The sequence below is a fragment of the Adiantum capillus-veneris genome, chromosome 19 (assembly GCF_014529385.1).
Source record: "Adiantum capillus-veneris isolate H3 chromosome 19, ASM1452938v2, whole genome shotgun sequence".
Lineage (NCBI taxonomy): Eukaryota > Viridiplantae > Streptophyta > Polypodiopsida > Polypodiales > Pteridaceae > Adiantum > Adiantum capillus-veneris.
This window is the reverse complement of record NC_140949.1, coordinates 87,540,664-87,810,212: the sequence shown is the minus strand read 5'-3', so window position 1 is coordinate 87,810,212 and position 269,549 is coordinate 87,540,664. Positions and strand designations below refer to the sequence as shown.

General features: G+C 43.3%; 2 protein-coding genes and 1 pseudogene across 3 annotated transcripts; 1 reads left to right on the top strand and 2 right to left on the bottom strand.

Annotated features, from left to right (window-relative positions):
- Window positions 1-26,126: 26,126 nt before the first annotated feature.
- LOC147434418 (protein trichome birefringence-like 25) lies at window positions 26,127-30,239 on the bottom strand. Of its 2 annotated transcripts, XM_086490887.1 has the most exons (4): window positions 30,059-30,239; window positions 29,611-29,946; window positions 28,407-28,684; window positions 26,127-27,173 (listed from the first exon to the last, which is right to left on the bottom strand). In XM_086490887.1, the coding sequence occupies exons 2-4, from the start codon at window positions 29,849-29,851 to the stop codon at window positions 26,403-26,405; spliced, it is 1,290 nt and encodes a 429-aa protein (XP_086347013.1). In that variant the 5' UTR covers window positions 29,852-29,946; window positions 30,059-30,239; the 3' UTR covers window positions 26,127-26,402. The 2 variants fall into 2 exon arrangements, with proteins under 2 accessions (XP_086347013.1, XP_086347014.1); XM_086490888.1 differs by lacking the exon at window positions 30,059-30,239 and having other exon boundaries at window positions 28,407-28,698; window positions 29,615-29,790.
- Window positions 30,240-32,495: 2,256 nt separating this feature from the next.
- Window positions 32,496-34,180, top strand: LOC147434417 (uncharacterized; annotated as a pseudogene).
- A 53,326-nt stretch (window positions 34,181-87,506) lies between these two features.
- On the bottom strand, window positions 87,507-242,077 carry LOC147434416 (AP-2 complex subunit alpha-2-like). Its single transcript, XM_086490885.1, has 27 exons — window positions 241,628-242,077; window positions 207,094-207,225; window positions 204,223-204,348; window positions 185,927-185,989; window positions 185,737-185,834; window positions 185,447-185,654; window positions 185,260-185,331; window positions 185,080-185,172; window positions 184,883-184,984; window positions 184,697-184,794; window positions 159,043-159,124; window positions 158,664-158,752; window positions 158,476-158,581; window positions 158,326-158,391; window positions 113,024-113,130; window positions 112,841-112,945; window positions 112,623-112,743; window positions 112,371-112,547; window positions 112,022-112,240; window positions 111,812-111,892; window positions 89,246-89,410; window positions 89,075-89,161; window positions 88,868-88,993; window positions 88,698-88,778; window positions 88,501-88,569; window positions 88,331-88,410; window positions 87,507-88,247 (listed from the first exon to the last, which is right to left on the bottom strand). Exons 1-27 carry the CDS (start codon window positions 241,757-241,759, stop codon window positions 88,127-88,129), a joined length of 3,006 nt encoding a protein of 1,001 aa, XP_086347011.1. The 5' UTR covers window positions 241,760-242,077; the 3' UTR covers window positions 87,507-88,126.
- Between the last annotated feature and the right edge of the window lie 27,472 nt (window positions 242,078-269,549).

Sequence of the window (269,549 nt, the reverse complement as noted above, 5' to 3'; positions counted from 1 at the left end):
GTACTCAGCCTCACAACTCGAAGTGGCCACAGTAGGTTGCTTCTTGCTCAACCATGATATACATGAACTGCCAAGCATGAAACAATACCCACTTGTGGACACTCACGTGTCAAAACAACCAGCCCACTCTGAGTCTGAAAAAGCATGTAAGTCTGGCGGCAATGATCCCCCTTGGGATAAAATATGCCAAGATGTAAAGTGCCACTATGGTAGCGAAAAATCCTCTTGACACCCTGTCAATGCTTAGACCCTTGGCTATGCATAAATCTGCTGACCTGTGAGACTGCAAACTAAATATTCGGCCTCGTGTTGCATACATAAATGAGGCATCCAACATCAGTTTGGTAAAGAGTGACATCAACAGGATCGCCAGCATCATGTAGACTCAACTTCAACCTTGTTTCCATAGGAGTGGCAATAGGTTTGCAGTCCTCAAGTCCAAACTTACATAGCAATGTCTCTATGTAACTTTTGTGACAAAAGGAAATACCACCATCACACTGCTTAAACTGTATACCCAAGTAATGATGCAACAGTCCCAAATCTTTCATCTTGAAATTAGCATTCAAATCAGCCTTGAAGTCAGTAATATGTCTCTCATTTGGTCTAGTGATCAGGAAATCATCTACATAAAGAACCAAAATGAGAAGTACATCACCCTCACACTTTACATATAATGTGCTTTTTGTTGAGCTGTTACGAAAGCCTTGTTTGACCAAATGAGTGTCAGCTTTCTCATACCAAGCACAAGGAGATTGCTTCAACCCATACAAAGCCTTCTTACATCTGCACACTTTGTCCTCTTGTCCTTCCTTGACAAAACCGCGAGGCTGCGTTACATAAACTTCCTCAAATATGTCACCATTCAAGAAAGCAGTAACAATGTCCGATTGATGTACATCCCAATCAAAATGAGTTGCCAATGCACATAGAAAACGCACAGTAGTCATACGACAAGTGGGAGAAAAAGTCTCTTCATAATCTATGCCTTTTTGTTGTGCATAATCCTTTGCAACAAGTCGAGCATTATGGCGATTGATCTCACCATCCAGCTTGCATTTCAACTTGTAAACCCACGTTGTACCAATGGCCTTTTTTCCAGGAGGCAAATCACATAAAGTCCATTTTTCATTTTCTATAAGTGCATCATATTCTGATTGCATGGTAGCCATCCAATGTTTTGAATTCTGTGCTTCATCAAAAGATAGAGGTTCCTCAATTCATGTAAGCTAGACACAACCAAAGCATAACAATCTGATGCATAAGATGCATGGAAAGATCCTGAACAAGTACGACTAGAAAAATGTGCATCCAATTTACTATCACGTAATGTATACACAACCATTTTGGCATACCTCTAGCCTGCTCATTTTCAGCCCTTTCCTCATCAAGTACATCATGTACATCTACATCAGTGATAGGCTGATCTATAACATTTTCTGAAACCCCCATAGGCTGTACATTTGCCTCATTGGAATTTACATTCGTATTTCTAGCACTGGAAAGGCAACAAAGTGTCAGAAATGTCATGTGAGCTTACATTACTCTCTCTAGTACATGACAACAAGGGATGAACAGAATCTTTCACAAACACTACATCCCGTGAAACCAGAATATGCTTTGTTTGCCGATGATACAACCCGTAACCTTTGCTTTCAACACTATAACCAACAAAAATGCATTTGACATCCTTATCATCCAATTTTTTGTGCTGTGTTTGTGGCACCAAAGCATATGCCAAACAACCAAAAACACGCATGTGCTCAATATAAGGCTTTCTATCATGCCATGCTTCATATGGAGTACTAATAGACTGCAAAGCTTTCGTAGGACACCTGTTTAGTAAATAAGTGGCACACATGATGGCCTCAAGCCAAAAAGAATGCGGAAAAGCTTGACTTTTGATCATACATCGTGCCATTTTTGTAAGTAACCTGTTTTTTCTCTCAGCAACACTATTTTGTTGAGGTGTATAAGGCACTATGCATTGGTGTTTTATCCCACGACTAGCCAGAAATGCATTATATTCATGAGACATATACTCCCCCCCTCGATTGGAATGGAGGGTGCCCATAGTACATTTCGAGACATTTTCAGCCATAGCCAGAAATTGTTTGAAGCACATAAAAACTTCGGACTTCACTTTAAGCGGAAATACCAATCATCAATGAAAGTCACGAAGTAAAGGTAATTGCCCAAGGATGGAGTTTGCATGTGCCCACAAACATAACTATGCACAAGCTGCAACCTGCATGTGGCCCTAATTGAACCATCCTTTGGAAACTTCAAACGCTGCATCTTACCCAAAATACAGCCTTCACAAACATGTTTGACAGTTGCTTCAAGAGGTGGCAAAGAAGCAACCATATCAGATTTCTACAAACGTAGCAAACTGGTAAAATTCAAATGACCAAAACATGCATGCCAAAGTTTTGCATCTGAAATAGCCTTTGAATTAGCAACTGCATTTGCAAAATTTTGTCCACACTTGTCATACAAAGTGAGCTTATACAGCCCACGGAACAAAAGCCCAAATGCAACAATTTCATCACCAAAACTGAGATCATAAACTATATATCTGTCATCCACAAATTTGACTACAAGTCCAAGTCTAGCAAGTGCAGATACAGACAAAACATTCTTGTTGATCCCAGTTACATAAAGCGCATCAACAAGTGTGAAAGAACTGCCATTTGCAGCAGTAAGCACAATCTTCCAACTCCTTGAACCGGATAAGAGGCATTGTTGGCACGTGACTCAATTCCCATGAGGGACAGACTCGAGAGAGGTGAACAATTCACGATGTGAGGTAATGTGCTTTGTAGCACCACTGTCGAAATACCACACATGTGAATCTGCAGCAACTGACATGCATGCATCTTGGACTGCAGGGTTGTAAGTGCACTCTGCACTGAAAGCCCATTCTGCATCAACATCAGCATCACAGTCTCCTTTCACAGAAGACTCAACAATGGCTGCATTGGTAGTGGAACCAGCATTTGCAGTGGAACCACTCTCTTTCTTCTTAGCCTCTTTCGCCTTCAACTTAGGACACTGCTTGATCAAGTGATCATTGGCTTTACAATAATGGCAACGTATCTTATTTTTGCCCTTATCACCAGAATTGCCAGATGAAGTGCTGCCAACAGAAGCATTGGGAACAGAAGTTTTGCCACTCGCAGTAGAACCATAAGAAGTGGCTGCATTGTTGTTACCACCCTTTCTTTGAGAAGCAATAAAAGCCTATTCAATTGCACACTGTCTAGTCCTGTTTTTTCTGGAAAGTGACTCTTGCAACATCAATGTGCATAATGCATCGAACTTGACAACTTTAGGATTTCCTTGGGTCATAAGTCTCCAAGTACTAGCAAAAGTCTGGTAAGAATCTGGTAAGGCATCAAGAACAGTTTGCACAAGAGAACTGTCTGAAATGACTTCACCTGCAGAAATAAGTTGCTCATTAATATCCTTGACACCAGCAAGTAAAGTGTCCATATCATCTTCCTCATGCATAATCTTCGACTCCAACTCTTTACGCAGTAAAGCAATTTTAGCCTCATTGCGGCTTGCATAAAGACCAGCCAAAATATCCCAAGCCTGTTTGCAGATTTTGCTGAACGAATGTGAGGAACAATGGTGTGCTTCATAGACAATGCAACCAATGCCTGAGCCTACTCATCCTTTACATCTCAACAAGATTGTTCTGCCGTAGGCAAAACAACTCTAATAGCATCAATCCTTGCAGCAAGACCTGCCACATCCTCAACATTGCCTGCATCCTCAGAACCAGGACGTACATCAATGCCCTGTACAGTATTCCAGACGCCCTTTGACACAAGAACATGTTGCATCATGTAATCCCACATAGGGTAATTGTCCCCATCCAATCTGTCCTCAGCAGCAAACATCTTGAACACATTTGTGTTGTTGTCAGCCATGGTACTCAAGCCAAAAGTAAGAACCATGTATGAACAAATATTTTTTATAAATAACTTTAGCTTGTTTAACTAAGCTTTATTTTAAATGTTTATAAGTTTTAAGCGTATGCATACAATGAATGATGCTTGTAGCAGCATAGTCTCTCAAGTACCATGTAGACTTTACAACCCTACTCTAGAATATGTAAGTGTTAAGGAAAGACATGCTTGCAATAGCAATTTCTTCCAAGCACTAAGTGGAATTAGTCACCACTATGGAAGGATGTCGACGAGTAAAAAGGGATCCTCTACCAAAAGTAAAAGGACTAGCTATGACTTTTATTTCCCTACTCCATAGTCGAGGACGACTATGATTTCAACGGAGAGGTAATGTCATGAGAATTAATCTCTGACCTTCTATAAGTATTTTCCCTCTTAAATTGGCCACTTAAGTCTGGGAAAAATAAAAGAGATCAAGGGGAATTGATTAAAGTGCTTATAGACTTATTTAGGTCAAAGGAATGACCAAAAAATATATACATAAAAGAGCAAGGATAATTACTATTTAATTATCCCAAGTCAAAGGTACACGTCAAGGCAAGATAATTCTATCTCGAGCAACCTTGATCAAAGGTACAAGACAAAGGGAGCTAATTATAGCATTTACAGGAGGCTAAAAATAGAAACTAATTGTGTAAATTTGAAGTAATTAAATTTATTCATTAGACTCTAAGTATGAAGTTTGGGAAGCCTTAGGATAAACTTTTACTTGCTAGAGATAGTCTAAATTTAGCATGTGTAAATTTAGCAGGTTTTGAGACTACCTTCATCAAACCTCCCAAGGACTATGGTAAGGTTTTGCACAGAGGTTGTGAAGCTTCAAAGCCCAAGGTAAGTTTAATTTTACTAGATTTAGTCCTAATTTAGTATGTCATAAATTAGCAAGTAGAATATAGCCCAAATCCACTTCATAGAATCTCCGATAGTGCAAACTTTTTGCACATGAGCTAGTTAAATTAAAGGTAGGTCTATGGTTTTTAATTAATGAAAGAGAAAATTAAAGGACTAAAGTTAGATCAAACCTACCATATTTGGTAAGTTGACTCTAGTCCTTCATTACCAAGTTTTTCTAGAACGCCATATTTCCCAAGTAGCTTGCATATTCTTAATGAGTAATAGGCAAGTATGTGCATGTGATCTTTAGTCAAAGGCAAGTCCAAAAGGAGGGGGGTCAAGTTGTTCAAGAACAACAATGAGGGGACGAGACATGTGTTTCCTTATGCATCAAATTGCTCCCCTTAAAGGAGAACTCCCCTTTCATAGGTTAATTCCACTATATTTGTAAGAAAATACTAGATTCTCTGACACACACACACACACATCACTCTCTCTATCTCTCTCTAGCCACTTACAGACACACACACACACTATTTCTCTAGAGTATAGACATTCTCTCCCTAGTTTTCAAGCACTCTCTCTCTGTCTCTGTAATTAGTGACACTCTCTTTCTCTAGCTTACAACCACACACATTCTCTCTAGCTACATGCAAGTGATTAGTTACATTTTAAACTATAAAATTAAAAATTTCTTCAATGTTTTCAAATATTTTGTACACATCTGTACTGATATGTCCTACTTGCATATGGGATGTGCAGAGTAGATAGACACTATTTGCAAGTTTTGATTCACAATCAAGTGTGTTCTACAATAGAGGTGATTTAGGGAATTAGGGTCTAGACATTACTTTGGGTGGTTCTGAGTCAAAATAGTCTCTTACTCCAACATTAATTTAGGAAAAAATTAGATAGCACACCTTCTATTTAACTCATTGATCTTGCTTGCAATGCTCCTCTAGGATACCATAAATAGTACGTATGTTTTTTGACTCACCCATGGCATTTCCTACTTTGTGCATTGCTTTTTAGCATGGCTCCAACATACTATGAGCTATCAAATTACATGCTTCTCTTTGCATTCTGATCCTTGGCATAGCTTTGTTTCTTACAAAGAGAGAAGGAACATCACTACTTGTAGAGACTTGCTTTTAATGAGATCTTTCTTGGTGTTTGGATCCACGATTACTCCTTTGATCTTACAATGGGGCTATGATCCTTGCATTTGATCTTGGAATGGTTTTGGTACTTACAATGGGTAGAATTACATGTAGTATCATTGTTTTTATTTTTGTGTTTGCTTGGTTTTTGCTCATAATGACTTACTTTTAATGTAATATTTTCGAGTGTTTGGATCTACGGTTACTACCTTGCTCTTACGATGGGCCTAAAAACCACTACTTTTGATCTTGATAGTGGTTTAAGTATTTGCAATGGGCAAGATTACATAAAATATCATTGTTTTATAATTTGTGTGTGCTTGTTTTATGATTGTGTTCACTATTTCAGGTAAGCACTTGACCATGTTGTATTTGCTTGATCACATTTTAGTTTTCTTGATTGCATTGTTGTATGGTCACAATGTATTGCAGTACCTTGTAAGTTGTCATCACATCAATGAAAACTATTTTTTACTTGTCCATTGCTTACTTTTGTCTATGTGAATGGCTTACATTTGATGTAGGTACTCCATACATCATAGCCTGCAAGGTCACAAAACTAGAGCATTGATTTATAGAGATGTTTATATCCCTATAGCTTCATTTTGATTGAGAGGACAATCTCCAAAGCTTATTTAAGACCTTGGTGTTCAAGCCCCTTGTTGATACCTTATGCCAGGATGTATAGAATGCTATGGTTTAGAGAAATGACCAGTGGCATAGAGATTTTGAGGGAAGCTAGTAAATGAAGCCTCATGAATTTTTGGCCACATAGTGAGGGTTGCTAACTCTCTTGATCTAGTAGTGAAGACTCGACCAAGCTTTATGGATCGTATAAAGATAGTTGAGATAAGGCTGAAACTCTTTACAACAACAAAAATAAGAAATGCAAGTGCCCATGCACTGGTGATGAGCCGCATGCTAATAAAGTGGCCCATGCACCAGTGGTGGAAGCACCAGTACCTTGATCAGTGCCAAATACAAGTAGCATTGTGTCATGTGTGCTCCATATCTTGCACCATGCATGCATCAAGTACTTGCTAGCTATTAATGTTGGCGAGGGTAGATTTGGAATCATTGTTATAGTCAAGGTGCTTGAAGACGGATTTATAGACAACGTCTATGTAGCAAAGACTAATATAAAAGAGCACTCAAATGATGCAGTTGAGTGTATGGAATACTATGAGGGAAATATTGTGCATGTCACACATGCAAAATGATTTTCATTTCATCAGCAGGGATTCCCCCCACCCCTCACACTCACATCTTCTAGTATTTTTATTTGGAATGGAGGCACCCTCGATGGTTAGCTAGAGAGATTACTGAAGGAGGGAAGGAACCTCCAATAGGGTTAGGCCTTGAAAGATATCAAGGACAGTATTGAGCAATTCAAAGCTAACATCAGGATCATTGTTGTGGATTTGTTCAAACCATCTTCTTTCAACATTTACACAACTAGACACATAATGACATCCATGGAAGTAACATTATGTGTGTGCACCAGGGATGTCATGATGTGTGCACATAATTGCACACAAAAAGACATCCCTAGAAGTAACATCATGCTTCACTTTGAATGGCATAGTGTTTAGGTGGGCTTCTATGATTGGGAGAAAGCTACCCTATATCTCATCGAGAAGAGGTTTCCTACTTTGCTAGAGTTGTTGTCGTCCATAGGTGATGAGTGGATAGATAGTTACTGGTGGGTTGCACCTGAATGATTATCTACAAACCCACTAGTTTATACCAAATCACAAGATGTATATGCATCGATGAAGGATATCCTAGAGTTGCTCAAGTACTTTCCTTAGGATGAAGACACCAATTACATCCAATGGGTGTCTAATTACAAGCAACACCTAAGCTTGGCTTTGGATAGAATTATTGTGGAATGCAAGGATGCACATGCATTCTTGTCAAGTTTGGATGGCTTAAAGCATATATAACCAAGATTCGCATCCATGTTAGAGTTATAGCCACATGACATTGGAGAGCCATTGTGGCTTCATCACATCACAAACCAATTTTGTATCACTCCACTATCATTAACGAATAAAAATATATTATGCCCCTTTTGATTGTCATCAATTTTTATGATGATTCTTGAATGGTTTAAGTTGTTTGTGTTGAATATTACTCTTGTCTATCTACTACATCTTTCTTGATTGGATTAAGTGCTTAAAGCTACTAGTGAAATTCTTGTTCTTATATTTAAAACTTTGAGGTCATCGTGTGTGATATGGTTTTCCTTTATTAAAAAATGGCCACAAACACCCCGAATGACGAGGCCAAGAATGACTATGATGAAGCGCAACACATCGGGCAAGAGTGGTCCAGTAGGTTTGGCATGGAGGGACTATCATTATTTTTCGGGAAGAACATGGATCCCAAGGGGCTTAGGATGAGTCACTTGACAATAAGCAGTGATGAAAGGAGTTTTGCCCTTCATGGTGGGTCAAGAATAATCTTTTTAGAGTTTCTAGATATGCAAAGAGCAATGTGACATTGAAGATTTTAGACCTCCAACATAAGCATTTGACAAGGTGTTTCTTAGTGCACTTCATCTAGAAAGAGCACACAACACCAAAGAACAATCAGATTGCAATGTACTTCATACAACAAGTTTTTGTACAAGATATCTTGGGACAAAGGGTGAACTGGGCAAACAAACCACACAATGCAAGTGTTGGCATGGGAAGATCCATGTTAAGGTAAAGTCAGCATGTGCCTTGCCCCAAGGCTAGACGTCTAGTGTTTGGTCCACTGACTTCACTAACCACTAACCTTATTCTTTCTACATAAAAATAATAAGGGGTCTCACTCATAAGTAGTGAACCCACACACATAGTTTCACTCTACACTCACCACACACACCCGCACCACACAGCTTCCATGTTGGCATGCTCTTTAACTGGTATCAAAGCATAATGAGAGTGACCAAAGCAACCTTGACATTGGATCATGGAGAGCAAAGCAAAATCACAGATAGGATTTTTTGTAGCTTGTTTTTGCCATTTTCGGGCTACAAAACACCATTTTTTGCATATCTTCGGCATACAAAGTCGGATGGATATGATCTAGGAGTCTAAGTTGGGGTTTTGGCACGTTCTAGACATGACAGTGATGTTTTTTTCTTTTTAAAATTCTGTTCAAAATTATAGCATATGCAACAGCAGGTTTGTTCTACACTTTTGGGCCACAAAACACGGTTTTTGGCAAATCTATCAATGCAATGGACTTGTCATGCATTGTGTACCAATTAGGAAGACAACAAATACACAACTCTGGTGCTGATAAACTTAGATAGACAATAATGGTGTGTCACTTACCTCCATGGGTTGTTGCCAAGCGATCCCCATGTTGCGAAGAAAGACAATAATGGTGTGTCACTTACCTCCATGGGTTGTTGCCAAGTGATCCCCATGTTGAGAAGTTGCACTCCGCCTTCTCAACCACCCTGTCATTGCCAATGCCAACAAACAATGCTCGATCACATACTCTCTCTCTCTCTCTCTCTCTCTCTCTCTCTCTCTCTCTCTCTCTCTCTCTCTCTCTCTCTCTCTCTCTCTCTCTCTCTCTCTCTCTCTCTCTCTCTATCTCTCTCTCTCACTCTCACTCATGCACTCACGCATTCTCGTAGCCACAAGTATGTGATGGAGAAGGAGATGGACCAAGAGCACTTATGAATCGCACATATGACAATGAGAGAGTTTTAGGTTTATAATGGCTTACATATGGGTTAGTCCCTTTCACACATGGGCATCCACATTCAATCAGTCAGTACTAATTTATTATCTAAAAAATTTTGTGGTATGCCTCTCATCCAATCACCCAATCCTTAACCGTGCACCTACAGGATCGACAAGCCTGGCTTATAACTCAACACAAGACAAATAACAAGAATTCCATCCTAAGTTAACATGTTATCCTTATGTAAATTCCACCCTTGAAATTTATGCCAATTGAGAAGCAAGAACTTGATCAATCCACCATGTATGGATCTTGTAGTATTTTAATATCATGATGAGGGTAGTGGCCAATGGACATGCTCACAATCAAGATTTTAAATCCTACAAGACATGCACTCATCCTCTACAAGAGCACAATCCCTCAGCTATATGTGAGCACTGCAAATCAATCAAGCATTGTGAGAGTATGCTAATTCAACATAACGCAAGTCAATAGAGATATGTAAATATAAGAATCAAGCAAACAATGGCAAGCATGAGATGCATGAAATTATGAAAGTTACATTTCCAAATAGAGAGTATAAATCAAGTATCAATTAGAAACCCGCATAACTTACTGAGCTAGAGTGTTTGCAATATTAAATTTTCTCGCAGCCAATAGCTACACTAATGGTTTAAATTTGAACTAGACCTGCATATTGAGTTGACAAAATCACGTATTAAGAGTAGTTACCCTATTAGTACTCATTGTTTTTCAAAGACTAGCAATTTGCATTTACAAAAGTGATATAGCAAGCCGTGCATGTACAAAAGTGATATGATGAGTGTAATCCAATGCATATTCAAGCAAATGATTTTGGCAATTTCCATGCATGTTCTCCCTTATTTTCTTTAATAGAGAATGCATGCATGTTTAATGACATGGATAGGCTCTCATTGCACTTGAGTGCTTGATTTACTTTTGATTACAAAGCATCCTTAAGACATTTTTCATTCACACACATGAAGTGATGACTGTTGAAATCTTGCCACAAACTTCTTTAGCATTAAGCTGGGGCCATTTTTGTTTTTAGACTACTAGTCAACTTCTACCTCTAAACATTATCAAGGTCTCTACCATTAATAATATGTTTCACACACAAGACTGGCTAGTCAAAGATAAAAAATTAACCGAAAGTCATGCCATTTTTTTGAATGCAAAACTAATAAATTTAGACTCTAAACTACTTAAGTTATGTGAATTACAAATGGTTCTCAATTTGTACTCGTTCACTTAGCAAAGCATGCTAACATAATGACATGATCTCATGTATAACAAGCTAGAAACATAGACACATGAATGACATGTCAATAAAATCAAACAAGAAGGCAAGACATGGAATAATTATACATATTCTTGTACTTGGGATGTCCTTAGGTAGATGGAAGTGTCATCTTAGAAGCCTCATGATAATGAAGGTCCAAGATAGTCTCCATGCTCTTGTACACTTGCACAAAAGATAACCAAACAAAACACTATACCTCGAGGAGGCACATCAGTGTGAAAAGAATTCACTTATTCATTGGGAGCAAAAATAGAAACCAATTGGAGTACACTGACCTACCTATCACTTACCACAATAATAGTGATCAGGGTAATAAATCTTTTTATAGATTGATTGCCAATCTAAAGGATAAATCTATATCCTCATTGTCAAGATAAATACATGCATCCTCAGTGAGACCATGAGTTTCATTCATGCAATCTAATAAATCTTCCTCATCATCCAATACACATAGGTTCACTAGAAATTTCACTAGGCATGGACACTCATCTTGGTCAAAAGTATAAGTTTGTTCAATTGGGGAGACATTCTCTACTGGGTAGGGACCACTCATGGTCAATAGACCTATCAGCCATTCTAACTCCTCAAAATTTTCTAGTGGTGTAGTAATAGTTCATCTTGCATCATTTAACTGGCGACTAATAAAGCTAATGGGGTAATCCAATTTATATTCTCTTGGCTGAGTTTGAGCACACTCAATAGCAGAATTTGATACATCAATATGCATATGGAAAATTACATTCCAATTGGGCACTCAAAAAATTGGGGTACTTGCTAGGGACATCTTTAATAACTCATAAGCACAATCACATTCCTTGGTCCAGTTAAATCGGATAAGAAGCTTGTACGACGGACAAAAGCTACCTCATCAAAGTGTAAAATAAACCATCAATAATGACTGATATGGCCCATGAATCTTTGAAGCCCCTTATAGTTTTGGGCGGTGAAAATTCTACAATGGCTTTAATTTTGTCCTCATTTGTAGAAATCCCATCCTTGGACACTATATATCCTAGTATTAATCCATGTTTAACCCAAAATTGGCATTTAAAAGTATTCAATGAGATGCGATGTACCACCTTTTGTAAACATGATACATGCGCTATTTCCAAGAGGCATAAGCACAAAGGTTATCTACAAAAGCTTTGCAAAATTACCTTAAATACTCCTTGAAACCAGTGTTTATTAGTCATTGGAAGGTAGCAAGGGGATTTTTTAGGCCAAAGGATAAATTTTCTTTTTTGTGTATGCTAACTCTTTCTTAGATTACTCAACGGCCTCTCTTCTTAGGCAAGAAAAGAGAAACCTTGGCTCTAACAACAATGTCTGAGAATCTGATACTAACTTATGGCAACAAGAATATAGGTTGTGTCGGGTTAATTTCTTTACACAAATAAACATTAAAAACACTATAAACATGCATATAATTCAAAGAGAATACTTAATTAAGATTGACAACTCGATGAGAACCGGATTTGCTTAGAGCTGAGCCCCCCTTCAAAAAGGCTTGTATTATAATTCTCTTAAAAGAGAGCTTTGTTACAGTACATGTTTGTGCTCTTGCAGAGTCTTTTTTGAATCAAGAAGATAATGTTCTTCAAGATTCCATGGTATAACCCTCCTTCTCAAACCCTAAGCACGCATGAGGAAAAAGGAACTATGGAAAAAGAGGAAGATGAGGGTGAGAAGAAGTATTTTTCAAGAAAGAGAATGGATTCTTCGTATAAGCTTGCTCATGGTAAATCTCTTAGCATAGCATAGTATAATATAATAGTAGATATGGAGAAGAAGAAGCTTTCATTGGCTTGGATTTTCATCCATAGTAGCCAAGAGCTTGAGCATAGAGTCTGTCCCTAGAGTTGCCATGAGAGAGAGAGAGAGAGAGAGAGAGAGAGAGAGAGAGAGAGAGATCACTTGCCAACTTAGTCACTTGATAGAGTGTGTGAGAGGAGCAAGAGCTCCAAAAATCCAACGATTTTTTCTTATATAGCTATGCAAGTGTGCAACTAGTCTTGAGTTAGAATGCTTTACACTTGACCAATGAGGTGGAATGCTACTCAAGCATGCCCAACACTTGTCCCCTCTTGCCTTGCATGCTACAACTTTCCCCCTACCCTTTTTGGGACTCATCTTGGTAGGTGTAAGCACACCACACACTCACACACACTTGTTAAGTTCACTCAAAGCAAGTGTAAGCTACTTTGGACATGTGTCTTAGTTAAGCTTAGTAAACCAAGACTAGGGTCAACTTACTAAATGAGGAAGGGTTGATCTAACCTTATTATTTAGCTTTTTCCTTTCATTTGTTAAAAATCATAAACTTACTCTTTTATTAGTTAGCTCGGGTACAAGACCTTGCACAAACCTTGGAGGCTTATGAAGCTGACCTGGGGCTACAGCCTACCTGCTAATTTAGAACCTGCTAAATTATGATAATCTTTGATAAAAATAAAACTCATCCTTTGGGCTTTAAAAATTTTACCTCATGTCCAAAACCATAGCACAATGCTTTGGAGGTATCACCAAGCTGCTTCAAAAACTTGCTAAATTTAGGTAGTTTGTGGCAAGTTAGAATTTCACCCTAAGGCATCCTTGACTTCATACTTGGAGTCCAAGGAGTTATTCTAATGACTTGAGCTTAGCACAGTCACTTTTTATTTTTAGACTTTTATAATTGCCCTCGGTCATCTCCTTTGTCATGTACCTTTGATCAAGGTTGTCCGGGATACATTTATCTTTCATTGACCTATACCTATGTCTGAGATAACTTGTTAGTGTTGGGGTAAAGCCCCATGTGGTCGGTTAGGCCAGGCACCTACCCACTTCACTTATTCATCATATACATAATAGAATAAGGAGGCTCACATATTTATAGTGAGTTTTAGTCCCTGCAAACATAGGTTTCCTCTTCTTCTCTCTTCTCCATTTTTGCACACACACATACACGCTCTCTCTCGAGCACTTCAACTGGTATCATAGCTTGAGGATTGGAGCTAGACAAGGAAGCAGGCAGAGAAGCAGCAAAAACTTCATCACATTTTTGCACATTTGTTTTGGTTTGTCAAAAGGTTTTTGTTCAAGCAAATTCCCTCTATTTTTGACCAATTTTTTGTGCTCTTCATCTATGCAGAAGAAAGTCTTCTCAAAATCCTCACCGATTTTGAGATACATCACTCAGACTGCATGCAGGTCATGGAGGACAAGCTGCAGATTTTGCAGATCAGATTTCTCTTGGTTAGAATCCGCAGCTCATGTCGATTCTTGTCAGTTCTAACCATTTTTGCGTGCTCTACAACTTTGTAGAAGGAAATTTTACAAATTTCGCATGGTTTGGGAGATATCTACTTCAGACAGTAGGATGGTCCACTTTTGTAGGTTCTTCTACATACAAGTCCTTTGCATTTCAAGAGTTTTTGACATGTGTATATGTACACATACATAGACATACACTTGCAAATTGATATGCATGTATGCCCATTATGTGGATTTAGAGTGCTATCAGAGTTGCTTTGCTACATCTGGAGAGCTCAGATTGAGCTTGGTCGTTCTCTTGTTTTGCGCATTTATGGTTTGCTATCAGCAGTGAAGAGAGTGTGGGATGAAAATTTTCAACAGATTTATGTGCATAAGGAGAGAACTTTTGGTGGATGTATGCACTCTTGTGGACTCCCATTAGAAAAAATATGAACCCCAAAAGGACCTTGTAAGGATCCCTAATTTTAAGGGTTTAAGGCTAAAAATGTATGTGCATCAAAAACTCTAAAAATTCAAATTTTTCAAAAGTTCCCAAAACCTCATGTTTCACTCTCCAAAACCCCCCTAACATATTATATGATCAAAAACCTATTTTCTTTCACCAAAATCTTCTTTTCTTAGCCATTCATTCTCAAAAGTCACCCTTTTCTCCAAACTCGTTGTCTCTCACTACAAGCTCCCCCATCTTCATCTACACCTTCACAGTCCTCTATCTCTAAGCTCTCCATGGCTGCAGTAGCTATGGAAACTTTTCCAACCATCTCTTTCACATCTACACCTTCACAGTCCTCTATCTCTGAGCTCTCCATGGCTGCAGTAGCTATGGAAACTTTTCCAACCATCTCTTTCACATCTACACCTTCACAGTCTTCTATCTCTAAGCTCTCCATGGATGCAGTAGCTATGGAAACTTTTCCAACCATCTCTTTCACACTTTCATCTACACCTTCATAGCCCTCCATCTCCAAGCTTTCCATGGCAGCATCATCTATGGAATCTCTTCCAACCTCCAAGATTTCCATGGATGTAACACCTATGGAAACCCTTCCAACCGCCTCTTCTTCCCTTTTAGTTACACCTTCATAGCCCATAGTCTCCAAGCTCTCCATGGCTACAACACGTATGGAAATGATTCCAACCACCTCTTGTCCCCTTGCCATGGCTGCAAAAACCTTGCACTCCACTGATCTCCCTTGAAGGTGAGCCCTCTGTCTCCCCCCTTCTCCTATTGTCAATGAGCTCACAATAAACCTTTTGTTTGTACTCTGCAAGAAATGTGATCTGACACCCATTGTATTCACAAATTGTAATTAAAAGTATTTTTACTATTATGTACAATGTGCCATCACTCAAAAATCATTTAAGTCTTGTGTCAATAATGACTCATTTGTAAATTGTAATTCTAGTGCACTTTCCACCTTTCCATAAATCCATGTCGGGCAAGGCCCATGCAGGCATGCATCGAGGTTGAGGCACGATCAGAGGGGGAAATGGAAACAAAAGAGACTCACATATCTTAGGGGCCGGACGGGGGAAGGGGGAGAGGGGGCACCTTAAGGGCGGGGGAGGAGAAGTTCAAAATTGTCATGCAAACATGTTCAATGGGCTTCAAATAGGCTAAATAGTGACCCTATAGTGCATGTCCACAAGGCTGTGAATTTTGGCCCTTGTTTAGCCTAAATTCGTTGCCTTGAGGACATGCACTTTTTTACCACATCAAGCCAAAGTGGACCATGTAGGGTCACTATTTAGCCTATTTGAAGCCCGTTGGACATGTTTGCATGACAATTTTGAACTCCTCCTCCTCCCCTCCCCCCGTCCCCATCGCCCCCTCATACTGATGTAGATTATCGACATTGACATTGACTACAAGGTGTAGATGATATGTGTCCCTGAGCGTATGTTTAGAAAATTTATAGAGTGATTTTTCTTCACCACACTTAAAATGGTGGCTACCACAAGATGAATATTATCCTTTTTTTGCTAGAATTACATACAAATTATATCCCAAAATGCATCTATTTTTTGCCTTGTGCGAGGGGGCAGGGGGGAGTGGAGGGAAGAGGAGTTCAAACTTTTCATGCGAACATGCCCAGTGGCCTTTACACGTGCTCGTATGAAAAACACGTAGAATCACACATCAATAAAATTGTTACTTAAATTTGAAAAGATATAATGGCATTAGAAGGAAAAAACGAATTTAATAATCAAATTATGGTGCAAAAGAGATTAAACTCCACAAGCCAACATTGTACCCCGTCCTTTCACACATGTTCACAAGCAAGAACATGTAGAATCACACATCAATAAAGTTGATAGTTAATCTTTAAGAGAGAAAATATTTTTTTTTTTTAACATCAATTTCATTAATCAACTTGTGGTTGAAAATAGATTAAGCTCCACAAGCTAACACCGTACCCTCTTCTTTACACATGTGCATAAGCAAAAACATGTAGAATGTGACACATCAATAAAGTTGAGAGAGAATCTTAAAGAGAGATAATGGAATTGGGAGGAAACACCAGTTATATTAATCAAGTATCATTACATATTAAAGCTTGGGAGGAGTTAACATGAGTCACTTGGCCACCTCAAGCTCTATCTTTGATGTTGGACATAATAGAGCTCAAGATGAATGCCGTTATGGCTTATGGGCTACCTTCTCATATGGCTTGACTAATTGCTACAATTTAAGCCGTGAACTCCTCGTGAAACCCAACGCCAAAAAAGTTGTCCATGACAAGACTCCTTTTTACAAATATGATTGCATAGGTTATGGAGAAATAGAGGATAGACACATAAGCCTTTGGCAACCTTGAACGCCCAAATTGTGAAATGTCCATTGTTGCAAGAAGTCCTTATGGATGACAGCGAAGTCCTCCATGGGATGAATTTTTAAGAAGTGTGCAAGTATTGCTTGAGGGCCAAATGCTTTGTAGTATCTCCCCCCCACCCCCCCAACAAAGAAACCTCCATAGCCAAATCTAACACATCATGCATCAACTGATGTTAGTGACATAGTGGCCATGTTTGAGCCCTCTATGTTGTAAGGTGAGAGAGTTACTTATTGCTATCTTTCCACCACATCCATGTTTCTCCTTGAGAAAAGGTTCACAAAGTATCTCATCTCATCAAAAACGATCAGAGCATCAATGTTGGGTGCATATGTTAGCAATGATGTGCATTTGGCTTTGGGGCTTTGGGCTTGACTTTCTTGGAATGCCTCCTTTGAGATTGCATTGCTTTGTGTTCCGACACGTGTGAGGTTTCTTTCAACATGGAAAGCTTGCAATCTCACTCAACTTTGGCCACCATTGCATCTACCAAGCCGCTTGAATAATCCAAGATCTTGATGGAAATATGTCTATAGAAACACTAAATAATCCAAATTAGAACAATAGCCATAGTCCAAAACTCACATACACCAATAGAATCATAAACGTCAACAACTTTAATGTCTAATGTAGAAGCAAAGAGCCAAACTTACAGTTGGTGAATACAAAGGCTATACCAAAAGAGGGCTTTATGCATCTTTTTGGAGGAGCTAGATATGTATAATCAACAAGTTAGTGTAAGGAAGCATGGAGTAAAAGTTTACCATTGCAATTGGGAGTGGATGGAGAGCATGGTGGTGTGGTTTTTAGGGGAAGGCAGAGATTTAATAGTTATAAGCTTGGAGAGATAGAGAGGAGCGTTCATGGGGAGATGCATGGCGTACAAAGTTTCTACAACCATGGAGAGAGGAGATAAGATGTTTGTAAAGAGGCATGGAAAGATTCTATAGGTGGGGAAACTATAGAGCACTTGGAGAGAGCTACATAGATGAAGATGGGAGATGGGAGTAAAAGGTTGTTGCAACCATGAAAATGGGAGAAGAGAGTTTGCAACCATGGAGTGCAAGGTTGTTGCACCCATGGACAGGGGAGAAGAGGTTCTTGGAAGGATTCATGGAGAGCTTCCATAGGTGGTGCAGCCATGGAGTGCAAGGTTGATGCACCCATGGACAGGGGAGAGAGGTGCTTGGAAGGAGCCTTGGAGAGCTTCCATAGGCGGTGCAACCATGGAGAGCTTGGAGAGAACCATGTAAATGAAGATGGGGGAGCTTGCAGGAAAAGACGGTCTAGAAAGAATATATTAATTTAGGAAAAATAGGTTTTTGATCATATAATAGGTTAGGAGGGGCTTTGGAGATTAAAAAGCGAGGTTTTGAGAAAAAATAAAAAATTTGACTTTTTAGGATTTTTTAATGCACGTAAATGGATAGTGTATATATGTTGGAGTGAAAAGAGTAGTTAATGAGCCAAAAGTTAGATGGTGACCCTACCCCACCCCCACCTTTTGGGCCCTTAATCTAACTGTAATCACCCCTTAATCTAAAGGGCCCTTTTGGGGTTCACATTTCTCCTAATGCTCACATGCAAGAGCAGATTCATCACAGATTGTGCGCATTGACTCGTGCAATTGAATCAATTTTGGAGAATGTGGTGCATGGATGTGTAAAGTGTTTTGCAGGAATTTTGGCATGATTATGAGCTGATTTGGATGCTCATTTGATGCACATTTGGTGCATGCCTTTATGCTCGTTTGTATTGCCATGTGGATACACATGGTGTGCTTTTCGGTAATAATATTCTCCATTTTATAATGGCATATGTGGGCTGATTTTCAGGTCTTTTGAGCATCAATTTGTGCCACATTTTGGCTCATTTACATCCGGGTTCTTGCCAATAATTCGTAATTGCCTAGCTCTTGCAAAGTCCAATTGATGCACTTTGTGATTTGGATTGCAGGATTGTTTTCATGTTCAGGGAGTTGATACTTTGGGGCAGCTCATGTATGCTTGAGTGACGATTTTGCGCATGATTTTCTCACGTTTTTGAGCCTATTTATGGCATGTATGGTTATTATGGTTAGATAGCCAAAATACTATTGAAACTCTGTTGGATTTTTCCGTACTTTTGTGTATTCATGCGCATGATTTGCAATCACTTTTAATTGTATTTGGCACTCAGTGGTTGCTTTGCCATAGGGTTTTGGCATCACATTGTGAAAGTGTTTGCTCACGAGATTATGTCATTTGACATGTATGCGGTAATCTCTTTAGGAAGGAGATTTTTTATAATAGATTCATTGGTTACCGCATAGTGCTTTTGGATTAGAGCGGTTCTTTCGCATCATTTGAGCGATTTTGTTTACTTGTCTTGCTACATTGATCGTCATATTTTTTGATAGTTCTCTTGGACAGATTATGCCTAAATATATGCTATATATTTGACTTTCTTTGTGTATGAGTTAGCTAGGCTTTGGCTATTGTCAACTGATCAATCTGTGCTTGATCTTGTTCACAGGTTATTGCCATGGATTTGGCAAGTACATCATTGTCAGAGTTTATGCTTTTCCATACGAGGTTTGATGGTTCAAACTTTGAGCATTGGAAAGCAGGTATGCATGATGCATTAACTCAGTTGGGCCAAGTGTTACCACTGCAGGGCATGGACACTAGGCCAAAGTCTATGACTGATGATGAGAGGGAGGACTTGGATGAGCTTGCACGTTTGACGATCATGTTACACTTTTGGTGAATCTGTCTATTGCATTGGTTTGGATGTATGTACATCTAGAGATATATGGCAAACATTGTGCAATGCTTTTGACACAAATGAGTCTAGAAAGATGCCTATACTCAGAGGACGATCTTGTAGAAACAGAGATGTTGTGTGTTGGAATTGTGGTCATACATGGAATGTACGTAGGTGTTGTTTTTGGCAAATGAGACAACGTAGGAGATAGCACAGGTTAGATGCTATCACTTTGGTTGATGTGGAAGCATATGTAGCATATGTGGCTACGCATGACTGAGATGTTGACTTTGCTTCCATGTTTACTCCTTACTTTCTTATGTCGGTTTTTGATGACACATTGCCTTAATATTGGATATTAGATACGAATTCTAGATTGGTCACGCAAAGTCATGAGTGGTTTAGAATAATGTCATCTTGAGCATCAATTTCCTTTGTAGAAAAGTTGAATTGTAGACCACACTACGTCCAATAATCCCCATTTGTGAACTGTGAACACATCACATACAAAATATAAAACTCCAAGATAATGATTGTGGAACACATCCTGTCCATGATCCAACTAACAACAATGAACTAACGCGCCCATCCATAGTGTTTTAGACGTCTGATTGATTCCCTGCCAGATACATGTGCCTTCAACTCTGACCTACGGATTCAAACCATGATAACTTGAATTCCAACACAAGGGTCCAAATTAATTATAAGGAGCCCATCTTTGCCACTCACAAGCCTCAACCTCTGGCTGAAGCTAGTGGTGACACTTGCACTTTGACTAGAAATCTGACGTCAAGGCCACTGTGGCAGCTACCACGTGTTCCATGCCGATCTCCTTTGTCAAATCTTTATTACCGTAATCTTTGTTCATCTTTTCTTTGTCTTTGTATATCTCTCAGTTCCTGCTTTTTCCTTAGTCTTCAAACTCCCGAGCCAAACAAAGCATCTAGTCACATTCATAACAATAGTGGTCGTACCTCGCGATACCAAGGAAACAAACAACTAACTGAGTATCGGTACTGCCATCCTTGCCCAGATTGCCTTTGGCGTTGTCCTCTAGCAAACTCGTACATTTTCTCTCGACTTCAAAATATCAAGCCAAAAAAATTTTCGGATTCCTTGAGAATTGTGTTGGTGCATAGGTCGCTAACTAGACGATGAATCCGCTATCCATAGCTACTTGTTAGTTTTGGTCGTTGTCATTGCGAAGTTAAAGTTGCAAAATTTGATAATTTTGAAAAACCCTCAAACCGAGCTGAAAGATCTCCAAGTTGTTCTTCTTGTCTGCAATTTCCAAGCAACTCCGCACTCTCTACAATCCCTCTCTACAACTCCAAAGTTTATCGCCTTCTTGTCCAAGCCCCTCCTTTGTACAAGCCACTGAGGCAATGACAAACCTCTCCCTCTCTGCACCTTGAAAGATGCCCACCACGGCCCACATCACTTTTTAAGGAGTTGTGCTCAAATGTTGAAAGGAGGGGGGATAGGTGTTGCCAAAGGCACTGCGGAGAGTGACGTTTTTAATAGGTAAAGCCTTCAAGCCACACAACACTGGCAAGTAGCATTTAAAAATCCCCTGTGTCAGGGAGCAAGGCCATGCTGCCAACAGCTGCCAAGGATTGTGTTTTGAAACGTACGCAGGAAGGTTAGACCATTGAAAACGCTTCCAAGTGCTAGTGTTTCAAAATGCTTGCGACAAAGGGAAAAAACGGCACCGTTGTACGCTACGTTTTAAAATGCAATGAGGCGGATTTAGGGCATCAATAAAGGGATAGCTCCTTCACTCCAAGGCTCCTCAAGCACAAGCTACACCAAGCAGCTCTGATACCATGTCAAAGTCAACAATGCGAAAGCGTAGAGACCAAGGGGAATGAGAGAGAGAGAGAGAGAGAGAGAGAGAGTCTCCTAAACCAATCAACCTTGGCAATGAATAGTTGAATGTGTATACAATGGAGGCAAGGGGTTGCTTATATAGCAACCTCACTTAATTTCCCCACTCAAACTTTGACAAATAAGTAAAATAAATACCTATACACCAAACTAAATACGAGGATCACATTGGGCAGTTCACTTGAGATGCCAAAACTCTAACACTTTGATGGGGTGAGATATTCCCTCACTAAACATCCTCTCAAACAGATAATGTGCATGCCCAATTTGTGATGCCATACACTCGCTTTCTTCCTAGATGATACTAGGTATGGCTAATGGTTTGCGGTCTTTGTGAGGTTGAGGCTGCATGGGAAAGAGTGTGTCCATAATCTTGATCTGCTTAGGTTCTGGCTCTAGTTCCCTTTGGGTCTCCTCTACTAGGCTTCTAAAGTACTTGACTCGGTTAATCTCCTCAAAACAATTTTTTTCGTGGTTCTCTTGGGTTTTGGAAGTTATGGCTCCTCTTGGAGGTTCTCGTCCATTTTGGTTAGCCTTGCCTCCCATCTTTAATCCACGATAGTCTCTGTCAATGCTACTTTAACAATCTACAGACCATCCAAACCATAGTACGCAATTGCAAAGCAAGTCTCATAGAAGATTTGAAGGGTCTTGTTAAGTGACTTCACCCAAAATAGGATACTTTGAGATCCATGCATCCCATCTTCAATTTGTGATAGTCTCTGGCAATGCTAGTTTAACAGTATGCAAACCATTCAAAACATAGTACACGATTGCAAATCAGGTTTCATAGAATATTTGGAGAGCCTTGTTAAGTGATCGTCCAAAATAGGGCATAGGTGAACTGATTCCCCTGATAAATTTCACCACATGGTTGGTGTCTACCAAAACATGCCTTACAAATGGCATTTTTTCAATGTCTTTCAAGACAATGTTCAATGTATGGGCCACACATGGTACCTGTGCGTGTCCAGGGTACTTTTGTTGAATGCCCAAGCCTACACCCTTCTTGTAGTTGGAGGCATTGTCGATCACAGTTTTTGTAACATTTTGGGGTCTCCGATACGATTGATGGCACACTTATACACCTTTGTTAAGAAGTTAATTTTCTTCTCTTTTAGAGAGGTAGTAATGCCTCCAAAAACATTGAGTTCTTGGAAAAAATCACCACTATGTTGATCAATGGTTTTTCTTGGCAGTTGCTCCACCCATCCAGCATTATGGCCCAGCCAAACATTGGCACAAAATCAAGCATTGTTTTCTTGAGCATCTCCTCTTTGACACCCTTAACCTTATCAACATATTATGTACCCATTTTGTTATAGTCGGGTAAGACTAGCCCTTTTTTTGTAGTGGACATCAAAGCATCCTAAAAAGGGAATTTCAATGACGTTGAATAAAATTCCACATGCCATGAAATCCTTCGTCCACTTTAGGTCATTGACACAAGTTGCATTGCCATTGAAAGCATGGCCATAGGTGCTCCATTGAAGCTTGGATACATTTTTGCCACGGCAAAGCTCTTGCACATATCCCCACTCCTTTCCTCGTACAGTATTCTTTGAACTTTACCATTACTTTGAGTTTTACTACTGCTTCCTACAATGTTCATGAATTGTATAGTTATTTTTTCCCTCCATAGAAGTGCTATAAGTAACCAAGTACATGTAATTTTTGTAAAAGTACAATGTAACTTATGGACAGAACCGTACGATTAGTTTTGTACTCCATAGAAATGCTATAAGTAACCAAATAATACATGTGATTTTTGTAAAAGTAAAATGCAATTTAGGGATAATGGAGTTTAGAGTCTAAACAACATGAATGGACATTGACATACGAGGCTACTAGCCTGCTTAGAGATAAAAGGAGCTTACTCATGAACAACCAAGTAGCACCAATTGACAATCCACTATCTATGTCTCTTGGAAATAAGAGTGTAAGTTTTAAATACCAGTAGACCTTAAAAACATAATTCTACATGAGCATGAAGGTAAGAACCAAAGCTTAAGCGCAACTAATTTATGCTTAAAATCACCAATGACCTTCTCTTCCCTAAGAGGTAAGAGCCATTGGCTCAAACACAACTAGTAAATTCTAAGTAAGATAGCATCTATGCTCACTTAAAAGTATGAGCATTTGCTTGAAAACAATAAAGCAATCCCTATTGTATACCCTAACTACAAATAGAGCTTACTTGGAGGTAAGAGTATTATCTCATAACAACCAAGAGGTTTGTTTGCTGGATTGCTCTTGTCCACTTGGAAGTAAGAACGAAGGTTCAATAAAACCAAGGGCGCTCAAACAATCAAGAGACCATGATTACACGTGTTCAAAAGTCATTCTCAAGGGGTTAACTAACTTTCTACCTTGATCCACAAAGGTAATTGAAATTTACTATCCTAATCCTTAACACCATAAACATAAATGGCGTGTTAACATGTACACTTAACACAACCCTAATGCTTTAATTATTAGTAGGCAAGGGACTATCCATGCCACACTAAAGACAGCAAAGCCATTGATTATCCAATGACATCAACTACTTTTAGGTATTGATGAAAGATGGAGCTAAAACTTTCTTTAAATCTCATCTATTTTCAATACTGTATTAGCTCAAGCCAAAACTAGTGCATCCTATGTTCATGCTACATTTAAGTAGCCAATTGAAGATTTTTTCTTCGTGGGACTTTCGCGATCGTAGATCCCATCGCTCGGGGGTCATAAAGACCCCGTGTTAGATAGTGACGAGGGTGCACCGAAACCACTAGGCTATGACCACATGCAAAGAATCATTGTCGTAAAATGTGCACAAATGACAAAAGGGGGTTTGCCTTTCTTGCCAAGCATGAAAACAGCACTTGAGTGGGGATACTCACATGATGCTAGCTTTGTTAAGATGATTCAATTAGATAATTAAACGATTCTAAAACAAGAAAGGATTCAAGTCTCACATAGGCATTTTAAAACAAGTCTCACATAGGCTTTTTTTGGCTTTCTAAAAGGCGCCTTAGAGGAGAGTTGAGTTGGGCATACTTTCATTGTTTTCAGCGTTGATTGAAACATATCTTAAATGTTATTTAAGATTTAAAATATTAAATGGATCTTTTTATCACACCTTTCATTTCACATCCTCACATGGCTTGACCTCTTACATTTTATTCTTTTAGAATAATAAAGTGAAGCTTCACCTTGCATACCTCTAGTAAATTCCACACATTTTTTATTTTTTATTTTTTTATATGTACACATACACACAGACATAGAGTAATGAGTTCTTATTATTATACTATTTATTTATTTATTCGTATTTATGTTTATATACACGAACATATACACAAATATATATATATATATACATATATATATATGAGCAAACCATGGTAAAGGAAAGGAAAATCAATGATATATGTTAACTTAATTCAAAAAATCCTACAAATTTTAAAATTTCTGCTAGTACTTTCAGTTTGCTTCTTTGCGAGGAGGAAACTCGATCGCTCAATAAAAGGACATTCATGAACAATGCTTCACCTTACAGTTAAAACTCAACCTAACGATTTTATCACTTTCTTATTGTTTTTGAAAGCCATCTTGACCCTTTCACTTGTTTCTTTTGCAAAACCAACAAGTGGGTGGATATATTATATCATCATCAACAAAAATTACAGCACCAGACCTACTCAACTCAAGGGCCACCAACCGAAACACCATAGCATGAGATCCACAACAATCATCAAGTACATCAACTAACTAGGGGAGCCACCCCATCACAACAAGACCAAGATTGACAACCAAGCAAAGGGAGAAGAAGAGAGCTTATTGTCGTAGAAGGGCGGAGTCCGAGCCTCCATCACCAAAGGGTGGTAGGGGGTGCCACCATGAGACTCCCGCTATCACCGAAAGCCCAACTGCCAACACAAGAGACACCAAAATCCGAAAAATATAGGCATTCTAAAACAAGTCTCACATAGGCATTTTAAAACAATAGAAACTCAAGTGGCACATGAAATTTTTAGAAGACCCTTTGCACTCTAAAAATGAATATAACTAAGAAAGCTTCAATGCTTCACATGAAAGATAGGTCCACTAAGTATAAAATCTACTGAAGATTCAAATGTACTCCTATGTCAATTGTTAGCTAAGGCTTGTTTTTAGAAAGCCAAAAAGGGGTGGTAGGCTACTTACTCAGCAAAAGGAGACTCCTCCATGAAAAAGGAGTGGTATCATGGGGGACTTTTTAAGACATACCCATGCATCTTTTAAAGACTTCCCTTCCTCGTAGGGAATTGCCCTCTTCCTTCATAAACCTATAACTTCTTTTCAATTTTATATTTTCAAACTGGGACGATAATACAATCTCTCTCTCTCTCTCTCTCTCTCTCTCTCTCTCTCTCAGTTTGCACCTTGTTGCCTAACTTGAAGCATAAAAGCATGATACAAATGCCTTCTGAATAAATGAAAAAATGTTCTCAATTCTTCCTTCAAAAATTACAGTCTGTCTGACATGTAAGCCTGCATCTTACAACCAATACATGTGCCCCCCCTTCCACCAACAGATGAGCTCTTACACATGAAACCTGCATCCTTATATCCATTGTACGCACTGCAGAACTAAATAGACTCGAGCGCAGAGAATCATTCTCAAGGCTCATTTCCATTGTGGCAATAATCTCAGACCCTCCATGGCCACCCATTGCTATAAATGCGTCAGCACATCCATAAGCATCGCACTCCAAGTATCTACAGCCCCTGGAAGACACCAATGAAGGCAATCATTCTGTACCTTGGCATGTTTATCATGAGCAAACGGTTGAAAATTCCTATATGGACCAGGATGCCCATCGGGCCTCAGTAGCGACGCATGTATCGTATCTACAATCCTCAGCTTGAAAGAATATTCTGTGCTTCTCCGCAGAGTCTTGCCATACTCTTCTAACTGTATTGTGTACATCTCTAAAGTCATACCTTCTAAAGAAATGGCCCTGCTTTCAAATGGAACTGTTCGTGTGCAATTACCGCCATTATCCCAACGGCCATTTTCAAAGTGATCTGGAGTGAAAGTCCTAAAGAAAACCACTCCTTTGTATTCGGAAGATATAAGAAAGTCGAATACTGTCCTTAATGCCACTCTGTAGGCATAGTAAAAACCTACTTCTGTGAGGTTCAACTTTGGGCAGTAATGGCAGCCCACGACCTTATCTTCCAGAAAATAAACAGAGGGTTTCAAGTACCACTGCCCTGAAGATAGAACAATGTAGTCGTAGGTATGCAATGAGGGTGCCCAGCTCTCATCCACCATATCCAAATGGAGCTTTTCAATGCCTTGAGCGTATCCTTCAGCTTCATCCTCTGTGCTCTTGACCAAAAAGGGAGCCCACACAATATCTAATGAGAAATTATAAGATTTGAAGTGCCAATGTACATTAAGATCGATGCCATCATTAAAGGTGCAATCAGGAACCTCAACCTGCATTTAAGCAACAGAAGCTCAGTTTTTTCTCTCGTTGCACGATGGGGATTGTAAGCCAAAAGTCCTTACAATTAATATTTCCATTAGACATTAAGAGATACAACTTGCCAAATGATTAAGAGCCTCAGCGCCTCATTTCTAGACGAGGAGTTTTAACTAAGCACAAGCTGCACTACAATATCCTACCTACTGATTTCACAACTACCAAAATCATGAATATTGAAGACCTGGAACAATCTTTGGCAAATAACAAAATCGGGCCTTGCATCCTCTTCTAATGCTCTTTGAAGTAGGCTTGAGCATAAAACTCCACATGATTCTCTATCGCTTGCATTTGACTTGAATTTTGGGAGATGGGTTATAAAGTACAGCTTTGCACATCATGTAAGCATACTCCTTGTTCTACAAGGAGGTATCAGGTGAGCTAACTTTCAATGCCTAAAGGCAGACACACTAAAGCCGGGTGGAATGAGAATTGCCAAGCCTTCCCCATCACTCCATTTCAGGTTACTCAAATTTGTAAATGGCGACATATAACTTTACGACTAGCCTATGCTTCAAAAGCGAGGTGAAAAGTCACAATGGCCTACATAAGAGGATCAGAAAGAATGTGTGTGCCCCAGTACTGAATGCCCATCTTTATAGTTGTCTACAATCTCTCCCACTGGCCTACACATAAGACCATGCTTACTTAATGCCCCCCTTTGTAAGAAAGAGGAAGAAAACAAGTTTTCCATCATGTAGTTGTCAAGTGGCACAACGGCCCACAATCGGTCCTAAGAATTCCATGCTTTACTAAGCCCTTCCTAAGGCCAAAAACAAACACTTCAGTCACACACGAATAGTGCTCGTTTGTTCTTCAACAACAATTCAGTCACATCCAAAAGGGACTTCAACTCTGTGTTGCAACCCTCCAGCATTCAAGTGTCGAGCAACAGCATATAAAGGGACACAAAAAACTTTTTAAGATTACAGCCTAAAAGATGCCGTTCTCCTGGGTAAGCGCATACATGTGCAAAATCTCGCTTACAATAGTCCGAGTATGGGATGTATGCCTTGGATTGAGGGTGGAAATTTTCTGCTAATGCATTTTTATGACTTCTTAAACAGAATCAGAAAAAGGACATTAATTTTAACCAAGTAACGCTCCTATACCCAAAAAAATTGTGATTGTGCATCCACAGAGTTAAAAAAAAAATTCATGCAGCTCTTGCAGTGAAAGGCTGTTACCTGGGCGAGAGAGCATAAAAAAGACTGAAAATGGTTTCGCGCTATAGAGTCCCCAATGAAAGCCCACTTCTTCCCCGCAACGATCTCCAGATATGCCTTTGCGTCAAACAAGGGCAGCTCACAATTATGAGGTTTCCATCTCCAATACATGAAACCAAGATCTGGCCTTCCATTTTTCATACAATTCTGATGATCCTGAATGAGCCGACATGAGGTGTTTGTATAAGCAGGCCCATCTGGGTGTGGGATCCAATCTCCTTTCCATATGTTGCAACCTCCTGGATTTCCAGTTCTGATGACAGGTTTAGGCGAAGGACTCAATTTGGCAATGATAAACGAGAGAAGAAACAAGCTCAGCCACTTTGCAATGAGTGTATGTAACATTATGAACATTGGCTCCATTCACACAACAGAGTTTTCCATTAGATATAGCAATGGGCAGTCTGCCACTTTATCAACGAAAGCATTTATATAATTCAGCAGTGCTAATAAGAGGGAAATCCCAATTTGCGACACACTTTGACGTCAACGTCAAAGCTCTTCGACAAGGCAATCAATACAAATTACAAATGAAGATGGGCTTGGTACAAGCTAAGCTTAAAATCAAACAGCAAATTTCGTCCATTATCCATCCCAGGCTTAGCAATCAGCAACACGAGAAGCATGAGGCTAAGCACATGCCGCTGAAATCCAAAAAACTTCAATCTACATTGGCCATTATGATAACGGGGCTGGCCCCTCATCACTATGATTTATAACAAACTGAAATTATATCGGTTTCCGGGTCAACTGCAAAACACAATGCAGCTTTGTGGCTTTTTTCATAGGGCGAACTGCAAAACACAATGCAAACGGCTCAGTGATTGGGTACAACGCTAGATTGGTAGCATAGGGCTATGCACACACTTATGGCACTGATTATGAGGAGACAGTCAGCCCCGTGGCTAAGAGGCTGCAACAAAAGGTTTGGTCTCGCATCATATGCAAGTGAAGAATGCATTCTTTCATGGTGACTTGCAAGAAGAGGTATAATTTGTCAGATCCAACAATTCTAATAATTGAGGGTTTGGCAAACGCCTATCCTCTGTTTAACACAATGGAGACCATGCTATGTTATATTAAGCAGTTGTAGTGTGCACACTCACGCGCACATAGATACACACATAATTCAAGATGATCTATGAGAAAAAGAAGTAGGACGTACCTACAGTAAAATCAATAAGCGTTGTAACATCATCGGAAGCAGTAGGTGGTGGCGTGAGTTCCTCCTCCACAAGGGGTTCCGGATACTTGCGTGAAACAATAAACGGTAGAAGCACTACGAGGCATGCCACCCACACAAACTTCCTTTGTGATACAAGCTTCCATAGCTCAGCTGCTGTTAGGCTCCGTGGGCGCGGCCCATCCCCTTGCCCAACTGGAGAATATTTGTGATGGGTAGTCATGGTCTCTCTTCTTCTTCTTATTCAAGCAACAGAAACGTTGAAGGCACGAATGTAGGAGTTACACCCCCTCTCTGTGTAGCAAAATGCACTATCATCTGAAATCCAGGGCAATGCGAAGATGCTTGAGTGAGGGGAACGCCGTATCTTTACATGCATGCAATGATTGCAGAGAATGAAACACGAAAACAGAGCAAGTAATTGTGTTACCTTTCTGCGAGTTCAGAGCATGATCATTAACAATGCGCAGAAGCTGACCATGCCCTTTCCGCTTGAAGAGATGAGACTCATTAGAAAGAGGGGGAAAGAGAGAGAAAGAGAGATGGCCCACCTGGACTCTCCTGGAAGAATACAGACTCGAGAGTCGAGAGTGAGTGAGTGTGTGTGTTTGGGTTTGGGGGGGGCCGTGTGGTAGGTGCCCTATTTTATCAGATCAGCTCAGCAGTAGGTAGTGGGCCGTGGCAATAGCAATAGCTTTACTAGAATACAATACAATACAATTAGACGACAAAGATGCTCGTATGTCGGTGGGCAGCAACCATGTTTGCTTAACAAGCAGTGCTACGGCCCACATCCCTTTTCATAAAGCCGAGAGAAAGGGAGATACCTACATACTAACCTCTTCTTAAAATTGAGAGGGAGAGATAGCTTGCGCACATGAGCTTAGGCAGCCAATGGAAGGGGGACGGTCTCTTGGCGTGCATCGACCGTCGGTTCACACACATGCACAGCTTGAACCGCCAAAAGGCTCGGATTGAAAATGGTGGGATTGCACGTCCACGAAATCAGGAAATTTTTGTGGTTAAGATGTAAGCTTCCATTGCAAACGGCAGGCTACCGGTGTCAAACAGTAAGTATGGAGCTTTGATGTTCCGATAGCGACGGTGGGGAAGACGATGAAGTTTTAAAGGGGTGTGTGGACGTCTTGGTGGGCCTACATCGCTTTTTCACCAAAACCAGACCATTACATTGTGCACGTGCGCACCCTGTGAGAGAGAGAGAGAGAGAGAGAGAGAGAGAGAGAGAGAGAGAGAGAGAAACTAAAATAAGAGGTCCATGGCACAAATTAACATAACATGCTCAAGAACTAATGAACATGCATTGCTCATGCTCGAACATCCTATGCCCATTCTACGAATTTCACGCGTAAAAGACAAATATGTCGCAAAGGGTCAGACTCCTCTGCCATCAACGGCAAAAAGGACGAAGAAGAAGAATGAGAAAGAGTGAGAGGGACAAGAAAATGAAATCAAACAAGAGAGAGGAAAACACTGACACAGCAGAGAGATGAAAGAAAAAGAAAAAGAAGAGAGAGACAGAGAGAAGAAGCCAGAGAGAGCGAGAAAGGTGTCTCCCACCACGTGCACTCTTTCTTGCACACACATACTCAGATTAGTGCTCTCTCTCTCTCTCTCTCTCTCTCTCTCTCTCTCTCCCCCCCCCCCCCCCCCCCCCCCCCAACGCACACACACACACCAAAGCACTAGCTAAGCAATAAATGGGCAGAAGGATAAGAAACGATTGGAGCTTACATAGGTCGGAGGGGGGGTGGGGGATCTCGGGCGGAAAAAATGTAAACTCGGGTGCCCCAGTTTACTTTGCCCACTTTGACACCCCCCACCTCAGAGGATAGAACCCACAACCTCGGTAATGAGAGCCATGTGCCCTAACCACATCGTGCATGCATGTTGTTTGTGGAGTGTAGGCGTCTTTCTCAAGTTTTGACACGCAAACATATCATAATGTGCAGAAGTAAACTCGAACTTCCGCAACAAGATCTAAGGCACCCAATTAATGCGAGGACCTTGGGGCCTTTGATCCCATCTCCCATGCCCATGTGAGACGGTGGCGGGGGGGGGGGGGGGGGGGGGGAGAGGGGTCTTCCTACCATTGTTGCACTATTGGTGATAGTGGTATATCAAGATACAAGGTAGAGGTAGTGATTGGGAATAGCACTATGGGCTGTTGTATTAGGCGATGAGGCACGGGTGGTGGTTAGGTTCACTGCTAACACGAAAAAAGTATAGGTTTTAACCTCCCCTTGGATGCAAATGCACCCACATGGAAGTTAAAACCTCCACTTCTCTTTATTTTTATCTTTATCTATATTAAAGGACGATGAAACAAGCAAAATATACTACGTCCTATGCTTGCAACATGTGGCATCAAAAGAAAACAAAATTTGGAAATGCATCCTCTTTGTGTGATCGTAATTGGTGCTTAGATTTAGGTGGTAGCGGTGCTCACACCGCGCTATATATATATATATATATATATATATATATAGAGAGAGAGAGAGAGAGAGAGAGAGAGAGAGAGAGAGAGAGAGAGAGAGAGAGTTGGTTCATGATGCCCACCTAGTTGAGATTCGTGGAGGTGCCACTTGTAGAGGCAGTCGTTTGCACACGAGAGCTGAGAGAGAGAGAGAGAGAGAGAGAGAGAGAGAGAGAGAGAGAGAGAGAGAGAGAGAGAGAGAGAGAGAGAGAGCACACACAGCCAACCACAACACTCAACCCACCATCTCGGTGCTTGTGTGCAATCTTTTGCTCGCCACTTCTTTTGCACTCATTTAGAAGGTTTTGTGCATGCACTCAAAAATAGTTGGAAACCAACTTGGAGCATTGTGAATCCAACTAGCCGGTTAGTGATGGTGAGCTCGGTGAGGTTTTATTAAGCTATTCACCTTAATGAACCAGCCATTCCAGAAGCAACTAGCAATTAGGACTTGAGTTTACATGGTGGGAAAATTGAGTTAATTGCACACCAAGCACTCCAAACTGTTGAAAATAGTGCTGGTCTATAGCCCTCACAATCACGTCTTTTATGGTAACCATGACTCCATCAAAGGAGAGATTTCTAGGAAGAAGAAGAAGAACATCTTTGGGCTTTTTTGCATCGGCATAAGGTTGGATTCTACAACATCTATAATGCAACATATTTTCACCGTAATTATGTGCTCCCACATCAGGAAGAAACACGTGATGGCATATATGATGACTATCCATGCATTTTTGCCAGCTAAAGACTAAGCTGTAGAAGAATTTGCACCTCTCATTGAGGGATATGCATTTAAATAGTGTAAAGCCTACACAGCAGATAGACATAGCCTATCCAAGATAGTCCCCCATCGATGTATAGCGGGAACTTTGGCACGAACAATGCTGCTCTTTGGTGGATTTCTATACCATCAACCTTTACCTCTCAACCATGAGAGACATGGTGATGAAAATGTGGTTTTTTTGCAAGGGTTATGGAGCACGTATGTGCCTCAATATGGTATTGAGAAATGTGGTGATGCCAAGAGGGGTCATCCTAGTCCAAGCTCTTCTTGGAGCTCTTCAATCTTGCCACTAAAAATGCAGAAATCATAGTCAATCTTGCGCCTTTCTGAAAGTAGCAAATTTGGGCCCACCATATAGGCTACATCCCAATCGTCTCCCGACGTCACCGCAACAAGAGCAAGGTTTGTGCCATTTGCAAATGGGGCAATGAATGGTGGTCCTCAATGCATGCCAATGACGATTTCAGAAGGCAATGCAATAAGGAAGGGTTAAAATATGTTGTTGAATCATTATCAACAAAATACATATATTGGTGAGCTAAAGACCCCCTTAAGCAATTCACCTTATTGTCTTCATCACTATAATGAAATACCCATTTCTGGTTCTTACAATACCAATAGTTCTCGAATGAGTATGCACATGGCATCATTGACTACAAAAGCATCTATCCAAGACATCCTTCACCTAGCTTCTCTCAAGTCAAAGTGCACCAAACTCTATCAACATAGCATGTTGAAAGAGCACTACAAGGGTTTCTTTTGCTCACATGGCCAGCTTCGCATTCATGGTAGACTTGATTGGTTCCCATCTCCACACCATTGCATCCATCTAGCAACGCAAAATGTTCATGATGACGATGATGATGTCAAAGGAGAAATGTATAGGTAAATGCCTCCTTATCAAGGTCTTGATGAGAGCTCCAATGTGCCCTTGAATGATGAGTATTTAAGAAACATAAATCCTTTCACCTAAATCTCGCAAAGTCCATGCATAGTAAGAGTCCCCCCGCAAGTCAAAAAGACAAGGCCATAATTGCAAGAATGAGCAGATCGAGGAACTTGCATTTTGCACTCATGTGTTTGCATACTCAACAACAAGGAGCTGGAGCAAGGCTTTGGGCAATATGCTTGGAATTCAAGGTAGAAAGAAGTAGAGCATCAAAGTGCAATCATCATCACCAAATATAAAAAATCATTGGAAAGGAATGAGCTTGTCACATCTGACATCTATTCCACATTGGAGATTTAGAGTTAGATGTCAGATCAGATAGAGAACCAGATTTGAGCTTTAGAAAAATATGAAAATCGGATATAAACTAAAGTGACGTACAAATTCAAATACTAGACAAAAGAACTAGAGATTGTATATTTAGATATTGAAGGAAAGTACAATTGGTCATAAGTGTTTATTACAATAGAGCTAACTGATAGTAAGAGCAACAACTCAATGACTATAAAGACTCGTTGTAGCCTATGGAGTGACCGACCTCAAAATGAAGTAGCAAGTCCTATTTATAGGTACCCAGACTGGACTCAGACTAACTATACACTGTTACAGTTATTGCGGTAATTACAACTCATAAATACTAGATCCGACTATGTGCAAGTGCTTGACTATGGTCATTCCGACCGTATACATTCTTCCTCCCCTTTCTTTGGCATATTTCAAAATTCTAGATATCCTATGTGGATCCACAAGGATGATTCCATAATACTTATATGTGAATCTTGATTAATCAAATATGAGTTGAGCACTCTGTTGGAATTAGGGTTGCAGAGAAACGCACACAGCTTGGAGAAGACGAAGGAAGCTCAAGGCACACAATATAGAGTGTATTACTTAGTATTAAATGGAAAGAGAGATAGCCCTAGAGTGATGGGCGTATATACAATTCACAGGGGGGGGGGGGAAACCTCCTAAAGAGGGAAAAATGCCCCGGTGGTCCTAGTGTGTTCACACACATCACTACCACATGTATATGATACCAAATCCCGCCTGGAGTGATGCGATGAACGAGAGCTGGCAAATGAGTAAAGGGAAGTGCCATGCCCTGAGGACATGATCAGTGCACAAAGGGGAGTAAGCCCAAAGCTTTGAGGAAAGCTTCGAGCTTCTCACGAGACCATGACTTTGTGAAAAGATCTGCAAGGTTATCTTGTGTTGGCACATAAGCCGAGCTAATCTCTCTTGCTGAGAGCCTCTCTTTGACATAGTGGTAATGCACCTCTCAATGTGCTTTGTGCGAGCATGAAAAAATGGGTTCCTCGCAACTGCCAATGCGCTCTGACTGTCAATGTAGATAGTGTTGGCAGTGTCCTCTCCAACACCCAAATCAACCATAAGGCATCTGAGCCATACACACTCAACCGTAGCTGTGAAGACTGCCCTGTACTCAATCTCACAACTCGAAGTGGCCACAGTAGGTTGCTTCTTGCTCAACCATGATATACATGAACTGCCAAGCATGAAACAAAAACCACTTGTGGACACTCACATGTCAAAACAACCATCCCACTCTGAGTCCGAAAAAGCATGTAAGTCTGGCGGCAATGATCCCCCCTTGGGATAAAACAAGCCAAGATGTAAAGTGCCACTAAGGTAGGGAAAAATCCTCTTGACAGCCTGCCAATGCTTAGACCCTTGGCTATGCATAAATCTGCTGACTTGTGAGACTGCAAACTGAATATCTGGCCTCGTGTTGCATACATAAATGAGGCATCCAACAACAGTTTGGTAAAGAGTGACATCAGCAGGATCGCCAGCATCATGTAGACTCAACTTCAAACCTGTTTCCATAGGAGTGGCAATAGGTTTGCAGCCCTCAAGTCCAAACTTACATAGCAATGTCTCTATGTAACTTTTCTAACCAAAGGCAATACCACCATCACACTGCTTAAACTGTATACCAAGTAGTGATGCAACAGTCCCAAATCTTTCATCTTGAAATTAGCATTCAAATCAGCCTTGAATTCAGAAATATGTCTCTCATTTGGTCCAGTGATCAGGAAATCATCTACATAAAGAACCACAATGAGAAGTACATCACCCTCACGCTTTACATACAATGTGCTTTCTGTTGAACTGTTACGAAAGCCTTGTTTGACCAAATGAGTGTCAGCTTTCTCATACCAAGCACGAGGAGATTGCTTCAACCCATACAAAGCCTTCTTACATCTGCACACTTTGTCCTCTTGTCCTTTCTTGACAAAACCGCGAGGCTGCGTTACATAAACTTCCTCAAATATGTCACCATTCAAGAAAGCAGTAACAATGTCTGATTGATGTACATCCCAATCAAAATGAGTTGCCAATGCACATAGAAAACGCATAGTAGTCATACGTCAAGTGGGAGAAAAAGTCTCTTCATAATCTATGCCTTTTTGCTATGCATAAACCTTTGCAACAATTCGAGCCTTATGGCGATCGATCTCACCATCCGGCTTGCGTTTCAACTTGTAAACGCACTTCATACCAATGGCCTTTTTGCCAGGAGGCAAATCACATAAAGTCCATGTGTCATTTTCTATAAGTGCATCATATTCTGATTGCATGGCAACCATCCAATTTTTTGAATTATGTGCTTCATCAAAAGAGAGAGGTTCCTCAACATCATGAGAGAGACATAGGGAGAGTTAAATGTGAGTGACAATTCCATCCAAAGATGGAGATTTTAATGTCTTAGAGAGGGTTTTTTAAGATCTCGGCCTATATGTAAATGCCTAGAGCAATTCCAATAGACCTTAGAAATTCTTGAGTAGTCTTGAAAATCAAGGCATGATACTCAAAAGGCAATCCCAAAAGAGCCTTCATACTGAACCATGATGGGATCTTTGCCTTCACCCTAACCAGGAAGAGCTTTTTAGGGTCCTATATTGAAAGTATTAAAAGATCTATCTAAATCTAGCTATGCTATTCCTGTGATAGTTAACATAACCAGTTTGTCAATCTCATACGAATAGTTTCAAAAGATCCCAAGGATGTAAGTGCCATGACACTAGCATTTATCTACTATTATTCATAAAGAACTCTGACGAGTTTTGAAATGAAGGCATGAAATTCAAGAGGGCATTTGAATAATCAACATCTTATTCTTAACAATAAGATAAAACACGTGATTGTTCTATACATCATGCCGTGTTTGATAATTGTGCGAGGAGATGATGTTAGCATCTTAGAAATAAAAGCATTTCTATTTTATGAGTCTTGAACTCAACCTGTTCTTCTAAAGTGTTTTGACAGTGGAACATGTCCCAAAGGGACATGGACTGGTCTGTTTTTCTTATGATGCGAAGTAATTGCATCTCTCCTGACGCAATTACATATGCATTACAATTCAAAACAAACCATAGTTTGATCACCAAAAGGTGACCGCATGGATAGAAGATCACATAAAACCTTGATGGATGACAAAAAGGGTTAGATAGAGAGAATAACATGCGTGATTGAAAGGTCCAGTGTTGCTTCCGAACCCTATAAATTTTAGATACAGAGTGAAAGTGTGTGTGTGTGTGTGTGTGTGTGTGTGTGTGTGTGTGTGTGTGTGTGTGAGAGAGAGAGAGAGAGAGAGAGAGAGAGAGAGAGAGAGAGAGAGAGAGATGGGAAATAGAGCTAGAAATCTATACTACTTCGAACACTTATCTAAAGAGACATATTGTAAAGTGAAGTTTTGTGGATGAATTCCTTGAGCAACTACACTTACAGTGTCTCTTATTTTTTTCTTAGGAACTTTATGGCACCTAGGGTATCTACTGAATGTTTTGGTCATGGATTGGAAGCGATGAAGATAGTATTGGATCATATAATGATTCTCTACTCTTCGGAAAACAAAACTGACTTCTTTCAAAGCATTGTTCGAGGTTTCTTTCCTGGTGTTACTATAGAAGAAGCTTGGAGAACCTACGATCGCACTTCCATGACTCGAGATGGGGTACCCTTTCACCAGGTGTTTGTTAGAATCCATAATGATCCCAGTCAATGGCTTTGCAACCTACGTCTTTTGCAAATTTGAGTAAAGTTTGGATACTCAGATGCCCTCTACCTTGATTGTGAATTAGATTGTTGTTCTATATCTGAAGTTTATAGCAAAATTAATACAATAAAGAGCAGGGACCTGATAAGATAGAGAATCATAAGGAGCCTATTTTCAAGCGTCCCAGCGCTAAACGCTCTTTTCCCCTTTTCAAATGTTGATGGGGTTGATTATGTAAAAGTGATTCATGAGCATTTTGGTTTGATTTCCACTTCTCATGCAATCCTTTGTTGTTTTTCACATTTAGATAGAGATGATGTATTTTTTTAATTCTAAAATAACAAGCACTTAAAAAGTGAATATTCTACGAGGGTTATTTTTTAATTTACAAGCATTCAAACATTTCTCTTTGGTTGTCACATTTCACTTTGCAACCACTGTAGTTTTTTGTGTATAGTAAAATGGAGATTAGTTGTGCCATTCCACTGGCTATCACAACCAACGGCTTGATATCTTTTGGAATAGTTGTAAGTGCATCAGCAGGTGAAGAGGAGATATTGTCATCTCTTCCTATTCGCAATGTGCGTGCAGCAAAGAGAGCAGCTCGAAATGTTGGGAGGAATAGTGCATCAACTAATGAACGGGAGATACCTCCATCTCCTCGTATTCGCAATGTGCTTGCGGCAAAGAGAGCAGCTCAAAATGTCGAGAGGAATTCTAAAAAGCAATTTATTGAAACCTTGCTAGAGATCAAAGCCTCCTACAATAGGATGGAGACAATGCAAACCAATGTCTCTGATGTGATTGAAACTTTAAGCTTTGCATTGGAGATTGAAAGTGGGATACTATGGAGATTGCGAGAAGAGACAAAAGCATCAAACTTGCAAAGACTAGAGAGTGAGGCATACATTACAGAGAAGCTATCCAAAGTTGAGGATTCTCAAAAGATGATAATGGCATCTATTGAGAATCTTCGAAAAGAGGGTTCACGGAGTCAACATGAATCAAAAGGACGAATGCAAGACAATACTCTACGATAAATCGTGCCAGGATTGAGAAGTATCGTCAACAAGCTGGGTGCTTTGACAAAGGTTCAAGGTTCAAGACTTTTAGATATCCGAGCTACCTCAAATAAATTAAGTGCTTTGGCTAGATTAGTTCAATCAAGGCAGCGTCAAGTTTCTCAACGACCTAATCCTACTAATGGAAGAAATATGTAATGCTATCCTGTATCTTCATCAAACTGTACTTTTTAATTGAGTCACCATCAATGTGTCAAATGTATTTAGTTTAGAGGATATAGTTAGATGTCCCACTTTATTTTGATTTTTATTATGCATAAGAATGTTCTTTTAGTGACTGATCCAAATTATACCAAGTATATTATATTTATATGAGATCTATTTGCACCTAATTTCATAGATGGTATCTGGACCACGTATATTATCACATGGTCATGCACGACGTAGTCGACTATGTGATGATTCACGAAAGGCGAGGCGCCAAATAACATGGGAGAGAATAAGGCATTCACTACAAAGTACTATTGGAACTTTATTGGAGTGCAATGAAAGGCAGAGAATGCATGATGTACATGAAGGAAACTCTGAAGCCATGAATGCTGGGACAACAATGAACATAGTAGAGGGAAACTATTCTAAAGTAGAAAAAGCACTGTTTGTCCATCCGCTTTGAATATCCAACGTCTCTCCTTTTACATCACAGGTCTATGGAACCAGTTCTATCAAAAAAGGTTAGCCTCTCGTTTTCGTCTTATACGTTGTTGTCACTCCTTAGCCTCAGCTTGAGCTTGTATCTTCTTCAATTCTATTTGTGCCTTGGCTGCCTTTTTTGTATGGATGGCACGCAACTCCTCTTGGCTTAAAGGATCATAATATCTTTTAAATTTGCTCCCATTGAGGAATCCAATGGTTTCAACTCCATCAAGAGTCTCCACACGAATGGTTCCTTGTGGGGTGATCTCACATACTCTATATGGTCCTTTTCCTGTATATTTCAACTTTTTCTTTTCGTTACGCACTCCATACATAAGGACTTTATCACCAACATTGATATCTTTGTTCTTTAGATGCGGTCAAACCATTTCTTCCTCCTATCTTTCTCCACAACTGCATTTTGCACAGCTAATTGCCTCTCTTCATCTAGCCTTTCAAGGATATATAATCGCTCAACTAAGGGGTTACCATCCCAACCTTCTTGAGAAGCTACTCGAAGACTAGGAACGGCAAACTCCCATGGCATAACCGCTTCTTGGCCATACACCATCTTGAATGGTGTGCAGTTAATGGCAACTTTATACGCAGCCCATAGAGCTGATGTAAGCTTTAAATCCCAATCTGTACGATGAGCTTCCACCGTTTTGGTTAAGATAGAGATTAAGGTCTTATTGGTGCTCTTAGCTTGGCCATTTGCTTGTGGATAATAAGGTGTGGATTTATGGTGAGCTATCATGAAGTTGGTACTGAGTTCTTTTATTACTCCATTTATAAAATGAGTACCATTGTCACTCACAATCTCAAAGAGACAACCAAATCTTGTAATGATGTTCTCAAAGAGAAATTTGGCAGTTGACCTCACATCGGCCTTACGTGTCGCCCTGGCTTCTGCCCACTTTGTCACATAGTCAGTGGCAACGATAATATATTGAGATTGAGTGCTACGAGCTGCCGGACTAATTGGGCCTACAAAGTCCAAACCCCAATTTTCAAATGGTTGAGTACCTTTAACAGGATGTAAGGACATCCTATCCTTTTGTTGTGTGATCTTGTAACGTTGGCATTCATCACATCCTTTTGCAAAAAGTGATGCATCCTTAAATAAGGTTGGCCACCAATAGCCTGATTGCAACACCTTTCTAGCTGTTAGTTCCCCTGAGAAATGTCCTCCAGCTATACCCATGTGGGCTTCTTGCAGTATGTATAAATACTCATCCTCAAGGGCACAACGTCTAAGAATATCATCCTTCCCTAGCCTGTAGAGAGTTCCCGCAATGAGAGAGTAAGGTTCACATTCTTTTAACAGTTTTCGAGCTCTATCTTTACGAAGCTCTTTGGGTGGAAAACCATTAACTAGAAAGTTCACAATCTTCTCACTCCATTCAGGTATGGTTTCGACTAGGAATAGAGAAGTATCAGGCAATTCATCATCGACTCCAGAAGGGGCTTCACCATTGAGTATGCGAGGCAAATGATCAGCCATGACATGTCTTTTACCAGGTCTCACCACAACGGTAAAATCAAACTCAAGGAGAATTAACAACCATCGTGTAATTCTTCCCGTGGAACAAGGTTTATTTACTAGATACAACAAGGCTTGATGATCAACATAGAACACAAACTTGTTGGCCAGAAGCTAGTAGCGAAATTTCTTCACTGCATAAATCATACCTAAACCTTCTCGCTCTGTAGTGGTGTAGTTTCTTTTGGCATCATTCAACTGAAGACTTGTAAAGCTACTGGGGTAGTCCAGTTTATGTTCTCCTGGTTGAGCTAGAACACACCCAATAGCAAAGTTCGATGCATCAATATGCACATGAAAAATTACATTCCAATCGGGCACTCGTAGAATAGGAGCATTAGTCAAGGTCTTTTTCAATGATCATAAGCATGGTCACACTCTGCAGTCCATTGGAACTCAATAAGAAGCTTGTACAAAGGACGAGCTATCTCGGCAAAGTTTAAAATAAACCGTCGGTAATAACCAACATGGCCCATGAACCTTTGAACTCCTTTATAATTTGTAGGTGGTGGCAATTCATCAATGGCTTTAATTTTGCTCTCATCTGTGGAAATCCCATTTTTGGACACTATATGCCCTAAAATGACTCCATGTTTAACCCAAAATTGGCATTTGAAAGGTGTTAAGGAGATGCGATACAATCTACACTTCTCAAACACTTTTCGTAAGCATGATAGATGTTCTTTCCAATAGGAATAAACACAAAGGTCATCTAAGAAAGCTTCACAAAACTTCCTCAAATATTCTCTAAAAGCAGTGTTTATTAATCTTTGAAAGGTAGCAGGGGCATTGGTTAAACCAAAAGCCATAACACAAAATGTGAACACTCCAAATTCGGTTATAAAGGCTGTTTTAGCTTGGTCCTCCAGCGCAATTGTGATTTGATTGTAGCCAGAGTATCCATCTAAAAAGCTATAAGCTTCCTTCCCTGCAACTCTTTCAAGCACGTGTTCTGAATATTGCAAGGGGTAATGGTCCCTCCTAGTGGCGGCATTGACCTTCTTGAGATCCACGCACACTCTGAGTTTCCCATTCTTTTTTGGCACAATCACTATTGGTGACACCCATTCTGAGTGCTCAATAGGGTATATGAATCCGCATTCCACAAGCTTTTCAATCTCTTCTTGAACGATTTTTGCATATTTAGGATTCATTAGGTAGGGTCGTTGCTGAACTGGTTTAGCCATGCTATTCATAGGGATTGTGTGTTGCACCACGGAAGGTGGAACACCTTTCATATCATGATAAGTCTAGGAAAATATATCCCTGAATTCCTTGAGAAGTTCTTTAAGTACACACTCCTCAGTCTTGGTCAGATCTTGGGCAATGAAAACAGGTTTAGACTCTTCTCCTGGGTCTGCTAACTCTATTTCCTTAACTATCGCTGGACCATCATAGACTCCATTGCTCCCATCGATAGGTTTTCTTTGAGCCTTTGTATACACAACCTTACGTTCCTCTGTGGTATAGGATTTGAAATGTTCATGTGCAGGGTGTAAGTCTGTGGGGTCCTGTTGTTCTGTGGACTGTGATTTAACTTCTGATTCCTTTTGTTGTTGAGCTAACTCTGGATTTTGTCATCTCCTTACGGTACGGCTCAACTTCTGTAGCCTCGAGTTGTGCGATGTCAATGGGTTGTGGACTACACCACATAACGCTTTGAAGGTATTCACCCCAGTTATCTACCAACTTTCGATGAGCATCACATGCCCCTATATAATTAAGCCATTCTGCGGTAGATTTCTTTTCATTTATTCTAGCACGCACATTTGCTCGATATCGTCGCCTCTTATATCTCTTACTCTTTTTGTTTAATTCTCGATTACGATCGATTTCTAGTGAAGACTCACTAGATGAATCACTACTTGTGTCTTCTGCTCCCTTGGATAGATTATCATCTAGGTTACCACTGGGCCTTGAATGGTTTGTCCCCACATTTGCACTAAAATTTAACTCAGATTCTTCGTCCTCAGAGTCAATTTCAACTGATGATTCTGACCCCAAATCGTGTGGGCTATAGTCTTGTGAGGCGCTACTGGTTTCAATGCCAGTCAAAATTTCATCTTGTAGATCATCAGAAGCTATATGCATTTCTTCTAGCATGTTTAAGGGTACAAGTGGTGGTATTTCATCCCCGTCAGGTGTTACCCAAGTCATCCCCCTATTTCCCCAAGTGTCTATGGTTGTTGCTAGGTGGACCCAATCCACATTGTCCGACTCAGTCATCCCAGGTAGTACATCCATATAAGGAGAACCTTTCCCAACATCAGTGTCTGCTTTACACGTGTAACAATACTGCAATGGGGCCAAGTGAACTGTGGTTTCAACTCTATGATCAATTATAAACCTGTTTCCTAGAGGATGTGCTCCACCTGTCATAAGATCCACTCGAATGACAGAATCTTGGAACTGCAGGTAGACATGGTTTTTGGACCAATCATGCACCATTTTTTCTTCCCTCATGAAAGGACGTCCTAAGATAATCTCCGATGCCATAGTGTGTTTGGAGAAATCCATAACAATAAAGGTAATCCTTATTTTATGTCCAAAGACCTTGATCTTAAGATCTTCTAGCATCCCAATAGGTTTAACAATAGACCCATTGGCCATCTTCACTACTATGGTTGTGGTCGCAAGGTGAGGTCTTCCCATAGTTTCCCATCAATTTTTAGTCACAATGCTAACCCCAGCGCCGCCATCAAGGATTCCCTTCACAGTTAATCCCTTAGTAGTGATTGGTACAGTCGCATTGGATTCATCACCCTCAAAGTATTGTCCCAACTTGTTAACAGGTATTTCTATAACAAGGTTCTCATCTAGGTTGGGTTGTGGATCTATGTATCCCTCCTCTATTGGCATCTCCCCAGCTCCATCCATGTGTGCAAATTGTGGTAGCCCAAACTTCAGTTCTCCATTGAGGAGGGCTCAAAGAGCTGAGACTAGCTCAGGGTCTTTATATAGTTTGGACATGATGGTGGTTCTAACTTCTGAAGACATGAAATCCATCAATTTGGCAATGTTTAACGGCACCTTTTGGCCTTGAGTCCCTTGACATGGGGAAGATGGGATCTCCATTTCTTCGATAGGATCAGGTAGTCCCTCTGTAAACATTCTTTCCATCAAGAAGTGAGTATGCCCACTTTCCCATGACTTTAAGTCACTTTCTTCTTGGATGACACTAGGTATGTCCAAGGGTCTATGGACTTGGTGAGGTTGTTGTTGCGTAGGGAACACGGTGTCTGTAATCTGGATCTTCCTAGGTGCTGGTTCTAGATCCCTTTGGGTATCTTCTACCAAACTCCTTAATTGCTTGACTCGCTCAATCTCCTCTGTAGGGTTTGGGTAAGTTCCTATATTGTTTTTGGATCCGGGCCATTGTGGCTCATGAAGATCTTCCTTGTTGGTTTCTATGTTAGTGGTCGTTTTGGTCTCCATGGTTTCACGTGAATCAGAATCTTCTTCAGTGTCATTCATATATACGGGGTCGTCACCAGTCCCTATGTTGGTCTTTGAACTGGGGTCTGACTTCGCTGCTTTTTGCGATCTCTTTCTTCGTGTTTTCTTCTTTTTCTGAGATTGGGCAATTGATGCCGTGTCTCTTTACTCAAGAATATAATTTTGTTTTTGGAGCATCGATCGTGTGAGTACGTTTACTGGTACCACAGGTGTACTTTGTGATGGCTCCTCGGTAACTTCAATCAAGTTTAATGGCGTGATCTTTGGTGCATTTGGATTATTTGGACATTGGGCAATCAAATGATCTATGCCACATCGATAACACATGAGTATTGGCATTGTAGACGTGCTCGCTTGATTGGTTTGCATTAGTGTGGCGTTCTTTTGTAGCCTAATAGGACACTCGGCTACACGATGTGGACCTCCACACTCATAGCATTGAAGAGGTGGTCTCTTAGCGGTGTAATTGATATTTTGGCCTCTTGCCGCAAGAGCAGCTACTTGATATACAGGTTTGACTTGTCCCCAATAGTCCTCCATGTAGTATTGTGGACTTTCTTCAAGCACATCCATCCCATAGGCAATATTAGGATTTATATCTTCCTCACAGCCTACCAAACAAGAAATAGATGACTCACAACCCACTTGATTCACAGAAGTGATTCTCGGATGTGGTGGTTACGGTCCTAGCACTGGAGGTGGTAAAGGTATTGTTTGAACAACATTTTGGGTCCTAGGTACCATGTGTTGTGCTGTTTGTTCAAGAGGTGGGGCCGGCATCAATGCAGGCACTCGAGGTGTGTCTGTCCATGCTAAGGTTGGTCTATTTTCCATCGCGCGCTTAAATACTATGCAATCCTTAGCTTGATGACCATACCTCCCACCACAGGCATTGCAATTCCCATTGAATTTTACTCTAAAAGTAGGGCATTCACTGGTACTATGCGGCCCATAGCATACTGAGCACCATTGTTGCTCCCTTCTTGGATACATATGATTGTTCTATGGAGCACGATTGTCTCTAAGACTCTCTTGAATAGCCTTGGTGAGATCTGCTAAAGTCATCTCAGATATCTTTGGCTCCTTAGCAATAGGCTTTAGGGTCATTGGCTGATGCCCCGATGCTTGTGAGCTAATAGATTTAGACTCAACAGACACTCTTTCTCCTTGAATCATTAAATTATCCTCCAATTGGATCGCATTGGTGGTGACTGCTTCCCAAGTGGTGATACCTCTAATGACTAGACCATTGTAGATATCCTCATGTCGTAATCCCCTAATGAATCTATCAAGCAATTGGGTATTGTTGAAGCGCTCATTTGGATTACATTGAGAATTCAAATGCTTCAAGCGACTTATAAAGTCTCTCACCGACTCTCCTTCCTCTCGTTGGGCTTTCTGGAGTTGAGAGGCTACACCCCAAAGTACTCCCTCTCGTATGTATTCTTTTAAGAACAGTCTCCTAAGAGTCGGGTATATCGTTTTTTCTTCCACCCTTAGGGTTCTATACCAATCCCCAGCCTTTCCACTTAAGGTTAGGCTTAAAGCATTGCTCTTATGTAGGTCATTGTGTTCTCCTAGAGAATCGCATATTTGTTCAAACACTTCGATATGCTTTCTCACATCCCCTGTCTCCACTAAATTTTTGTGTGAGCTTGGCTATTTGTACTGCCTTACTTCTAGGCTCTCTATCAGATGTGTTACGCATATTCTCAGCAATAGATTGACCAATAGGTTGAGAAAACGTTGCCAAGTCACCTAAGTGAGCAGCAACCGTGGGTGGAGGTGCTCCAGAGACTACATGTGGAGTAGGTATTGGCATTGTGCTTGGCGCATAGGAAGCCCTTGGGTTCCACGTTGGTTACGATGTTGTGCCATGAGGTGGTCCAAAGTTCATATGTGTGGCCCTAGGCATAGCAGACGTCGGATGTGACGTGCTAATGCTAGCCGGTATAGTCCCATGGAAATAAGAACTTGGGTATTGTGGTTGTGGAGCATAGGTAGTTGAAACAATGGGAGGGGTAGGGACTACATGAGTGCGATGACCCATGGGTGTATACGATTGGTACACACTTGTAGGTACTGTTGCAGGCATTGAGCTACCATGTAGCGGTGCTTTACTAACAAATGAGGTCCATGGCGTGTTCCTTGGCATGCCCATCATTGGGGTAGGCATGGTAGCCATGGTGTCATCAAGGGAAAGATGAGCTAGACTTGGAAAGGTGAAGCTATCACTTGTGGGCTCAGATTGCACTGAAACCCTTAGAGAAACAACATATGGAGGATCCATCAGACTTACTGAGGGAGTCTCCATTTGCGATAAGGTCGGTTGTTTAGCCTTTCCTGTATCTAAGAATCTCATGAGACCCGTTGAAGGCATGTTGATCCCCTTGTTCTGTCTCTCTAACTCAATGATGCTATGGATCCCCTTGTTCTGTCTCTCTAACTCAATGACCCTATGGATGCCCCCACAAACTCTTTGTTGTTGATCCTCTACACTAGTAGCACCCATTGTGGATTGTAGGACATCTAACCAACCCACATGATAGGTGTGACCTATGTATAGGTCGGTCAGAGTCTCTGTTTGTAATTTGTACTCCCAGTTCTCATTTAAGAACACTCCATCTAGGATTGAGGTGCTAGGGATGTCCTTTGAGATAGATGCAATGTTGCTTTCTAGGGGTTGGCCCTTAGCGGTTGCTAAGTCAGGAGCACTCGATTGCTCTCTTAGCAAGGATATTGACATAGGAGCTTTCTCTTTTAACTCTCTTCGTTGCTCTGCCTTGCGTAAGCTCTCGACTTCATTTTCCCTCACTTCGGCAAGGCTTCTACCATCGGGTAATATGACCTCGGAGGGAAATAACTCTGAAGAGTCAGGAGGTGCAGTGAATGAAGTATTCACCTGCACATTCTCTAACGGTATAGGGTCTACGTTTGTCACGAATGGAGAATTTACTTCCCCACCCCCCTCATTTACATCATTAGCTCCATGTTCGGAGCGAGTGGCTCTACTAAAGGTTTCCTTCAGGCAGCTAAGCACGCTCGGCCCGGACCGAGGACCCATGGCATGCATGTATTGGATCGAGCTATCGGGATTAGGCATTGGGAAACCCTCCATGACATCGTAGTCAGAGGAAGAGTCACTAGCCGCTATGTTCGGGTCTTGGTTTGTACTACCTTGGATCCCCGCCGAGGGTCTAGAACCTAAAGTAGGTGGATATTGAGAACTCGCGTAAGTCGAAATTCTCTCTAGTTGCTCCGTCTCTAGCACACAACCAGAGCGCAGATGCATGTGCCTTTGGCACCCTACAAACGCCGGCGAATAACCTCGAAGGTTAACCGCTTACCTTTTTTAAGCGTCCGTTTTCACTCGTGTTTTTTACGTTTTTAATGTTTGATTTTTTTGATTAAAGTGTGTGATAGCTCGAAATGAGCGTATCACTTAGAGGGTCGCTGTGTGCTTTACAACACAATTTTGGGCATCTGACGTTCCGTTGGTCGTCAAAAAATCAATTTTTAGCTACGTGTGAAGCTAAAATTCGTTTTTTTTAAAGGCGATTGAGGCCTAGGCTTGAGCGTGAGCTTGGGCTTGGGTCTGGGAGATATTCCCGATCCCAATCCTACCTTTAAATTTTTAAAATTTTTTATTATTATAAAAAGGTTAAGGTCGTCGCGGCCTGCACGAGAACACACACACTCTATCTACCTACTTCTAACTAATACACCTACTGCTACACAGTAACACACTCTATTAACTCTCATAGATCTACTTCCTACTTACTGTACACAGAAAACTAACAACCTTAGTACACAGAGAATAAACACAGTACCTTTGAAAACTCCATTAACAAAGAAAACTAACAACCTTAATACACATAGAATAAGCACAGTACCTTTGAAAACTCCATTAACAAAGAAAACTAACAACCTTAATACACATAGAATAAGCACAGTACCTTTGAAAACTCCATTAACAAAAAAAAAACACAGTATAACACCAAATCTCTCTTCTCAACACACACACACTCCTTCCCTACCTTTCCTACAATTGAAATTGCACCACAAAAGAAGCACAGAGTGCCATTCAAGCTTAGTGTATGGCATTCCCTGGTAGCAACGGCGCCAAAAATGTGCGCGTATATCGCACGTGTCAATGCAAGGAACTTGCCGATACACCATGTGCGAGCCACAAATGGCTCCAAGCACACAACAAGCCTAAACTAGTAAGCTCAAAGAAGGCGATGGTGTGTCATTCACCGCTCTATGCTTGCTTCGTGGAGGATTCCTCACCGCGAAGAAGAAGGAGTTGCCGCTTCGCCGCCGCCGTGCCGTCATCGCAATGCTCGATCGCACACACACACACTCTCTCTCTCTCATGCATACACACACACACACACACACAAGGAGATGAAGAAGAAGAAGATGGAGATGGAGCAAGAGCACTCTTCAATTGCACAAATGAGAGAATGAGTGAATTTTAGGTTTAGTTGATTTTTATATGAGCTCAACCCATTCACACTTGGGCTCCCATGCTTAGCCAACTAATCCCTTGAATTTTCCAGTTAGAGTGCGCCTCTCATCGGCGATCACTCTTACCCTTTTCCTATTGGACCGACAAGCCCGGTACCTGACTCTACAAGTAAATAATACAACATCCGTCGTAGGTGATAGGGTGTCCGTGAGCCGTGAGGGTTAACATGTGCACACTTAAGTTGGGCTCTCAAAAAGCATTATGTACGAGCATACATTCAAGTGATTGAGCAAAATTTTATGTATGTACTATGCAAAATAGAATTATGAAAAACTACTTTCATATTTTCCAAGATTACCTCTCTCTATGCTGAGTTGACATTTCTTGCAAGGCCCAAAATTGAGTCCAACTTTCTCCTAATGCAACCTTTGCCAATCCCTAATTCACCATGGGAGAGCATATCCATGGATTTTATCTTTGGATTGCCTAAGTGTATCCATGGGAATACGAGAATATGAACGATAGTAGACAGGGTCAGTAAACAAGCTCATTTTATACCTGTCAAAAAGACTATCAAAGCCCATCAAATGGCAACCCTCTTCATTTCACAAATCTTCAAGTACCATGGCTTGCCAATGTTCATAGTGTCGGATAGAGATCCTAGAATGACCAGTAATTTCTGGAAGGGTCTCTTTGAGAATTAAAAAACAAGGCTAAACTTCTGTTCGGCCTATCACCCGCAAACGGATGGCTAAAGTGAAATAGCTAACCTAATTATTCTTGATCTACTCAAAGCCTATGTAACGGGAGTAGATCAAAGGTCCCAATGGGAGAAGTAATTACCCTTACTGGAGTATGCCTACAATAACATTGTACATACTTTCATGGGAAAACCACCTTTTGAGGTAATTGAGGGAAGATCAAAAAGTCCCTTGCTACTTAAGGTACACGGGAAGATCTTCACTGCATATGAGTATAGCCGAGACCTACAAGAATCTTTTCAAAAGATTGAGGATGCTATCTCTATCTAACAACAAAGGCAAAAGGCTGCTGCTGACAAGCACAGAAGATCCCAAGCCTTTAAAAAAAATGATTGGGTCTTACTCAAATTTCTCAAGGCTCGATTAAGGCGCACGATAGGCAAGAATCCTACGAGACACCAAAAGTACTATGCTAAGTTAGCAAAAAGGTACTATGGTCCCTTCCAGATTCTTAGGCCAATCAATGAGATGGTCTATCAACTCAAGTTGCCTAATCACTGGCTCATACACAATGCTTTCCATGTGAGCCTATTAAAGCCTTACAAAGGAGAGCCACCTCAAGAACCAACTACTGAAGACCCACCGGAGATCAAGGACCAAGAAGAGGTGCTGCAACCTGAGTCCATTCTCCGACATGAAGACAAGGTACTTAGAGGCAGCAAGACTATCCGATGATATCTTATTAAGTTTAAGAATTATCCTTTTGAAGATGCTAGATGGATGCAAGGCATACAATTAAAGGATAACCTAAACCTTGTCAATGCTTACAATGCTTCCCAAGAGTAAGCAAATGTACAAATGTTTTGTCTTATAAGACTCTCTTTTTCTTTATTGTGCACAAAAATGAAGTAGTATGCATGCTTAGATCAAGTTTGCAGGGACGACGTCTCTCGAACACCAAGTAGAGCTTGTCACTCTACAATGGAAGATGATAGGACTAATGTGCAAACATGCTTGCGGCAGCCTCAGGCTCTCAAGCCCCAAATGGACTAGTCATCCTTTGTGGAACGATGTCGTAGAGTAACTAGGGATCCTCTACCCGCTAGGAAAAAGGACTAATGAATATGCTTTATCTTCTCTACCCCATAGTCGAGGATGACTATGATTTCAAGAGAGAGGTAATGTCATAATAATCAATATCTAATTCTCCTAAATGATTTTCTCATGTTAAATTGATCATTTAATATGGGGAAGTGCCAGGGGAGAAAAAGCTAGAATATTGGTTAAGTTAGCGGACCGGCCACAATAGGGATCCAAAGGAGGGAAAATAGGGATCCAAAGGGGGGGGGGCATCTGCAAAAGAGCTATGTGCACCAATGGGCTTAAAAGACCCTAAGGTTCAACCCATTAAGACTTCCAAAATGCTAAGGTTCCAGAATTCAAAGGTTGTGTCCAAAGGTAAAACATTAGGGAAATTGGATGCTTTGTGTGTGCCCCAAAAGTCTTCATCAATCCCTACATAAGAGGGGGCGAGCCTTGCAAGTAGGGGATGAGAGAGAAAATCACACACACACACACACACACACACACACACACACACACACACACACACACACACACACACACACACACACACACACAAGCTCCCTTTACACAAAGGGAATGAGGGACACATGTCAACTCCCTAGCCCAGATGCCCACAAGAAGGTGTACTCAAATCCTATTGGATGGCCTTGGAGGTGGACCAATGAGAATTAGGCTAGAGTAAATCTAGTTTAATTAATTTAAAAATACTTAATAAAAGAACCAATGGGAATTAAGCTCTCTAGAAGACTATTGGACAGTCTCCCAAGGGGTCCAATGAGCATTCAATAGCCCAATGGCTTGTCTGATTCCTATTGGCTAGCAGGCAAAGGGGTCCAATGAGAGTTTAGTTGCATTTATTAATTACCTAAAGCTCTCACAAAAGGGGAAAGGGGGACACATGTCAGAAGGCTATCACTTATGCTGCTTAATTACCATTGGCTAAGCCTGGGGAGGTCCAATATGATGCTAGCAAGAGCAAATAGCAAGAGGGGTCGACCAAGAGAGAGAGGGGGCTGATTTTTGAAAGGCATTATCACCTACACACTCACACTAGCTCATGTGTGGAGTAAGAAGACTCTCTCTCCTTCTCAAGCTTTAATGGAAAGCTTATCACCTACTCCAAGCTTGTGAGAAGGAAGGCCTACACCAGCAACTCTTGGCTTTGTGATGCAAATCCAACCAAGAGCCAAGCTTCAATGCATGCTCATCTCATCTACCATGCTAATTACTAAGCTAAGCTATGCTAATTCGAGTGATTATGTGAGGAGATGTACATCTTTCTCGTAAGAATACTCCTTCTTCCTCTCAATCTACTCTCATACCCCGCTAGCTCTCACCATCTTCGAAGGTGTGTGAGGTCTTGGGTCTGAGACCGTGAGGGAATTGATGTTGTGTTTGATAAGTGTTTTTCTTAGTGCATGAAGTTTCCATATTTATTGCACTAGCTAGTATTGAAGGAACACAAAGAATTGTATTGTAAAATGTCTCTCTTGATGGGAGAAACCATTATACAAATCCTTTTGGAGGGGGGACCGGCTCCATGCAAATCCGGTCCTCAACTGTTGTTAATTGCTTAATTCCTCTCTCTTTTGAAGGATTGTTCATGCTATCTAACTAGGTGTTATGCTTTTTGTTGCCTTCTCCACCCAAGCACTCTTGTTATTCTCATTAGGAAGCTGTTCTAATGAAATGCTCACTATGTTCATGCTATTTTCCGCTACACACAAGTTACTAGACCATTAAATATTACAGCTGGAAACACCATGTTCATAAAACGTTGAAAAGTTGCCTAATGCAAGTGCCAATTGTGGGACAATCTATATGCATATGAGGAATTTATCAAACAAAAACATTGAGTGTGAAAGATGGACTTGATGGGTGCTTCAAGGAACAATTGTAGCACATGTGACATCAAAGGACGCAACAATATCTTCCATGTTTCCAAGAATGGTTTTTGATGTAGAAACTTCTCCACTCATACCTCACTGTGCTCAATGTGTGAGTATTTTTTGGACTTCCTCCTTCACTTCACCAGACTTAAAATACATAGACTTTGACTCTTATGCCCACCTATACCATCATGAGTGAAACAACATAAATATGCTCAACTGTTTGAGCTTAAGAAATACCTAAAATAGACAAGACTCTTAGACCACAAAGAATATTATTTGAAGCTTTGGGACTAATGCCTCGCTCATTTTGTGGCTTATCTGCCCGACTCTGACTTTTATTCCATGTGTTTTTAATGGAAAATTGTATATACTTGTTCAAGGTCAAAAACCCAATTTCATAAGTTCTTGGAGATTTAGGCCTCTATCATTGTGTTGGTCTATGGATGCCACCATTTTGTCGAGTAGGCTAGCATACTTTGGTGCCTCTTGACTTGCTTGTTGTATGTTGACACTGCTTTGTGAAACAAGTTCTTTGCCTGTTATAGTGAGAATGATGGAGACTTTACTTTATCTCCAATGAGAAGCATTTGTAGATGTGTTTTTTCTTTGTGAATGAGTTTCCACTAGCGATTTTGGAACCCACCTTGTCTTTGGTCCGTGTTTGACTATCCTTTGCATTTTCTCCTTTTGCTCGATGACTTGATGGACACTAAGCTTTGGTATCCATATCAAATTGTTTTCGTTGTAAAAGCCTTACTTTTGTAGTTGAAGATAGGTATCAACTGGAGGTTGTAGCACCCTTTTGTGTGAGTGGCTTCTGTTGGCTCTTGGTTATGCTTGCTTGCTCCCTAACTGATCTTTGTTGTTCCACGTCAAGTTATAACTTTTGGCAACCATATTTGAGTGTTACATTTGTAAAATACTTAATGCTTTAAGTAGCTTTCACTGGAATCATCCGTTGTTGCACTTGTTCGTATTGGGTATCTTGGCTGAGGTTTGACTTTGGCACCCATACTTGTCGCATTGAATGTTGATTTAAAGGTCCTTTTTTTTTTCTTTTGTTGTTGTTTCTCTTGCTTGAGTTGTTTGTCTTCCATTGATAGCTCGACTTGGTCTTTGTTGAATTTCTTTCTTGAGGTGAGTAGATCCAGGCTGTTACTTTAGGCTTTTTGGACCAAACATTGGTGTTTCCTTGAAAGTATCCTTGAGCAGTGATTGACTCATTTGATGCAACCCACCCAATGACCTTTGGTTGTTGAAGTTGAACTCGTGCTTGATGTATCCAAACTGGGTCTTTGACTTTGATATTTTCTTTGGATACTAACGCTTAATTGACTCTCTTTGGCTTCTTTTGGAGGCTTTTTTGTGATGGAAACTTTGGCTGATAAACTTTTTGCTTCGATTTCCATTGTATTGCTGATGGTGTGGCTCCTGAGGTAGAGGCTACACAGGAAGTTTGATGGAGGTTTGTTGAAGGTAAAGTCGTCTTGCAAGGTCAATTTACTTTAGTGTTTACCTTGAACTTATCTTTTTTTGCAATCGTTGGCGACTTCTTTTTTGCATGAATTTGAGATGCTTTTGGGGCTTTTGATGGTGTTGTTGTTGAAGCGTTTCCTTGTGGTTGAAAGAAGATTTTCCTCCAACTTTTCATCAAAACACGAGTCTCTTTGATATGATGGGAGTTGATTATGTGAAAAGTATTTTTGTAGTCCCCAATACTCAACTTGAGTATGGCTTCTGCCATGCCAAAGCTAGGAATTGCAGTTTCAGAACTTGTGTACATTGTTTCATCTAGCTTGGTGATTGGTGGCTTTCCCATCATTATCCATGTGCCATACGACATTAAATTCTTTGTTGCATAAGGATCTATCACAACTAAACATGTGATCTTGAGTCTTATTTCTCCACATATGCTGAATTTGATCGTGGTAGGAGACAATCAATCTTCTTCCTTATCCTTGTTTTTCTCTTGATCTTGTGTTTGTTGAACATTTGACATTGACCTTCGAAACTTTGCTCCTTCATCTGCTTTCATTTGCGCTTTTTTTGGAGTCGACTTCTTTGAAATGGCTTTTTTCAATTCTTCAGGTTTGTCAATGATGACATATTCTTGTAGTTGCTCTGCTTGCATCGTTTTCACTTTGGCATCATGCACCATGACGTAGCTATTTGTCTCACCTTTTCTGGTTTCATACTCAAAAATTTTGTTAGCTTCCTTCAACACCTTTATCATAAAATAGGGAGTTATGTCATAGCCATTCTTATCGCAAAACTTTGTATTCGTTGCTTCATTTATGCCCACATCTAGAGTAGCCAATATTTTCTCCCATCCAAAGGGTTCAAACAAATCTTCAAAAAATGGCTCTTTTATGTAAGCCTCATCTTCTACTGATCTCTCTAGGATACTATCTTCCTTTCTTAGGCTTTTGCATTCAGATGGTCCGCACATCCAAACATGCACATCTTTCACTAACCAAGCACACAACTATGTTTTTTGGTCCTTAGTGACAACAAAGTCTTCTATCGGAGTTCATTTTACGTCCTTGTACTATGATCCTTGGTGTTAACTTTGGTTGTGATTCCCTTGTGCCATAAATAGAGATCGTCATAGCCCCAGTCTTGAACCATCTTGAGTTGATGCATAAATGGTCGTACCAAAATAACCTCAAAGTTGTTGCCTTTTACAAAGTCAACTACATCAAAAGTGTGTTCGTACTCTATTTCGCAAGAGGATACAATAGTTTTTTTCAACATCCCTAAGGGTCTCTCTACATATCCATCTGCTAGTTGCAACTTCATGCACATTTTCTTGAGAGCTGATATACCCTATTTCTCCTAGATTCCCTTCATAGCAATGGCTATTCCATCCCCACTATCAAGTATGGCTATCATTTTTACTCCTTTGTACTCGTGGGTAAGGTGGTGTTTCCTTCGCAATAGTCACCCACCTTATTCACTAGTACCGGCTTTGAATTTGGTCTCTTGGATTGAGTTTTACCCATTTTGTCATTTGAGAGTTGGTGGTGTGAAGGGATTTTCAACCCCCTCTTTTTGAGGTGTTTGCCTATTTGGCCCTATAGATGCGGTCTAATTTTCAACAACTCTACAAGAGTAATGGTGCATCTTATAGGGGATAACATCACTTCGTGCAAGCTTTTGATATCCATAATTTTTCGTGTGGCTTTCCACTGAGAAGGTACCACTTTAACCTCATATTTTGTTTTGCGTTCTCCTATGAAAGATGACAAAGTCCGTAGAGAGTGCGGTTTGCTCTCTTCAAATACTATAGACCCGACATCTACGTATAGAGTGTATGTTCCATGTTGATTCTAGGGATAGGTGTTCACTGTAAAGTAGCACTACCATCTTTGTGGTTTTTGATTTTTTTCCATAAGGATTATGACCATGGATCGTCTACCTCACGAATTGATTGCATCTCGTGAGACTTCGCCTCGTCCGTAGTGTTTTCCACTACCCTCGTATCCAATGGTCCCATGTTTGGTTTTCTTGGTTCACCAGTTTTTTTTTTTTTTGTGCGCTTGCTTTCTCCTTTTGTAGTATAGTCACTACTTGCTCATCGATTTGTAATGTTTCTGGATCCATTAGATCTTGAGATTTCTCTATGAGCTATTTGCACATTTCCATCTGCTTTGTTTCAATTTTTGGATGTGGATATGTTAGCATTCTCTTTTCCAATGTTTGATTGGGTTTCAATCTTGCCTCGTAGGTTGAAATATGATATCTATGTGCTCATTTACTTTTTCAAACAAGACCGATCCTCCTAATGAAATTTTGGATGATTTCTCTTTTTTCGTTCGTTCCCTGTTTTCCTTTTCTTGTTTTAGCTGCTCTTTGGCTTGTTGCAACTCAGGTTCTAGGGCGGTTTTCTCGTTTAGCCTTTTTGCTTTCATTTTGTCTTGTTTGTATTTCCATGATTTTGGATGATTTCTCTTTTTTCGTTCGTTCCCTGTTTTCCTTTTCTTGTTTTAGCTGCACTTTGGCTTGTTGCAACTCAGGTTCTAGGGCGGTTTTCTCGTTTAGCCTTTTTGCTTTCATTTTGTCTTGTTTGTATTTCCATGATTTTTTACTAGTCCTTACTAATAAGTTCTCAATTTCTGTTTGAACAGGCAATGTGGGTTCATCCTCAACACGTGCATTTTTGGTAGCTTCTTGAGCTTGCGCTTGAGTCATCACCTGTACAGGAACCATTGGTTCTATCTCAGATCCGCTTGAAGAAGGCATCACTCCTACAACATTCATTGTTGCTTTCCCCTTGTTGTTTGGGTGTTTTGGAAAATCATGAACTAGGTGTGCAACAACGCATTCTAGACAATATTGAAATATCTCCACTTCTTTACCTGATGAGGACAATCTATTGGCCAATGATTACCTCCACACCCATAGCATGGTCCTCCTTGTTGTGTAGTTGGTGGTGCAAATGATGGTTATTCTTTCCTGGTCAGAATGGTCTCTGAACCATACTCTTTGAAAGTCTTCTTACTCCACACATGAGCTAGTGTGAGTGTGTAGGTGATAATGCCTTTCAAAAATCAGCCCCCTCTCTCTCTTGGTCGACCCCTCTTGCTATTTGCTCTTGCTAGCATCATATTGGACCTCCCTAGGCTTAGCCAATGGTAATTAAGCAGCATAAGTGATAGCCTTCTGACATGTGTCCCCCTTTCCCCTTTTGTGAGAGCTTTAGGTAATTAATAAATGCAACTAAACTCTCATTGGACCCCTTTGCCTCCTAGCCAATAGGAATCAGACAAGCCATTGGGCTATTGAATGCTCATTGGACCCCTTGGGAGACTGTCCAATAGTCTTCTAGAGAGCTTAATTCCCATTGGTTCTTTTATTAAGTATTTTTAAATTAATTAAACTAGATTTACTCTAGCTTAAGTCTCATTGGTCCACCTCCAAGGCCATCCGATAGGAATTGAGTACACCTTGTGGGCATCTAGGCTAGGGAACTGACATGTGTCCCTCATTCCCTTTGTGTAAAGGGAGCTTGTGTGTGTGTGTGTGTGTGTGTGTGAGAGTTTCTCTCTCATCTCCTACTTCTAGGGCTCTCCCCCTCCTATGTAGGGATGGTTGAAGACTTTTGGGACACACAGAAAGCATCCAAATTTCCTAAGCTTTGACCTTTGGACACAACCTTTGAACTTTGGAACCTTAGCATTTTGGAAGTCTAAATGGGCTGAACCTTAGGGTCTTTTAAGCCCATTGTTTCACATTGCTCTTTTGCATATGGCCCCCCTCTTTGGATCCCTATTTTCCCTCCTTTGTATCCCTATTGTGGCTGGTCTGCTAGCTTAACCAATATTCTAGCTTTTTCTCCCCTGGCACTTCCCCATATTAAATGATCAGTTTAACATGAGAAAATCATTTAGGAGAATTAGATATTGATTATTATGACATTACCTCTCTCTTGAAATCATAGTCGTCCTCGACTATGGGGTAGAGAAGATAAAGCATATTCATTAGTCCTTTTCCTAGCGGGTAGATGATCCCTATGTTACCCTATGACATCTTTCCAGAATGGATGACTAGTCCATTTGGCGCTTGAGAGCCGAAGTTGCCGCAAGCATGTCTGCACATTAGTCCTATCAATCTTCCATAGTATAGTGACAAGCTCTACTTGGTGTTTGGGAGACGTCGTTTCCACAAACTTGATCTAAGCATGCATACTACTTCATTTTTGTGCACAATAAAGAAAAAGAGAGTCTTATAAGACAAAAACTTTGTTCATTTTTAACATTTGTACATTTGCTTACTCTAGGGAAGCATTGTAAGCATTGACAAGGTTTAGGTTATCCTTTAATTGTATGCATTGCATCCATCTAGCATCTTCAAAAGGATAATTCTTAAACTTAATAAGATATCGTCGAATAGTCTTACCGCCTCTTAGTACCTTGTCTTCATGTCGGAGAATGGACTCGGGTTGCAACAATCTCTTCTTGGTCCTCGATCTCCGATGGGTCTTCAATAGTTGGTTCTTGAGGTGGCTCTCCTTTGTAAGGCTTTAATAGGCTCACATGGAAATCATTGTGTATGAGCCAGTGATTAGGCAACTTGAGTTGATAGGCCATCTCATTGATTGGCCTAAGAATCTAGAAGGGACCATAGTACCTTTTTGCTAACTTAGCATAGTACTTTTGGTGTCTCGTAGGATTCTTGCCTGTCGTGTGCCTTAATCGAGCCTTGAGAAATTTGAGTAAGACCCAATCATTTTTTTTAGAGGCTTGGGCTCTTCTGTGCTTGTCAGCAGCAGCCTTTTTCCTTTGTTGTTAGATAGAGATAGCATCCTTAATCTTTTGGAAAGATTCTTGTAGGTCTCGGCTATACTCATCTGCAGCGAAGATCTTCCCGTGTTCCTTAAGTAGCAAGGGACTTTTGGATCTTCCCTCAATTACCTCAAAAGGTGCTTTTCCCGTGGAATTATGTACAATGTTATTGTAGGCATACTCCACTAAGGGTAAGTACTTCTCCCATTGGGATCTTTGATCTACTTCCGTTACATAGGCTTTTAGTAGATCGAGGATTGTTAGGTTAGCTATTTCACTTTGGCCATCCATTTGCGGGTGATAGGCCAAAGAGAAGTTTAGCCTTGTTCCTAAATTCTCAAAGAGACCCTTCCAAAAATTACTGGTCATTTTAGGATCTGTATCCAACACTATCAAGCCATGGTACTGGAAGATTTTTGAAATGAAGAGGGTTGCCCTTTGATGGGCTTTGATAGTCCTTTTGACAGGTATAAAATGAGCTTGTTTACCGAACCTATCTACTATCATCCATATTCCCGTATTCTCATGGATAGACTTAGGCAATCCAAAGATAAAAGCCATGGATATGCTCTCCCATGGTGAATTAGGGATTGGCAAAGGTTGAAGAAATCCAGGTTGCTTCCCTCTATCAAACTTCTTCTTTTGGCATACCACACATTTAGAAACATACTCTTGTATGTTTGATTTCATGGTAGGCCAATAGAAATATGTTTCAATCCCCTTTAGAGTAGATTGAATCCCTCTATGCCCTGCATAAGGAGGAGCATGAGATTCATACATTACTTTCTTACGCAGTGAGCTAGTAACACATAGTCTAGTGCCATAGAGAAGATAACCATCTTGTAAAGTAAATGGTTCCTCTTTCTTCCCTAGTGCAAGGGCTGAAATCACATCTTTAAAATTGGGATCAATAGCATACTCATCTATCATAGAAGATAGATCATTGTGAGTTGCTATGGAAACCGTATTCACTCTCGGCCGTCTTGAGAGTGCATCGGCTACTTGATTATGCTTTCCAGCAATATGAAAATGAAATTGCGAAAGGAAATTCGCCCACCTCATTTGTTTGTCAGAGAGCTTGGTCTGTGTCATGAAGTACTTAAGACTTTGGTGATCCGTTCTCAGAATGAAAGGAGTCCCCGATAAATAGTGCTTCCATGAGTCTAAGGCATGTAGAACTGTGAGGAGTTCCTTTTCATATATGCCTAGAGCTTTCTCAACAGGGTCGAGCCTTCGACTTTCATAGCCTATGGTGTGCCCTTCTTGAAGCAAAATAGCTCTAAGGCAATCACCACAAGCATCACATTGGACCTCAAATGGCTTTGAGAGAAATGCGGTCATTACAATGTCTTGATCAACTATCCTTATTTGATGATAGCCACTTTTTAGGTCAATCCTACTGAAGTAGGTAGATCCTTGTAGCTTAACGGGAAACCTACTCTTGATAATGATCCTATTTAGTGCTCTATAGTCGCCACACATACGATGTGTGCCGTCTTTCTTTTGCACTAGTAGCACAGGAGAACAAAATGGAGATAAACTAGGCCTAACCATGCCCTTCTCAACTAACTCATGCACTTGCCCTATAATCTCCTCTTGTTGAGCTTGAGAAACTCTATAAGGAGGTTGGTTAGGCGGTGAACTTCCTGGAAGAAGTTCAATTGCATGGTCATCATTGCCTCGTTTAGGAGGTAGCTCACAAGGGATGTCGTCAATAAAGACATCTTGAAACCCCTTGAGAAAATTGGATAAATCTAATTCCTTTTGATTGTGTATATTTTCTTTTGCTAAAACATTAGGTTCATTTTGAGAATCTTTAACAAAAATCATGTACATGGAAATAGAGCTCTTTATTTACTTGTTGAAAGCTTTTGTATGTACAATGGGTATAGTGTTACACATTTCCTTAGCATCTATATACATATCTTTTTTCCTGAACTTAAAGGAGATTCTCCTTTCAGAGAATTTAACATTGGCAGCCATGCGATCAAACCATGGTGCCCCTAGGATTACATCCTTATGCTTGAGAGGAGAGATAAATAAGTCCTCTTTGTCTACATAGCTTTGGACATGGAGACTCAATTTCCCGATTAAGGGAGTGACTGAAGCTTCTTGCCCCTTGAAAGCACCGTCTACGGGTAGGACATCTCCCATCTCATAGGTTTGTATGCCTAGCTTGGTGGCCAACTCTATAGATATAAAATTGTGAGTAGAACCAGGGTCAAAGAGAATAAAAGCATCATGTTCTCTTACCTTTCCCCAAGCATGGCATAGAGGAGATCCTTTGTGGTGAATTTCCTCCTCTTGGATTTCGACCAAGGTAGCTCTAGGAGATGCATGGCGGGTGTTCTTTTGGGGACAAGCGCGGTACGCATGCCCTTGCTTGCCACACTTGAAACAGCGGTTATCCTTGTGATAACTCTCAAGCTCTTTAGGAGAGAGTTTATTTTTTGCCTTTATAAACTCCCTTCTCTTAGCTTTGTTGGAGTTGCCCTTAGGAGACTTTTGGACATTGTCCTTCCCCTTAGGCTCATTGGAACCCTTGTTTTCCGTGGGCTTAGAATTTCTTTTAGCCCTCGTTTGGAAATTGATTCAAGAGGCCACCATAGTATGGTGTATAACCGCCGATATGGTGCGCGGCCTTTGGGAGTTGACATACTCCACTATTTCTTCAGTTAAGCCCGCACAAAATTGTTGCTTTTTCTCTCCAAAATCCAACTTTTTGAAGACAGTGGCTTTGAGTTGTAGGTCCCAAAACTTGTCTACATATTTGTGAATGGATTCGTAAGGAGAGAGCTTTAAGCTTCACCATTCGTTGAGTACTTTGTCTTTGGCATCAGTGGCCAAAAATTGCTCCATAATGGAAGCTCTTAAAGATTTCCATGTTCGTGGAGCTTCACCATTGGCCCGTAGGCTAGACCACCATTGCCTGGCGGACTATTGAAAGTGCATAGCTACATGGCGTAGCTTAGGACTCCGTGAGCCCTCATATCCAAACGCTGCATCGAATTGTTGGATAAAGGCCAAGACTTTGTCCATAGCACCAAAAGTGCCATCATAGGTAAGGAGATGCTCTTCTCTCCCTCTTTGAATTTCTTGAGCTTGGACGACCTCTTCCACGTGGCATAGGATTTCCTAGGGCCTCTTCTTTTTGATGGTTCAAAGGTTGCACCATCACTTTCTTCAGAAGATGAGGAATTTGAGGAAGATGGAGAAGAGGGTGACCTCTTTCTCTCCTTTTTCTTTCCTTGATCTTCTTTGTCTTCACCATCACTTTGATAGGAGGAAGAGGATGAAGAATATGGAAAAGAGGATGTCCTCTCTCTCGCCTTTTTCTTCTCTTGCTTTTTGTCATCCCTCTTTGAAGTATGGTGTGGAGAAGTATGCGATGGTCTTCTTTGTTTTAAAGGTGATGGAGATTGTTTAGCCCGCCGTCTTCCTGGAGCCATCTCCGTGGAGGTGGCAGGAGACTCACTTCTTTCTCGTTCCTTCGGTGGAGGCTCTTGAATTCTCCTTTGAGAAGGAGATGCGTCTTCAAGGAGAAAATTTTTGAGCCCTTCATATGGATCCTCTTCTTCTTCCTGAATCGTCATGGTGGGGAGTTTGGAGAATCCCATGTGCATGAAGCTGCCGTTGCACTTCACTTTAGAGGGATGGATTGCCGATGGCTTGTTGAAGCCTAGAAACAAGATAGTTAACAAGCATTGGGGCATCATTAGTAGCTTGCTCATTAGCAAAATCAAAATTATCAACATTAATTCACTCTCTTTACTATTGTCAGCCATTCTAACAACTTTTAGGTGTAAATTTTTTAGGTGTTCTTTGGCACTTCAAGCCCTAGTTTCTACTCCTCTTTACCCCTTTAGAAAAAGCACTCAAGCTACTGTACCCGTGGCCTAAATACCATTAATTGCAAGGAATATAAGAGAGGGTCGTTCAACACCAAAACAACACCGGCTCCTGTCAAGCTTCTAATAGCTTAATAGTGGTTAAGCCGTAGGCAAGCCCCATAGGAGTCCACTATTAAGACCATAGCTCTTGACGGTGATGCCACGTTAACTGCACAAAGGTAGGCACACTGCAAGGCTGAAAAATCCCTATTCTACTTACTCACATGCAATTAATAGTACCAACCATTTATAGCTAGCTTGAGGACCTCCCTTCTTGAGCAAGAAAAGAGAAACCTTGGGCTTTGATACCGATGTAATATTTAATGGTCTAGTAACTTGTGTGTAGTGGAAAATAGCATGAACATAGTGAGCATTTCATTAGAATAGCTTCCTAATGAGAATAACAAGAGTTCTTGGATGGAGACAGCAACAAAAAGCATAACACCTAGTTAGATAGCATGAACAATACTTCAAAGGAGAGAGAAATTAAGCAATTGACAACAGTTGAGGACCGGATTTGCATGGAGCCGGTTCCCCCTCCAAAAGGCTTTGTATTATGGTTTCTCCCATCAAGAGAGACATTTTACAATATAACTCTTTGTGTTCCTTCAATACTAGCTAGTGCAATGAAGATGGAAAATTCATGCACTAAGCAAAACACTTATCAAACACAACATCAATTCTCTCACGGTCTCAGACCCAAGACCTCACACACCTTTGAAGATGGTGAGAGCTAGCGGGGTATGAGAGTAGATTGAGAGGAAGAAGGAGTATTCTTACGAGAAAGATGTACATCTCCTCACATAATCACTCATGTTCGCATAGCTTAGCTTAGTAACTAGCATGGTAGAGGAGATGAGCATGCATTGAAGCTTGGCTCTTGGTTGGATTTGCATCACAAAGCCAAGAGTTGTTGGTGTAGGCCTCCCTTCTCACAAGCTTGGAGTAGGTGGTAAGCTTTCTATTAAAGCTTGAGAAGGAGAGACAGTCTTCTTTGCTTCACACATGAGATTGTGTGAGTGTGTGTGTGATAATGCCTTGCAAAAATCAGCCCCCTCTCTCTCTCTTGGTCGACCCCCCTTGCTAAATGCTGATACTACAGCCCTATTGGACCTCCCTAGGCCTAGCCAATGGAAATTAAGCAGCATAAGTGATAGCCTTCTGACATGTGTCCCCCTTTCCCCTTTTGTGAGAGCTTTAGGTAATTATTGAACTCAACTAAACTCTCATTGGACCCCTTTGCCTCCTGGCCAATAGAAATTAGGCAAGCCATTGGACTGTTGAATGCTCATTGGACCCCTTGGGAGACTATCCAATAGTCTTCTAGAGAGCTTAATTCTTATTGGTTCTTTTATTAAGTGTTTATAAATTAATTAAACCAAATTTACTCTAGCTTAATTCTCATTGGTCCACCTCCAAGGCCATCCAATAGGAATTGAGTACACCTTGTGGGCATCTGGGCTAGGGAGTTGACATGTGTCCCTCATTCCCTTTGTGTAAAGGGAGCTTGTGTGTGTGTGTGTGTGTGTGTGTGTGTGTGTGTGTGTGTGTGTGTGTGTGTGTGTGTGTGTGTGTGTGTGTGTTTGTGTGAGTTTCTCTCTCATATCCTACTTCTAGGGCTCGCCCCCTCCTATGTAGGGATGGTTGAAGACTTTTGGGACACACACAAAGCATCCAAATTTCCTAAGCTTTGATCTTTGGACACAACCTTTGAATTTTGGAACCTTAGCATTTTGGAAGTCTTAATGGGATGAACCTTAGGGTCTTTTAAGCCCATTGTTGCACATTGCTCTTTTGCAGATGGCCCCCCCTTTGGATTCCTATTTTTTCTCCTTTGGATCCCTACTGTGGCCGGTCTGCTAGCTTAACCAATATTCTAGCTTTTTCTCCCCTGGCACTTAAATGATCAGTTTAACATGAGAAAATCATTTAGGAGAATTAGATATTGATTATTATGACACTTCTCATACCAACCATGAGGAGATTGCTTCAACCCATATTTGCACACTTTATCTTCTTGCCCTTTAATGACAAAACCGTGAGGCTACATTACATAAACTTCCTCAAATATGTCACCATTCAAGAAAGCAGTAACAATGTCTGATCGATGTACATCCTAGCCAAAATCAGTTGTCAATGCACATAGAAAACACACGGTAGTCATACAACAAGTGGGGGGAAAAAAGTCTCTGCATAATATATGCCTTTTTGTTGTGCATAACCCTTTGCAACAAGTCGAGCCTTATAGTGATCAATCTCACTATCTAGCTTGCATTCAACTTGTAAACCAACTTTGTACCAATGGACTTTTTGCCAAGAGGCAAATCACATAAAGTCCATGTGTCATTTTCTATAAGTGCATCATATTCTGATTGCATGGTAGCCATCCAATTTTTTAATTTTGAGATTCATCAAAAGATAGAGGTTTCTCAACATCACATAAGCTAGACATAGCCAAAGCATAATGATCTGATGCATAAGATGCATGGCGAGAACTTGAACGAGTACGACTAGACAAAGATGCCTCCAATTTACTATCACGCAAAGTATGCACCAGCCATTTTGGCATACCTCTAGCTTGCTCATTCTCAACCCTTTCCTCATCAAGTATATCATGTATATCTGCATCGGTAATAGGCTGATATGTAACATTTTCAGAAACCCCCATAGGTTGTACATTTGCCTCATTGGAATTTAAATTCAAATTTCTACCACTAAAAAGAGGCAACAAAGTGTCATAAATGTCCTGTGAGCTTACATTACTATCTCTAGTACATGACAACCACCACTGAACAGAATTTTCCACAAACACAACATCCCATGAGACCAAGATACGCTTTGTTTTTGGATGATACAACCTATAACCTTTTGTTTTAGCACTATAATCAACAAAAATACATTTGACAAACTTATCATCCAATTTTTTTCGCTGCATTTGTGGCATCAAAGCATATGCCAAATAGCCAAAAATACACATGTGCTCAATAGAAGGCTTTCTATCATGTCATGCTTCATATGGAGTCGTAGATTGCAAAGCTTTTATAGGACATTTGTTAAGTACATAAGTGGCGCACATGATGGCCTCAAGCCAAAACGAATGTGGCAAAGCCTGACTTTTGACATAAGTGACCTATTTTTCCTCTTAGCAACACCATTTTGGTAATGTGTAAATGGCACTGGACATTGGTAATCTATCCCACGACTAGCCATAAATGAATTAAATTCATGAGACATATACTCCCGATTTGAATGAAGGGTGCCCATAGGACATTTTGAGAATTTTTCAGCCATAGCCAAAAATTGTTTGAAGCACAAAGACACTTCGGACTTCGGAGCTTTAAGCAGATACACCCATACATGCCTGGAGTAATCATCAATAAAAGTCACAAAGTAAAGGTAATTCCCCAAGGACGGAGTTTGCATGGGCCCACAAACATCCCTATGTACAAGCTACAACCTGCATGTGGCCCTAACGATGCATCTTACCCAAAATATAGCCTTGTTTGATAGGTCCTTCAAGAGGCGGCAAGGAAGAAACCATATCAAATTTTTGCAAATGCAGCAAACTGACAAAATTCAGATGTCCAAAACGAGCATGCCAAAGTTTTGCATATGAAATAGCCTTAGAATCCACAACTACATTTGCAAAATTTTATCCACACTTGTCATACAAAGTGAGCTTATACAAACCACAACATAAATTCCAGATGCAACAATTTCATCATCGAAACTGAGATCACGTATTGTACATCTATTGTCCACAAATTTGACTACAAGCCCAAGTCTAGAAAGTGCAGATACATACAAAAGATTCTTCTTGATCCCAGGTACATGCAATGCATCAACAAGTATGAAAGAACGACCATTTGTAGCAGTAAGCACAATCTTTCCAACTCCGTGAACCGGATAGAGAAATTGTTGGCACAAGTGACTAAATTTCCATGAGGGAGGGACTCAAGAGAGGTAAGAAAATCATGATGTGAGGTAATGTGCTTTGTAGCACCACTATCAAAATACCACACATGTGAATCTGTAGCAATAGACATGCATGAATAATGGACATCAGGATCATAAGTACACTCTGCACTAAAAGCCCACTTTGCATCTACATCAGTATCACAATCTCCTTTCATAGAAGACTCTACAATAGATGCACTTGTATTGGACCCTGTAGTTGATCCAGTCTCTTTTACCTTCAACTTTGGACATTGCTTGATCAAGTGATCATTAGCTTTACAATAATAAAAATGCATCTTCTTTTTTCCCTTATCACCAGAATTCCCAGACGAAGTGTTTCCAATAGAAGCATTAGGAACATAAGATTTTCCACTTGCAAAAGAAGCATGGGAAGAGGTTACATTGTTGTTACCACCTTTTCTTTGAGTAGCAGTAAACGCTTGTTCAACTGCATTCTATTTAGCCCTTTTTTTCAAGAAAGTGACTCTTGTAGATAGCAATGTGCATAATGCATCAAACTTCACAACTTGAGGATTTTCTTGCATCATAAGTCTCCAAGTACTAACAAGAGTTTGTTAAGAATTTGCCAAAGCATCAAGAATAGTTTGCACAAGGGAACTATTAGAAATGACTTTGCCTACAAAAATGAGTTGCTCATTTATATCCTTGACACCAGCAAGGAAAGTTTTCGTCTCATCTTTGTCATGAATAATCTTCAACTCTATCTCTTTACGCAGCAACACAATCTTCGACTCTATCTATTTAGCCTCATTGTGATTTGCATAAAGACTAGTCAAAATATCCCAAGCCCGTTTTGCAAATTTTGTTGAACGAATATGAGGAGTAATATTGCGCTTCACAGAAAAGGTAGTCAAAGCATGAGCCTGCCCATCTTTTACATCCCAACAAGCTTGCTTAGCTATAGGCAAAACAGCTCTTGCAGCAGAAATCCTGCCACCAAAACCTGCAACATCCTTAACATCGCCTACATCCTCAGAACCAGGACCTACATCAATGCCTTGCACAATATTCAAAATGTCCTGATAGATTCCAGGGTAACAAGTCGATTCCTTGAGTTTTAATTCTATCATGATAAGTGTAAAGGCCTATATGAGCCGATCACTGGCCATTTAGAAATCCCTAGATATAAAGGTTAATAAATTTAATGTGAAAGGAGGTTTATCTTTGGAAGAGAAAGGAAGCTCCGTTGTACGTACGCTCAAGCAACTACAAATCTCTAACTTGTAATCATCACAACTAATGATTGGGTAATCTGTTTTTAGTTTCAAAACTTGCACTATGTTTCTCTTTCCACGCTCTTTCATTCAAGTGTAAGCATTGTCAATTTTGTTGATTTTTGCGACTACGCATTACTGAGTCTAATATTCAGATTTGAGTTCTTAAATCATTTTTCTTTGACATTTTGACCATAGGAGAGTGTTGTTAGACCATAGGGAGACCTTTGTAGATAGTTCTATTGTAGTTTTCAAGGCCTTTTTCATGATGGATCGTGATTTTGGTACCTTGTTGGATTGCAACCTAGCTTGGTAGGATAGTGCCCCTAGGTGTCTTAGACCTCCTCCTAAAATTTTGTTGCAACTTTGTTTGAGTGCCGAAATGGCGTGATGACCTAGAGTGGTGAGAAAGGACATAGGCAGATTTTTCCATCATTGAGTGGTGGTTTACTTGTTGAGTTGATATATTTGCTTGTTAGGTTCACTTCTTCATATTGACAACCTCAAAGAGTCTATGTGACCCATTCGAGTTGCTTCCCTGAGTATTGACATTATATTAGTGTCATATAGCTATGCTACAGATGCCTGTCTCGTCACGACCCACTAACATTGGCGCAGCTGTCGGGGAATGATCCTTAGATGGTGAGTGACCTATGTCGTATTTAAAGTGTTCTTTTCTGAACATTTTATCTTTCCATTCCATTTACACCTTATAAGTGAAGTAGCTAAACGTGAGGTTTAGTGCTTGGTCGACTCTAGAAGTCGAGGACTTGCTAGATCTATTCTCAAGAGCTAAAGAGGGTTGTGAGTGAGATAGCCAAACGCATTTCATTCTTCGATTTTCACTATGCTTTCAGTGCTATACTATTTTTTGTTTTGACTTTATTTTGTACCGTTCTGTTTGATTTTCTTCCTAGTTTCATTTCAATATTTAGGAGTAGGCTAAGTAGAAACTACCACCATCAAATTAGGGATGAAAGATCATGGCAAAACCTGTTGAAAATCATGTTTTTTCCAAAATGATCATAACTCTAAAATTATGAAAACTTGGTGGTAGAGACCTTAAAAGTGATCCAAATGCAAAACCTGTTGAAAACCATATTTTTTCCAAAACGATCATATCTCTAAAATTATGAAAACTTGGTGGTAGAGACCTAAAAAGTGATCCAAATTCAAAAATTTGTTGTTCAAGGGCATTATCAGACTCTCTAGAAGCAATTTGGAAAGTTTCATGCTATTTTGTATAGGATCATGGATCGCGATCCATGTCCCCATGTGAATTTTTGAACAAAAACTGATACCATAGAGTCTAGTATGGTTCCATATCACTGAATATACACTTTTGGTCAAAAACTGATACCATAGAGTCTAGTATGGTTCCATATCACTGAATATACACTTTTGGTCAAAAACTGACACTGAAAACTCACTCAAATCAAGAAATTGGGCAAAAGACACAAAAACCTTAAAAATTGACCAAAATTTAGAGCTTTTTTACTTTTTGAGATCCAAATCCAAAAATAAGTGAAGGTTTGATATCTATAGAGTGCATGCATACAACTGAGCAAATTTCATGTTCAAATGTGATCAAACATGGATCGCAATCCATGTCGTCCTTGATCATTTTGAGCTGATATTTGACCAGTAGGTAGCTGATACCATTTGGAACAATTTTCCCAAAAGACACCATAGCAAAAACCTGAAAAAAGTGGGTAAAAATAGCCAAACATAGAAACTAGGCAAAAACCACAGTGCAGACAGAAAAGTTTGCTTTCCACTGACAAAAAGTTGTCCAAATCCAAAAATAAGTGGTGGAGTAGACTACTGACACTGCAAGTTACTAGCATGTAAAATTGGTGTCCATATTTGATGGAACATGGATTGCGATCCATATCCCCATCAAGATTGTTGGCTAAGATTTGAGCAGTAGGTAGCTGAGACATAGACAAACACTTTTCTCAAAAGACCCATTTGCAAAAAAGTTGTAAAAAGTAGTCAAAAGAGCAAAAAACAAAACATTGTCAAAATTATCACAACAGACTGTAGAATTCACTTTTGGTTGAACAAAAGTGATCCAAATTCAAAAATATTTTGTGGAGAAGGCTACAAACATCATAAGCTATCAGCTCACCAAATATCAAGTTCAGAAGTGGTTCACGATCCATGACCCCCATGTGAATTTTTGGACAGAAACTATACTAGCTTGTAGCAAAGACCATTGTGAAAAAAACTTCTCAAAGGAGGTTTGTCAAAAAAGTCCAAAAAACTCATAAAAAGTGCAAAAAATAGTTCAAGGTGAGAAACCGCCAAAATGGCCCTAGGGATTGACTTTTGATTGACCTAATCAAGTCCAAACCATACAAAAACCATACAACCCCTTTTGAACTTTTCTATGTACATAATACATTCTTCCAATGGAATTTTCACTTCTTGCTTTGAAAATAGAAATTTCCTTGGAATGGTTTGAGCATGCATTCTCTAATAGCCTTGCATAGCTTGAAAAACTTGATAAAACTTGAATGAAAGCAATTCATGCTATGTATGTAGAAATGTGTAGGTCCAAAGCCTTGTTTGACCAAAGCCTACAATTCCTTAAGTTTAAAAAAGGAGACATTGTACTCCTATGCACCCTCAAGAAAAACAAAAGGAAACTAGTAGCTAGAGTTCTAGAACCATTTCTGCTAAGAGATAGCACAAATGGAGGGAAATTTTGCCTCTACACTCTCAATGGTACTCGCATGAAAGCATATATTAATGGCTCAAGAATCAATAGCTATCTTGAACCACTCACATCAACTGCATGCATGAAAAATTCAGATAAAATAGGAGAGATTGATGAAACAACAAGCAGAAGAGGAGTCTTAAAAGTGAGCTTATCAAGCCAAAATACATTGGCAACACATCAACCACCTCAAGCATGTACTGAGGAATGAATTGGACCCGCCACTTCTGATTGATCTCTTGGTAATGTTGGACTTTATAGTTTTAGATTCTACATGAAAAAATCTAACCATTGATGTATAACATGCTAGTTTATTTTATATGTAACACATAAAGATGGGGCTTGTAAAGTGCTACCAAAGGACTGTCCAAGAAATCTCTTTTTGGTACCACCAATACATGCATTCACCCAGATACCAAAGGCCCACGTTGTTTTCGTAAAATTAGGATAGAATAAGAGTGGACAATCAAGTAGCTTGTCCCAAAACAAGGGCAAGTTGTAAATACCACCTATGTATGACTGTAATTATTCCATTACCTCTTTCTATCATTTGAAGTCTTTTATTAACCTAGGTGGATGAGCAGGTTCTAATAAGGTCGCTCATGCATGATCAATCAACATGAGAGTCCAAAATTAAGAAGCTAGTTGCTAGGGTAGAATCCTCACCATCAAAAGCATTGAGACCCTTTAAACTCCTTCTTGCATCACATCCATGTATAGTTAACTCTCAAATCAATTGAGTTTTGTTGTTCAGTGCTTTGGCTAGTAATATACTAAAATTTTTGCAAAAATGTAAGTCGAGATATTCTTTAGGCTGATTGCCTTAGCAACAAACCTATATGCCGCCTTGCATTCCAGTGCTGATATTGGAATTTCTTTTTTGTCAAACTTTCTCTTTCTTTTGGATATGGGTGTTTCATTCAAGAAGTTGATGGTTTCAATAGTACAAGGTTGGGAGTTTTGGTCAAATGGGTAATTTGAGTACGTGGGAAATTGCAACAACAAATAAGTGAATGTTTTGACCATTTATTATTATTATGGTTGTGTCAGCATTAAAGATTTCAACCACTTGCTTTATGATAATCGAGTTGATTGGGATTTTTGCATCCTTTTGAATGATTGTCATACCCTGGTTTTGAAGTTGTTCCCTCTTTATGTCCTGGAATATGTGCTTGTCTATAGCCTGATATGAGATTTCCATCTATGCACGAACCTTTGCTAAACTCTTTGCAATCTCCTCTATGGCCTGTCAATGTTCCTTCAACACTGCCTGCAATGCTTTGGAGGAGATGGTACCATGCTTCCCCATCTCTAAGTTCTGCAAAATTGCCCATGCAGAGAAGGAGAACTCGTTGGATGATCTTGGAAATAAAAACCAAGAATCCACAGAAGGGTTTATGTGTGCAATGATTGCAAGAAAAGTTGATGTAGCAAAAGGCTCTATGGTAGCAAGCTCTGTGGGCATAGGAGGCGAGGGAATGGTTGCACGGTCGTGTACTCACCTCATACTGACTAATTTGAGCCATGAATCCTCCACTCTTTGCGTGACTCCGAAAAATAGTAGCCATTATTGACGTGGCAATCATCCATTGGTTCTTCCTTATACTAATTACCGATGGGATACCCAAAAAGCTATGCTAATTAATTCCTTGTTAGTGATTGTTATAGCTCCTTCATACCTCATCTAACATATGGTTTTTGAGACTAGACTTTGAGAATATTCATACCATCCTTTGATTGAATCTCCTTGTTGTTTCTAACCACTTCAAATCTTACTAAAAATAAGTCCAATGGAAGGTTTTTAGAGTCAGATAATTTGGCTACCTCAGATGTTGGTGATGAAGTCTCTGCTAGGATTGAATATACAACTTAATTTTTGATCCATTGTAGACCTCAAGTAACATCAGTCCAAACAAGTCCTTTAATCTTATTGTGACATTAGAAAAACCTATTCCACCTCATAGGGTCCTGACCATGCTATCTTCAGATTGGGTCTCTTTGGGCATAACATCAACTGGTGTAGCAAAACTAGATCTCCTTTTTTAAATTCTTGTACTTTCAATTTACTATCATACTAGTGTTTTCTTCGTTGATGTACCACTTTCTATTCTTGCATTGCTTTATGTCTCACATCTCATCTCTTTTTCAAGGTTGAGTTATAATCCCTATCATGTTCTATTGATAATCTGAGGCTTGGAATTGTGAATTCCATCGATGTAATTGCTTCTAATTCATAGACCATTTTGAATGGTGGCATTCTAGTTGTGATCTTATGTGTTGTTCTATATGCTCATATTATAGGCTCTAACATCTGACATCATATTCTTCCACCATAACCTTGCTTGAAAAATCTTCTTATAAGTGACTTCAATAGAAAAATGTCCATGTGTGCATCAGTAATTACTTGCATCCTTGCTTGCAATATCTACACATCTTCTCAATACTCCATCAATGCATAGCTTGTATAGAGATCTAGCTATGATAGTCAATTAAAACTTATAATAATTAGATCTTTTTTAGTGGACCGAGACCAATCTTCTAGAAATCCACCATACTACAAGAAATCATACACATCTTGCCACTCTAGATATGGTTCCTCGATTCTCATCATTTGAAATAATTCAGCATTTATTGGCTCATCCCTCAAAGATGTTAATCCTTTTTGTACTTCTAGATAGGAAATCTACACCGCAATGAGCTTTTCCAGACTTATGAAAATTCTAGAGCTCAAATTTCAAAAGGAGCATCATCCATCTAATATACCTTCTTTGGATGACCACTTTACTAATCACATTAAGTAAAGCCTCGTGATGATCCCATAAAAATAAAGTATCTTTTTAACAAATAATTTTTGAATTTTGTGGCACTAAATACCATTCCTAGTGATTCTCTTTTTGTGGTTGAATACTCATGTTCTTTTGTGTTGAATTTGTGACTAGCAAAGTATACTAGATTGTCAATTTTTCCATCAGGTTGTGCCAAAATTGCTCCCATTGCCATAACCAGATGCATCTACATGAACATGAATAAATGACCTACCAATTTCTTTGGCGAAGAATCAATTTCATGGTGATGGCTTCCTTTAGAGACTGGAAATCGTTCCTTTAGAGACTAGAAACTGGCTTCAGATTCTGAAGTCCACATAATTTTAACTCCATTTTGGATTAATTCATATAATAGAATGGCCTTCATTGTGAAACTTTTGATAGAAATTAATGTACCCCCAAAAAAAAACTTAATTCAGATACATTTATTGGTGCTCTTGCCCGCCAAACACTTTGGATCTCGTCTTTAGCCAACTCTATGCCATTTCTGGACACGATATGTCCCACTGGTTATCCCTTCCAGACCATGAATACTAATTTAAAGGCATTCAGACAAATCCTCTTCTCTTTGCATTTTTTTGAATACTAATTCCACAAACAAGAGATGCATGTCTTCAAAGGAGAAGATTGTGAAGTCATCCTTGAAAATTGACAGAAACTTATGCAAGAACTCAATGAAGATCTCCATCATGCATCTTTGAAAGGTTGCTAGAGCATTACATAGACTGAATGGCATAATTATAACCAGTTTGGCATTCCTTTTGGCTAGTTATTCAACTTCATTTTTTGTGCTTATGCTTGTTGCATACATTGTAAGGATTATTTGTACTTGAATCCCCCTCTTGCTCAATTGGTACTCTATTGCATTTAGATACATAAGCATTTTGCTGCCTATTTCTTGTGTCCCCTCCATCTGGTTTGGTTTTCATTGCTATTTGGCTTTCATCTTCTCTTGAATGCCTTTCATCTAGATTATCTCATCTTTCCCCTGGGTTTGACTCAATAAAATTTTGGGTATTTTTTTCTTTGTTGTTCCAATATTTGTTGATTTAGAAGAACTACATTTAGGTCCATCTAAGTTATTGAAAATATGTTCATCGATGCTAACATCCTTTCTATCTTCTTGGTCCCATACTTCTTGCATAACTCCTCTGTGAACATTGCTCTTTTCCAAATTTTGGTGTTGTTAGTTATAATTTTGATTTTACCTATTGGGATCTTTAATCGTGTATGGCTCATGCAGTCCTCAACTAGAAAACTGGCTCAAGAATTCTTTCATTCTACTATGACCTAAAGGTTCTCAATCAAACCACTGCCTAAACAATCCTTTGATCTACCATTCGGATTCTGAAAGGAGTAGCTTTCATCTTCTCAATCCCTAGTTTGTGTCTGAAATATTGACTCCCACAACGCCATATAGAATTACCCCTGACAATGGTTTCCATTGTTTCTTGATCTTGTAGTCAATTTGAATCAGTGGTACTTTGTCATCTTTAATTTCAGATAGGTCGACCACCATTGCGTATGAGTCTCTCTTCCTCTACCTTTGGATGAAACTGGGTGCTTTAGGTAACACTCGTCTAATATCATTGAGTTCAATAGTCAGATTGTGGATTCTCTTGCAAAAAATTGACATATATCTCATCCTATTCATTCCTAGAATTGCTATTTCAATAGATGACCTCCCCTCTAGAAAATTGTCTTTGTAGTGCCATGCCTCTATTGACCTTCTGTGTCTCTTAACTAATTGATCCTTTTGTGGAGATTTTGGTTGTTGCTATTGAATCTTTTTTGTTTCCAAATCCAAATTATCAACTTTGGCTAAGTCCACCTTGATTTCCCATACCTCTTTCCTTGGGCGAGGAGCTTTGTTTCCTTGATTTCTATTCAAGTGCCATTCTTACCATATTACGCAACTTGGATTTCCTTATTTAGAGCTTTTGATAAAAGCCTTTGAATGGTCTGCCATCTGAGTATGTTGAGCTTTCTGGGATCCTCTTCTTAAGATCTTAATTGATCTAAACTATTTTTGCCCTCTACTCCTGCCACTCATCCACTTCTTTAGCCCTTCCCTTGGACTTCCAAATAGCTCTCTATCTCTCTCACTTATGAGCCTCTTCACTTTGCTTCCTTTGAATAGATGGCTCATCTGGAATTTTTTTAAATGACAACTCTAGCACTCCTTAGGGATCACATGCATTGGAACTGGTTGTGCCATCTTTTACTCAACCATTTAACCTTTCAAATTATCTAGACATTTTGATGCAAAGTGTGCGTATTTTCCACAAATATAGCAGCTAAAGTTATGTCTAGAAAATTCAACTCTACCTCTACCTCTCCCTCTACCAAAAAAATTCTGATAGCATCCTCTTCTAGCCATATTGCTGGTATTGGCTCCATTATCCATGTCCTCTGGTATCCTCTCTTGCTTGACTGGTTCTGTATTTTTTAGAACTATCATGGAAACATATTTTCCTTCCTTCAAGTGATGCACTTATATGTCAATTGTTCCATAGGTGCCTAAGAGATTTGCAACAAGTTACATTGGCAACATTCATCAGAACTATTCTTGCATTTTGTGCAGCAAATCTCCACTTTTCCTACTAAAGGTTTGGTCTTGGATATCTCAGATATATGCTTGGATAGAGCCTCAATCTTTTTGGTCTAGAATCTCTTCTTTCTACTCTTGGATGTGTCCTTAGAATCATTTTTTGAAGAGGTTAAATTTTGAAGTTGGTGTCGGTATCTCTTGTTCTCTTAATTATTGCTTCTAGACCCACTCAAAAAATATATACGCATGTGTTTTTTTTATGGTGGTTCATTCAATTGTTTGGTAAATTCCTTAATTTTCTCAACATAACTCCTAACAAATAGCTTATCTTATTTTGTTTTAGCTAATTTGCAAAGGATGCCTTCATCCCCGAGGTTTTCACTATACTCTAGCAAGAAAGCCTTCTTCACCTTATTGTAAGTTTTGAGCTTACATGTTGGGTAATGATTGTACCATTTTCTTCTTATGTCCTTCAGAGTTTGTGGAAAATACTATGCCCGCTCATCTTCATCGATGTCCCTGGATCATCATACTATTTAAAGACTTGTATATGGACATATGAATTGTCCTTTCCACCCCCTTTGAAAGTGGAAAACATGATTTTTAAATTAGTACTTGACCGTTCATTGTATTTGGATTTATGATGATACAATTCCTTTTCCCGGCCTTTGGATTTATTGTTGTGATTGGTTTCCTCTCCCGATGTCTATGCTTATTACAATGGTCCATGATTTCCTCCCATTTGTCATTGTAGTTATCATCAGTTTCTATAGCAGTGTCAAGTTCATTCCCTCCATTAGCTTTTGTGTGGTATCTTGCTCATTTACTATGGTGTTGGTATCATGCTCATTTGCTTTTGTGTGTGATCTTGCTCGTTTACTATGCCTGCTAGTATCAGTGACATTCATATGAACCTTCACTTTTCCTTTCCCCTTTGAATATCGAGATACATGTGAATGAGAGCATCTCTCACCTCTCTAAATGTCGTCTTTTGGAATGTGCTGAGTGTTGAGAATCTTGATTCTCCTCACCCCCTCTTCTCCATGTAGTGGAATCAACTTTCTCCTTTTGAGAGTATGGGTCTCCATCAGATCCTTGCTTCGATTCCTCATCTACTACGTTGATGTGATCATGGTCTTTAACAAACACTGTAGTGTCTCTCCTTCCTCGTGCTAGACGACGTGGCAGCATTGCAAATTACTGATTGAATCTGAATTCTGAGTGGTTCGTATTAAGAGCTTTAGCTCACCACCGTTGATCGCCAAAATGGAATGAGATGATCACTATTTCAGGTTTGGAATTCTCGACTTCGCTGTCAGATTTCAGATCGTATGAGATGAAGAGAGTCAGACTTCAAAAGACCAAATGGAAAATCTCACAGATAACTAAACTGAAGTGAAAGACTGAATTTAGATGATATGAACTGAGACAACTCGAATTTAGATATTCGAATTCATGAATGGTTAAAAGTACAACTTTTTGGAAATAAAAATGATACTGGACTTAATGCTCTGTTTCAAGATGATACAAGAGTTTTGACAACTCCTGATAGATACAGGGAGGCTCCAAGAAAGAACGACAAAGCCAAAATAAAAGTAATGGGTCTATTTATAGGTACCCATAGTGAGTTCTGACTGACTATATAGTTACACAGACTCTAGTAACTATTGGTAATCCGCCAATAACTCATAGAAACAGTACTAGCTCTAAGGCAGGTTTCCACCCCGGGTGATTCATTTTATATACAAAATGGGATGCCACCTACGAGCAGAAAAATTTAATAAAACCCCTATATACGACTCATATTAGGGAATATGACCCCCTTTCTACGCTTATACGACAATCAATGCAGAAAACTATCATACCCCTTGTGAGTGCGCGGATGCGGTGCGTGTGCGTAGAGAGTGCAAAGGGGAAAGAGGGAGAGAGAGAGCACGACACAGGGTGTGGGGTGGAGCTCCCAAATCTCACTGTGTGAGCATCATGTGAGAATGTGAGTGAGAGCTCCTTATTCTTTGTATGTATAAAGAATAAGAAGATAAATGTGGGCGGCCGGACACTGGCCGGCGAACACGGGCAAAGCACATTGAGGCACACTGCCTTTACCTAACATTCTCCCACTAAAGGCTGTGTCCTGATAAGTGGAAAGAAGACTAGCCTACAACTAGTTTATACAAGAGATGAGAGAAGACGACTCTCAACCTATGCCTACTGGCTCACTCCAAACATGCTCTAGTGTAGATGCAACATGCATACCACTAGGGCTAGAGCTACGATGACACTCATGATGCAAGTATCGAGTGATGACCTGCATGGTTCCACAATGCACAATGCCAGTGTCAGTCATCGCATGACTGACAACTCCCACTACAAATGCACTAACTGCATAAGCAAGATCAGGTCTCGAAACCAAACGGTCAAACATGAGAGACCCGAAAGCCGACGAAACATGCACTATGTATGCCAACCTATCCCTGTCAGCAACCTCAGTGCCATATGCATCCTCATCAGGAACCACCTGACTATGCATCACTATGTCAGCATCATCTGGCAAAGACATATCTACTGAGAATGATTGCAAAACTGAAAAATCAGCACAACTGCAATCACACATAGCTCTCTGAAGGACACTGTCGCCCTCAAACGTATCAGATGCATCATAGAACAATGCATCGATCTCTGGCTCAATTGATGTCACCTCAACTGATGACTGACAAATCTGTGCATTCCCAGAGATACCACTGTCTGAGTGACATCACCACAAGACAAATGCACAACCTGCTCTCCATGCAGCACATCTGCAAAAGAGACACGCCTCGTCTCTCGCTCCAAACATGGCTGCAAAATACACAGAGACTACACCGCCTAGTGTATCAGAAATATGCAAAGGGTATACCAGACCACTCCTAGCACCTCTGGATATCAGTAGTGATCCCTTATGCATCTGAAATGATTGCTCTCCAAGCAGTACACAATGTCCACTACTCTGCAACAACTGATGCACTCAAATGAGACTCTGCCTGAGTCCTGGTACATAACATACATCTTGTAGCGTAAATAATGCACCGCTAGGTAAAGACATGCATACATCTCCAGCACCCTCTATGTCATATGTTGAACCATCAGCAAACTGCACACAACCAAGTCTCCCACTAGAGAAAGAGTAAAACAAATCACGACGTGGCGTCACGTGAAAAAATGCATGCTCGTCTAGTAGAAAACGCGTAGACAATGTGCTATCCCAAAACACAAAGTAGTCTGAAGGCAAGCTAAACTCAAAAGTGACATGCCCATCACATGCATACTCTCTAGCATTTGTCCTCATAGTAGCACGATGCATTTGCCTCTTCCGCTGCCTCATGCGCCTGAAACAACGGCGCCTAATATGCCCCTTGTGGCCACAATACCAACATGCCAGTCGCCGTGAACAAAAATCGTCTCTCATGGCCATGCCAAACAATGGCAAACAATGCTCGAGATCACAAAACTCTCCCACCAGAGAGCAAACCACTATCTCAAGCAAACAAAGTGAGCAAACTATTAAGCTCACAAGCCTCTACAATAGGCAAACAAATTTGACAAAATTTTGGCAGAGTCTCCCTTGTAACTGGAGCAAAAACTCAACAGTAAACCGCAAATGGAGACAACACAAAATGCCCAAATGGCAAAATCTGGGAATGTAGTCGTCCGAAATCACTTCACAAAGTCATACAAAGAGCAAGCACGCTCTAGTTGGAGTACCACTCAACGAAATATTGACAAAACCTGTCAACTTGTTTGCATAAACAAGCTTCAATGGATGCGCATAAACAAGTGCTCAACTACGAGCATCAACCATGCATCCAAAATACTTAGCCATGATGGCTCCACATCTTCACATCTGTTCCCACATAGAGCATACATCAGCACAAAATCATGTGCCGAGAAACTGCATAAGGATGTGCTTTAGTCCAAGAACCACATCCCAAATCAACAATTGCAAGTTAAATCAGCACCCAATGGACTCCACAATGTGACGTACATATCCCCAGATGCAATCTACACAACGATTTGCAATATACAAGCCCTTAACTGTCAAATCTTTTGTGTCTAAAAAAAATGCAGGTTGCTGCAGAAAATTAAGAGATCAGAATTTCAAAATTTTGATATCACCATTGTGTCCGGAACGTCGACAAATCCTCGGGTAGACCCCTAGATCATATAGATCTGACTCCGAGTATGCAAGATATGCCAAAAACATTGTTTTCGGTCCAAAAACGCAGCAAAAACTTGTTGTTGCTGCATAAATTTCAGAGGTCAAAATCAGCTCAAATGGACATCACCATTGCGTCAGGAGCGTGGCAAACCTCAGGTTACACCCTGACCTTGCATAAATCGCATTCCGTATGCAAAAGTTATGCGAAAAACGTTGTTTTGGAGCCCGAAAAATAAGCTGCGAAAATGAAAATCTGCATTCTTCCTGCAAGTATGGCTGCAAATAACCATACACACTTGCAATATACTCTTCCCTCAAACTTGAAAATGCCCCTCAAGCTTCCATGAGCACAGATCTGGTGGTTGCTCACAGATCTCAAGCTTCCGTCGAAAGCAAGCTCACCATAGCCAAAAGCTCACTTCTCTGTAGCACTCCATCTGTCGCGAAGCCAAAGCTCTGATACCAATTGTGAGTGCGCGGATGTGGTGCGTGTGCGCAGAGAGTGCAAAGGGGAAAGAGGGAGAGAGAGAGAGTACGACACAGAATGTGGGGTGGAGCTCCCAAATCTCACTGTGTGAGCATCATGCGAGAATGTGAGTGAGAGCTCCTTATTCTTTGTATGTATAAAGAATAAGGAGATAAATGTGGACGGCCGGACACTGGCTGGCGGACACGGGCAAAGCACCATGAGGCACACCGCCTTTACCTAACACCCCTATCTTACATCTAAAATTTAGGTCTCACATGATCTAATTGAGTAAAACTAGTCAAAGAGGGTTTAGCATAGTGATTGGCAACGTACTAAGGAACTATTTCTGTTGATAACTAGATATACACTCAACGTGTCTCAATTTGACTTTCAAACTATGTGCCCGTTCAACCTGCACTCTAGCTACTTGTCCAATTTTGATCCTCTAAATTACTCAAGAAACATAGTTATAAAGTTGTGTTAGGTTCTCCGTGTAAATTTGCATCTATACAAACTCTTAAATACCTTTCATCCCTCAACAAATGAACTATAAGCACAAAACAAGCGATTAATACAAAGCAGTGTTAGTTCTTGCATGTATCTTTGTAGCTATTGACTCACAAGTTTGAGCGCAGACTCTTTTGAGAAGCCATGATTTTGAAACACAAAAACTTTCTCTCATTTTTTTCTTTTCTCACTTTCCTCCCCCCCCCCAAATATGATACCCCTCCCTTATTTTTAAGCTTGGGAGATAAATTATTGGGGGCTTGCCCCTAACTTATACTCTTATGTAACTTGTAAAAAAAAAACCTTCCCTCCACTTACTTGGTGCGGTAAGTTTTCCATGGTGAATCCCTCGGGGTTTCCACTAACTACATTCTCCTTCCCTTTCTTGAATTTTGGTGTATTTCAAAATTTCAGACTATTGGTTTGATTTCATCTTTTGTGTTTAGTTGTTCTTTAATTTGGAGCTTTCTTCCGTTTAAATTTTGGCACTTGCTGAGGTAATGCTTGAAGAACTCTAGGCATGACTTGTCATTGATAGGCACTTGAAGTGGAATTCTCCTTCTAAATAATGTTATATATAGCCTTGTTCTCCCTTCACTCATTGAGCATCTTCACCTCATAAGGTATAAGTGTATGCCATGTTTTTGTGTAAGGGTCATATAAGGTTTTCTTGCTTTCAGTCAGCCATGCCCTTGCCAACTTGTGACAGATTATTGCTGTGTGGATCCATCCTGTTGAATCTGGCCAACTTCCATTGATTTTGGCTTCAAACAAAAAACTTCAACCATTTCTTTGAACTGGAGTTCAGAGATGGCTTTGTTGGCAGTTCTTTTTCATGAATCATGGATATTTCAATAGATACTTGCAACAACTCATTAGTGTATTTGATCCGCATACTAATCTGTAATCTCGATTGTGTCATCATTTCTCTAAAGTTGATCAAATTGTCTTTAAGCTCAAATATTTTTCTCTTCTGCTTAGTGTCATTGAGGACAGACTTCTAGGCCACCCATAGGGTCTTATTCTTTGCATACCAATCCCTTATTTGATCCAGAATTTGGATATAGCACATATGATCAGGAGACTCGTTATAAAATGGGTATAGGTCTAGATAGAACTTTGGAAATTCATCTTCTTTTCAATGAGGACCGACTTCCAGGCCACCCATAGGGTCTTACTCTATTCATATCAGTCCCTTATTTGATCCATAATCTAGATATAGTGCATCCTATTAGCAAACTCACTATAAACTGTGTAGAGGTGTGGATAGAACTTTGCCAAACCATCTTTTTTCATTGGAAATGCATACATCCAGGATTGGTGAATTTGGCACTACCTCAATGTAGTTCAATAGTATTTGATGTTCTTGCTACATCCTAACCAAATAAAACAGAATTTTCTGAGCGTGTTCTTGTTCTTTGATGGTGATTGTGGTGTGTGGCCCCTATAGCCGTATGTTTAATAACATTTCTTTAACTTCATTTCTAATATCATGCATTTCATTGTGGTCGACTACTTTGTCTAGGGATCCACTAAAGCGTCATCTTGTGTAAGAATGCATTCAGGTATTATGTCCAATACTTGAATTGCTATTGGAAAGCTCCAAGTTCATTGTTCATGGTACTTATCACTTTCCATCGCTTTATCATTCTTTTAGCTCCTACATATAGTACCTAATAGCATTCCAGGTCTGAATAGACATCATCATCCTAAAGGTACGTTCGGATCTCAATCTTTTTCTCTTTTCTTAACAATTTTCTCAGACTCAAACAATGATTAGAGGCATGTGGAATATGGTTTGAGTCTAGTTCTTGCTGGTGTATTTCTTTTCCCTTATCTTTTCATATGAGGACCATTTGCTGTTGGCTTCCAATCTATTGGTCCAAAGGTGGGTTTTCCTGACCCAATGTTGTTTAAGCTACCGTGTTTTTTGGGGTCTGGTCAGGTTGGCCTTGGGACTCAATAGGCTCCTGTAAGTCCTCTAGATTGAAGCGTTAGATTGCCCTCCGAGTCAATGATGTCTACTAGTGATTGAAAAATGTACTTGTTCCTTACAAACTACTTGAGCCCATTGTGGATTACTTGAGTACATAGGGGACTTTCTTATGACTTTCGTGAGCTGGTTGCTTTTGACATAGCAATGACATGTTCGCTCAGCTCTTTGGTTAATTTCTATTTCTCATTATTTAAATTGGAATTCAACAGCTTTAGTTGCTCAGTTTGTTGTTGTAATTGCTTGATCGTTTTGGTGTGCTACTTCCTTTTAACTTTTTCTTCTATCAAAATCTCTTTGAACTTCAATACCACCTCTATATAGTTGTCAGCACTAATGACAAATTATTGCTCCATTGCTGGAAGTGAGTGATATTAGAGTGTTGCATGCTTTTCTGGGCCTCCATCATCTGTCCAAGAGCATCGACACTTGTGTTCCAGCCAATCTAAATGGTGACAACACAACCATCCATGATGGTGTCAACATCAATACTATCCATTTCATATATGTATCTGATGATTGGAACATTGTAAGGTAGCTGCCCATTCTTTGGCAAATATCATATGTTTTGCAAAAGGCTCTAACATCTGGCATCATATTCTGACTCCATAACCTTGCTTGAAAAATCTTCTTGTAAGTGAGGTCAGTAGAAAAATGTCCTCCCAAACTCTCCGTGAGTGCATTAGTTATTACTTGCATTGTTACTTGCATAGGTACACATCTTCTCAACACTTCATCAATGCACATTATGTATAGAGATCCAACCACGATAGTAAAATTCAAACTTCTGATAATGAGAGCCGTTTTACTGGCCTTCATTGATAGAATGGCCGTCATTGCAAACATATGAATAAACTTTCGATAGTATCCCAGAAACGAACTTAATTCAAATACATTTATTCGTACTTTGTTTGCTACGGGTACATTTATTTTCCATAGGTATAACAATTGGAGTTATGTTTGGTAAAGTGAGCTCTACCTCTACCTCTACCAAAAAAGTTTGATAGTGAGCTCTACCTCTACCTCTACCTCTACCTCTACCTCTACCTCTTCGAGCCATATTGCTCATACTTGCTCCATTATCCATGTTCTCTAGTATCCTCTCTTGCTTGGGTAATTCTAGATTTTTCAAGGCTATCATAGAAAAGTCCTTTTAGAGCTTTGCAATATACTTGCTTTTTGTGCACCAAATCTCCACCTTTCCTACTAAAGGTCTGGTCTTGGATATCTAAGATATCTTCTTGGTTATCTCTTCAATGCTTTTGGTTCAAACTCTCTTCCTCCTACTCTCGGATGTGTCCTTTGAATCACTTTTTGAAGAGTTGAAGCAAATAGTTCCTTCAACAAATAATTCACTAGAACTGGAACTCTCCTTTCCTTTGCGGCCCTTCCCTTCTTTAGCCTGTTGCTCTAACTTTAGAGCTTATTGCACCAGATTGTTAAACTTTGAAGTTGGAATCGGTATCTCTTGTTCTCTAAATTTCTTGCTTCTAAACCCACTCAAAACTATGCAGACATGCATTTTTCTCATTCATCAGTTTGGTCCATTCCTTAATTTTCTCCACATAAGTCCTAAAAATAGCTAACCTTATTTTGATTTTATCCAATTCACAAAAGATGTTTTCATCCTTAGGATTTTCACTATACTCCAACAAGAAAGCCTTCTTCAACTAAATGTAAGTTCTAAGCTTACATGATGGGTAATGGTAGCACCATTTCCTTCTTGCGTCCAGGTTTATGGAAAACACTATGCCCAATTATCTTCATCGATGTCCTTCAGATTAGCATACTATTTGAAGACTTGTATATGGACATTTGAAGCATCCTTTTTGCTACCTTTGAAATTGAAAACACGATTTTTCAGATCACTAGACCTTCACCGTCTGCTTGTTATAATGGTTCATGCCTGCCTCCCATCTACACGACATGGCGAATAGCTCATTGACTCTTAATTCTAAGTGGTCCTGTCAAGAGCTTTAGCTGACCACTTGACCATTATTTCAGGTTTACAATTCTCGAGTTAGATATCGGATATCAAATCAGATGAGATGAAAAAGGTCAAACCTCAAAAGACCAGATGGGAGAAGTAGACAGATAACTAAACTGAACTAAAAGATTGAATTCAAACGACAAACTAAAACAATTGGAATTCAGATATTCGGATTCATGAATGGTTCAGAAGTAACTTTGGAAATAGAAATGATATTGCACTTAGTATTCACTTTCAAGATGATACAAGAGTTCTGACAACTCGTGATAGATACAGACAAGCCTTGAGAAAGAACGGCAAATCCAAAATGAAAGTAATGGGTCCTCTTTATAGATATCCATACTGAGCTCTAATTGATTGTAGAGATATACAAACTCAAGTAGTTCTCTAGTAATTGATGGTAAGTTTGCCAATAACTCGTAGAAATGATTTTGACATAGACTATCTCCCGTTTAGGTTCTCTCTCTCTCTCTCTCTCTCTCTCTCTCTGTGTGTGTGTGTGTGTGTGTGTGTGTGTGTGTGTGTGTGTGTGTGTGTGTGTGTGTGTGTGTGTCTACGGTGAGCCATGGAGGTCCAAGTTGATTTTTTGAAGATGGGGGAGGGGAATCTCGCTAATATTAGTCTATACAAAAGTCTTGAAAATATAAAAAGTTTATTATACTTTTCAACACTTGTGAATGAGTCGCAATTCCTAGAGAGAAGGGAAGGAGTTTGGGAGGGGGGAAAGGCGAGGAAAAAAGATAGGTAGGGAAAAAGGATACTGTTAGTGAGTGATGCTAGGGGGACGTTTTATGGGCATGGATTCAAAATGCGAATCATGGCTACAACAAGAAATCAACATAAAAATGAATTGAAAATTCATATAGGTTGAAATTTTCACTTTTCATCCATTAATAGTTTGACCCTAATTTTTAGGCTGAGCCCAACACTTTGATATACATGGCATTTCCTCAATTACCCATTTAATCCCTGCCTTCGCCTAGTCGAGGCAAATGAGGTGGCCACATTGCCAAAGAAAAACCAATAAATCAAAACCAGGCTTCTTGATATGTGCCTACTTGGTGCTCAAGACAACTTTGCACTATATGATTGATGCTTAACATGCATTCAAGCCTTTATTCCAATCACAATGTTGTGAGAGCGCATGACAAGTTAGACTAGGAGAGTTTACACAAAGAGGTACTCTTTTTTGTGAGATTAATTAACAATGAGGACTGTCCAATGTACACTTGGCTCTGTTATTTGTGTGGGCAATAGTTCTTGCCTCTCAAAAGTGAAAAAGAAGAAGCAAACTTTGAACACCATAGCAACCCCAAGAGATCTCAAGATCTATCAAGAGAATCTTGAATTCACGACTTAATACTCATGACCAATGAGGGAACTAGACTAATAAATATATCCATATACAACTAACTATGTACATATATGACACAAAAATAAAGCATACATATGTTTGTATCCCTATGGTAAACTTAAATGATTGCAATAATTCTGTACTCAGCCTAAAAATTAGGGTCAAACATTTGAAACCAGCCTAATTTGCCATCCGACCATAGCTAGCAGACAATGGGCCACAACTTTTTTAAATTTCATGCAATGCCATCAGTAAAACTTTTTTTAAGACTTGTACAGCTAAAGTTCGCCCCTTTGCATAGTCTCTTGCTTTTAGATTGTACATCATAATAGGGTTAGCATGAAGCTTGTTCATTGGCTCATTGGGTATAGAAAAAGGTGCTACATCTTTCTCTTGGTAGCCTGACTCCACACCAAGAGCTAGTAGATTGGGCATTACTCCTTTATATACTTTTTTAAACATGAAATTTCAAATTTTGATCTATTTATTCAAATTTTACACTATTTTTCTCAATTTTTAGGAAATTTTCTTCACTCTTGCTCCTGACTCGGATTATTGAAATTTCACGTGGCACAATCATAAGCTGAGACACTTTTCCTGAACACTCTAGTTGAGTAGTAATTGGTTTGGAAGATGATTTTTACGAAACACTGCTTGGTTGTATAGCAGAATCCAAAATGTCGCTTTTAACTCACTATCTTTACAAAATTCAGTATTCACAAAATTTGTAAATGAATGAATACTTGAGAGTTCAAGACCCAGAGACATCGCTTTCATTTTCACACCCCAAAAATAGAAAATAAGCATTAACAAAGTCATCAAGTGATACACTAATCAATTTGCCATCCGACCATAGCTAGCAGACAATTGGCCACAACTGCCTTAAGTGACTCCAAACAACTAGCACATAAGCATAGCAATTAGGATATTATACAAGAGTACAACCATCGCGACCGCTCGAAACCTTGAGAACTGCTGAGGGCGTTCCTATGAAAATCAGGCTCAAAGAATCCGCAGATTGGAAGTAGTACAAGCTCAAAATGAATCGAATAGAGCTAGGGAAACCATGTTCTACAGAAATCACTCGGCTCTCTCTGTCGTGAAGCAACCTGAGCATAAAAAATGCAGAGCCAGCAGCTCTGGGAAATGCACATCTTATTTTACAAGCCTTCTTGGATCGAACAATCACGGACGGGAGGACTAAACTTGCTGTGTATCTGTTGGGCTTCCTCTTGCTCTCGATCAGGAGCACACTACCTTAACAGCTTAAGCACCAAGGGCCTTTGAACAGGTAACCTCAAGAACTGGCTTGTGTCGAGATGCCCTCCCATGACCTCTCTCGCTCTCTCTCTCTCTCCTCTGAAGTTGGACAACAAACCGCAATTCTAATAATACGTCAAAATCTGGCATCTTAAAACAGACCTGCAAGTGCAGCTGCTGGACCACTAAGTCCCGACGACACCGGTCCCGCCACCATTTGTTGTTGAGTGGATGAATCATCGAGAAGTTGTTCTTTAATGAACTCTTTCAATCTGAAAAAATGAGCCAATTGTTAACAATTTACTCTTATGTAGCCTCAAACAGCCTAAACGCACCGCATCGGTTGAACACATACTCTAACGACACAACCCCATCAGAAGAGGCAACTGTCAGGCGAAGTTGTGTTCTGTCTGAAGGATCTGTCTCTATTCGTACCTGAATATTGACGACACAAGCTCAAACTGACTGGACGGACAAGGACCCAACATATCAGAAATTGCAACTAAGATATTCATGCAAACCCACCAAGCAAAGCGTTTTACGAGCTTCTGACGTAAATACTGTCCCAGCTACAATATTGTTTGGGTTTGGGTCCTGCCATAAAGCCGAAAAAAAAAACACAATTAAACAAAGTCATTAAAAGAGACTCAGCATTTTTAGTGATTTCACCCTGCCTAAAGAAACGTAACCTCAAAATTTTTGGTAAGCATGCCAATACTAACCAGACCAGGTGCCACGGTGATGTGTATACTGCTGAATAATCCACTCATTTCAAGAATAGTTAATGGTTTTACACCTCGCACCTGTTGGTGGTATGCATCGATTGATTCAGTGTTAGTAAGTATTTCCTTGAGTACAAAGCTTTCACATAAGAATCACATCAAATACAGACCACTTCTTGAAGCTTGAGAGGAGGACCAGTTAAGGCTCTCCATTGACTAACAAAGTCAGCTGGCGACAGAGGTACTCCTTGTAGAAACTTGCTCAAAATAATCGGTAGCCGCAAATTCACATTAACCTAGCACACAGTACTCTTAGAAAAATAATCACTAAATGTTACATTAGCAATGTACTTCATTTAAATCTGCTCACATCCTACCGGAACATTTCCATAGCTGTACGAGAACTCAAGAACCGCAAGATCTCTGCTTGCTTGCAGATTTATTATCTCAAGGGGACACTGCACCTGTAAGGCATTCATGTTTCTACATTAGCAATAAAATCCTTTGAAATACCCGTTATGCTTGAAATATCCATCTCATGGTTTAACCTGAGCTCTTGGAGGAATAGTATCAGGCACCGTGGATAAGTGCATTCTTAAATGAGCAGGAGGAAGTATAACAGCACGAACGGTACCAAGTGCTCCAACATGCTTGTTTCCAAGAAAAAGGGTAACACGTCCTTGATGGGCTCGCCACTCGGCCTTGAGGCCTATCTGAAAAACAGTAAGCATCACACGATGGTGTCTATTGTAAAACACAAATTCAACTCTTAGTGAAGTATAAATCTCAATACTTGAGAAATCCAAATATGCTGACAGTTCTGTGATTGCATTCTGTATAATTAGTTATACAAAGAGTGTCCTAACTCATCTAATGGAATGGTCTAGGCATGCACATCCCTGCAAAACAGGCTCACAGGGGTGCCAACAGTTCCATGATTGCATTTTGTACAATTAGTTATACAAAGAGGGTTATGCAAGGGTCCTAACTCATCTAATGGAATTGCCGAGGGATCCACGTCCCTGCAAAGAGGCTCACAGGCATGTCAGTACAAGTTTCCCTAGGGTTTTCTAGCCTAGGGTTTGGCTACAAGTTGTAGCAGCATATCCACATGGCACATCAAGCACATGTGCACGACACGTGCCTTTGCAATCCTACATAAACCCACCAATAGACACTTACACAGGTCTGTATTTTTATAATCTTTCCCTCAAGGTGCACTGGTGGTTCTCTCACAGATCTCTACTGCTGCAGCTTTTTGTTCCCTCGCATCTTTGTCCTCCCTCTACGTATCTTCTTCAGCTTGAATGAAAATCTCCTTTTAGTTTTTTCTTCTCGGAAACCATAAGCAATCAACAGACCTGTAATGAAATGATTCCTCCTCGGCTGGTTCAAGATATAAGAGGGTTGGCCTCCGCTACAAATGAGCAGATCACCATATATCTGGCTCCCTCCTAGGTGCTTCTTCAGTCTCATCCTCGTCTTTGGAGGTTCAATGTGATTCTATTCAGTTGGGTTGAGGCTTTCTTTTGCTGGCCCACACATCGTCGTGCCCGTGGTGCCATTTGTTCATTCGGTTTGAGGTGCAGATTTGCCAGGAGTCCTCCCTCCCCCTTCCAGTAGGATGCCGCAGTACAGTTCTTCTTTTGTTTTACTCCCTTTAGAAACAATTACTTCCCTTAGCTTCTTGTTCCAGTTATCTCAATATTTCATCAGTTTTCTAGCCTTACAGCTTTTATCATGTTAATGGCTCATGGGCGTGGTTTGCACCATTTTTTTCAGTTGTATCAGCTTGCCAGCTCTTTCATAGCTCATGGCTTTTGGGTCCAGTTGTATTGAGTTTTGTGCTGCCCTCAGGAAAGGCTCAACCTTGATGTGCTGTGTTTTATTGAGAGAGAAATGAAATGATATATTAACTTCTTCAAAAGGCCAAAATGACCTATGAGACCAATCCATTACAAACTTGTGAATCTGGTACCGTGTCTGAGTACAAAAAAAGAGATACTAAAATGAATCTAGAGGTGCTACTAGCTGGAACTGTGTGGGGTATGTGACATCACTAATACAATGGGTGCCCAATACACGAGAAAGATACTTAGCTCATATGGAGAAACTGAGGGTCTACGGGCTCAGGCAGACCTTCTCCACCATCTACCACATCTTCGTTCTGCGTTGCCTCATTGATGGGGCAAAGGTGCGAAAGAAGAACCTTTATTGCTGCTTTGTGAACTTCCGAAAAGCGTTTGACATAGTCCCATGGGAGAGGCTCTTTCGGTGACTTCAAAGTCTACAGATACCATCGGAGATGATATGGGCCATCTTTGCTCTCTATGAGAGAGTGATTGGGAGAGAGTGTTGTCGAGGCGGCGTGTCACAGTCCATTGCTAGCACCATCGGTGTTGGGCAAGGATGCCCCTCTCCCCACCCTCTTTGGATTCTACATCGACGAGATCTCTGACTACATCTTACGAGCGGGAGGGGCAGAAGCTGACCTAGCAGGTACTCCAGTCCACATTATGCTATGAATCCATCCTCATCTGTACTCTGTGTCGGCATAGTATGGCTCGAATCCTCTATTGTAGTCTCCGTGTCCATGTTGTGAAGCTCCTCTCCTCAGTCGTGGACATTCGATCTCCCTAGCTCCAATCCTCGGTCAATGAGAGTACTGTGGGCGCGTCATTGGGCTACTTCTCTCTTTTATGGATTTATATGAGTATGAGCTGAGCTTTGTAGTGGTGGCCGCTGCTCTATCTGTCCAGTGTCTGGTATAAATCAGTAATCTGTCTCTAGGATTGTCTCTCTCCAGATCTCCTTAGTAAACTATCTCTGTGTCTGTGTAACTCAAGTAGATACAAGCCAACACATCTGTCTTGATAGCTCATGACTCTCGAGAAGGGTCCACAGTCTTCTCTGAATAGACAATGGAAGCGACCGTGTATCTCATAATACACTATGCACTAACATATATAATGTGTCTCCGTCTCTGGCTCTGTATGGCATAGGCAGCATATCCTGCTAACTGCTGGTATCCCTCTGAATCTACCAATCTCAATCTCAAGCTGGTGTGGAGATTTCCGTATCTGACCAATGGCACACCATAACCCATGAGCTAGGTGTGTATCCATATAGTTGGGTCGAATCACAAACCCATCCCCAGTGAGTTGGAGAAGATGCTCTCTATAGAAAGCCATCTTCGTGCCCAACACCTGTGTCGTCCCTATCCATGTCCTCCTGGTGTCCAACTAGGTCAGGTCTTTCAGAGTGAGTCTAGTAATCTCCACCCGTGTAAGAGAAAACGATGGGGCGTCAAGGGAGTACTTACTGGAAGGGAGGCAAGCTGTCCATGCTGAAGCCATGTATCTAGAACCATGATGACATCTGTGCATACCACCATGATGTATCCCCCTAAAAAGCTAATTGTCTGGAGGACTCAAGGGCCACTCTGGCATATCTGTCTCTGGTAGTATCCCATAAGTTGTGCATAAAGAAGACTGATCTGGTAAGCACCTCAATCTCCATAGGGGATGCCGCTAACTCTGCTCTAATGATCTCGCGTGGCACGGATGCTTTGGCTCTAGTTAGCCAAGAGATCATAGATACCAAAGACCTCTCCATACCTCTCCACCCATCCCGACCCACAAAGAATCCCCAAACCTGAACCCCATAGGGCAAACTACAAGAGATCGGAGTGCCCATTGAGTTGAGAATGGAAACCCTACGCTGCTCCACCCAGGCAACCATACAGTGCTAATCCTAGTCCTAGTCGTGCAGGGCACTAGCCCATCTCAACCCTGTCAGCTCTCCTCGCTGCCTCTCATCTTTCGCGCCCTGTTGCAGCGCCAGCTCCCACGACCTTCAAAGTGCTGCAAGTGAACGTTTCGACCTGCTAAGGGCTCGAGCCTGTCCGCCTCTGCGTGGGCCTGAGCGCCTGTCACGAACAACTGGATTTTCGGTGTTGCGCCCGCCTTTGCCTTGTTGCCACTTGACTCTTTGCGCCTACTCGGAACCTGCAAGAGTCTGCCCGGCTTGCCTGTCCTCTTCTGTTTATCCTTTTCCTTTTATTGCCCGATCCTATCAGTTGGCGGGCACTACCTGACATTCGAACTCTTTTCAAATGTTCCTCGTCTCTTTCACCACTGGTGGCTTTAGTTGGAAGTGTCTATCTTTCAGAGGATGCTGCCATCACTCTCCCCTAGGAGTCCTCTATAGTACTGTCAAAAACTGGGCAAAATTTAGGCTTCTTTGCCTTTCTCTTGCCCTTTCCGAAGCTTTTCTTTTTGCTTCACTTTTTCCCTTTTTTGTCATCTTCGCTCGAGTCAGAAGAGCTAGAAGAACTGTCAGAAGAAGATAGAGAAGAAGAATTGGGTAGTCCTTCAAATCGTACACGCTTCTTCTACTTTCTTGCCGATGCAAAAGTAGATTGACTACCCAAATAACCCGAGAAGTCAGTTCCTTTCTTATGCTTTTTATCGTGCTTTTTGGCTTTATTGTTTGCGTCCAAAAGCCCGCTGATCTGTGTCTGAACCACCTATTGTAATTCTTGCTCTGTAAACATCCTCGGAGAAGGAGGTTTCTTGAGTGCCGGTTTGATGGGTGGCTCTGTGGCCTTCTGCCACTGGGTCTGCACTTCTGCGAGGGATTGCTGAGTCAAAATTTTTGCAAATTCTGGATCCTTCGCAATTTTAATCATCTGTTTTGTTGCTTCGTCAACCAATTGTTGACGTTCCATCTCTTCAAATCTCAGACTGAGTAGGCGGAGGTGGGCCATACTCTTCTGATTGCTCGTGAGAATCTTCTCCGCGATCTCCTCCCGCATTCGCAGATGCTCGACTGATTTCTGTTGGAATCAGTAAGTGTCGCGAGAAAAGGATCGGATTTCCCGATAGAAGAGAAATCGGCCCCGCTCTGATACCACCGTAACAAACTTGGACACCCCAAGTCAAGATTCTACCGCGACACAACAGAGATTCACTTCAAAACAGTTCACAATTCACAATTAGGTCGACACGGCCTGGTATAGTTCCATGCCTAGAGATATTGGCCCCAAAGACTGGCGCCCCTTTCGGTATTTTTTGTATTAATATGTGTTCAAAGTACAAGAGAGTAGGTAGGTGCTCACTCTCAGACTCTGCGTCCAGATGCTTTGAGAAGTGAGGCCTAGCCCACTTATTTATTGGTACAAGGGATGCCCAAAAGTAGAGCCCCAAAAAAGCATTAACCTGAAAAGTTTTTAACTCAAAAGCTATTATCCCAAAAGCTGTCAGCAAAAATCAGTCAGCGTAATTTGCGTAGATCCGCATGTTGCCACGTTAGTAAAACGCGCCGCAAAATCCAGAATTTCTGTACGTTGCTCCGAACACTCCGCCACGTGTCACTGTCATACAGTCTGTCACATGTCACTACCGTGTGTGTCCAAGTTAGCCACGTCACCATTTTGTGACAAGTGGCATAGTGAGAGAGAGGTGTGTTGGGAGCTCGTCTGTGGCCTGACACTCTTGTTCATCTGGCGGGCCCGTTGCTTCCACATCTTCGAGGCTTGCCTTGTGCCACCAGCGGAGACTGTTCGAGATTTTTGGCTAGAGTTGATCCATACTCTCAGGGGACAGTTTGAGAGACTTTAGGGCAGCTCCAACCGCATGCGGGAGCGCATAGAGGCGTTCCTTTGACTCTGGCACTCGGGACCTTTCTTCACCATGGTCCGGGGTGAGCTCAGATGGCACTACCCTCCTCCTGTGTGGCTCTTCCCTCCTCCCATCTCCTGATTTAGCCCTCATTGTACATATGCTGTTTTTTTATTGGGAGAGTCTCCCCTTTGGTTGTTGTAGCCCTCTCTAGTAGAGGTGGTTGTAGCCCTATGGGCAGTTTTATTAACTAAAAGAAGGATCTTTTCTCGGGAAAAAAATAAAATTCTTGGTTAGAATTGATTGTTCCACTATGATCCAACTATTAGCTTTCAAGAACATACTATCAATCTATTCAAAGATGGACGTGAACTGATTTTCCACGCGCTTTATCATGTGGAATGAGTGATTCAAGCCTCACATGTACAAGTCAAACAGCATGATGCAGATGCAGAACTTATTATTATTGACGAATTTCTGGATTCATTAACTTCTATTAGATCACTAATTCTTAATTCTCGCTTAATCCCAAGTATGAAGTTTTAGTCTTAATTCTAGAATTAGCACCACTAATCCTCACAAAGAGATTAACCTGATACTCAGGAGTCCAGAACACTTGTTGAATTGATTGAATTGTATACATAGCCTCCTTTATTTAGGAGATGAAAAAACACACATCGAGAGGCATGTCTGTTGACGAAGAGACATGACTCTAGACTAAGAGTTACATCCTTTGACCAATAATTGTGACCAGCCACCGTAGAGACATGACCATTTGGTGGAACCATACGATGAAGAGGTGTAGCCGCTCGGCTAAGAGAAGCACCCCTTTGAGGACAAGGGTCTCCATTGTACGTGCATCAAGATCAAGTGCAAGAAAGGTAGAGAGAGAGAGAGAGAGAGAGAGAGAGAGAGAGAGAGAGAGAATTTATTGATCGAAAGGCCAATCTAGGCCTATCAGACAAATCAATGTACATATGCGATATATCCTTTGTCATCCCAAAAAGGTAAAGCTGAACTGAATGTAACCGACGAGCACCACATGCCAATTGAAAAGAACAAAACTCGAACAAATTTTAGCACTCCAAACACAACTAAACAAAGAGAAAGAGACGTGGCTATGGAGTGTCGCAGTTCCAACCCCAAAAGCACTCACCCCAAAACCCTCACACCCCTTTCGGTATTTCTTTTATATTGCTCTGACAAAGGTACAACTCCCGAGGGGAGCCTCTCTACATATTTGAAGGCCACAAGCCTACAAGCATCAGGTATGAAAAATTGGCACAAAAAGGCTTCTTCCGTTATCTCCGGAATTTTCCTACAGTTGCGCAATTTGCGGCACGATTTTCGGGTTGTGCGTAAAGTAGCCACATCATCAGTTTTAAGTGTTCAAACTGGTCCTCTTCGATTTGGTCACTTTCGGGAACTTTATAAACAGGTCCTCTTTAGTTGGCAATGCCATGTCATCACTTTTGTGACATACCACAATTTCTGAGATTTCTGTACACCTCCATGATTTGCGGCGAGATTTTCGGAATGTCCGTACAACAGCCGTCATCATATTTTAAGTGTACAAACTGGTCCACTTCAATTCGGCCACTTTCACTTTAAACAGGACCTCTTTAAGTGGATAGGCCATGCCATCACTTTGCGACACTGAAAATAAGGACTATAGCTAAAGGTAACTGATAATTAGTGATTTGAGGTGTAATCGACTGCTAGGGGCTCAGAATGCAAGACTGTATGCAAAGGGTATACAAATAAGATTTGTGTAGCTCCCTGTTGTGGGGGTACTAGAGGTGGGGTGGATCTCTCTCTCTCTCTCTCTCTCTCTCTCTCTCTCTCTCTGCCGTGCGCGCGCCTGTTTCCCCCCCTGCTCACTCGCTGCTCTGCACACACCCGCCCCTGCACACACCCCCGCTCGTTGCTGCTCTGCACCCACCCGCCCCTGCTCACGCGCCCCCGCCCTCTGCTCGCTCGCCCTCTCCCTCTCTCAGCAGGTCGTGAGTAGTAGCAGTTCAGCAGGTCGTCAGCAATTAGGGTTTTGTGTGTCACTGAGGTAGCCGCACAGGTTCAACGGGTCGCGAGCAGGTTCAGCAGATCCTGAGCGGGCAGCAAATAAGTCACGAGAACGTCTCTAGCAGGTGTGCAAGCAGCAAGCAGCAAGCAGGTCGCGAGCAAACACAAACCCAACAGGTCTCTCTCTTGGGGGGCCGCGTGCTGCTCTCAACAGGTAAAGGTGCAGGTTTGGGGCAATATACAGCAAGGTTGCGCCTTGGTTATCAGGGGTGGCTCCATCGAGAGCCCCTCCATTATTTTGGCTTTAAGGCTGATGCCCGTAGTGGGCTGTGGTTGTACCTTTACCCGCAGTGGAATACTTGATGCGGGAGACAATGTATGCATAGTGTGGATGCATATGTGCACTTAGTGGCTCTTTTCCGGACGACGATTAAGCATGAGGAGACTGAGTGATAAAGCTGACCCCCTAGAGGATGCCATTCAAAAGTGCAAAGAGGAAATGACGAAGACTATTACCAAAATGAACCGCAATCTATTGGGCACAATAAAAATGCTCGTAGGACGCGTCCTGATCCAAGAAAGCAAGATAAACGCACTGGAAGACCGAGTGACGACTCAGGATGAAGAGATTGCGTCACTCAAGAAAGATCTCGCCGAAGCACGATCAAGCAACACACTGGAAGAGGGCCAATTGCAACCCTCAGTAATCGAAGAAATCAACACGATCAAGGAGCAAGTACGGGCCATCAAAGAAGGAGAAGAGCAACACAAAGAGATGACAACTTCCTCGGAGGATGTTCTTACAAGAACTCAGCAAAAGGCGGATGAAGCCAAGAAATGAATCGAGCTGGCCAAGAAAAGAAAAGGCAAGGAGATAACGTCCACGTCCACACCCACTATCATTAATCAGACACTAGAGGAGGAGCAAAGAAGACGTGTACGCGCTTTACATGTGAGAATTTGCGGTCTTAAAGACAAAGGCAATGTGGACGAAGAGGTAAAAGAACTCATGGCCTTGATGGGGGTTCATGAGCCGACACACACAAGAGCCTGGAGAGTGGGCAACATAAGAAAAATGGAAGCAGTGGGAAACCTCAAAAGAAAGGGCACTCATCCTCCGTTTTCCCTCCATGGAAGCGAAGAAGTCCTTCTTGAAGAAAAGGCCAACCCTTAAAGAAACGGGCATTTTTCTCGGGGATGATCTTACCTTCTCGCAAATCGCTCATATGCAGGAAGCAATGCCGGAGAATAGACCGGCAAGGGGAAAAGGCAAGATTGAATTTTACCGAGATGGAAGAGTAGCAATATTGGAGTATGGGCGACACCTAATAGACATGGGCACCGCACATGGACTGGCCATCTTAAATGGCCTACACAAGTTTCCTGCTTCGGGAGGCTTCACATGCTTCCCACACAGACATGGAGCCAACACAGTGGACAATGACATGGCACAACCGAGCCTCATCTCTAGTATCCAGGACCTCATGGTTGGACCCAGACCTGTTGGTGTGGCAGTGGATCATGCTCTTGTATCGCTGACCATTTCTTTTCAGTTTAGTGTAGCACACAGGCTACGGGCAGGCTACGGGCAGCAGCCCCTACTCGCTACACCTCATGCGGGACACGGACTCTGTATACATAGATGGGATCTACAGACGCATGAGCACAGAGCAGCCAGGGCGACCTCTGGAGGAGCTTACTACTATACTGACACAGACACTACATGATGCAGCAGCAAAGGCATACCCACATACCCAGCCTGAGCAGAGACGCCGTTTGGGGAGCATGCCCCAGAACAGTTGGTATGATGAGGAATGCCGGGACACTAGAGTTAGACTTCAGAGGGAGGTGCTTCTGGGGGACATCAGGCAGTCACAGATTGACTTCCAACACCTAGTGCGGAGGAAGAAGAGGGCATTTTTGGCTCGCTTAGAGAAGGATCTATACCAGTTATTCTTGAGTCAGGACTCACGTGAGGCGTGGAGGCTCTTTCATGACCACTCCCCCCCCCTGTCATCACTTCTACAGAGGCTTGGGGCCAATATGCATCATCTTTGTACACAGTTCCTGAGCAGCCCCCCCTTCCTGACCCCCCCGATCCATGCCCACACGCATGTGTTTTTTTCACCGCTGAGATGGTAAGGAAGGTCATTGACAGGATGAGGACTGGGAGAGCATATGATCATGATGGCTTAGTGGCTGAGCATTCATGCATGCCAGAGATTTACTAGCAGAGCTTCTAGCAGTTATGTTTAATCGTGCCATGTGTGAGGGCTTGCCTGATACCTGGAGCCTATCTACTATTGTACCTATCTTCAAATCGGGAGACCCTATGGAGCCTGGGAACTATCGCACTATCAAGATTGGACACACATTGGCACGGTTGTACGCATCTATTCTTGAGCAGCAGCTGAGTAGATGGGCAGAGAGGGAGGGGATGCGTGCAACCGGGCAGGCAGGTTTCGGGAGGGGTTTTTCTACTCTTGACCATATCTTTACACTCAGAGCCATCATTGAGGAGGGCTGATCACGTGGGAGACGGACCTATTGCAGCTTTGTGGATTTCCGTAAAGCATTTGACACATTGCCCAGAGCTAGATTGATGCGCAGATTACAGCAGATGGGAGCACCCACAAAGCTCATTTGGGGGGTCATGGCATTATACAAGTCAGTAGTGGGGCATGTACACACCCCAGAGGGTCTATCCACACCGGTTTACTCCACTATTGGTGTGAAGAAGGGCTGCCCGCTCTCTCCTACTCTATTTGGTATGTATGTAGATGAGGTTTCTGAATACATTGAGAGAGATGGTGATAGAGGTGCACAGCTGGCAGGGACATGGATTCCACTATTGTTATATGCTGATGATATTGTTTTGATCTCTGACTCTCCGGGGGGGATGCAACGTCACCTGGATGCTTTGCATAGGTTTGCCCAAGAAAGTGGTTTGTCCGTCAACCTTGGTAAAACCAAGGTCATGGTATTTAATACCACCCCACAGTGGATCAGGAGGTCAGCGCCTGCCTGCACATACGGCCAGGAGAAGGTGGAGTATACAGATGCTTACACTTACCTTGGAGTGGTTTTTAGTGGGCCAGCATTTTCATTGAGGAGGGCAGCAGAGACTAGATTGACCAGAGCCCATGCAGCATTGGGTAAATTGGAAAGGATGTGTTCACAGGCTCAGTTTCAGGAGCCTCGGTCGAAGCTCTGGCTCTTTGACACTCTGGTGGCTTCTGTATTGCTCTATGGAGCTGAGATTTGGGGACCTTCACTAGACCATCACGGGAGGATAGGCCGCAGTGATGGATGGGGGGACATGGAGAAGCCTCTGATCTCTATGATTTCGCCGCTTATTAGGGCCAAGGCTTCGGTACCACATGCTATTATACGAGCAGAGCTAGCTGCCTCCCCACTGGTGGTTGAGGCGCTCACCATATCCGTCTCCTTCATACACCGCATGTGGGAACTTCCCAGAGACAGATACGCACGCCTTGCACTTGAGTCCTCTCGACATTTAGCCCTGCAGGGAGATACAACATGCTGGTATGGGGAGATGACGTCATGGGTTCAACATAGACAGATTGCCTCCTTTCCAGTACTCACTGGATGCGCCCTCTCTGACTCTTACACAATCCGAAATCACCAGGCTCATTCGCCAAGACTTGACTCAGCTAGACACCAAGAGGACATGGATACAGCCAGTACAGGAGCTAGGGACGAAGATGGCTTTCTACAGAGAGCATCTCCTCCAGCTATTGGAGGATGGTTTTGTAAGGAGGCCCAGATACATGGACACTCACCTGTCTCATGGGATACGATGTGCTATTGGCCAGATACGCACATCTTCACACCAACTGCGGATCGAGACTGGGAGATACAACGGAGTACCAGCAGAGGCCACGACATGTCCCCCTGTGTGACATCGAGCCTGAGATAGAGTTGCACTACACATGCCACTGCCCTGTCTACTACGAGATACAAGGCCGCTTCCATTGCTTGTTCAGAGAGGGCTTTGGACCATTCTCTAGAGTCATGCGGTACGAGGATCAGAGATGCCTGGGTTCGTTTTTGCTCGATCTGCGCAGACACAGAGAGAGCTCGATGAGAGGAAAGACTAGCCAGTCTTAGAGACAGATCACAGACGTCTTTAGAGCTGCTACTGGACACCCAGAGGAGTTACTACCACAGTAGAGCTCGTCGCTTTACACCAGAGGCATACTGATCGACCGAGCGACTGAGTTGGGGAGATCCAGTCACCCACGACTGCGGAATACTACACAGCATCGACAGAGGCTGCATCAGAGGAGCCGGGTCACTTTCACTCGACATGCACGACGCCCGGTCAGACTACTGACCATGGAGGAGATTGATGAGATCCGCCAGCGACCGATGCTGGATCTCCTGTGATCTAGCCATCCCAGCTAGTTGTTTTAGCTGCTAGTCCACACCCAACAGTCTAGGATTCCATAGTATTTTATTTTGTCATTTTGTCATCTTGTTACTCTGACTTTGTATCAGATCCACCACATTGTAACTTTCTGGTCTCATAGGTCACTTTGGCCTTCTGAAGACGTTAATATAACATTTCATTTTCATGTCATCTCTCTCTCTCTCTCTCTCTCTCTCTCTCTCTCTCTCTCTCTCTCTCTCTCTCTCTCTCTCTCTCTCTCTCTCTCTCTCTCTCTCTCTCTCTCTCTCTCTAAGCCTAAAACCTACCTTTCTCTCTCTCCCACACCCGCTACCCCTGCCCCCCCCTCGTGCCCTGCACCCCTGCACCTGCTCGCTGCCCTTGATCGGAGCATCGAGGACGGGGCTCAGTGGGAGTGGCAGTTCTATATAGGGAGGAATTGCAGCCAATGATATATATAGCACACAAGGATGAACAGGCTGAGTACATGTGGGTGAGGCTCAAGGTAGAGACGGGCAGATACCTCTACATTGCTATTTGTTACTTTCCTCCTAGTGCATCAGTATATGCATCACCTAGAGGACAATCTCCCTTTGCTATTTTGGATAATGACATATGGGAGTTTTCCAAGGATGGTGACATTATCATACTAGGGGATTTCAATGCTAGGACTGCCCACCACCAGACAATATTTTATGATACTTCCGAAGAGATGCTCAGGGAGCTGGACGTCACAAAGATGGGTCTATCCAGACTTTCACAAGATGAGGAATACACTGAGTATGGTAGATACTTGATAGATATGGGAACCGCACACAGATTGGCCATTGTGAATGGCCAACAAAGATTTTCGACAGCTGGAGGTTTTACTTGCTTTCCACACCGACATGGTGCAAGCACAGTGGATTATGTTATGGCCCAGCCAAGTCTCATCCCATTCTTTCAGGATTTCATGGTGGGCACTAGGCCAGTTGGAGTAGCAGTTGATCATGCTATCGTGTCTTTCACCCTAACCTTTCAGTTCAGCACAGCTCCATTAGGTGGGTCCCCATACACACTCGGTATACCTTCATGAGGGAGACGGATTCTGTGTATATGGAGGAGATATATAGGCAGCTATGCACCCAGGAGCCGGGACGGCCACTAGATGAACTCACTCAGATTTTGACAGAGACGCTCCTTGATGCAGCATCAGAGGCATACCCCCACAGCCAGCCCACACAGAGACGATCTGGGACCATGCCCCAGAACAGTTGGTATGATGAGGAGTGCAAAGAGACGAGGATCAAACTACAGCGGGAAGTGCTCACGGGTATTACCACACATAGACAGTCATGGATTATCTTTTGCCGCCTAGTGCGACGAAAGAAAAGGGCCTATCTATCTCAGCTAGAGTGGGATCCATATCAGCTATTTATAAGTCAAGACTCAGGCGAAGCATGGAGGCTATTCCACGAGCATTCACCACCACCCGCGGTCACCTCCACTGAGACATGGGGGGAATATGCCACATCTCTCTACACAGCATCAGGGCAACCACCTCTGCCGGACCCACTAGAGACATGCCCAGAGACATGTTCTTTCTTTACTGCCGAGAGGGTAAGGAAAGCCATTGACAGGATGAAGACAAGGAGAGCGCATGATCATGATGGTCTGGTAGCAGAGCACTTCATCCATGCCATGGATATGCTTGCAGAGCTCCTGGCTATGAAATTTAATCGAGCCATGTATGAAGGCTTCCCGGAGACCTGGAGTATGTCTATGATTGTGCCTATTTTCAAGTCAGGAGATCCCATGATTCCCGCGAATTATCGCACCATCATGGTTGGCCACACATTAGCTAGGTTGTATGCATCCGTCCTTGAGCAGGAGCTGAGTAGATGGGCAGAGCGAGAGGGGATAAGAGCACCAGGGCAAGCAGGTTTTAGGAGAGGTTTCTCCACTCTTAACCAGATTCTGACACTCAGAGCTATTATTGAGGAGGGTAGACACCATGGCAAGAGAATCTATTGTAGCTTTGTGGATTTCCGCAAAGCTTTTCACACAATGCCGAGAGCCAGACTTATACACAGACTACAGGACATGGGTGTGCCTACAGAGCTGATATGGGGTATTCTGGCTCTATACAGGACAGTGAGGGGACGGGTACGCACCACTGAGGGAATGTCTGACATGGTCCACTCCACTATTGGAGTAAAACAGGGATGCCCACTATCCCCGACTCTTTTTGGGATGTATGTGGATGAGTTTTCAGACTATGTAGAGCGGCAGGGAGACAGGGGGGCTCAGCTAGCAAGGACATGGATTCCGTTGTTACTATATGTTGATGATATTGTGCTGATTTCAGACTCCCCAGAGGGGATGCAGCGTCTTTTGGATGCTCCGCATACATTTGCTCGTGACAGTGGATTGTCAGTCAATCTGGGAAAAACCAAGGTTATGGTGTTCAACACCACAGCACAATGGTCAAGAGGTCGGCACCCACATTTATGTATGGCCAGGAGACTGTGGAGTACACAGATGCATATACCTATCTTGGGGTAGTATTCAATGGACCGGTGTTTTCACTAAGGAGAGCATCAGAGACTAGACTGATGAGAGCATATGCAGCTTTGGGAGGACTGGAGAGGATGTGTTCGCAGGTTCAATTTCAAGAACCGCGAACAAAGCTATGGCTCTTTGACACTCTAGTGACTCCAGCTATGCTCTATGGAGTTCAGGTATGGGGACCCTCAGTAGACCACCATGGGAGATCTGGTAATACAGATGGATGGAGATGTACGGAGAGGCCTATGGTCTCTATGATCGCTCGGATGATTCGGGCAAAGGCCTCAGTACCACATGAGATTATCCGAGCCGAGCTGCCCCCCCCCCCCCGTGGTGGAGGCACTGACGAGATCAGTTTCCTTTATGCACGGTTTATGGGAGCTCCCCAGAGACAGATACGCTCGGCTTGCCCTGGAGTCATCTCGACAACTAGCTCTACAAGGCGATACAGCATGTTGGTATGGACAGATGGCATCATGGTTCCAGTCGCATGGTCTCAATATGGATAGATTACCTTCACTTCAATACTCCTTGGATGCACCCTCCTTGTCTCTCACACGGACAGAGATCACCAGGCTCATACGTCAGGATCTGATTCAACTAAATACTAGGAGCACATGGATACAGCCGACACAAGAGTTAGGCACGAAGATGGCCTTCTACAGAGAGCATCTTCTCCAACTCACAGAGGATGGCTTTGTGACTAGGCCACCATACATGGATACACACTTATCTCATGGGATAAGATGCGCTATCGGACAAATACGCACATCCTCACATCAGCTCCAGATCAAGATTGGCCGATTCCGAGGGGTGCCGGCAGGAGCCAAGATATGCCACCTATGTAACTTAGAGCCAGAGACAGAACTGCACTACACAATGCACATGCCACTGCCCGGCATACTATGAGATACGCGGACGCTTCCACTGCTTGTTCAGAGAAGGGTTCGGACCTTTTTCTAGAGTCATGAGATACAAGGATCAGAAGTGTCTCGGATTGTTCCTGCTAGAGCTGCGCAGACTTAGGGAGAGCTTGCTGAGGACATCAGGGGAAAGACAGTCTCAGAGACGAATCACAGAGTTCTTTACACCAAACAGAGGAGAGCAAACAGAGCAGTCATTACAGCCTACTCATACTAGAGGTACACTGCTTGACAGAGCCACTAAACTTGGCAGATCCAAACGTCCACGACCTCGGGGGGTCTCCCACTACCAACGAAGGTTGCAACAGAACATACAGATCACTCTAGCTCGACATGCAAGACGCCCAACCAGAGTTCTGACCATGGAGGAAGTCGATGAGACCAAACAACGACCGATGAGAGATTTCATCTGAACCTACAAACCCCCCCCCCCCCCCCCCAAATTCCCTTTCTCCTTAGTGCCTTAGTGTTTCAGTGTTATTTCTTTGTAACTTGGTAACTTTGTAACTTAGTAATTTCCGTACTCAGACATGGTATCAGATTCACCAATTGTAACTTTTTGGTCTCATAGGTCATTTTGGCCTTTTGAAGACGTTAATATAACATCTCATCTCATCTCATTTCTCTCTCTCTCTCTCTCTCTCTCTCTCTCTCTCTCTCTCTCTCTCTCTCTCTCTCTCTCTCTCTCTCTCTCTCTCTCTCTCTCTCTCTCTCTCTCTTTTTTTGGAAAAATCAGGGCTGTATATTACTGAGTACAATAGAATCCCCAACGGATGCCAAAATAGCCTGTCACGTGGGGTGTACAAGCTGAATGTAAGGATGAGAGCCACTATAGTGACAACTCGACTAGTACAATCTCATGGTGGTCTGTGTGATGAGTGGAGGAGAAACCACTGAGGAGGCGCATAATGCCATGTAATCTGTCCACCTGTAAGTGTGAAGAAGAGTGGAGATCTTGCCCAACGCCGAAGGAAATCAAATCGACGAGCCTCGGCTGCTCTAGATGTGCCTGAGGAAGAATCCCACTGCCAGATGAGGGTGTGAATGATGTCCAGCCAAATGACAGTGAGGGTATCCTGAAGGAGCTGCGGTGCCGCACTGAGAATATGAAGACAACGAGCTCTCCAAACATTCCAGAGTGCAATGCTGGTGATTACTGAGAAGATTTCATCATGTGTTTGAGGATCTCCTTGCCAAGCAATCTATGGTAACATAGCCAAAGTCCCTCGTCTGTAATCAGTCGCGGTAAGCATAAGAGCTGGATCTGTGTCTGAGCCCTCGTAGAAAAGATGCGGTCCGGGCATCGGCATCAACCAGGAAACAGATCCCCAAGTGAGAAATCCATGCTAAACTCCAGCTCTGCTAAGTAAAAAACCAACCGCTAGCCAAACTGCATGAGAAGACGAGCATGACCAAAGGCAATGCGCAGGTGACTCAGGTAGGCGCAAAGCACATCGAGTACATAACGAAACAGGGGTCAACATGACGACGCTTCCCGCGGGAGCCAACTACTCGTATGGCCTCCCAGCGAGCATCGGGGTAGACAAGGTGCGGAGAGGTAGTAGCATAAGTCAATCTAGCATGCATCCCCGAAGAGTAGTTGAAACCGGCCCATAGGGCGGTAGGCGTTGGCTTTCACCCGAAAATCTTTACTTAAACACACACACAGAGCACTTTGCAAAGGAGACCTGTAACGAGAATTAACACTTCATCACACACACGGCTCGGAAGCTAGAATGCTCCGAGCAGACGCCGACAACCTGTAGGCCCCAAAATTGGCGCCCCTTTCGGTATTTCTTTATTCTTTAGGAGGGTAAATTACAAGGTAAGGTCCTGGGAATCCTTCACGTGTATCCACCTAGATACCATTTGATTTGGCCAAATTTCGGCAGCATAACAACCCCAAAACTTGCGCGAAACCAATTCCCCTGCTGGAACTCACTTGCACTGTCGTATACCCTCTGATTCCTGTCCAAAAACAGTAAATTCAGCACGCTGTATTTACTGGTTTTTGCCCTGTTTTCAGCCCCAAACAGTCCCCTAACTGTCCTTTGCCAGTGGGGCACGATTCCCAATGATCCTGGCGTCCGTATGGCTGAAAAACAGTCAAATTACAGCGCATACACAGCGCTGATTTTGCACCTGTACGGTGAGGTTATGACCCTCACCAGTGCCTGCTTTGGAGCAGCAGTTAGCTACCCCTGTTCCTGCTCAAGGAGGCTCTTGCCTCAGCACAAAAGCATGAACCCACACAACTGTACATCAGTCAAATGAGTAGCCCTCTTGTGAGGCATCACATAACTGCACGTAGGGGAGAAAGAGGGCAATATGTAGCGTGCGGGGCATCACTCCCGTCACCATACTGTGCATAGAGGGCAAGGTAAGCATTCCATAGCTTCTGTACCTGTTGCAATCCGCCTGTGGCTGAAAATGGCGCCCCCTTTGTTGATATGCAGCTCGTTTTTGCCTCCCAGAGTAGGCAGAATCGCTCACAAGCTGACACGTCGCCCAGTTTCCGAGTTTGGGCTTTCCCTGCTAAAAATATCTCAACTGGTGCGTCAGTTGACTTCGCGGCAGAGTTGTAAAGTGTTCCCCTAGTCATACCGAAGGTAATGACGCGAACACATTTCACGGCCCAAAATAGCAGTTCCCTAAATTTTAGGAGATGCTTCCGTTGGGCTCCCACTGGTCTTCTGACCATCTATCCTCATTGGGACCGCATCCAAAAGTGCAATGTGGCCCAACTGTCGGATACTTTTTGTTGGTAGTCCCACCTTGACTTTATGCCTTAATTGAGTTCACTTCCTAGTATCCACCAACTTGCTAAGTGCGACGGGGGGACCTATATGATCTTGCTCTGAGCCTAGACATCCTCTTACCATACGAATTCCAGTGCCGACCCCTTCCCGTCTGCGGGTGAATCTACCGTTCACATTGGCCATACAATGTCCAACCGTTTGCTACTTCAAAAAGAGGGTCTTAAACAAATAAAATAAACCCCATTGGAAAGAAACCAACAACCAAGGTTAGCAGTTGCCACATCTCTGTGACATGGTTAATAACTGCCACGTCCTCGTGACAGTAGTCAGTATCAACTGTGAACAACATAGTGTCGAAACGAACTAGTAAGAGAGTGCTCTGATAGAAGAGGCCTTCCCAGCCACAATGTGGAGGCATCTGAACTGTACCGCGCATGACTGCGTCCCAGTGTGAAGGAATGGCGGAGCCAATCTCAAGCAGTCTGTCTGTTACCCCGCGACCAATGTCATAATGTTCTGCCACAAAATCTGCATCCAGCATACGCGTCTCATGAAACAACCGCATAGAGGCAACAGGTCCAGTGTCCCAAGCAGCCCAGTCAATGTGAGTCCTCTCTCCAAGCTCATGAGGTGGATTAACCGAAGAATCAAGAACTGCATCATTCCAAATGAGAGGCTGGCACTCAATCTCCTAACGGCATGAGGGAGGTGAGCGTTTGATAGCGCGTCGCATGGATACCCAAATCTGAAGGAGCAAACGAATGAAGGGTGACAGAGTGCTAGTGCACAAGGGGGCATCCGTGAAGAGAAAACGATACCCTGTTTGCCAAGTATGGCCATCTCTAGTTCCGAGGCGCGGAGTCGCTGTGGAAAGAGCGGCCTGAAGAAGCATCTTCCAAGGTTCTTGGCCAGGAAAAAGACCCCGAACAATAAAGTTGGTAAGAAGGGCGCGACTCTGTAATTCTGGATCAATAATGCCAAGGCCCCCCTCTGATCTAGGACGAATAATCGTGGACCACCGAACTCGAGCACGAGTATCAGAAGTCCCATCTGTGCCACTCCATAAAAAGTTCCGCACAAGTCTGCGTAGCTGAGCTATCACACCACAATGTAGCCTCCAACAGGAGGCCGTATACCATACTGTAGCCAGAATGACCTGGTTGGCGACCAATGCGCGGCCAGCCAACGACAGATGACGTGAAGACCAATGACAAAGCTTCCTGCGAATAGACTGTAGCACAGGTGCAAACTGCTGCTGTGAGGAAACGTCAAATCCAACCTGGAAGCCCAGATATCTGCATGTCTGACCTAGCTGTAGCCATGTGAAACCATCGGTTACCCCCCAAGTAGGTATGTCATTACTGCCAACCAATAACCCATAGGATTTATGCCAGTTAATGCGTGCACCACTGGCAATGCAAAAAACCTCCAGGGCTCCCCGCATGGCATCAAGAGCTGCTAACTCATAGCGCAACATCAGCATAGTGTCATCAGCAAACTCCTGATCGATAAGGTCCGGAGCTGAAGGTACTGGCATGGTCAAGCCACGAAATGCATGACACTCTCTCTCTCTCTCTCTCTCTCTCTCTCTCTCTCTCTCTCTCTCTCTCTCTCTCTCTCTCTCTCTCTCTCTCTCTCTCTCTCTCTCTCTCTCTCTCTCTCTCTCTCTCTCTCTCTCTCTCTCTCTCTCTCTCTCTCTCTCTCTCTCTCTCTCTCTCAGCGGCGCTCCACATGACGGTGCGAGACCCATGGGACCACACTCAAAGTTGCCACCTGGAATTGTAATGCATCTATGCGCCTTGATGTGGGTGCTTTTGAGGATAGTTTTACGGGAAGAGACATCGTCTTCTACTCTGAGACACATCAGGCCCCGGGGCAATCTATGCCTCACATTAGTGGCTATAGATGGGAGACAGCCTGTAGACAGGAGACACGATGAGAGCACAGAGGGCGGGGCTCAGGAGGAGTGGCAGTGTTATTCAAAGAGGAGTTGCAGCCATTGATACATATAGCCCGCAGGGATGAGCAAGCTAGGTACATGTGGGTGAGATTGAGAGCAAAGACAACAGATATCTTTACATTGCTATTTGCTACTATCCCCCGAGTACGTCAGTTTATGCACCACCCAGAGGACAGTCCCCCTTCACTATTTTGGATGATGACATATGGGAGTTCTCTAGCGATGGTGACATCATCATTCTAGGGGATTTCAATGCTAGGACTGCCCATCATCAGACAATATTTTATGATACTTCAGAGGAGATGCTGAGAGAGAGGGATGTTGCAGAGACGGGCCTATCCAAGCTATCACAGGATGGAGAACACACCGAGTATGGACGACACTTGATAGACATGGGGACTACAGATGGATTGGCCATCTTGAATGGCCTATAGAGATTTCCCGATGCGGGGGCTTTTACATGCTTTCCACATAGACATGGAGCCAGCACAGTGGATTATGTCATGGCACAACCGAGCCTCATCTCTAGTATCCAGGATCTCACGGTTGGACCCAGACCTGTTGGTGTGGCAGTGGACCATGCTCTTGTGTCGTTGACCATCTCTTTTCAGTTTAGTGTAGCACACAGGCTACGGGCAGCAGCCCCTACTCGCTACGCCTTCTCACGGGAGACGGACTCTGTATACATAGATGGGATGTACAGACGTCTATGCACAGAGCAGCCAGGGCGACCTCTGGAGGAGCTTACTACTATACTGACACAGACACTACACGATGCAGCAGCAGAGGCATACCCACATACCCAGCCTGAGCAAACACGCCGTTCGGGGAGCATGCCCCAGAACAGTTGGTATGATGAGGAATGCCGAGACACTAGAGCTCGACTTAAGAGGGAGGTGCTTTTGGGGAGGTGAGATGGTGAGGAAGGCCATTGAAAGGATGAGGACTGGGAGAGCATATGATCATGATGGCTTAGTGGCTGAGCATTCCACGCATGCCAGAGATTTACTAGCAGAACTTCTAGCAGTTATATTTAACCGTGCCATATGTGAGGGCTTGCCTGATACTTGGAGCCTATCTACTATTGTACCTATCTTTAAGTCGTGAGACCCTATGGAGCCTGGGAACTATCGTACTATCATGATTGGACACACATTGGAGTGGTTTTTAGTGGGCCAGCATTTTCATTGAGGGCAGCAGAGACTAGATTGACCAGAGCCCATGCAGCATTGGGTAAATTGGAAAGGATGTGTTCATAGGTTCAGTTTTAGGAGCCTCGGACGAAGCTCTAGCTCTTCGACACTCTGGTGGCTTTTGTATTGCTCTATGGAGCTGAGATTTGGGGACCTTCACTAGACCATCACGGGAGGATAGGCCACACTGATGGATGGGGGAACATGGAGAAGCCTCTGATCTCTATGATTTCGCCGCTTATTAGGGCCAAGGCTTCGGTACCACATGCTATTATACGAGCAGAGCTAGCTGCCTCCCCACTGGTGGTTGAGGCGCTCACCATATCCGTCACCTTCATACACCGCATGTGGGAACTTCCCAGAGACAGATACGCACGCCTTGCACTTGAGTCCTCTCGACATTTAGCCATGCAGGGAGATACAACATGCTGGTTTGGGGAGATGACATCATGGTTTCAAGCGCATGGGTTCAGCATAGTTAGATTGCCTCCCTTCCAGTACTCACTGGATTCGCCCTCTTCGACTCTTACACAGTCCGAGATCACCAGGCTCATTTGCCAGGACTTGACTCAGTTAGACACCAAGAGGACATGGATACAGCCAGCACAGGAGCTGGGCATGAAGATGGCTTTCTACAAAGAGCATCTCCTCCAGCTTACGAAGGATGGTTTTGTGTCGAGGCCCAGATACATGGACACCCACTTGTCTCATGGGATACAATGTGCTATTGGCCACATATGCACATCTTCACACCAGCTGCGGATCGAGAATGGGAGATACAGCGGAGTACCAGCAGAGGCCAGGACATGCCCGCTGTGTGACATCAAGCCTGAGACAGAGTTGCACTACACATGCCACTGCCCCGTCTACTACGAGATACGAGGCCGCTTCCATTGCTTGTTCAGAGAGGGTTTTGGACCATTCTCTAGAGTCGTGCGGTACGAGGATCAAAGATGCCTGGGTTTGTTTTTGCTCGCGCTGCGCAGACACAGAGAGCCTGATGAGAGGAGAGACTAGCCAGTCTCAGAGACAAATCACAAACTTCTTTAGAGCTGCCACTGGACACCCAGAGGAGTTACTACCACAGCAGAGCTCGTTGCCTTACACCAGAGGCACACTGATCAACCGAGCGACTGAGCTGGGGAGATCCAGACGCCCACGACTACGGAGGACTACACAACATCGACGGACGCTGCATCAGAGGATTCGGATCACTTTGGCTCGACATGCACGACGCCCGGTCAGACTACTGACCATGCAAGAGATTGATGAGATCCGCCAGCGACCGATGCTGGATCTCCTGTGATCTAGCTATCCCAGCTAGCTGTTTAGCTGCTTAGTTCACACCTAGCAGTTTAGGATTCTACAGTATTTTATTTTGTCATTTTGTCATTATGTCATCTTGTTACTCTGACTTTGTATCAGATCCACCACATTGTAACTTTCTGGTCTCATAGGTCACTTTGGCCTTTTGAAGACGTTAATATAACATTTCATTTCATTTCATTTCATCGAGAGAGAGAGAGAGAGAGAGAGAGAGAGAGAGAGAGAGAGAGAGAGAGAGAGAGAGAGAGAGAGAGAGATGGTCACCACAGGCCACAACAACTTGTGGGAACTAAATAAGGTGAGTGCTTGATAAGTAAAATTAAAACATCAAACATAGAAGGGGGGGGGAAATCACCTGTATATAAGGATCTTCATACAAGACTCCACTGTCTTTGAAACAAAGAGTGTGGAACCAATCCTTGATGCTGCCAATTGGCTGAAAATTCATCGACTTAATCAATCAAATAAGCTAAAATGTTGTACATGCACATGAAAAAGGCCTCATGCAGATCCAAAAGCTGTAAGGTTACAGGAATATGAGTAAAGACCAAGGGACAAGCTATACCTGTAGTGAAGGTGTACTATCTAGTAGTGCTAGAGCAGAAGAGTCTCCAGAAGACTGTTCTGATACCAACTCGGAAGGGCTTGAAACTGCTGGAGGTGCTTCAATAGCAAGAGGGGCCAAGAGGTCCCCCAATAAATCTGCAGTCACAGGTGCTGCTGACTGAGATGGTGTCTGCTGAGGTTGTCCCATTGTCGTGACAGTCAAGGCCAATTCACCATTCTGCATTATATGCACAAGTCTCTAGAATGAGATTGGAGGTGAACAATTAATTTCAACAAATAAAATGAAGTGGCATCCCGTCGCATTGTCCTGGGATCAAACACATTGCAATAGTCAAGAAAGTATGTACCATGTCCAGTGGCGTAGAAGTAGTTCTAGCCAGTGGTCCGGCAAACATGGACCCATTGGAGGAAGGCTGACTGACTACAACTATCGCATTTGAACTTTGTTGCTGGACCCGCAATCTCGTAGCACTTAGTTCTGCAGCATCGCCTTCTGCATCTTCTGTCTTCTTCAAAAGTGCTGACTGTGATTCCAACAAAAGGAGTCATGCATATAATTAACAATGCATGTCCTAGAAAATGAGACTAGGGCCTCAAACCTGGCGCTCTGGAAACTTGGGCATTTCAGCTATGATGTCAACCATAGCCGGGCCTTTCCGACTTAAAGCAAAGTATTCTACTGCACGCTGCTGGACCTCGGCATCAATGTTGCCTTCAAACCTGAATGATCAAAATATTATACCATGCTTCTACTTTCCCAAACCATCCTAACAAGGCCATGAAAAAGTTCTGGTTCTATAAAAACCAGCATGCATACCTTTTAAAAACCCTCCAGATTTGTTCTTGCAGGTCTGGATCTGAAGGCTGCGAGTGCATGAGTAGTTTAATATAGGCTGATAGAAGCAAAGCTTTTGTGGAGATCCTGAAAAGATAGCAACCAGGATTAATAGCAATTTCTAGGCAAGTCTTGAAAGGTAAAAATTCAGCTCAAGAATCTTACGACACTGTTGAAAATTTGTCATGAATTATGGAGAATATTTCCTTGGGCGTGCAGCCAGGGGTCCTAGCAAGAAGGTGACCATATTCCCCAAGTAAATAGCCACCAACCTGAGATAAAAGAAAAAAATCAGATTTCTTTTACTAACTACAAAGCCCTTGAGGACTCGAGCCAAGACAGCAACGTTGGCTTAAAAGCAGCAAAAAGCATGAGCACAGAAAAGGTGCTAACAACCTCAGTTTGATACGTCATATGTACACATACAAGCACTCTATGCATTTCTGTTAGCATCACAATGGGAATACACACAACAAATTGACAAAAAAATAACTTCCAATTGGCTGGAATGAAACACCAGTCCTTGAGGAGTGGCAGTGAGGCAGCCCTATTGGCAGACTCCCAAGCTCAGAGGTTACCCAATTAGGCTCCAGGGCTACGTGTTTCATGAGTGTACTTTGTGCGTGTTTTGGTTTGTGTCATATCATGCGCATGATGGATCCTAGGGCAGTACGATATTCAATGAAAGTGCTCCTTGCTGACTAGTCTCTTTTGGCGAACTCTTTTTGATAATTTAACGACTATGTTGAGCTTCTCTTTAGCTTATCAACTTCATACAAGTGGACAGAGCAAGATGGGGAATTCCACCATCTTGCACCCCTTAAAGTTGTACGTTTCAGATTGACAGTAAACTGAGAACTGTACTTGCTCTCGATTAAGTTATCATAGAATAACATTGTGCACTCTAGGCTCCATTTCAGGTCATCTATGAAAAGCCTCTCCTTCCACCCATCTTCCAACAAAGGATAAGATATTAGAGTTTGTTTAAGATTTGGACATACTTAATGGGCAAGTGAAGAGGCCATTGTTTTCTCTCAAGAGAAACAAAAGAGAGAAGCGAGCTAGCACAGAAGAGACTTGGAAGTGATCTTTGGGACTTTCAAGAGTACTAAAGAAGCCAATGATATGACTTTCAAGTTGAATCTACAATTGCATTAGAAGATCCAACAAGCTTTCTATGCGAGCCTACTTTTACACTGTCAAGACTTAAAGAGTCTCCAAGTGAACCATTGACTGAAGATCATCTACAAGTTGAAAAAGCATGCAAGATTCTTCAGCTAGCTGGAGCAGATTGCTCCACCATCAAGAAAGATAAAAAAGGTCAGGTAAGATTACAGCAAGTATTTATTTTAATGTTAAGAAGTAATCCCCTCTAGATGCTCAATAAACAAATAAACAAGACTTCGAACCCTACCCAGAACTATAAAACAGATATGCAGGCACATTACAAGCAAGAACCATGTTTTAAAGCAAGAAGGGATGTTTCTCTTTCTTGTAGACCGCTGATTTGTTAAGTGAAATATAATTTACTAGATAGCACAAACTAGAATTATTGGGATGTACACACCTAGATCCCACCATTATACATGTACCTTCACAAGTTTGAACTTACGAAGTATAAGAAAGAATAAAACGCTCAAAAAAATACAAAAGCAACCGAAAAAAAAAAAACAATAAATCACTTTATTTGTTATTAAACAAAGTAAGATGAAAATAAGTACAGAAATAAGATGGCACAACTAAACAACAAAAGCAAATTTATTAGAACAAAAAGGAAATAATTCAGAACCAATGACACCACTCTTAGCAAAACAAGAGATGTTCAAAGAAATGTAAGGCATACGGATAATATTTAGATTGGCATACTCCAATTCAAGGCATTTATCATAGATATTTACTTCCAAAACCAAGGGAGATTGAAATATCTCAAGGTCTAAAAACACACAACAATCACTATTTGTCCTACAATTAAGTTCACAAAACTCGTTAGGGTAAATTCCTCCACCTATAGGACTTGAATTTCAAGCACATGAAATCTTGAAAAGAAGGAACAAAAAGATCATCAACAAAGCGTCTTACATTGCATAACTTGTGCAGAAATAATGGACAAGAGTTAGCAAGGACAAGATGCTCCATAAAATGAAACTCATACGTAAAAAAAATTGGCAAGAAAAACAGCACAACTGGTGCCCCAATTGTTTGCTTGAAAAGAGAGCCATTGACCGATATACATAAATTCTCAAAGAGAATCCAGCCAAGATATGATGTCAATGTCATTTACGATCTTGGTGAATCCCTTTCTCCCTTTGTCTATGTCTACATTCTTATTTCTAACCATAAAAAGTCAAAGTGCAAGGTTGACTTTTCTACTAGCAACCATAGTTATGCGGAACAAGAAATCAAAACGGGAATGGGGAATGGCAACAGGCATGGAATACTGTCACAAGGACGTGGCAACTGCTAACCTTAGTTGTAGGTTTCTTTCCGATGATTTTTATTTAGTTTTTGGGACCCTCTTTTTGAAGTCACAAATGGCCAGACATTGCGTGGCTAGTGTGAAACGACCGACGGCCAAGAGTTTCACCCACAACTGGGAAGGGCAGGTCGCCACGAGATGGTCAGGCAGTCGACACCAGAATCCAAGCAATAAAAGGGTGTCTAGGCTCAGTTCAAAGTCATTAAGCCCCCCTCGCTACACTCATAAGTGGTGGGTACTAGGAATTAACACTAGAGGCAAACTGGACACATGGCGGCTCAAGATGCATTTGCCAAAAGCATCAGCAAGAGGAGGCGCCCAAATTGAGAGAGGAGGCTGATTTCTTTCACATTGTGCTTACATTGTGTGAATGAGTAGTGGGTGCAGGTGATCACAGCTTTAATGGAAAGCTTGCATTCTCCCTTGCTCTATGCAACGTGATGACTTGCCCTCGCGTATCTCTCTCTCCCCTTTGGCACATATGGTAATGCCCCACTAGATGGGCTACTCAATTGACCATGTACAATTCTAAGGGTTTATGCGCGTTTGCCAAGGCAATAGCCTTCTGAACGCCAACAGTGCAACAGCAGACAAGGCAACCCACACAGCTAGTAGAGCCCGATGAGGCTCAAGCACAGGTAATTCATGCGTCCAGCAAGATAGGGAGCACGCATGTTACGGAGTCAGGATCCAAGACAAGTTCCTTCCATCCATGGACAGGTGGTTAGGACACCAATTCCACAGATTTTGCCACTTCAGCCCGCCACCTTTCAGAGTCCACATGTTGCATTAAATAGACAGAGAACCAGTTTCCAGGCAATGCATCAGGTTTTTCCACCAACCACGGTACACCCTGGGTATTTCGGGAGTGGATCAGTGTTCCAAAATATGGCTGGTTATGCGCCTGGAAACCAGCAATATATGCCAGGAACAGTGTTTGGGAGTATGCAAGGCATGATACCAAACCCCATGTATGGTAATATCGGCATGCAACAAGGCTTTCAGAGCAATCAGGGCCAGTTTGGGGTGCCACAGGGCAATTCTGGCATGGCTGGTTTTTTTGGACAGCAGCCAGATATGGCACTTACGACGCAAAATGCCAATGGCCAAGGAATGCCGATGACCCCTACTACAGTGCCCATGTTGCAAACAATTCCCTATGACAATTAGGGGGCACTGGAAAAGCCAAAAGCTTACAAAGAAGGTGGTGCACCTGTAAAGTTTAGCACTTTTAGTGGCTTTGAGAATAAAGCAAAGGCTCTTACTTTCCTCCAGCAGTTTGATACAGCTTATGCAGGAGGGAATTTTACAGAGGCCTCTAAGATCAAGAAAGCTACCACTTTCTTGAAAGACAATGCGCTTACATGGTGGACGACATTGTTTATGCAAGGACAGGCACCCGCCACATGGGTATACTTCAAGCAAATGTTTGCATCTGCGTGGCTGTCAAATGAATTTGAAGCCGATGTCATGACAGATTGGCACCAACTCACTGCGGCTACTTGCAAGAGCCTACAGGAGTACAATCGGAGATTTTGTAAATCGTTGCTCTCAATAACCTCCTACAGGTTTGTGCCACTGACAGAGCAGATTGAGAAGTATTGTTGAGGGCTGCCAAAAGGGCTTCGAAATTACAGTACAAAGAACAGAGTGGCTACCCTCACTCAGCTTATGGAAGTTGCCAACATTGGTATTGCCTTGTTGAAGGGAGAGGACAGTGGGTTTCCGGGCAATGTGAAAGGAGGTTAGCAAAAGAAAAATTCAGCAAAGAAGCCCTTTGTGAAAACGGCTCTTGAAGTGTCACAGAGGTCAAAAACCAACAAGGATAAGGACTCAGCCGGGACTTCTGAAGCGCAGGCAAAGAAACAGAAAAGGACGCCTTTTGTATGTAAGTCGCTCGAGGAAAAGAATGTCTTGATGACTGAGAACAAATGCTTTATATGCAGGCAGCCGGGTCATTTTGCTACAGATTGTCCACAAAGGAAAAGACCAGCTGACTCAGACAATAAAGAGGACAAGAAAGGAAAGAAGCCCAAGCCCACGGCAAGTTTAGTGCCAGACATGTTGGGTCACAGGCCAAGCACAGATGCCAGTGAGTTATGCAGGGCATGGGGTAAAGTCAGAGACCAGACAGCACCTATTTTCTTTGATCTAGGTGCCAAAGTGAACTTTATCTTGCCAGAGTTAGCTATGAAGCTGGGCATCAGAGCTGAAGAGATGGGGTACACGGTAGAGGCAGGGTTGGCATTTCCTGGTCGCTCATAGTGTGTTCCTTCCATCATTGGAAAGTTGCGTCTGCATATTCATACGTATGTGGACACAGAAGAGTTTTGCCATTGGAAGGGTGCGATGCGCTGTTGGGAATTCCGTGGATATTCCAAACACATGGCGTGCTGGATGTCTTCGACAAAAAGATCACCCTTCAGCATAGGGACAAAACTCATGTTTTGGATGTAAAGCTCAAAGGGGAGTCTGTCCCTATTGTATCTGCTTCGGTTATCACTTCTATAATTACATATCATCTTTCTGCATACTTGATTTTTGCACGTGATGTTTCACATAGTTGTCAGTCAAATTTATTTGTGTTAGATAAAGAAAGGTCAGCATTTTTGCGAGAGTTTAATGACTGTTTTTCTTATTCATTACAATCACAATTGCCGCCGGAGAGGCTTGAGGACCATGCGATAGATTTGGTGCCAAGGTGTAGCCCACCACATAGACCTCCCTATAGGGTTAGTGCGGCTCAACAAAAAGAGATTATGGGTCAGGTTGAGGAGCTTTTAGAGAAGGGGCTGATTCAGCCAAGTTCTTCATCTTTTAGCTCCCCAGTGCTCCTAGTGCAAAAGAAGGATGGCTCTTGGTGCATGTGTATTGACTACCGTGCATTGAACAAGAATACCATCAAGAACAGGTTTCCTATCCCAAGGATTGATGATATTCTTGACCGTTTAGAGGCTGCTGCAATTTTGAGCAGGATAGACCTTAAGAGTGGGTACCATTAAATTCGTATAAGGCTAGAGGATGTGCACAAGACTGCGTTTAGAACAACATTTGGTCGCTATGAGTTTTTAGTTTGATGCCATTTGGTCTTACAAATGCTCCTGCTCTACATTCAATAGGATGATGGACCGGATTTTCCGCTCCCATCAAAAGTTTGTTGGCACATTCTTTGATGACATGATAGTCTATTCGAAGAATGAAGAGGAGCATAGGCGTCACTTGACCATGATGTTCGAAGAGTTACGCAGCCACACGTTACTTGTCAATCCTAAGGAAAGTGAATTCTTCTTGGAAGAGATCCACTTTCTTGGCCACATAGTGTCAAAGGATGGTGTCCGAATGGATCCCACAAACGTTGAAGCTATTAAGACATGGCCAGACTTAAAGACTGTGCACGATGTCCGAAGCTTCTTGGGATTGTGCTCATACTATGGAAGGTTTATCAGGAATTTTGCAGAGATAGCTTCACCTCTTCACGCTTTGCAAAAGAAAGAGGTAACTTTCAGATGGACCCAAAAAGAGATTTCAACTTTCAGTCTCTTAAAGGAAAAGTTGACTTTAGATCCCGTGATTGTTTTACCAAATCTTAGGAAGTCATTTGTGGTCCAATGTGACACGTGTGGCAATAGCATCGGAGCAATGCTAATGCAAGATGGTTGGGTAGTAGCTTACAAGAGCAGAATCTTGCAAGGGCCAGAAAAGACTATGCAAATCTATGAGATAGAGCTACTGGTCGTCATTCATGCGCTCTCTAGCTGGAAGCACTACCTACTAGGTGCTGATTTTGTTGTTCATACAAATCATCAGACCTTGCGATACTTCTGGACACAGTCAAAGCTATCCGAAAAGCATATGCGATGGGCAAACATTCTTTCTATGTTCCACTTCCAGATTATGCATGTGGAAGGCAAGAAGATGCGTTATCAAGGAAGCCACACAATTTCAGCTGTGTCAATTCCTTATCATCATGAGCCTGACGACATGAAGGAACAGTATGCTACTAATGAAGATTTTGCAAGGATCTTTGAACAGTTGGAAGATGGGCAATGCCATGAGCACTACCTCCTCAAAGATGGTTTTATGATGATGCATGGCAGACTTTGTGACACTAGGCCATTGCGACATAAGGTCATGGTAGAAAGTCATGTCCCACCGTATGCGCATCGTGGTATTGATGTGACAGTTAAAGCGGTAGAGACATTCTTTTATTGGCCTACTTTGAGGAGAAATGGGGATGCCTTTGTGCGAGCATGCGTGATTTGCCAAAAGGTCAAGTTTCTTTTATCTTCCAAGAACGTCGACAAGGAATGATGATATATGGACCATCATTTGCAGGTTCAGCAAGCAAGCCCATTTTACTCCTTTCAGGAAGAAGATAAATCTGATCAGATGGCACGTTTGTTCATGTACAATGTGTTCAAGTACCATGGTATGCCACGGTCAATTGTCAGTGATCGTGATCCTAGCATGACAAGTTTGTTTTGGAGAGGATTGTTTGAGAGCATGGGCACTATGCTCAAGTTCTCGTCTTCATTTCATCCACAAACTGATGGACAGTCAGAAGAGGTTAATTCTACTGTCATGGATGTGCTGAAATGTTATGTGTCATAAAATAAGGGCAAGTGGGAACAGAATTTTCCTATGCTTGAGTATGCGTAAAACAATACGATGCATTCGTCCACAAGCAAGGCAACTTTTGAGATTGTTGAAGGTGGCAAAAAGGTTTTTCGCATTTTGCATACAAAGGTCAAGATCTTTGAGGCAGATCGATATGTTGAAAACATGGATGAAATGTATAAGAAAATCAAAGTTGCCTTGGAGAAGACTCGCGCAAAGCACAAAAGGGCTGTTGATCGTCATCGTCCTGAATTACTGTTTTTACCTCGTGATTGGGTACTTTTACGATTTGAAAAGGCAAGGTTAAAGAAGATGAAGGGCAAAGGAAAAGTTATTTCCAAAGCTCACCATGGTTACTATGGACCTTTTCAAGTGCTTGATAAGATCAACGATGTTGCTTATAGGTTGAAATTGCCTGACGCTTGGAAGATTCATAATGCGTTTCACGTGAGTCTTCCTAGACCCTTTGTGGGTGATGTGCCAGAAGATATGCGATAGGAAGATCCTGTTGGGTTAAAGGCCTAAATAACCCCTTTTTGTACATTTTTATACTTTGTCCAGGTTCAATCACATTTTTTAAAGGTCACTTATAATAAAAGTGGGAAAACCCAAAACTCACTTATTGAGTTTTCCCAAAAAACGTGAGCCCTCTCTCTCTCCCTCATCGTTCTGCTAGCGCTTCCTCTCCTGCTGGCTTTCGCCACCCCTCTCTGCACACACACTTCACTTCCTCGCGTGCTCTTTCACTTGCACACACCGCCGCGCGCTCAACAGCTGGTATCAGAGCCAGATTAGGGTTTCAAAAGCTTTGCGCAGGTGGCTGGACAACAGGCGAAAGGCTTCTCTCGCGTCAAATTTCAACTTTCATTGCGAAGCCCTTGCTTCGGGTGTCACCTAGGGTGATTAGGGTTTCCAAAACAGCCTAAACCAGGCTGAAATTAGGTCAAAACAGGTAAAAACCAGAAAATTACAGGTCAAAACAGCAAAACGCAGGTGTTCTAAATCGATTCCCGTGAATGCCCCTTGCTTTTCCCACTCAAAACAGGTCCATTTGATGCAAATTGATGCACCAAAACAGTAAATTTGCAGAAAATTCAGAATTGGACTGTTTTTATGTACACAAATTAAGGTTTATGTACGCCTTTTGTGGGTTTATGCAGGTACGCATTGGGGATACTTGTTAATTGCTGAAATTTTCAGCACATTGTATGCAACATGCGGCACATTGTGATCACTGAAAATTTTCAGATTTTGTGTAGACACTTTCTGCCGCATTTTTATCCGTGCAAATGGCCTCTACTTCCTCGTCGTCTGATGCCAAGAGCTTGATGGAAATCAAGCCAATTGACGGTACAGGTTTCGACCTATGGCAGGACAGGATGCAGGGGATTTTGTTCCTCAAGGATTGTGAGGACGCCCTTTTGGCTGTAAAGCCTGAGGATATGCCGGATGAGGATTGGGCCAAGCTCAACAAGAGGGCAAAGGCCTATATCAAAATGGCTGTGACCGATGACATTCTGGTGGACATAAAGGGCTTGGACACTCCACATGCAATTTGACATAAGTTGAAGGCCTCTTATGAGAATGCCACCCCTGTGAATCAGGTGCATTTGATGTGCAAACTGGTGAACATGATGCTTGACGAAGCCAAGTCGGCTTCTGAGCACTTAAGTGCTTTCACCAGTGTTATGAGTCAGCTACAGGATACTGGGCTTCAACCTTTTGATGACAAGTTGAAAGCCATATTTTTTATGATGACTTTGCCAGACTCTTGGGAAACGCTTGTGGTTTCTTTGAGTAATAGCCCCAACCTCACATATGATGGAGTGCGAGGCAGATTCTGCTTACAATGCAAGAGGCAGAAATCAGAAGCAAAATACAAGTACCAAGACTCAAAACAGGAGCAAAAGCAAGTCTAGGGATAAGGATGTGACTTGTTACCAGTGTGGCAGAAAAGGCCATAAGAAGCTAGATTGCAGGTATTTCAAGAAAGAGCAGGAAAGAAAGAAGGAATCACAGGAGAAGAAGAAGACAGAGGATAAGAAAGGGGAAAAATCAACAGGTACCTCCTCCAAGGATTCGGAGACTGTCAATGTATCCTCTAGTGTGGTTATCACAGAGTTATCCGACAGTGAGGAGATCTTGGTTGCAGCTTCATGCCCCTCAGATTTTGTTGTAGCAAATGCAGAAGACCTGCTTATCTCACGTAGAGATGTCATTGATGCATTGCTAAGTGCAAATGATGGCCTTACACAGTCTTGGATAGTAGACTCGGGTGCCTCATTTCATGTGACTCCATCTGTGGAGTGTTTTGCTTCTTATCATGCAGACAAGTATGGCAAGGTTTACCTTGGGGATAACCATGCTTGTGACATTGAAGGAATGGGCACTGTGCGCTTGGCATTAAACAATGGCCAAGAGTTTATATATACCTAGATGAATCCAGGATAAGCCCAGACTCACCCTTGAAGGAAAGTGCAAGGTATAGATCCATGGTAGTCACCCACAAGACAATATAACCATCAGCTCCATCATGCATAGTATTGACTAAATACCACCACATCCCCACTAACGTCGTCAGTGCCCAATAGTGGGTGTAGAACTAGGTAGTAACATATGCTCCCCAACACAACACACCACACGCACACACACACATGAGCATACATCAACACAAAGTTCAACGTACTAAGTTTCTGTCATGACTCCGGAGATCAAGGGCAAACTCAGCCATAATGAAGCCTAGCACTAAAAGAAGCATTAAATCGAAAAAATTAGTACAAAAATGAGGTAGTTGATAGGGCGTGCGCACCACAAAAGATAGAAAGAATTAGCACAATATCAACTGGTCGTAACTCGGACGAAAACTTCACAATGTGAAGTATGCTTAAAGATGTAAGGTATGTACCAGGCATCAAGAAGATTCTATTGTCTGTTGGCCAGATGGATGCACAGGGTTATACAACCATTTTTGCTGGGGGTTCATGGAAGTTGCTTAAGGGATCAACGCTCATTGTCAAGGGATGCAAGAGTGGTACATTGTACTATTTACATGGCAAAGCTTTGCCTGGCAAGTTTCTTGCAGTGGCTGAAGTTGCTTCTCATTTGGAGTTGTGGCACAAAAGACTCGGCCATATGAGCCAGAAGGGACTTGATGTGCTCTCCTCTTTGAAGAGGGTTGATGTAAAGGACACCAAGTTAGATTTTTGTAATGACTGTTTGTATGGTAAACAAAAGAAGTCTTCTTGTTATTCTGGTGTCTCGCACAAAGCTAATGCTCTTGATTTAATTCACTCTGATGTATGTTCAATGCCTGTTAAGTCTTTTGGTGGTGCATCATACTTTGTTACATTCATTGATGATTGCACTAGGAAAGGTAGGAAAGGCTGGGCATATTTGTTAAAGAATAAGAGTGAGACATTTAATGCATTTAAAAGGTTTCATGCTTTTGTGACCACGCAAAAGGGTAGTAAGCTATAATGTCTGAGATCTGACAATGGGGGGGAGTACACGTCTGCTGAATTTCAGCGTTATTGCGAAGAATATGGGATTAAAAGGGAGTTGATAGCCCCTTATAATCCATCTTCTAATGGTGTGGCTGAGAGGTATAACCGTACTCTATGTGAGAGAGTGCGTTGCATGTTGTCCACGGCTAATCTCCCTCATGGGTTTTGGGGAGAGGCTTTGAAAACTGCAATTCATGTATGCAATCGCTCTCCTAACAGTACGCTAAAAATGACATTCCGAAGGAGGTTTGGTCTGGCAAACCTGCCTCTTACGATCATTTGAGAGTGTTTGGCTACGAGGCTTTTGTCCATGTTCGTAATGACTTGAGGACAAAGCTAGATGCCAAGTCCATCCAAAGACTCTTCCTAGGTTATGGGGAAGAGGGTGAAATGGGCTACAGGATATGGTTGCCTCAGTTTAAGAGGGTAGTACGCAACCGAGATGTAGTGTTCAATGAGGCTAAATTGCTGAAAAATGCTACATCTTCTGAAATTGACAAGAAATCGGTCAAATTTCAGCCTCTCTTGCCACCTATTGATGTTGAAAAAGAGCCTTAGGATACATTACCGCAAGCTGAAATTGATAATCAGCCGGTTAACCTTGAGCCAGAAGAGATAGGACATGATTTAGATGCTCCAAATGAGGATGGACAGCCACCTGTCATGGCTGAAAATGATTTTCAGCAGCATGAGCATGCTGAAAATGAGTTGCCTCCTGATGTAGAACCTGTGCCTGAGAATGTAGATCATTGGGTACGCAGGTCTACTCGTGTCAGAAGGTTGATACAGTGCTTTGAGCCCTCTTTGCATCATGTTATGTTGACAGATGAGGGAGAGCCTCTTACGTATAAAGAGGCAAAGACATGTGAGTCAAGCAGTAAGTGGGAGCTTGCAATGCAAGAGGAAATGAAATCCTTGTATGCAAATGATACTTGGGATCTTGTGCCATTGCCTAAAGGGAGAAAGGCTCTTCCTAACAAATGGGTATACAAGATTAAGATTGTGGATGAAAAACCCAAGTACTAGGCAAGATTGGTTGCAAAAGGATATGCACAGAAAGAAGGAATTGATTTTTAAGAAATCTTTTCTCCCATTGTAAAGCTTACAACTTTACGTGTCCTTTTTGCTCTCGTTGCGGTGCTTGATTTGGAATTGGATCAAATGGATGTAAAGACAGCGTTTTTGCACGGTGACATTGAAGAGGACATATACATGAAACAACCTGAAGGTTTTGTAGTTCCTGATAGAAAGGAACTTGTATGCAAACTAAGAAGGGCACTGTATGGTTTGAGGCAGTCATCACATCAGTGGTACAAAAAGTTTGATACTTTTATGCTATCTCAAGGCTTTAAACGCAGCCATTCAGACCATTGTTTGTATACAAAGAAGGATAATGATGGAAGTCCTATAATCCTTGTGCTATATGTAGATGATATGTTGATTGCTGGGAAGCATAAGTCTACCATTGATGCTCTTAAACGTCAGCTGAATTCAGCTTTTGCAATGAAGGATTTAGGTGATGTTGAGCACATCTTGGGCATGAGAATCAAGAGAGATAGAAAGCTGAAATTGCTTTTCTTATCTCAAGAAAAGTACATTGCTAAAGTACTTGACAGGTTTAACATGGCTGAAGCTAAGTCACTTGGAATACCTTTACCTCCACACACAAAACTTAGCAAAGCCGATTGCCCAAAGGATGATGTGGCAATGAATGCTGTGAAGGGAATCCCTTATGCATCAGCTTGTGGTTCTCTTATGTATGCTATGGTTGCCACTCGTCCTGACATTGCCCATGCGGTGGGAGTTGTTAGTAGATACATGTCCAATCCCGGCAAAGCACATTGGGAAGCTGTGAAATGCATTCTGAGATACTTGTCAGGTACACAATCTAGGTGTATATGCTATGGCAAAAGTGACCTGAAGTTGCAAGGCTATTGTGATGCAGATATGGCAGGTGACTTGGATACCAGGAAGTCCACTAGTGGCTATGTGTTTGCTATTGCTGGTGGTGCTGTCTCTTGGTGTTCACGACTGCAGAAAATTGTGGCATTGAGTACTACTGAGGCTGAATATATTTCAGCCACTGAGGCTTCTAAAGAGGCCATATGGTTGGGCAGACTTGTCAAAGAGCTTGGTATGCCTACTAGTACTCCTGTCTTGGGATGTGATAGCCAAAGTGCTGTCTATTTGGCCAAGAATGCCATGTTTCATGCACGAACAAAGCACATTGATGTGCGATACCACTTCATACGACAAGTATTGGAGGATGGTCTAGTCACCTTGACTAAGATTCACACACAGGATAACCCTGCAGATGTTCTCACCAAGAGTCTTGCTAAGGCTCAACATGAGCATTGCATACAGCTGGTGGGAGTTGGTTAACTTAAAGGCATCATTTATGCCTTTAAGTGGGAGGTTGTTGGGTTAAAGGCCTAAATAACCCCTTTTTGTACATTTTTATACTTTGTCCAGGTTCATCAGGTTCATATTGAACCTGAACACATTTTTTAAAGGTCACTTATAATAAAAGTGGGAAAACCTAAAACTCACTTATTGAGTTTTCCCAAAAAACGTGAGCCCTCTCTCTCTCCCTCATCGTTCTGCTAGTGCTTCCTCTCCTGCTTGCTTTCGCCACCCTTCTCTGCACACACACTGCACTTCCTCGCGTGCTCTTTCACTTGCACACACTGCCGCGCGCTCAACAGATCCGAAGTTGATGAACTTGATGAGATCTTGGTACCTGAGCAGATATTGGCACATAAAGAAGAAAAGTTAAGGGATAGGTTGCAAGACGTTATTTGGTGAAGTTCAAGAACTATCCACCTATGGATGCAAAGTGGATGGAAGAGCATAAACTGTTAGTCACCAAATGTAATGCAACTTTACCTTGAGGCCTTTGGGTTAAAACCTACGTATACTCCAACCCAACGTGTTCAAAGGAGGAGTAATGATGGAGCTAGCACATCAAATGTACATACGGATTAAGTGCAATAGAAGTGTGCATCGCTCTTCAAGTGTATAAGGTATTATGCTAACTTCTATCATAGATGGAAATGACAAAAGTATAAAGGTCTCATTAAGTCATTTGTATCTATGTGTTATGATCTTTCTTGCAGGTACATGCGATGATAAAAGCGTGCTAACAACACAAGATCATCAATGGCATGTATATATGGCATGCAATCGAGGACGTTTGCGATTTAAAGAGGGGGGTATGTCATGAGGACGTGGCAACTGCTAATTACTATCACAAGGACATGGCAACTCCTAACCTTAGTTGTTGGTTTCTTTCCAATGATTTTTATTTAATTTTTGGAACCCTCTTTTTGAAATCACAAATGGCCGGACATTGTGTGGCCAGTGTGAAACGATCGACGGCCGAGAGTTTCACCCGCAATTGGGAAGGGCAGGTCGCCACGAGATGGTCGGGCCAGTCGACACCAGAATTCGAGCAATAAAAGGGTATCTAGGCTCCGTTCAGAGTCATTAAGGCCCCCTTGCTACACTTATAGGTCGGTGGGGACTAGGAATTAACACTAGAGAGGCAAACTGAACACATGGTGGCTCAAGATGCATTTGCCAGAAGTATCAGCAAGAGGGGGCGCCCATATTGAGAGAGGAGGCTGATTTCTTTCACTTTACAATGTGTGAATGAGTAGTGGGTGCAAGTGATCACATCTTTAATGGAAAGCTTGCCTTCTCCCTTGCTCTATGCAACGTGATGACTTGCCCTCGCGTATCTCTCTCTCCCCTTTGGCACATATGGTAATGCCCCACTAGATGGGCTACTCAGTTGACCATGTACAGTTCTAAGGGTTTATGCACGTTTGCCAAGGCAAAAGCCTTCTGCACAAGAACGGGATTAGCTAATTGCTAATCCCCCACAAGTACACACAGTTCCATCGCAAAGGATTGTGAAATCGGAGAGTTTTCTTGTGTGAAAACTCGTCCGATTCGAAGGGGAACTATCTCATTGCGTGTGGAAGCACATGAGACACACGTAAATATGTTCGGTCTGCTCGAAACGGTCCAAAACAGAGAATTACAGCCTGCTGTGTTTTTCTGCAGGTTTAGGGTTTTGCACCTAAACTGCAAGGAATCGCCAGGGGGGCCTCGGAAAGGCTTTGGGATGTGTGTACAAGGCTGTAGGCACCTAACAGTGGCAAAACAGAAAATTACAGCACGCTGAAATTGACCTGCAGCTCACCGTAAAGTTTCCAGAATGTGGGGAAAAGCGTCCTAGGCGTGTACTTTTGACCTACAGGGATTTTGCGCCCTTACACTGGTCAAAAACCTGTGATTACAGCCATGGACAGGTCCCAATAGCTTGGTGGGAATTAGGTGAAAGTGATCGGATCGTTTCTTTGCACTAAGAATAAAGAAATACCGAAAGGGGCGCCAGTCTTTGTGGCCAACAGGTGTCGGCGTCTGCTTGGTAGCGCTCTAGCTTCCAAGCCGTGTGTGTTTGAAGTGTTAATTCCCGTTACAGGTTTCTATTTGCAAAGTTTCTGTGTCCTAAACTCTAAAGTAAAGTTTCGGGTGAAAGCCAAAGTCTACCGCCCTACGGGCCGGTTTCAAATACCATTCCCTAATACGGATACTCATGTCTGAAACACGAAACAGGAAGTTAAAATGGAAACGAGGAACCAAGACCTGAGAATGGCCGTTCCTTGTAGCTATGCTAGCAACACCTTATGCCTATCCTTCTCAAACTTGTAAGCAAAAACTTCTGAGATAAGAGGCTTCCCGCTGAATTTAAGGTCCTCCAAATTCAGCTTCGTATATACCATTGTAAAGTTAAAACTTTGGAGACATAAAGGAACTCCTTTAAGCTTCTTGAACAGTTAAAAAACTTTATAGCAAAGATTACACCTGATGAATCAATTCCAACTTAGTCAATAGGTATGTCTGCTTCCCTTCAAAGATTTCTCCAAAGTTCGTTTACACTAGGCAAACTAACTTTGAAACAATAACTACGCAATTGGGAAACCTCTGTTAGAGAGGTGTTACAAGAAGGAACTATGAATCTAGGTTCAATAGGTTTTTTTGTCGATTTCATAGCTCAATAGACAATGATCTTGTATCCATTTTTTGTTAATGCTTAGGATCTAGGTTCAATAGGTTTTTTTTGTCGACTTCAATAGACAACGATCTTGTATCCTTTTTTTGATAATTCTTTTTTTGCATTTGAAAATTATTTCCTCTTTAAATTAGAAGATAGCCAAAATAGTGCAAATGAGTTGGACACCGTGGGTCGTCATAGGTAATGATGGACCCAGGCAGTGGGTTACAACACAAATAATGCACACTCCCACCTAGAGGACCCAGAAAGGGGTGCCTCTGACCTGAAACCCTTGAATAAAGAGGTCATACTTGCACACACAAAGAGATGATGCCTTGGAGTGAGGGCTTCGTCAGAAAAGACAGTTGCAATCGATAAGATAGCATGATCATGAAAGTGCATACATGTGGTCTATTGCTAAATTAGCTTTATCTGACAGAAAAATAATTCTAAATGAATTATTGGAATTTTAAGTGAGAGGTTTTCTCATTGGAGAAGATACTTATAGCGCGTCATTCAGAGTAATGACGGTAGCACTGTGAACCGGAATATCTGTAAGGCCACCAAGAACAAGTACTTCTAATGCGTCACATCATATGGGTAACAGGGAGCATGGGGAAGAAGTATTCGACCATCCGGGAGCGAACATCTCTGATACGTCATAAGATGGGTGACATAGAGCATCGCGAAGGAGATTGTACCGTAAGGTCGGTGAGAAAGGACTAGGTGATGGATATTCCTAATGTGTCACAAGGTGGGTGACGGAGGCATCGAGAAGGGAATATTCCATAGTCGCGAGGAAATTCCGAACTGTGTTAGAATTGTGCACAAGGATGAGCAAGCACTTGAATGAAGATGGGTTCAGAAAAAACTTTGAGGAAAAACGGATGCTTTCGGAGAAAGCAAGTTGCTATTCGGGAAAGCAGACGCTTTTCCGTAAAGAGGTCTATGTTAGCATTGCATCTGTGCATGAGACAGCATCCTTGCACTCTCTTGGACGCCTGTTTTCAGCTAATAAGGTCTTACTGAGTTTTAAACAGGTTCATACCATTTTTTGAAAAAGAGGCCGGCCGCCCACTTAATAAGTGGGCAGCTGCAAATGAATAAAGTAGCAAAAATCCAACGCTCCCTATCTCTTGCTTTTCCTAGCAGCCAGTTGGCGTCTGAAAGCTGAGACTACTAAGGAAGGACTTCGCGTCCAGGAAAGCAAAGTTACTAAGCAAGAAGACGGCTCTCGAAACAGAGTCGGAAAAAGAATTGCACGGACACCACGCCCTACGTCGGGAAGGTGAGATCCACAAGCGAGAATCTTGGTTCTCGAGGATTCGGAATAAGGAACAAAATTTCCTGGGAATAGGGTTTTGCCCTAGGAATAGGAATCCGAGGCTTCCAAGTACCATCAAGTCCGATTCTAGAACGAACATGGTATTCAAGTTCTTGTATAGACTTCTCCCCAGAAATAAAGGTACTCTTACAGGGGGATTAGCCCACCTTCTGGTCCCTAGTACTCTCTCTCTCTCTCTCTCTCTCTCTCTCTCTCTCTCTCTCTCTCTCTCTCTCTCTCTCTCTCTCTCTCTCTCTCTCTGTGTGCAACCCCGCCCACCCCCTCGAGTTGCAACCCCACCCGTAAATCCCCCCCCCCCCCCCCCCCCCACAGGTATAGTAGAAGCCAGCCCGCAAGAAATTTAAAAAACTGCAGGAAAGCAGAAAAAATTTGCAGATTTTCAGGATTTTCAGGATTTTCAGGGAATTTCCAGTAAATTACAGATTTTCAGGAAATTGCAGAATTCAGAAATTGCATAAATTGCAGAATTTCAAAAATTGCAAAATTGGCAGAAAATTACAGAATTTGCATAAAGCAAGTTTTTTGTTGTATTTTGCAGAAATTGCAGGAAATGCACGCCATGTATGCTTACTGTGGGAGAACATGTATCCATAATGTAGGCCAACTTTTTCTCCTTTTTGGCAACGACCAAACATGAGGAAGCAGAATGATAAGTCCGACCCCTTAGCAGATGCAATTCAAAAGTGCAAAGAAGAAATGGCCGAAACCATTAACAAGATCAACCGCCACCTGTTAGGGACAATAAAAATTCTCGAAGACCGCATTTTGGCCCAAGAAAGCAAGATCATGGCAATGGGAGATCGGGTGACGGCCCAAGACGAAGAGATTGCGTCACTCAAAAAGGAACTCGCTGAGGCACGATCACGAAACACGCTTGAAGAGGGAGACTTGCAACCCTCTGTAATAGAAGAACTCAACACAATCAAAGAGCAAGTGCAAGCAATCAAAGAGGGGGAAGAGCAACATAAAGAAATGACGACTTCTTGGGTGGACGTTATTACAAAGACCCAAAAGAAAGCAGATGAGGTTGAGAAATGGATTGAGGTTGCCAAGAAAGGGAAAAGCAAGAAAACAACATCTACACCCACCATTATCAACCTGACACTACAAGAGGAGCAAAGAAGAAGTGTACGCTCTCTACATGTGAGAATTTGTGGCCTTAAAGACAAAGATAATGTAGACGAAGAGATAAAAGAACTTATGGCTTTGATGGGGGCTCATGAGCCGATGCACTCAAGAGCTTGGAGAGTGGGCAACAAGAAAAATGGAAGCAAAGGGGAAACCTCGAAAGAAAGGGCACTCATCCTTGACTTTCCCTCCATGGAAGCGAAGGAGGTGTCACAAGATGGGCACAACGTGCCAATAGAAAAGAACACACTGAACAGACTTTTAGCACTTCAATAACAACTGAACTGAAATAGAGAGAGAGCACTCACGACACGGAGTGGCGGAATTCCACCCCAGAGAGTATTGGCCCCAAAGCTTGGCGCCCCTTTCGGTATTTCTTTATATTGCATCAACACAGTACAAGCCGGTACTCCAGACTCCGCACCTTCTCCAGGAAGCATGCCAGAGAATGAGCCCTTAGCACATATTTAAAGGCCCCTAGCCTATGAAAAGCAGTTTACATGAAAAGCCTTCAAACTCAAAAGCTTCTGGTCCAAAAGCAATGCCAAAAAACTGATAGCGTAAATCACGGAATTCCGTACAACAGTCAACACAAAACGCGGAAATCCGTACAGTTTGTCACGTCATCATGTCAACGCAATTTCCGGAATTTCCGCACAGCTGCCAGGTCATTAGCTGCCACGCAAGATTTCTAGTGTGTGTATGTGGGTCCTGCTTTATTTTAATCCTTTATGTCACTTGGGGCCCCATCAGACGGGGTCCCCATAAGTTGGTAGGACTTCTTCTTCTGTTACTTGTGCTTCTTAGGGTTTAGGCCCCTCAGCCGACATCTGCAAGTTGGCTCCCTTCTTCAGGGCTTTGACACATCAGTAGTTTGTGATATCTCCCCTTCTTGAAAGAGAGTAATCGTCCGCGATTACAGCATATCTGCAAAACAGCTCAAGTTAGCTCAAAAATTTCTGAAGGTCATTCCGAGGGACATTCTGAGGGACAATCAATTTGCTCTTTTTGTTAAGGAGTTAGCTTCTCCTTTCGGCTATTTTGATCAAGGAGTTAGCTTCTCCTTTCGTCCAGATCGGAACTCTTGATAATCCGGCGTAGTAAAATTAGCCATCACACCCAAACCGTACTGATCTTCCACGGCTGTCTCATCCAATTAGGAATATTCAGTGGTTGGCACATCACAATGCAACACAAATGCTCACATATGCATGTTACAAGACAGAGAAACATAAAGCCGCCGATGAACACTCCCCCCGCAAATAACCATCCAGGTCCGGGCCATGAGATGTTCAACGCCTCCCTCATCACTCCTCCCGCAAATAACCTAAAAAGGTCCGGGCCATGAGATATAGAGGCCTTTTACAACCAAACACCCCCAGACCGCAGCTTGCGTCGTTTGGAGGTGCTGTGAGTAACCACTGCTCAGACTTCTTAATACTCCCCCCGTAAATAACCATGCAGGTCCGGGCCATGAGTAAAAAACAGCACTTTTCAATCATTCAATTCCCCCCCCCCCCCCCGCAAAAAACCACAAGGGTCCGACCCATGAGTATGAACAAGCATTTCCAAACATCATCTCTCACGCTCCACGCGGGAGTAAAATCATCAATCATTGAAATCAGTATTAAAACCAGAGTCAAACATTTCAAGTCGGCACCAAGACAGGTTCAAAACAGATACCATCCATTTCAAACAAATTCCAACAAGATCACCAAACAAGTTCTCAAATAGATTTCAAACTTAAAAAGCAATCTCGACATCGATCGAGCTCGAAAAGTCGATTGACTTTCCATCCTGAAACCCGCACCAAAAATTAGGGTTAGATTCCTTCCATAAGGTCGCAACCGACCACAGCATGATCCATCAGCTCTTGGACAGACAGTGTTCCTGTGGCGGTGATGATAGTCCCAAGTCATAGCAGTGACACCGAACCTCCGAGGTTATCAACAAGAGGCACCTGCTCAGAGATGTAAAGAAATTTCAAGTTATAATCTGCTAAGGTTTCCATGGCAAGCATTTCAGGATACCCCACTCTGCCAGAAGTTGCACTCCAAAGAAAGATGTTAGGAACAATACAACTTCGAGCAAAAAATTTCTTGAAAGCTTGCCAAGTACTTGGAGTATGCTGCTTGGTAGCTATCAACATCTGCATGGCACTGCCTCTGAGAAAAACAACAACTTGAAACAAATGTGGGATCCTTCTCTTGTAAGTGATCTTTATGGCTTATGTCCTGTAAGACATGAGCGGTGAAGATGGGAGCGCGCCCGATGCGCGATGAAGTAAGGGTTGGAGTGGCTAATAAGTCCGGGGTCGGAGAACGAAGCTAAAATTTCCATGAACTTTTCAAAGTGCAATCTTGCTCTATCTGCTCCTTGGTAGGACCGGTATGCTTTCAGAAAAGCACACGCCTGATGCTCTGATACCATTGTCACAAGACGGGCACCACGTGCCAATAGAAAAGAACAGATTGAACAACTTTTAGCACTTCAATAACAACTGAACTGAAATAGAGAGAGAGCACACACGACACGGAGTGGCGGAAGTCAACCCCAGAGAGTATTGGCCCCAAACCTTGGCGCCCCTTTCGGTATTTCTTTATATTGCATCAACACAGTACAAGCCGATACTCCAGACTCTGCACCTTCTCCAAGAAGCATGCCAGAGAATGAGCCCCTAGCACATATTTAAAGGCCCCTAGCCTATGAAAAGCAGTTTACATGAAAAGCCTTCAAACTCAAAAGCTTCTCGTCCAAAAGCAATGCCAAAAAGCTGCAGCATAAATCACGGAATTCCGTACAACAGTCAGCGCAAAACGCGGAACTCCATATAGTGTGCCACATCATCATGTCAACGCAATTTCCAGAATTTTCGTACAGCTGCCACGTCATTAGCTACCATGCAAGACTTTCAATGTGTTTGTGTGGGTCCTGCTTTATTTTAATCCTTTATGTCACTTGGGGCCCCATCGGATGGGGTCCCCATAAGTTGGTAGGACTTCTTCTTCTATTACTTGTTCTTCTTAGGGTTTAGGCCCCTCGGCCGACATCTGCAAGTTGGCTCCCTTCTTTAGGGCTTTGACACGTCAGCATTTGTGACAAAAGGACTTTTTGAAGAAGAGACCAACTCTTAAAAAGACGGGCATCTCTCTTCGGGATGACCTTACCCTTTCACAGGTCGCCTATATGCAAGAGGTAATGCCAAAGATTAGAGCGGCAAGGAAAAAAGGTAAGATTGCTTTTTACCGAGATGGAAGAGTGGTGATATTGGAGCCACGCTCCACATGACGGTGTGAGGCCTATGGGACCACAGTCAAAGTTTCTACATGGAATTGTAATGGATCTATGCGTCTTGATGTGCGTGCTTTTGAGGAGAGTTTAACCGGGAGAGATCATCTTCTACACTGAGACACATCAGCCCCCTCGGCAATCTATGCCTCACATTAGTGGATACAGATGGGGGACAGTCTGTAGATAGGAGACACGATCAGAGCACAGAGGGCGGGGCTCAAGAGGAGTGTCAGTGTTATTCACGGAGGAGTTGCATCCATTGATACATATAGCTCGTAGGGATGAGCAAGCTAGGTACATGTGGGTGAGATTGAGAGTAGAGGCTGGCAGATATCTTTACATTGCTATTTGCTACTTTCCCCCCGAGTACGTCAGTATATGCACCACCCAGAGGACAGTCCCCCTTTCTCTATTTTGGATGATGACATATGGGAATTCTCTAGAGATGGTGACATTATCATTCTAGGGGACTTCAATGCTAGGACTGCCCATCATCAGACGGTATTTTATGATACTTCAGAGGAGATTCTGAGAGAGCTGGATGTTGCAGAGACGAGCCTATCCAGGGGACTTCAATGCTAGGATTGCCCATCATCAAACGGTATTTTATGATACTTCAGAGGAGATTCTGAGAGAGATGGATGTTGCAGAGACGGGCCTATCCAGACTATCACAAGATGGAGAACATACTAAGTATGGACGGCACTTGATAGACATGGGGACAGGCCATCTTGAATGGCCTACAGAGATTTCCCGCTGCGGGAGGCTTCACCTGCTTTCCACACAGACATGGAGCGGGCAAAGTGGATTATGTCATGGCACAGCCGAGCCTCATCTCTAGTATCCAGGATCTCATAGTTGGGCCCATACCTGCAGGGGTGGCAGTGGATCATGCTATTGTGTCACTGACCATCTCTTTCCAGATCAGTGTAGCACACAGTCCACGGGTGGTAGCCCCTACTCGCTAACTTTCACACGGGAGACGGATTCTGTATACATAGACGGGATCTACAGACCCCTATCCATTGAGGAGCCAGGGCGACCTCTGGATGAGCTTACAACTATACTGACACAGACATTACATGATGCAGCAGCAGAGGCATACCCACACACCCAGCCGTTCTGGGAGCATGCCTCAAAGCAACTGGTATGATGAGGAATGTCGTCAGACTAGAGATAGACTTCAGAGGGAAGTGCTTTTGGGGGACATCACTCACAGACAGTCACAGATTGACTTCCAAAGCCTAGTGCGGCGGAAGAAGAGGGCATTTTGGCTCGACTAGAGCAAGATTTATACCAGCTATTCTTGAGTCAAGACTCGTGGGAGGCATGCTGGCTCTTTCATGAGTTGTCCCCCCCCCCCCCCCCCCCCCCCCCCCCCTTCCATTACCTCTACAGAGACTTGGGGTCACTACGCATATCTTTTGTACACAGTTTTTGGACAGCAGCCCCTTCTCGACCCCCCCCCCCCCCCCCCCGATCCATTCCCACACACATGTGCTTTTTTCACCGCTGAGATGGTGAAGAAAGCCATCGACAGGATGAGGACTGGGAGAGCATATTATCATGATGGCTTAGTGGTTGAGCATTTCATGCATGCCAAAGATCTACTAGCAGAGCTTCTAGCAGTCATGTTTAACCGTGCCATGTGTGAGGGCTTACCTGATACTTGGAGCCTATCTACGATTGTACCTATCTTCAAATCAAGAGACCCTATGGAGCCTGGGAATTATCGCACTATCATGATTGGACACACATTGGCACGGTTGTACGCATCCATTCTTGAGCAGCAACTGAGTAGATGGGTAGAGAGAGAGGGAATGCGTGCAGTTGGATAGGCAAGTTTATCGAGGAGGGCAGATCCCGTGGGAGACGGATTTATTGTAGCTTTGTGGACTTCTGCAAAGGATTTGACACAGTACTCTGAGCTAGATTGATACGCAAATTACAAGAGATGGGAGTACCCACAGAGCTCATTTGGGGGATCATGGCATTGTATAGATCAGTAGTAGGGCATGTACGCACTTCGGAGGGTCTATCTACACCGGTTCAGTCCACTATTGGAGTGAAGGAGGGCTGCCCGCTCTCTCCTACTCTAATTGGTATGTACGTGGATGAGGTTTCTGACTACATTGAGAGAGATGGTGATAGAGATGCACCACTGGCAAGGACATGGATTCCGCTATTGTTATATGCTGATGATATTGTGTTGATCTCCGACCCTCCGAAGGGGATGCAACGTCACTTGGATGCTTTGCATAGGTTTGCCCATGAAAGTGGCTTGTCTGTCAACCTTGGTAAAACCAAGGTCATGGTATTTAATATCACCCCACAGTGGATCAGGAGGTCAGCGCCTGCATTCACATATGGCCAGGAGACAGTGGAATATACAGATGCTTACACTTACCTTGAAGTGGTATTTAGTGGACCAGCATTTTCATTGAGGAGAGCAGCAGAGACTAGATTGACCAGAGCCCATTCGGCATTGGGGAGATTAGAGAGGATGTGTTCACAGGTTGACTTTCAGGAGCCTTGGATGAAGCTCTAGCTCTTTGACACTTTGGTGGCTTCTGCATTGCTCTATGGAGCTGAGATATGGGGGCCTTCATTGGATCATCACGGGAGGACAGGTCGCACTGATGGATCGGGGGACATGGAGAAGCCTCTGGTCTCTTTGATCTTGCGGCTCATTAGAGCCAAGGCTTCAGTACCACATGCCATTATCCGAGCAGAGCTAGCTGCCCCCCCACTAGTAGTTGAGGCGCTCACCGGATCTGTCTCCTTCATACACCACATGTGGGAACTTCCCAGAGACAGATACGCCCACCTTGCACTTGAGTCCTCTCGACAGTTAGCCATGCAGGGAGATACAGCATGTTGGTATGGGGAGATGACATCATGGTTCCAGGCGCATGGGTTCTGCAGACAGATTGCCCCCCTTCCAATACTCACTAGATACACCCTCCCTGACTCTTACAGAGTCCGAGACCACCAGGACCTGACGCAGCTAGACACCAAGAGGACATGGATACAGCCAGTGGAAGAGCTGGGCACGAAGATGGCTTTCTACAGAGAGCATCTTCTCCAGCTTATGGTGGACCGTTTTGTGACGAGGCCCAGATACATGGACACACCCACTTGTCTTATGGGCTACGGTATGCTCTTGGCCAGATACGCACATCTTCACATCAACTGCGGATCGAGACTAGGAGGTACATCGAAGTACCTCCCGAGGCCAGGACATGCCCCCTGTGTGACATGGAGCCTTAGACAGAGTTACACTACACATGCCACTGCCCCCTCTACTACGAGATACGAGAGACCGCTTCCACTGCTTGTTCAGAGAGGGCTCTGGACCACTCTCCAAACTCATGAGGTACGAGGATCAGAGATGCCTGGGTTTGTTTCTGCTCGAGCTGCACAAACACAAAGAGAGCCTGATGAGAGGAGAGGCCAGCCAATCTCACACACACATCACAAACCTCTCTAGAGCAGACACTAGACACCCGGAGGAGCTACTACCAGAGCAAATCTTGTCGCCTCACACCATAGGCACACTGATCAATCGAGCGACTGAGCTGGGGAGATCCAGACGCCCGCGACTGCGGAGGACTACACAACATCGACGGAGGCTACATCAGAGGATTCGGATCACTTTGACCTGACATGCAGGACGCTCGGTCAGACTCCTAACCATGGAGGAGATTGATGAGACCCGCCAATGATCGATGCTGGATCTCTTGTGACGTGATTTAGCTATCCCAGCTAGCTGCTCAGTTCACACCTACCAGTTTAGGATCCCATAGTACTTTTATTTTATCATTTTGTCATTTCATTTTGTTACTCTGACGTTGTATCAGATTCACCACATTGTAACGCTCTGGTCTCATAGGTCATTTTGGCCTTTTGAAGACGTTAATATAACATTTCATCACATCTCTCTCTCTCTCTCTCTCTCTCTCTCTCTCTCTCTCTCTCTCTCTCTCTCTCTCTCTCTCTTTTTTTGGAAAAATCAGGGCTGTATATTACTGAGTACAAGATAATCCCCAGCGGATGCCAAAATAGCCTATCACATGGCGTGTACAAGCTGAATGTAAGGTTGAGAGCCACTATAGTGACAACTCGACTAGAATAATCTCATGGTGGTCTGTATGATGAGTGGAGGAGGAACCACTGAGGAGGCGCATAATGCCATGTAATCTGTCCACCTGTAAGTGTGAAGAAGAGTGGAGATCTTGCCCAACGCCGAAGGAAATCAAATCGACGAGCCTCGGCTGCTCTAGATGTACTTGAGGAAGAATCCCACTGCCAAATGAGGGTGTGAATGATGTCCAGCCAAATGGCAGTGAGGATATCCGGAAGGAGCTGAGGTGCCGCACTGAGAATATATAGACAACGAGCTCTCCAAACATTCCAGAGTGCAATGCTAGTGATGACTGAGAAGATTTCATCACGTGTCTGAGGATCCCCCTGCCAAGCAATCTGTGGTAACATAGCCAAACTCCCTCGTCGGTAACCAGTCGTGGTAAGCATAAGAGCTGGATCTGTGTCTGAGCCCTCGTAGAAAAGATGCGGTCCGGGCATCGGCATCAACCAGGAAACAGATCCCCAAGTGAGAAATCCATGCTGAACACCAGCTCTGCTAAGTAAAAAGCAAACTGCTAGCCAAACTGCATGAGAAGACGAGCATGACCAAAGGCAGTGCGCAGGTGACTCAGGTAGACGCAAAGAACAGCGAGTACATAACGGATCGTGACCCATAGAAGCTAACCAAGTCCCAACTGGAAGTCCTTCATGTGCAGTCATCCAGAGGAAAAAGGAAATACGACGAGCCACATGTAAATCCCAGATGGCTGACCAAAATTGCCGTAGATAGGCATGTGAGAGACCTGAATGTAACCAGAAACGCATACGAGTGGGCTGCTCTGGGTGCTGTCTCATCAATGCGAATCTTCCAATTCTGACTGTATACTCAAAGAATGATACATGTGCACCGTTGGGGTTAGAGTGAGGCCAATGCCACTCTCCTGGGTCCCAATAAAGCTGAGATAGGGCACGACCCTCCCACACCCAAAGCCTCCAAAGTGCAGCATCAGCGGAAGCGAAACGGGGGTCAGCACAACGACGCTTCCCGCAGGAGCCAACTACTTGTATGGCCTCCCAGCGAGCATCGGGGTAGACAAGGCGCGGAGAAGTAGTAGCATATGTCAACCTAGCATGCATCCCCGATGAGTAGTCAGTATCAACTGTGAACAGCATAGTGTCGAAACGAACTAATAAGAGAGTGCTCTGAGAAAAGAGGCCTTCCCAGCCACAATGTGGAGGCATCTGAACTGTGCCTCGCATGACTGCGTCCCAGTGTGAAGGAATGGCGGAGCCAATCTCAAGCAGTCTGTCCGTTACCCCGCGACCAATGTCATAATGTTCTGCCACAAAATCTGCATCCAGCATACGTGTCTCATGAAACAACCGCATAGAGGCAGCAAGGCCAATGTCCCAAGCAGCCGAGTCAATGTGAGTCCTCTCTCCAAGCTCACGAGGTGGATTAACCGAAGAATCAAGAACTGCATCATTCCAAATGAGAGGCTGGCGCTCAATCTCCTCACGGCATGAGGGAGGTGAGCGTTTGATAGCGCGTCGCATGGATACCCAAATCTGAAGGAGCGATCGAAGGAAGGGTGAGAGAGTGCTGGTGCACAAGGGGGCATCCGTAAAGAGAAAACGATACCCTGTTTGCCAAGTATGGCCATCTCTAGTGCCGAGGCGCGGAGTCGCTGTGGAAAGAGCGGCCTGAAGAAGCATCTTCCAAGGTTCTTGGCCAGGAAAAAGACCCCGAACAATAAGCTTGGTAAGAAGGGCGCGGCTCTGTAATTCTGAATCAATAATGCCAAGGCCCCCCTCTGATCTAGGACGAATAATCGTGGACCAACGAACTCGAGCACGAGTATCAGTAGTCCCATCTGTGCCACTCCATAAAAAGTTCCACACAAGTCTGCGTAGCTGAGCTATCACACCAGAATGTAGCATCCAACAGGAGGCCATATACCATATTGTAGCCAGAATGACCTGGTTGGCGACCAATGCACGGCCAACCAACGACAGATGACGTGAAGACCAATGACAAAGCTTCCTGCGAATAGACTGTAGCACAGGTGCAAACTGCTACTGTGAGGAAACGTCAAATCCAACCTGAAAGCCCAGATATCTGCTTGTCTGACCTGGCTGTAGCCATGTGAAACCATCAGTTACCCCCCAAGTAGGTATGTCATCACTGCCAACCAATAACCCATAGGATTTATGCCAGTTAATGCGTGCACCACTGGCAATGCAAAAAACCTCCAGGGCTCCCCGCATGGCATCAAGAGCTGCTAGCAAATAGCGCAACATCAACATAGTGTCATCAGCAAACTCCTGATCGATAAGGTCCGGAGCTGAAGGTACTGGCATGGTCAAGTCACGAAATGCATGACTCTGAGCACGAAGAAAGTCTGACATAGTCTCTCCCACAAACAGATACAGATATGCTACTAAAGGGCATCCCGGACGGACAGATCGAGAGAGCTCAAAACTGCGACTGACACGACCACCAATAGTAATAGCACTGCTGGCAGTTCTGAAGAGAGCGGAAATGCCTGAGATTCATCTCGAAGGGAAACCCATCCTGGCCAATGATCCTTCGAGAAACTCCCACTCAACACGATCGTATGCTTTCTCGAAGTCAAGGATGAAAAAAGCGAGAGGTTCAGAAGATGATTTGGCCCACTCTACTGCCTCATAAAAAGTGAAGATATTATCCAGTATGCATCGATCCAGAACAAAGCCTGTCTGAGAAGTGTGAATAATATCTGGTAAGAACGGTCGCAAGCGATGGCTGATCAGTAACGCTAATATTTTATAGACCGAAGGGAGTAGAGTAATAGGTCTCCACTGGCGAAGCTGAGTGGTGTCACCCCCTTTTGGAATAAGAGATATGAGACCTGAACAAAGATCTGGATACATATAGCCTGATGAAAAGATATCCTGACAACCACGAAGCAGTGGTATATGCAATACATCCCAATAGGTTAAAAAGAAAGCTCTAGTGAGGCCGTCCTCGCCTGGACAGGAAGATGGATCTAGACTCTCGATAGCATCATGAAGCTCTGCAAGTGTGAATGGGGCCAACAAGATCTTTGCCATAGTGTCTGTACAACGATGGCGAGTGTGCTGCCAGATCTGCTCACGGGCAAGTAAAACCTCAGTAGTGCATACATCAGCAGTGAACAATTCCTCAAAATAATCTGCAGACATATCAAGAATAACATCAAGATGCATATGAAGTGTTCCTTGAGCATCGGACAAAGTCCTGAGGGTGGTGCCAGGAGGACGCTCTTTATGCACAGTGAAGAAGTCCTTATTCATTCGATCAGCTTTAGCTATCCAATGAGATACTGAAGCATGATGGGTGAACTCAAACCTAGCCTCCTGTACGCTACGAATTTCCTGTGTGAGTTCTGTCTGTCTAGCAGCGAGATAAGCATCCTGAGGCCACTCCTCAAGCAAGCGCTGTGTGGAACCACGAGGAATGTGGAGGTTAGACTCGCGTACTCGCAACTGACGATGAATACTAGCAGTCTGATCACGGCAGTAAATACTAGACTGAGTAATGCAATGGGCAAGGAACTCTCCAGGGGGACCACAATAAGAAGCACCCATGGACCACAAGTCGCGAGTCTGCTGCTGCAAAACTTCAGTGGTGAGAACACTATCAGGGATGCGGCAGCCTCGTCTCTGTGCAGCGGATCTAGTGAAAGAGATAAACAATGAGATGGGAAAATGATCTGAGAGGATGGTCCCTCGCCAAATAGTAGTAAATCCACCTAGAGCTATTGCCCAAGGGCCAATGTAAAAACGATCAAGTCGCTCTAATAGTCTTCCCTGTTGTCTCTGAAACCCCCACGAGTAATGAAGTGTAGCAGGGTGATGACCAAAAGAGGGTATGTGCCAGGCGTCAACACCTTGAATAGCTAGAAGAAATCGATCCCAAGCTGGCTGCTCATCTGGAGAAATGGATGATAGAACTGGAGGAGTGAGCGATCGCCAATCAGAGTCGCTCTCGACGTTGTTGAAATCGCCTCCAACAACCCAAGAGTCCACAGCAGGTAGAGCAGCAACCAAGGACGACCAAAAAGTAGCTCTCTCCCGAGGAGTAGTGGGTGCATATACTGACATAAAGCCAATGGTAGAGTCCCGAATCCGGATAGAAACATAGACTGCTCTGCCAGCAACAAGGGTGCCATGCTGCTGAACTGATGCCAAGTATCGTGGCCATGAATGCCTAGAGCAGGCTCCCAAAAAGTGTGAGCGCCCGAGGGCATGAGATTACCAAAGGGAGTGGCAATCTTATGCTCCTGTACTAGTAATATATCCACAGTGCCTACTACATGAGCATGTAAATCTCTGCGAAGTAAAAGCTTGCGTGAACCTCTTATCCGAGAAGTCTGTAAACCATTAGTATTCCAAGAAACTACATGTAAATCCATAGTCTGCATGGAAGAATTGGTAAAGCATCTGACTAACTGCGCATCTTCTTGGAGGCAGCTGGGCCATCCAAGGGATGAGCTTCTGGCGAGAGGAAAGCAACCCGCAAGCCCTCTCTAAAATATGGCGTCTCATTGCACCAACTGCGGACCTCAACTTGTTTACATTGCATGACCGATGCTGCAGCTTTAACACCCCAAATGCGCATAGACATAGGAAGCACCACATCTGAGGATACATGAATGATCATAGGCAATGAATAGCAAGCATAAACATCACTCCATTCCATTGCACCAATACAGGAAGGTAAGTGTGGAGACAATACATATGGAGCGGAAGTAGTCAACCATAAATTAAGTTGAGCCATAGTTTGTGCATGCACAAAATGCAGAACCTGATCCTCGGTCCATTCCTGAGCTGCATGGAATGGAAGGAAAAAGGAATGGGTAGGCTGAGAGCGACTGCCTATTAAAGAGGGAACATAACCTGGCTTGTGGTGCATAAGGTAGAGCTGCACCCGCAATGGTCCTTCTGAGTCACCGCACATTTCAGCTCGATGAGTGCCCCACGAAAGAGGGCAAGAGCTGAGAAAACTGTGTGGGACATAAGTATGGGCGGCTGAGGGAGGGGGTGGACCAGAAGGTAGAGGGGGGGGAGTAAGGGCGAAAGGAAGAGGAGGAAAAGGAAGAGGGAGCAACGGTGAAGGATCCATCTACATGGGATAGGGACCTCGGGAATAGGGGAAGGAGAAGGCAGGGGAAAGACAAGTGAAGGAGGAGCTGGTAGCAAAGGTAAGTGATCCTGGGCTGAGGAAGAAGAATGGCGAGGAGAAGCTGGGGGTAAGGGAGTGGCAGAAACTTGAGAGGGAGCAGGAGAGGTAACACTGGGGGTTGCTTGCGGGGTGGGTTGCTGATGAGGACGGAAGGAATGGTTACGACCTACTGTCTGCCATGCAGTCTCAGTAGGAACTGAAGCAGAGGGAGGAACATGGACGGGTGAAGCTCTGGGAGCACCCTTAGGCTGTTGTGGTGCTCGAGTAGTAGTAGGAACCGGCTGTGGCTGACCACGTGGCTAAGTGTGGGTGCCACGAGCTGTCTGTTGTTGTCGCCGATGGCGTGGCTAAGTGGGGCAATCGCGTGCCAAGTGTCCCATCTCGTGACAACGTAAACATTGTCCTGGGCGGCCAATGACTACCATTCGGCAAGAGTAGTCTCGATCACGCACAGCCACAGTAACTGTATCTGGCAATGTAGTATCCCCAAACACCAAGACCTGAATGCGAGGTGGACTAGATGAGAAGATGCAGGATCCTGGAACTACTATGCCAACATGAGCAGCAATCATCTGAAGGAGATGCTCATCAATAAAATAGAGAGGCATATCCGGGAAGGAAAGCGTCAGAGGGAATCGGGGAATAAGATGTCGATTGTTAAACTCCTCAGTAGTGAACTCTGGATACCACCTCGTCAAGTATATCATTCTGCGATCAGAGAGTATCGGAGAGCGAGCCAGGAGAGCTGAGGCAGTGGCGGGATCTGAAAGACGTACCATGAATATGCCTCTGCCAAGTAATGTAAGTTCCGAGACCCGTCCCTGAGTAGTGCCCAATGCAGTCTGACACCAATCACGTATATAAGAGCGAGGTGGAGACTGTCCAATCATCCGGCCAACCATGGCATGTTGTGCCAAGTGTTGAATTTTGGAGTCAATGCGTGTCAACAGGTCACCAGTACAATCCACGCGACAGGCAATTGGTGATGGAGCGCCGTGTGTGGCACTCAAGACCGGCAAAGCCTCCATGAAGAATGGGCGAGACTGGTAAACGGAAAAGCAAGACCCATAGCGAAGCTTGAACTCTTTCACTCTCTCTCTCGTTCTCTCCTTCCCTTGCAGATATTAGAACGATGCACACGGGAAGGTTTGAAACAAGTGGGATTGGCAGACTGTTAAAGTTTCGAAGAATTAGGGTTTTCGGGGAATTAGGGTTTCAAGAAATTAGGGTTTGCAGAGATTAGGGTTTCGAGAAGTTAGGGGTTGAGGAAAGGGCTGCAGGGACTCGAAGGCCAAGACGCGTGGGGCTGCAGGCAGCATGGCGCGCGCAAGAACCTGAGGTGACGGGCTGCAGCAGGGTTCGCGCGCAGGATTGCAGCAGCAGGGTTCGCGCGCAGGGTTGCAGCAGCAAGGTCGCGCGCGCAGGGTTGCTCGCTGTAGGGTTCGCGCGCAGGCCTCTCTCTCTCTCTCTCTCTCTCTCTCTCTCTCTCTCTCTCTCTCTCTATATATATATATATATATATATGTGTGTGTGTGTGTGTGTGTGTGTGTGTGTGTGTATATATATCTGTATATATGTATATATATACATATATACATATGTATATATATACATATATATTCAGTATTAAGTGAAAATCTATTTATCCGAGTATATTATATATTGTTATGCGCTCGGGTTTGTGACATGGTTTGATTGCAATGAATATTCAATACATATATCTCTTCATAAGGATCTTGTGTAACGGTCTTGGACACCCCAAGTCGGGAATCTGACACGACACGCGAATACTCAAAATCACTTAACAGAATCTTATCACAATTTAATAAAGAGGCTACACGATCCGGCATAGTTCCGTGCCCAGAGGTAATGGCCCCAAAGTCTGACGCCCCTTCGGTATTTATTTTTATATTAATGCTTGCACAAAGTACAAAGTCCGAGGGTCCTCTCTGCTCAATGCTCCCAAGCAAATCTGAGAGAGGGAGTGACCCTAATTACATCTTTATAGGCCCCATGGCCTTCCAAAAGCAATACATGAAAAGATTCAACTCTAAAAGCATCTTGATCCAAAAGCTAGTGCTGCCGGCAGCTTTTGTAAATCGCGGAAATCCATACAGTGCCACATCAACAACCAACGGAAATTGCGAAATGCCGTACAGCCTGCCACGTCGGCAGCCTTTACGCCTTCTGGGCTTCTGGCATTATTTTTAAGTGCCTTGAGTCCCTTGGGCCCCAACGGAAGGGACCCCATAAGTTGGAACAATTTTGAAGACGTTAATATAACATTTCATCTCTCTCTCTCTCTCTCTCTCTCTCTCTCTCTCTCTCTCTCTCTCTCTCTCTCTCTCTCTCTCTCTCTCTCTCTCTCTCTCTCTCTCTCTTTTTTGGAAAACGTCAGGGGTGTATATTACTGAGTACAAAATAATCCCAGCGGATGCCAAAATAGCCTATCACGTGGGGTGTACAAGCTGAATGAAAGGAGGAGAGCCACTATAGTGACTACTCGACTAGAACAATCTCATGGTGGTCGATGTGAAGAGTGGAGGAGAAACCACTGAGGAGGGGCATAATGCCAAGTAATCTGACCACCTGTCAGTGTGAAGAAGAGTGGGGATCGTACCCAACGCCGAAGGAAGGCAAATCGACGAGCCTCGGCTGCTCTAGATGTACCGGAGGACGAATCCCACTGCCAAATCAGGGTGTGAATGGTGTCCAGCCAAATGGCAATGAGGATATCCTGAAGAAGCTGTGGAGCCGCACTGAGAATGTGAAGACAACGAGCTCTCCAAATATTCCATAGTGTAATACTAGTGATGACTGAGAAAACTGCATCACGTGTCTGAGTATCTCCCTGCCAAGCAATCTGTGGTATCATAGCCAAAGTCCCTCGTCGATAACCAGTCGAGGTAAGCATGAAGGCCGGATCTGTGGCTGAGCCCTCGTAGAAAAGATGCGGGCCGGGCATCGACATCAACCATGAGACAGAGCCCCAAGTAAGAAATCCATGCTGAACACCTGATCTGCTGAGTAGAGAGCAAACTGCAAGCCACACTTTATGGGAAGCTGAGCATGACCAAAGACAGTGGGCAGGTGACTCAAGTTGGCGCAAAGGGCAGCGAGTACATAACGGATCATGACCCATAGTAGCTAGCCAAGTCCCAACTGGTAGTCCCGCATGAGCAATCATCCACATGAAAAAGGAAATACGACGAGCAACATGTAAATCCCAGATCGCGAACCAAAACTGCTGCAGATAGGCATGAGAGAGGCCTGAATGTAACCAGAAACGCATACGAGTGGGCTGTTGTGGTTGCTGTCTCATCAATGCTAATCTTCCAATCCTGACAGTGTACTCAAAGAAGGATACAGGTGCACCTGCGGGATCTGAGTGAGGCCAATGCCACTCTCCTGGGTCCCAATAAAGCTGCGATAGGGCACGGCCCTCCCACACCCAAAGCCTCCAAAGTGCAGCATCAGCGGAAGCAAAACGGGGGTCAACAAAACGACGCTTCCCGTGTGAGCCAACTACTCGTATGGCCTCCCATCGGGCGCCGGAGGAGATAAGTAGTGGAGAAGTGGCAGCATATGTCAATCTAACATGAATCCCCTGAGAGTTGTCAGTATCAACTGTGAATAGCATGGTGTCCAAACGAACTAATAAGAGAGTGCTCTGATCAAAGAGGCCTTCCCAGCCACAATGAGGGAACATCTGAACCGTGCCGCGCATGACTGCATCCCACTGTGAAGGAACGGCAGAATCGATCTTAAGCAGTCTGTATGGCACCCCGCGACATTGGCCGCGCATGACTGCATCCCACTGTGAAGGAACGGCAGAATCGATCTCAAGCAGTCTGTATGGCACCCCGCGACCAATGTCATAATGTTCTGCCACAAAATCTACATCCAGCATACGTGTCTCATAAAACAACCGCATAGAGGCAGCAGGGCCAGAGTCCCAAGCAACCCAATCAATGTGAGTCCTCTCTCCAAGCTGACGAGGTGGATTAACCGAAGTATCAAGAACTGTAGCATTCCAAATGAGAGGCTGGCGCTCAATCTCCTCACGACATGAGGGAGGTGAGCGTACGATAGTCCGTCTCATGAAAACCGAAATCTGAAGGAGCGATCGGAGAAAGGGTGAGAGGGTGGAAGTGAACAAGGGAGCATCTGTAAAGAGAAAACGATACCCTGAATGCCAAGTATGACCGTCTCTAGTGCCGAGTCGTGGAGTCACTGTGCAAAGAGCAACCTGAAGAAGCATCTTGCAAGGTTCTTGGCCGGGAAAAAGACCCCGAACAATAAGCTTGGTAAGAAGTGCGCGGCTCTGTAACTCTGGATCAATGATGCCAAGGCCTCCCTCTGACCTAGGACGAATGATTGTGGACCAGCGAACTCTAGCATGAGTATCAATAGTCCCATCTGTGCCACTCCATAAAAAGTTTCTTACTAGTCGACGGAGCTGAGCTATCACACCAAAATGTAACATCCAACAAGAAGCCGTATACCATACTGTAGCCAAAATGACTTGGTTGGCGACCAATGCACGGCCAGCCAACGACAGATGACGTGAAGACCAATGGCATAGCTTCCTGCGAATAGACTGTAGTATGGGTGCAAACTGCTGCTGTGAGGAAACATCAAATCCAACCTGGAAGCCCAGGTATCTGCATGTCTGACCCGGCTGTAGCCATGTGAAACCATTAGCTACCCCCCAAGTAGGTATGTCATCACTGCCAACCAATAACCCAAAGGATTTATGCCAGTTAATGCGTGCACCACTGGCAATGCAAAAAACCTGTAGGGCCTCCCGCATTGCATCAAGAGCGGGTAGCAAATAGCGCAACATGAGCATAGTGTCATCAGCAAACTCTTGATCGATAAGGTCTGGAGCTGTAGGTACTGGCATGGTCAATCCCCGAAATGCATGACTCTGAGCACGAAGAAAGTTAGACATAGTCTCTCCCACAAACAGATACAGATATGCTGCTAAAGGACATCCCTAACGCACAGATCGAGAGCTCAAAACTGCGACTGACACGGCCACCAATAGTAATAGCGTTGCTGGCAGTTCTGAAGAGAGCGGAAATACCTGAAATCCATCTCAAAGGGAAACCCATCCTGGCTAAAGATCCTTCGAGAAAGTCCCAGTCGACACGATCGTATGCTTTCTCGAAGTCTAGGATGAAAAAAGCGAGAGGTTCAGAAGATGATCTTGCCCACTCTACTGCCTCATAAAAAGTGAAGATATTATCCAGGATGCATCGATCCATAACGAAGCCTGTCTGAGAAGTATGAATAATATCTGGTAAGAACGGCCGCAAGCGATGGCTGATCAGTAACGCTAATATCTTATAGACCGAAGGGAGTAGGGTAATAGGTCTCCACTGTCGGAGCTGGGTGGTGTCACCCCCCTCCAGAATAAGAGATATGAGACCTGAACAAAGAGCCGGATGCATATATCCTGATGCAAATATGTCCTGACAACCGCAAAGCAGTGGTATATGCAATACATCCCAATATGTCAAAAAGAAGGCTCTAGTGAGACCATCCTCGCCTGGACAAGAGGATGGATCAAGACTCTCTATAGCAGCATGGAGCTCTGTAAGTGTGAAAGGCGCCAACAAGATCTCTGCCATAGTGTCTGTACAACGATGTCGAGTGTGCTGCCAGATTTGCTCACGGGCAAGTAAAACCTCAGGAGTGCATACATCAGCAGTGAACACTGTCTCAAAATAATCTGCAAACATATCAAGAATAACATCAGGATGCATATGTAGTGTCCCACGAGCATCACACAAAGTCCGCAGAGTGGTGCCAGGAGGGCGTTCTTTATGTGCCGCGAAGAAGTCTTTATTCATTCGATCAGCTTTAGCTATCCAATGAGACACTGAAGCATGATGCGTGAACTCAGACCTAGCCTCCTGTACGCGACGAATCTCTTCTGTGAGCTCTGTCTGTCTAGCAGCGAGATAAGCATCCTGAGGCCACTCCTCAAGCAAGCGCTGAGTGGAACCAAGAGGGATGTGAAGATCAGACTCGCGTACTCTCAACTGACGATGAATGATAGCAGTCTGATCACGGTAGTAAATACTAGACTGAGAAATGCAATGAGCAAGAAACTCTCCAAGGGGTCCACAATAAGAAGCATCCGTGGACCACAAGTCATGAATCTGCTGCTGCAATACTTGAGTGGTGAGAACACTGTCAGGGATGCGGCAGTCTCGTCTCTGAGCAGAGGATCTAGTGAAGGAGATAAATAATGATGTGGGAAAATGATCTGAGAGGCTGGTTCCTCTCCATATAGTAGTAAATCCGCCTAGAGCTGCTGCCCAAGGGCCAATGTAAAAACGGTCAAGTCGCTCTAATAATCTCCCCTGCTGTCGCTGAAACCCCCAAGAGTAATGAAGAGTAGCAGGGTGATGACCAAAAGAGGGTATGTGCCAGGCATCAACACCTTGAATAGCTAGAAGAAATCGATCCCAAGCTGGCTACTCATCGGGAGAAATGGATGATAGAACGGGAGGTGTGGTGGCTCGCCAATCAGAGTCGCTCTCAACGTTGTTGAAGTCACCTCCAACAACCCAAGAGTCTACAGCAGGTAGAGCAGCAGCCAAGGAGGACCAAAAAGTAGCCCTCTCCCGAGGGGTAGTGGGTGCGTAGACTAACATAAAACCAATGATAGATTCCCGAATCCGAATAGAAACATAAACTGCTCTGCCAGCGACTAGTGTGCCATGCTGCTGAACTGAGGCCAAGTAACGTGGCCCCACTGAGATGCATACACCGCAACTCTGACCATGAAGGCCCAGAGCAGGCTCCCAAAAAGTGCAGGCGCCCGATGGCATGAGATTGCGAAAAGGAGTGGCAATCTTATGCTCCTGTACTAGTAGTATATCCACAATGCCCACTACATGAGTGTGTAAATCTCTGCGAAGTAAAAGCTTACGGGAACCTTTTATCCGAGAAGTCTGTAAACCATTAGCATTCCAAGAAAGTACATGTGAATCCATAGACTGCATGAAAGAGTAGGTATAGTATCTGACTAACTGTGCATCTTCTTGGAGGCAGCTGGACCATCCAAGGGGTGAGCTTCAGGCGGTAGGAAAGCAACCCACAAGCCCTCTCTAAAATATGGTGTCTCATTGCACCAACTGCGAACCTCAGCTTGTTTACATTGCATTACCGAAGCTGCAGCCTTGACACCCCAAATGCGCATAGACATAGGAAGCAGCACATCTGAGGATACATGAATGACCATAGGCAGTGAATAGCAAGCATAAACATCGCTCCACTCCATAGCACCAATACATGAAGGATAGTGAGGAGACAAAACATCGGGGGCAGAAGTAGACAACCATAAATGTAGCTGAGCCATAGTCTGGGCGTGCACAAAATGGAGAACCTGATCCTCGGACCATTCCTCAGCAGCGTGGAATGGAAGGAAAAAGGAATGCGTAGGCTGAGAGCGACTGCCAATCAAAGAAGGAACACAACCTGTCTTGTGATGCATAAGGTAGAGCTGTACCCGCAATGGTCCGTCTGAGTCACCGCACATCTCAGCCCGATGAGTGCCCCAGGAAAGAGGGCAAGAGCTGAGAAAACTGCGTGGGACGTAAGTATGAGCTGCCGAGGGAGGGGGGGGACCAGAAGGTGGAGGGGGGAGAGCAAGGATAGGAGGAAGACGAGGAGGAGGGAGAGATAGTAGCGGTGAATGATCCATCTGCATGGGAATAGGAGCCTCGGGAAGAGGGGAAGGAGCGAGTGGAGGAACAGCAGGTGAAGGAGGAGTTGGTAGCAGAGGTAAGTGATCCTGTGCTGAAGAAGAAGATTGGTGAGGAGAAGCAGGGAGTAAGGGGGTTGTGGAAACTTGAGAGGGAGCAGGAGAGGTAACACTAGGAGCTGCATGCATTGGAGGTTGCAGACGAGGACGGAAGGAATGGTTACGACCCACTGTCTGCCATGCTGCCTAAGTAGGAGCTGAAGCAGAGGGAGGAACATGGAGGGTCGAAGCTCTAGGAGCACCTGCAGGCTGAGGAGGTGCTCGAGTAGTAGTAGGAGGAGCCGCTTGTTGGGGCTGACCACATGGCTGAGCATAAGTGCCACGAGCCGGCTGCTGTTGTCGCCGATGTCGTGGCAGTGTGGGGCATTCTCGCGCCAAGTGTCCCATCTCGTGACAGCGTAAGCAATGCCCTGGACGGCCAGTGACTACCATTCGGCAAGAGTAGTCTCGATCACGCACAGCCACAGTAACTGAATCTGGTAAGGAAGTATGCCCAAACACCAAGACCTGAATGTGAGGTGGACCAGATGAGAAGATGCAGGATCCTGGAAGTACTGTGCCAAAGTGAGCAGCAACCATCTGAAGGAGATGCTCATCAATAAAATGAAGAGGCATATCCGGGAAGGAGAGGGTCAGAGGGAATCTGGGAATAAGGTGTCGACTGTCAAACTCCTCAGTAGTAAACTCGGGATACCACCTCGTCAAGTATATCATCCTGCGATCAGAGAGTATCGGAGAGCGAGCCAGGAAAGTTGAGGCAGTGGCGGGATCTGAAAGACGTACCATGAATATGCCTCTGCCAAGAAATGTAAGCTCCGAGATCCGTCCCTGAGTAGTGCCTAATGCAGACTGACACCAATCGCGTATAGAAGATCGCGGTGGAGACTGTCCAATCATCCGGCCAACCAAGGCATGCTGTGCCAAGTGTTGCACTTTGGAGTCATGCCAGTACAGTCCACGCGACAGGCAAGTGGTGATGGAGCGCCGTGTGTAGCACTCGAGACCGGCAAGGCCGCCATGAAGAATGGGCGAAACTGGCAAACGGGAAAAGCACGACCCGAATTGAAGGTTGGACACTTTCTCTCTCTCTCTCTCTTTCTCTCTTTCGCTTGCAGGCGATTGAAAGAGGCACGGTTAGGGTTAGGGACAGTTAGGGTTTTTGGATTTTTAGGGTTTCGTGGAATTAGGGTTTCGTAAAAGCTGACTATTAGGGTTGCAGGGAATTAGGGTTACGCTGGCAGCAGAGCACGCGCAGGCAGCAGGCTGAGCGCGCGACAGGCAGGGAGCAGGGCGCGCAGCAGGGCAATCCGGGCGCGTGCGACAGGCAGAGTGCAAGGCGCGCCTCTCTCTCTCTCTCTCTCTCTCTCTCTCTCTCTCTCTCTCTCTCTCTCTCTCTCTCTCTCTCTCTCTCTCTCTCTCTCTCTCTCTCTCTCTCTCTCGGCTGCTCGCTCTGTTCTTCTCTCTCGGATGGACCAACCAGCCGAGGATGGTGATACAGGTAGATTCATCACCCCACAAAAAATGAAAGCGACATTCAAACGGAGGAAAAGAGATAGTGTACTCTCGCCAAGCTCGCTACGGGAAGGGAAAACCGTCAAGAGTCCAGGATGATTTAATGATGGAGAGGGTTCAAGTGATGATTAAATTGGAGCTCAGCTTTATGAGAGATGACATCAGGAAAGAGATGTACGCAAACGCAGAGAGTTATAAGAATTCTATGTATGCAGATATGAGGAAAGAATTGGATAAAGCGATGCTCGGTATGCATGATGAGATGTATCTATCTGTGAAAGGGGAGATGCAGGCTCTAATGCGGGCAGAAGTGAATGTAATGGAATGTATTATGCAGAAAAAGTTGGATGAGGCAATTGCAAGCTTTGAATCTTGGAAAACCAATGTGGAAAAGTACATGAAGGAAAAGGATGCAGTGATTGAAGAGCTTAAAGGGGAACTTGCAGCTTGCAAAATTATGCCCAAAATGGAGGGGGGAAATCAGCCCTCAATGTTAAAGGAGCTGGAAGAAATTAAGGAGCAAGTGAAAACTCTGCGCGAAGGGGAAGAACAAAACTCGAAAGCGGCTTCCTCATTGGCAGAGCGCCTTTTTAAAACACAGGAGAAGGTTGACGAAGCAAAAAAATGGATTGAGGGTGCAAAGAAAGGGAAGGCCCGGATGTCAGAAGCCGCACAGACTTCTACCATCATCAATATGACCATTGAGGAGGACAGAAGAGGAGGAATAGAGCCCTCCATGTGCGTATTACAAGTATCAAAGACACCGAAAATGTAGAAGAAGTGAAGGAACTCTTTGCAGCGCATGGGCATCTCGGAACCTATGCACACAGGTGCTTGGGGAGTAGGAAAGAAGGGAGTGGATGAGAAGGGAAACGTCAAAGAGAGAGCACTTATTTTGCGTTTCCCGATTTTAAAAACAAGGAAGGAATTCCTGAAGAAGAGACCAGCACTTAAGAAAACTAGGATATTTATGGGGGATGACCTTACTTTAGCACAAATAGCACATATGCAAGAGTTGATGCCAGAGATCAAGGCAGCAAGGGAGAAGAGAAAAATTGCCTTTTATAGAGGAGGGAAAGTAGTGGTTTTGGATAGACGCACAGCATGACGGTGCGAGACATATGGGACCACACCCCGGATGGCGGCATGGAATTGTAATGGATCACATAGGCTGGATGTGGGTGCCTTTGAGGATAGCTTCAAAGATAGAGACATTGTCTTTTACTCAGAGACACATCAGAAATCTGGACAGTTGATGCCACGTGTGATTGGTTATTCATGGGAGAGCTTGTCGGCCAGACACTAGATCCCGGCATGGGAGTCGAGGTTCAAGAGGGGTAGCAGTCTTATTCAGGGAAGAGTTGCAGCCGCTATTACAAATTGTCCGGAGAGATGACCAGGCGAGATACATGTGGGTGAGACTCAGAGCTGAGACGAGCAGATTCTTATACATTGCTATATGTTACTTTCCCCCTAGCACATCAGTCTATACCTCACCTAGAGGGCAGTCCCCTTTCTCTATACTTGATGATGACATGGGAGTTCTCTAGAGATGGAGATATCATTCTCTTGGGAGACTTTAATGCCAGACGGCCAACTCCCAAACAGTATTTTATGATACCTCGGAGGAGATGCTTAGAGAGTCGGAGATGGGGCTTGACAGACACTCACATGATAGAGAGCACACAGAGTATGGGAGATATCTCATGGAGATGACGACTACGCATGGTTTGGCCATACTTAATGGTCTAGAGATTTTTCCTTCGTCTAGGGGATTCACATGCTTTCCACACAGACATGGGGCCAGTACAGTGGACTATGTCATGACTTCACCGAGCTTCATCTCTAGTATTGAGGATCTCAGTGTGGGACCTAGACCTGTTGGAGTAGCAGTGGACCATGCTCTCTTGACTTTTTCAGTCTCTTTCCAGTACAGTGCCTCTCAGACACCACGGAGGATTGCACACACACGGTATACTTTTACACCAGAGACGGACTCATTTTATGTGGAGGAGATTTACAGTCGGATGTGGGCAGCTGAGCCTGTATATACCGTGGAGGAGATCACCACTCTATTGACAGAGATCTTGCATGGGGCAGCAGCAGAGGCATACCCACACACTCAACCAGATCAGAGAAGACGTTCTGGGAACATGCCTCAAGATAGTTGGTATGATGAGGAGTGCAGAGAGATGAAAGTTCAGATTCAGAGCGAGCTTATACTTGGAGTCATTACATATAGACAGTCTCGGATTGCCCTTCGGCGTTTAGTGCGACGGAAGAAACGGGCCTTTTTAGCCCAGATGGAACGTGATTTGTATCAGCTCTTTTTGAGTCGAGATTCAGGTGAGGCCTGGCGTCTCTTCCATGAGCACTCACCTCCTCCAGTGATTACTTCTCCCGAGATTTGGGGTCAGTATGCAGTATCATTATATACAGTACCTGGGCAACCACCATTACCGAACCCTCTAGAGCCATGTCCAGCCACTAGTACCTTCTTTACCACTGAGATGGTGAAGAACGCCATTGACAGGATGAGGACTAGGAGAGCATATGATCATGATTGTTTGGTGGCAGAGCACTTGATACATGCTAGAGATTTACTGTCAGAGGTTCTTGCACGGTTGTTTAACCGTTATGTGTGAGGGACTACCCGAGTCTTGGAGATTATCTACTATTGTACCTCTCTTCAAGGCAAGGGACCCCACGGTGCCAGGGAACTACCGTACTATTATGATAGGGCACACATTGGCACGGTTGTATGCATCCATTCTTGAACAGCCCAACTGAGTAAATGGGCAGAAAATGAGGGCATACGAGCAGCAGGACAGGCTGGATTTAGGAGGCGTTTCTCCACTTTGGACCATATTCTTACACTCAGAGCCATTATTGAGGAGGGTCGGGCACATGGGAGATGGATGTATTGTTGCTTTGTGGACTTCCCCAAAGCATTTGACACAGTGCCGAGGGCCAGATTGATGCGCAGGCTACTAAAGTTGGGAGTACCCACAGAGATCATATGGGGGATCATGGCTTTATACGGTTCAGTGATTGGCCATGTACGCACTCTTGAGGGGATTTATGACATTGTTCATTCCACTATTGGAGTGAAACAGGGGTGTCCTTTGCCCCCTACACTATTTGGTATGTATGTAGATGAGGTTTCTGACTACATTGACAGAGAGGGCGACAGAGACGCTCAGCTAGCAGGGACATGGATCCCTTTGTTATTATATGCTGATGATATCGTGTTGATATCAGAGTCACCAGAGGGCATGCAGAGACAGTTGGATGCATTGCACAGCTTTGTAGAGGATAGTGGATTGTTTGTGAACCTTGGTAAAACCAAGGTTATGGTGTTTAACACCACACCACAGTGGGTCAAGAGATCGGCACCTACACTCGTATATGGTCAGGACACTGTGGAGTACACAGATGCATATACATATATGGGGGTGGTATTCACGGGACCGAGGTTTACTTTGAAGAGAGCAGCACAGACTAGACTGTCTAGAGCCTATGGCGGCATTGGGAGGGCTAGAGAGGATGTGTTCGCAGGTTCAGTTTCAAGAACCACGAACAAAGCTATGGCTCTTTGATACTTTGGTTGCTTCAGCTATGCTTTATGGGGTCCAGGTTTGGGGACCATCTGTGAATCATGACAGTTGGAGGAGCATGGAGAGACCCTTGGTATTTATGATATCCCGGATGATTAGAGCCAAGGCCTCGGTACCACATGCGATTATTCGAGCGGAGGTAGCTGCCCCTCCTATAGAGATTGAGGCTCTTACTAGATCAGTGTCCTTTATGCACAGTCTATGGGATACACATAGAGGCAAATATACTAAATTGGCTCTTGAGTCCTCTAGACAGTTAGCGATGCAGGGAGGAGACGCATCATGTTGGTATGCGCAGATGACCTCATGGTTTCAGAGGCATGGTTTCAACATGGATAGACTACCTCCTTTTCAGTATTCCCTCGATGCACCCTCACTGCCAGTCACACGGACGGAGATCACTAGACTCATTCGTCGGGATCTTATACAGTTGGACACCAGGAGGACATGGGTAGAGCCGATGCAGGAGTTGGGCACGAAGATGGCTTTCTACAAAGAGCATCTTTTCCAACTTTCGGGAGATGGGTTTGTGATTCGTCCGAGATACATGGACACTCATTTGTCTCATGGTCTGCGATGTGCTATTGGTCAGATTCGCACATCCTCAAACCAGCTGGAGATTGAGACGGGTAGATTCAGAGGGATACCACCGGAGTATAGGATATGCCAACTATGCGATAGAGAGCCAAAGACAGAACTACACTACATATGCCACTGCACTGTGTATTATGAGATACGAGGGCGCTTCCATTGCTTATTCAGGGAGGGTTTTGGACCCCTAGATAGAGTCATGAGGTATCAGGATCAGAGATGCCTTGGCTTATAACTACTTGAGCTACATCGACATAGAGATAGTCTGCTGAGGAGACATGGAGTATGACAGTCACAGAGATAGATCACAAATTTCTTTGGATCGAGGGAGCCAGGAGACCAACCACCAGCACAGAGTTGTACCCACATTCATACCAAAGGCACCCTCATTGACAGGGCGACTGAGCTCGGGAGATCGAGACGACCACGACCGAGACACAGGAGCACACTCCATCGACGGAGACTCCAGCAGAGGATCAGAGGCATTCTAGCACGACAAGCAAAGGATCAGAGGCATTCTAGCACGACACCCAGAGTGCCATTGAGGGCCTATTCTACATTTCACATTTCACATTTCACACTTTATTTTTCATTTTTCACATTTTACATTCAGTACTTTTTGTACTTGTACTTCAGACATTGTATTAGATTCACCACTTTGTATCTGATGATCTCATAGGTCATTTTGTCCTTTTGAAGACGTTATCCTTGAGCCCATCCCATTGAGTGCGATCCGCACCATTGCCTCCATTCGTCTTAGCTCGCATTCTCTACGCTGTGAGACAGGACGTTGGGGCACTGGCGAGGAGTCTCATCGACTTTGCACCTTATGTCCTCGTCAAGTGCGAGAGAGTGAGTATCACACACTACTTGAGTGCTCAGCTTTTGACCACATTAGGTCCTCTTTTCCCCATATATTCAGCCATGAGCTATCCTACATACCTTCCTCTCCCAACCACGATGTGGACTCTTTATTGCGACGCTCATTTCAGCCATTTTTGAGCATCGAGAGTCACTTATGGCCTCCACTCACACCATGTGACATGTTCATTTGGTCCCATAGGTCATATTTGACCTCCGAGGACGATAATAGAACTCTCTCTCTCTCTCTCTCTCTCTCTCTCTCTCTCTCTCTCTCTCTCTCTCTCTCTCCCCGCCGAAAAAAAAAACCATGTATTTCATGTTAAATATTCTGTTTTGGCAGAAGGAGATATTTTATGAGCTCATACTAGCTACAGCAAAAAGAAGCTCACCTTCACCATGGTTTCATGGACAGCTGGCTTGCTCATATAATCTCGGGCTTTCAGTGCAGCATATGCCTGTCAAGTGCATATCAAAAATTAGACACCTGCTTTGATTGATTTAGCAGAGCACAGCCATTGTGTTTTTGCTCAAACAGGCACCTGAAGATCGTCATTATTGGTTACAAATTGCACTACCCTATACCAAATATCATCACTAATAAAGTCCCCTGCCTTGTCTATGAGTTGAAGAATCACATCAACATACCTACTCATTGGCAGGAACACAAGTGTTAGCACCATAAACAGATGAAATATTCCAAAAAAGAATCAGCTTTTGATGAAATTACCATAGAAGATCAGGTGCAAACTTTTCCGCAAGTATTGCAGCCTTCAAGGCAAGCTCCTCCCGAATCCCAAAGTCAGCTGTTGTAAGGTACTGCAGAGCCAAAAGGAGAAAATAAATAGAAGTCAAACAATTGTGAAGATTAGTTCAGCAAAGACGGGTGTTCAGAATTGGTAACCAGTGACTACAAAATATAAAAGTTACAACTGTAGGTCCCAAAAGACATCTAAAAATCATTTTCACCGTTCAAAGTGAATGGAAACCAGCCGAAGAAAGACAAAAACATAAGCAGCATGCAGGAAAAAGTCTCCATCAACAGAAAACCACATCAAAGAGATTGTTGTCATGAATCACGATAGCACACGTAAGTTTGCTAGCCTTACCTGCAAGAGCTCTTCAACGATATCTTTAGCATTAGTTACATCACACATCCCATACAGTAAGTCGAGTGCTCGCCTCCGAATACTGTCACCATAACAAGCAGTTGATTAATGGTGGAAATCCTCAGCAAGATTACTAAAAACAGATCTGAAATGCTTCATGACTTCACATTCAACAAAAATGACCTCTCTAATGATCGTGATTCATTAAAAGCCTACTCCAACCTTCAGCATGTCAACTAGCATATCAATCTTTATGTCCACGAAAATAGTGTTGAAGACGTGTAAAAGGGTTTTCGAGTAGATTGTTGTTTCTATGTCGTATACCCTCAAAAGGTCAGAAACCTCTGAACTAAGAAACTAAAAAGGGTCAAAACCAGTCATATAAGACAAAATAAGACAGGAAAAGGAAGCAAAACTACTTGTACACATCGGACCTGACCGTACATGTTTGGCAATCTTTTTTGCAAGCCCTCTGATGATCCCAATCCACACCATGTGCGCACCACACGCCACTATCTACTCCACACTGATCTAGCTGATATATATGATAGCCAAGGGCATGATGGACTTCTCTTCGTGTATTTTATGGCATCTAAGGACTCTGTCACTGCCCAGCTAACAGCACTACCACACACAGCAGCCATAGACGGCTTCCCCCACTATGCACACATAGCAGAGCCCACCAAATCTGGAACCATTTTTCAGAACAGGTCATACAATGAGAAGTGCAGAGGGCTCTACACAGCTCTACACTCCTCATCACGCCTCCATGCATAGCGAGCTTTGGGGATTATCACTGAGCAAGAGGCACAAAGAGCAATCGGGGGGCTCACCTGTCATAAAAGGCGGGCTTATGAAAACACGCAAGAGAAGTAGACTTCCATTAATCTGAGCACAAAGAACTGTCTTGTGTAGGAGCTTCATAGGGGACTTCTAGAGCTTTAGGCTTGGCACATAAGAGGACCCACAGACTTGGTACACATAATGTGACAAGTATTAGGCTTAGGATTTTTGCGTTGAGGCCGTAAACACAACTGATTGTTGGGTACGTTTGGCTAGTCACAAATTCTCTCTCTCTCTCTCTAGAAAAGTGGTCTATGCCAATCTCTTCAGAAAAGCTAGAATCTTCCTAGGTCACACACTGACTTTCAGTCTTTAGATTCTCTCTCCCCTCTCTAAAGGGTGCTGATTTTCTCTCAAAACTAAACATTAGCTTCTGTTTCTCTATTGCACATTGTCTCTCTCTAGAATCTACTGATTTTCTCTCCCTTTGGCGAGTGATCCAATGGAAACACACAGAAAAAAACTACTCCAATCTCCAAAACTTCAGAGTAGTTTATCACTTCAAACAGCTGGAATAAATTGAACTGGAACGGAGAGAGAAGGAAGCCTAGGTAGAGAGAAGATGTCTCAGTGTGATGTCCCTGTACACAATCAGTGGCCCCTACCTAACTGCCACTTGCAGTATCCCTGGTTGGGTATTGCTTTGTTTCTCGCTTCAACAAGAAAACATACAACTCGTCGAGAAAACGTGCTGAGGAAGCCACACAATCTCTGGATGCTCCAGCTTTGTGCTCTCGGACGATGATCCAAAGTGAAAGTGTCCTCCCCCATACGACAAGCAACCTCTCTCTCTCTCTCTCTCTCTCTCTCTCTCTCTCTCTCTCTCTCTCTCTCTCTCACACACACACACACACCCACGATCCATTTCACACACGAGGTAGTCCCTCTTATACTCAACAGAGGTCGAGAAATCTCTCTCTCTCTCTCTCTCTCTCTCTCTCTCTCTCTCTCTCTCTCTCTCTCTCTCTCTCTCTCTCTCTCTCTCTCTCTCTCTCTCTCTCTCTCTCTCTCACACACACACACACACACCACGATCCATTTCACACACGAGGTAGTCCCTCTTATACTCAACAGAGGTCGAGAAATCTCTCTCTCTCTCGCTCAGATTCGCCGACAGAGTAGATTTACAGTAGCTGGAGGGGATATAGAAGTGACAGGCTCATATGTATATCTGGGGGTTACATTCACCGCAGCATCAGGGACCTCCATGACACAGGCAGCCAGAGATAGACTTACCAGAAGATACGCATCACTAGCTCTGATGGAGAGACAGTGCCACCAGGCCCACTTCCAAGAGCCCCGGACGAAGGGGTGGCTCTTTGACACACTGGTCACACCTGCACTCATGTATGCCTCGGCCATTTGGGGACCGGGACTGGCAGACTCAGTATGGACACAGATAGAGAGGCCACAGATTATTATGATCTCCAGGATGATTCGCAGCAAGCCATCAGTTCCACACGACATTATTAGAGTTGAGCTGGCTGCACCACCGATGTTGGTAGAGGCACTCTTTCAGACTGTTTGCCTTCTTCGCAGATTCAAAGATATGGATCCAGATAGGATCTCTCATAGAGCCTTCATTGCATCTAGAGAGATGGCACAGGCAGGGGACACTAGCTCATGGTATGCCCAGACAAGAGATTGGCTAGCTCAGCACAGTTTTGATATTGATAGACTACCACCACTCCAGTATGACACCCAGGCCCCGACCTATACCCTCTCACGCTCTGAGCGGAATAGGGTCATCAGACAAGAGATATGGCATACATATATTCAGAGGACATGGCGCAGGCCCACAGACACCCTACCTCCTAAAATGCTATATTACTATGAGCATTTTCTGAGGTTCTCAGAGCAGGGATTCATTGAGATTCCATCATACATGCAAGAGTACATGCCACACCGACTTCGGGTCAACATTGGCCAGCTACGAGTGTCATCACATCAGCTAGAGATTGAGAGTGGCAGAGCCAGAGGCATACCACGAGAGGAGCGTACATGCCGGATTTGCCATACGGAGGTGGAGAGTGAGGAGCATTTTGTCATGAGATGCCCAACATATACAGAGCTGAGAGAGAGATATGGCATTGGAGACTCATTACAGCAGCATATGATAGGCCGAGAGCAGAGGAGGTTTGGCCAGTTCCTGGTTGCGGCTTTAGAGGTTCGAGAGCAGTTGTTACAACCACGCCAGAGTCAGGATAGCAGGACACAGACTACCATCACACAGTTTTTCCGACGAGCAGGACCAGACCCCCCCACACTACCTACACAGAGTAGAGGGCTTACCCTTCTACAGGTAGAGTCTCAGAGGGCACGTCGGAGACCGAGGCTCCCAGGATACAGGACACATGGGTGTCACCAGAGGGAGATCTCGAGGATACTAACCTTACACCATCAGTATCTAGAGCAGAGTCATGTACCAGCACCAGGAGATCCAGCATTCCAGAGATACCTGAGCAGGCCACCACCGATGTACCACATTCTCTACCCTACATATGTTGCTTGTTTTTAGATACCCTCCCTATCATCTCATGGTGGTATCACCTTGCAGCCCCTAGTTGAGCCTGATGATGCGTGAGCACACCTCGACACGAGGACCCACACTATACATTGTACACCACATGCACCACCCTACCACACCCTCTTGCATAGTATAAGCTCATTTCAGTTTGTACCCTTTTTTTTATTTTCCGATGCCTAGAGCATCAACACATGTATATGATATTGTCTCATAGGTCGAGTTTGGCCTTTCGAAGACGTTAATAAAGCTTTCTTTCTCTCTCTCTCTCTCTCTCTCTCTCTCTCTCTCTCTCTCTCTCTCTCTCTCTCTCTCTCTCTCTCTCTCTCTCTCTCTCTCTCTCTCTCTCTCTCTCTCTCTCTCTCTCTCTCTCTCTCTCTCTCTCTCTCTCTCTCTCTCTCTCTCTCTCTCTCTCTCTCTCTCTCAGCAGACACGCCGTTCGGGGAGCATGCCCCAGAACAGTTGGTATGATGAGGAATGCCGGGAGACTAGAGCTAGACTTCAGAGGGAGGTGCTTTTGGGAACATCACTCACAGGCAGTCACAGATTCACTTCCGACGCCTAGTGCGGCGGAAGAAGAGGGCATTTTTGGCTCGCCTAGAGCAGAATCTATCCCAGCTATTTGTGAGTCAGGACTCACGTGAGGCATGGAGGCTCTTTCATGAGCACTCCCCCCCCCCCCCCCCGCCATCACTTCTACAGAGACCTGGGGCCAGTATGCGTCATCTCTGTACACAGTTCCTGAGCAGTCCCCCCCTTCCCGACCTCCCCGATCCATGCCCACACACATGTGCTTTTTTCACCGCTGAGATGGTGAGGAAGGCCATTGACAGGATGAGGACTGGGAGAGCAAATGATCATGATGGCTTAGTGGCTGAGCATTTCACGCATGCCAGAGATTTACTAGCAAAGCTTCTAGCAGTTATGTTTAACCGTGCCATGTGTGAGGGCTTGCCTGATACTTGGCGCCTATCTACTATTGTACCTATCTTCAAGTCGGGAGACCCTATGGAGCTTGGGAACTACCGCACTATCATGATTGGACACACATTGTCACGGTTGTACACATCTATTCTTGAGCAGCAGCTGAGTAGATGGGCAGAGAGGGAGGGGATACGCGCAGCCGGGCAGGCAGGTTTCAGGAGGGGTTTTTCTACTCTTGACCATATCTTCACACTCAGAGCCATCATTGAGGAGGGCAGATCGCGTGGGAGACGGATCTATTGTAGCTTTGAGGATTTCCGCAAAGCATTTGACACAGTGCCCAGAGCTAGATTGATGCGCAGATTACAGCAAATGGGAGTACCCACAGAGCTCATTTGGGGGGTCATGGCATTATACAGTCAGTAGTGGGGCACGTACGCACCCCAGAGGGTCTATCCACACCGGTTTACTCCACTATTGGGGTGAAGCAGGGCTGCCCGCTCTCTCCTACTCTATTTGGTATGTATGTAGATGAGGTTTCTGACTACATTGAGAGAGATGGTGATAGAGGTGCTGTAACAGACTTGGACACTCCAAGTCAAGAATCAACCGCGACAGCACCAAATAACCACTTCAAAACAATTCACAGATCACAATAGATTTGCACTGGCCCGGCGGAGTTCCGTGCCTAGAGATATTGGCCCCAAAGACTGGCGCCCCTTTCGGTATTTCTTTTTATATTAATCAATCATCAAAGTACAAAAGAGCGGTTAGGGTTTCACTCTCAGACTCTGCGTCCAGATGCCCTGAGAAGTGAGGCCCTCACCACTAATTTAAAGGTTACAAGGGATGCCCAAAAGCAGAGCCCCAAAAGCTTGAAATCAAAAGCAATTGCTCTCTCTCTCTCACAGAGAGTCAAAACATGAAAGCAAAAGCATTCTCTCTCTCTTTCTCATTTAAGTAGAGAAAAAGCGAAATTTGTGTCGCTAATCATTTTCCAAAAATAAAAAATAAAAAAATTTCAGCCTCCGCGATTTCCAGAAATTAGGGTTTCTAGCAGAAATTAGGGTTTGCAGGAATTTCAGGGTTTCTGGCAGAAATTAGGGTTTTTGCTGTCCGCCACGTCATCACTTTGTGACAGGTGCACAGCTGGCAGGGACATGGATTCCACTATTGTTATATGCTGATGATATTGTGTTGATCTCCGACTCTCCGGAGGGGATGCAACATCACTTGGATACTTTACATAGGTTTGCCCAGGAAAGCAATTTCTCCGTCAACCTTGGTAAAACCAACGTCATGGTATTTAATACCACCCCACAGTGGATCAGGAGGTCAACGCCCACCTTCACATACGGCCAGGAGAAGGTGGAGTATACAGATGCTTACACTTACCTTGGAGTGGATTTTAGTGGGCCAGCATTTTCATTGAGGAGGGCAGCAGAGACTAGATTGACCTGAGCCCAGGCAGCATTGGGTAGATTGGAAAGGATGTGTTCACAGGTTAAGTTTCAGGAGCCTCGGACGAAGCTCTGGCTCTTTGACACTTTGGTGGCTTCTGCATTGCTTTATGGAGCTGAGATTTGGGGACCTTCACTGGATCATCACGGGAGGACAGGCTGCAGTGATGGATGGGGGGACATGGAGAAGCCTCTGGTCTCTATGATCTCGCGGCTCATTAGAGCCAAGGCTTCAGTACCACGTGCTATTGTACGAGCAGAGCTAGCTGCCCCCCCACTAAAGGTTGAGGCGCTTCTCACAAATGGGAGCGCATAACAATATAAAATACATTCAGATAAATAGAATTTATCACTTATTACTGAAGCCAAAGGATACGGAGAGAAATAGATAGAGAGAGAGAGAGAGAGAGAGAGAAGATCGACACAGTACTCGGGACCAGAAGATGGGCTGGTCCCCCCCCCGTAATAGTATCTTTATTACTGAGGAGAAGTCTATACAAGCACTTGAACCGAACGTATTACCACGTTCGTTCTAGAATAAGACTTGATGGTTCCCGAAAGCGTCAGCTTCCGATTCCTAGGGCAAAACCCTATTCCAAGGAACTTCCCGTTCCTTATTCCAAATCCTTGAGAACCAAGGTTCTCGCCTCTAGATCTCACCTCCCAGACTCAGGGCATGACATCCCTGCAACTCTCTTTCCCAACTCTGTTCTAGAGTCCTCTTCCCACAGAGCAACTCTGTTTTCCCGGACACGAAGTCCTTACTTGGGAATCCTAACTACCGGATCACAACTTGAGAGACTACATCTCTCCGATCCGTGAATCTACTTCCAAACTCGGGTACGAAACCCTTGGGCTGATCTGGCTCTAGTTCCTCAGAGCGCTTTTCTCCTGTCTGCTCCTACTCCCTCACGAAGAGGAAGTACACCTGCAATCAAATACTCAGAGATCATAACATGAAAATTGTTACCTTCAAAGTCTCGACGCTCGAAACGCAACTCGGTTCTCGAAAAGCAATTCCCCGGAAGAGATCTCTACATAGAAAATCCTCTCTTCCAATCCTACACACAAAAGAGGTGTGTTCTCGGGTTCCTTCTCGTAAATCAGCCCCGTCTACGATGTTTATGGGCTGAAAACAGAGAAAAACAGCAACTTGTCGCGATGGAAACACGCTTCGTAGGCACTTCTTCGCAAGGGAACTCGCGCACTGGGTCTTGGCGACATCTGGTACACTTGGGGCAGCCATGAGCATCACCAGCAACGTCTTCTTTACGGCTGAAATTTGCAGCAGCATCTCCTCCTTGCAAAGATTGGTCTTTCCTCTGGGAGAGGGCATGTGATGCTTTTATAGCTCCTTGGCCATGGCAAAGATAGCCGCTCGCATAGAGATCGTGGCCGTTTTTTTTTTTTCGCTGTTCTGCCAAAAAAAGAGAAAGAGAAAACGCTGGCTGATCTGTTGCCTCATTTATCATATGGCTGCCCACTTATTAAGTGGGCGGCCGACGTATTTTAAAAATAGTCTGAACCTGCTCAAAAACTCAATAAAACCTTATAAGTTAAAACAATGCTTTCACAGCACTTCCCAGGCGTCCCTGGATGCAATCACACGCACAGTTGCAATGCAGACATAGACTTCCTCGTGGGAAAGCATCTGCTTTCCCGAAAAGCAATCCCGCTTTCTCAGAAAGCATCTGTTTTTTCTCAAAGTTTCCTCTGAACCCATCTTCATTCAAGTGCTTGCTTGTCCTTGTGCACAATTCTAACACAGTTCGGAACTCCCTCTTGACTATGGATATCCCCTTTCCGATGCACCCGTCACCCACCTTGTGACGCATCAAGAATACCCATCACCTAGTCCTTTCCTACCGAACTTACGGTACAATCTCCTTCACGAAACTCTATGTCACCCATCCTATGACGCATCAGAGATGTCCGTTTCCAGATGGTCGGTTACTTCTTTCCGATGCTCCCTGTCACCCATCCGATGTGACGCATCAGAAGTACCCGTTCCTGGTGGCCTTACAGATATTCTCGTTCTCAGTGCTCCCGTCATTACTTTGAATGACGCACTAGGAATACTCTGTACTCGGATGTCTCCGGTGAGAAAAACCCTCTCACTTAAAATTCCAATAATTCATTTAGAATTATTTTTCCTGGTGTTCCAAGCGAGAAAACCCTCTCACTTATAAATCCAATAATTCATTTAGAATTATTTTTATGTCAGATAAAGCCAATTTAGCAACAGCGCTCACCAGATTTGTCTCCTTCATACACCGCATGTGGGAACTTCCCAGAGACAGATTTTCTTGCCTTGCACTTGAGTCCTCTCGATAGCAGTTAGCCATGCAGGGAGATACAGCATGCTGGTATGGGGAGATGACATCATGGTTTCAGGCGCATGGGTTCAGCATAGACAGATTGCCTCCCTTCCAATACTCATTGGATGCGCCCTCTCTGACTCTTACACAGTCCGAGATCACCAGGCTCATTCGCCAGGACTTGACTCAGCTAGACACCAAGAGGACATGGATACAGCCAACACAGGAGCTGGGCATGAAGATGGCTTTCTACAGAGAGCATCTCCTCCAGCTTACGGAGGATGGTTTTGTGACGAGGCCCAAATACATGGACACCCACTTGTCTCATGGGATACGATGTGCTATTGGCCAGATACGCACATCTTCACACCAGCTGCGGATCGAGACTGGGAGATACAGCGGAGTAGCAGCAGAGGCCAGGACATGTCCCCCTGTGTGACATCGAGCCTGAGACAGAGTTGCAATACACATGCCACTGCCCCGTCTACTACAAGATACGAGGCCGCTTCCATTGCTTGTTCAGTGAGGGCTTTGGACCTTTCTCTAGAGTTATGCGGTACGAGGATCAGAGATGCCTGGGTTTCTTCTTGCTCGAGCTGCGCAAACACAGAGAGAGCCTGATGAGAGGAGAGGCTAGCTAGTCTCAGAGACAGATCACAGACTTCTTTAGAGCTGCCACTGGACACTCGGAGGAGTTACTACTACAGCAGAGCTTGTCGCTTACTGATCGACCAAGCGACTGAGATGGGGAGATCCAAACGCCCACAACTGCGCAGGACTACACAGCATCGACGGAGGCTGCATCAAAGGATTCGGGTCACGTTGGCTCGACATGCACGACGCTCGGTCAGACTACTGACCTTGGAGGAGATTGATAAGATCCGCCAACGACCGATGCTCTATCTCATGTGATCCAGCTATCCCAGCTAGTTTGTTTAGCTGCTTAGTCCACACCTAGCAGTTTAGGATTCCATAGTATTTTATTTTGTCATTTTGTCATCTTGTTACTCTGACTTTGTATCAGATCCACCACATTTAACTTTCTGGTCTCATAGGTCACTTTGGCCTTTTGAAGACGTTAATATAACATTTCATTTCATTTCTCTCTCGATATGGGGCCCCTCAGCTGATCATCATAGCAGAGCTGGCAGTACTGATGGATGGAGATGTATGGAGAAGCCCTTGGTGTCTATGATTTCTTGGATGATTAGGGCCAAGGCCTCAATACCACATGACATTGTTAGGGCGGAACTCGCTGCTCCTCCATTGGTAGTGGAGGCACTCACTCGATCAGTTTCATTTATGCATAGCACTTGGGCTCTTGCTCGATTAGCACTAGAGTCTTCGTGGCAATTGGTATTGTAGGGAGATAGATCATGTTGGTATGCAGAGATGGCATCTTGGTTTCAGTTACATGGCTTTGGTATGGACCGGCTACCCCCATTTCAGTACTCTCTGGATGCACCCTCCATCTTCCTCACAAGGGCAGAGATTACCAAGCTCATCAGACAAGACTTGATTCAATTGGATACGAAGAGGACATGGATACAACCTACACATGAGCTAGGTACGAAGATGACTTTCTATAGAGAGCATCTTCTCCAACTCACGGAGGATGGTTTTGTGATCAGACCAGGATACATGGATACTCATCTATCCCACGGGATACGATGTGTTATTGGTCAAATACGCACATCTTCACATCAGCTAGAGATTGAGACACGCAGATTTAGAGGAGTACCCGCTGAGTCCACGATTTGTCAGGTGTGCCAAATAGAGCCAGAGACAGAGCTACATTACATATGTCATTGCCCAGTATACTATGAGATACAAAGCCGCTTTCATTGTCTATTCAGAGAGGGTTTTGGGCCACTTTCTAGAGTCATAAAATACATAGATCAGAGATGCCTCGGATTATACTTACTCGAGATTCGCAAACACAGAGAGGACCTCTTGAAGAAGGGCACAATGAGAGAGATCCAGCGACAGTGGAAGATTACAGATTTCTTCCAGTCACACAGACAGAGGAGTTCGAGCAGCCCCCACAACGTACTAACACCAGAGGCATACTACTCGATCGAGCGATAGAGTTGGGGCGGTCCCATCGCCCACGGATGAGGGGGCCCTCTCGATATCGACGCAGATTGCGACAGAGGATCTATACCATATTGGCGTGACATAGGAGCCGTCCCGGATACTGATGTATATGTCTATGATGCCTCGACCATCAAAGAGCTCCATTGCATTGTATCAGCCCACCTTTGTACTTCCTATTTCCTTTGTATCAGCTTTCACCCCACCCCTACCCACTATTTTCTTTTCAGTTCTTTGTACTTTTTGTACCCAGACCTGGTATTAGATTCACCACATGTAACCTTTTGGTCTCATAGGTCATTTTGGGCTTTTGAAGACGTTAATATTACATTTCATCTCCTGTGAGGTGGAGAGCATCTTCTCCACCTCACAGGAGATGGGTTTGTGATTCGACCAAGCTACATGGACACACATATGTCTCATGGTTTGCGTTGTGCCATTGGTCAGATACGCACATCCTCACATCAGCTCGAGATTGAGACTGGTAGATTCAGAGGGATACCAGCAGACAGCAGGATATGCCGATTATGCCAGAGAGAGCCAGAGACAGAGTTGCACTACATATGTCATTGCACAGTGTTCTATGAGATACGGGGGCGTTTCCACTGCTTATTCAGAGAGGGTTTTGGTCCTCTATCTAGGGTCATGAGTTATGAGGATCAGAGATGTCTTGGACTATATCTACTTGAGTTACACAGGTATAGAGACACTTTACTAGGGAGAGCTAGAGAGAGGCAGTCCCAGAGACACATTACAGATTTCTTTTCACTAGATATGGGACAACCAGAGGAGCAGCCACCACTGCAGAGCTCGTCCCACACTCATTCGACCACTACTGGCACTCTCATCGACCGAGCATTGGAGCTACAGAGATACAGACGACCGCGACTGAGGAGAGGAGCTACACAGCATCGACGGAGACTACAACAGAAGATTCGAGCCATACTCTCTCGACATCCAGAGTGCAGATGAGGATGGATCCTCACCATTTCTTCCATCTTTGTTTCACACACTGTTACATCCAGTTTACCGGGTACCTATTGTATCAGCTGCTACACCCACGTAGTTTTAGATTGTAGTAGTAGTAGTAGTATTTTGTTCCACTTCTAGTTCTTTTGTACCCAGACATGGTATTAGATTCACTATTTTGTAACTGATTGGTCTCATAGGTCATTTTGGCCTTTTGAAGACGTTAATATAACATTTCATTTCATTTCATTTCTCTCTCTCTCTCTCTCTCTCTCTCTCTCTCTCTCTCTCTCTCTCTCTCTCTCTCTCTCTCTCTCTCTCTCTCTCTCTCTCTCTCTCTCTCTCTCTCTCTCTCTCTCTCTCTCTCTCTCTCTCTCTCTCTCTCTCTCTCTCTCTCTCTCTCTCTCTCTCTCTCTCTCTCTCTCTCTCTCTCTCTCTCTCTGATTCGACCCAGCTACATGGATACACATATGTCTCATGGTTTGCGGTCTGCCATTGGTCAGATACGCACATCTTCACATCAGCTGGAGATTGAGACTCGTGTATTCAGAGGGATACCAGCAGACAGCAGGATATGCCGCGTATGCCAACTAGAGCTAGAGACAGAGCTACATTACATATGTCATTGCACAGTGTATTATGAGATTCGGGGCCATTTCCACTGCTTATTCAGAGAGGGTTTCGGTCCTTTCTCTAGGGCCATGAGTTATGAGGATCAAAGATGTCTTGGGCTATATCTACTTGAGTTACACAGATATAGAGACACTTTACTGGGGAGAGCTAGAGAGAGACAGTCCCATAGACAAATTACAGATTTCTTTTCACTAGATATAAGACAGCCAGAGGAGCAGCCATCACTGCAAAGCTCGGCCCCCACTCATTCGACCACTACTGTCACAAATTGCTGACGTGTGAAAGCCCTAAAGAATGGAGCCAACTTGAAGATCTCGGCTGAGGGGCCTAAACCCTAAGAAGAACAAGTAACAAAAGAAGAAGTCCTACCGGTACCCCGTCCGATGGGGCCCCTCTAAGGTGCAGCGGATGTGAATGTTTAACTTTGCTCAAGATGAGTGCTCCGAACTGTGCTCAAGGTTCCTTTTACTTACGGAAGGGAGAGCCTTCCGTTCCTTTAGTGAGAGAGTGCAAATGATCACAAACAAAAGGGCAAACACAGTGAATGAAGGTGCTGAGACTGAGAGATAGAGAGAGAAGAATACGACACCAGAATGTTGTCAAACCCTCCTCCGAAGGCCCCACTCTCTACGGCGAGAGCAGTCTACTATTGATTGCACAAATCTCTACAATGCAATGGATTTGCCGACGATGTCGACGACGATGAGGACGACGACGAGACGGGCTGAAATCTGAAAACGCTAATGGCTGAAATCTGCAAATCTTTTTATCTGTTGAATTTTGACTCTATGTCGATGACAACGGCGATGACGACAACGCGCTGAAAACGCAGATGCTGAAATCTGCGTTTTCCGGGCTGAATATGCAAACTCTTGCTGATCTGACCGTGCGGCGAAGATCTACTGCGGGAAGGTGAGATCTGCAAGGTTTGGGGGCTGTTCTGCGGAGACTAACTGCTGAAAACTGAAAACGCTGATCTATATGCTGGTTCTGTCGCGGAGAAACTACAAAACGCTGAGGCTGAATTGCTGTCCAAAAAACGCTAGGCTGATTGGGGGTCCTGCTGCAAAAACACTAGATGATCTGCTGAGTGCTACTGTCGCTAGGTTGATATGCAAGTTTGCAAAACGCTGGGCTGATCTGCACTTGAGAAAGACACTGGTTCTATTGGCTGAAAACACTAGGTTGACGGCCCGGGGGGTCTTGCCAAGAAGGTGCACTCTTGAACACAAGGTTCCTACTGCCTCTTCTACCAGAAAGTGCTAGCGTTGGGTTTTCTTATATACTTGCTTGTCAAATTGCCCTACCCAGTTTCCCAACAAGAGTCACTTAACAATAATAAGTGAAAAATGGCTAAAATAGGGAAAATAGGTTTTCTGTACTGTAAAATGCTCTTGATGAATTCTAATGGTACTGTTGATGATCATGCTATGTGCAACCAAAGGATATGCATCTACTCTAAGTGCCTGGACATGCACGGTCTACGAACAGACTCACAAAAGTGCCAGAACACTTCCTAAGCTAACTGAACTGAACTGAATTGAACACTTGTCATGACGTAGCTTGTCCACGTACACATAGGGTTAGATGTGAACGTGACAACCCCAGTGACATAAAGGAATTAAAAATAAAGCAGGACCCACACACATACACAAAGGCTTGCTCAACTAGCTGATGACGTGGCAGAACTATACGAATCTCCGCAATTTGCGTTGACATTGCTTACGTGGCAAATTTCCGCAAAACGAGCTGGCAATGCTGACGTGGCAATTGTACGGAATTCCATGATTTACGCTGGCAGCTTTTTGGCATTGCTTTTGGACCAGAAGCTTTTGAGTTTAAAGGTTTTCCATGTAAACTGCTTTTGGGGCCTAGGGCCTTTCAATATGAGGCCATGGGCTCATTCTAAGGGCATGCTTCCTGGAGAAAGTGCAGAGTCTAGAGTACCGGCTTGTACTGTGTTGATGCAATATAAAGAAATACCGAAAGGGGCGCCAAGGTTTGGGGCCAATACTCTCTAGGGTGGAATTCCGCCACTCCGTGTCGCGTGTCGTCTCTCTCTCTCAGTTCAGTTGTTCTTGAAGTGCTAAATGTCTGTTCAGCTTGTTCTTTTCTATTGGCACGTGGTGCCCGTCTTGTGACAACTACCGGCACTCTCATGGACAGAGCACTGAAGCTACGGACATCCAAACGGCCCAGATTGAGGAGAGGGGCTACACAGCATCGACGGAGACTACAGCAGAGGATTGGAGCCATACTCTCTCGACATCCAAAGTGCAGATGAGGATGGATTCTAGTAGTAGTAGTAGTATTTTTTTTCTAGTCCTTTTGTACCCAGACATGGTATCAGATTCACTATTTTGTATTAGATAGTTCTCATAGGTCATTTTGGCCTTTTGAAGACGTTAATATAACATTTCATATCTCTCTCTCTCTCTCTCTCTCTCTCTCTCTCTCTCTCTCTCTCTCTCTCTCTCTCTCTCTCTCTCTCTCTCTGTGCACCTGCTCGCACCCTGCCCTGCACCCCCGCACCTGCTCGCGCGCACTTCCCCTGCCCCCCCCCCCACCCGCCCCGCGCCCTGCCCTGCCCTGCTCCCGCAACCTCGCGCCCTGCTGTGCTCCCGCTCCCGCTCTCTCTCTCTCTGTGCCATCACTGTCCCCCCCCCCCCCCCCCCCCCCCCCCTTTCTCTCTACGCGATCACTGTCCCTTTCTCTCTCTCTACACGTTGGTCCCCCCCCCCCCCCCCCCCCCCTTTTCTCTCTCTCTATGCGCTGGACCACCCTCCCCCAAGGCTAGAAAAATACCCCCAAAAAAAAAAAAACATTCTTCCTATTCGAAGAAAATAAGGGCAAGCTTGAAAGCTTTCAGGTTTTTAGGTTAAAATTTGAAGCTTTTGCCGGTAATTACACTAAAACTTGTCCGGTTTTCTTAAAGGCAAGCTCAAAATCTAGCCGGGATTTTGCAATTTCAGCCGGTTAAAATACACTATACCCGGTTCTCTAACATTGCTCCCCCCCCCCCGCCCCCCCTCCCCCTCTCTCTCTCTCTTTCTCGTACGTACTCTATCGCTGCCCCTCCGTTGCCATACCGCCTCACGCTCCCCCACTCGCCCAGCTACCGCGCCCGCTGCTAGTGTGGGTGCACACGTACGTTTAGTGACTCCTTTGCGGACGGCGATCCAGTATGAGGAAGCTGGACGATAAAGCCGACCCCCTAGAGGATGCCATTCAAAAGTGCAAAGAGGAAATGACGGAGATCATTACCAAGATGAACCGCAATCTCTTGGGCACAATAAACATGCTCAAAGGACGCGTGTTGATCCAAGAGAGCAAGATAAGTACGCTGGAAGACCGAGTGACAACTCAAGAGGAAGAGATTGCGTCACTCAAGAAAGATCTCGCCGAAGCACGATCAAGAAACACACTGGAAGAGGGCGAATTGCAACCCTCAATAATCAAAGAAATCAACACGATCAAGGAGCAAGTACGGGCCATCAAAGAGGGAGAAGAGCAACACAAAGAAATGACGACCTCTTGGGTGGATGTTCTTACCAAAACTCAACAGAAGGCGGATGAAGCCGAGAAATGGATCAAGGTGGCCAAGAAAGGAAAAGGCAAGGAGATAACGCCCACGTCCACACCCACTATCATTAATCACACACTAGAGGAGGAGCAAAGAAGACGGGTGCGCGCTTTACATGTGAGACTTTGTGGTCTTAAAGACAAAGGCAATGTGGACGAAGAAGTAAAAGAACTCACAGCCTTGATGGGGGTTCATGAGCTGACGCACACAAGGGCATGGAGAGTGGGCAACATAAAGAAAAATGGAAGCAGTGGAGAAACCTCAAAAGAAAGAGCACTCATCCTCTGTTTTCCCTCCATGGAAGCGAAGAAGTCCTTCTTGAAGAAAAGACCAACTCTTAAAGAGACTGGCATCTTTCTCGGGGATGATCTCACCCTCTCGCAGATTGCTCATATGCAGGAAGTAATGCCGGAGATTAGAGCGGCAAGGGGAAAAGGCAAGATTGCCTTTTACCAAGATGGAAAAGTGGTAATACTAGAGCGACGCTGCACATGACGGTGCGAGACTTATGGGACCACACTCAAAGTGGCTGCCTGGAACTGTAATGGATCTATGCGTCTTGATGTGGGTGCTTTTGAGGATAGCTTTACTCGAAGAGACATCATCTTTTACTCTGAGACACACTAGGCCCCTGGGCAATCCATGCCTCACATCAGTGGATACAGGTGGGAGACAGCTTACAGACAGGAGACACGCTCGGAGCACAGAGGGCGGGGCTCGGGGGGAGTGGCAGTGTTATTTAGAGAGGATCTGCAGCCACTGATACATATAGCCCGCAGGGATGAGCAAGCTAGGTACATGTGGGTGAGATTGAAAGCAGAGACAGGCAGATATCTCTACCTAGCTATTTGCTACTTTCCCCCGAGTACATCAGTTTATGCATCACCCAGAGGACAGTCCCCTTTCTCTATTTTGGATGATGACATATGGGAGTTCTCTAGGGATGGTGACATTATCATCCTAGGGGACTTCAATGCTAGGACTGCCCATCACCAGGCAGTGTTTTATGATACTTCAGAGAAGATGCTAAGAGAACTAGATGTTGTAGAGACCGGCCTGTCCAGACTATCACACGATGTGGAATATACTGAGTATGGGCGACACCTGATAGACATGGGCACCGCACATGGATTGGCCATCTTGAACGACCTACAGAGATTTCCTGCTGCGGGAGGTTTTACATGCTTCCCACACAGACATGGAGCCAGCACAGTGGACTATGTCATGGCACAGCCGAATCTCATCTCGAGTATCCAGGATCTCACAGTTGGGCCCAGACCGGTCGGGGTGGCAGTGGATCATGCTCTGGTGTCGATGACCATCTCCTTCCACTTCAATGTAGCACACAGGCCACGGGTAGCAGCCCTACTCGCTACACATTCACACGGGAGACAGGTTCTGTATACATGGACGGGATCTATAGACGCCTATGCACTGAGGACCCGGGGCGACCTCTGGAGGAGCTAACTACTATACTGACACAGACATTACATGATGCAGCAGCAGAAGCATACCCACACACCCAGCCTGAGCAGAGAAGCCGATCAGGGAGCATGCCTCAGAACAGCTGGTACAATGAGGAGTGCCGCCAAACTAGAGCCAGACTTTAGAGGGAGGTGCTTTTGGGGGACGTCACTCACAGACAGTCACAGATTGACTTCCGACGCCTGGTGCGGCGGAAGAAGAGGGCTTTTTTGGCTCGACTCGAGCAGGATCTATATCAGCTATTCTTGAGTCAGGACTCGCGTGAGGCGTGGCGGCTCTTTCATGAGCAGTCTCCCCCCCACTGCTATTTCCTCCACAAAGACCTGGGGTCAGTACGCATCATCTTTGTACACGGTACCTGGACAGCCACCCTTCCCCAACCCCCCCGATCCATGCCCACACACATGTGTTTTTTTCACCGCTGAGATGGTGAAGAAAGCTATTGACAGGATGAGGACTGGGAGAGCATATGATCATGATGGCTTAGTCGCTGAGCATTTCATGCATGCCAAAGACCTACTAGCAGAGCTTCTAGCAGTTATGTTTAACCGTGCCATGTGTGAGGGCCTACCGGACACTTGGAGCCTATCTACGATCGTACCTATCTTCAAGTCAGGAGACCCCATGGAGCCTGGGAACTATCGCACTATTATGATTGGGCACACACTAGCACGGTTGTATGCATCCATTCTTGAGCAACAACTGAGTAGATGGGCAGAGAGGGAAGGAATGCGTGCAACTGGGCAGGCAGGGTTCAGGAGAGGCTTCTCTACTCTTGACCATATCTTGACACTCAGGGCCATCATCGAGGAAGGCAGATCTCATGGGAGACGGATCTATTGTAGCTTTGTGGACTTCCGCAAAGCTTTTGACACAGTACCCAGAGCTAGATTGATGCGCAGATTACAGGAAATGGGAGTACCCACAGAGCTCATTTGGGGGATCATGCCATTGTCCAAATCAGTAGTGGGGCATGTACGCACCGCGGAGGGACTTTCTACACCGGTTCACTCCACTATTGTGGTGAAGCAGGGCTGCCAGCTCTCTCCTACTCTTTTCGGTATGTATGTGGATAAGGTTTCTGACTACATTGACAACGATGGGGATAAAGGTGCACAGTTGGCAGGGACATGGATTCCACTTTTGTTATATGCTGATGATATAATGTTGATCTCCGAATCCCCAGAGGGAATGCAGCGTCAATTGGATGCTTTGCATACGTTTGCCCACGAAAGTGCTTTGTCTATCAACCTTGGTAAAACCAAGGTTATGGTGTTTAATACCACCCCACAGTGGATCAGGAGGTCAGCACCTACATTCACATACGGCCAGGAGACTGTGGAATACACAGATGCTTACACTTACCTTGGAGTGGTTTTTAGCGGACCTGCATTCTCACTCAGAAGAGCAGCAGAGACCAGACTGACTAGAGCCCACGCAGCATTGGGTAGATTGGAGAAGATGTGTTCGCAGGTTCAGTTTTAGGATCACCGAACGAAGCTCTGGCTCTTTGACACTTTGGCGGCTTCAACTTTGCTCTATGGAGCTGAGATATGGGGACCTTCATTGGATCACCGCGGGAGGCCGGGTCGCACAGACGGATGGGGGAACATGGAGAAACCTCTCGTCTCTATGATCTCGCGGCTCATTAGAGCCAAGGCATCAGTACCACGGGCCATTATCCGAGCAGAGCTAGCGGCCCCCCCACTAGTAGTGGAGGCGCTCACCAGATCAGTCTCCTTCATAAACCGCACATGGGAACTTCCTAGAGACGGATATGCTCGCATAGCACTTGAGTCCTCTCGACAGTTAGCCATACAAGGAGATACAACATGCTGGTATGGGGAGATGACATCATGGTTTCAGGCGCATGGGTTCAGCATAGACAGGCTGCCACCATTCCAGTAGTCATTGGATGCACCATCTCTCACTCTTACACAGTCAGAGATCACCAAGCTCATCCGCGAAGACCTGACCCAACTAGACACCAGGAGGACATGGATACAACCAGCACAGGAATTGGGCACGAAGATGGCTTTCTACAGAGACCACCTTCTCCAGCTTAGGGAAGATGGTTTTGTGATGAGACCCAAATACATGGATACCCACTTGTCTCATGGGATACGATGTGCTATTGGCCAGTTACGCACATCTTCTCACCAGCTGCGGATTGAGACTAGGAGATACAGCGGAGTACTAGCAAAGGCCAGGACATGCGCCTTGTGTGACATGGAACCTGAGACAGAGTTGCATTATACATGCCGCTGCCCCGTCTACTACGAGATACGAGGCCGCTTCCATTGCTTGTTCAGAGAGGGTTTTGGACCACTCTCAAGAGTCATGGGACACGATGATCAGAGATGCCTGGGCTTGTTCTTGCTCGAGCTGCGCAGACACAAAGATAGCCTGATGAATGGCGAGGCTAGCCCGTCCCAAAGACGGATCACAGACTTCTTCAGAGCAGACACGGGACAGCCGCAAGAGCCACTCCCATAGCAGAGCTCCCCCTCGTCTCACACCAGAGGCACACTGATCGACCGAGCGATTGAACTGGGGAAATCCAGGCGCCCAAGACTGCGGAGGACTACACAGCATCGATGGAGGCTACGTCAGAAGATTCGGAGCACGCTGGACAGGCATGCACGACGCCCGGTCAGACTACTAACCATGGAGGAAATTGATGAGATTCGCCAACGATCGATGCTAGATCTCTTGTGATTTAGCTATCCCAACAAGCCGCCCATTTTTGCTTAGTTTTTCGCTTAGTTCACATCGACCAATCTAGGATCCCATAGTATATATCTTTGTTTTGTACTGTTTTTATGTTATTTTGTTACTCTGACTTTGTATCAAATCCACCACCTTGTAACTTTCTGGTCTCATCGGTCACTATGGCCTTTTGAAGACATTAAGATAACATTTCATTTCATTTCATCTCATCTCATCTCTCTCTCTCTCTCTCTCTCTCTCTCTCTCTCTCTCTCTCTCTCTCTCTCTCTCTCTCTCTCTCTCTCTCTCTCTCTCTCTCTCTCTCTCTCTCTCTCTCTCTCTCTCTCTCTCTCTCTCTCTCTCTCTCTCTCAACAGATAGAGGAGCAGCCAACGGTGGAGAGGTCTACCCGCACTACTGGCATTCTCATAGACCGAGCATTGGAGCTAGGGAGATCTAGACGACCCCGATGGAGAAGAGGAGCTACACGGTTTCGAAGGAGGCTACAGCAAAGGATTCAAGCCATACTCTTTCGTCATCCAGAGTGCAAATGAAGATGGATCTCTACTCCCCTCCCATATTGTCTTCACATTGTACTGCTTAGTTTAGGATCCCGCAGTATTTATATTTTGTTATCCTAGTTTAATTTATTTTCTTAATCTGACTTTGTATCAGATACACCGCATTGTAACTTTCTGGTCTCATAGGTCACTTTGGCCTTTTGAAGACGTTAGTATAACATTTCATCTCTCTCTCTCTCTCTCTCTCTCTCTCTCTCTCTCTCTCTCTCTCTCTCTCTCTCTCTCTCTCTCTCTCTCTCTCTCTCTCTCTCTCTCTCTCTCTCTCTCTCTCTCCTCTCTCTCTCTCTCTCTCTCTCTCTCTCTCTCTCTCTCTCTCTCTCTCTCTCTCTCTCTCTCTCTCTCTCTCTCTCTCTCTCTCTCTCTCTCTCTCTCTCTGTGACTATGCCACAAAACCGTTAGTATGATGATGAGTGCAGACTCCAGACACCTCTATCGCCGGTTGCATGCGTAGCGGGCCCTTGGCGAGATCAGTGACCGAGAGGCTAGATGCCAAATGAAGACACATGCCCAAAGCGGTGAGTTTTCGAGGAGGCACAGGAACTAGAGCTATACCGCTTATTTATGAGCCCGGACAGTGCCACAGTGTGGCGCACCCTTCAAGAGCCACAACCGACTACAATTATTGAGGATCCACAAGTATGGCATAATATGCAGAGAGACTTTATGAGGTGCCGGACCACCCTCCGATTCCAAGGCCACCCGTCCCTCGACCCACGAGCTGTTCCTTCTTCACAGTAGAGATGATCAAGAAGGCCATCCACTGTCTATATGATCGCCTGTCTTCAGATCATGCTGGATTACAAAGTGAGCACCTCATTTACGCAACAGCCACTATAGCCCCGTTGATTCCACATGTATTCAACCCGGTTATAGGGGAGGGCTTCCCAGAGGAGTGGACTCGGCACGCCATTGTGCCAATCCACAAATCTAGAGACACCCTCGACCCAAGGAACTATACATCATGATCGGCCATACAATGGCCAAACTCTATGGAGCAGTATACAAGGCTGAGCTTAGTTCATAAGGAGAGACTGAGGGCCTATGGGCTCCTGGCCCCTATTGAGGTGGATACCTACAATTGACGCTTGGACTCCAATCTCGCAAATTTCCCTATCGTAAATTTGCCCGATTCTCTTCAATGCCCATGCCGGATTTCAACTTTTCTTTGCCTACCCACGGAGAGGTGTTATCTCTGTTAGATTCTCCACGAAAACCCATGTGTACTCTTGGGTTCTTTGTGGCTTATGTCTTAAAGACAGAGCGATGAAGACAACCTCCTGCCCGATGCACGATGTACGAAGGGTGGGAGTGGCTAATAATTCGGGGTCGGGACACGAAGACTCTTTCACATGCAGATAAAATCTCGACTATTCTATCATGTTTTCCTCGAGAATCTGTGTGTTGCAAAAGGGATCGGATCCTCTTTAGAAAAAGAATCTTTATGTGCTCTGATACCACTATAACAGGCTTGAACACTCCAAGCGAGAAATCAATAGCAACACACGAACAAAAACTTCAAAATCACTGATCTTTAATATATATATATATATATAGAGAGAGAGAGAGAGAGAGAGTCAACACAACACGGCAGAGTTCCGTGCCCAGATACATTGGCCCCAAAGACTGGCGCCTTGCTATTTCTTAACCATTAATCATTGCAAAGTACAACTCCCGAGGGACCTCTGCTCTCAGACTCTATGTCCAGATGCTATGCAGATTGAGGCCCCACGGGCTCTTTTATTCTTACAAGGGATGCTCAAAAGCAAAGCCCCAAAAGCATTGTATCAAAAGCGTCTGCCCCCAAAAACCGCCAGCGTGAATCACGGAAATCCGTACAGCTTGCCACGTCAGCATTCGTACGATCTGCCACGTCAGCATGTCAACGTGATTAACGGAACCATAGTTACCGGGGAACGCCCCCTAGCCCCCGTTCCGGCGTTCCGGGGGGCAATTCCCTTCCCGAACGTTCCGGAACGTCCCGGAATGTCTGACGTTCCGGGTGGCCAATGCAAACCGGAACGGCCGTTCCGGAACGTTCCGAAACGCCCCCGGACCGTTCCGGAATGCCCCTGGAACGGCCAACGGCTACAAACAAATTTGGCAAAAATTGAAAAAATTGAAGTAAATGTTTGGGCTTCTTTTGAAAGTGTGCAAGGCCTCAAGGACTCATAAAATGCACCCCCCTCCCCCTTTCTCTTCACAAGCTAATCCTCAAGGCTCAAGCTCTCTCCCTCTCACTCTCAAGATCTCTCCCTCTCAAGACTCACTCTCTCAAGGCTCAAGGCTTCAAGCCTTCAAAACCTCTTCCTCTCCCTCCCACTCTCTCAAATCTCTCCCTCTCCATCTCTCTCTCTCTCTCTCTCTCTCTCTCTCTCTCTCTCTCTCTCTCTCTCTCTCTCTCTCTCATCATCTAGTCATAGCAAGGTTGAATGGTCTTCAAAACGAGTTTTTTGTGAGTATTAGAGTCAAAGCACTCTAATACTCCTTGTATTTAAACACAAGGAGCTAAAAATTGCACTATTTGGGTGTTTTTTATACCTCCCGTTCCACGACGTTCCCGTTCAGGACCCCTAGCCGTTCCCCCGTTCCGCGGGGATCCCGTTGCCGTTCCCGTTCCGCGTTCCGGGTAACTATGAACGGAACCCTCTTTCAGAATGCAAGCTTCTCGTCTTTAGGGTTTTAGCCCCCTCAGCTAGGGGACCATAAGTTGGTACAACTTTGAGCTTCAAGTTCTTTAATTTAGGCCTCTCAACTAGGCTCTGTAAGTTGGTAAGACTTTATCTGCATCTTTCACCGGAGGTTGGACCTCCCTCTGTCCCAATCGAACATGCCACGTCATCACTTTGTGACACCAAGGGCCTTTAAATATGTATGGAGAGCCCTCTCTCTCTCTCTCTCTCTCTCTCTCTCTCTCTCTCTCTCTCTCTCTCTCTCTCTCTCTCTCTCTCTCATTCCAATTGCAATGGAAGTAGAGCAAAGGCCCAGACCTTGTACCTTTGCGAAGTAACAAAGAAAGAAAGGGGCACCAAACTTTCGAGCCATTGCATCTGGGAACAAAACCACATTGTTTCGTGGAACAAAACTACATTGTTGCGATAAGAGGATCCATACCATACTGGCGCGACATAGTAGCCGTCCCGGTAGAGTGCCTACCTTGGAGGACATAGAATCTCTATAGCCTTTTAGATACTGATGTATATGTATATGTATATGATGCCTCGACTATCAAAGAGCTCCATTGTATCAGCTCACCCCTTTGTATTCCCCTTGTATTAGCTTTCACCCCATCCCTACCCACTATTTTCTTTTCAGCTCTTTGTACTTTTTGTACCCAGACCTGGTATTAGATTCACCACATGTAACCTTTTGGTCATAGGTCATTTTGGCCTTTTGAAGACGTTAATATTTCATTTCATTTCTCTCTAAATAAATAAATATATTTACTTATTTTTAATTATTTATTTAGTTATTTTAATTTAATTTTTTTCAAGTTCTGTTGTACAATTTCTCACGTTTGTTGCTTTAAATTTCTCGCTTAAGAGTGTCCAAGCCTGTTACATTTCTCTTTTCATTTTGCGTAACGTTGCCTTTTTTGAAGCAAAGTAAAACCCAATCACCAACTTTGATATCAACACATTATCGATAATTGTCAGTAGCTCGCTTTTGTTTCTTTTTGAGACTTTTGCGAAGCCTCTTTAACCTTTGCATACGTTGTTCCAAGTCTTGAACAAATTTATCAGTCTCAAAGATTTTGTCCTTTATAAGATAGGTGAAACTTTGCCGGTCCCTTGAATGACCTCAAAGGGAGCGTTGTCCGGAGAAGAATGGGTAGCATTGTTGTAGGCAAACTCTTTCAATGGTAAGTACTTTTCCTTTGTGATCCGCAACGTAAGCCTTCAGAAGATCAAGCAAGATACAGTGGGCATTCCCGGATTGCCCATCACTGTGACGATGAAAACCCCAATGTGGTGTTAAATGTTGTCCAATAGAGGCTAGAGCTCTCTAAAAGAGACTCATCATGCGTGGAGCACGATCACTTACCATAGATGATGTAGCCATAAGGTGTAATGTACAAAGAGCATCGCCATCCGATCTGCTTCGATAGTCTTTCTAACTGGAACAAAATGAGCATGCTTGCTTGATCAGTCCATGATAGTCCAGACTCCAAATACCATTGCGGCCAGATGAGGCAGCCGGTAAGTCAAGGATAAAATCCATAGCTATGCTCTCCCTTGGTCGAGTAGGAGTAGGAAGAGAATGTAGCAAGCCCGAGGCCTTGTGGCAGTCATACTTTACTTTTTGTCAGTAAGAAACATACTTGTATACATCTTTGCGTCGAGTAGGCCAATAGAAGAAGGTGTCTATGTCAGTGGTGGTAGGGTGTAAGACATTCTCAAATTGTCCATCAGTCTCAGGATGAAAAGAGAAAAAAAACTTCAATGTACTGTTGATGTTGTTGAACAGAGCTCTCCAAAAGAGACTCGTCATATGTGGATCACAATCACTTACAATAGATGATGTAGCCGGAAGATATACTGTAAAAAGAACATTGCCATCCGATCTGCTTCAATAGTCTTTCTAACTAGAACAAAAAGAGCCTGCTTGCTGAATCGTTCAATGATAGTCCAACTACCATTGCAGCCCCATGAGGTGGTCAGCAAGTCGCAGATAAGTAGGGATAGGAAGAGAATGTAACAAGCCGGAGGCCTTAGGGCAGTCATACTTCAGTTTTTGGCAGGTAAGACATTCAGAAACATTTTTGTCTAGATATTTGCGTAGAGTAGGCCAATAGAAAAAGGTATCTATGCCTGGTGGTAGAGTGAAACGCCACGATGACCCACATATGGAGGAGCATGAGACTCAAGCTCAATCTTAGGTTTAAAAAGCGCATGCAATACGCTTGCCATGATATAGGAGGTAACCATCTTCAAGGTGCAACCCGGAACAGAGAACCCAGACATGCGACGCTCAAAAACATACGCAAAAATAGGATAAATCCTTCAGGCGTCCAAATATAGATAAGTAGCAAAAGTCCCTACAGCCACATAAGCTGGACACAAAAGTGCATCTGCTCCCTTGTTGTTTTTGCCTTTGATTGAAATAATCTGGAAATGAAAGAGTGATAAGCTATTGGCCCATCACATCTCCTTCTCAGAAATCTTGGTTGGCCCATAAAGTAACGAAGCCTCTAACGATTGGTCTCAATGAAAAACTCAGCTCCTATAAGGTAATTCTTCTAAGATATAAGCACATAATTCTTCTAAGATATAAGCACATGTAAAACGGCAAGGAACTCCTCATACCTCCAATCACACACAATCATTATTGAAACGGACTTTGTTGTCACAACCTCTTTGCAACTACAAAAAATTTGCAATCAAGACTCTTGTCCCTATCCTCCTTAAAAGGACTACAATTTAAGGATACTGAAACATCTGCTACAAGTATAGAAAGAGTAACAAAAGCAATGACCAGTCCTAGTCAAGCAAATGCATTGCATTGATGCCGTTTTAACTAAACAATGGCATATACCTTATATCAGGATCCTTTAATGATGTAATAATCTGGGCCTGATGTCGTTTGATGCTTTCTTGAACATCAGTGACTAGTAACATCCTGGTCATGTTCTCCTGGAGTAGAGAAAAGGCATATTAGAAAGACTGTCCTGAGAGAAAACCTATCAAGCTACACACAGCTATACTAAAGATTGTGACTCACAAGGCCAAGGTACCGGATATTGGGCTCCCGAACAGCTATGAACTTCCCAAGAATAGCCACACATTGTGACATCATTTCCTTCTCAGCATCCAAATGCATGACCTTTGTTTTTGGCACAAACAAGAATTATCGTAAATGTACAAATAAAGAAGCAAGTTGCACAAGCAAATAAAAAGAGTTAAGACTAAAGGTCTTACCAGCGCCAAAGCTTCAAAAAGTACTGCATGAGCAGCATTGTTTTTGTTGACATTCTTTACAACATCAGTTCCCATAAGAATACGGTGAAGAACCTGAACAGGAAGACTGTAATCAGAACAAAGATGCCACAAGCTCCAGCAACTGTCATCAAGGTATACTTCAAACTGCTGTTACACAACCTCAAAGAGAGATCTCCGGGTATTTGGATCTTCAATGGTAGGAAAATATTGAAGTGCTCTCATTGTTTTGACCTGATAATGAGCCGAAAATTCATATTGAAATAAATGCCAAAAAACTAGCCAGCACGTCAATAAAATTTTGTTGACAGTCATGAGAATATGTGCTCCAAGGTAGAAGAAAACCAACTTGTAGCCAAGGAGATGGAATGCCATAGTAGGTATACTCTTGAGGAATGTCTTGACTCCTTGTGAGTCGTTCCAGAATTCTCACGCACTTTGGAACGCAATTCCAATAACCATCAGGGTTGTTGGCAACTAATGCAACAAGAAGGCTCATCACTGCAGTCAAGACTCCTAATTCACGCTCGTCAAGCAACTGAGACATACGGTCTGACCTGTTGAAAGCTTCTCTATTACTGAAAGCATTGCTTTAATTCTATAAAACTGGAGGTGGTGATGGAAAAGCCTGCAGCTTACCATCCATCCACATTTACAACATCTGGGTTTTTTCTGAATAAACGCAGCAGACAAAGAGCTGCTTTTTTCCTGACAACAGGTCTGCATGAGCTGGATAACTATGGATTCAAACAACAGAAAAGATTACTGGGATAGAAGCATTATAATTAACACATTTGAGAATAATCTGTAAACACAATGATGGAGCTACCAGTAGTTTTTGAACATCCGGTGCAAGGGACTCAGAAAAATCTTTACCACCGATATTTCCAACCTGAACATTAGCAACATGGAAAGTCAAACTGGCCACTTCCAATATATATAATAGGCAAATGAAAATGAAACATCCATAGTTTCCAGTCTGAATTCCAATAAGTTAAAAGTCATATAAAAGTAAAAAGCAGCTGTCTTTATTTTGTGTGGAAAACCAATCAGAATTTTGTACTGCAGAGCAGCAAAATGAAGTAAATCCAATTGAGAAATGTTAACAGTCTAGTGAATCCTGTCCAGTAGTAGTATATTGCTTATGCAAATGTAGTCTCAAAATAAACTCCAGCTCTAGTATCAAAACAGACGCAGGCATGATTCCATGCAAACCCTCGCAAAGCAGTAATAAACATTCCTCTTGGGAAACAACCTGCATTGGGGAATGTAAAGAAACACCAAACCACATTGTCGCAGCGAGGGTAGGCTTAGATTTAGAAAGAACTCATAGAGGAATATTATGGGTATAACACATTAAAACTTGCACCAAAGTACATGAAGATTGTAAGGTTCTAGATCATCATTCAATGATTACACATGTTACGCGTAAACTAAATAACAATACACCTTTATAAGGTCAGAAAAGACTCAACTTACATACTAAAAGAGGTGCTGAAAAACATAAAAAGAATAAATAGATAATCATTAGAAGTCTTAGTTTCCTGGAAACAGCGTATCAGACCTTTGAAACGGGAAATGGGCTTAACTCAAATCTTTGAAGCGTTGAAACGCTTTGAAATGGAAGCATACCTAATGGCATTCTAACAAAAACTCACCTTAGTTTATAACTTAAATTTTGGGACGATATCTCTGATCTAATACAAACTCACCTTAGTTTATAACTTAAATTTTGGGACAATTTCTCAGAGTTAGAGAGGAAGCCACACATAGGAGAGGAGAGCATGCGGACTACTTCACTCACGCTGCCTGGAGGAAGGTTTGAAACATTACGCAAAGCAGTTTGTTAATGCACGCTGCATTTTTTGGGCCTTTCATACCTACAGCCAGGCTTTTAACACACATGCTGGGCCTTTCAGGCCTACATTCTTAAATGCATGCCAATTTTTTAGCCCTGCACCACAAAACTAAATCGTAATGCCAATGCTGTACACTTTTGTCAGTGCTTACATTGTGAAGGTTTTGGGAATTTCATAGCCAGGTTTTTAATATACATGCCATATTTTTTCCTCTGCACCACAAAATTGAAACAAAACCAAATTAACAACTTCTCTGGAAACATTATGACACTGAAATTGAAACTGAAAAAAACGAACTCCTGCATAAAACATACTCAGTGTCTGCAATGAAAAGAGATTACTTGAAAATCCTCCAGAACGACCAAATGGTGCCTATTCTGAGGGCAAGTACATCATTGTTTACATAGCAAGCCCGAAGGCATCAAACGGAAGACTGGAAAACCAAATACAACAAGGCACATGGCCAAACCGTAAAGACGGGAGGCCAAGGTAAAAAACCTCTCCTAAAGAGAGTAAAAAGTGCCCTGGCCAGCTAATTGGAAAGATGATGACAGTAGCCTCTGAAAGATAGGCACTTCGACCAAAAGCCCATTCAACAACTGTAGATCAAGAACCGTAGTCACTAAAAGCCACCCACGGTGAAGATGACAGAGAGCAACTTCAAGAAGCTCGATGTAAGGCATCTCGGGCAGATGCCTGCCATTTGGTAAAATCTGACAATGAAAAGTAATCAGGGAACAGAAGGGAGAGAGCAATTAGTGACGAAGATGAGGGTGAAGAGACAACTGACATCACCAAGAAACTGTAGGAGGATGACACAAGGTGGAAATCAAAGCGCTGCCCTGGAGTTGCCTAGAAGCTTTCAACCAGAATAGAGAAAAGTCCACTTGTTGAAGGTGGCTCCTGAAGATCATAGCTGAAGAGGGAACTTATGAAATATAGTGTAGGAGGCCTGGAACCAGCATCCAAGTGAAATCCGGCTGAAGAATATTGGTAGAGCGAGCAGAGAGTAAAGCAGCTTGCCAACCACTAAACCAACAAGCCACAAGAGCAGCCCAAGCCAAAACAACAAAACCCAAGACGTCAATGTAAGAAAAGGAAAGTAAGCAAAAGAAAACGAAAGCAACAGAAGTAAAAAAGTAAAACACAAACAAGACAAACATTAAGGACTACCTTTCACGCACGCACACACCCGAAAGCAAACCCTCAAAGGGCAAAAAGAAACCACTTAAACACACAGCCATACAAACTCTAAGGACAAGCTTCCACGCATACACATTGTGAGGTCCCACTGTGATCTTCTCGCTAGAGGAAGAGGAAAGAGAGTGTGCGAGAGTTGTATGCTATTAGCGCAAGGAGAGGGGCATGAAGGATGCAAGAGAAGGAGCCCTAGCAGAGGGTGTGAGTATGCGCAAGTGGAGAGCAAGGAGGAGCAGCGTGCGATGCAGAGAAAGAGGGAGAGTGTCAACGTTGGGAAGAAGCCCACCTTTTTTTTTTAAGGTTGGGGATGCCTTTATATGATGTAGATTGAGATGACTTTTATTTTAAGTGCCCGTTCACATGGGCGGGCACCAGACTCGAGCATAAATGCCTTTATTCCCAACAACCTCCCACCTAAAGGCAATGTACCTTTTTAAGATAGAAGAAAGAATCAGCTATCCATGTACGAGAGCTGATCTCATAGCTGTAGTCATCCAATGCCCATCATCTGGCCGCAATATGCAAATCTCTCTGTTGGCAAACTCTTCGTCAAAAGATCTGTAGCATTGTCATCGGTATGTACTTTGACTAACTCAATGGCTTTGTCATCAAGCACATTCCGGATAAAATGATCCTTCACTTCTATGTGCTTTGTCTTGGCATGAAAGACTGGATTCCATGCAAGCATAATAGCACTTTGGCTATCGCAATGTAGCACCGAAACCTCTTCAGCAATACCAAGTTCTCCCACCAAACGTTTCAGCCAGAAGGCTTCCTTACAGGCTTCCGTGGCAACCACATATTCAGCCTCAGTGGTGCACAAAGCAACACACTTTTGCAGTCGCTTAATCCATGAACATGCACCTCCTGTGACAGTGAACGCATATCCAAAAGTAAACTTCCTGCAATCTAAATTTCCAACAAAATCTGCATCTGTAAAACCAACCACAGATGTCTTGTGCTTCCCAAAACATATGCACAAATCCTTTGTGCCCTTCAAGTATCTCAAAATACATTTCACTGCTTCCCAATGTTTCTTGCCGGGATTACTCATGTATCTACTCACCACTCCCACCGCTAATGCAATGTCTGGACGTGTGGCAACCATAGCATACATTAAATTGCCAACGGCTGATGCATAAGGGATATTGGTCATTTCAGCCCGTATATCATCAAATGTAGGGTTGTCATCTCCACTAAGTTTCACATATGTAGGCAATGGTGTGCTAATTGCCTTCCCACCCTCCATATTGAAACATTGCAAGATCCTAGATACATATTCCTGTTGAGATAGATAAAGAAGGCCTTTTCTTCTATCTCGGATGATACGCATACTAAGAATGTGACTTGCATCACCAAGATCCTTCATCTCAAAACGTTTATGTAAGCTTTGCTTCAACATATTCAGCTCATTGACATTCCGGCCAGCAAGAAGCATATTTCCCATCTTTAGCCTTTTTAGTGTATAAACAGTGAGTTGCATGACATCTCTTGAAACCTTGAGACCTCATAAATGCATCAAACTTATGATACCATTCATGTGATGCCTGCTTCAATCCATACAAGCTTTTGTTAAGCTCACATACCATCTCCTCCTTTCCGGCAACTACAAAACCCTTACATGGAAATCACCATGTAAGAACGATGTTTTTACATCCATGTGCATGAGTTCCATGTCTTCACTAGAAACCAAAGCAAGGAGCCGCAAAGTAGTCAATTTTACCACTGGGGAGAAGATTTCATCAAAGTCGGTTCCTTTCTTCTACTTGTACCCTTTTGCAACCAAACGTGCTTGATGAATAAAAGAGCTTTGTGAAGTAGCCATGTCGTAGATACATGCTATCCCCCCTCAATGAGAAGTTCATTCGGTAGGGATCAAACTCAAATTATGCGATGAAGCTGTTTTTTTAGTGGCGGGCACAGACTTGGTGAGAAAGTCTGCCCAATTTTCTACAGATGGAACATACACTAGCTTGATGAAGCCATTTGCGACTAATTCTTTCAAGAGATGGAAGCTTATCTTAATGTGTTTGAGCTTGGATGAGAAGAAAGGTGATTCTGTAAGTGCGATGGTAGACTGATTATCACAAAAAAGAGTGATTGGCACCGAATGATCAACAGTTAGAGGTTGTTCAGCCTGCAAATCATCGTGAACAGCTGGCTGTCCAGCCATTCTTTCCACTTGTAAAGGTTGCCTACTTGTCCATTATGTTCCTCAACATGTGGTGCATCAATAGCAACTTGATTTCCCCCATTCGGGCCATCATTTTCAGCTCTGATAGGCTGCTGTTCAGCGGGCATTCTCAGCTGACCAATCGGTATATCTTCCCTCAAAACAACCCTTTTTACTTCCTCGACAGGAGTAGGTCGTTGTGCATGTGATCCTCATAGATGATTTACATCATTGTTGCGAATAGCCTGTCTCTTTTCGGGATCCCACAATCTATACCCCATATCCTAAGAAAATACATTTACATGACTTCGGTTCACGTTTGTTGCGATCTTCTCTCCGCAAGTGCACATAAGCTTCGCAACCAAACACTCTCAAATGGGAATATGAAGGTGGCTTGCTGGACCACACTTCCTTAGGTACTTTTCCATCCAAAGCCCTATTTGGTGATCGATTAACAAGGTGAACAGCTGGAAGCTGCAAACAGCTTCCATCCAAAAACCATGGGATAAAGGTTCACGACAGTGGAAAATCAGTAAATTCAAGTTTCTACAGGAGTTCCCATTCAATTCGAATCGTTTCGATGCCTATTCGAGCTCAGAAATTGGGGTTCTTGCTGAAATTTTAGAAATTCTGAAATTCTGAAATTAATTTCAGCAAATTAAGCGGGTTGAATCTCAAATGCTTTTGGGGGTTTTACTAAATTTTGATAATTTACTCAAAATTGGCCCTGGAAATGCACTAACAGGCTATTTTTGATGCAATTTGTGGCACATTAAACTGAGAAATTTGGGGGTTTTGCGTTTCGAAGTGAAACTGTTGCATTTTCTTGTCTTTGAATGAGAAATTGATGCTGAATTCCTTTATTGTACTGCTGTACACTCGATTTACGCACTGAACTTTCTGTTTTCAGCTTCAAAGTTCTCGAAATAGTCCTCTATTTGCGTGTACACTTCTGTGATCACTACGCACGTGTAGAATTGCCTTTGTCGCGATGAAACTCCGCTCTGATACCAATTGTGAGGTCCCACTGTGATCTTCTCACGAGAACAAGAGGAAAGAGAGAGCACGAGAGCTGTATGCTATTAGCGCAAGGAGAGGGGCATGTAGGATGCAGGAGGAGGAGAGCTAGCAGAGGGTGTGAGTATGCGCAAGTGGAGAGCAAGGAGGAGGAGTGTGCGATGTAGAGAGAGGGAGAACGTCAACGCTGAAGAAGCCCACGTAAGTTTGGGGCTACCTTTATATTATGTACAGTGAGATGACTTTTAATTTAAGTGCCCGTTGACATGGGCGGGCACCAGACAGAGGCATAAATGCCTTCATTCCCAACACACACTCATACGCGCACACATCCACACACCCGGAAGCGAGGGAAACAAAAGGAAACCACATGCACACACCCACACGAACCGAAGAGCAATAGCAAATAGGAAAATAGGAAAAGAAAAGCAATATAACAAAAAGAAGGTAGCCAAACCCAAAACATGCAGGGCGCCGATGAACCAACAAGACCAACATAAGGAGAAACGCCTAAACAACTACCAAAGAGTATGTAGCATCAGGAGAAGGAGAGTTGGTGTGGGAGGCAAGGTAGCTAAAGCACCTTCCTCAGGCAGAGCTAACGGTCCCGATAGGCTCCGTGTTGATGGGGGGTGATGCGACACCATGGAAGTTGGGTAAGGAGATGGGAAAGAGACGAGGTTAAGCCGAGGGATGGCACGAAGCAAGCCTTGCAACGGGTAGCGAGGACGCAAAGACGAACCAGCTGGATACAGCGTGTCGTCGGGTGTAGATCGGCAGGGCGAACGGGCTCGAGGGAAACAGCAACAGCAAGCAAGGGCAGAAGTTGCGCAAGCTGCATGGAGCCAGGATGCGTAGGCGGGGGTGCAAGGGCAGGTTGTGAGAACGTGACACGGTTGGCCTAGGGTTGCATGCCATGCGCTCAGAGAGATGATGGCATAGGGTTGCAGGCCATGCGCACTGGAGAATTATCCCCTTCTTAGTAGCTTAAGTTTCTTACATCCCTCATTATTTTGTACCTTTGTATTGACTAGAGAGTCTCTAGTCTTTTCCCCACTTTCACTTTCACTACAACATTTTATTTAGGATGTTAAGTCTTTCTTTCAGCACACACATTTTGTATTAGATTCACCAGTTTGTAACTTGTTGGTCTCATAGGTCATTTTGGCCGTTTGTAGACGTTAATATATCATTTCATTTCTCTCTCTCTCTCTCTCTCTCTCTCTCTCTCTCTCTCTCTCTCTCTCTCTCTTTTTTATACGGGGCTGCCCGGGACCCTCAAGATAAACACCTTCACCTAGAGGCCAAGGGCCCGCAACTTGGAGCTCGCGTGCTGGGAGGCTCGCGTCCACTGACTTGAGTCCCTTTGGCGGCTAGTTGAGGGGCTCGTCCAGAAAACGGCCCGAGATCACGTCTAGCTCAACGCACGCGGGAGCCTTCGTGGCACCGCGTGAACATGAAGTTTAGTTGAGTGCGGAAGCATCTTTAGGATCAATGTTGAGCGAACGAGGCTATTCGGACCTTGAGCGCATATCTAAGAGGGTCCCCCAGGAACTCTCTCAGGCCACTTTGGGCTAACTTAGAAAAATGCCGAAAAGGCCCCAGACTGCCTCGGGTCGGGGTGGGCCGAACCTGCCAATAGCCCGTCGCTTGAGAACGAGGAGCGCCACGGGCGCGCATTCATGAGTGTGCGTGGCTGAACTCAAAGAGGAAGCCGAGGTCTCCGCATGGAGTACCTAAACGTCCAAAACGGATAAGCCGTCCGCGTGTAGCGCCGAGCCGACGCTCGCCGATGTGAACCGTCCTTGAACCAAAAGAGATGAAGCCTATCTGATTGCTTCCTTGGCATACAAACCAAGGTTTTCCTGAGACTGCCGGAGAGTCGATCCCATTGATACCTTGAAGCTTTGGCATACTTCAGGACTCGATTGAGCCTGAATGTTCTGAACTCGATTGGGCTCCTTGTGAGCCGGATGTAGGCATACTCGCTGTCTTTACCTCGGAGGGGCTCCTGTCTGTGCCCGGATGTAGGTGGCTTTGCTTGCTTGCCTGTCTTCTGCTGAAGATGTGCCCACTCTGATTGGGCTGATGTTGGCTTAGAGATATGAGCAGTGCTATCTCGTAGACCGTCACTGCGGGAGGCATCACTCAACCTCCGGCCTTCTTGTGAGGGGGCCTTCCTCATGTGGCTCTTGCGTTTAGCTGTCTTTGTGGGGGGCTATCCCCGAATCTGTGTGCTTTGGAAAAAAAAATGGATGGCCTGCCTGCTCGCAGACCTCTAGCTTCGTTGTGGTGCTCGGTCCACCAATTCTGGGTCATCCGGCTTCGAAGAAGAAGTGCGAGGTCCACCCAAATCGAGTTGGGTCCCCGGCATGGCTGAAGGGGCTCGGTCCACCCTTAACGGGTCCCCAGCTTCGTTGTTGTGTCAAGGTGCACGGTCCACCCGAGTCGAAATCGGGTCCCCGGCTTTGCTACTGCTAACTGGCCCTTACATAGCCTCATGGTCTGCAGGCACATGGTCCTGCTTGTGAAGATCTTGTCTCTTGTGTGTTGAGGCTCTAGTGTAGCCTGATGTTCGGCAGGCACTCGGTCCTGCTTTTGAAGTTCACTTCACTGCTTTGAGGCTCTAGCTGTAGCCTGATAGTCCGCAGGCACTCGGTCCTACTTTTGATGATCTGTTGGTTGGTTGCTGCTTGCGTCTCGATTGAGTTTGGAGGATTGTTGCCTTGCTTGGCTCACCCGCTGAAGATAGGGGCTAGGATCCAATCATTCTGCCTTCACCTGCGATTGAGTTTCCCTCAAGAGGTACTATCGACCTTACGTTGATTTAGCGTGGCCTTTCCCTACTGGCTTGTCTTTGCCGATGCTGCCTTCCTTGGCACCTACCTCGCTGCTGCTGATGCTAAAGTCACCTCACCGTCCTTGTTGACAGCGGAGGCTGTTTCTGAATGAGTCGGTCCCTTACCTTGGACCGCTCTGCCAAGTCATACCAATACCAGGTTGAAGCTCAATGGATGATAGTCACATTTGGCTCCGGGTCCGCTTACCTCTTCACAAGGTGCAGGTCAACTCCTGACGAGCCTAACTAATGAGAAATTTCATTTCTGAGGGCCGATCCAACTGGTCGTCCGTTTGAAGGTGATTGCTAAGGGGGACACTTAGCATTGTGCCCCCCGCGGCTGCCCGATTGACTGGCCGCTGCTTTTGCTTCTTGATGGATGCTTGATGAGCATGGAGGGACTCTTCACCTAGAGTCCTCACCGAAGAAAATTTGGAGCCGACGTATCCTAACGACTCGAAGTACCCCTGCTGGGCATGTCTTCTGTGTATACCTTGAGTCACGGTTGGGCATCTGCCGCCGGGCTTCCCACATTCCATTGGAGTCACGTTACTTTGCAACCCCGGTCACATTCCTGGTGACCAGTGCGTTTGCATCGCTGGCTCGCACCTTCTGTGATCATAACTTCTTCATCCGAACTCCGAATTGGGTGACCTATAGCCTCAATCGAAGAGCACGAAGCCCTCTATGCATTGATGTAAAGACAGAAATTTTCAGAGTTATGGAAGGCGTTTCTATAACAGCATTTCCGAAGTGATCAGGTTCAAGGAAATTGACTCTCATCTCTTATTTTACATACAATGTCTTCCGGCACTCGCAAGGGTTCTTCTTCTTCAACAAGGTCCACAACCATTGTGGAAAATGATCCAAGATCTCCTAAGTGTGGAGATAGCAACACAACCACCCAACCAACGACATCGGAAACCATGATCATAGCATACTTGGTATCATTGCAAGAGACCGTAAACAAACAAGGCAAAGACTTACGAGCACTTGCAATGGAGAATGGCACACTAAGGATACTTGTGGTTGAGAATGAGAATCTCAAGAGGACACTTGAGATGCAAACAACACATTTGATTCAACTTAAAGAGGAAGTCAAGGAATGTAAATGCTCTCTTGTGGACTTGAATGATTTGAAGGAGTGGATGAGCAAAGTAGAGCATGACCATGTATTGAAAGAGGAGAAATTTTGACACCATGAGCCGGGATGTATGTGACATGAAAAATGTATGCACAAACAAGTCTTGGGCTGATGTATATGGTAGCAATGTGGTTTATAATTCCTCACTCATGCAAGATATGGCTCAAACAAAGAATGTTGAGAATGTGGATGTGGAGGAGTTGAAGGAACGGGAGCGACGTTCCAAGAACATAGTTATTCGTGAAATTCCCAAAGAGAAGCTAGAGACACCTCCTTCTCTTGCATTGTTATTAAAGATTTCTTCAAAACCGACTTTGGCATGTCCAGAGTTATGGTCTATGGAGCACATACAGTGGGGAAGCAAGAAGCTCCTCGCTTGGGAGAACGGCCAATTGTATGCACCATGCCGAATGAGACCAAGCGAAAAATTATCCTTGATAATAGTTGGATCTATTTGAGAGACACAAAATGTTTTGTATGTGAAGATCGCACTATTAAGCAACAAAATATGCGTCGCAAGGCATATGAGAAAAAGAATAAGAAAAACAAGGAGATCTCTCATGAAGAAAATGTGCCCAAGGAGAACGCAAGTCCCTCGAGCAAATAGGAATGCTTTACCTATGAGAACGAGTTACAATTGAAAATATGCTTTTGGAATTGTAATGGATACCCATGGAATGCGGGGGTTGGCATTGATGAACTAACAAGCAAAGCCGATGTTGTACTTTTTGTTGAAACTTGGGAGCATGATACACAAAGGATTAACTACTTGGAGAATTACAATGTACATCCATTGATGTGGTCAAAAAATCTTAAGCAACGAAGAGGACAAGGAGGGTTAGCATGTATGGTTAAGAAAGGATTAAAAGATTTTGTATCAATTGTAAAAGATGTCAAGTACAAACGTTATGTATGGCTGAAAATTATGACACCAAAAAGAGCACCCATTTTTGTAGCCAATTGCTACATTCCTCATCATGATTCTCCCTTTTATGCTTGCATAGATAGAGATCGGCCATTTTTTTATTTAGAAGAGGACATTGCTTATTTCAAAGGTGAAGGTGATGTTATTGTATTTGGGGATATGAATGCTCGCACAAAAACATTGCAACATGATACTTAACAATTTGATATGCCATACATTTCAAGGGAGTTGGAGGAAGTTCACTTGTATGATCGTTCTTCAATGAATGAGAGAGAGCCGGATCATTATGGAAAGCTACTTTTACACATGTGTAATAGCACGGGTATGCTCATTGCCAATGGTGTATCTTTGTGGAGTGGAACCAATGGATTTACATGTAGGAGACATAATGGGGATAGTGTGATTGACTATATGCTACTCTCCGAAGCCATCATGTATCACATAAAGAGTTTTATGTTTGGCCAATGGACCCCGGAATCCGAACATCGCACCTTACGTATTGACATTTCATGTGGAGAAGCAACTAAGCATGATAATCTCAGCCAAAGGAAAGAGAAATTATCACTATGTATGGATTTCAAACGGGCACCAATGTACATTGAAATGGTTGAGAAAAAATTATGGATGAATAAGCTTCAATATGATGCATCATTTGAAACTAAATGGAAAGCTTTTAAGAAAGTTAATTATCCTTGTGCCGAAGAATGCTTTGCTATAAAGCATCTACATGGTATCAACAAAGATAGATCACGCAAAAGGTGGTTTGATAAAGAATGTCAAGATGCTCGAAAGTCCTTGATAAAGCTTGATGCAATTATGGACAAAGACAACTATCAAAGTCATTTGCATACATACAAAGCATTGATTCAAAAGAAGAGAAGAAGATGGGAAGTAAAGCAACAACTTTTTCAAGGCCAAGAAAAGGCACATGCATGTGGAAGATTTTGGAGAAACTTGAGGGGCAAGCGGATTGAGAATTTTGGTAACTTGAGTCTTATGGATATCTACACACATTGTATGCAATTATATGAGCAAGCAAATGCTGAAAAAATGTCATTTTATGGTTCACTTTCATGTATGCCCTCTTTTTTTACTATTGAAGATGTATGCGGTGGGCTTGAAAAGTTGGCGACTCGCAAAGCGGGAGATCTTCAAGGTAACAAGCGGGAGATGATCAAATGGACGGGAGATTTTACCCATGAATGGATGTGTGATATGTTCAACCTTGCACTTTAACATGGTATGCCTTATGATTGGAGTACTAATTGGGTTAAGCCTTTGCACAAAGGAGGGGATGTAAAGAATGTAAACAACTACCGGACTATAATAATTGGGTCTCTTATGGCAAAGTTGTTGGGTGCATAATGGAGATGAAATTGAGTGATTGGGCTGAAGATAATGACAATCGTGCAAAGGGACAAGTGGGTTTTCGTCGATGCCATAGCACCAATGATCATCTTGTCACTCTTCGTGAGGAAAGTCGCTTGAAAGGCAAGCGATCGTATTGTTGTTTGTGGACTTTAAGAAAGCCTTTGATATGATTCCACGTAACAATTTGTGGAGAAGGATGGAAGAACTCCAAGTGCCAAGTGAGTTTATGCTTGCGGTTTCTCTAATCTATGAGAAGGTGATTTGTCAATTGCGCATGGGAAGAGAAATTTCAAAAAATTTTGTAAGCACTATTGGGGTTAAACAAGGATGTCCCTTGTCACCAACTCTCTTTGGTCTATGCATCGATCAATTGGAACAAATGGTACTTGACTTTATGCAAGAAGAAGGTATTGAAGAGGTCATTATTTGCAATGCGGTAATCATGCTTTTGTTGTATGCGGATGATGTAGTGCTTCTAGAGCACACTTTAGAAGATGCACAAAAGCTTATGGTTGTCCTTGAGAACTTTTGCTTGCATAGTGGGCTGATTGTGAATGAATCCAAGACAAAGGTTATGCTTGTAAAAACCAACCATAAGGAGAAGCCATGCATTGTGTACAACAATGAGACACTTGAAGTAGTTGAGAGCTTTAAGTACCTTGGCCTTGAGGTTCCATCCAATCACAAGTGGCATAAATGTGCTATGCGTCGTTTGGAAGCGGGAAAGAGAGCATTTTATGCATTTGAGAACATGTCTAATGCCGGAAACATCAAGTGTTGGGTTCTCAAGAAGTACCTTTTTGATGCATTGGTGACGCCGGTTCTTCTTTATGGAGTTGAATTGTGGGGCGGGAGCATCTCAAAGTCTACTTGGAAAGAGTTTGAGAATGTCCAAAAAGCGTTTTCTTACAAACTTTCTCCAAGTAAAGACACAAACACCATATATGCTCCTACTTCTTGAGTCGGGATGTCTTCCAATTGAGGTTATGGGCATGGAAAGGGTTGTGGAGTACATGATAAAGATGCGTCAAAACCCGTCACATCGACTTCCTACAATTGCATGGGAAGCAAGCAAAAAAGTTCAAAAGACGCATAAAAGCAAGATCTTGAGCACGGGATGGATACAAGACATAAAGAAGTGGTTTGGGAGATGGGATGCATTACACTTGCTACATGATGCTTCAATTGACTCCCAAGTGAATGAAGCTTTTCTACATTGCCAATGTATTACGGCTTGGGAGAAATCCGGTGGGTCACGCTTCATACATTACACCACCCATATTGCCCCCAACTACAAAACCATGTTCTTCGCTGAAAGAGGAAACCGTACTCACACTTACATGCTTGAGCCTATCCCCTTGTCGGCGATACGCACTATCGCAGCCATTCGGCTTAGCTCCCATTTCCTTCGATGCGAGATAGGGCGTTGCGACAATGGAGAAGAGTCAAATCGACTATGCACATTATGCTCACTGCAAGTTCGAGAGTCTAAGTACCACATACTACTAGAATGCTCAGCTTTTGGTCACATCCGACCTTGCTTCTCTCACATTTTCAGCCATAACTTAGACCTACACACTTTCCTCTCCCAGCCAAAGTGTGGGCTCTCCATTGCGACTCTCATCACCACAATTTTGGAGCATCAAGAGTCACTCATTAGCCATACACATACTGCATCACATGTAACTTTGGTCCCATAGGTCATATTTGACCTCCGAGGACGATAATAAAATCTCTCTCTCTCTCTCTCTCTCTCTCTCTCTCTCTCTCTCTCTCTCTCTCTCTCTCTCTCTCTCTCTCTCTCTCTCTCTCTCTCTCTCTCTCTCTCTCTCTCTCTGTGTGTGTACCAGCAGACAGTAGGATATGTCAGTTATGCCATGCAGAGCCAGAGACAGAGTTTCACTACATATGTCGCTGCACAGTCTACTATGAGATACGGGGACGCTTTCATTGTCTATTCAGAGATGGTTTTGACTCGTTAGACAAAGTCATGAGATATTAGGATCAAAGATGTCTCGGATTATTCCTACTTGAGATTCAGAGACATAGAGACGCTCTATTGAATGGGCAAAGACAGAGACAGTCCCAGAGACGCATCTCAGATTTCTTCAGTCTGGGTACCACAGAGTCAGAGGGGACACCACCACCAGAGAGCTCGGTTCCCACCCATACACACATCAGCGGTACTCTCATTGATCGAGCTACAGAGTTAGGGAGATCGAGACGACCGCGACTGAGGAGGGGAGCCACGCAACACCGGCGGAGATTGCGGCAGAGGATCCACAGGATTCTAGTACGACACCAAGAATGTCGATCGGGATAGGCTTCATGCTACTGTTATATTGTATCATGGTGACACTTATCCCCACTTTGTACCTTTATGGTGATACCATTGCTCAGCCTACCAGCCACCCATAGGAGTCGGTAGCACTCCTATCAGTTCTTTGTTTGTAGTTTTCTTGTTTGTACCCAGACTTGGTACTAGACTCATCATTGTAATCAGTTGGTCTCATAGGTCATTTTGGCCTCTTGTAGACGTTAATATATCATTTCATTTCATTTCATTTCTCTCTCTCTCTCTCTCTCTCTCTCTCTCTCTCTCTCTCTCTCTCTCTCTCTCTCTCTCTCTCTCTCTCTCTCTCTCTCTCTCTCTCTCTCTCTGTGTGTGTGTGTGTGTGTGTGTGTGTGTGTGTGCACAGTTCCATTTCACTACCTTTTCTTTTTATTTTTGGTACTCAGACATTGTATCATAGGTCATTTTGGCCTTTTGAAGACGTTAATATAACATTTCATTTCATTTTATTTCTCTCTCTCTCTCTCTCTCTCTCTCTCTCTCTCTCTCTCTCTCTCTCTCTCTATTCAGAGAGGGCTTTGGACCACTCTCTAAAGTCATGGGGTATGAGGACCAAAGATATTTGGGACTGTTTTTGCTCAAGCTCCGCACAGCTTGATGAGAGGACAGGCTAGCCAATCTCAAAGACGGATCATAGACTTCTTTAGAGCGGACACTTGGCAGCCGGAGGAGCAGCTACCACAACGCTCACATTCTCCTTATACCAAAGGCACGCTGATCGATTGAGCAACCGAGCTAGGGAGATCCAAACGCCCACGACTATGGACTACACAGCATCACCGGAGACTGCATCAGAGGATTCGGGTCACTTTGGCCCGACATGCATGTCGCCCGGTCAGACTACTTATCATGGAGGAGGTTGATGAGATCCGCCAACGACCGATGATTGGTCTCCTTTGATTTAGCACTTTTGAGGATTGTACACCCTGCTCATCTTGTGCCACACACATACCCACATTGTTATATTAGCCCTCATTTACTACTTTCACCAGCCCCTGCTCATATCCTACACAATTCCATTTCAGTACCTTTTCTTTTTATTTTTGGTACTCAAGCATTCTATCATATTCACCGCATTGTAACTTTTTGGTCTCATACGTCATTTTGGCCTTTTAAAGGCGTAAATATAACATTTCATTTCATTTCATCTCTCTCTCTCTCTCTCTCTCTCTCTCTCTCCCTCCCCCCCCCCCCCCCCCCCCATGGATTTGGACTCTCTCCACTGTTTTAAGGGTTTCGTCACCTTTTTTTTTTAAGGGTTTCGAAACTTTTTTTTGGCTGTTTTTTAGGGTTTTGAAACTGTTTTTTGCTGTTTTTAAGGGTTTCGCCACTATTTTTTAGGATTTCAAATATTTGTTTTGTTGTTTTAAAAGTTTTGAAGCTGATTTTCTCTGGCTTTTAGGGTTTCAAAGGCGTTTCTTGCTGTTTTTTAGAGTTTCTTGTATTTTTTTTGGTTCTTTTAGTCTCTCTGTCTCATGGTCTCCCTCCATTGGGCTACCCATTGACCCCTTTCAAATGGCCTCCCCAATGGCTATAGCCCGCCTCCCTCTCAACATGAAGTTCTCAATCACCAACAAGACGATATCAACACTTGAAGTTGAAGTGAAGGAGTGGAAGAAAGAGATGGAGGCAACCTTTCTTCAAAAGATGGAGGAATGGAAAGAGGAGAAGAAGAACCTATGCGAAAGGATTTCTCGCGTCGAAGAGCAAGCGGCTTCACAAGAAGCCACAATCCAAACTCCCCAAGGTGAACTTCTTGCAGCAAAAATTGGGCAACTCGAAGAAGGCGAAATTCAGCCATCCATGATGGAAGAATTGAATACCATGAGAGAAGAAATACGGGTTATCAAGGAAATGAAGAGAAGAAGTCATGGGCCGTCATCTCCGCAACACAAAAGAAAGTAGACGAGGCCGAAAAATGGATTGAGGTCACCAAGAAAAAGAAAGATAAGGAAGCTCCTTGTACACCCACTCTTATTAACATGACCCTCCAAGAAGAACAAAGGAGGAGAATGTGAGCTCTACATGTGAGGGTAACCGGCCTCAAGGACATAAACAATGTGGAAAAAGAGGTCACAATCCTCACATTCATGATGGGGGTGGACAAGCCTTCACACACAAAGGCATGGAGAGTGGTCAAGAAGAGTGATGGCCCGGGAGAATCTTCAAAAGAGAGCTCTTGCACTACGCTTCCCCTCCTTGGAAGAGAAGAAGAAATCCTTGAAAAAGAGGCCTACTCTCAAGAAGATAGTTATTTTCCTCGGTGATGATCTCACTCTCTCACAGCTTGTGCATATGAGAGAGGTAATGCCAGAGCTTACGGCGGCAAGGGAGAAGGGAAAGACGGCCTTTTACAGAGATGGTCGGGTGGTGATTCTAGAGCGGCACTCTATATGACGGTGTGAGACCTATGGGACCACACTAAAGATGGCTTCTTGGAATTGTAATGGATCTATGAGGTTGGACGTTGGTGCCTTTGAGGACAATTTCAAAGACACTTCATGCTGGTATGCATAGATGACATCATGGTTTCACATGCATGGCTTCACCATGGACAGGCTGCCCCCTTTCCAGTACTCTCTTCAGACACCTTCCATGTCTCTTACACGGGTGGAGATTACTAGACTCATTCGTCAGGACTTGATCCAGTTGAATACCGGGAGGACATGGATAGAGCCGCCATAGGAATTGGGCACAAAGATGGCTTTCTATAGAGAGCAACTTCTCCACCTCACAGAAGATGGGTTTGTGATTCGACCCAGCTAGATGGACACACATATGTCTCATGGTTTGCGGTGTGCCATTGGTCAGACACGCACATCCTCACATCAGCTGGAGATTGAGACTGGTAGATTTCGAGGGATATCGGTAGACAGCAGGATATGCCGCTTATGAAAGCTAGAGCCAGAGACAGAGCTACATTACATATGTCATTGAACAGTGTACTATGAGATTCGGGGCCGTTTCCACTGCTTATTAAGAGAGGGTTTCGGTCCTTTCTCCAGGGTCATGAGTTATGAGGATCAGAGATGTCTTGGGCTATATCTACTTGAGCTACACAGATATAGACACTTTAATGGGGAGAGCTAGAGAGAGATAGTCCCAGAGACAGATTACAGATTTCTTTTCACTAGATACGGGACAGCCAGAGGAGCAGCCATCACTACAGAGCTCAGCCCACATTCATTCGACCACTACCGGCACTCTCATCGACCAAGCACTGGAGCTACGGATCACCAGACGGCCATGATTGAGGAGAGGGGCTACACAGCATCAACGGAGACTACAGCAAAGGATTCGAGCCATACTCTCTCGACATCCAGAGTGCAGGTGAGCATGGATTATAGTAGTAGTAGTATTTTTGTTCTAGTTCTTTTGTACCCTGTCTGGTATCAGATTCACTATTTTGTAACAGATTGGTCTCATAGGTCATTTTGGCCTTTTGAAGACGTTAATATAACATTTCATCTCTCTCTCTCTCTCTCTCTCTCTCTCTCTCTCTCTCTCTCTCTCTCTCTCTCTCTCTCTCTCTCTCTCTCTCTCTCTCTCTCTCTCTCTCTCTCTCTCTCTCTCTCTCTCTCTCTCTCTCTCTCTTAAAAAAAAAAAAAAACAATCGATGCAATACATCCTTGGACAGTGCCCAATGCCGGGCATCTTCGTTCATTTTAGCTTTTATTTACTTACTTTTATTTTGTAAACAGACATTGTATTAGATACGCCAAGATTGTATCAGTTACCACATAGGTCATTTTGGATGCCTACTCTAATCAATAAACAACAAACTGCCATCCACACCGGCTGTGCATATGGACAAACCCAGAAACAGTGCCTCAAAGACTCAAGCTCCAAAGTACATCTCTGACAAGTTGGATCATGACCAACATTATGTCATGACGTGGCGTTTCTAACCCCGTTTCTGTTTCGACCGAGGGGTGTTTCCGTTTCATACACGAGCAGTTTCGTTTCACTTTCGTGGTAACTATTTCATAAGGACTGACTTTCTCAACAATAAATGCCTGTGCACGTTACAATTAGTTTATATGGAAAGCACACCTTCATCAAATTAGAAAGAAAGGGCCATGTTATAAAGCACACTATTTTAGAGACAGTAAAAAGTAGCCTCAGAAAACAAGGAATCATGTTTCTAGCAATGGAGGGAGTGCAACAAGGATTTGAACGAGTACACACACTTGACAATTGTAAACCCATGTTACAACAGGTTGCCACATGCAGAAATAGCTTACCATTGTAAGAGCAAGGCACTGATTGGTTTCATTGCGCCCAATAATATCATTTCTGACTGTATTGATCGCCAGTCTTAGAAAATCATGGTTCTCATTCAGCAGACATGAAGTGACTATGTATCCAACCTGTAAAGCATAAGACACAATAATATTTTTGGGAGAGCACAACACTTTAGTACAATGAATCTAGTGTTCAAGCAACAGATACAGCTACAAGAAACTTAACATGCAACAGATTTGAGCTTATTGAATAACATCCACAAACAAGCTTAAAATTTAAGCATCCCTGAAAAGAAGACGCGTAATTTTTCCTATAAATCAATCTCCATCAATGACTACCAGAAGCAAACTGCTGCTGAAGCCAATGCATTATGCAACAGCTTGAATGCTACTAACGCTTAATCCTTTAAATGTATAACCTTTTGCCTTCATAAGCCGACCCCAAAGCCTTCACAAGTATCACGCCCCCTACAATATTTCTTAGGATCTTCTTTGATTTTTGGAGAGATTACCAAAATGCCCCTGAGATTCCTCTTATTTAGTTAAATTTCCCAAAATGCTCTTCAAGTTTATCCAAATTCCCAATATACCCCTTATTAATCCCACAAACATCTCTAAAATTATTATGTTTTGCAACTTTTTATAGGAATATTGGTTCTCCATCGTTAGACGATATAAGAAGTACAATTTGCAATCGTATTATGGGCTCTTGGGATCAAATACGTCACTATTTGTACACACAAATGACACTATCTTTCAGCTTATTTGTGAAAATGTTTGTCTAAGTCTCTTATAGATAGGTCTCTATCATCAAAAAAGGATAAGGTATGTGAATATTGGAGCAATCCATCACAAATTTTCACAAAGGTACTTTGGAAATTTTTGAAATTTGAGGCATATTTTGAAAATTTCCACAAAATATAGGAGTATTTTGATAAACTTCCCTTGATTTTTTTATCTCAAAAATAGGCAAATCCAAAATAAACCCCTTACAAAAAGTAAAAAACCTCCTACAAAATTTCTTACTCTCTTCATGTGGTTACAAAATTACACCACCTCCAACATTTTCATGTGTGTACTTAATGCATATCCAAATACGAAATTCACAAGAGACGACTGTTCATTGTGTTATGGTAATGCATATATATTCAACATGAATCACCTCCATCAGATTGATATTTTCAGGACACTAATCACTTTCCTCAAACTTAAAAACAAAAACGAGTAAGTTGCACGAACAGAGCCAATGTCAGCCTCGAGTACTACCTGTATACTTTTGTCAGTGTAATAGCCCATTATAATGTTTCCCTAACCTGAATTGACCCGGACTTGTTGATAAGCACAAAGGTGTGGATAGACACAACTAGAAGGCCCTCTACTGATGCCCTGTTAATTATATGTGCAATCAAGGGGGCTCGAGTATAGGCTGCATAACCCCTTTGCATGCTTGTGTTGTTGAAAACAGTGTTGCAGGAATGCACACAAAGATGGAGAAGATGAAGGAGAAGCTCAAGGGCACAACACAAGCACTATTACCGAGTGTGTTGATAAAATGATAAAGCTTGCCCTAGAATCATGGGCGAACATACAAGCCCGGAGGACCTAGCGAGGGAAAAAGTGCCCCAGCGCTCCCAGGTCTGTGTGCACACACATCACTACCAGCATGTGTGATCAACTAATCAGCCAAGTTGCCAGGCGTAGTGTGGCACGCTCCACCAGCAATGCGATTCGAGAAGACAGGCTGTTTAAAAATTTCTAAAAGCTCGCCATGTTGCAGCTACATCTCTACCCACCAAATGAGTGGTATAATTGTAACTCACTTGTGCCTTCTCTGTCCATCATTCACGGCGTGTAAGGGTCCTCATCTGTTGAGTAGTAGTCCATCCCTCTATGATTGCCCCCAATGCTTTCAGTGGAGCAAAGGCACATGTACAAGTCCCTACAATCATCACCATACCCTCCATTCCATGGAATAGTCCGAGAAGATGCAGTGCCTCTTTGCGTGCGTGTAGGGGGGGAGAAGCTCTTAATGGTTGCAATCTGTGGTACAAAGAATAGCTAGCGAGCGTCCCCGTTTCTAATGGCCATTGGTGTCGAGGAATCCACCATGTAGATGCCCTAATAAACATGGTGATCATAAACATAAACATCAATAAGATAATGTGTGCCCATGTCATAACATAGAACTAGAGGGTGAAATTGCCATTGCCTCGTCAATGTGTCTGGTGGGAGAAGCAGCTAGTAGCAGAGTGGGAGGAAGAATCTGCCAATGGCTACTGTGTGGTACAAAGGATAGCTAGCTAGTGAGTATCCCTGATGGTGCTAAGGGAGCCATCTAGTAGATGACTTGTAGAAATGGTGATCATATACATGAGTAAGATCATGTGTGTCCATGTCACAACCATACTCCTGTAGACATCAAGGAATGGGGAGAGACAAATAGAGCGAGAGTCTTCGTGTGCCAAACAAAAGCACCATTAACTTTAATGGATGGATACAACAGTGTCAAACATAGGGTGTTTACATGTTTCCCAGTAAAATTTCCTTACCCAATTAAGCAAAAAGAGACTATTATATGAGATAAAAAATGATTCTCCAATAAGTAGGCGTTCTTCTAAGATACATAACATTAACATTAAGAGAGCTGGCTGGCTATCATAGCATAAAATCACTAAGTAACACACACACATTCTTAATTGTTCTTTAAGACCTTGTATTAGTATATCCTATCTTTGCGTAAAGTTTTGCAAAAAGTCACCTTTCCAGAAAACAGCAAGATTATAAAGCTTGCTTGAATTAAATAGAGTAAATTATTTATCAAAAGCATCAAAGTTTGTGGACCTCACTGAGTTATGAAAATGTGTAACTTACTTGTTTCTCGGCATATTTGGCAGCCGAAATGAGAGCCACGGTCTCCATGTGTCCAAAATCCACATCATAGCCAAGCATGTAGATATACAACATCTTCCATACATACTTCTTCTTTTCATAGACAGACAATCCCTGATTGAACAAAATGAGCTCCGTTCAAATCATCTATTACTGAAGACAAAATGCACAATATAGGACAAGCAGAGAGTTTTAAAAAAAACATCCCCACACCCAAAGTTCTTAAGCTTGACAAACAAATGAAAGGGAAATATCATGAAACTCAGTAATTTAGCTCTATCTATTATCACAGACAAAAAGTAATACTTTAATGTCTTCAAACAATGATGAAAAGAAAAACTTATAATGAAGAGTCGATGACAAGCATTCAAACCATCAAAAGAATACACCAAAACTAATCTTCAAAAAAACTAAAAAAAATTATGTGACTTCTTAACGAAGAGACAATGACAAACTCACAAACTATCAAAGAAATACAAACTTGAATCAAAAGACGACACTGACATGAGAAAAAATAGCGGTTATAAAACCAAGAACAAAAGAAACAAGATTTCAGACAAGCTGTAAAAATGACAAACTCACAAACTATCAAAGAAATACGTAAACAAGCACCATGAAGCTCTAAAACACGCTTGATCAACTAGCAAAAGACATTAGAATAGAATACATGTTGAGCAAAAAATGACAAACTCACAAACTATCAAAGAAATACGTAAACAAGCACCATGAAGCTCTAAAACACACTTGATCAACTAGCAAAAGACATTAGAATAAAAAACATTTTGAGCAAAACTACGCTAGAATAAAAAATGTTATGAGGCATACTTTATGTTTCAATACGGGCCGTCCCGTATTCTAAAAGGGGTACAAAGCATCCGTGTCTACTGAGCTAGTTTTGTCCTTTGTCTATTTTGTAGGTGTAATCAAAGGCAATTATAATTCTTTCAAGAGGTGAAAGAGAAACATTGCACACGAGACATGGAGTGACGGAGTTCCATCCCAAGAGAGCACTGGCCCCAAACTGTGGCGCCCCTTTTGATATTTCTTTATATTGCTTCAACTCAGTACAATGCCGGCAACACCACTCTACATCTCCACGCGAAAGCATGCCAGACAGTGAGCGCCGGACACATATTTAAAGGCCCCCTGGCCATCAAAAGCAATTTACATGAAAAGCTTGTTCAAAAGCATCTGGTCCCCAAAAGCTAGCGCTAAAAGCAGCCGCCGCAAATTACAGAAATCCGTACACTGCCACGTCAACAGTCCAACAATAAATCCGGGCGTCCATACACTGCCACGTCAACATGTCAACACGTTTTGTGGAGGGTCCGTACGGCAACCATGTGTCATCCTTCTATGCAAGTTAGTGTGTGTGTATCTCTACTTTATGTTTAGGGCCCATCGGATGGGGTGACATAAGTTGGAAAGACTTTCTTCTTCTTCTTCTTCTTCTTCTTCTTCTTCTTCTTCTTCTGCTCCTCTTGCTAGGGTTTAAGCCCCTCGGCCAAGATCTACAAGTTGATTAGTGTTAGGCTCGAGGAGCCCTACCACTCTAGGTCTTCACTGACTTGACACGTCAGCAGTTTGTGACATCCCCCCTTCTTGAAAGAAGAGTAATCATTTGCGATTACATCTGCAAAACAACTCGAGTTAGCTCAAAAATATCCAAGGTTATTCAGTTTTCCATATCAGAGTGCTTGATATTCCGACCAGCAAAATTAGCCGTCACACCCAAACCGCGCGGATCTGTAATTGGTGTCTTGATGCACAAAAATTACCTACCCAGGCAATCTCACCGAAGTAGCACATCACAATGCAACACAAGTGCTTACATATGCATATTACAAGACACATAAACATATAGTCGCCGATGAACACTCCACCCATAAATAACTGTCACAAAGTGATGACGTGGCTACGGACAGCAGAAACCCTAATTTCTGCCAGAAACCTAAAATTCCTACAACCCTAATTTCTACCGGAAACCCTAACTTCCGAAAATCGCGGAGGCGGAAAAAAAAAGAAAAAAAAATGGTTTTGAGCGACACAAATCTTGCTTTTTCTCTACGCAATGAGAAAGAGAGAGACAATGCTTTTGCTTTCAAGTTTTGACTCTCTGTGAGAGAGAGAGAGAGAGCAGTTGCTTTTGATTTGAAGCTTTTAGGGCTCTGCTTTTGGCATCCCTTGTAAACATTTAAATAAGTGGTTTGGGCCTTCACTTCTCAGAGCATCTGGAGGCAAAGTCTAAGAGTGAACCCCGAGCCACTCTCTTGTACTTTGAACTGATCAATACAAAAAGAAATATCGAAAGGGGCGCCAGTTTTTGGGGCCACTATCTCTAGGCACAGAACTCCGCCGGGCCAGTGCAAATCTATTGTGATCTCTGAATTGTTTGAAGTGGTTATTTGGTGCTGTCGCGATTAATTCTTGACTTGGAGTGTCCAAGTCTGTTAAACAGTGGTATCAAAGCACGGCCGATTTCTCTTCTACGGGAAATCCGATCCCCAATTTTTTTTCCACGGCACCTATGGCTTTACGCAAGGATCAGTCGACTCCCACTGCATCTGGAGATGCGGGCAAGGATCACAACGAAGATTCTGACAGAGAGTATGGCCCGCCTCGGCCTACTCAGGCGGAGCAAAGAGAGATGAAGCGTCGTCAATTGATCGGCGATGCAACAAAGATGATGCTCAGTTTTGCGAAGGATCCGAAATTGGCAAAATATATGAGCGAGACTTCTTTTCAGGAACTGCATGCACAGTCGCAGAAAACCACTACACCTGAAACCGGCCCGTAGGGAGATAGGCGTTGGCTTTCACCCGAAATTCTTTACTTTATACACACACACAGAGCACTTTGCAAAGAGAACCTGCGACGGGAGTTAACACTTGAATACACACACGGCTCGGAAGCTAGAATGCTCCGAGCAGACGCCGACAACCAGTAGGCCCTAAAATTGACGCCCCTTTCGGTATTTCTTTATTCTTTAGGAGGGTAAATTACAAGGTAAGGTCCTGGGAATCCTTCACGTGTATCCACCTAGATACCATTTGATTTGGCCAAATTTCGGCAGCATAACAACCCCAAAACTTGCGCGAAACCAATTCCCCTGCTAGAACTCGCTTGCACTGGCGTATACCCTCTGATTCCTGTCCAAAAACAGTAAATTCAGCACGCTGTATTTACTGGTTTTTGCCCTGTTTTCAGCCCCAAACAGTCCCCTAACTGTCCTTTGCCAGTGGGGCACGATTCCCAATGATCCTGGCGTCCGTATGGCTGAAAAACAGTGAGTTTACAGCGCATACACAGCGCTGATTTTGCACCTGTACGGTGAGGTTATGACCCTCACCAGTGCCTGCTTTGGAGCAGCAGTTAGCTACCCCTGTTCCTGCTCAAGGAGGCTCTTGCCTCAGCATAAAAGCATGAACCCACACAACTGTACATCAATCAAATGAGTAGCCCTCTTGTGGGGCATCACATAACTGCACGTAGGGGGGAGAGAGAGCAGTGTGTAGTGTGCAGGGCATCACTCCTAGCACCACACTGTACATGAGAGGGAAAAGAAGCACTCCATAGCTCTTAACCTGTGACAGGCTCTCAATGAAGCATCCCCCCAGCATAAATCGAGCGCCCTCTCTTCTGCCCTTGACTTGTAATGCATCTGTGAACAAATAGATGCAAAAAGGAGAAGATTTCCATGGCTGCCAAAACCTGCGTATCGCTGAAAACGCAGCAAAACAGCCTTGTAAACACGCATCTGATGCCTTCCAATGCTGAAAATGAGCTCCTTGGACCTAGGCAAAGTCATAGGAAGCTCAAAAATGGAGAGAAATGGCTGAAAATCAAAGTTAACAGCCTCCAAAACTGCTCTCAAAAGTCAGTTACGGGTTCTGTTCTCCCAGACTTGGTAAATTGACCACAAAGTGCCACTTGGCACTCATACATGCAATTTCCCCGCATTGGGCTTCCTGCTTAAAAATCTCTCAACTTGTGCATCAGTTGACTTTGCAGCAAAGTAATAAAATGTTCCCTTGGTCATACCGAAGGTAATGACACGAACACATTTCACGGCCCAGAATAGCAGTTCCCTAATTTTTAGGAGATGCTTCCGTCGGGCTCCCGCTGGTCTTCTAACCATCTATCCTCATTGAGACCGCATCCAAAAGTTCAATGTGGCCCAACTGTCTGTTGGTGATCCCACCTTGACTTTATGCCTTTATTGAGTTCACTTCCTAGTATCCACCAACTTGCTAAGTGCGACGGGGGGGACCTGTATGATCTTGCTCTGAGCCTAGACATCCTCTTACTGTACGAATTCCAGTGCCGACCAACTTCCCGTCTGCGGGTGAAACTACCGTTCACATTGGCCATACAATGTCCGACCATTTGCAACTTCAAAAAGAGGGTCTTGAAAATTAAACAAAAATCATTGGAAAGAAACCAACAACTAAGGTTAGCAGTTGCCACGTCCTCGTGACATACCCCCCTCTTGAAATCGCAAACGTCCTCGATTGCATACCATAAATACATGTCACTGATGATCTTGTGTTGTTAGCACTCTTTTATCATCACATGTATCCGCAAGAAAGACTGTCAAAACATATGTACAAATAACTTAATGAGACCTTCATACTTTTGTCAAATTGTACACTGCTGTTGCACTGAATCCATGAGTACATTTGATGTGCTAGCTCTATCATTACCCCTCCTTTGCAAACATTGGGTTGGGGCATACGTAGGCTGTAACCCAAAGGCCTCAAGATAAAGCTGCAATACATTTGGTGACTCTGACAGTTCATGCTCTTCCATCCACTTTGCATCCATAGGTGGATAGTTCTTGAACTTCACCATAGCATCTTGCAACCTGTCCCTTAACTTTTACGTGTTGCAAAAGGCTCTTGCCTCTGCAAACGAACATAATTCCACAACCTGACGTACCACCCACGACCAAGCAAGCTCAAATTTCAAGATGATTTACCGATGCGTCATAGAATCCAAGCAATCGCCTCAGAGAATCGGGAAGCAGCATGTCACCTGGCAGACCCACATCACTCCCGCACGAGATCTAGTGGCCAATCTACCACCGTGAGACCTCTCCCTATCTCATCTTGGTTCATACTTGCAAACCCTAAAACGCAGCAAAAAATCAACCCTAATTTGACCACTTTTTAGCAGGGCGTACATGTGGAATTTCCTATTTGTCCTGTGAAGAGGAACCCTCTTCCATAATTCCCTTCCCCTTGTCGACCATGGTGTAATCCCCGCGTTCTTGCACTGTGTGTCTTTACCCTGAACAATCCAGGCTCACTCTTTGAGGAAAAAGTGATTGAGGTCCCGGCAATGGAACCATGAAACCGGCCCGTAGGGCGGTAGGCGTTGACTTTCACCCGAAATTCTTTACTTTATACACACACACAGAGCACTTTGCAAAGAGAACCTGCGACGGGAGTTAACACTTGAATACACACACGGCTCGGAAGCTAGAATGCTCCGAGCAGACGCCGACAACCTGTAGGCCCCAAAATTGACGCCCCTTTCGGTATTTCTTTATTCTTTAGGAGGGTAAATTACAAGGTAAGGTCCTGGGAATCCTTCACGTGTATCCACCTAGATACCATTTGATTTGGCCAAATTTCGGCAGCATAACAACCCCAAAACTTGCGCGAAACCAATTCCCCTGCTAGAACTCGCTTGCACTGGCGTATACCCTCTGATTCCTGTCCAAAAACAGTAAATTCAGCACGCTGTATTTACTGGTTTTTGCCCTGTTTTCAGCCCCAAACAGTCCCCTAACTGTCCTTTGCCAGTGGGGCACGATTCCCAATGATCTTGGCGTCCGTATGGCTGAAAAACAGTGAGTTTACAGCGCATACACAGCGCTGATTTTGCACCTGTACAGTGAGGTTATGACCCTCACCAGTGCCTGCTTTGGAGCAGCAGTTAGCTACCCCCGTTCCTGCTCAAGGAGGCTCTTGCCTCAGCATAAAAGCATGAACCCACACAACTGTACATCAGTCAAATGAGTAGCCCTCTTGTGGGGCATCACATAACTGCACGTAGGGGAGAGAGAGAGCAGTGTGTAGTGTGCAGGGCATCACTCCTAGCACCACACTGTACATGAGAGGGAAAGGAAGCACTCCATAGCTCTTAACCTGTGACAGGCTCTCAATGAAGCATCCCCCCAGCATAAATCGAGCGCCCTCTCTTCTGCCCTTGACCTGTAATGCATGTGTGAACAAATAGATGCAAAAAGGAGAAGATTTCCATGGCTGCCAAAACCTGCGTATCGCTGAAAACGCAGCAAAACAGCCCTGTAAACACACATCTGATGCCTTCCAATGCTGAAAATGAGCTCCTTGGACCTAGGCAAAGTCATGGGAAGCTCAAAAATGAAGAGAAATGGCTGAAAATCAAAGTTAACAGCCTCCAAAATTGCTCTCAAAAGTCAGTTACGGATTCTGTTCTCTCAGACTTGGTAAATTGACCACAAAGTGCCACTTGGCACTCATACATGCAATTTCCCCGCATTGGGCTTCCTGCTTAAAAATCTCTCAACTTGTGCATCAGTTGACTTTGCAGCAAAGTAATAAAATGTTCCCTTGGTCATACCGAAGGTAATGACACGAACACATTTCACGGCCCAGAATAGCAGTTCCCTAATTTTTAGGAGATGCTTCCGTCGGGCTCCCGCTGGTCTTCTGACCATCTATCCTCATTGGGACCGCATCCAAAAGTGCAATGTGGCCCAACTGTCGGATACTTTCTGTTTGGTGATCCCACCTTGACTTTATGCCTTTATTGAGTTCACTTCCTAGTATCCACCAACTTGCTAAGTGCGACGGGGGGCACCTGTATGATCTTGCTCTGAGCCTGGACATCCTCTTACTTTACGAATTCCAATGCCGACCAACTTCCCGTCTGCGGGTGAAACTACCGTTCACATTGGCCATACAATGTCCGACCATTTGCAACTTCAAAAAGAGGGTCTTGAAAATTAAACAAAAATCATTGGAAAGAAACCAACAACTAAGGTTAGCAGTTGCCACGTCCTCGTGACAACACCACCCCTGAAACCCGCTCTCAAGAAACCTTCTGATCACAAACAGTATACAGAGAAGGAATTACAAGAGGTGGTTGATGCACGGATTGCTCAGCTTTTTGACGCGCAAAAGAAAGCCAAAAAGCACGGCAAACAGCAAAAAAAAGGCACTGACTTCCCGGGATATTTGGGTCGTCAGTCGACATTCGACAAGGCAAAGAAACAGAAGAAGCGTGTTCGATTTGAAGGAGTACCCAGTTCTTCTTCTTCTTCTTCTTCTTCTTCATCTCACAATTCTTCTCGCTCTTCAGATTCGAGCGAAGAAGACAGAAAAGGTAAAAAGCGAAGCAAGAAACAAAGCTTCGGAAAGGGCAAGAAAAAGGCAAAGAAGGCTAAATCTCGCCCAGAGACTGACAGTTCTACTGAGGACTCGTCTACAGACAGCTCAGATTCTGATGATGGAAACTTCTATGCGAACAAAAAGAATTTTTACAAAGCCAACCAGTATGACTTTCTCGAAGATAAAAGCAAGAAAGTCCGAGAGTTTAAGGAAGGTGGCCACTCAATCAAGTTTGATACTTTTTCAGGATACTCAGATGCTTCGAAGGCTTTGTCTTTTATACAGCAGTTTGACATTGCTTTCGAGGGAGGACGCTATTCAGAGCACTCCAAGATTCAGAGAGCTACCTCTTACCTTAAGGGGAATGCTCGTACTTGGTGGTCCACGCTTCTTTTAAACAAGACTGCACCAGTTAAATGACTGAAATTTAAAAAGCTTTTTATTTCTTCTTGGTTGACGCAAGAATATGAACGAGATATACGAGCTGCTTGGAACCATCTTCGGATGACCAAGAAAGATACAATCAGTGCTTATTGTGAAAGATCTGGAGCTCTTTTCTACCCGCCTCTTCATTTAAGAAGATCTCATTCAAAGAACAGATTGAGCGGTTCACCTCGGGTCTACCTACAGAGATCCGAGATCACTACTTGGAACAGAAGTCAGCTTCTATTCAGGAGTTGATGAGTAATCCGAAGCGGGGCTTTGCCATTCACTCTGGCAGTCTGACCTACCCCACAGATGAGGCCATGACACAACGAGCCGAACAGACTTCTGGGAATGAAAGTAGAAAGAAAAAAAGCAACCCGGAGAAAAGGGTGCACAACCCAAGCTTACTCATGAGGAGAGAGCTCGCTTCATCAGAGAGGGGAAGTGCTTTGGATGCGGGGAACAGGGACATATCTCCGCGAAGTGCCCTAAAAAGGCACTGAAAGAATAGAATGATAAAGACGATGATAGGCTTGAGAGTTCGAGAGCAGCTGAGGAACGTGGCTGAAAAGGCAGATAGAAAAGCAGAACTGGTACCACATGGGCGTGGGACCTGCACCGAATCTAATCAATGAAAGTACAAACTTCGCTTTTGGGGCAAAGTGAAGGATCAGGAAGCTCTTTAGAAGGAGCCAAGGCCAACTTTTCACTTGGAATTGGCGGCTCGATTTGGAAATTACGCCCGACAGACTGACGCCACAGGCGGAGGTAGTTCGATTGGCACTCCGATGGGATGTTGCCATTACACCGAGCATTGGCAAACTTCGTTTGCAATGACAGGGGTGTTCAGGGCACGCGAGTGACGTTCTACTCAGGATCCCTTGGTACCACAAGAGCTACGCCGTGGTTGACTATCGGGCCGAGAAAGTGACTTTGATAAATGAAGGGCTTAGAGATTGTACTTGATGAACTTCAGTTTCTTCACTCATTCTTTTGGGAGAGAACTGAACAATGGATAAAGGTTGAATATGTTTTGACCTGATCAAAAGAACGCCAAGATTTTTCTCCACACTCATGCCGATTGTTTTTCAGAGGGCCTGAAGATCAGACCATTGACCTGATACCTGGAAGCACACCACCGAACCGGCCACCGAACCGTGTGAGCCGAGTACAGAATGAAAAGATTATGAACCCCGTGAAAGACCTCTTGGAAAAGGGTCTTGTCCAGCATAGTACTTCACCGTATTGCTTTCCACTGTTGTTGGATTTGAAGAAACAGAGATGTCTGCTTCAGAGATAAAACTTTTTTGGAATACTTTGTCTCAGCAGCAGGAGTGCAAATGGTTCCGGCCAAGATAGACACAATCCGTGATTGGCCCAATTCGAAGAATGTCCATGAAGTTGAAAGCTTCTTGGGACTGTGTTCGTACTACAACAGACGGTTCATTCGAAAGTTTGCAGAGGTTGCTTCCCCTTTGCATATCTTGATACAGAAAGGAGTCCCTTTCTCGTGGGGATCCACAGAGGTGACTGCCTTTCAGACATTGAAAGAGAAATTGACTACATGACCAGATTTGACTTTGCCGGACTCGCAGAAGTCATTTGAAGTATTTTGTGATGCTTATGGTCGTAGTCTGGGTGCGGTCTTGATGCAAGAAGGCCATGTCATTGCTTATGAGAGCCGATTGTTCTCTAGGCCGGAGATGACAACACAGATTTATGAGAAAGAGCTTTTGGTGGTTATCCATGCTCTTACTCAGTGGCCGCATTACCTACTCGGAGCGGATTTTACTGTCTTTACAGACCATCAGAATTTGCGCTACTTCTTGCCACAGAAGCAGCTTTCGGAAAAGCAGATGCGGTGGGCGAACATCTTGTCACAGTTTCACTTCCACATTGTCCATGTGCACGGACAAAGGAATGTGGTGGCAGATGCTTTGTCTCGGAAGCTGTTGGTTCTGACTATTTCCGCGATACATCATAGGATCTTCGAGGATATGGTCGATCAGTATGCCATAGAAACAGGTCTTGCAGATATTTTCACACGGAGACGGGATGGGGAGACGGTAGCTGGATACTCCCTTCGGCAAGGCTACTTGATGAGAAAGACTATGTTGTGCGTTACACAGCCGTTGCGGGAAAAGGTTATGACTGAATGCCATTGTCCACCTTTTACGGGTCACCGCAGCATTGCTACCACCATGAAGGGGTAGAGAAATACTTCTTTTGGCCGAGACTCAAAAAGGATGTGGAAGAGTTTGTGCGCACTATGCCAGAAGGTCAAGTTTGACAGGCATAAGCCACGGGAATTGTTACAGCCTTTACCCATACCCACCCGCCCTTGGGAAAAACTAAAAGCCTGTTCAGTCTGTTCTTTTCTATTGGCATGTGGTGCCCGTCTTGTGACACAGCGTAAATCACGGAAATCCGTAAGGCTGCCACGTGGCACGGTCAACGCAAATCACGGGTGTTCGTACAAATGCCACGTCATCATCTTTTACGCACCTCCATCTGTGTGTAAGCGGGTCCTGCTTTATTCTAATCTCTTTAGGTTCCTGGGCCCCATCGAACGGGGTCCCATAAGCTGGTGGGAACTCTTCTTTAAAAATAGACCCATTCGGCGAGGGTCTGTAAGTTGGTGAGAACTTCAACTTCTTCTGCTACTTCTAGGGTTTAGGCCCGTTTTTCACTGGCTTTGATACGTCAGCAATTTGTGACATCCCCCCTTCTTGAAAGAAAGTAGTCGTCCACGATTTCAGCATATCGGCAAAATAACTCAAGTTAGGTAAAAAAAAAATACGAGGGACGATCAGTTTACTCTTTTTTTTTTAAGGAGTTGGCTTCTCCTTTCGGCTCTTTTGATCAAGGAGTTGGCTTCTCCTTTCATCCATATCAAAACTCTTGATATTCCGGCATAGTAAAATTAGCCATCACACCTAGACCGCACTGATCTTCCACGTGCACACCCAGGCAATCTCATCCAATTAGGAATATTCAGTGGTTGGCACATCACAATGCAATACATATGCTCACATATGCATGTTACAAGACACAACGAACAGCACCGCTGAGCACTCCCCCAAGACAAACGGTCCGCGGTATGAAGCTACTCAATGACTACCTGTCACTCCCCCCACAAATAACCAAAAAAGGTCTGGGCCATGAGCTTAGAGGACTGTACAACCAAACGCTCCCCAGACCGAAGTCTACGTCGCTTGGAGGTTCAAGCATACAACCAAACGCTCCCTAGACATCAATCTGCGTCATTTGGAGGTTTTCTAGCATACAGCAGAACGCTCCCCAGACATCGTCCTGTGTCATTCCGAGGTTTTCAAACATACAACGAAACGCTCCCTAGACATTCCATCTGCGTCATTCCAAGGTTCAGACAATACCAAAACAACATGTCTCACTTCTCCACCCGGGAGTAAAATCACCAATCCAGTATTAAAACCAAAGTCAAACAATTCAAATTGGCACCAAAACAGGTTCAAAACAGATACCAGCCATTTCAAACAAATTCCAAACAAGATCACAAAACAAGTTTCAAACAAAACTCAAACTTAAAAAACAATGTTGACATCAGCCGAGCTCGAAAAGTCAACTGACTTACCAAAAATTAGGGTTAGATTCCTTCCATAACGTCGTAGCCAACCATAGCATGGTCTATAAGCACTTGAATAGTCGAAACAAGCCTCAACAGACATTGTTCCTGTGGAGGTGATGGTAGCCGCTATATATACCAATTACACTGGACCTCCAAGGTTATAATAAGACACACCTGTTGAGAGATGCCTAAAAACTATAAGTTGTATTCTGCTACGGTTTCCATGGCAAGCATTTCAGGATACCCCACTCTACCCCAAAGAAAGATGTCAAAAACCATATAACTTCCGGCAAAGATTTTCTTGAAAGCTTGCCAAGTCCTTGGAGTGTGCGGCTTGGTAGCTATAGACTTCCTCCACTACATGACACTGCATCTGAGAAAAACAACAGCTTGAAACAAATCTTGGATCCTTCTCTTGCAAGCGATCTTTTTGGCTTATGCCCTGAAAGACATGAGCGATGAAGACGGGAGTGCGCCCGATGCACGATGAAGTAAGGGTGGGAGTGACTAATAAGTCCAGAGTAGGGGCACGAAGATTCTTCAAATAAAATTCTAGTAGCCTTTTGAAGCGTCAGTTTGCTCTGTCTGCTCTTTTGTAGGACCGGTATGCTTTTAAAAAAGCACACGCCAAATGCTCTGATACCACTGTCACAAGACGGGCACCATATGCCAATAGAAAAGAACAGACTGAACAGACTTTTAGCACTTCAACAACAACTGAAATTGAAAGAGAAAGAGCACACGCGACACGGAGTGGCGGAATTCCACCCCAGAGAGTATTGGTCCCAAACCTTGGCGCCCCTTTCGGTATTTCTTTATATTACTTGAACTCAATACAATGCCGGTACTCGCGCTCTGCATCTTCACCCAGAAGAGTGCCAGAGACTGAGCCCTCTGCACTTATTTAAAGGCCCTTGGCCTTGAAAAGCAGTTTACATGAAAAGCTTGAAACTCAAAAGCGACTGGCTCAAAAGCTGGCGTTGAAAACTGCCCAGCATAAATCACGGAAATCCGTACAAGCTGCCACATAAGCAAGCCAACGTAAAATCAGGGAATTCCGTACAGGCTGCCACGGGCACTGTCAACGCAAATCGCAGGCGTCCGTCTAGTTGCCACATCATCATCTTTTACGCACCTCCATCTATGTGTATAAGCGGGTCCTGCTTTATTTTAATCCCTTTAGAATCCTGGGCCCCATCGGATGGGGTCCCATAAGTTGGTAGGAACTCTTCTTTCAAAATAAACCCACTCGACGAGGGTCTGTAAGTTGGTGAGAACTTCAACTTCTTTTGCTGCTTCTAGGGTTTAGGCCCCTCGGCCGAGATCTGCAAGTCGGTTCTTCAGTGGCTTGACACGTCAGCAATTTGTGACAAGCACAAATGAGAGGCACCAGCTTCTGAGTTTGCCTAGGGGCTAACTCGGCTTCAAGTTCTCCACCTTGTGAATCGTAGTCAAAATCCATCTGCTTGAGGAAGTCGAGTGGGTGAAATTCTCAGTAGCTCTTAAGCTAAAGAAGATTAGGGCTTTCAAGCCATTGATTTTTTTCATAAACTATGCACAATTCATTTGAACTTTGAGATTGATGTCATAGATATCAGGAACAAGTCCAATTCCAAGTCTAGCTCAAGGTGGTCTTGAGGATCTGTCAATTGTCGGACCAGGGGCCGGCTCCGCGGTTCTATCGGTTCGTAGGGGACAATTAAAGAAATTATGCCCTTATTGAAAACATCCAAAGCATCGGCCTTCTTGTAATAAAGTTTCTCACTGTGGAGGCACCAAACAAGGCCTTTGTGGTTGATTTTCATAAGTATCTTGAAGAGATGTTTGTTGTGGTCGAGAAGTCTGATTTGTTGTCGGGGTTTCTTCTGTAGTAAACTCCAATTTCCCTTTCATAAGCTTGTATCCAACCGCAACATGGTGAATCAGTTCTTGCATTGTGGATACTCGTTTGGAAAGACGATACTCCTATAAAGGTGATGGCAGTCCAATGGTATATCGCTTGCATTGGTCCTCCAAGGGAATCAACTTGAAGAAAGACACGGGAAGGTAGATAGTGTTCCATGGTCTCCGTGGCAAGCATTTTCAAGTTTCCCCATTCTGACAAAATCTGGACACTTCAAATAGGGAGGTCATGTAACTATATGCAAAAGTAGTCTTGAACGCCTGTCAAGTCCTTGGAGCATGCAATTGGGTAGCGATTGAACTCCACCACTGCATAGCATTATCTTTGAGAAATCCCACAGCTCGAGAAATCTTTGATTCTTCTGTGTAGTTCCCCACAGCATAGATATTGTCAAATTGTTGTATGTACAGCAAGGCTTTCTTTCTATCTTTCACCGTGGAAAAAGTGAAAAATTTTATTATCGTTCCACCATCCTTGAAATCTTTTGGTTGGTTGAACCACGATGGTCTCGTACGGTCCTGTACGTTTTGTACACGTACGAAGATGTGCGGTACTAAACAGACAAAAAAAAATAGAGATGTACAACGACGTCATGTACGTTAAAACCGTAGAAATCTGCAAAAATAAATTCACATAGGGATTAAGAAAAATCTCATCAGTATGAAATGGCAAATCTGATGACCATGTCATTGCTAGTATACTCCGCCAAATGCCTTGCATGCCGCTATGGAAAAGGCCTTAGTAAGTTGACTGCCTTGCATGCGAGGAACCTTGTACAGAGATCGACTGCTTTTAGCCTCATTTATTCCTCAAATAGACTTATTGTGATGGCTATATGGCTTACTCTTTCGAGCATTCTATGGACCTTGATCCGCTGGCAGTTTGTACTCTAATACATGTTCCTTCATTCCCCGTTCGTGCCGCACACAAACGAGGCCTACTTTGGGAATTTACGGTTTACTAATGTGAATCTGCTACAACAGCAAATTGCGAGTAGAAGGCCGTGCCCTCCTCGGTTTGCGCTTTTCATGCCTTGAGGGCCATGCATTTGGTGCCGTTTGTGTGGGAAAGGCCCCTAGGGTGGCCTTGGGCACCCTTAGGACACCCACTGCATCAAAATTTATAAAAAAAAACAATGTAAATTCAACTGCAGCGATGGCAGCCGTCCAAGCAGAACCGCGCGAGGAAGGAGGAGCAAAGCAAGACCGTGCGTTACTCGGCAACGTTTCTTCCCGAAGCGAAAAACGCTGCTCATGCCGGCACGCTCCCGTTGCACCCATCTGCGGGAAAATTGGTGGTGGTCGCCCTAACCTCCCTTCCCGCGCCGTTCTCGCACCTTCTCGGCCCTGAGGAAATCCGCCATAGCTGTGGGTTGTGTGTGTGTGTGTGGGGCGGGGGGGGGGGGGGGGGGGGGTGCGAGAGAGAGAGAGAGAGAGAGAGAGAGAGAGAGAGAGAGAGAGAGAGAGAGAGAGAGAGAGAGAGAGAGAGAGAGAGAGAACTTGCATGCACATGCAAAGCACCACAACCCCTCTCCTACCCTCCTCCATAGCTCTCCCACCCTTGAGCTTTGATACCAATATAAAACAGAGGGTAATTGTGCCATCGAAACTCCACCCTACCGTATCCTTATATAGCTCAAGGACTGCTATATATAAGAACCCCTTTCCACATGGCACTGTTTTAGCCCTAAGCCTCTTGCTCTTAGCTTACTAACTTAGGACAGAGCTCTTAGCTCCCGACTCTTAGCCGTATGACCCTTGTCCTGGCAGAGCCCCAACACCCCAAAACTGCCTAAAAATGCATGTTCAACAGTCAAAAGGGACAACAGCTAGAAACGGTCGCCAAAAAAACTGTTGAACGAAACGTACTAGTTGTACGGAACTGTGCGGGACGAATTGAACGGAATGACACGTTCCCTTCAAGCAGAAGAAGCATGTGCGATTTGAAGGAGTATCCAGTTCTTCTTCTTCTTCTTCTTCTTCTTCTTCTTCTAATAGTTCTTCTAGCTCCTCTGACTCGAGTGAACAAGACAGGAAAGGGAAAACGCGAAGCAAAAAGCAACATTGAAAAGAGGGGAAGTGTTTTGGATGCGGGAAACAAGGACACGTCTCCGCGAAGTGCCCTAAAAAGACAGAGAAAGAAAATGATGAAGAGAGGCCAGAGAGTTTGAAAGCAGCTGAGGAACGTGGACAAAAAGGCAAGATGAAAGCAAGACTGGTTCTAGATTGCATGGGTACTGACCCAAGCACGAATGATGAGAGTACAGAACTTTGTCGAGCTTGGGGCAAAGTGAAAGATCAAGAAGCCCTGATTTTCTTTGATGGAGGAGCCAAGGCCAACTTCATTTCACCTGAATTGGCGGCGTGGCTCGAGATTGCACCCGATCAGATGGAACCACAAGCAAAGGCAGTTCTAGCGGCACCTGACAGGGACGTGGCCATTACACCTGTCATTGGCAAACTTCGGTTGCATTGTCAAGGGTATTTGGGGCACGAGGACTTCTACATAATGCCCTTGGAAGGTTGTGATGTTCTCCTGGGAGTTTCTTGGTACCATAAGAGCAACGCCGTGGTCGATTATCGGGCAAAGAAAGCGACATTGACTACTGAAAAGGGCCAAACCATTGTACTTGATGTGAAACTTAAGGGCGAGTCTGTCCCTATTGTATCGGCTTCGATCGTTTCGAAATTAATGAAATCCAGTCTGTTTGTTTACTCAATCTTTTTGAAAGAGTTGAATGATGAACATAGGACAAATATGTCTGACCTTGATAAAGAACGCCAAGATTTTCTCCACACTCATGCCGATTTCTTTTCTGAGGGCCTGCCAGGCAAGTTGCCTCCAGCTCGTCCAGAGGATCATACCATTGATTTGATCCTTGGAGGAACACCACCGAACCCGGCCACCTTACCGTGTGAGCAGAGCCCAGAATGAAGAGATTATGAACCAAGTGAAAGACCTCTTGGAAAAGGGTTTTATCGAGCCGAGTACTTCACCTTACTACTCTCCAGTATTGTTGGTTTTGCAGAAAGACGGATCTTGGAGAATGTGCACTGACTATAGAGCTCTCAACAAAATCACCCTCAAGAACAGATTTCCGATTCCTAGGATCGATGATATTCTAGACCGACTACAGGGATCCTCTTGTTTCAGCACGATCGATTTGAAGAGCAAATATCATCAGATCCGAATCGCGCCGGGAGATCTCTACGAGACAGCTTTTTGGACGACCTTCGATTTATTCGAGTTTTTTGGTGATGCCTTTTGGCCTTACCAATGCTCCAGCGACCTTTAACCGAATGATAGACAGGATTTTCAGAGAGTACAGTTCTTTTGTTGGCACTTTCTTTGATGACATTCTTGTCTTCTCCAAGGATGAGGCAGAACATAGAGAACATTTGCTACAGTTCTTTTAGGCATTGTGGGATCACAAGTTGGTGATTAATGCGAAGAAGAGTGAATTTTTCCTACCAGAGATACACTTTTTGGGACACATCGTTTCAGCAGCAGGAGTGCAGATGGACCCGGCCAAGATTGAGACTATCCATTGGCCCAATTTGAAGAATGTCCATGAAGTTGGAAGCTTCTTGGGCTTATGTTCTTACTACCGGCGGTTCATTAGAAAGTCTGCAGAGGTTGCTTCCCCTTTGCATATCTTAACACAGAAAGGAGTCCCTTTCTCGTGGGGACCCACAGAGGTGACTCCCTCTTACACATTGAAAGAGAAATTGACTATAGGACCAGTTTTGACTTTGCCGGATTTGCAGAAGTCATTCGAAGTATATTGTGATGCTTGTGGTCGTAGTCTGGGTGCGGTCTTAATGCAAGAAGGCCATGTCATTGCCTACGAGAGCTGATTGTTCTCAAGGCCAGAATTGACAGCACAGATATATGAGAAAGAGCTTTTGGCAGTTATGCATGCTCTTACTCAGTGGCGACATTACCTACTAGATTCATCTAGGTATATTTTTTAGTCGTATAGCGGACATGCAGATTTCACATTGTGAAGTTTTCGTCCGAGTTACGACCAGTTGATATTGTGCTAATTCTTTGTATCTTTTGTGGTGCGTATGCCCTATCAACTACCTCATTTTTGTTGTAATTTTTTCGATTTAATGCTTCTTTTAGTGCTAAGCTTCATTTTGGCTAAGTTTGCCCTTGATCTCCGGAGTCATGACAGAAACTCAGTACACTGAACTTTGTGTTGATGTATGCTCATGTGTGTGTGTGTGTGTGGTGTGTGTGGTGTTTGGGAGCATATGTTAGTACCTAGTTCTACACCCACTATTGGGCACTGACGACGTTAGTGGAGATGTCGTGGTATTTAGTCAATACTATGCATGATGGGGCTAATGGTTATATTGTCTTGTGGGTGACTACCATGGGTCTATACCTTGCACTTTCCTTTAAGGGTGAATCTGGGCTTATCCTGGATTCATCTAGGTATATTACCTACTCGGAGCCGATTTTACGATCTTCACAGATCACTAGAGTTTACGCTACTTCTATCGGAAAAGCAGATGGGGTGGGCTAACATCTTGTCACAATTTCACTTCCAGATTGTCCATGTGCAGAGACAAAAGAATTTGGTGGCAGATGCTTTGTCCCGAAAGCCGTTTGTTTCGTGATACACCATAGAAGCTTCGAAGATATGGTCGATCAGTATGCCACAGATACAATTTTGCAGATATTTTCAATCAAATACAGAATGGGGAGGTAGTAGCGGGATATTCCATTCGGGATGGCTACTTGATGAAGAAAACGATGTTGTGCGTTACACAGCCGTCGAGGGAAAAGGTTTTAACCGAATGCCACTGTCCGCCATTTACGGGTCACCGCGGCATTGACATCACCTTGAAAGGTGTAGAGAAATATTTCTTTTGGCCGAGACTCAAGAAGGATGAGGACGATTTTGTACGCAGTTGCTTGGTATGCCAGAAGGTCAAGTTTGACAGGCATAAAGCACAGGGATTGTTACGGCCTTTACCCATACCCACCCGCCCCTGGGAAAGTATTGCAATGGATTTCATTTTTGATCTCCCGAAGACACAGAGTGGGCACGATGGTATCTGGAATGTTATTGACAGATTTAGCAAGCAAGCCCATTTCATTCCAGTGAAGAAGACAGTCAAGCCGGATCATTTAGCGAGCCTGTTCATTGGCCAGATATTCAAATTACATGGCATGCCTGAGACGATTGTCTCCGACAGAGATCCCCGATTCACGAGTTTGTTTTGGAAGGCTATTTTGAGAACATTGGCACACGGTTGCAGTTCTCGTCATCTTTCCACCCGCAGACAGATGGGCAATCGAAGATTGCAAATTTAGTCGTACTGGATTTATTGAAGTCTTACATTTCGAATCGGAAGACTCAATGGGAAAAGTATTTGCCCTTGGTGCATTGTTCGACGGGGAAGGCGCCGTTTGAGATTATTGAAGGTGTTGGTGCTCCGAAGGTTCCTCCCTTCTTAAGCACGAAAGATAAGATTTTTGAAGTCGGCCAGTACACACAAGACTTGGACACTACTTTTGCCAAGGTCCGGGAGGCTTTGCAGAAATCTCAAGAAAGACACAAAAAGGCAGCAGATCGACATCGTCGCGATTTGAAATTAAAGGAGAAGGCACGCCTGAGAAGGAAAAAGGGAAAGGAGCGGCTTTTTCCAAAGCTTAGCATGAGATACTATGTTGCCCGCTACTTAGAGGATTCGCAATGCTTTTCATGTGAGTCTCTTGAAGCCTTTTAAAGGCAATGTGCCCGATGATGGAAAGCCAGATGAGCAACCGGAAGTGGAGGAAAACGAGGAGATACTCGTTCCAGAAGAGGTATTGGCACATAAAGATAGAAAGATAAAAGGTAAAGTGATAAGGCGGTTCTTGGATAAATTCAAGAACTATCCCGCATTGGATGCGAAGTGGATGGAGGAGGACCTGGCAGATACTCCTCAGATTGTGAACCTTTACCTTGAAACATTCGGTTTAGCATAGTCTACTCCGATAGAACCCCGACTTCAGAATGGGCAAATCTAGTGCAGTGGGTTTGCAGAAGAGGGGAGTCACTCCACTCCTTTGTCGACAAATTGCCCCGATACTTTGATTTGATATATAGTCACTGATATCCCTTTGGATTTCAGGGATACTGCTGAGCTGACAGTATTCTCTTGTATGACTTTATGAACTGGAATTCCCAATAATATGATACTGATTTGTACTTGACTTGTTTAAGTGTAGGAACTGATAGATGAAATGACTGCAGCATTTCGGTCTGATAAATCTGTATTGAGATGATTGCAATAAGGATTAGTCAATTGGGCATCTGAGAGGTCCCGACTGGATCTAGATGCGATCACTAAATATATTGCCGATTAATCATGGTCTGAGATTGGAATGATTGTTGAATTGTTGAATGTGATTTGTCATGTGATGTCCTGTGATGTGACTGTCGATTGGTACATGTGCTAGATGTGTTGTTCCTCGTGCGTCGGCACTAACAGTTAGTGTCTGCTAAGACAGTTTATGGCCTCTGTCTGTTTTGCAGGCGTAATCGAGGATGATTACAATACTTTCAAGAGGGGGGTATGTCACAAATTGGTGACGTGGCATAGCCCTAGACACACCTCATCAAGTGGGGCAGCAGACCGGACACAGCAGGGGACAGTCCCGCAAAGAGCACCGACAGGCTATACGGCATTTCTTGAATTTGTGCCGCAAAATACGCTAGCAGGCTGTACAACAGATTGTACGAAAATCCGATGTTTATGGTTGTTGACGTGGCATTGCATACTGATTTATGCTGGCTGAATTTACTTACAGCTTTTGGGATTACTTGCTTTATTTTTAAGAGAGCTTTTGAATTGAGAAGCTTTTGGGGCTCTGCTTTTGGGCATCCCTTGTAAATTATAAATAAGTGGGCAGGGCCCTCACAACTCAGAGCATCTGGACGCAGAGTCTGAGAGTGAGAACCCTCCCACTCCCTTGTACTTTGAACTCAGATAATACAAAAAGAAATACCGAAAGCGGCGTCAGTCTTTGGGGCCAACATCTCTAGGCACGAAACTCTGTCGGGCTGTGTCGAATCAATTGTGAATTGTGAACTGTTTTGAAGTGAATCTCTGTTGTGTCGCGGTAGAATCTTGACTTGGAGTGTCCAAGTTTGTCACAGTCAAGAATCCCAAATTGGTCAAAATCGAATTGACCAGAATGACCGAGTCCGGTACTCCACTACGTAGTTTCCTGCTAGAGATGCGAGGACCTGATGGGGTGCCTGGATCCATTCCAATGGTAACGAGCTGGGAAACATTCTCCGTGAAGAGGTATCCCAATCAATGCATGGCTTGAAACCACTTAATGTCCAAAATAACATCACATCCACTTAATTTAGCAACCACAAATTGACGAGTAAATCGAACGTGCTGAATGTCAAGATCTACATGGTGACATGCAAGAGAGAAGAATTCCATCACAAGGTAGGTAGGAATAGTAGACGGGAGATGGACACGTGTCATGACGGCCTCACTAATAATGTCATGTGTGTTACCACAGTCAAATAACACCACCACCTTTTGACCTTTAATATGTCCATCGCATTTTATGAGTTCCTCATCATCAAAAGTCCCCTCCTGCGTAGCTTCTTGCTCTACCACACGCATAGCATTCACTTGAGGCGTAGAGTCAGAAGTTGACATGTAGCGGGTTCATTTTTAGATTCATTCTTAGGACAATCCTTTTTCATGTGACCTACTATGTGACAATGAAAACACCTATGTTCCTTTGCATACAATGCATGTTCTTCTTCACTTGATTGACCACCTACGATTCCTTGAGCAACTTTCTCATTAGGTGGGAGTTGAGGTTTATCAGTTTTTCCTTTATACTTATCCTTATTTATGTCACTCTGAGAGAGAGATGTAGATGGAGAACTAGATTGAGAAGAAGACTTTTGTTTTATTGTTACCTGTCCCATTAAAATTTTTGTATGTGTCTTTAGAGTCGTCATAAGAGGACATCCATCGTCTTGAGCTTACCCTTGTTGTGCTTCATCTTTTGGAGTTGAGCCAAGCATATCGCCTCTTGTAATGTCTTTGGATACCGGCTTCCACGTCAAACTTGATCAAGTAGTCCAATCCAAAGAGAAAGGCCTCCAACCTTTCCTCATCCAATTTCCTCAATTGTCTACCTAGCTGAGACACACAGTTAGCATACGACATCACAGGTTTACCTTGTTGAGACAAAGCCCGAAAATCCTCTTCCAATTGCTTCAAGTACCGTGGAAGCAAGAAGCAAGTCTTTCAATCTTCCTCGAACTCCTCCCAACTAAGTTCGAGAGGGGGAACGAGGCGAGACTTGGGATAGGCCGCCTTGTGGGCTTCCTCCTCCTCCTCCATCCACTCATCCTTCCAAGTGATGGCATCACCCGTGAGATGCGTGGAAGCCAAGAGAACTTTGTTATTATCAAAAATATGAACAACCACAAAATAGGATGTAAATTGGTGTAATCAAGAATAAATGACAAAAACATCCATCTTGCCGTCATACTTACTGAACATAATCTTCTCCAAAATAGGTTCATTGGTCGTTCGTGACAACTTCGTGTAGCATTGGTCGCCTTCGTGATGGTCTTGGCAAGCTTTTTATAATTTGCTCCAAGGAAGAGATATCGGATCAGACCTCCAAAATTGTGATGAGATCATGCATGGCTTCCCTTTCCTGTCTACTAGCCTCGGCATCTTGCTCGCACTCCCGTATACGAGCCTCGGCTTCGGCTGCCATCGCCGTTCCTCTTGCTCCGCCGCTTCCACACGCTCTACTCAACGTGCTTCTTCTTGCTGCATCATGGAATCCATGGGATTTGGTGGCAAGGATGGAGGGTTAGCGGAAGGACTCATGGGAGGATCCCAAGGTGGAACTTGCTCGCCTTTTAAATTGGTGGAGGTCTCCATATCACTACGAATCTTGACCATGTAAGGATTTCCGCTCTTGGATCAAGGAAGATCGCAGACTAATCTTCGCAAGACTATCTACCCCCTTGTCGGCGCACCCCGCATGCAGCACCCAATATATAATTGGTTGCTGATCAATGCTCCTACCACATTCAATCGAATGATGGATCGAATTTTCAGCCCACACCGAGCTTTTACATGAGTGTTCTTTGATGACATACTCGTCTTTTCGAAGACCAAGGAAGAACATCGGAAGCATTTGGACATGGTGTTTTAGGAATTGCGAAAGCGCGAGTTGCATGTGAATGCAAAGAAAAGCGAGTTCTTTCTCACGAAGATACACTATCTTGGCCATATAGTCTCACACGACCAAGTGAGTATGGATCCCGCAAAGATCTAGGTGGAACAAGATTGGCTAACTCCCACTACGGTGCATGATGTACGTAGTTTTTTGGGATTGTGTTCCTATTATTGGAGGGCTTTGCTCAAGTAGCACGATCACTCCATGACCTAACACGGCAGAAGATCCCTTTCAAATGGGGATCGAGACAACAAGGGGCCTTTGACAAGCTAAATTATTTATCAAGCCATGGACCTATTTTGATAGTGCCAGACTTAAGGAAACCATTCGAGGTTCACTGCGATGCTTCAGGAGATTGCATCGGTGTAGTGCTTCACCAAGAAGTTCATGCAATGGCTTATGAAAGTAGACGGCTCAAGCCCTGTAACTTATCAAGAATATCATCAATTGGAGGAATCGGAAAGCCATTCTTGATAGTTAACTTGTCTAGAGATCGATAGTCTATGCACATTCGAAACGTGCCGTCTTTCTTCTGCACTGGTAGACTGGAGATTAGTAAGGCGAAGTACTTGGTCCTACTAGACCTTTTTCCAGAAGCTCATTGACTTGCTTCAAAATTTCCTCTTGCTGAGCAAGATTTACCCTGTAAGGGGTTGGTTTGGGGGAGAGCTACCCCGTACGAGACCAATGCGATGATCTTCCAGATGTTCCAGAGGTAGCTTATCTGGCAGAGTGTCCGTGAAACTATCCTTATACTTTTTCAAGAAATTGAAAACGCTTACTTTTCAAAGTAGAGACGAACCCTCATTAGTTTTATCTTTTTCTCGTGCGAAATCAAGTAAGCAGAAACACACTTCTTTATTTCCTTTTTAATGGAGATATGGCTTACAATAGGGAATAGCCAATCCCCTGCATCAACCAAAATTTTAATGTTCTTGCCTCCTACTCAAAGGCGAGGGTCTTTTCTACATAATCTAGGACCGGCTGCATGAGGCATTGCCATGGCATACCCACTATGACATCACATCCCTCGAAGGGTGCCATCAACAATGATTCTCGGTCCTTGTACTCGCCAATCAGAAGATTAAGTTGTCCTTGCACGGGAGTTGCATTGGTAGTCAACCTGTCGAATGCCGACCCAGAAGTGATTGAAGTTCCAAGCCGATCCGGTGTGAGGCCAAGCGTTCTACAATGTCCAATGAGATAAAGTTGTCCGTCAACCTTGGGTCATAGAGGATCAACGCTCGCTGGTTATTCACGGATCCCAAGCCTTTAAGGAGCTGACACTTCCCTTTTTTTGTTTCTGTATTTCCTTGCACATCAGGAATAGAATTCGAGCTCGGTGGAGCGAGTTCTTTCTTCAATTGTTCCTTCTTCGAAGATACTTGTTCCTGTCGTTGTTGCCGAGCACGGTAGTCGGTCTTCATGTGTCCTTTTTCTCACCACAATAGAAACACCTTCCTTGCTCTTTGAAGGTTTGTATTTGATTTGGCGTGAGATACTTGAGCCATTTGCCAGTACCCTCTAGCTTCTTAGGCTAATCCAAGTCCTCACGGGGGACGCTTTTTGCCGTGGTCGCCATGGTCATCATCAACCACTCTTTGCCTTGCACGGTACGTGCTATGTTCCATCCGTCTTGGGGTACCAGTGGAGTGTAGATCCTCAGCGATAATTGCCAACTCCATCATCCGCTGAAGGGTACGCTAGGGGTACACCTTCATGCTCTTTCGAAGCGGATGTTGAAGGCTTGTTTCGAATTTGTGCATCTTTCCTTCATCGGAAATCTTCATGAAAGGTGTAATTTTCAGAAGAACCAACCAATACTTGTAAACATAGGCTGTGACTTTTTCATGTTCCTTCTTGGCGAGCCAATCCCATCCCTTCCGAATGTCCTTCTCGAAATCAGGCGAAAGAAATTGCTCATAAAATCCAGTTTTGAATTGAGCCAACGTTCTAGCTTGTGTACCTTCCAAAATCTTGGCTAACCACCAGTTGCTTGCCATCTCCTTGAGATGCATCCCAACATGACGCAACTTGGATTTTTCAATGAAGTCTCTGTTGGCAAAAGCAACTTGAAACTATCTGATGAAAGACGGTGCCTTAGAGATGTCTCTCCGTCCTATGTAATTGTCAAACTTGACATCTTTGTCACCAAGTTTGAAAACCCGCATCTTGCAGTCACACTTGCGGTTATCCTTCTTAAACTTGGGCTTCTGTTTAGTATTACTTTATAAGAAGTAGATGTAGTAGTATAGTCAAGAGAGTGGGATGGAGAAGAGATAGAGACATCCTTGCTTTGGTTCAATAGAGAGTTCTTTTTCTTAGCCCTTGCTCTTAGATGGTTGTTTGTCCTGATCCAGAGATCCCTTGTGCGCTTCGGTACCTCTTTCCACGTTTTCCTCTTGCGGGTTGCTACCACCGACAGAATTTTCCCGACACCCATCGGCATTTGTTCCTTGCGGCTTCTTGATTCCCCTTCCAAAACCTTTTGGACATCGGGCAGCGTGATAAACTGTTGCAATTCCGCGAGTTGAACTCATACTTGCTAAAGTTCATCTTCAGCGGTTCTTCCGTGGCTCGTCATGGTTCTTCCTGTTCCTTCCCGAAATCGTCCTCTTTTACAAAGAAAGAGAGAAATCCGAGCTCTGACACCACTGTCACACACGAATAATCAACAAGCTGAAAATAAATAGACTTTCAACCCAAAAGAGACGAGGGAGAAGATTGACACAGTATTTGGGACCATAAAATGGGTTGATCCCCCCCCCTTAAAGAGAATCTTTATTAGGGAGAATCTTTTTACAAGCACAAGAAGCGAAGTAACCCTTCCGTTCTAAATCTCACTCAATGGTCAATTCCATCCCATGCGGGAAATTCCCAAGAGATGAGCTCTCAATTTTGTTTCCGTCTCTACCTAGAGCATGAAGCCCTATACACCGTTCCCGATTCCGCTTCCAGGCCTAGGCCTCCTTGCTCCTCCTCCGTGACGAAGTACCTGCAAAAACACAAATAGGGAGCAACAACTAGTACAGCGAATTCACAATCCGCACTTGTCGCTCCGAATGCGAAAAGCGCTCCGAATGCGAAAAAGCGACCCTCGCATGCGGGCAGCTTCACTTGTTCGCTTGCAAATTTCCATCGTACAATTTCCAAGAGGTAGCGCTGGCAAAACGAGGGGGCTGAGAGAGAGTGTGGGCTGCTTTTGTAGGCACAAATACCCGGTAGGAATAGCCGATGCGGTGCCGGCAAAGATAGCAGCGAAGGTGGCGCTAGAGGAGAAGTGGAGCTAGCAGTGGTCTTAGCATGAGAGAGAGAGAGAGAGAGAGAGAGAGAGAGAGAGAGAGAGAGATTGCGATGTTATTTTCAGCCTAATCGTCAGCGTTGGTTACTATTGTGGGGGGCCTTGCTTTATTTTAAGCATGGGCTGCCTACTTATTAAGTGGGCGGCCGATCAAAGTTTTGAATGTGTGAACCTGTTTAAAAACTCAATAAAACTCAGTGAGCTGAAAATTGATGCTACACGGACACATGGCGTCCCCGGATGCAATTCTCATGCACACATGCTATGCAGACACATATTCCTCCAGAGAGAGAGAATTTCTCGGAAAACACTTGAAATATTCCGCTTTTTAAGAAAAAAGCTTCTTAAAACCCATCTTTATTCTTGTGCTTGCATCTTTACGCGTATTCCTTCTTCCACTTTAAATTTCCTGCCATACCAATGGAATATTCCCTTTTCGATGCTCCCCTCACCCATAATGTGACGCATCGGGAATATCCACTTCTCGGTCTCACCCACCGAACTAACAATACAGCCCCTTTCGTGATGCTTAGTGTCACCCATCATGACACATCAGAGTTGTCCGTTTTTAATGGATTTTAATAATTCCAGTAGATCTACAGTTCCTAACCTTTACATTTTAAGTGCACACATTTTAAATATCCTAATTTCAATAAATAGAAATTACTCAAAAAAAAAGAAAATAGTCCATTTCGTGTCACAAGACGGGCACCACGTGCCAATAGAAAAGAACAGACTGAACAGACTTTTAACACTTCAATAAAACAATTCAATAACAACTGAACTGAGAGAGAGAGAGAGACGACACGCGACACGGAGTGGCGGAATTCCACCCCAGAGAATATTGGCCCCAAACCTTGGCGCCCCTTTCGGTATTTCTTTATATTGCATCAACACAGTACAAGCCAGTACTCCAGACTCTGCACCTTCGCCAGAAAGCATGCTAAAGAATGAGCCCTAGCCTCATATTTAAAGGCCCTAGGCCCCAAAAGCAGTTTTACATGAAAAGCCTTCAAACTTAAAAGCTTCTGGTCCAAAAGCAATGCCAAAAAGCTGCCAACGTAAATCAGGGAAATCCGTACAGCAGTCAACGCAAAACGCGGAAATCCGTACAGCCTGCCACGTCATCATTCTAGCGCAATTTTTGAAAATCTGCCATGTCATCAACAGCTACGCAATTTTCGAAAATCTGTTGTTGCTTCTGCTTCTTCTAAGGTTTAGGTCCCTCGGCCAGTAGCTCCGTTCTTCAATACGTCGACACGTCAACAGTTTGTTACATCTCCCCTTCTTGAAAGAGAGTAATCGTCCGCGATTACAGCATATTTGTAAAACAACTCAAGTTAGCTGGAAAAAAAATTCGGAGGGACATTCAGTTTGCTCTTTTTGTTAAGGAGTTAGCTTCTCCTTTCGGCTCTTTTGATGAAGGAGTTAGCTTCTCCTTTCAGCTCTTTTGATCAAGGAGTTAGCTTCTCCTTTCGTCCATATCGGAACAATTGATATTCCGGCGTAGTAAAATTAGCCATCACACCCAGACCGTACTGATCTTCCACGGGTGTCTTGATGCACTAAAATTACATACCCAGGCAATCTCATCCAATTAGGAATATTCAGTGGTTGGCACATCACAATGCAACACAAATGCTCACATATGCATGTTACAAGACACAACAAACAACACCGCTGAGCACTCCCCCGAGACAAACGGTCTGAGGTATGAAGCTACTCAACGACTACCTCGTCACTCCCCCCGCAAATAACCTAAAAAGGTTCGGGCCATGAGCTCAGAAGACTGTACAACCAAACGCTACCCAGACCGCAGTCTACGTCGCTTGGAGGTTCAAGCATACAACCAAACGCTCCCCAGGCATCGGCCTGCGTTGTTCGGAGGTTTTCTAGCATACAACAGAACGCTCCCCAGGCATCGGCCTGCATCGTTCCGAGGTTCAAACAATACCAAAACAGTATTTCACTTCTCCACCCAGGAGTAAAATCACCAATTATTAAGACCAGTATTAAAACCAGGGTCAAACAATTCAAATCGGCACCAAGACACGTTTAAAACAGATAGCATCCATTTCAAACAAATTTCAAACAATACTTTCTCAAACAATGGTCAAAAGTATCTAACTAGAAGACAACTAGAGAGGTCATTCAGGGTTTTGTTCGGACAACTGAACTTTGAGGACAACAGGCTTGCTTTTCTACATCACGGTGATGGTTCGGTTCCGGACCTGAAGAGTTGCATCATTCTTGTCGTGCCAAGGCATGCCCAAGAGAACGTCGCAATTGCCCAACTCCATAATGTGGAAATCGGATAATCTTGTATAGTCACTGGAAGTGCACCAATGAGCAGTACCACTTTCTGAGTTTGCCCCGTGGCTAGCTCAGTTTCAATTTCTCCACCCTCTACATCATAATCAAAGTGCATCTGCTTCAAGAATTCTGGATGGATGAAGTTCTCCATAGCTCCGGGCTCAAAGAAAATAAGGGCTTTCAAACCGTTGACTTTTCCATAAGCTCTACATAATTCATTAAAACTCTCGAGGTGTATACCATAAATATCGGGTACTAGTCCAATAGCAAGTCTAGCCTTCTTGGCCGGAGGTGACCACGGGGATCTGTCTATCGTGGGAGCAGAAGGTTGCACTGAAGATCGAGGCTCGCTCAGGACATGTATTAACGTATGCCCTGTTTGTAAACATTCGAAGCATCGGCCTTCTTGTAACAAGGCGTCTTGTTGACGTCGTGTCAGACGAGGCCGTTGAGGTTGGTTTTCACTGGATTCTCGAGAATTTGTTTGTTGTTGTCGGGAGTTCTGGTTAGTGGCCGGAGCTTCTTCTGTGGTAAACTCCAACTTTCCTTTCATGAGCTTGTAGCCGACCGCGGCATGGTCCATAAGCTCTTGCATGGTAGAGACTTGTTTGGAGAGACAATATTCCTGCAATGGTGATGGTAGTCCAATGGTGTAGCGCTTGTACTGGTCCTCCAAGGGAATGAACTTAAAGAAGGACACTGGAAGGTACATGTCGAGAAACGTTTGGTTATAGTCGTCCATGGTTTCGGTGGCAAGCATTTTCAAGTTGCCCCCCTCTGTCAAAATCCGGACTTCAAACATCGAAGTCATGTAACTATGTGCAAAAACTGTCTTGAAAGCTTGCCAGGTCCTTGGAGCATGCGGTTGTGTCGCGATTGAACTCCACCATTGCATAGCATTATCTCTAAGAAATCCCGCTGCTCCAGAAATCTTGGATTCTTCTGTATAGTTCCCCAAAGCATAGATGTTGTCGAATTGCTGTAGGAACTGCAATGCTTTCTTGCGATCTTTCACCCCGGAAAAAGTGAAAAATTTGACTGTCGTGCCACCGTCTTTGAAATCTTTGGGTTGGTTAGCGCATGTCTTGGGTATGGATAATAAGGGTATCCATATGGGCTCCAAACATTGTAGCCTGGTGGCGGCGGTGGTGGTGGTGGGGGCAATGGCGGTGGCAAAGGCGGTTGCACTGGATCAGGGTCAGATGGCTACACCATATTCCTGAAGACTCCCCCGATCGGAACAAACGGCTGAGAAGGTTGTCGGTTGGAAGCTCTCGTACTTTCTGGTGCCGGAGGAGGAGGTACCACCTGGGGCATCAGAGGGGGTAACATGTAGCTCAGAAATTGTTGAAAACTTTGCAGCATCGAAAGATTCTGCTGAGGATGCCGCGAAAGAATGTCGTGAAGCTCGTTGAGCAGAAACTGCAAATATTATGATAAATCCATGAATTCCAAGTCTTGGGTTCTTTATGGCTTATGCCCTGAAGACATAGCGACGATGAAGACGGGAGCGCGCCCGATGCGCGATGAAGTAAGGGTGGGAGTGGCTAATAAGTCCAGTGTCGGAGGCCGAAGATACCTCAAATAAAATTCCAATAGCTCTGTCTGCTCTTTTGTAGGACCGTTATGCTTTCAGAAAAGCACACGCCTGATGCTCTGATACCACTGTCACAAGACGAGCACCACGTGCCAATAGAAAAGAACAGACTGAACAGAGTTTTAGCACTTCAATAACAACTGTTCAATAGCAACTGAACTGAGAGAGAGAGAGAGAGAGAGAGAGAGAGAGACGACACGCGACACGGAGTGGCAGAATTCCACCCCAGAGAGTATTGGCCCCAAACCTTGGCGCCCCTTTCAGTATTTCTTTATATTGCATCAACACAGTACAAGCCGGTACTCTAGACTCTGCACCTTTGCCAGGAAGCATGCTAAAGAATGAGCCCTAGCCTTATATTTAAAGGCCCTAGGCCCCAAAAGCAGTTTTACATGAAAAGCCTTCAAACTTAAAAGCTTCTAGTCCAAAAGCAATGCCAAAAGGTTGCTAGCGTAAATTAGGGAAATCCGTACAGAAGTCAGCGCAAAACGCGGAAATCCGTACAACCCGCCACGTCGTAATTCCAACACAATTTTCAAAAACCTGCCACGTCATCAGTAGCTATGCAATTTTTGAAAATCTGTTGTTGCTTCTAGGGTTTAGGCCCCTCGGCCGGTAGCTCCGTTCTTCAGTAGGTCGACATGTCAACAGTTTGTTACATTTAGCAACAAAGAGGGCTAGCCCAAAACGCCAAGCAACCAGCAAAGGAAACGCTATATACCTAGATGAATCCAGGATAAGTCCAGATTCACCCTTGAAGGAAAGTGCAAGGTATGGACCCATGGTAGTCACCCACAAGACAATATAACCATCAGCTTCATCATGCATAGTATTGACTAAATACCACGACATCCCCACTAACGTCGTCAGTGCCCAATAGTGGGTGTAGAACTAGGTACTAACATATGCTCCCCAACACAACACACACCACACGCACACACACACATGAGCATACATCAACACAAAGTTCAGCGTATTGAGTTTCTGTCATGACTCCAGAGATCAAGGGCAGACTCAGTCATAATGAAGCCTAGCACTAAAAGAAGCATTAAATCGGAAAAATTAGCTCAAAAATGAGATAGTTGATAGGGCATACGCACCAAAAAGATAGAAAGAATTAGCACAATATCAATTGGTCGTAACTCGGACGTAAACTTCACAATGTGAAGTCTGCATGTCCGCTATACGACTAAAAATATACCTAGATGAATCCAGGATAAGCCCAGATTCACCCTTGAAGGAAAGTGCAAGGTGTGGACCCATGGTAGTCACCCACAAGACAATATAACCATCAGCTTCATCATGCATAGTATTGACTAAATACCACGACATCCCCACTAACGTCATCAGTGCCCAATAGTGGGTGTAGAACTAGGTACTAATATATGCTCCCCAATACAACACACACCACACGCACACACACATGAGCATACATCAACACAAAGTTCAGCATACTGAGTTTCTGTCATGACTCCGGAGATCAAGGGCAGACTCAGTCAAAATGAAGCCTAGCAAAGGCAACGCTAGCCGCTACCCTCTAGCCTCCCTAGGGCTGCCCTAGAGGGACACCTTACATATCAAAGCACATGCAAAAACACTCGCCCTATGGTGCCCTGCCCACTGTAAGGATTCTAGTTACTTAATTAAGTATTTAAACTCATGATTAAGACTTAAGAAACTTGAACTTGACACAGAGATAAGACTTAGAAGACTCTGTGTTTGATCCATTGATTCGTTGATTGAAATGTGTTACAAGGGTTCTTATATAGAAACTGAAGAGACACGATGAAGAGATATGAAAAGATAGTCGTGTCCCTCCGCTGTAGTGTCGTGACCCTTCGGTGTAAAGGTGCAACCATTCGCTGAAAGGCATGGCTATTCGCCAAATAGGTGCGACTCATGGGCGAAGAGACACATCCTTTGGAGAATCGGGGGTCTCGGATCTGGTGCATCTTCGTATCTGCAAAGAATCAAGTGAAAAAAGCAATCCAAAGACAAAGAATACGTCACAATCGTGACATGCCCTCCCATTTAAAATAAAACCCAAGGTAGTTATAGAAACTCCGGGAGAAGGAAATGTATTGTTAGAGTGCTTTTGCATCCAAAGCTCTTTTTGTTAAGTCCCACGTCATGGCACTAATATCGACCATAACTATTTTGCCAAACTGAAAACTGATCATATCTGCAACTTGATTAGTGCCTTTGTCAAAGTCTTTTGTAACTTCGAGCTTTGTCCAAGAAAGGATAGAATCTTTATCTGTTTCGAGTGAAACTATTGGTAAACCGACTTGAGTTTCTGTTGAGTGAAGACCACTAGTTGGAAATCTGTAAGGTATTCCATTGGTTTGTCTGGCATAATAAAATCCTCTTGAAGGGATGTCGTAGACTGAGACAGAGTAGTGTTTGGAGGTATATCCATCTATAAAGGTTTACTTGTGAAACAAGAAGTGTCCAAAATTCAATTGCAGCGACCTGAAGTCGTGCTGCAAGAGTCAACATCTGTTTTATCCTTTGTACCACTGAAGGTAAGGATTCGTACCTTCAAGTTTGAAGAATTATCATTCACCATAGCATTTGGTATTTGTTAAAGAGAGAGAAAGAGACTTTCTTCTGCAAGGGCGGTGACGAGACAAGTTTTTATGCCTGGATCATGACCAAAGAAGGGCTTATGTGCTTGTCCGTTGTCACACAAGAACCGAATTCTTTTGAATCTTCAGCTGTTTCAGCGCGTATTAAGGCTTCCAATTGAGAAGGGGGAGGTCCAGGGAGCTGTTGCCTCTTAGACCTCTGAAGGATCCTCTTACACAAGGTAAAGGATCAATAAATCTTCAATTGTACCACCATCAGACAAGAAAGACTTAAATGTAGGGCATGGCTCATGAGGGGGAACTTGTCCAGCGTCACGAAATTCACGACCGAGTACTCGACTAGGGTCAGATATATGTGCCACTAAGTAAGCCCATCTTGATATCGTTGATGATCCTTTGGAAGCTTCATATTGCTGCTTTTGTTGTTGATGACTCTGATAAGAAGTTGGTTGCTTATAACTGTAGCATTTCCAAGAATATTCATGTTGAGACTTTTGTTGCTCGCATGAAGGTACTTTGTGTCTAGTTGTCTCTGAGAAACCATGCTTTGGGTGAGAAAATTTGAGTTTCAAAGGCTTTTGTTTTGAGTGGTTCTTCCTGGTCGACCACTGAAGCGTGGAAAGAAGACGGCAGAGAAGCAGCATGTGTAGTTCGAGAAGAAGTAGAATGACTTCGGGAAGAGGTTTGCATCTACATCTGCTCCAAGCGAATGTTGATTGATGCGAGACTTGTCGAAAGTGCGGCCATCTGCTCTTTGAGAATTGCTATCGGGTCCTCGGATTGGCCTTCTCTGTCCTAAGATGTCGGTATGGTTGAGCCTCAAAGAAAGTCGAACATGTGAAGGAGTAGGTTTTGCCACGGTTACTCCGGGAGCAGGAACGGCGTCTAGCGGCTCCGGTGTATCGCAAATTACGATTACTTCAGGTTCTTGCAGAACCTTTTCGGGAATCGCGTCTATATACGAGAGAAATGGAACATGCACATCTAAGTCGTTCGCAGCCATGTTGCACACAACGGAAGACGCCCAGAAGGTATTGCACACGAGGAAAGAGGCAGTGCATAGAGGCGGGCGGGCAGATAGTGCAGCAATTGCAGATCACTAGAGAAAGCCATTCGCTGGAGTTGTATTATGTTGGTGTTTTTTTTTTTTTTAAGCGTCCACACCATGGGGAAACTGGTCAGCCAATTGAAGGGTTTAATAACACAAGCCTAAATCATAGGCTGCCAGCGAAAGAAAAAAAAAAACAGCGTAAAGAATTTGACGAGCTGCCGCTTGGGAGATGAAACGCTGCGCATGAAGGCCAGATGCACGCGACCCTTGGGGAAAAGGGTGCCAACGATTGTGTGGCAACGAAGAGGTGCCAGCGATTGGGTGTCAGCCAGCAGCAAGGGATTTGAAATATCAGCCCCGCGATTCAGAAGGCCAGCGGCGTATGGTTTGGGGTGCACAAACTTCAAAGGGGCCCAATGTTGATCTCAAGGTCTAATCAAGTGAGGCTTTCATATGCTTAGATAAAACCCAAGAGCATGTGTGTTCAAAATCAAGCTGTGATTTGAGTCCACGTGACTCCAATGAAGAGGGTCAATTCAAAAGATTGAACTAATGAGCCCTGATCCAAGGAAATCAGCATCGACAAAATGAAAGACCACATCAACAAGTTGCAGGAGACCCTGTCAGCACTTGCCTACGAGTAAGTAATCTCTCATAAACATAACCAGAAGTTGTTTACTACATGCTAAATATTCAACTGAGAACTCATCCCCGACAAACTAGATCATACATCTTTACACCTTCCCATCCCAACGACTGCATGGTCAATGTAAACATAGAGGTGATCCAGCATGATCAAAGTTACAAAACTCAAATCAGATCCATAACGGCCACCCACAAACACAGCTAACAAACATCACTTTCAATTGCCCTGTAGATGCAGAAAAGTTGCTTCTTGGGCTACTAGCTCGGGGCTGTCAACATGAATTGAGGCCCACAAAGCTTCGTTTAGATCCTCATGAAAATGCTGTTAATGCGATAGCAAGCATAGTAGAAAGCCTTCATTTTCTCGAGCATTTTCATAAACGCCGCGCTGAAAAATGCAATGCGATCTGTGCAGGAAATGGTGCAGACAAAGTGATCAAATGCAATACCAACGGAGCGGTAAGATTACCTTTTCATTCTTGAAGCGAGTTCGGATGTTTGCGAGCTCCTTGTCAACACGTAGGCGCTCCTGCTCTTTGTTTTGGCAATTGCGAATGTCGCTGATGAAGACAGACAGGCCTCTCATCCCTGAAAGAGACATAGAGACCCTAATCCGTCTAGCTACACATACACACAGAGAGAAGAAAACGCAAGGGAAGAGAGAGAGAGAGAGAGAGAGAGAGAGAGAGAGAGATTTCTAACAGCTCGAAAGCTAGATGTGAGAAAAACAGCAAGCGCAAAGAATAACGAGGTCGGGGGAAGGAGAAATCGAAGACCCGCAACAACAAGCAAATTTGACCCCAAGTGGAGCACAAATAAGTAGCTGCTCTCTTTTGGCAGTGAAAAGTAAGTACACCACCAAGGGAGAACAAATTTGACCCCTCCCAAGTGGAGCACAAACAAGGCTGGGTTCAGTCAAGCTCGTCTATTCGCACAAGCCAGAGGCAGAGCATTAAAAGATTTTAGCGGGACTGTATCTCAGCCAGGCATGGTACCTCAGCGGTTGACGTGTTCGCTTGTGATCTTGCCGATCAAGGGTTAATATGTGATTCTTGTTGAAAACCGACCGGGTAGTTTTGCTCTTCCGGGGGGGCTCCCCTAAACAAAGGTAGGTCCGGAGGAAACCACGACCTTTTTTGCCCAATCCACTCACACCACTAAAGATATACACCTCCCCTCTCTCTCCCACCAGCTCGTCTAAACCCACCCTCGATATAGCTGCTCTCTTTTCGCACTGAAAAGTAAGTACACCACCAAGGGGCCTTTATATGAACATTAGTTTGAACTTGGGCTCACTCAGTGGCCTGACATGCCAATAAGGTGCTACCTCAACACTAAGGGGCCCGGACAAACAACCATATGGTCTTTAATGAACCTCGAATCTTCGGATTAAGGGTGCAGAATGATTGGCTAGAATCTCTATAAAGATGGACTGTCAAAAAGTCAATCGATCATACACTCGCCCCCACCCCGCCCCCAACACACATTTTGAACCCAAGTGTGCATGTGTTACGTACTTTGCTTCTCATGCATTGTTCTGGTAATTTTTGGGATTTGTTGCATTTTTTTTCCTATTTTATTTGGATTTCCATGCACGTTCAATGATGTTACTCTCTAAATGAGGCAAGTACACTCTTTTGTGCTCTTGCACCTTGGCTTGGGTGGTGTAATGCACTCTTGCAATCTCTTCTATGAGGCACATCGCAAATTGTTTGTCTTGTCTCTATTGACCGCATCTTCTTGCACATGTTTCAACCATTGGCTCATGCTCCTCCTCCTATTCTCCTTGGTTTTTTCCAAGCGGGTGATGCCTTGTTTGGCCTTCATAATCATCTAGATATTTTTTTGGAATCCATCACATGTTATTGTTTTGGTGAAGCTAACGCATTATGTGCTAAAACATACGGGCATTTCCATTTGCCTTCACATGTTATTTGGCTTACTCTCATTGTGTGAATGTTAATGCGTTGTGCATGTTTTCATCTAAGAGTGCATTGTTCTTGTGTGGTTCTCTAATTGTATTTTGGCACTTTATATGGCATAGAACTAGCAACATTGTCTTGGATTGATAGTTGATTTTTGATCTCATGTGTCAACCTTTGTGTTATGGTACTTGACCTTTCCTTGTGAGGAGATTAACTCTCAACTATTTTGGTTTTGTGTAAACAATTTCCCACCTGTATTCTCATTTTTATTCTAGGTGGGGCATCACTATACTACAAAGACCATATTATCATGAATTCAACATGTCTATATTCATGCCTTTGATGCTAGTTAATTTTGTTGTTGCAATCATTATGGTCGTTTTGGATTCATGGAATCTACATCACTACATTGTGATGATGTGGTGATTGAAATTTTGTGTATGGTTAATTAGAACAAAATTCATAACAAACATAATTTAAGATTTGGATATAGGTTGCATGATTCGTTATTCACAAAATGTTTTAACTTGAGTAGTGGCCATATAATATGTTTAGTCATATTGTTCAACCGTAGTATATGATGACATGTCACTATATTTTAGAATCTCATATTTGTTCTTACATATCAATCAATAAGGTATTCAATCGACAAGTTAATCGATCAAATTGATTGGATAAAAATACTGTCAATTTTACTCATATTAGCATCTCTCAGCTTCTCTAAGCTGCAATGTTAATTCAAGCAGTGAAAGGTATAGAGATTTGCTTTAAAAATATAAATATGATTTTTTAACAAAGAAATCCTAAACTGGTGACTGAAATGTCGCTTGATTATAAGATACTTTAGTTTGCCTTTTGAACAAATACAATATTGAAAATAGATGAGCTCTAAAGATATTGTTAGCTCCATCTATTTTTGATACTTAGAACTAGTTGATGTCCTTGGATAGCCAAGACATTGCTATCATTAGCATGGCATGGATGATCCCTCGCCTACTAATAATCAAAGCATTTGAATCATGTGTTAAGTTTAGAAGTTAGCACATTATACAGGTTTTGAGTGTTGGGGATTGGTATAAGAAATAGGGGTTACTTTCGTGGATTATGGTAGAAATTTGGTTCTCTTTGAGAATGATTTTTTAATAACAATGTAGTGATTGGTTTCTTGGCTGTTTGAGCACTTACTCTTACTTCTACGATTGATTTGGTGTGAGGAGTTCTCTTGGTTGTTCTAAACCTTCATTCTTACTTCCAATTGGACAAGAGTAATGCAACAAGCAAGCCTCTTGGTTGTTATGAGATGATACTCTCACCTCCAAGTAGGATTTATCTGTAGTTAGGGCATACAATAGGGCTTGTTTAGTTATTTTCAAGCAAACGCTCTTACCTCTAAGTGAGCATAAATGGTATCTTTCTTAAAATTCACTAAGTGTGTTTAAGCCAACGACTCTTACCTCTTAAGGAAGAGAAGTTCATTGGTGAATTTAAGCGTAACTTGGTTGTGTTTGAGATTTGGTTCTTACCTTCATGTTTATGTAGAATTATGTTTTACGATCTCTTGGTGTTCTGAACTTACAATTTTACTTCCAAGAGACATAGATAGTGGATTTTTAGCTGGTGTTACTTATGAGTTAGCTCTCTTGTACCTTCAAGTAGGCTAGTAGCCTCATATGTCAATGTCCATTGGTGAATGTTTTTCAAACTCTAAGCCCTAGTAACCCTAAATTGCATTGTACTTTTACAAGAATTACATGCACTTGGTTAATTATAACACTTTTATGAAACAAAAAACTAATTGTATGGTCCATTCAAATTGTAGGAGGCAACATCAAAGCTCAAAGAAGTAGTGAAGCTCAAAGAATGTGGTGTGAGGAAAGGAGTGGGGATATGTGCAAGAGCTTCACCATGTTAAAACTGCAACACATGCAGCCATGTCTTCAATGGCAATGCAACTCGCATCAAAGAGCACTTGTTTGGTGTTGGTGCAAGCTTGACAGATTACACTACACCACCTGGCAATATTTGGTTCACTTTGCATCCTACGTAAAGCAGTGCAAAGAGAAAGGACATCTTCCTTAAAACCACGAGGTTGGGTCAGATTCAATCAGACACTCTAACAGAGCTTCAATGGAAGTACGTGAGGATGTTGAAGGTGAAAACATGCGTACGCCAATGCAAAGTGGGTAGTGTTCAAAGTTTCCTAGGTCAAGTGTCACAGGAGACATGTACACATTGCACCTATACTGGATGAAGGCTTTCATGGCATATGGGATTTCATTTAACATCATGAAATCCACTTTCAAGGGACGCCTTGTTGTCTACTACAAAAAATGGGTTTGTCTCACTTGATAGTCAAAAAATGTGTACATAATATTTTGATAAACTTAAGGGTGCCACAGAGGAGATACTCAAGCGAATAGTGCTTGATTTTGTACTAATATTTGGTTGTACCATAGATCTAGATGGGTGGACCAACTGCCAAAAAAAACCATTGATCAACATAGTGGTGATTTGCCCAAAGGACTCAATGTTTTTGGAGGTGATTGATACCTCTCTAAAAGAAAAAATAATTAACTTTTTAACAAAGGTTTATGAGTGTGCCATCCACCGCGGGGGGGGGGGGGGGGGGGGGGGGGGGGGGGATGTCACAATAATTGTGACAACAATGCCTCCAACTACAAGGGTGCAGGCTTGGCCATTCAAGAGAAATACCCTTGGCTCACGTGGTGTTGTGGAAGCGAATCACACCACCTATAAAGTGCTTGCAACACTACCTAGATCAACATAATGTCAATCGAGGACACAGATGACACGACAAGCGCACAAAAGGCAATCTCTTTAGCTTGTCAAGTTGAGACCATACCACATATACAACACTCTAGAAGGCTAACTAAACCACAATCAAGAATCTCATTGCTCTCAAGCACACCAACCAACTCACATACATACAAACGGAAGGAAACTCACCAAACCATACCAGAATCATACGAAACTTAAGGAACACCATCCCCTCACTGGGATACACCTGTCCCAAAGCATCTACACTCAAAATCCTCACTCCAAACCCATATGCGGAAAATGCGTATGAAGACAGAGCAGATTTTTAAAAGTGCCCGAAACTGAAATCTACGAGTACTTATGCGTAGCTTATGTTGCCATATTCTAACGACTCCTTGCACGCAAAAAACAAACATCATTTGATACACTTACAATCACAAATAGCTCATAGATGCGTTAGCACACAAGCTTCGTTTTGTGTGGAATGCTTGGCATTGTTGCGTAGCTCTCTCCGAGTCTATCGCAATGGTGCAGTCAGATCTCCAATGCGATGAGCGAGCATGGACTGGCGTCAGGATGAAGCTCACTCTCTCTCTCTCTCTCTCTCTCTCTCTCTCTCTCTCTCTCTCTCTCTCTCTCTCTCTCTCTCTCTCTCTCTCTCTCTCTCACGCACAGTCGACGGTAGCTCAAAACTTTGATTATGATAATGTTCTCCTTACAAAATGACATAGGTACCTTATATACTAAGAAACCAAAAATAGAGTTCGATGGGCCAAATGGCTTTGTATTTACAATCCGAAAGAGCCATTGCACCCCGGCTTCTGTATTTAGAATAGCTACTCATTACAAATGATGTTTTTAACCATAATCTGCACCATTTCATAACTCTCAAAAAACAAGGCTTTGGTACGGAAATTGAGTTATGCCGTGTTGTTGACCCGTGGGTCAACACTCCCCCCTCTAAATTCATGCGTCCCTGACATGACCTGATTGTCAATGTCGGTTCGGTCTTTGTTGTCGTTCTTGCTTTTGTTTGCTCCACTGCTTGTACTTTTGTCAAACCACAATAAGAACTATGATCCATGAAAATCATAATTGATGACAAACTTTTATGTCTTACACATCCAAGGCATGAGTTGCAACATATCTTGTTGTCATTATAGAGCTATTGCTAGATCTATATTCAGAAAGAACCCAGTCTCGTTCAGCTTGACCTTATCACCATGGATAGATAAAGCTCCATCCATCACTTACTCTAGTAAATCTGTCAGTTTTGATTATTTCACATTCTCAAAAACAACTTCTACAATATGTAGAATTGAATGATTGGCTTTCAGATTTTGTGAACCAATGAAAACTTGGTAAGGATTTTGTAGAAATTGTCTGGCTACACCTTCAACTTCTTTAGGCCCAAGTTGCATTTCAATACAAAGTTTGTTTGTCAAGCCGAATCTGGGAGATAATTTTTTTGATTTGAGGGTTGAAACCCATGTCCAACATTCAATCTGCCTCATCAAGGACAAGATATGTAACCTTGGGAGGGTTGGTTTGTCTACCATTTGTGTCTGCTCTTCTTTGTTGATGACTCCTTTGTTCATGCATCAAGGTGATCAAAGTCGCATTTGCCATTGTTAGCTTTTGTGTGCTATGTAAATCATTATACTACTTCTACTTGATACATGACTTAATTAAAGCCTGGCAAACCCCAGTTAATTCCCCAAGTTAGTAACTTGCTTCAAAAGGGCCTTATCCGACATCATTCGCGATAGATGACCATCTATGAGCTATCATTGTCCATTTGTCCTCAAAACTCATATACTTGATGTACAAGGTATGTAGATGGCTATCATGGCTTCATATTTGAAAAATTGCATCTTTGGCTAGGGGTTAGACTTGTGGCCCTTTTATATTAAAAAAACCTTAGCTTGTATTCTCTATTCATAGCCTGCTGATGACAAAGTTTGGATTGATTTGGACTTGTATTTGGGTTTACAAGCTAACTTTTTGGATTTCAGTCTCGAAAATTATTGATGGGCATCTCTTGCACTTTTTGGCTACCAAGCACATGTAGAACCAATTATGATGACCAGAATTTGGCTTGACCCCTGGTTGCTCTTGGAGACATTTATCACAATAGATGACTGAACTGTCATTTCTGCATCCCTTTTTTTGTTTAGTACTGTTAGTCCCTTTTGTAATTTGTTAGGCTTCATTAAGTCACAATACAAGATAGAAGATTTACAGTATAAAGATCTACTTCTTGTATACGGCCTTGTAGGTCACTTGAAGTGTCTGATAGGCAACTTTACACTTGATGGGTGCTTTCGTTAGTCGCATCACCAACTTTCTTTGTCCTTGTAGGCCATCCCAATGTTTTATGACCATTCTTATTCATTTTTGGCCTCATATTGTTGTGGAAGACTGATTAGCATTCTTTTCTTACCTCTAACATTATAGTCTTGTGCACATGGCTTGTGAGACATACCTCGTGAAGTTTTGTCATTTTCCTGTACCTTCTTCTCTTTCTTGGGCATCTCTTCAATCTTTCCTTCATCTAGATTATGGATATATATATATATATATATATATATATATCTGTGTGTGTGTGTGTGTGTATGTGTGTGTTAAGAAAACTCAAAAAATAACTATTAAAAAAAATTCAACTCAACAAAAAGCTAAATCATTCGAATAGAAATTGAAACGCTATGTACGGGCTCATATATGGATTTTGTCCCCGTATTCCTCCTGTAATGCTATTATGAGGGCATATACTCTGAATTTTGTCAAAAAAATATCGTAATCAAACTCAAAAAAATGAATGCAGCTCGCAAAACATTGCCCTCTAATATTCATAATATTAGGTCAACATTTAGAATGCCTCCCCCCTCCTATTTGGAGTCCTCCTCGACGATAGGGTATCGCCAAGAGTATGTGATGTGCTTGGCAATTAAACATTGTGCCAATATAAACAATTTTCTTATTGGCATTTGCTAGCGAGGCTTCCTACTCCAAGCAATGTGATGGTCTTTGAAGCTCCTGTGCCGTTTGCTTGATTGAAGGTTGTAGAGAGATTTGGACTTTCTACTTGGTTGCCTCTGGTTATTTTGCTTCTGAGATTTTCCTATACATTCATTTTATCTTCGAATTCATAAGCCTTGTGTAGTATGCACTGGTAAAGTGAGCAGCTTGCTCTCTTTTAACTGTACAGTAACCGTAGGAGGAATTGAAAGAATTCAAGCAGCGGTGTAGTGACAGTAGTTTTGTTGGTTTCCTTTGGGCCCACTTCTTTATGATTACTAGTTGTTTCGTTGATGATGCTCGTTTGGAAACTCATACTTGTTCCTGCTTCATTTGTTTTTTAAGAGACTTCTTTGGGATTCACCTTGTCTTTGTGTGAGTCAGCATCGGTCTTTGCTTCGGTCCTTGTACGCTTGGTTGGGGACGGATGTCAGACTTTGGGAGTTGACACTTTACCTGTTTTGGAATCCACATAAACTTCTAACCTCTTTCTGCTTGTATCAACTTCTTTGGAACCCAAATCTAAGCTGCAAAAGCTTGCGACTTTGTGATTTTATTAGCCATTCTTGCATTTTTTTACTATTTTCCTTTTGGTGTTGGATCTTGTGATTTTTCATATGAGATCTTCATCTTCTTGATCCATACGTGCTTTTGGCCGAGAGCTAGCTCTTTGGTATGTAGATTTGTCAAACTTTTTGGCTCTGACTTGTTTGTTTCTTTTGGCCCTGACTTGTTACGGAAGCTGCTAGTGAGGGTGATGACCTTGGTTCTTGGTAGGGGATGTCATAAAAATCATCACTGCCGCTACTATCGTCAGCAAGGTTGAATTTTGGCATTTTCCCTCTGTGGTTTGGTTGGTTGTTCGCTCTTGGATTGTTGTTTTTGGGAGGGCTTTTCTAGCCAATTGATTAGAGTGTTGTTAGCCCGTTGACATGGCCACTTCTTCTTGGTTGAGTCTTTTCTTCCTGTATAGGAGCCACGTATGAGGATGCTTGTTGCGGTTGCATCACCACCAGGGATTTTGGAATCCACTTCTGATGCACTATATTCTTGTAGTGGTGATATTGGTTCTTGGGTCTTTGATATGGACAATCATAAAATCGTGCATTAGTTAAAGTGTCGTTCATGTCACATGCTGGGTTGTCCAGATTTCTATTCTCGGCATCTTCTTGAAGCTCCAAGTGTTCTATGGAGTCATAGAACTCGTCTTCTTCTTCGTCTTTTGATTGGTGAAATTCCATTGTTTGCTCTGCATCTTGGGAACTTGTTGATGTCTGGTTCTCTTCGTTTTCCTGGATCACACTCAGTGCAAAATAAAGAACGACATCATAGCCATCTTTATCACAAAACTTTGTTGTTGGACCGTCTTGAATAGCGCACACATCCAGAGTAGCCAAGATGTGTTTCCATTCTAGTGGCTCTAATGCTTCTTCAAGAAATGGTTCTAGGATATAATCCTTATCTTCGATCGGCCTTTCTAAAATACACTCCTCTCGTTTCAAGCTACCACATTGCAAAGCTCCACACATCCATAGTTCTTTAGGCTTACCCAACCATGCTGGAAATTATGATCGAGCTAAAGTAGCTGAATCAAACTCCTCTACAGGGATTCTCGTCACATCCTTGTAACTATGGTCCTTAAGATTTGTTCTCGTCGTGGTTTCCATATGTCTCAGGTAGATATGGTCGTATCCCAGTCTTGGACCATTTTCAATTGTCGCATGAGTGGTCTTCTTAGAATGATGTCATAGTTGTTCTTTTTGTCAAAGTCAACGATAGCAAAGGTATGCTCATACTCAATGCCGCAAGAAGTAACAACTACTTTTTCTAGCAGTCCTATGGGATTTTCCATGTGTCCGCCTGCAAGCTGCAGTTTTAACCTGGTAGCTCTCACTGCTGGTTTTCTTCATTGTTTCTAGATCTCTTTTGTTGTGATGCCAACACTAGCTCAACTTTCAAGGATTGCCATGGTTTTTACACCTTGGAATTCCACAGGAAGAGTGGTGTTCCCATCTTCTCCCCCATAGTACTCCCCTACCTTGTTTAATGGCACTGGCTTAGTGTTTAGATGAGGCCTTTCAAGCTCTTTATTCCCTTCCTTGATTTGAGTCATTGATTTTTCTACACCAAATTTCTCTAAGCGTTTTCCCACAATAGTCCACATGTTTGGTCTTATTCTAAGCAATTTGGCTAATGTTATCGTACAGGTGACTAGGGTAGATAGAATATCTATCAACCCTTTTGAATCGATGACCTTGTTGGAAGATAGTCTCTGTGATGGGACTGCAATAACATTTGACTTGGCCTCATGCTCTCCCGTATAGCATGGTAGTGTTCTTAGCGAATGGGGTTGACTGTCCATAGATTGTACGGATCCTTTGTCTCCCCAATATGATTGCATTTCTAGATTCATTTGAGACCCAGTCTCAAATTACTCTATTGGTAGAAGAAACACTTCTTTAACTTGTTTCCACAATTCATCAAGACCATCTATTTCTTTACAACCCTCAAGTATAGCTTCGTGAAATCCCTTAGAAGAATTATTAGTGGTATTAGACACTATCCTTGGTTCTAATGCTGGGTCCTTGAGCTTTGGTCCGTGCTCGTGACTGGTATCTGGCTCTATTTGTTCTTGGTTTGGTGGGAATACTGGTGTAGGTGGGACAAGGGTCACAACCTCAGGTTTTCCAACTGGTGATTCTAGTAAAGTGTAGGCTGTTTGAATCATTTTCTGGAACATTTCAAGCCTTTGCTTTTCTAGTTCCACATAGGGATATGTCATCCACCTATGTTCTTGGGTTTGGTTGTTTTTGAGCCGCACTTCATAGGATTTTAAAAAGGGCATCTAATGGCTCATTAACCTTCTCGACCAACACTGATCCTCTTGAAATATCACTTCTTGGTTTCTCTTTCATGGATGGTTCCTCTGGAGGTTGAGACATCTGCGTAAGAGAAGGTGCAGCCCTTTCCTCAGGTTGTCTTATCTTCTCTTTAGCTTGGGTAATCTCCTCAGCTAGTGATTCCTGCTCTCGTTCCCTATGTGCTTTCATCCTAGCCTTTCTAGCTCTCCAACTATTCCGCTTGCTCTTGGTTTTTTGAGTAGTTGCATCGGTCTTTGGTTCACCAGTCTTTGGACTCGTGTCAGTTTTTGTTTCTCTGTCTGGATTTTCATCCGCCGCTTCCTTTTGACCTTGTGCTCTTGTAACTACTTGAACTGGTACGATGTTTTTGTTTTTCGAGCTATTGGGTGGCTGAACAATCCCTGAGACATTCGTTATGATCTTTATGACTTGGTTTGGATTTTTTGGACGATGGGGAATCAAGTGACTGATGCCACAATCAAGACATTGGGCATTTAATTGAGTGATCTCCGTTTGAGGACATTGTTTGACCAGTTGGTTGTCACAGATTTTGTGACCATCTGTTTCTGGTTGAGGAGCTTCTTCTTGCATGTCCTCTTGGATGTAAACAGGCTCTGACCTAGCTAGGCCTCTTTTCACAATGAAATGCAATGTCCTTTCATCCATCTCATACCTTTTTCCTTTAGGTCAAAACGCAAGAGGTGGAGGTTGTACCCGCTTCACCACTCCATGTGTTTCTCTCATCTTCTACACTTTGAAGGTTAGTACCCGCTTTGGTTGTTATAATACATTGTATTTGGTACTAGTGCTCGTTTATTAGATGCTTCCATCATCGGCGTGTATCTCATGTCTGTAAGCATTCTAGCACCTTGCAGTGGAGGTTGTTGTCCTAAGACATGCTGTGGCCTTTGAAACTCCCATTGGACATGGCAGATTCTCCGTAACGTATCTAGGTGGAGTAGGTGCTACTGGACTAGGTTGTACATACCTCTCCCTAGTATATTCCATGCTATAGTAGCACTCTTCCCTCTTATGGTTTGTCCATTTTTCCTCAATTTCGCACCACTTAAGCTCCCTTGGATTAGATTTTACAAAATGATCAGTTTAACATGAGAAAATCATTTGGGTGAAGCTGGATATTAGATTTTATGATAAAGTATTTTGAACAAATATGTGATCCCTAGGAGAACATAATGAACTACATAAGAGCAATACTCTAAGCTTGACTTTGAGTGGGAAGGCTAGGGATTCGTATAGGACCTTAAGGATGGAAGAGAAAATAATTTACACTACTCTTCGGAGATTGCTCCTAAAGGACTATATACGAGAAAGTGTGCTTTGGGGTGTAGCATCTCAGCTACAAAAGGCCGAACGTGTCATAAAATATAATATCTAACTAACCCAAATGATTTTATCATATGAAACTGATCATTTAATGTGGGAGAATAAACAGGAACAAGAGTTAGAATATAGACATGTGCTTATGGATCTATCTCAGCACGGGACCAAAGTCAATGGGTCCAAATGAGGGATGGTCTGTCAAAGAGCAATGCTAGCTAATGGAGCTTGAAAGACCTTAGGGTTAGCTTCATTAAAGACCTGCAAAGGTTAGTGTTAAAAGTCCTTAGACCTAGGACCTTAGGCAAGCTAGGGCTAAGCTTGAGGTGGGAACTTGGCCCAAGCTTGAGGTGCTTGTCATGCTTGCTGACTAAGGTGCTTGAGGTGCTTTTTGTGCTTGCTTGCTAAGGTGCTTGATGTGCTTGTCATGCTTTATGAATAAGTTGCTTAAGGTGCTTGCCATGCTTGATGATCAAGGTGCTTGAAATGCTTAAGGTACTTGGGGGACCAAGATGCTTGAGGTACTTGAAGTCAAAGCAAGGCCTACAAAGGAGGGGGTGAGCTCCAAGAGTAGCGGGTGGGTTTGAATGGTCTTTCCCTCACCCAAGGGACACCCCTTGCTCAAAGAGAAAAATAGGACACATGTCAAGGCCCTAGCTAGGTTGCCCTTATATAGTGTGCCTAAAGCCTATTGGATGCCTTTGAGAGAGGTCCAATGAGAATTTAGTTTAATTAATTATTGTTTGACACTAGAATGGTAACCTAACAGGACATAAAAGTGTCCTTTCAGGGGTTTGGGAAAAAATTCCAAAACCATAGTGGATCCACTCACTTTGAAAAATCCTTTCATGAGCTTATATTTCAATAACTACTACATATGGAAAAAATGAGAAACTTGTAATTTTTCTCATCCCTTGGTCACCACAAGCCTCCAAAGTTGATGGACCAATGCATTTTGCCCAAAACAGCAATTTCTTACGGTTGATTGCATATAAATAAGAGTGGAGATTTTTGTAGGACATGAGATAAAATGCCTCGTTAACTTCAATGGGTTGGTGACCAAAAAATATGGTTGCTTTTACCTCACTTTTTTTTTTGCGCAAAAAAAATAGGTACAAAAAAGTTGCATTTTTGCCATTATGCGGACCTATCATCAAAGTTTCTATAGTCACGCTCAATACAGATACTATATACATGTTTTCTTAGTTCCCTTTGGGCCTCTGGATTCAAGAGGAGCCATGGAGCATGTCAAAAGGATAATGGATCTCTTACAATTGGAACCTTGGGGGCAATGATAAAGTGCTAAATACAACAAACATGAAAAAACTGGGTTTAGCATTATGACCTCTAGAAACCCATAGAAACTACTCAATATCTTGCCAAGTTTGTAGTCTATGATTAGATATGGTCACCACCTACAAAATACACACAATTGGCCTAAGAAACTAGCAATATTGAGAAAGTTATACTTGCTACTCTAAAATGTATTGTATTCTTCAGCAATCAAAAAACTCAACCATCATCATATACTATGCTATATAGCATATTAGGTCCCCCAAAACTCAAGGAAGATTAGCTTTATGTTATACATTACACTTACACAATCAAAATTGAATTTGGATATCAAGAAAGACACCAAAAAAATCATAAAAGTGCTAATTTTGGCCAAAAAACAGGATTATGCAATTCTTGTAAATTGGTCATAACTTTCAATTTTAACACGTAGCTCTCCCTACAAGCATCAAAACATGTTGAGAACTATGAAGGCCTAACCTCTAGCCATCTAAACCTCACAAACATGAAGTTTAGAGTGGTACAGTTGCCAAAAATTGAAAAAAAGGCAAAAACAGGACCCGTTTTTTCACACAGTTTAGGTTCAAAAATGTTGTGCAAGAGTAAGGTTAATGGTGAGATCGATACTAAAAAAAAAAAGCTAAGTTTTTTTCAGCTCATAAGGCAACTTTGTGGATATATAGCACCTAGAAATTCATTTTCATACTCTTCAAATAATTCAAGTGAAAAGGTCACTTAACAGGACACAAAAGTGTCCTGTTACCATTCTAGTGTTAAGCTTTTTGCAAGTCCTCTCTCCCAAAGGGTTAAGGAGGACACTTGTCCTAATCCTACCCTTGTTTCTTGTTATACACAAAGCTTGTGATTGGCAAGGATTGATGAGGTCCAATCATCTCCAAGATAGAGCTAGAAGAGGGAGTCCAAAATAAGACTCTCTCCGATAAGAGAAGAGGAGGAATCCAATGAACAAGAAATAGGTGAATCTTTGAATTCCTCTGAAGATGTGGCTCCACGAAGACAGTGGTCTCGATGATCCCCAACTACTCCCTAGAGGAAAATATCATCCTATAGTTCTTCTCCTTGTCACTCCAAAGGGGAAGAGAGGAAACAAAGGAAGAAAAAGGTAAGAAAGAGGTCACCCTCTTCTTCTTCTTCTTCTTCTTCACCTTCCTCCTCTTTCGATGAAAGCAATGATTATTCTCCTAGAGAATACAAGAGGAGAGGACATTGTAAATCCTACCCTGCTTGCTGGAAAAGGACACACAAGCTTAAGAAGTTCAAAGAGGGGGGAAAGAGTATCTCTTTTCTCACCTATGATGGCACCTTCGATGCTGCTGACAAAGTATTGACCTTCATCCAACAATTTGATGGGGCCTTTGAACGAGGGCTTCACAGAGTCCTCCAAGCTATGCCATGTAGCTATGCACTTTCAAAAATCTGCCCATCAATGGTGGGCTAGTCTTCGTGGGGAATAAGCAAATCCCCACGGACATGGAAAAATCTACAAGTTTCCATAATGAAGCAATTCCTTGCAAGCGATGCCAAGGATAAAGTGCTTATTAAATGGAGAAGCTTGAAGCTACTCTCCCACAAGTCTATTAAAAAATATGTAGACACGTTTTGGGATTTACATCTCAAAGCTACGATCTTTCAAAAGATAGACTTCACCGAGCAAAAGCAACAATTTTGTGCAGGATTACTTGAAGAAATGGACAAATATGTCAACTCCCAATGGCCCAGTTCTATCAGCGAAGTCATCCACCACACTATGGTTGCATCTCGTATCAATTTCCAACAAGGGGCCAAGCCCATGGAAAACAAAGATTGAAATGATGCAAAGGGAAATAACAATGCCCAAAACTCTTCCCAAGGCAATTCCAACAACAACAACAACAACAATCAGTCCAAGGAGAAGGGAGTTTACAAAGGTAAAAATAAAGTCTCTCTTGAAGAGCTAGAAGCTTTTCGTAAGGACCACAAATGCTTTAAGTGTGGGGAGCAAGGACATGGCTACCGTTCTTGCCCCAAAAGAAATACTCGCAATGAGACTCCTAGAGCTTCCATGGTAGAAGCTCTAAAAGAGAATGCTCATCACAAAGGATCACCCCTTTCATATGCTTGGGGGAAGGTGAGGGAGCATGATGCCTTCATCCTATTTAATCTTGACTCTACTCACAAATTCATATCAACGGAGTTGGCCACAAAGCTGGGCATACAAGCTTTCAAGATGGGAGATACTGTAGCTACTGATGGTGCTTTCAAAAGACAACAAGCCTTCGTTACTCCCTTGATTGGGAAGTTAAGGCTTCATGTCCAAGGCTACCTCAACGAAGAAGACTGTTTCATCTCTCCTCTCCAACATAAGGATGTTATCCTAGGGGCACCATGGCTCAACCACATGGCTACCAACATGAAGTTCTCTGAAAGGAGAATCTACTTTACCTACAAGAAAAAGAACATGTATATAGATGCTAAAGAGTCCGATCGTACTATACCACTTGTAAATTCACCTGCTTTTGATAGTCAATGAAAAGCTCGTTTTTCTCGTACATGATTTTTGTCAAAGAGTCTCTAAATGATACTAATGTTCTAACAAAACAAAGTGGTAGGAATCAAGAAGAATTAGACTTGTCTAATTTTCTAAATGGATTCCAAGATGTATTTATCGATGACATCCCTATGGAGTTACCACCAAAATGAGGGGATGATGACCATATGACAGAGCTTCTACCCAAGAGCTCACCGCCTAACAAACCTCCTTATAGAGTTCCAAGAGATTCAATACTTAGGTCATATTATCTCTCAAGATGGTATCCATATGGATCCAGCCAAGCTTGAGGTAATAAAAGGATGGTCTAATCCAAGGAATCTACATGAGCTACGAAGCTTTATTGATATGTGTGCATACTATAAATGCTTCATAGCTATATTCTCCCAAATAGCAAAACCACTACATGACTTGACCAAGAAAAATGTTAAGTACATATGGACTGCTAAGAGAAAAGTTCTTTTGAAAAACATAAAGAAAACATTACTTCTCAACCCGTGCTGACACTAACGGATCTCTCAAAACCATTTGAGGTCCAATGTGATGCTTGTGGAGATTGCCTTGGAGCAGTTTTGCTTGAAGAAGGGCATGCCATAACATATGAAAGTCGAAGACCCATTTCCGACAAGAGAGTATTGGGCATCTACGAGAGGGAGCTACTAGCTATCCTACATGCCCTCAAAACTTGGAAGCACTATCTATTGGGGACTCCATTCATCTTATAAACGGACCACCAAAGTCTCAAGTACTTCATGACGCAAACCAAGCTCTCTCAGTAACAAATGAGGTGAAAAAATTTTCTTTTGCAATTCAATTTCATATTGCTGGTAAGCATAATCAAGTGGTTGATGCACTATCACGACGATTGAGAGCAAATGCGGTGTCTATAGCAACTCACAATGATCTATCTTTCATGACGGGTGAGTACACTACTAACCTTGATTTTAAAGACATAATGCCAACCCTTGCCTTAGGGAAGAAAGAGGAACCATTGACCTTGCAGGATGGTTATCTTCTCCATGACAGCAGGCTATGTGCTACTCACTCCCTTCGTGAGAAAGTGATGTATGAATCCCATGCTCCTCCCTATGTGGGGCATAGAGGGATTCAACCTACCCTTCGAGGAGTAGAAACGTATTTTTATTGGCCCACCATGAAAGTGGATATACAAGAGTATGTTTCCAAATGTGTGGTATGCCAAAAGACCAAGTATGATAGAGGGCAACAACTTGGATTACTCCAACCATTACCAATCCCTAATTTGCCATGGGAGAGTATATCCATGGATTTTATCTTTGGATTATCCAAGTCTATCCATGGGAATACGAGAATATGAAAAATAGTTGAAAGGTTTATAAGGCAAGCACACTTTATTCCTGTCAAAAAGACTAGTAAGGCACACCAAATGGCAACCTCTTCATATCTTAGATTTTCAAACACCATGGATTGCCAACATTCATCACGTCAAATAGAGATCCTAGAATGACTAGTAATTGTTGGAAAGGTATCTTTGAAAATCTAGGTACAAGGTTGAATTTCTCTTCGGCCTATCACCCACAAATGGATGGCCAAAGTGACATAGCCAACCTTACAATTCTCGATCTACTAAAGACTTATGTTTTAGAAGTAGATCAACGCTAAAAAATGGGAGGATTATCTACCACTTGTAGAGTATACGTACAATAACATTATCCAACATACTATGGGGAAGGCACCTTTGGAAATCATTGAAGGAAGACCTAAAAGTTCCTTGCTACTTAAGGTACATGGGAAGATCTTCACTGCTGATGAGTATAGCCGAGACCTACAAGAATCTTTCCAAAAGATTAGGGAGGCTATATCCATCTCGCAACAAAGGCAAAAGGCTACTGCTAACAACCATAGAAGGACCTTAGTTTTCAAGGAAAATAATTGGGTCCTACTCAAATTTCCAAAGGCTCGATTGAGGCAAACTACAGGCAAAAATCCTACAGGCCACCAAAAGTATTATGCTAAATTAGCAAAAAGATACTATGGTCCTTTTCAAATTCTAAAACCACTCGATGAAATGGCCTATCAACTCAAGGTGCCCAACCATTGGCTCATTCACAATGCGTTTCATATGAGCCTACTTAAGCCTTACAAAGAAGAGCCACCACAAGAACCAATCATTGAGGACCCGTCCGAGATCGAAGTCAAGAAGAGGTGCTTCAGCCCAAATCGATTCTTTGACATGAAGACAAGGTACTAGGACATGGTAAGATTATTGAACGGTTCTTATTAAGTTCAAAAATTATCCTTTTGAAGATGCTAGATGGATGCAAGAACACAACTTAAGGATATTATGAACCTTTTCAATGCTTATAATGCTACATTAGAGTAAGCAAATATAAATGCTTCTTTTAAATGATCAATGTTTTTGTCTTATAAGACTAGTTCTCTTTTTATTGTGCACAAATTTAAGTAGTATGTATGCTTAGAATCATGTTTGTGATGATGACATCTCTCAAACACCAAGTAGAATTTGTCACTTTACTTTGGGAGAATGAAATCGACTCAAGAGCAGACATGCTTGCGGAAGCTAAGTCTCCCAAGCCCCAAATGGAATAGTCATCCATATTGGAATGATGCGTAGGGAAAAAGGAATCCTCTACCCGCTAAGAAACATAGATTAATGACTAAGACTTAATCTCCTCTACCTTATAGTCGAGGATGACTATGATTTCAAGAGAGAGGTAATGACATAAAATCTAATATCTAAATAACCCAAATGATTTTCTCATATTAAACTAATCATTTAATGTGGGAGAATATACGGGAACAAGAGTTAGAATATAGACATGTGCTTATGGATCTATCTCAGCATAAGACCAAAGTCAATGGGTCCAAATGAGAGATGGTCTGTTAAAAAGCAATGCTAGCTAATGGAGCTTGAAAGACCTTAGGGTTAGCTTCATTAAAGACCTCCAAAGGGTAGTGTTAAAAGTCCTTAGACCTAGGACCTTAGGCAAACTACGGCTGAGCTTGAGGTGGGAACTCGGCCCAAGCTTGAGGTGCTTGAGTTGCTTGTCATGATTGCTGACTAAGGTGCTTAAGGTGTGTTGGCATCAGGGTTGGAAAAAAAATACACAGCTTGGAGAAGACGAAGGAAGCTCAAGGCACAGAACTGAGAGTGTTTTACTTAGTGTGCAATGGAAAGATAGATAGCCCTAGAATGATGGGCGTATATACAATGCATGGGGGAAAAAACCTCCTAGGGAGGGAAAAAAACCCCCCGATGGTCCTAAGTGTGTTCACACACATCACTACCACATGTATATGGTAGCAAATTCCCCCCTGGAGTGATGCAGTGAACGAGAGCTAGCACATAGAGTAACGGGAAGTGCCATGCCCTGAGGACATGATCAGTCCACAAAGGAGAGTAAGCCCAAAGATTTTTGGAAAGCTTGGAACTTCTCATGAGACAATACCTTTGTAAAAAGATCTGCAAGTTGTCCTGTGTTGGCACATAAGCCAAGCTGATCTCTCCTGCTAAGAGCAGGCTCCCTGACATAGTGGTAATGCACCTCAAGGTGCTTTGTGCGAGCATGAAAAATTGGGTTCCTCGCAACTGCCAATGCACTCTAACTGTCAGCGTAGATAGTGTTGGTAGTGTCCTGTCCAATACCCAAATCATCCATAAGGCGTCTAAGCCATACACACTCAACCGTAGCTGTGAAGACTGCCCTGTACTCAGGCTCACAACTAGAAGTGGCATTCTTGCTCAACCATGATATACATGAATTGCCAAGCATGAAACAAAAAGCATTTGTGGACACTCATGTGTCAAAACAACCAGCCCAATTTGAGTCTGAAAAAGCATGTAAGTCTGGCGGCAATGATCCCCCCTTGGGATAAAACAAGCCAAGATGTAAAGTGCCACTCATGTAGTGGAAAATACTCTTGACATCGTGCCAATGCTTAGACCCTGAGCTATGCAAAATCTGCTGACTTGTGAGACTAAAAATGAATATCTAGCCTCATGTTGCATACTAAATGAGACAACCAACAACAATTTGGTAAAGAGTGACATCAACAGGATCACCAGCATCATGAAGACTCAATTTCAAACCCGTTTCCATGGGAGTGGCAATAGGTTTGCAATCCTCAAGTCCAAACTTACATAGCAATGTCTCTATGTAACTTTTTTAACACAGGGCAATACCACCATCACATTGCTTAAACTGTATACCCAAGTAATGATGCAACAACCCCAAATCTTTCATCTTAAAAGGAGCATTCAAATCAGCCTTAAACTCAAAAATATGTCTCTCATTTGGTCCAATGATCAGCAAACCATCCACATAAAGAACCACAATGAGAAGTACATCACCCTCACGCTTTACATACAATTTGCTTTTTGTTGGACTGTTACAAAAGCCTCGTTTGAGTGTAATCCTTCTCATACCAAGCACGAGGAGATTGCTTCAACCCACACAAAGCTTTCTTACATCTGCACACTTTATCCTCTTGTCCTTTCTTGACAAAACCGCGAGGTTGCATTACATAAACTTCCTAAAATATGTCACCATTCAAGAAAGCAGTAACAATGTCGGTTTGATGTACAACCAAAACGAGCTGCCAATGCACATAGAAAATGCGCTGTGCATAACCTTTTGCAACAAGTCGAGCCTTAGGGTGATCAATCTCACCATCCGGCTTGCCTTTCACCTTGTAAACCCACTTTGTACCAATGGCATTTATGCTAGGAGGCAAATCTCATAAAGTCCATGTGTCATTTTCTATAAGTGCATCATATTCTGATTGCAATGCTGCCATCCAATTTTTTGAATCCTGTGCTTCATCAAAAGATAGAGGTTCCTCAACATGATGTAAGTTAGACACAGCCAAAGCATAACAATCTGATGCATAAGATGCATGGCGAGAACCTGAACGAGTACGACTAGACAAAGGTGCATGGCGAGAACCTGAACGAGTACGACTAGACAAAGGTGCATCCAATTTACTGTCACGCAAAGTATGCACCAGCCATTTAGGCATACCTCTAGCCTACTCATTCTCAGCCCTTTCCTCATCAAGTACATCATGTACATCTGCATCAGTTAATAGGCTGATCTATAATATTTCAGAAACCCCCATAGGCTGTACATTTGCTTCATTGGAATTTACATTTGAACTTCCACCACTGAAAAGAGGCAACAAAGTATCGTAAATGTCTTGTGAGCTGACATTATTGTCTCTAGTACATGACAACAAGGGTTAATAGAATCTTCCACAAACACAACATCCTGTGAGAGCAAGATACACTTTTTTTGCGGATGATACAACTTATAACCTTTGCTTTCAACACTATAACCAATAGAAATACATTTGATAGCCTTATCATCCAATTTTTATGAGCTATGTTTGTGGCATCAAGGCATATGCCAAACAGCCAAAAACACGCATGTGCTCAATAGAAGGCTTTCTATCATGCCATGTTTTATATGAAGTAATAGAATGCAAAGATTTTGTAGGACACGTGTTAAGTATATAAATGGCACACATGATGGCCTCAAGCAAAAAAAAATGTGGCAAAGCTTGAATTTTGACCATACATCGTACCATTTTTGTAAGTGACTTGTTTTCCCACTCAGCAACACCATTTTTCTGAGACGTATAAGGCACTGTACATTGATGTTGTATCGCATGACTAACAAGAAATGCATTAAATTCATGAGACATATACTCCTCCCCTCGATCGGAACAGAGGGTGCCCGTAGTACATTTTGAGATATTTTTAGCCATAGCCAGAATTTTTTGAAGCACATAAATACTTCGGACTTCGCTTTAAGCAGAAAAACCCATGCATTCCTGGAGTAATCATCAATGAAAGTCACAAAGTAAAGGTAATTGCCCAAGGACGGAGTTTGCATGGGCCGACAAACATCACTATGCACAAGCTGCAACCCGCATGTGGCCCTAACTGAACCATCGTTTATAAACTTCAAACGCTGAATCTTACCCAAAATACAATCCTCACAAACATTTTTGGCAGGTGCTTCAAGAGGCGGCAACTACAAACGTAGCAAACTAGCAAAATTTAGATGTCCAAAACGTGCATGCCAAAGTTTTGCATGTGAAATGGCCTTAGAATCCACAACTCCATTTGCAAACTTTGCCCACACTTATTATACAAAGTGAGCTTATAAAGCCCACGACATAAAATGCCATATGTAACAATTTCATCATTGAAACCGAGATCATGTATTGTGTATCTCTCATCCACAAATTTGACTACAAGAACAAGTCTAGCAAGTGCAGATACAGACAGAAGATTCTTCTTGATCCCAGGTACATAAAGTGCATCAATAAGTGTGAAAGAACTTTCATTTGTAGCAGTAAACACAATCTTTCCAACCCCTTGAATAAGATGTGAGGCATCGTTGGCACAAGTAACTGAATTCCCATGAGGGACATATACAAGAGAGGTGAACAAATCATGATGTGAGGTAATGTGCTTTGTAGCACCACTATCAAAATACCACACATGTGAATCTATAGCAATTGACATGCATGCATCATGGACAACAGGATTATAAGTGCACTCTACACTAAAAGCCCATTTTGCATCAACATTAGCATCACAGTCTCCTTTCACAGAAGACTCAACAACAGCTGCATTTGTAGTGGAACCAACAATAGTAGTGAAACCAGGCTCTTTCTTCTTAGCCTCTTTGGCCTTCAACTTAGGACACTGCTTGATCAAGTGATCATTAGCTTTACAATAATGGCAACACATCTTCTTTTTGCCCTTATCATCAGAATTTCAAAACAAATTGCTCCCAGCAAAAGCATTAGGAACGTTTGATTTTCCACTCGTAGAAGAACCATTAGAAGTGGTTGTATTGCTTTTATCACTTTTCCTTTGAGTAGCAATAAAGGCCTGTTCAACTGCACACTGTCTAGTCTTGTTTTTTTTGGAAAGCGACTCTTGCAACAACAATATTCATAATGCATCAAACTTGACAACTTCAGGATTTCCTTGGGTCATAAGTCTCCAAGTACTAGCAAAAGCAACTCTTGCAACAACAATGTCCATAATGCATCAAACTTGACAACTTTAGGATTTCCTTGGGTCATAAGTCTCCAAGTACTAGCAAAAGCAACTCTTGTAACAACAATGTCCATAATGCATCAAACTTGACAACTTCAGGATTTCCTTGGGTCATAAGTCTCAAAGTACTAGCAAAAGTCTGCTAAGAATCTGGCAAGGCATCAAGAATAGTCTGCACAAGGGAACTGTCTAAAATGACTTCTCCTGCAAAAATACGTTGCTCATTGATATCCTTGTTAACTAAGCCAACGTCAGTTATCAGGAGCTGCTAAAGATTGAAGCCTTATAAATGCACATCAAAGATGAATATGAAGAAGCAGTGAAGATTGGAGTTACACACTTTTCACATTTTTCCAAAATGGCCATGTATTGTAATTTCCCGATTTATTTAGCCATTGTGATAATTGTAACGTGTTACAAGGTTTCAATAAGAGTTCCAAGATATAAAGAATAGGTCAATTGGTGTACTTAGGTTACAGATATAGTAAGTTGTGGAGCCTCAAAGGTCTTGGGTGCCGGATATTACACATTTTAGACCTTGGCTAAGGTATAAAAGCCAACTTTGTAAAGTTTTGGATAAGTAATACATAGTGTGAGCTAACGACGCTCACTTCTCTCCTTCTCATGCTTCCTACTCCCTTGTCGATTGTCACATTGCAGTGCCGTCTGTTGCGTCGCAACTGCAGGTAAGAGCTCTACACATTGACGTAAACATATCATGATAATTTGTAGCTTTTGGCGTCGCCAACCCGCGGTCTAATTTCATCATAAGTAGGAATTTAAGCTAGGAAATCACAAAGTAAGCATAGGCGGGGTATTGCGGCATCATTCCTAAGCATTTAGATGCATTCGGGGTAAAAAACGACTAAGTCAAAAACTCACTGCTGTTAATAATCGCGTTTTTTGCACTTCATCAAAAGTGAGATTTGAGACTATAAGCATGTGTTCTTAGGTCTTCTATACTTGTCCTAGAAGTTTCGTAACATTCGGATGTCATTTCATGCTGTAACGGTCATGTTTTTTTGGCAATTAGCGATAAGCTTTTGATGACTTTGGTAATTTGAGTGTAGCTTGTGTTAGATGTGAGTTGTATTTTGTTTTCTAAGAAATTGACACCCTCTTGTAGCCTCTATGCACTAGTCGAGTCAGCTTCGTCCCATGGATTGACAATTATGTTCGTGGTTCTCGCTATGTCTGCAAAAATAAGATAAGAGTGAGGTTAGGAAACCTATCCACATTTGGCGCCGTTGTGGGAGACAAATAGACATAAATTAGGGAAAACAAGAGCGTCTTTTGTAGTTTTCCTTTAACTTCCTCTAGAATCACCTAGAGTTAAACTTTCTCTTTAAAACCGCATAGCTTAAGAGTGTCGTCTTTTGCTGTGTAGAGGTAGCTTGGAAGTAGATTGTACTTGCTAAGTACCTTGTAGGATTGTAGGATTAGGTTAGGATTTTAAGAATGATTGATGGACGAGACAAGTCTTAAGATCAAGGCTCAAAAAACCATAAAAAACAAGAAAACAAGTATTTGTGGACACTTTCCACAACACAATTGCAGTATAACTTAGGAGTAGGGTAAGTAGAATCCGAGGTGTATCTCTATTCATTGCTCACTCCAAAAGAATCATTTGTGAGTTGTTTATGTGAAGTTGCAGAATTTTAGATCTACAGCTTTGAAACAACATCAAAAGACTGTCAACCATTGAAACTAGTTGGAGATTATGCTCATAGAAGTTGTATGAACCAATGGGTAAGGATAAGGATGCATTTGACATGAATTTTCAAGAATTTGTGAAAACTCAGATTATTTACATTTTCTTGAGAATTTAGGCTAAATTAAGTTTTGACTTCACTCAGAGGCTTAAAACATGTCACAAAAAGAGTGACTGTTGAAAAATTGTAAAAAGTGGTCATTTTAGGCTAAAAGTAAATATACTTTTAGCCCAAAATTGACCAAGGTTGATACCAGAGACTCTATGTATGATTACAAATATCTTTTGTGAAGGCTCATAGAGTTTGGATCACAAAACATACAAAAAACTTGATAAAAACTGAAGTCTGTACTCTTTGTCGAAAAATTGAGTTTGACTTGATAAGTCTTGGTCAAATTTTGTGAAACTTGACTCAGAGGCTTAAAACATGTCACAAAAAGACTGATCATTATAAAATTTGCAAAAAGTGTTCATTTTAGGCCAAAAGTAAATAATCGTGATTATTTACTTTTAGCCCAAAATTGACCAAGGTTGATACCAAAGACTTTATGCATGATTACAAACATCTTTTGTGAAGGCTTATAGAGTTTGGATCATAAAACAAACCAAAAACTTGATAAAAATTGAAATATGTAATGATTGTAAAAAAATTGAGTTTAACTTGATAAATCTTGTTCAAATTTGGTGAGACTTGACTCAGAGGCTTAGTTTAAAGTGTTTAACATGTGTGTATGCCTAAATGATAAAAAAATATGCTAAAATATGCCGTAAGTAAATAATTGCGATTATTTACTTTTGTCCAATTTTCAAAAACCAAGCATACCACATGTTCTATCATGTTGTATTTGGTAAGATTTGGATCTATAAAGTGAAAATTGTGGCCATGTTTGTAAAGTCAGTCTGTAGACACAGAACTATTGACAAATTGAGCATAGTTTATCCAAAATTGGTGAAACTTGGCTAGGGAGCTTAAGTTGAGTTGCTCTACCTGTTTGTATCAACAATTTGGCAAAAAGTTGCTAAAAAATCCCAGAAATAAATAAACGGATTATTTACATTTGCTCTAGAATTGAGATTTTTTGCTCAACTAAGTATGCCACAAGGTCAAGCATATCAAGTAGACTCCACATATGAAGTTTGGTGAAATTTGGATTACAAAAGTGAGACTTAAGCTAGATTCTTGAAAACTGAGTTTGCGGACACTAAACAATTGATAACTTGAACAAATTTTATTCAAACTCAGTGAAACTTGTGCGGAGACTACAACAAGGTGTCTATATGGCAAAAAAATTCTAAAAAGTGAGAAAAACTAAATAATCAAATTATTTATATTTGCTCTAGCATAAAGATTTTTTGCACAACTGAGTATGCCACAAGGTCAAAGTATATCAAGTAGACTCCACATATGAAGTTTGGTGAAATTTGGATCACAAAAGTGAGACTTAAGCCACATTATCAAAAACTAAGTCTGCGGACACTACAATTGATAACTTGGACATCTTGTTTAAACTCAGTGAAACGTGTCCGGAGACTACAACAAGGTGTTTATATGGCAAAATAATTCTAAAAAGTGAGAAAATTTGAGAAAAATAAATAATTGAATTATTTATATTTACTCCAGAATTGAGATTTTTTGTATAACTGAGTATGACACAAGGTCAAGCATATCAAGTAGACTTCACATATGAAGTTTGGTAAAATTTGGATCACAAAAGTGAGACTTAAGCTAGATTCTCGAAAACTGAGTCTATGGACACTAAACAATTGATAACTTGGACAAATCTTGTTCAAACTCAGTGAAACTTGTTCAGAGACTACAACAAGGTGTCTATATGGCAAAACAATTCTAAAAAGTGAAAAAATTTGAGAAAAGTAAATAATCAAATTATTTACTTTTGAGTCCCAGAGACAAGATTTTGGACTTTTGAGCTTGTACAGTGTTAGAGCAACATAATACAAGGTCACTCGTCAAGTTTGGGTTCCATCGAATCAAAATTAATACATGATAACTCGGTTTTCAGGTTGTAGATTAGTCCTTTGGCTCTTTGCAAGGATAGAATTTGGAAATCTCATTTGCCGACTCACTTAGCTCAGATTGAAGTGATATACACATACCAATCACAATAGTTAGCAAAAAATTGAGCAGTTTGAGCAAACAATAAAAAACCTGTCAAAATGGGATCGAGAATATAAAAGTGCAGTTCGAAACGGATTTTTAGTAAAATCAAGCCATTAGGAAAGTTTCACGCATGGAACTTGCGAATCGAGGCACAATCACATTGGATTGTAGGTTAGGTTATTCAAGGCCTAGATGTCATCATTACAAAGACTGCAATCAATTTTGACACTTTTGAGCTAGAGTTAATCAACTCTTGTGAGTCTAAGAGCAATCAACTACCAAAAGTACTTTGGCAAAAGCAGTCTTATCAAACTCGAGTAGGAGTAATTTTGCTAATCAGTACCAGGATCTGCTAAGAGATAGTTCTTAGAGACCAAGGGAACATGGAGTCAAGTCAAGCCGAGAGTTCAAATACACGAGAACCAAAGCTAACCAGCAGTAGTAGCAACACATGCACAACTGCAACATAGTGAATTTTACAGCTATATGGCTACAATGGAGATAAGGTTTTGTAAACAGATTCGGAAGGCATGAGCAACAAAAGCAACACAGGAGCCAAGATCCTATTAATCAGAGTAAAGCAAGATTCAGAGAACTCCCAGATGTTCACAGGCTTCAATGGAGCTAGGTATTACAAGCTCAAAAACGAAATGCAGATAGAAGTGCAAAAGATGGATCCAAGTGGTTATCCAAAAACCTTCACAAGCCCGCAAAGCATCCATTTAGTGCATATGCAATCAGGATCGTTGTACATGGATTACATTAGTCAAATCTACAATCAAGAGCCAGTAATGGGAGATCCAACAAATCATCCAATTGAAGCCAATCTAATTGGAGAACCGAGTCAAAGACAGTACAAAGGTCAAGATGGAACAATCTACAACTTGATGCTCAGTGTTTTAAAAGAAGATGCCGACAACTTGGCGAGTACAGAAGCTGAAACTTCTCAGCGAGAGCTTGACATGACAGAACCAAATGAAATACCACCAGCCATAGCATATTGCTCAAATTGTGGAAGAAAAAAGTGGACATTTTCATGAAGATTGTCCAACAAATCCAAACAATAGGGACACATCAATTGCCAAGCAAAGCATGGAGCAAATTGGAAACGTGAATCCTGATTTATCATCGAAGGTCAAAAAGAGTATAAGGTTTGCAAATGATTCTGCATTCACTGTCACAAGTGTGCAATCATTCACGAGTCTAAGAGACACATCAAAGCGAATGATGTTAGCTTTGTATGGCACACATAATTCATATGCACACTATGTGGACCAAAAAGGGAAACTGTACAAAAAGGATCAACCAGTGTTTGAACGGCCCACATCCCAGCTCATAGAAGTGCGTCCAGTGATAGATTAGAAAGGATGGTTTATTTCAGAGGATAGAATCTATTATAGCCCATCCTCTCTAAAGCTGAATGATATTACCTGAGTAAACCCAGAAATTTGTTCAGAGCCAAACTCTCCTCCATTGAAAATCAAGCTTCGACGTTGTGACCAAACGAGCATATACTTTGACCAAAACAGATGTAGATATAGATGAGAGTCTAAAATCTATGATGCCTTGGGTCCTGAAACCACAAAATCTCATATCATAGGAAACCCATGGGATAGAGAATATCAGGGCAAAGAGAATGCTATCTACAGCTTGACTTGGGGAATAATTTGTCATGTTTCACGGAGATACAAAGGAAACTATGCAGAAGGTTTATAGATACCAAAC

What these genes read in the sequence shown, in the direction of transcription:
- LOC147434418 (XM_086490887.1), bottom strand. Translation starts at nt 29,851, where the DNA reads ATGACTACCCATCACAAATATTCTCCAGTTGGGCAAGGGGATGGGCCG. An exon ending in GCTTATTGATTTTACTGTAG is followed by an intron (nt 28,685 to 29,610) that starts GTACGTCCTACT and finishes CTGGAAATCCAG; the next exon opens with GAGGTTGCAACATATGGAAA. An exon ending in TTTTATGCTCTCTCGCCCAG is followed by an intron (nt 27,174 to 28,406) that starts GTAACAGCCTTT and finishes GCTTAAATGCAG; the next exon opens with GTTGAGGTTCCTGATTGCAC.
- LOC147434416 (XM_086490885.1), bottom strand. Translation starts at nt 241,759, where the DNA reads ATGTCTCTTTCAGGGATGAGAGGCCTGTCTGTCTTCATCAGCGACATT. An exon ending in AGTGCCTTGCTCTTACAATG is followed by an intron (nt 185,990 to 204,222) that starts GTAAGCTATTTC and finishes GCTAATGTTCAG; the next exon opens with GTTGGAAATATCGGTGGTAA. An exon ending in CTCTCAAGCTTCAAGAAGTG is followed by an intron (nt 88,779 to 88,867) that starts GTCTGTATTTGA and finishes TACCACCAACAG; the next exon opens with GTGCGAGGTGTAAAACCATT.